Source organism: Myripristis murdjan, chromosome 4 (genome assembly GCF_902150065.1).
Source record: "Myripristis murdjan chromosome 4, fMyrMur1.1, whole genome shotgun sequence".
NCBI classification, from domain to species: Eukaryota; Metazoa; Chordata; class Actinopteri; order Holocentriformes; family Holocentridae; genus Myripristis; species Myripristis murdjan.
Window position 1 is genome coordinate 5253022 of NC_043983.1, and position 267258 is coordinate 5520279.

Here is a 267258-nt window from a genome sequence, read left to right on the forward strand (position 1 = left end):
GGGTCTAGCGGACCTCTTCCGTTCGCCTTTTGTTTTTTCTCATTTCTTCGCCCTTCTTCGTTTTTTTTCCATTTTTCTCCGCTCTCGCGGCGTCTCCAGGTCCCGCGGACCCAGACTTTGTTTCCGATCAGGCTGACCCGGCACGCCTCTCCTCCCTTGCCTCTGTCTCCGGGCGGAGCCGGTGAGCGCCGGCCCGAAGAAAAAGAAGGAAGGGGAGCAAAAGAAAGCCCCCCCCCCCCTCTCAATTCAATTCGATTCAATTCGATTCAGTAAAGCTTTATTGGCATGATTGTATCATGTACAATATTGCCAAAGCATGTTTTGGTGAACAGATAACAACAGAGCGAGGGAGCAGGCAGGGCTTGGGTTGTGAGGAGACTGTGGGGAAAAGTTGCTCATGTGCGGAGCAGCTTTTCTCTCAGGCCGTGACAGGCGTCCGCATATTTTGCTGCTTCTACAGCGCCGACACTGTTTTCTCCAAGTAAGGGAGCCCAGGTCCGCCTGCGCCGGCCGGTGTCCAGAGCCGGACCGCGTCCGCTCAGCCCGTATCCGGTCAGGGTCTTTCCGAGTCTGAGGTCTGATACGGTGGTCAGGTATTCTGCCGTCAAGTACGCTCTGTTTAGGGCGGAATAACACGCCGTTCCGCTTCGGTGTTTTGTGCGGTCTGCCCAGTGGGTGATGTGTTTCTCTTTTTGTCTCTCTCTCTCTCTCTCTCTCTCTCTCTCTCTCTCTCTCCCGACTCGCAGGCCGGTGCCCCTTCCGCCAGTACATGCCCGGCAAGCCCGCGAGGTACGGCGTCAAGATGTGGGCGGCCTGCGACGCGAGGTCCAGCTACGCCTGGAACATGCAGGTGTACATGGGTTCTCGACCCTCCCGAGGCCCGAGTTGGCGACGACGTAGGGCGCGAGGGGGAGGGTCGCCGAGGAGAGGAGGACGCCGAAGCGGAAGGCGGCTGAGCTGCGCCGCGAGAGCTGCGTGAGGTCCCGCCCCCTCGCGCCCTACGTCGTCGCCGACTCGGGCCTCGGGAGGGTCGAGAACGAAAGCCCGCTCCGACGAGCGCGTTCGCCGTCGGGTGAAAACGAACATTTCGTCTTCGTGGAGTAACGGGAACGCTCTTTGGGTGTTTTTTTTTTTTTTTTAATTTCATTAAGGTGGCGGGAGGGATAAGATTGACGGGTCAGATTGTCAGCCATGTCCTCTGTGTGTGTGTGTGTGTGTGTGTGTGTGTGTGTGCGCGTGTGTGTGCGTGTGTGTCAGGGCCGGGTCTAGCCAGGCATGTATGAGGGGGCGGCCACAAATGTCAAGGGGGCATTGTGCTCCAGCACCTTTTACCATGTCTAACTGAATATATTTTGGGGGATTTAGTTTGAGGGGGCACAACAATTATTTGAGGGGGCCAGGCCCCCTCTTGCCCCTGCGTAGACCCGGCCCTGGTGTGTGTGTGTGTCTGTGTGTGTGTGTGTGCGTGTGCGTGTGTGTGTGAGAGAGAGAGAGAGATGCAGCGCTGAGATGCAGCGCATATGAAGACATAAGAACTAAGTTCTTCACTAAAATTAAATATAGAATCCAAAACTTTGACACGCTCCCTGACCAGGAGAAAATCCGACATTTACTTGGAGAAAACAGAGTCAGCGCTGTAGAAGCAGCAAAATATGTGGACGCCTGTCACAGCATTAGAGAAAAGCTGCTCCTCACATGAGGACAGTCTGCTCACAAGCCAAGCTCTGCCTGCTCACTCATTCTGCTTCCTCCTGCTTTTCTTTTTTCTTTCTTTTACATGTGATGACAGTGTGAATATTGCTCTGTTTTATTTTAATGTTTCTATGTTCCTTTGTTATTTGTTCACCAAAACATGCTTTGACAATATTGTATGTGATACAACCATGCCAATAAAGCTTTATTGAATTGAATTGAATTGAATTGAGAGAGAGAGAGAGAGAGAGAGAGAGAGAAAGGACAGACCCCCAGGACAGACCCCAAACCATCCGGCCCAATCAGATTATCACCAAACAAAAAGAGAAATACATCACGCACTGGGAAGACCGTACAAAACATCAAAGCAGAATGGCGTGTTATTCTGCCCTAAACAGAGCATACTCAGTGGCAGAATACTTGACCACCATATCTGACCTCAGACTCAGAAAGACCCTGACCACATACAGGCTGAGCGGACACAGTCTGGCTCTGGAGACCGGCCGGCACAGGCAGACCTGGACTCCCAGGGAGGACAGACTGTGCTCGCTGTGCCCACAGGGACAGGTGGAGACAGAGGAACACTTCCTACTCCACTGTGACAAATACAAATCAATCAGACAAACGTTATACCCCAAATTTAAAGCCAAATATAACGAATTTGACACACTCCCTGATGGAGACAAAATAAAATATCTTTTAGGCGAAAAAACAAAGTGCTGCACACTAGCAGCCGAATATGTGGCCTCCTGCCACAGACTGAGGGACAACCACAAAAACACCACACTGGAGTAAATCACCTCTCCTTTTCTGTAAATATGTTTATGTTTATGTTATATGTATATGTTTAGCAAGAATGATAAGTTATGAAAAATGGTTCGGTTGTGCCACCGTGTTCCTTGTGGCATGACGATTGAAAAACGGTTAAATTGTTAAGTTGTTTATATCTATATTATTGTGTACATTGTATCACTAGTCGATTATCCATTTGTTTATTTATTTTTATTTTTCCTTTTTTATTTATTTATTTATTTATTTTATTTATTTTTATTTTATTTTATTTTATTTTTATTGTCATTATCACTGCTATTTGCTTTGGCAATATAAGCACTGCCTTGTCATGCCAATAAAGCTATTTAAATTGAATTGAAAATTGAGAAAGAGAGAGAAATAAATTCAAATGAACAATCAAACTTGTTTCTTTTTTGAATTATACAATGAATTCATTTCTACATTTATCTATACGCCATACCGTATGTGCGTGTGTGTGTGTATGTGTGTGTGTGAGAGTGAGAGAGAGAGAGAGAGAGAGAGAGAAAGAGAGGAGAGAGAGAGAGAAAGAGAGAGAAATAAATTCAAATGAACAATCAAACTTGTGTATTTATTCTGTTTTATTTTGTCCGGGCGGCGCCTGAACCGGAAGCCGGAAAGCGGCGCAGTCTGCGCATGCCCGGGCGGCGGGACCCCCCTGTGCGTGTGTGTGTGTGTGCGTGTTTGTGTGTGTGTGTGTGTGTGTGTGAGAGAGAGAGAGAGAGAGAGAGAGAGAGAAAGAGAAAGAGAGGAGAGAGAGAGAGAAAGAGAGAGAAATAAATTCAAATGAACAATCAAACTTGTGTATTTATTCTGTTTTATTTTGTCCGGACGGCACCGGAACCGGAAGCCGGAAAGCGGCGCGGTCTGCGCATGCCCGGGCGGCGGGACCCCCCTGTGCGTGTGTGTGTGTGTGAGTGAGAGAGAGAGAGAGAGAGAAAGAGAGAGAAAGAGAGAGAAATGAATTCAAATGAACAATCAAACTTGTGTATTTATTCTGTTTTATTTTGTCCGGGCGGCGCCTGAACCGGAAGCCGGAAAGCGGCGCGGTCTGCGCATGCCTGGGCGGCGGGACCCCCCTGTGCGTGTGTGTGTGTGTGCGTGTGTGTGTGTGAGAGAGAGAGAGGGAGAGAGAGAGAGAGAGAGAAAGAGAGAGAAATGAATTCAAATGAACAATCAAACTTGTTTCATTATTTTTATTTTGTTTATTTATTCTGTTTTATTTTGTCCGGACGGCACCGGAACCAGAAGACGGAGAGCGACGCGGTCTGCGCATACCCGGGCGGCGAGATGCCCCCCGCCCCCCGTGCGTATATTCGGAGATGTTTGCGTTGTCACTACAAACACTAAATGCTAGGGCGTTTGTAAGGTCCCCTGTTCAAAGTCTTTGTATTGTCACACGTTAACAATATTATAAAACCTTTGTGTTTTGGTAACCGCAACCCCAACATGCTAGAGCCTTTGTACCTTTGTGTGTGCCTTGTGCCTTTGCCCGTGTTAACGACATTCGAAAACCTTTATGCTGTCACAATACCAACACCAACGTTCTAGAACTGTGGCATTGTCACGTTAAGAACACCGTCAACCCTTTGTGTGGTCACAATAGCAACACAAACATTCTAGACGCTTTCTATTGTTACATGTTAACAACATTCCAAAGCCTTTGTGTTGTCACAGTACCCCCACCAACATTCTAGAACTGTTGCTTTGTGTTGTCACAGTACCCCCACCAACATTCTAGAACTGTTGCTTTGTCACATGTTCATAACATTCTAAAGCCTTTGTGTGGTCACAATGCCAACACTTACATCGGAGAGCTTTTGTATTGTCCCATGTTAACAACACTGTAAAACCTTTGTGTCGTCACAGTACCAACACCAACATTCCGGAACCTCGGAATTGTCACCTTAGCAACATTCGGAGAAGTTTGCGTTGTCACTACAAACACTAAATGCTAGGGCGTTTGTACGGTCCCCTTTGTATTGTCACACGTTAACAATATTATAAAACCTTTGTGTGTTTTGGTAACCGCAACCCCGACATGCTAGAGCCTTTGTACTGTCCCGTGTTAACGACATTCGAAAACCTTTATGCTGTCACAATGCCAACACCAACGTTGTAGAACTGTGGCATCGTCACGTTAAGAACGCCGTCAACCCTTTGTGTGGTCACAATAGCAACACAAACATTCTAGACGCTTTCTATTGTTACATGTGAACAACATTCCAAAGCCTTTGTGTTGTCACAGTACCCCCACCAACATTCTAGAACTCTTGCTTTGTGTTGTCACAGTACCCCCACCAACATTCTAGAACTGTTGCTTTGTCACATGTTCATAACATTCTAAAGCCTTTGTGTGGTCACAATGCCAACACTTACATCGGAGAGCTTTTGTATTGTCCCATGTTAACAACACTGGAAAACCTTTGTGTCGTCACAGTACCAACACCAACATTCCGGAACCTCGGAATTGTCACCTTAGCAACATTCGGAGATGTTTGCGTTGTCACTACAAACACTAAATGCTAGGGCGTTTGTACGGTCCCCTTTGTATTGTCACACGTTAGCAATATTGTAAATCCTTTGTGTTTTGGTAACCGCAACCCCGACATGCTAGAGCCTTTGCACTGTCCCGTGTTAACGACATTCGAAAACCTTTATGCTGTCACAATGCCAACACCAACGTTGTAGAACTGTGGCATCGTCACGTTAAGAACGCCGTCAACCCTTTGTGTGGTCACAATAGCAACACAAACATTCTAGACGCTTTCTATTGTTACATGTGAACAACATTCCAAAGCCTTTGTGTGGTCACAGTACCCCCACCAACATTCTAGAACTCTTGCTTTGTGTTGTCACAGTACCCCCACCAACATTCTAGAACTGTTGCTTTGTCACATGTTCATAACATTCTAAAGCCTTTGTGTGGTCACAATGCCAACACTTACATCGGAGAGCTTTTGTATTGTCCCATGTTAACAACACTGGAAAACCTTTGTGTCGTCACAGTACCAACACCAACATTCCGGAACCTCGGAATTGTCACCTTAGCAACATTCGGAGATGTTTGCGTTGTCACTACAAACACTAAATGCTAGGGCGTTTGTACGGTCCCCTTTGTATTGTCACACGTTAGCAATATTGTAAATCCTTTGTGTTTTGGTAACCGCAACCCCGACATGCTAGAGCCTTTGTACTGTCCCGTGTTAACGACATTCGAAAACCTTTATGCTGTCACAATGCCAACACCAACGTTGTAGAACTGTGGCATCGTCACGTTAAGAACGCCGTCAACCCTTTGTGTGGTCACAATAGCAACACAAACATTCTAGACGCTTTCTATTGTTACATGTGAACAACATTCCAAAGCCTTTGTGTGGTCACAGTACCCCCACCAACATTCTAGAACTCTTGCTTTGTGTTGTCACAGTACCCCCACCAACATTCTAGAACTCTTGCTTTGTCACATGTTCATAACATTCTAAAGCCTTTGTGTGGTCACAATGCCAACACTTACATCGGAGAGCTTTTGTATTGTCCCATGTTAACAACACTGGAAAACCTTTGTGTCGTCACAGTACCAACACCAACATCCCGGAACCTCGGAATTGTCACCTTAGCAACATTCGGAGATGTTTGCGTTGTCACTACAAACACTAAATGCTAGGGCGTTTGTACGGTCCCCTTTGTATTGTCACACGTTAGCAATATTGTAAATCCTTTGTGTTTTGGTAACCGCAACCCCGACATGCTAGAGCCTTTGCACTGTCCCGTGTTAACGACATTCGAAAACCTTTATGCTGTCACAATGCCAACACCAACGTTGTAGAACTGTGGCATCGTCACGTTAAGAACGCCGTCAACCCTTTGTGTGGTCACAATAGCAACACAAACATTCTAGACGCTTTCTATTGTTACATGTGAACAACATTCCAAAGCCTTTGTGTGGTCACAGTACCCCCACCAACATTCTAGAACTCTTGCTTTGTGTTGTCACAGTACCCCCACCAACATTCTAGAACTGTTGCTTTGTCACATGTTCATAACATTCTAAAGCCTTTGTGTGGTCACAATGCCAACACTTACATCGGAGAGCTTTTGTATTGTCCCATGTTAACAACACTGGAAAACCTTTGTGTCGTCACAGTACCAACACCAACATCCCGGAACCTCGGAATTGTCACCTTAGCAACATTCGGAGATGTTTGCGTTGTCACTACAAACACTAAATGCTAGGGCGTTTGTACGGTCCCCTTTGTATTGTCACACGTTAGCAATATTGTAAATCCTTTGTGTTTTGGTAACCGCAACCCCGACATGCTAGAGCCTTTGCACTGTCCCGTGTTAACGACATTCGAAAACCTTTATGCTGTCACAATGCCAACACCAACGTTGTAGAACTGTGGCATCGTCACGTTAAGAACGCCGTCAACCCTTTGTGTGGTCACAATAGCAACACAAACATTCTAGACGCTTTCTATTGTTACATGTGAACAACATTCCAAAGCCTTTGTGTGGTCACAGTACCCCCACCAACATTCTAGAACTCTTGCTTTGTGTTGTCACAGTACCCCCACCAACATTCTAGAACTCTTGCTTTGTCACATGTTCATAACATTCTAAAGCCTTTGTGTGGTCACAATGCCAACACTTACATCGGAGAGCTTTTGTATTGTCCCATGTTAACAACACTGGAAAACCTTTGTGTCGTCACAGTACCAACACCAACATCCCGGAACCTCGGAATTGTCACCTTAGCAACATTCGGAGATGTTTGCGTTGTCACTACAAACACTAAATGCTAGGGCGTTTGTACGGTCCCTGTTCAAAGTCTTTGTATTGTCACACGTTAGCAATATTGTAAATCCTTTGTGTTTTGGTAACCGCAACCCCGACATGCTAGAGCCTTTGCACTGTCCCGTGTTAACGACATTCGAAAACCTTTATGCTGTCACAATGCCAACACCAACGTTGTAGAACTGTGGCATTCGTCACGTTAAGAACGCCGTCAACCCTTTGTGTGGTCACAATAGCAACACAAACATTCTAGACGCTTTCTATTGTTACATGTTAACAACATTCCAAAGCCTTTGTGTTGTCACAGTACCCCCACCAACATTCTAGAACTCTTGCTTTGTGTTGTCACAGTACCCCCACCAACATTCTAGAACTCTTGCTTTGTCACATGTTCATAACATTCTAAAGCCTTTGTGTGGTCACAATGCCAACACTTACATCGGAGAGCTTTTGTATTGTCCCATGTTAACAACACTGGAAAACCTTTGTGTCGTCACAGTACCAACACCAACATCCGGAACCTCGGAATTGTCACCTTAGCAACATTCGGAGATGTTTGCGTTGTCACTACAAACACTAAATGCTAGGGCGTTTGTACGGTCCCCTTTGTATTGTCACACGTTAGCAATATTGTAAATCCTTTGTGTTTTGGTAACCGCAACCCCGACATGCTAGAGCCTTTGCACTGTCCCGTGTTAACGACATTCGAAAACCTTTATGCTGTCACAATGCCAACACCAACGTTGTAGAACTGTGGCATCGTCACGTTAAGAACGCCGTCAACCCTTTGTGTGGTCACAATAGCAACACAAACATTCTAGACGCTTTCTATTGTTACATGTGAACAACATTCCAAAGCCTTTGTGTGGTCACAGTACCCCCACCAACATTCTAGAACTCTTGCTTTGTGTTGTCACAGTACCCCCACCAACATTCTAGAACTCTTGCTTTGTCACATGTTCATAACATTCTAAAGCCTTTGTGTGGTCACAATGCCAACACTTACATCGGAGAGCTTTTGTATTGTCCCATGTTAACAACACTGGAAAACCTTTGTGTCGTCACAGTACCAACACCAACATCCCGGAACCTCGGAATTGTCACCTTAGCAACATTCGGAGATGTTTGCGTTGTCACTACAAACACTAAATGCTAGGGCGTTTGTACGGTCCCCTTTGTATTGTCACACGTTAGCAATATTGTAAATCCTTTGTGTTTTGGTAACCGCAACCCCGACATGCTAGAGCCTTTGCACTGTCCCGTGTTAACGACATTCGAAAACCTTTATGCTGTCACAATGCCAACACCAACGTTGTAGAACTGTGGCATCGTCACGTTAAGAACGCCGTCAACCCTTTGTGTGGTCACAATAGCAACACAAACATTCTAGACGCTTTCTATTGTTACATGTGAACAACGTTCCAAAGCCTTTGTGTGGTCACAGTACCCCCACCAACATTCTAGAACTCTTGCTTTGTGTTGTCACAGTACCCCCACCAACATTCTAGAACTCTTGCTTTGTCACATGTTCATGACATTCTAAAGCCTTTGTGTGGTCACAATGCCAACACTTACATCGGAGAGCTTTTGTATTGTCCCATGTTAACAACACTGGAAAACCTTTGTGTCGTCACAGTACCAACACCAACATCCCGGAACCTCGGAATTGTCACCTTAGCAACATTCGGAGATGTTTGCGTTGTCACTACAAACACTAAATGCTAGGGCGTTTGTACGGTCCCCTTTGTATTGTCACACGTTAGCAATATTGTAAATCCTTTGTGTTTTGGTAACCGCAACCCCGACATGCTAGAGCCTTTGCACTGTCCCGTGTTAACGACATTCGAAAACCTTTATGCTGTCACAATGCCAACACCAACGTTGTAGAACTGTGGCATCGTCACGTTAAGAACGCCGTCAACCCTTTGTGTGGTCACAATAGCAACACAAACATTCTAGACGCTTTCTATTGTTACATGTGAACAACATTCCAAAGCCTTTGTGTGGTCACAGTACCCCCACCAACATTCTAGAACTCTTGCTTTGTGTTGTCACAGTACCCCCACCAACATTCTAGAACTCTTGCTTTGTCACATGTTCATGACATTCTAAAGCCTTTGTGTGGTCACAATGCCAACACTTACATCGGAGAGCTTTTGTATTGTCCCATGTTAACAACACTGGAAAACCTTTGTGTCGTCACAGTACCAACACCAACATCCCGGAACCTCGGAATTGTCACCTTAGCAACATTCGGAGATGTTTGCGTTGTCACTACAAACACTAAATGCTAGGGCGTTTGTACGGTCCCCTTTGTATTGTCACACGTTAGCAATATTGTAAATCCTTTGTGTTTTGGTAACCGCAACCCCGACATGCTAGAGCCTTTGCACTGTCCCGTGTTAACGACATTCGAAAACCTTTATGCTGTCACAATGCCAACACCAACGTTGTAGAACTGTGGCATCGTCACGTTAAGAACGCCGTCAACCCTTTGTGTGGTCACAATAGCAACACAAACATTCTAGACGCTTTCTATTGTTACATGTGAACAACGTTCCAAAGCCTTTGTGTGGTCACAGTACCCCCACCAACATTCTAGAACTCTTGCTTTGTGTTGTCACAGTACCCCCACCAACATTCTAGAACTCTTGCTTTGTCACATGTTCATGACATTCTAAAGCCTTTGTGTGGTCACAATGCCAACACTTACATCGGAGAGCTTTTGTATTGTCCCATGTTAACAACACTGGAAAACCTTTGTGTCGTCACAGTACCAACACCAACATCCCGGAACCTCGGAATTGTCACCTTAGCAACATTCGGAGATGTTTGCGTTGTCACTACAAACACTAAATGCTAGGGCGTTTGTACGGTCCCCTTTGTATTGTCACACGTTAGCAATATTGTAAATCCTTTGTGTTTTGGTAACCGCAACCCCGACATGCTAGAGCCTTTGCACTGTCCCGTGTTAACGACATTCGAAAACCTTTATGCTGTCACAATGCCAACACCAACGTTGTAGAACTGTGGCATCGTCACGTTAAGAACGCCGTCAACCCTTTGTGTGGTCACAATAGCAACACAAACATTCTAGACGCTTTCTATTGTTACATGTGAACAACAGTTCCAAAGCCTTTGTGTGGTCACAGTACCCCCACCAACATTCTAGAACTCTTGCTTTGTGTTGTCACAGTACCCCCACCAACATTCTAGAACTCTTGCTTTGTCACATGTTCATGACATTCTAAAGCCTTTGTGTGGTCACAATGCCAACACTTACATCGGAGAGCTTTTGTATTGTCCCATGTTAACAACACTGGAAAACCTTTGTGTCGTCACAGTACCAACACCAACATCCCGGAACCTCGGAATTGTCACCTTAGCAACATTCGGAGATGTTTGCGTTGTCACTACAAACACTAAATGCTAGGGCGTTTGTACGGTCCCCTTTGTATTGTCACACGTTAGCAATATTGTAAATCCTTTGTGTTTTGGTAACCGCAACCCCGACATGCTAGAGCCTTTGCACTGTCCCGTGTTAACGACATTCGAAAACCTTTATGCTGTCACAATGCCAACACCAACGTTGTAGAACTGTGGCATCGTCACGTTAAGAACGCCGTCAACCCTTTGTGTGGTCACAATAGCAACACAAACATTCTAGACGCTTTCTATTGTTACATGTGAACAACGTTCCAAAGCCTTTGTGTGGTCACAGTACCCCCACCAACATTCTAGAACTCTTGCTTTGTGTTGTCACAGTACCCCCACCAACATTCTAGAACTCTTGCTTTGTCACATGTTCATGACATTCTAAAGCCTTTGTGTGGTCACAATGCCAACACTTACATCGGAGAGCTTTTGTATTGTCCCATGTTAACAACACTGGAAAACCTTTGTGTCGTCACAGTACCAACACCAACATCCCGGAACCTCGGAATTGTCACCTTAGCAACATTCGGAGATGTTTGCGTTGTCACTACAAACACTAAATGCTAGGGCGTTTGTACGGTCCCCTTTGTATTGTCACACGTTAGCAATATTGTAAATCCTTTGTGTTTTGGTAACCGCAACCCCGACATGCTAGAGCCTTTGCACTGTCCCGTGTTAACGACATTCGAAAACCTTTATGCTGTCACAATGCCAACACCAACGTTGTAGAACTGTGGCATCGTCACGTTAAGAACGCCGTCAACCCTTTGTGTGGTCACAATAGCAACACAAACATTCTAGACGCTTTCTATTGTTACATGTGAACAACGTTCCAAAGCCTTTGTGTGGTCACAGTACCCCCACCAACATTCTAGAACTCTTGCTTTGTGTTGTCACAGTACCCCCACCAACATTCTAGAACTCTTGCTTTGTCACATGTTCATGACATTCTAAAGCCTTTGTGTGGTCACAATGCCAACACTTACATCGGAGAGCTTTTGTATTGTCCCATGTTAACAACACTGGAAAACCTTTGTGTCGTCACAGTACCAACACCAACATCCCGGAACCTCGGAATTGTCACCTTAGCAACATTCGGAGATGTTTGCGTTGTCACTACAAACACTAAATGCTAGGGCGTTTGTACGGTCCCCTTTGTATTGTCACACGTTAGCAATATTGTAAATCCTTTGTGTTTTGGTAACCGCAACCCCGACATGCTAGAGCCTTTGCACTGTCCCGTGTTAACGACATTCGAAAACCTTTATGCTGTCACAATGCCAACACCAACGTTGTAGAACTGTGGCATCGTCACGTTAAGAACGCCGTCAACCCTTTGTGTGGTCACAATAGCAACACAAACATTCTAGACGCTTTCTATTGTTACATGTGAACAACGTTCCAAAGCCTTTGTGTGGTCACAGTACCCCCACCAACATTCTAGAACTCTTGCTTTGTGTTGTCACAGTACCCCCACCAACATTCTAGAACTCTTGCTTTGTCACATGTTCATGACATTCTAAAGCCTTTGTGTGGTCACAATGCCAACACTTACATCGGAGAGCTTTTGTATTGTCCCATGTTAACAACACTGGAAAACCTTTGTGTCGTCACAGTACCAACACCAACATCCCGGAACCTCGGAATTGTCACCTTAGCAACATTCGGAGATGTTTGCGTTGTCACTACAAACACTAAATGCTAGGGCGTTTGTACGGTCCCCTTTGTATTGTCACACGTTAGCAATATTGTAAATCCTTTGTGTTTTGGTAACCGCAACCCCGACATGCTAGAGCCTTTGCACTGTCCCGTGTTAACGACATTCGAAAACCTTTATGCTGTCACAATGCCAACACCAACGTTGTAGAACTGTGGCATCGTCACGTTAAGAACGCCGTCAACCCTTTGTGTGGTCACAATAGCAACACAAACATTCTAGACGCTTTCTATTGTTACATGTGAACAACGTTCCAAAGCCTTTGTGTGGTCACAGTACCCCCACCAACATTCTAGAACTCTTGCTTTGTGTTGTCACAGTACCCCCACCAACATTCTAGAACTCTTGCTTTGTCACATGTTCATGACATTCTAAAGCCTTTGTGTGGTCACAATGCCAACACTTACATCGGAGAGCTTTTGTATTGTCCCATGTTAACAACACTGGAAAACCTTTGTGTCGTCACAGTACCAACACCAACATCCCGGAACCTCGGAATTGTCACCTTAGCAACATTCGGAGATGTTTGCGTTGTCACTACAAACACTAAATGCTAGGGCGTTTGTACGGTCCCCTTTGTATTGTCACACGTTAGCAATATTGTAAATCCTTTGTGTTTTGGTAACCGCAACCCCGACATGCTAGAGCCTTTGTACTGTCCCGTGTTAACGACATTCGAAAACCTTTATGCTGTCACAATGCCAACACCAACGTTGTAGAACTGTGGCATCGTCACGTTAAGAACGCCGTCAACCCTTTGTGTGGTCACAATAGCAACACAAACATTCTAGACGCTTTCTATTGTTACATGTGAACAACGTTCCAAAGCCTTTGTGTGGTCACAGTACCCCCACCAACATTCTAGAACTCTTGCTTTGTGTTGTCACAGTACCCCCACCAACATTCTAGAACTCTTGCTTTGTCACATGTTCATGACATTCTAAAGCCTTTGTGTGGTCACAATGCCAACACTTACATCGGAGAGCTTTTGTATTGTCCCATGTTAACAACACTGGAAAACCTTTGTGTCGTCACAGTACCAACACCAACATCCCGGAACCTCGGAATTGTCACCTTAGCAACATTCGGAGATGTTTGCGTTGTCACTACAAACACTAAATGCTAGGGCGTTTGTACGGTCCCCTTTGTATTGTCACACGTTAACAATATTGTAAATCCTTTGTGTTTTGGTAACCGCAACCCCGACATGCTAGAGCCTTTGCACTGTCCCGTGTTAACGACATTCGAAAACCTTTATGCTGTCACAATGCCAACACCAACGTTGTAGAACTGTGGCATCGTCACGTTAAGAACGCCGTCAACCCTTTGTGTGGTCACAATAGCAACACAAACATTCTAGACGCTTTCTATTGTTACATGTGAACAACGTTCCAAAGCCTTTGTGTGGTCACAGTACCCCCACCAACATTCTAGAACTCTTGCTTTGTGTTGTCACAGTACCCCCACCAACATTCTAGAACTCTTGCTTTGTCACATGTTCATGACATTCTAAAGCCTTTGTGTGGTCACAATGCCAACACTTACATCGGAGAGCTTTTGTATTGTCCCATGTTAACAACACTGGAAAACCTTTGTGTCGTCACAGTACCAACACCAACATCCCGGAACCTCGGAATTGTCACCTTAGCAACATTCGGAGATGTTTGCGTTGTCACTACAAACACTAAATGCTAGGGCGTTTGTACGGTCCCCTTTGTATTGTCACACGTTAGCAATATTGTAAATCCTTTGTGTTTTGGTAACCGCAACCCCGACATGCTAGAGCCTTTGCACTGTCCCGTGTTAACGACATTCGAAAACCTTTATGCTGTCACAATGCCAACACCAACGTTGTAGAACTGTGGCATCGTCACGTTAAGAACGCCGTCAACCCTTTGTGTGGTCACAATAGCAACACAAACATTCTAGACGCTTTCTATTGTTACATGTGAACAACGTTCCAAAGCCTTTGTGTGGTCACAGTACCCCCACCAACATTCTAGAACTCTTGCTTTGTGTTGTCACAGTACCCCCACCAACATTCTAGAACTCTTGCTTTGTCACATGTTCATGACATTCTAAAGCCTTTGTGTGGTCACAATGCCAACACTTACATCGGAGAGCTTTTGTATTGTCCCATGTTAATAGGAAATAGGGAATTCTTTATTTGACAAGTATATTTGACATATTCCAGGAATATCCTTTTGTTACACCAGAGTGCAGGTGTTAATTCAACTATTTAGGAGCGGGGACCAACTCCAGTTACCAGTACGTCCGTCAAGGGCAATGGTTATCGAACACTTTTATGGTGTTGGGGAAACGGGCGCACTCAGAAGAAACCCAGAACATGCATGGATCACCAGTGACAACATCTCTATGATGCAGACAGAATTTCAGCAAAGGCTGAAGTATGTTATATTAAATTTGTAATTTTTCCTCAGGGTCTTGAAGTAGCTGTGTGCCGTCATGGCATTATTCTTCGTGCCCTGAATATGTACAGGCAAGTATAATATTCTCAGTACTTTTGATACAGTTGCATTTATTTGAAATGCTCACAATATGACACATTTCCCTGCAGCTCACTCACCAGGTATACTGGTTGATATATCTTTTCCTAAAGCCATATAACTGATTGATTGTATTTATTTATTGGGACAGTGCACGATTTTTAACATAAAAGATGCAGTGTGCCAGAGTTAGCTCAAAGCTGACCAAACATGTTTCACCGTTTAAGGACTAAAGCTTACTGACACTCGACGAGCAAGACTTGGAAACCATACTGGACCAATCTTGCAGATGCAAGACGGTTTGTAGAGGGTGCTGCAAATGCTCAAAAGCTGGAGTTCATTGCACTTCTATATGTGAATGTGAGGGTGCCTGTACTAACAATGGTGGTGGAGACGATGAGTGATCTGTGCATGATTAGGATAATTCATGTGAGAGACACCATGAAAATGAGAGAGAGATAATAAGAAAGAGAATTCATGTTGTTGCTGTTTGTTGTTATGCTAAGGAACCCTTTGTTTAACTGTTTTGGACAATTTGACAATTTTATTATTCTTTTAATAATTACCTTATATAAATATTGCCTGGCAAAAATGTGTCTTATGATTACACTTCTAAATGCATACATATGGGTTACACTGAAAGCACTTCAGTTTTATAAGGAAATTAATCGACATTGAGAAAAACTTTCAAAGTTATAGTAAAAAAAAAAAAGATTTTCAACCACAGTCTTGAAAAGAATAGAGGGTCTAGACTCACACAAGCATAAATATAAGAATACCAATGGACTTCCCATGGTCAGTAAACACAAAATAGACACCATATAGTCCGTTGTGGGTTTTCTCTTGTTGTCGGATTATTTTCGCTGGTGGTTTGCGAGGACAAATCACACACACACACACCGTGCGGAAGTCCATTCTTTCCAGCCAGTGCTGTTGGTGGTGGCGCGTGATTCCATGAAGTTATTTTCCGAACTTACGCGAGAACATGACAAATAAGGCGAGTGCAACATCAAAATAAAAGCCCTGCTTAACTTTTGACCAATGCCAACAAGATCACACTTGGTCGCATAGTGCCTTTATTTTATTTTTTTTATTTTATTCTTACACAGAGGCCAATAAAATAATCTGACTCGGTGGTTAAATGGGACACTCGGTCAGGAACCGGAACCCAGAATTTTTTTTGTCTGGCCTTATCATTATCATTATAAATGCATCAATTATTTTGTTGATTAAATTTGGCTAATTCGATTTTATTATTTTTTATAATAGGTATATTAAGTTTAATATTTAATAGTTATTCATATTTTGTAATTGATTAGTTGGTTAATTTGAGGAGAATTCTGTCTGAGTGCTAGTAACTTCTGACACAGATGTGTTTTCTGCGGCTCCCTCGTGTTTTTGAGCTGCGGAGAGTAGCCTATATATTTTCAACCTCAGTGTAGCCTACTGTTCAACAAAAGTGAACAATATATATTTTTTTCATTTGGTAAAAATATACTTTCAATTTGGGAATTGATTAGAATAATTTCTTTTCAATAATAATCTCTCTCTCTCTCGATCCCGCTCGCTCGCTCTCGCGCTCTCTACGTGGCACGCGTAGATGGCCCGTTGTGGCATTTCATAATGTGCTGGATCTCGCTGCCATCAATGCCTGGGTGCTGTACCAGAGCTGTGCGAACAATAACATCCCCAGAAGGGACTTCATGCTCCAGCTGGCTCAGGAGCTGCGCGCCGAGTGGATGGCAGCAAAAGCGCTACCTCCTGTGGAAGTCCCCTTCACAGCTGCGGAAGAGTGCAGGAGGATGACCTGCATGGTGAAGGCTCACTGCAGACAGAGATGCCGTTTGTGGGAAATGCACAGCTAAGGTGCTGAATGTTTGCGCAAAGTGTGTTTGAACAAGGTGCCAAAGAAATAACAAAATGAATGACAATCAACCTTTGACTAATGAGATTTTAGTATTTTGTGTTAAGTGTAATAAATTTAATATTTTAATAAGGATTCGTAATTTCTAATTGTTAAATAGGTTATGGCGAATTTTGACTGATATACTGGCCCCTTCAAAAGCTCCCTGTGTTTTTCTGATCTGAGGAGATGTTTTTCTCTTGCGCTGTATTTTATTCTCCAATGTTTTATGACCCCCATGTTGTTTTTATTTGGTTTTCTTTATCTGCTGTTTTTTGTTTTCTGTGAATCACCTTGTAAAACTTGTTCAGAAATGTGCTATACCAATAAAGTTTATTGTTATATTATGTTATCGTAATGTTGTAATTTTGGACGTTGCATAAAGGCACCACAGCTATCATTGCATTATATAATCCTGTGTTGTAGAATGACCAATAAATGAAAGTTGTAGTTTGTAGCTTGTAAATCAATACATTCTAATGGCGGGTAAAATTTACCCATTGGCAGTTTTAGGTATACAGCGACCCCTGGCAGTTACACACTTTTATTTTAAATTTACATGCTTTACACTGTAAAGCATGTTAATAGATATAAGCAATACAAAAATAACATAGGCCTATTTTCTCGAGAAAAAGATGAATCTCCTGTGCGTCCCTCTCTCCAGTCTACCCTTTCTGTCTATGTCCATCTGTCTGACAGTGTGCTAACAGGGCATGCACACCCCTGCTAGCATAATGAATTTCTTTGGTCATCATCTGGCACATCCCTTTTTATCCACTTTCTTGAAAAAGTCTGACAATGGGAACGTGTGTTTGACTGACTTCACCTCGATTGAAGTATCTCATGTTAACCAGGACCACACTCCAACTGCTCTTGCAACCTGAATCCAGCTCTTCCACTAGCAGTGCGTCTTTCTCATCACACTCCCTCGTTCTGAAAATCTGAATACAGAGTTGAAGTTAGCTACTGCAGCTAATGGTAACGTTAAACGGTACGATGATTAACGCTAGCAACATGTAGCTAGCTAACGTTACTTCTTATTGTTCAAAATCCATCACGAGGGCTAGCTACTGTAATAGTTAATGTTAACTGCTAGGCTAACGTTAACTATTTAACGTTAGCTTAAAGGTCCTGCTTTAAGCCTTTATCCAACCGTTCACTCTACCGCGAAAATAACCACCGCGAACAGTCTGGACTGTTAGGAGCGCCAGCTAATGCGTGACCAGTCGTGTTAAGGGCGACCGAAACAGTTAGCTAGTTAGCTAGGTAGACTACTAGCTAGCTAATACCTAGCTAGCTGACTAGCATGACAAGCAGCCCTCACACGGAGTAAACTAACGTTAACGTTACTGAAAGACTAAAAGACAGCATCACCCACATAGCTAAATACGCCCAAAGGTTTAGCCAGCCAACAAAAAAAGCGAATGTTTCTTACCTCAGATGATCTCGACAGTCATACTCTGCGCACAGAATCGCTCATTTCAGTCATCATTTGCATCCTCGCGCTGCTCTTTTGAAGTGAAGTGTTGCAGTGAGAATAAAAAAAATGTTCTGTCAAATAGAAAATAAACATACTGTTTTGACTGATCACTGACTTAATTCCAAAACTAGGCCTATGTCTCACAGTGCTAGTTACAGAAGGCTCACAGCAGCCTCTGATGCTGACAGACGTGAAATCCCTCTCAGCTTAATCGAATGACTTTGAAAACATTAGATGACTCACTTTAACGAATTTCGTCAAATATAATTAACATCAGGCTGTTGTCACTCAGCAGACAGATCACAGCCAATGAACTTGTCATTTCATATTTCTTGCATATAGCGATCAGTTCAAGCTGTATGTGATATTTATTCATTCTAAAGTTGATTGTCGTCGCTTTTGTGGCACAACAGCCGTGCTGCGAAAACGAGACGGTGTCCTGCTTGTCCTGCTAGAGTCCGGCGGCAACTTCAGGTTGTTTGCTGATGCACATGATTTTGTTTTATCCAAAATGTCCTCCATAGCTCTCTCCTCTCTTAATGCGCGTATGCGTTCTTTGAGCATACGTGCACACTCGAGCGCACCAGAGACGCTTGCTTGCGCACTCTGCAGACTTCCCAGATAGCAAAATTTGATTGAAACAATGTTGAAACGTGGTCTGGCAGGAACACTGAATCAACATTGACGCCCAACATTGAAATTGTACAAAAAGTGTCCTCTCGGTTTTACATTGAATCAATGTTGGATTTTCAACCACAGCTAACACTGAATCAATGTTGTTTCAACCATCATCTAAATGGCAATCTACATTCAAATTTTAGTTGATTATACATTGAAACAATGTTACTGAATGAACATGGATTCAACCATCATCTGATGATTTTAGCTGATCAAAATTTAAATAACCACTGAATTACTTTTTTAAAAAATTACAGAAAACAGGCTTTTAATATTCATCTTTATTTCTTAAAAACATTTTAGATCCAATACAGATATTTCAAAACTGAACTGAATGAACCATAAACCATAAACATGAACATGAACCATAAACCAACAAAAACAACAGTCTATTGTCCATGAACCTGTAAACCTTTTACAGGTTTTAAGGAACAGGTGTGTGGTGGAGCCTACGTTTTATTACGCTTGATGCCTCCCTCCCGATATGGAGCATCTCGCAGCCACTTCTTCACAATATCACTTTAAGAAAAGAGATGGACCAGTAGGTTCGGCTACAGGAGCGTAGTTAGGTCTAATGTTGAAATGAGACTCGGAGACCAAATCTTTAAATGCAAAAATATATGCCGGCTTTGTATTAAAAAAAAAAAAAAAAAAAAAAGACATGAAAATACAATTATACAATATAGTAAACACAGTATATGTAACAGTGAATAACTATCTACTACCAGACTTATAGAAAGGCAACAATTATATCCCAGGTCTAAATGTATTTTTGGGTTCAATTCTATCTTGGGTGCACCCTCTTAACCTGAATATACAGTGTCAAACCAAATTCAAGTTAAATAAAATCCAGTTCCAATCCAATATCTCAAATAACCAAAACAAAATACACAAAATAAATCACAACACCGTCCATCAAAGGAGAATGTCCTACCACTCAGCCACAAATTCACAATGAATGAAAGGGTAAATTGGTTGAAAGTCCAGAGTCCAAGAAAATGTTGGTGAGCAAAGTAAATGAATTCAGAGGTCCAGGTAAGTTTGGGCAGATCAGAGTTCCAGGGATATGGGCAAATGTGTGTGATGGTGATTGGGGGAGAGGGGGGTGAATAAAGTGCTGAGTGTGGGGGTGTCTGCTGATACTGGGCCTACCACACCGGAGAGTGCAGCAGAACCTGTCCAGTGATCCTGTAGTATCTTGAAATCTGTTCCTTCTAGATTGACGGGGAATGGCTTGCCATCTACGTCACTGGAAGATCCTCTAAGACAAATAAAACAAAACAATCCAAAGAAAAAAAAAAAACCTGACCTGTCAACAGACAGGGTCAGAGAAAATCTCATTAGTATCAACTATATGAGAAATCTTATTATCAATCATCTAATATCATGTAATTTACATTAACATGAAATTGAAAAAAACAATTAAATAATATGCATCACTGCACATATTTCATTTTTAGTGTACATGCCCTTTAACACAGCAAAGTATAATTCTAAATTACATAGCTGTCAATGAAATAAAACAATATGTACATCAAGTGCAGAATAAAATGACATTTGCACATCCAATAGCATATTAAACCACACTGTAACCAATTGGCTGCATGTACAAACTATAATATAATACCAGAAATAACATAAAATCGCTCAAAAAAGACAGTTGCTCTCACCGATTTTCTGTGAATAGGCGGGACACAACACAAAATGGCGGCACCTGGTAGAATCGGGAAGATTCGAAACAAACATATAGCCTTGTGAGACTCAAGCGATTTCAATGAATTCTGCTCTGCTATTTACAGTAGCCAAGTTAGCTTTTTCTCTAAAATGAACCAAAGTGACATAAACAGTTTACAGCGGGAAGGTATTTACCTCGCTTCTTGAAGAAAAATGGAAATTTCCAACAAGTCCCGACAAGTCCAAGCTAGCGTTAGCAACCAGCTAGCAGCTTAACAACGGCTAACGGACGGAATGGACTTTCTAATATTTATTGTCCTTTAGCGACCGCTTCGGTAGCACTCCTATCGGCCTCAATAAACTCCGTTTCGAGTATTATTTCTCTGCTGTCCTCTATTTTTCCTGCTTTTCGCTTTTAGATGTCCACACAGCTCCGCACACCACAGTCTCTCTCTCCGCTCCTACTCTTCTCGCACCCTGTGTTGCGTCTTGCTCCCGACGAGCACAGAGCAAGTGGGCGGGACAAACGGCTACCGGCACGTTGCTGTTTGGCTGAAAAATTTATGTCAACTGTTTCTTGGATACTCATTGGTTATTAAACATCCTCTTGACATTTTATATTATATTAGTTTGTCATTTCACAGATCAAATGTTCAAAGCATAACAGTTTATTTTTATACACAAACAGATATTACAGCTAATGTTTACGTACATATTACATAATGGTCAAGCCTAACCCACCACGGCTATTTTTGCACAAAATTCAGTTAATATAAAAGTAAAATTCAAAACTTACCGCGAGAAGGAGAAAGACGTGCGGTCGGAAGAAAGACAGAAAGTGCAGGCAGTGGCAGCGGCTGGCAGACTGGGACTTACCTCTCAGTGTAAATAGGCTAAGGGACATTTGGTCTGCTTCACTCCTTGCAGTCTCTGTCCAAAGGCGACTTTTAGATGTTTTTGTCTTTACACATAACGCACAAGTGTCAAGAAGATTTACATATGATAAAAATATCACGATCCATTGTCCACAGCATATGGTGCTTAATTTAAAATGTTGGTACCCATAAAATGTTGGTACTGTCCGTGCTGCTGATTCTGCTGCGGCATTTCATTCTCTTTATTATAGAAATTAAATCTCCATAAAATCCACAGAGGATCTTGTTTAGCTCCTCTTTCCTTACAGGTGAGAAATCGGCTGTTTGCCCGGTGTTTTTCAGGTAGGCTAGTCTTGTAGACATTTGACGGCCCAAGGCTTATTTGTCTGCCTGACAGTTGGCAACCCTATTTACAATATACACCCTATTTACAATATAGACTCAACATTGATTCAGTGTTGGCCATTCAGTCATTAAATTCAACCATAATACAATGTTGATTCAACGATATCTTTTCAGCTTTTCATCTTCTCAGTGGTTGATCCACCATTGATCTTTAACCCTAACCAAAATTCAACCAAAAATCAACATTTCTGACCATAAATCAATGTAGATTCAACAACTTTTGCTATCTTGCCACGGCTTCGCAGGGCCCAAAGACGGCCTCACAGAGAAGCCCAAATAGTCTGGTGGGGAGGTGGGGGTCCCATGCACCCGAAAGATATATTTTTCTAACGTAGTTTTTTGTAATCCTTAAGGTGTCTAGTAAATGATTTTTGATGTTAACAGCGCAAATTTTTGTCCCATGTATGATTTCTTGGGCCATCTTTTATGGCCGTCCTGGATTTTCGACTACGAAAAATGAAAACTTTAAACCTACATAGCTCCTGAACCATACATCACACAGAGAAAACTGACCCCATTTTCTTTTTGTCTTGACATGAGGAATTGAGAAAGATGGGGATTGCCATGATTGGGTCATGTATTGTACATAAAAACTCAAATAAACAAAACAAAACAAACAAACAAAAAAAAAAAAAACGTTAAAATTCGGCAAAATTGGATCACAGAAACTCCTCCTCCGTGTACCCCATTGATATATATATATTTTTAATTAACTTTGGTATATTTACAATCCCCAAGATGTCTAGTAAACAAATATTGAAGAGCCCAACTTGAAATATTGTCCAATGTCTGTTTATTCTGGCTATATTGGTTGCCATACTGGATTTCCTAAAAATGAAAAACAAAAATTGTAAAATAGACAACTTTTTAACTATACATCATATAGAGACAAATGACCCCATTTTCAGTATTATTTTAGCATGAACTATTGATGGAGATGGCCAACATCATCATTTTCATTATGGTTAATTATCACTCGCATCTCCTGAAATATATGTTCAACAAACATTTCACTCAAATAAGTCAAAATATCAAGGGCAATGATGTTTATTCATTATTCAGAAGCTCTTCATAATCAATATCTAGTTCCTCATCTTCTTCACCATCCATCTCCTCAACCGTTTTCTCCAGCAAGTCAATGAGTGAAGGGGCGAGGATAGGGCCGGAAGACCACACTGGTTCCAAGGTACCCTCTTCAGTCTTCTCCCAGCCTTGGTCAGGATCATAGGGCTTGGGGCACCAGAATGTCGGTGTGACTGCTCTTTTGTAGATGGCCAGATGGTGGTTCACACGGTTGATATGTGGGACCAGGTTGTCTCTGCAGGGTGGGAGCTGGCAGGGATCCATCTTGGATTTGGTGGTGAGTGTCTCATCCTCTCCGATCATCTTCTTGAGCATGCTGCTGCGTACAGCGTTCACAGAGTTCTCTCTGGCCTGGCCATACATGAGACACGTGAATGCCTCGATGTCCTCCAACACATCAGGCTCCACAGACCACTGATCATCAAGTTTTCTGGGGAGATATTATTGTATCACAAAGTTATACTGTATCAATACCTATGTTCAGCAATTGATTGCCATGAAATGTCTCCAAAAGTGGTCCATAGGCATTGCATATCCTTGAAATAGCTTTTGTCCTCACGCACCACCTTGTGGGACACAGACCGAAAATGTTGCACACCACATCTTCCACACCAAAAAAAGACTTGTACAAGTTTTTGCGCTTTGCGGACTCTCTGATCAGTTCAAGTATTTCATTCTGCACCGTGTCCGACATCCAGTTATTCCTCTTCAGCAGCCACTCCCGAGCTTGGGGTAGTGAATATGTGCGCTCCAGCATGAGTTGCCACAATACCCCATCACGATGACACTGACCTCTGAGAGGTAGCCCTCTTTTCGATTGACCGGAAAGCCAATTCTGGAACCATCCTAGCAGTGTTTTGTTCTTTTGCCACAATATTTGACAACAGAGCATTGATTGGTGTGCTCCTAAAAGCGGTGATCTTGTTCTTGTCATTACGTCAGTGACGTCCGTCTGCTGCTCGGGTGCTGCTGCTTCAGTTGGTCAGAGCGGCAGAGCAGAGAGGCATTTACGGTGGCCAGATATGAAATTCGAGCAGTTATTGTGGTAAGAAAAATATGATTTATCAAAACAAGATACACGTTCAGCTGGAACCTATTTCATAGTTCAATGTTGTCTGATAATAAAAAAGTTGCATTATGCACTCTTAGCGTAGCTGGGAAACGGTGAAGTTTTAGTTTAATGAAAGTTAGCTAAGTACCTACCTTGTCTGTGAACTGTGCTAACATTGGAGTATGTGGCAAACGGAGGAGCACGACGGTATTGTTAACACAACGTGGTTAACGGTTAATTATAACTCTTTGTTAGATGAGTTTGCTGACATATTTTCGTAAGAAGACGCTGGAGAAATGTGGAGAGGAGCTTGAGAAGATGCCGGGAGAATCTCATCATGAGATAAGCTAAGTGGTTTCATATTTTCGCAAAGAGAGGTGTCATTATTATATGTATTTGTTTTCTTAGTGTTTTACAAGCTAGAAACACATTTTTAAAATGGACTTTAAAACAGACAATGGAACATTGTGGTCTTTGCATGTTTATTGCTTTTTGATGAACAACAAATTATATATTGATATTGAATTGAATCACAATCCAAAAACATAACATGAAATGCATCACCCTAATTCCAGTTTGTGTCTTCCGGTCACAATTTTGGATGGACCTTCTGAATGATCTGAGAGAAAAATCTCTTCAATAGTAGTCATGAGCACACATGCCTCCTGCAATTTGGGTTTATGGATGTGCTACAAAGTGACCTTGATGAAAGCAGAGAAAAGTGGAACACTCATATCAGTCAGACCTGTTAAACAGTCTCGTTGTCCATCTGGTAAACCAGAGGTCATGTACAACCTACCTCACAGGTTAGTTTTCAGTGTTTAACTTTTTATATTCCCTGAAATAACTGTATAAAACATAACGACAATGAACAACAACAAGGTAATAGTCTTAGTCTCAGCTCGTTAGTCCAAGCAACACATAACACTGAGACAATGAATATATTTTCACTCCCAGGTTTGGTGGAACTGACTGTGGGTTTCCAGTTTCACTGGAGGAACTGCGGGCATTTAAGAGTGAGGCAACACACAGTCCATGTGGAGATCGCCATCGCCAGTCACACTTTGAGGATTTACAGAGACAAAGTGGTTTAATGCAGCCAATGACCTGGGAGACCTGTGTGGAACTTTATATCACATTGAAGAACATGGCTGAATTGTAACAGAACTGAAAATACAGGTAATAAATGTTGAACTTCAGACACTAAAGGTCAACCTAACAGTTTGTTATACAAAAAAAAAAAAAAAAAAAACTTAGTACAGTCCAAAACCAGGTGAGTTTTGTATTCCAAAGTCCATATCCTTTTGAAACTCTTCATACGTCATTGACAGTGGAATTTCCATTGTGTTTGCACAGGTTCTGCAGCATGGGAAGCGAGACACCCTTTGAAACACCAGCTTTGGTCTTGGGTTAATCCCAGATGGGGGCAGAGAACTGAGTCCTGTGGCGAACATCAGGATGTCAGCGAGGGAAAGTCCTGTTTGTTTATCTGAAAAAAAAAAAAAAAAGTTATAAAAATGTGTTTTATTAAACCTGTCATTCACAAAAGATGAGAGAAATGGGAACAATTTTATGACATGCTATTGTAATAAACATCTGTACTGTAATAGTCTCTCCAGAATGCTAGTAACATAGTAGCCTGGAAAAAAAAGATGATAGATCAGTATAATCTATAAAACTAAAAATGAGAAACGTGATAAGTAACGTTACTGAGATGAGCATTGATACTCTTCACTACCTCTTGATACACACAGTGGAGATCATAACTGCTTTAACTGCTGTCATTAACAAGCATAACACATAATGTGCAGCATTGTATGTTATGGAAGACTGTGATAAGAGGGCTTTTTAATGTACTGTTAAAACAGGTGTTTTATATCAATCTCTAATCATCTGATCTTAATAAGCAGGCTAATCTACATGCAAATGATGTGATATAAACATATATGAATATAACTGAATAAAAGTCACATTACCGTTCCCGCTGTATGTTGAAACACTGTGGTTCAGTCATCTGTTCTATCTCTCTCTCCATCCCGTGTGTCTCTCCACTGAGCTGTTACGCTGAGAGCGCCCCCTGCAGGTTTGGAGTTATGAAGCGTTTTTCTTTTGAAGATGGTTTCTTGGTTTGAATCGTTTTGTGCTTTCATCGTTTCTCTATTTGCAGCGTGTTTAACAATGATGAATTTGTCTTTTTTTTTTTTTTCATTTGCACCAGGTTCCTCTTTTTGCACCTCGTTTAGACTTGTGTTTGAGTTTGTGAATTTGAATCGTTTCTGTACATGAAGCTGGTTTCTGTAACGGAGACCCATTTGGCCGTTGCAGTGCGTTTGGCCCTTGTCGGCCACCGTACTGATGCCATCTGGAGAGATGCTGTTGTCAGAGCAAGTGAGGATGGAGAGTACCACAGGATGGATTGAATCTGGGCCTATCTCAGCAGTGTGAAGAACCCCATAAATGGCACCCAACGATTCCCAAGACTGGTAAAGGTTGCTCAGCTAGTGTTGTGTCTGCCACATTCTAACAGTGATGCTGAACGTACTTTCTCTGTGGTTGGACTTAACAAGACAGACACACGGAATAGACTGTCTCTTGATGGCACACTTCCATCGATTTTGTCTATCAAATAGCCCTTTTCCACCAAACCGGTTCCAAAACTGGTTTGGAGCCGGTGCCTGACTTAGCACCAGTTCTTTGTTTTTCCACCGCCCAAGCACGGGCCAAACTGGTTCCAAATCGGTTCCAAGCAAGCACCAACAGCGAGCAGGGGCTAAACGGGAGCCAGAGAAAGAACCGATGACGCGACCCACCACGTCATTCGTGGGCGGGGCTACAAAACAAAACAGGAACTGCAAACGCTATGAACCGCCATTTTTAAAACACCAAATCAGCTGATCGCATCGGCAGCATTCACCGACACAGCATGGACGGAAAGAATAAGCAGCAGTGGACAGAGGAGGAGACCCAGTGTCTCCTGGCTATTTGGACCTCGGATGAAGTCCAAAACAAGTTGGAAGGAGCGGAGCGAACAAAGCCGGTGTTGGAAAACATCCAACGGCAGATGGCTGCTGCCGGCCACGACCGGACCCTGGACCAGCTCCTTAATAAGCTGAAAAAACTGAAGAAGGACTACAGAGACCCCCAAAAGAAGTGGGACGCAGTGGCAGTGGCAGACCGAGAAAAACCCCGCACTTGGACCTGCTGGACTCGGTTTTGGGGGACAGGCCGGCGAACCCAGCCACCGGAGCGCTGAACTCGGCCACAGCAGCAACGGACCTGCTGCTTTCGACCGTGGACGAGTCCGTTGTTCGAACAGCGGCAAACGACACTGGTGAGTTTTTTTCCCCTCAAACGTACATTAAACGCACATTAAAACGCTGGCTAGTGGTATGCTAACAGCCAGCAAACAATAACTTTTCTGTGGCGTGGGTGTCGTTGTGCTCTCCAAAACTACGTTTCCTCTGTGGATTTATAAAGAACAGCACTGGGCTAAGATATAAAGCCAACCATGAATGTTACTGTTATTTGTTATTGTACACATCAGGACGAGCATGTAACATTAATGCACCTTCTTTTGTTCTTTAGAGTTGTTGCCCATGGACGAGGAGGCAGATTGGGAGTTGCCTCAACCGCTCGTCTGCAGCTCCCCTACGCCGTGCAGCAGCTCCTCCTCCTTTGGCTCTCCTCACCAGACCACATCAAGTAAGACTTGTGCACCAAGCAGATCCTTTCTATAAATTACTCACACCAGCCATACTAACCAAGCATTGAAAAGCATTGCTGTGTGTAGTAACTGTTCTATTCTTTTGCTGTTACACAGAAAAGAGAAAGCGGGACACAGATTTCCTCGAATACCTGGAGAGGTCAGAGGAGATGCAGAGCAGGAGGAACCAGGAGCTCGAAGCAGCTTTGCTGCAGGGCATGCAGAGGATGAACGAGACAGCCAGCGCAGTGGTTAGTCTGATGGGGCGCATGGTGTCGATAATGGAGGATCGGCTGCAGAAGTGAAGCTTGGACTCCCCAATTTTTTCATGTAGTGTACATATTTTTTTTATTGCAAACTATTTCTTTTGTACTTCTGTTAATAAACACGTTACATATAAAGAGCTCTCTTTGTCCATGCCTTCTTATTCAATACTGCTGTGCTGAAATGATGTGTCTACATATGTAATAAAGAAACCATGTCATATATTTACCAAAATTGAACAGATGAGAAAAGATTGTTGGTGTCACAAGACTGGTGTTTAATAAGCAATAAGAACAACAGAACAAAACCACACATGTGCAATGCAGACATTAATCATTGGGCCTGGTTAAAATGACTCAGTAAAGCTGTTCTGACGTCTGCCCCCTCTACTGCAGCGGTGTCTTGCAGTGCCTGTTCAGGGGCTGATTGTGAGTGTGGCTGTCAGGGAGGCATCTCCATCGCCCCTTCAGTCTCCCAAAAGCCATTTCAACCACAGACCGAGCACTACTCATCCTGTAGTTGAAAGTGCGCTGTTCAGGGGCCAGTCTGCCCGTGTCAGCAAACGGTTTCATAAGCCACTGCTGCATGGGATATGCTGGATCGCCGATGAGGTAATGCCCAACATTACAGCCAGAGATTGCCACTTTGTGTTGTCCCATGAGCTGTCCGTCACTCAGCACGCCCCACAGATGTGACTGACGCCCTCTCCCATCCACAACTGCTTGCAGGACGATAGAATGCCATCCTTTGCGGTTGTAGTAGTCCTTGGGGTATTGTTGTGGAGCAATTTTAGGGATGTGGCTGCCATCTATTGCACCCACACACTGTGGGACCCTCCAACGGCTGCTGAAGAACCTGGCCATCTCAGTCAGCTTTGTGGCATCTGGAAGCACAATGTGCACAGGAAGAAGCACCCGGATAACAGCATCGCAAAACTCTTGGACACAGTTGAACACAGTACTCAGGCCCACTCCAAAAAGATGACTGATGGTTCTGTATTCACCGCCGGTAGCGAGCTTCCAGATGGCTATGGCAATCCTCTTTTGGACAGGGACCCACAAGCGGTAGTTGGTATCTTCTTTAGCCAGGACATTCTTTATGTTCCTGCGCCGGTGCCTTGAACCCCTCAAGCTCGATGCAGATGTCTGGTCCCGGGTTGTAAAGCGTGGGGAGGCGGTGGGCCTGTTCCTCCTGCAGGTCGCAGAGCTGCCAGCCGGTCCCCCTGTGGCGGCTGGGACTCATCGGCCGGTCATAGAAGCGCAGCTGAGCACCAATCAGGGCAAATCATTTGCGGGTCATGGTGGCTTGAAACACGGCCCGACCGGGCCACTCATCCCACAAACTGGCTGCCTCGTTGTGGGACCTGCACACCCCGGCCAGGAGGAGAAAACCAGGAAAGCCTCCATGTCTTTAGCATCCACGTCTTTCTTTCTTTACTCTGAAGTGATGGAAACATGACTGTGTGTGTGTGTGTGTGTCTGTGTGCACACCTGTGTTTGCATGTCTGCTTAAATTAGGGCCCATTTAGAGGACAATGTAAATGACCTTAAAACTCAACAGCTTGGCAAAAAATGACATGGGATGTGTCTGCGTGTGTGTGTGTGTTTGTGAGAGAGAGAGAGAGAGAGAGAGAGAGAGTTTCTACCTCTGCATTCCAAAGTTTTTTCCTTATCAGTGGATACGGAGGCCAGACATCCTGATCTTTCTTACAACAGCTGCTTGTTGACACGTCACAAAAACTCTTCAGAATGCTCATCTCCCTCCTCCTCGCTCATCCTTGTCACCTGCGTGCACTATCCCCGCTGCAGCAGAGTCCACATCAGCGGCAGGACAGGTACGCGACGTCACACGGAAGAGCGTCTGGCGGCTGCACGTACAGGTCCGGGAGCGCTGCTCCTAGTTCTGTTTCAAATGGCAGCAAAAGCTCCGCTGCATTTAAGATTTAGACATGCCTGGGAAAATGTAGCTTCTATGGACGCTACCGCGCTATTTAATCATTAAAATAGAATCACTACTCAAAAGCTATTTGATTTAGAAAACAGCGATGTTATGAAAATGCTACTGGCAAATGTAGTTAAACTTGTAACGCCACTACTGCCCAAGTGCTACATTTCCTTCTGTGCATTTCCAAATGTTTTCTGTTCTGTTTCAGCTGAATTTGAATGTTGGCAACTGGAATTTGATTGGAATCCAGTGCAACCAAGGAATCTGTAAGGAACAAACACATCATAGCGTCCCAAATCTGCACTGGTGCCAGACTTTTTACCACAAATACTGAAGTCAATGAGACGGTGTGGGAAACCCCACTATAACCCACTACACCTCTGCCCTTTGACCCTGGACAACACAGAGATTCAACTATACAACAAAACACACTTTACATAATGCTGACTCGTGTGTGCATTAGTTGTCGTTCATACTGGTGTCAAAACATCAGGCGTCTGTCCAGCAGCCGAACACAGCCTAAAGCCGCTAGCTAACATTAACCAAACAAGGCTAATGTTAGCTGGTTTAAATGTACAGTCTGATATATCTTCATTCATAAAAATGCCACATTACCAACTCCTTATTTACAAGGTTTTTGTGTTTGGGTGGTTTTTGGATGTCCATTAGGATGTCAAGAAGCTGGACCAATCACATCGTCCACTGAAAAATATGAACAATGGTTGTATGTTCATGATTATGGGTTATTATTTCCCTCTGACCTGGTGCGTTGTTTTCAAGTTGTCTACATGTCGAGGCGGTAAGTCACAACGTGTAACTCTGAGATCATGGGTCTTGCTGAGTTTACCACTTGGATTTATAACTTTGGTGGCCATTTGATTGCAAATTTCCAGTGGTAAGTTTATGAGAAACACCTGAATGCACCACCGGTCTCAAACTGCCTGGGGAAAAGGATGGGTTCTTCCAAAATCATCCTTATGAAACATCTTTGATAGTATGGATATAAGTGCCTAAAATCCTGAATTTTATACTTTAATATTCACAGGCCAGATGATAACAAACCCAGTGTGATTCAACAAAAGCTGCAACAGAGAGTGCCGGTGAACAGAGAAACAGAAATTTATTAATGCAGGTCAGACAGTTACTGTACAGAACACAGGACTAGAGTCAGTCCCTTCCTATGTAATAGTACTGTGGTATTACAGCATACTGTACACTACACAACACACATCACACTCTTAGTCCAGCTCACTTTACCTGCTTCTGCATCATTGGAATCAAGTGTGGATTATAAAGTGGATTAGAATTTGGCAGCCGGCCTGTCGACAAACAAAAATCAGCAGTTAAAAAAAATGATTCTGCCCTCAAGAAAACTTGCGATACAAACAAACATCTTCAAATAGTGTTTAAAATATCAATGCTGTGTTAGTGCACATAAAAGACAGGAGAGCTCTCCAAATCGTCTGGACTATACATGACACTGGCTGCAGGACTTTGTAATAGCCACAGATGTGACCAACAAGGATTAAGAATGATATGACATCAATGAATAAAGGAATGTTCCGGAACCAAATAACAATAAAACTGCTTGAAAATCAACGGGATTAAACCAATCGGTTTCCTTTGCTCCTCCTTTTCCACTGGGGTGATTTCCTTCAGCAGAGCCACTAGAGGCCGACAGCAGACACTTATTTTACTGGGCATCTCCCACTGTGAATGTGGCGCATCTTCCCTGCTCGATAAAGGTTTGAATGAAGTCAAATCCCATGGTTTGTTGGTGACGCAGACCAGTGGGAAAGGGGAGGAGGGAAACTCAGCCTGTCAGGAGCAGAGAGGCTCTTATGGCACAGCTAATCCTCCCTGACAGTCACATGACTTTCCTCTCATCAGCCGGCAGCCCGAGTCAACAGCAAAAGAAAAGGCAGCCAGGTGAAGAAGATGTGGAGTTACAATGCAGAACACACATACATACGTCCAAACACACACACACACATACACACACACACGTACATACAAGTAGACACGGTCTTGGTCAAAGTCCAAAGGCTGAGTGCAGAGTGGGGGACGAAGCGGGGTTCTTGGCACCTATATTGCAGCTCTCTGCCCCGGCCTGCTATGACAGCGCTAACATGCATTAATATTAAAGGGAAACACTCATCTGGGAAATTGCCATGTCGGTCACCTCTCTGCTAAGTGATGAGAATCCATGTGTCCTCCTTGGCAAGCACTGCTGTCACTGCTGTCCTCAGGTCTGATGGCAGAACTGAAGAGACTTGTTGCATGACAAATGAAACCGCTTCACAAATCTACAAACTAGTCCAGTCGCTCTAGAATCAACTCTCCTTCAACAGAGTATTCTCAAGTGTTAGCATGGAGCCACTCGACACAGTGTGTGCTCATAACATGGCAAAAGCAACTGCTTGGGAAATATGGATTATTTGGGTGTCTACATTCTCATCACCTCATGGCCGACTTGACCAACAGGGCAACCTCCCTAAATCTTGTATTCCTTTAAAATGAAAGTAATGGCACAGCCATGCAAACCGCCTTCAGATTGCATGACGATTCAGATGCAACACTGGGACTGTATCATTGCGTGTTGTGTTTTAGGAGTTAATTGTGCTATTTTACAGATACTGTGGCCCATACAGCATCGTTTAAAGAGTAGGAAGTAACGTCTGTATCTGCGGTGAATTCAGGATGACAACAACTGGCAAAAGGTCCATCTTCATAAGTGAAGTTGCGATGCAAAAATGGATCAATCAAGCATTAAAATCTCATGGTTGGAGAACAGCAAGAGGGTGGTGGTGGTTGATGGTTGCAGTTCCGAGCTGCCGTCCTGCTAACATAGGATTTTATGCTGGTATGAGGTCTAACCTGTAAAACCCTTATAGGCCTGTGAGGGATGCTTTTACTAATGGTCACTGCAGAGGAATATTGGTGTCCTTTAAAGGATGAAGGGACAGGATGTCGCTTTGGCTTTTCAGCATTTAGACTCAACCAGACATGCCATACACTGTGCTTAGTAACATCAACATCTAGAGAGATGACATTCAAATTCCAAACGGTAAAAAAAGAAATTTAACAAAGAACTTTTGCTTCTTTTTTCGCTTAAAGAACTGTACAAGATTTTTTTTAAAAAATCAATAATTAGTTATACATATTTATATGACAACATTGTTTACTGAATATTACCATAAAGAAATACAAGTTGTTTTTGTTGTTGTTCTGTTTTTCAGATTCTGAATGCAGTATCCCTTTTCAGAGCACTGTGGCTATGTAGCGCTGAAGATGATTGCTATAGCTCTCTGTATTTCTAAACAGTAAACTTAGAATCCCAGTGTGATGTTGAACTGGACAGCAACAGTATCACTGTCCTTGGAAATTACACCCAAATTGTACAGAGTATGAATGCAGGTTTAACTTTGTTCTCAGTTACCTATTCACATCAGCGCTTGGCCACACAGCTAATTGGCATTAACTTGGCAATAGCGATGTGTGGCCACAAGGTGAATCAGTGATCCACACCGAAGATGCTGTCATGTGTCTTAATTCGGCTTTCTCATCATGAGATTTGAGACATCTAGCTCAGCTAACAGTGTGAACCACTCAATCAACTCTGAGCCTCAATGACACTTCAGCACACTGTGGAGCAGAGCACGTCAAAACGCACAGTTTAGTCCAATCAAACTGACAGACAAGAGATTGAAATGTGGCCGGTCCAATGGACGGTATGTAAAGAACAGAGGAAGCGGAGGCATCTGTTTGTCAGGCAGCCAGTCAGCGGCGCCCTCGCCATCCTCTACGCCGGCTGGAAAAGGAATACTGCATCACTCTGCTGCTTGTTTCTTCAGCTCGTGTTCCTCAGCTCTAGTGTGCATTCTGCAGGGGAAAGTGCAGCCTGTGGCCGCACAAGGGGGGAGCGAGTCCAGTCTAGGCAGGGCCATCCTTGGGGGAAGAGGGGGTCTGAGACTGGGAGCTGGAGGTGGAGGAGGAAGAGGCGGAGCTCTTCAGGGAGCCCAGGGTCTTGCTGAACCAGGAGTTCTTGGCCGCCTGGATCTCGTTCATCAGGACTCCCCTCTGGTGCTCCAGCTCCTGCCAAGGAAGAGGAGCAGCAAGGTATGTGACGTTGTGTGTCAGAGTCACCAGACATCAGGAGTTTACTTATTTTGTGCAGTTCTGCTATCTCTCACCTGACAGAATGAGTTAGCACCTATATGGTAAGCAACATCATTTAATTGAATTTAAAATCTTAAACCCAAACTGAGCTGCTCACTTCTCTTGCTGACACTTTGGACATCTTCACTGAAACTTGGTGCTCATATTGTGTTCAGTTAGTCACAAGTGTAAAGACCTTGGATTTCCAAGAGATACGTGCCTCTTCCTAGCATTTATTATTCATATTAATAAAAAAACTTGAAATACTGACCTGGATTTATTAGTTAGAACTATTTTGATTATTACTAAGTGTTGATTATTTGATTATTACTAAGTGTTGGTGACCCGAATCCTGTCAGTGGTTATTATTATAAACAGAAGTGTGAAGATTAGTCCAATAATCTATTAGTTGCCAACTTTTACCTTAATCACCAACTATCTTGATAAATGACTCGTTTTCAGTGACTCCAGCTTCTCAAATGTGAATATCTCCTGGTGTTATTAGTCCTCTATGACAGTAAACTGAGTATCTTTGGGTTGTGGACTGTTGGTTGAGACCAAATGAGACATTTGAGGACATCTCCTTGTGAATAACATTTTTCACCATTTCTTTATGGACCAAACAACAAATCGATTAAAAATGGATAATGTCAATAATCGTTTATTGTAGCTCTAATGAAGAATATTACTGTCTGCTGCTGCTGACCTGGATCCCCTTAGCAGTTATTATTATTGTTATTGTGATGAACATTATTAGCTGCTGCTGACCTGGATGCGGCACTTGGCCTCCACCAGCTGCAGTTTGGTCTGTGCGAGCTCCAGCTCCAGCTCCCTCAGCTGCTCCTTCAGCCCGTCCTTCTCCTCGTCCAGCGGCTCGGCGCTCGCATTGTCCCTGCTGGGGGACGCCGCCTGGAGCGACCCCTGGGTGCTGAACACTCCCCTGCAGCGCTCACAGCCCATCACCTTATTCTGCAATACACACACAAGCAAGTATGCATACAGGTCTGAGAATCTGCACTAAACTTATAGTGCATAATATTTAGTCGTTCATACCTTCAAATTTCACAATTTTTGTGTTGAAAATTCTCAAAAGGATTTAGTGTTTCTCCCAGAATTTAATTCATGGGACACTCAAACTCTCCACTGAAATTCAGACTCAGATAAGAGTATCAATTATATCTGAGGTAGATGACACTGACTGTATGACATCAATTATTTAATAGTTATTAATATTAAATGATATTCAGGGACAGCAGATGAAAACTAGCCTCCAAAAACAAAAAACAACATTGTGCAATTTCACCCTCACTTGGTAATGCTCTTCTGAGGCTCCAGGAGGCGCTGCTGTCCCAGGAGCCCAAACAGCAGGTAGGCCTACTACACTGCTGCACCAACACGGGCTTTTGTGTTGTGTTTACAGGTCAGCAGTGTTTCAATTCTCTATCCGCAGAAATGACAACACTACATAAGGTCATCTGCAGTTGACTTCTGTACCAACACATTCAGGACGGCAGGTAACGCTCACATTTCTCTGTTTCACTGCTCGGTAAAAACTCTTCAGCTTTGCAGGACAGTGGTCACTCAGAACGCATCCCTATTGTAAGGTTGGATTATTCAAAACTCAGATACTTAGACTGCAGTCAGGTCAAACCACTCAACACAGCCATGTTCCGCACTGCAGCAGCTCATGTCCCTGAGTGGCTGAAGCTGAGCTAACCTGTGAGAGCTCACTGGGCTGCTGCAGACTTTGGCTGGATTTAAACCTTGCACACTTGTTAGGCCTCCACAGCCCACGGAGGTTGTGACCTTTGATTTGCCCTGTGAACATTTTGAAGGAAATACTGGGAGATTACGGGCGATTTATACCAACTTACAGAGATTATGGATTCAGTCTGAACATACTGACCTGGCCTGTGCATTGTATTTATGACATGACATCCGTACAGTTTTGAATAAAGTCTTGAAGTATGAGGGCACTGTGGCCTGACGGGACCAACTGTGTGCTTTTATTTATTAATTGTCTATCTGGGGATCTGATGATGTTTCAGCAGGATACTTGCAATTATATTAACTGAGGTTCTGTTCCATTTAAGAGCACTAGACCCAACACGAACAACAGCAGGGCCGTGGCTCTGTTAGAACAGAACCTAATTTAATGCCATCAGTGACACTTTGTTTACCTGCCATTTCATGTTAAAATGGCTGCTGTGAAAAAGGTCTATTGTGTGTGGTGCAGTGTGTTGAAAGCCTTGTGGTGCGTAGAGGCTGCAGCCGTGTGCGGTGGCTGTGCGGGGACAGCAGACTCTCACCCTGACCATGTCCAGCTCCTCTTTCGTTGCTGCCTGCTGTTTCTCCAGCCTGGTGCTCAGCTGGGAGCAGATCTGACACACACACGGGGAGAGCTCAGTTACACAACACATTTCTAGTCCAACGCCAAGAATCAAGGTGTGCAAATGTCCACGGCTCGTCCTCATTTTTAAATACTGCAGATACATTTAGTCCTACCTGCTTGTATTCAGCTATAATGGCTGTGGTTTTCTTGATCTCTGACTCGGCTTTCTCCAGCTCCCTCCTGAACACCTCCTTCAGCTGGGAGGGGGGCAGAGAATTAAACGATTAAATCTTGTGTCAGTCTAGAGAATGCAACAGCCAAGTGTGATCTAAACAGGTGCAAATATCAAGGTGATATAATAACATTCACAAGAATCATTAATGTATTTTACCGCATTAAGAGTTTGGTCACTGGCTTTCATTCTGACCTTCACTTAATATTTTACATCCTCACTAGGGGCACGCTGCCTCTACTGTGAAAATGGGACTTAACTGCTTATGTTCATTGCAGGTCATCTGTTGATGTCGACACAAGTCAATAAATGTCATAAATTACTTAATGTCCCAAAGTTAACCTGACCCTAACACTATAAAGCCAGGCAAACTGAACTCACAGAGGACATTACGTCTGAAGTGTGCTTGAAATGCAGAGTTTTGATTGAACGAACCTGAGCTTGTAAGGCACCATTTTAAAGCTTTGAATGCAAAAATTTTGGATCCAGCTGAGCCCTGAGGCTGAGCTCAACAAAATGACGGAGGTAAAAAGAAGGCAGATGTTACCTGAGCCGTCTCCTCCTCCTGCCGCCTCTTCTCCTCCTCCGTCTCCACCAGACGCTGCTTCGTGTTCAGCAGCTCTTTGTTCAAAACATCAGCTTTGTCCTCCGCCTGCACACGCACACACGCACGCACACACACCGCGCACACACAGTGACCTTCATTAACTCTGACTTCATGCTACCTGCACTTTTCTAATCTGTTTTTCCAGGGAAGTTTTGCTAAGCTCTGTGAACTTTTTCAGCTGAATCCTGCTTCACATTTATAAAAAAACACACACATCCACTCTGCTCAGTGTAACCACTGCCAGCTGGGGGTTAGTGCCTTGCTCAAGGGCACTTCAACAGTAGCTGGTGGGGGAGAAGAGAGTGCCACATTTCCTCGGGGAGACTAGAATTTATTTATTTTTTTTTTTATTAGCATTTAGCATTTGCTCTGTCTGTGTTGCTGTCATTGTAAATGTCACACAAAATACTGAATCAGCTCTTGCAGCATTGTGCCAATGTAGAAACCGTCAGACTGATGTTAAATGAGATATAAACATCCTAGATGTTTTGCCTAGATGTCTGTCAGCCAGTAATAGTGACAACGCTGGATGAGGAGCTGAAGGTTTTGGGCTTTTTAGCTGATGTTACTAGCTTTTTGAGCTGTACTGTGTGGTGCTGGGCCAACATTTTCTGCTAACAATCCCTCTGAGGTGAGATGTGACCTGTGTTACCTGCTCAGGTGTTGTGTGCAGGCTTTTCAATCCAACATGCCACTTTGGTACTAAAGCAAGCATGTCTTTAGCATGCAGGCTTCATGACCATGCGTGAGAGGATTTGGTCTTTGCAGCCTGATTTAACAAAAATACCTGTGTTTGGAGAGTACTGTGCACACGACTGGATATCAGATACTGGGATTACACAGCAGGACGAGTGTCGGCTTTTAATATGGACCTTTTGATAGCATTTTGCTATTGTCCGATGATAAAATTACAGACCCAGTTTTTTCTGTTGAATTAGAGATTATGGGTACGAGATTATGGCTCCATTATAAAGTATCCCTTTAAGTAAAAGTTTAATAGCAGGACTTTGACTGGAGTATTTTTCAATTCTAGCATTGCTACTTTAACTTTCCTTTTGTAAAGGATTTGAATAATTTTTCCATCACTGAGAATCAGTGTGTAAGTGCAGCAAAGTAACACCTCAAGAGGAAAGCAACCAGACGGCACTGCAGGTTTGACAGTGTCCAGCGGGAGGCGCTCTGTTACCTGGTCCAGGTCGTTACGCAGGGCGATCTTACTGGTGACCAGCTCGTGGGCCAGGTCGTCATTTTCCTGCTCCAACCGCATACTGGCCTCTTGAAGACGACGGTTCTCCCTCTGGGCAAACACACACACACACATACACACACACACACACACACACACACACACACACACACACACACACAGTGTTGGAGAGTCTATTAGGTACATGTGTATTTGTGCTTTCTACTTAATCCTTGCATCATTGTATGAAAACTGCTCTCTGCATGTGGGTGTGAGGTGAGTTAGGGAGTGTTATCAGTTGAAATCCTAATTTCAACATGTGGCATTTCCCAAACCTCACTGTGGAAACCCCTGCGTTGGACGAACAGCATCTTGTGGCTGACGTGAAGATGCTGAGGCCCCAAAAGCTTTTCTTACCGATACACACTCCTCATCCAGCGTCTCTACACCTTTTCATTTTCAAAATGTGCTAATATTCCCAGACACAAAGTTCTTGTCTCCATTTGGAGATTTTAGCTGGTGTTCAAAAAGATGCATGCTGACAGTGGTTTGGGAGTAGAACTGTCAAACAGACCATATTACTACTATGACTAATATCTCAGTGTGTGAATTACAGTGTGTCCATAACTTTATAAAATAATGTATGTGAGGACTGACAAAAATGTCTTTCGTTTCTGTATCCATATTTTCCAAGACTGTCCAGAGCTGCATGAGAGCTGTGTTTAGAGGGCTGTGCACCCTGCAGCTTCAACACAGAAGCAGCAGCACAGGAAGACAAAAGAACTCAAGAGTTGAATACAAACATGACTTTGGACTGTCCAGTGTTTTTTTCTGGTACCAAATGTAACTTAATGTGTTTCTGTGCAAAAATACAATATTTATACTTAGTCTTTCAGTAACTGTTTTTTTTTTTTTTTTGGACTTTCTAATTTTGGGGGGTTACTCTCATGAGCAATTTGCCATCAGAGCAAGAAGTTTTATGAGGCTTTGTTGGAAAATGCAGAAGTTGATGTTTCATATTGTCATTTCACTTATTTGAACAGTGCTAAAAACCTATTAACAGCCTTCTTTCATTCATTTTCTAATACATTTCTCCTGCCTTTTCTCTCTCCCTCACACACAACCCATACACACAATCACACACACACACAATCGCCATTGTACCATTAGTGCAGTCTCATGACCACTATGCTGCCTGTTAACAGTCTCACATGACGACGACGACTTGATGGGACTACGCGGTTGTCATGGTTACGATGGGGGTCATCTGACCCTGATAGCCTCCTCTGCCCCTAACTTACATCACACACAGAGTCACATGCTGTGTCCCTAATTCACACGTCTATGTAGGACAAGGGTGTCATTCTTTTTGTTCAAAATCTTGCAGGCAGAAACCCAAACACACTACAGTGTCTGTACTTCACCTTACAGCCAAGGTGAAGGAACTAGGGAAAAAAACACAGGAAGAACTAATCCAGCTGTAACTGGAGGCCAGTACATTTCTGAGAACATCTTGACTGGCAGAGAAAAACCAGTGCGTTTTTGCAGTGAAAGGTACACGACAAATTCATTCATACTGATGCTAAAGTCCATGTGCTTCTTGTTATCCCACAGTATTATATGATCTCCTTCTGAAAGACTGTGAGAAACAAATGACCCTCACAGCACTGACATATTTACCACCTGTGTTAACACCCCTCTGCAATTCTTGATGCCAAGAAGGAGATTACACAATGTTTGGAAGCAATTCTTACATGTACTACTTAAAATCACCACTAGGAGGCCAAGGTTAATGTTTTTTTTCCCCAGGCAGCTCAGATTCAGCGTGAATCAAATGTAACATTAACGCAGCAAAACAGATAACAGATCTTAAAGCTGCCAGTTGGTACACTGTCAGCCTTAAAAGGCAGCAAAGGAAACTGGAAAAAATTAAACTTCAATGAGGTAATGTCAACAAGCGGCACATTGATGTTTACCGACCCAGTCGGTCTGTGATGCTTCAAACCTGCGGACAACAAAGAGAAGGGGACATCTCTCATGTTGGTGGGTCTAGCTTTCGCTGGAGGCACTTTTGTATTTCACGCTTCAATTTCAACCCCTCACTTCCTGTGGATGAAGAGTGTGCATACCTAACATCCCAATTGGCCACTCTTCTCTTCTGCAGCAACACTTTATCTTTTAGGGCTGATAAAACGCCATTTTAACATCAAAATCTTATGTAGTGTATCTTTAAAAACCCTTTCAAAGGTGCCAATTCAAACAAAATGACAATGTCAAAAGACTCAGATCGATCAGACAACGAGCCAAATGTCCCAAATCAGTGCCAAGGAATCAAAAGTAATGGCTTAATCCTTTTGCATGTAGGACCATATACAATAAATCAATATCATATGTCTAAGAACAGTCAAAAACCCCATAAGCTGAACTGAATTGAAATGGTTGTTGGAGTAGAAGCAGCTTACCTCACTGCTGTCCTCCCATCCAGCCTGCAGGACAGACTGAACTTTAACACGTGATCCTGACACGAGTTCCCCTCCTCTGTCCTTCACTTCCTAACAGACATCTCTGTCTCTCTCTTTCTCTTTCTCTTTCCCTCTCTCTCTCTCTCTCTCTCTGTCTCTCTCTCTCTCTCTTCTCCTTCATTATTTTTGTTGTGTTCACATGAACAGTGAAAAACAGAAAGGTAAAGGTATAACCATAAGCATAAGTACACAGGGCTTAAAGTGAAAAATTGTCAAAGATGGCTGCATATAACCCATTGATCCACAGTTACCTCAGTTTTGCTGATTCTTTGCACATGCACAACTAGTATGAAACTAGAGGAAAACAACAAGGGAGAAAAATGTTCGTTAAGTGTAACTATAATCATACGTCAATTCCTCAATTAAAAAAAAAAAAGTGACACGTGCAATGTAAACCTCTACTAAATTATAAGTACCCCCATTTGTACTTTTTTTTGTACAAAGTATGTGTATAATTTCTGCTTTTATTACATATTCATTTCCTTCACATTCACTTTCCCTTGTTCCTTCCATTGATCCTCAGATTAACCCTTGTTGTGAATGCTGGCTGGCTCTTTTATTTGGGATCAGGAGAAACTAGAATATGCAACAACTCATCCAACCCCCCTCCAGCATGAAAACACCGGATCCCATATCAGCACAAATGTCTCTGTCTCTTCCTGCTCAGTGTAAAAGCCCCAGTGATGCTGCAGCAGAGCAGGACTAGTGGTCTGATATCTTATCTACAATAAAAGCCTTCCTTCCTCCTCTGCAGACACATCAGGCGAATCAGCAGCTTCTGCGGTGCTGCTCTTCCACCAACATGTCACTGCTGCCCTGGGAAAAACACACAGAGCTATAATGCTGGTGTGTTTTTCATTGGAGGTCAGGGAAAGGGACTTTGGACTGGGCTCTGTCTGTCCATCTGTCAAATGTGGTTTCATGATCAATATTTTAGACACCATGGGGTCAACTTTCATGAACTTTTGGGGAATGAGATGCACTTGTGTCATATCCAGCATGTACAAAATGAAATTGACTGGCTCACCACAATGCCATCACCAGAACAAAAAGTCCTCAATGTCTCAAACACGGCACATCACACCTACAATACAAGACGTTGAGTGACTTGTACCAGTCGTGAGGAACATTGTCATGGTCTCTGCTGACTTTCTTACTGGAGCTGAATTCTGCTGCCAAGTCTCTCTCCTCTGGTTTGGTTTTTAATCTGAGTGACACAGCCTCCCTCTGACTTTAGGCACTCACTGATGCGATGGAGGTTAAGGCGAGAGGAGGCGGGCAAGATTTCTGTTGTGTTGCTTGTATTAAATGATGCTAACTCTCTTCCAAGGACAATATCTACTGTGTGCTCAAAACATGCTACAGTTTGCGTCATGACATCATGAGCTAGCTCACATATCACTGCTCATGCATTTTTCATTTTATCCAACAGGTTCTCAAGAGGTTTGAAAACCGCGGGTGGTGGTAGAAAACATGAAAGTCACCAAACTTAGAGTTACATGGTTTATCAGCCAGTGACAACATTAATATTAATTCCAATTTTTATTTAGAAATATTTTCTGTGATGTTTATTGTATTTTTCTTTGCCATAACTCATGCTAGTTGAGTGGAATGTACTGAATGTTAAAATTCTTGTTTTTGTTACCCACTGTCTGCAGCATATCATAAAGCTGTACTGAACTAAAGTGAAGTACATTTGCTACATCCTGTGCTCTTTGTGGAAGGAAGGGTGACGCTGTGTATGGCACATGCTGTGATCTGCTTGGATAAGACACACAAAAGAAACAGCACAAAGTTACATGTGTCAGTATTAACCACACCATTTTACCACCAAATGCTTTGTGAGTCAACATTGTACTGTTTGGTCTGGAAAGTCAGCACAGAGCTCCAAAACGTTGTTGATTGTCGTGAGAAAGACACAAAGTTGGTGACAAGTTGTTCCTACAGTATCAGCTCTGTGGTTAACTGTCTAAGTTTCATCCATTATGTGTCCTCAGAAGGTCAGACTGTCCTTTTTCATGTCCAAAACTCAAAATATCTATATTTTATATATTTATATTATAATTAATTCATATTTGCTCAGAACAGCTATAACAAATGTTTGAAATGTTTGTTTAGCACAGTCACATTTTCATACGTCAGCACTTGAATGTCATATATCAATATAATTGTGGAATAGTGAATCCAAGTTTGGATACTACAAAGGGAAGATAATTAGCAAAGTAACAAATAATATAACTGTCTTAATAAAGACAAAATACTGGGAGCAGTCTCCACACTCCTTTTCGTCTGAAAAACTACGTACAGATTTTCACCAAGACGTAAGGCAATCAGTAGCAAAGAAAAAAATTATGAGGTAAAGAAATATATTTTTTTAAGTACTACAATTAGAGAAGGAAGAATGATTTGAGCTGCCTCAAGTGTTCTCCTGACAATTTTGGTTCGTCTGAATCCCTAAATATCTGCCCTGCCTCGTCTGGTTTTACCTTTTGAAGAACCCGAGAAGATAAATACTGTCAGCAGCTTGAAACGTCCAACAGCCACCCAGGCAGCTTTGCCCCAAAAATAAACTTAATTGATCTTCATGTCTATGAAGAAATGATGAAAGTAAACACTGCCAAGTGACAGTAGAGGCCAGAATGGTGCAAAAAATATCAGCAAAGGTTTGGTTTGACACAAACAAAGAATGACAGGCCTGTATTTAGAAACATGGGCACTTCAACAGTAAAAGTAGATGCTAAAAGTGTATTTGAAACTTGAGATACAGCCTTACAGAAAATACTTTACTGTATATATAAAGCAGGACCTGTAGCCTGCTGTATTGCATACAATATATATTTAAAATTTTCAATCAGAATGGCTTGAGTACCATGACAGTATTAGTTGTGTTGAGAAAGCACTCTGATATGACAAGTACACAAAAAAATACATGGAAAAATAAAATCATTACATTCACTTATCAAATACTTAGAGATACAGAGTGAAAAAATATGTAAAGTAGAATATCACAGATATCATAGATTTGGTGCACAGAGCCCGGTAGGGCAGGGATTTCTTGAAGTTGGTCATTCAATTTGGGGAGTTATAGGCTACATCTCTGATAGGAAGGTAAGGTTTGACAGTGTAAGAGGAAGTGTACCTCGTCTTCAATTTCATTTTCTTTGATATTTTTAAATGACAAAGGCAGTGACTGTGGTTTTGTGTGCGTTTTGTAACATTAAACAGCATTACAACCAGTATCAATACGCTCCGCGAACTCTTCGCAAAGACCACACTGAATGGCCTTCTCAGTTGCCGTAATTAGAAAAACACACAATGCTTTGCAAATTGCAACAAGGTGTTCAACACAACACTGTGTGTTTTGAAAATGTAGCCCACTGAAAAAGCTCTGGTACACTGAAATGGAACTCAACCTTAACTAATATCCTTAGTAACACCTGTTTTTACACTGCTATTTAGATTAGAGATATCTTTACCATTTATCTATAATATACTGAATAACATGACAAAAAGCTACCAACTACCGAGGCCACTGGCAGTGGGCTCAGCATCCCCAAATGAAGCTGAAATGCCAACATGCACAGTGTATGGCTGTCAAACCACATTCAGTAAGGTGAGCTGAAAAACAATCCACAGCTGATGGCAATGTTAGGAGCAAAGCCTGATGTTTATGTGTGTACTGCTATAGTATACACCACAGTCATCAACACACTTAGTGTGACTGTACAGCTTCAGTTCCTAAATCACACAGTTACAATCAAGGTGAAAGTTAAAACCCATTGTGCCGTGACACTACTCCTGTAACCACAGAGAGGTAATGTGAGACTGAAGTGCGTGGCAAAGAATTGAAAAGACAAAAAAAAAGAAGACAGAGGAGAAAGATCTTTTTCTGGGTGTATTAAATAGGCTATTTCATTGTTGTAAACAGTAAGATGCAGTAGGCCTATTTACTGTAGCCACCTTAAAGCAACATTGAACTTTGGTAGAGTGTTGGGTTGTATAGTTCCCTGGGTGTGAGTCCACATGGTGATGAAACATCCTTGCTAGCTGCTCTGTGATCCCTTGAGCTGCTAATCCAGAGTAATCTATTTCTATTTCTTCATTCACTTCCATAGGGTGGCAAAACAGCTTCCAACGCAATACTTTAGCACATAAACATGTACAAAGCAGACAGTCCAAAAAAACCCCCCACAAAAAACAAGTCCTGGTACCCATTTTCTGAGGAAAGTAAACATCTCTTTTCCTATTATTTTCCTATTTGAATTGGAAAGTAGATCTGTTGGCTAGCGTTTGCCGGAAACTTCTGCATAGTAATTTTGCTCCAAGAAGAAACAACCAGATAGTACTCACAAATAATTGTAATGACACTAAAAAAAGGCCACAGGGACATAAGCCACCACAATCTACCAAAGTTCAATTTTCCTTTAAGACAGCAGACATACAGTCACTCTGATCCTTGGTACTGTATCTGGAAAAGAAAGGTGTGTGTATGTGTGTGTGTGTGTGTACGTGTCCTACCTGGTATCGGTCGATGGGGTCTTCCTGTTGCAGCTGGCTCTCTCTCAGTGTTTGGTACTCCTTCTCAAACTTCTTCAGCTTCTTAGTTGGCACCTGAAAAGACCAGCAAAATGGTGTGACATCTTAATTTTCACCTTTTTTTTTATCCAGAGCTGCCCAGTGCAAGCACATTCTTCTTCTGCTGGTCTCTGAGCTCCACTGGAGCAGCTGGCAGGGAGGTGCCTTGCTCAACAGTATCTTGTTAATAGCTGAGGGAGGGAAGGCATACTTGACAGCCTTGACAGTCCAAAACTCGGGAGATTGTCATGGGAGCGATGTGCGAATGTGCCATATAGGTGAATCTGCTACATCAAGTTGTGTTTTACCAGTGGAAGACCTGTCCTTGACCTCAAGGTCATGGCTGTGACTTATCAAGACCATGAAGCTTCAATGATTAAAATTGCCAAGGGTGGATTTAAGTGATAATTGTTCTGACAAAAGCGTAGAATAAGCATGTTTTAATTTGATGGCTGTCATCATTGACAACTAATGAGCTTATTCCATCTTCTTTTGTCAGCTGAGACTAAATGGTACTCACCTAAATCCTCACCCTGGCAATTTTTACAGAGTGCCTTTAAAAAAACAACAACAACAGTTTATTCAGTACATTTCACAGTGTGATTATTACGTGTTACTTTCCTGGCATCACCAATGAGACGCAGATACCTGTCCGCATTTCACAAGAGGAATCAGAGGTCAGCTTTGTACCGCAGAACTGAGAGCTTCTTTCAGCACCAAAATAAACCAAACACTCCATACTAAATGGGTTATATTAGGCATATGTTAGGGTGCTGAGTGAAGCTGATTCTACAACATGTGAACTCCTCAGGTAGAATACACTTTAAACTCTAGATCAGCAATATTACAAGCAAAAATCAGCAAAAAAAAGTCACAGCACTTTGAAAACAGATGAACTAAAATCCCTATAACTCTAGAATGATTGTGTAAAACTGAACTGCCTTCATTCAGAGGGCTCTGTTGGATTTGGTGCAGTGCTACTGTCTGGTCTCCTGGTTTGTGCATCACCAAATGACAGATGCACTGCCAGCTCTTCATAATGTACAACGAGGTTGACTAATTTGAGATTAAAAAACAAAAGCATTTTTAAAAATCTTCCTGCACAGAAACCAAACTTCTGCGCATTCAGCTGATGTCTGCTGAACTATTTGAGGAAGGCAAGAGCCAATCAGATTTCTTTGTTCCCTTGTTTTCCCTACAGATGTGATTATGTTTCAGGGACAAAGGTTCTGCCTGGCAAGGGCATGATGGATGAGAATTTGATTCCAGCTACTGAAAGTTCCCTTGATCTCTTCACCTTTTATTTGAAAGGTGAAAGGAATACATGTCTCAAAAATGATGTTTGGAGAAGATGAGAGGACAGATACAATGTATGCTTGGAAGTAATTTATTGAGGATTTTTTGATTACCTTTACTGAATGCTACTTATTAAGAGTTTGCCAGTGAGCTATGTTAACAAGTTAAAACAACTTAATAATGGAAAACATTAACAGAACAACAAAGAGTACATCATTTGCCCACTGACCACTTTGTGACATCCTTTGGCTTTGTCAACACTTTCTTTAATATTTTCGATAATTTCTTTTTAGATGCTTTATTACTTGTTCATTCATATTCTTTGGCACCTTTTCCTTCTTGTTGTCCACCTACACCTCGATTCTCTGCTGCTGTATTGACTAAATTTCTCCTTGGAGATCAATCAACTTTATCTGTAAGCCATTTAACTATGCGTGAATTAATCATTGTAAAATAGTCGCTCCCATGTAAAAACAAGCAGAAAGGGAGATGAAGAATTTTTTTTCCCCAAAGATGAAAGTTCGAAAAAGTGACACTTGGACTTACAAAATAGCTGGGAAGCTCAAAATGAAAAACTATTTGTTTACAGATGTAAAGAACAGTCAAGCAGATGGACATACTCTTGACTAATCATAGACTACACTGCTTATATGTTCAGGCGATGCTTTTATCCAAGGTGACTTACAATGAGAGGACCAGCAGGAGTTCAACATCTCTTTAAAAAAAAAAAAAACACTTAGGCAGAACATGAAGCTGTTAGTAGAGTTTGAACCTGCTATTTGCACTGAAGCTCACCTTAAGCCCTTTAAATCTCACAAAACCACCAGGCAATGCAAACACATGCAATATGCATAACACTCCATCAAATGGTCTGACGTGCTTGTGCATTTTTCATGCACTCTCCAGTAAAGTTAGCATTAAACAGAGGTTAAGCATGCACAACAATTTTGCTTTTGCACACATACAATGCATCTGCAAAAAAAGTCAGATTAAAGAAAGAAGGCTTATGTTGGGAGTCCGTTTTGATTTTAGACAGTCGAGGTGCAGGCTTGAAGTGTCATGAAACTCCCCCCACACAAACAGCCACAAACACTTTCAATTCAAGTCAGGGAAGAAGAAAAAAACACCCACAATTTCAGCTGGGTGGTTTTCAACCCAACAGTAGTGGAACGTGAGACAATGTCTACGACCAGCGGCACACAAACACTGCAGGCCACGGAGCTGGATCTGTGTGTGTCTAGATGTGTGTGTGTAGAGTGTGTATCTCAGGTGGATGGTAATGCTATCTCTCCTGTGTGGAAACAGTGTTGCCATAGAGCCCACTGTTAGAGTTGGGGATTTCAGGTCAGTCCCAGTCACATGACCCCTCCTCTGGGACTGGGGGGTGTGTGTATATGTGTGTGTGTGTGAGAAAGAGTGTGTATATGTGTTTGTTTTGAGACAGAGAGAGTGAGAGAGAGCGAGAGAATGAGTAACTGAATTAGTGTGCGTGTCTCTCAAAGTGTCATACACCTCCAGATTTACCATGATGATCTTGTCACACACTTTTCCTTAACGCACTCGCCACTCTTTCACACACACATTCTACCGTATCTCGGTCTACTAATCAACAGCCTCCGACAGTTTCTAGAGCCACCTCTGTCTCGCTTCTCGCACACTCCTCTCACACAATGCCATCTCACTCAACCAATCTCCACCTTCTAATAGTATCTGTGGGTTGTATCATATTTTCTATGTTTCCCGCATATGACACAGTGATGACACAGTGATCGTTAAACTACAGCAGGTTAACAAAAACAATCCGCATTCAACTTCCTGTTCAGATCTGATTTGAATAGATTTGGGTGCATGGGCTGTTGCTGTTTTAAATTCCTCCCAATTTGGTTTTCTTCAGAGTTGGTTTTCCACTCTGATGATCAGTTCTCCACTGAAGGATAATAAAGGAAAGTTTTGCAAAAACCACTAAGATCTTTGTATGCATCATATGGAAATTATCACTCATTCATGACGAGCTTGGGCTTGCATTCACATTTCCTGTAAAGTACTGGCAGCAACTGGGCACCCTGAATAAATGCTGTATGAAAATCTGTTTTCATACTTTCCAGTGTGTCTATTTAATGTTCTGGTATAACCTTCATTTGATGTTTAATGCCACCTCATTTCCTCTGTTCAGACTTCCGTTTTTACTAGATGTGTCTTTTTACACTATGAAATGCTACATATGTTTCAATTTATAAGAAATGCAACTGCTCTATGATGCTCAAAGCTAGCTAGTGCTGCAACACAGTTAAGACAAAATATATTTATGCCCCTTTTGAGTTCAGCTATCCCTCGTTTTGAAAGAACATGAAACCCCTGGAGCCTCCTCAAGGATTCCTGAACCCCACTTGCATTCTGTTTTAACTCGTCTTAGCTGAATACTTGATCATAACAACAAAGAACAAAAACCAAAAACCAAAAAAAACAAAAAACAAAACATGTGTCTTGGCTGATGTCATCAGAAGTGGACAGCTCAGAGTACGGGTGATAATAATGCGTCTCAGAGATGTATTATGATCTGACTACTCAAACCACCTCTGGAAGTAGTCAGGGAAGCACTGGGCCACATTGCATTTGTAGTGTGAATGCTAACGTATAACAACATTAGAACACCGAGGAACAGATGTGTGATGGAGTGGACTGTTAAGCATGAAATTCAGTTTGAGATGACAGCATTCGCATCAGGTAATCAATAAAACAGAGTGGTTGAGAACAACTGCTTTGTGAATGGGTGAGAGATATAAGGAATACGATGGTGGGAAATACTGGGAAAACATGGAATACAGAAGTGAGCAGCAAGAAGGGGCCTGGTGGAAGTTGCACAAGAATCAAAGAAAGGAAAGAAGTAATTCTGATGGATTTGTGGTTGATCACACATCCAATCATGGTCACTGGAGATGTACTGAGACATATAATTATAACCAGGTGTAGCAATGCTCTGTTTCAGCTGTCTGCTTGAGATCAGATCGCCTGAGACAGACATTAAGGCCAAGTCTTAAGACACCCTGAAAGTCCCTGCAATGCACTATGGGAACCTTTGAAAACCTCTGGTTCCAGAACCAGGAAGCAGGGTTTCAACATCTTGCTCAAGGGCATTTCAGCAGCACAAAACAGCCACAATATATAACAACTTCAATGAGAAAGTGCCTATAAGCATGTAAATACAGCAGACAAGTGGCTGTGCTTTTAGAACAATTTTCACAACCCTATGTTTGTTTACCAAGGGTTGTTGGTGAGTCTTTAGCATTTTCTCTTTGAGTTACACCTTAAAACCACAAGCCACCTCCAGACTGGCTGAAGTCTGGTTACTGATTACAGCATTACGCAACCTGCTGCTCTCCAACACCCCCAAAACACACAAACACTGCAGCACTGTGCAACGCAATGCAATGCAGTGCTGGGCTCAGCTAATCTGTCAGGGCCGAAGCCTGTTCTCCAACATACAGGTGCGCTGTAAAATTCCACGAGTCGTCCATGACTTTGTGGAACTGAGTCACAATGTTACCTCCATCAGCTTCAAACTGTTCTTTCTTCCTCATTTGATCATGTTGTTTTTCAATCCGGTTTTGACACACCAATACACAAGATTTATCTAGTAAAGTTAACCACTGGTAAAATGTCCTGATGTCCTATCCTAATTTGATCTATCAAATTTCTGAACATCCCCTGCCTGGGTCACATCTCTCAAATCTCATTTCGTGATATTTCAAAAATATTCCAGGACCAGTGAGAAGCTTATAAAAGTTTTCGGGCTCAGAGAATTGCCTCCCCATTGCTGATCTGTGTTTTACATTTTAGTCATTCAGCTTCTTTATCCAGAATAACAGTTTTACATCGTCACCAGTACACGCAACCAATAGTATTCCTGCATATGTCAAATTCCCAAGTATGTCCTGATTTTCCAAGATAATTCTTGAAATTCCTGGACCTGCCTGGAGCAAACCCCTCAGATCTAACGCTATGATATTCCAGAGTATTCCAGAAACAGATGGGATGCCTGTTCACAGTATCCAGATGAAGGGGGTTCACTGTTTGCTGCTGGTTTGACCGTGTCAGCCTGATACCAGAGCACCAAATGTTGACCTCGCCTCTCCTTCTACTGTAACAGTAAAATGCCAGGGGTCAGTTTGAGGACAGAGGGGTCGTTCAGATTCAGGAAATGTGACTGAAGCCTCCTCGTTCCACTGAAAATGGCACTGGGTTCGCTTTTAGATTCCTGACCTGAATCCCTACAGCAAAAAATGGAAACGTCCCAAAGCTCCAGGCTGAGATCACAGACTGTGGTGTAACATGCTGGGTATTATGCCACCAGTGTGTGTGTGTGTGTGTGTGTGTGTGTGTGTGTGTGTGTGTGTGTGTGTAGGGAGGAGTGTGGTCTTCTCTTACATAAGGCGGCAGCCCAGAGGAGTTTGAATATTGAAATAAGGATAGAGCCAACTGGACATGTGAGAGAAAACTAGGCCATGGAATTCAATTAAGCATCTAAAGGGAACACACACACACACACACACACACACACGCACACACACACATAATGTCTCCATTGATTCCGAAATACACCAATAATTGAAACAAACTGACATCCACTAATGCGCTGTACGTCTGGACTGACTGACTCAAACATTACATGTAGTTTTGATGGGAACAGACACACACACACACACACACACACACACACACACACACACACACAGATCTCAACACCATCTACAGCATGGCAGGAAATTAGTAGCTTCTGTACACACCGCATATTCCAGCTCTGCCTAAGTGTAAACTTGTCAAGAATTGCAAGAATAAAAAAAATCAAGAAAAAGACAGAAAGAAAGAAAGGAAAAAGAAACATAACAAAAGACATCGCCTCAGGACAAATAAAACTCAGAGGGAAGCAAGTGAATTCCTAATAACACTGCTCTTAAAAAATCTCGGTCAGCAACGTCAGTAGTAATAGCGAGTTATGACTCCCATTAGAATTAAATAGAAATAAACTGATAAAGGGAGGGAGAAGGGAAAAAAAAGACATGGAAAGAAAAACTTTGACATTTGCAGTTCTTTCATGAAATACCTCGTAGCAAAAGGAAAGAGAAGGAACACAAATTAGCTTAACATCTCACTACCTCCAAGACGTCCGTGGACAGAAAGAAAGAAAGAGGAAAACAAAGAGAGGAAGACAGGAGAGGGACGAGTGAAGTGGCAGAGCAGACCTACCACCGCTCTCGCTCTGGGAGGTCTCGAGTGGGCAACCAGGCGAGCCAGGGTGTCCTCCTCGCCTGGCCGCTCCGTGACGTGGGCGTCGTACGCCACCGTGATGGACACCTCCTGCATCATCCTGACTCCTGCTCGCTTTTGCCGCCGAGGAGGAGGAGGAGGAGGAAGAAGAAGTTGAGGAGGAAGAGGAAGAGATGGAGAAGGAGAAGGAGAGGGAGAGGAGAGGAGAGGAGTGCAGCTGACAGGTTTTGTTTCACTCTGAGTGGAGGAGGAGGAGGAGGAGGCGACCGGCTGCTTTCAAGAGTCCCTCAGGAGCCAGTCCCCGCCCACTGAGAGGAGAGGGGTCGGAGGGAGGGGAGGAGGGTGGGGGGGAGAACAACACACCTGTGTGTTTCTCTCTCTCCTCTCTGAAATGCTAGAGTGCGATGAAAGAGGAGGATGAGTTAGCTTTTCTTCCGTTCCAGTGAGTGAGTCGCTCTCTCTCCTGCTCTCTCTCTCTTCCCTGCTTTCTGTCAGTCTTTCCCTCCCTCTTTTGGCCTTTCTTTTGTTCTCTTTGCTCTCTCATTTCATTGCGCTCCTCACTCTCCCCCCTCTGTCTTTCTCTTACTCTTTCTTAGTCTCTGTCCCTCACTCGCTTGAGTCTCCCTCCCTCTTCCTCCGTCTCTCTTAGTAAAGATAAAGTCGAGTTAGTTTACACAGCTAAACACTCCGCCTCTCTCTCTCTCTCTCTCTCTCTCTCTCTCTCTCTCTCTCTCTCATATGTGTGTGTGTGTGTGTGTGTGTGTGTGTGTCAGATAGGAAGGAAGTTGTCAGATCAACCACAGTGACACTGCTCCAACGGTAAAACCCAGGAAGTGAAATGAAAGCATCTGAGCTCTTGATTCAGACACCCATCGATCACACAAACTTTCCTGGGAGAAGAGCATCAACAACAACTACTTATTTGTCTGTACATCACTTTGTCTTTCTCTCGCTGTCTCTCTCTGCATACCTTTATCCCTCCATCTATATGCACACATCTGGGTCACTTATGTGTCTATGTAACTCTAGCCCTCTCTCTATACCGTGTAAATAAAAGCTTTGCATTTGTGCCAAAATTCGAGAACTGTCTGTTGAGTTAATAAAAACTAAATATATGAAAAGCAGGTGAGAACACGATGGCTGTAAGACAAAGCATTCAGTAATGTTCTCAGTGAAACTGTGATCAGGTAGATTTGTCACAAAATGTAGCTCACTATGACACAGTGAACTGTCCTCAGCCCTAGTGTTCACTTCAAAGCACTTGGTGTTGTAGTTCAACAAGGGGCGGCTCAGTGAACCTGAACAAACTGGTAGCTAGCTAACTAGCCAGCAGGCTGTTTATGTTCACATGTAGTTTCTACTGCATACGTTAGTGACTGTGCTAATCAGACGTGTTGAAAACAAGACAGAGGTGGTTAGCTGAACAGATGCTACAGGTAGCTTGTTATTTTAACACTAAATCAATTGGTGATGAAACTGTCAGCTAAAAGCAGTGCAGAAATTAGGCATTATGTGTTCAGACAGTTAAATCATATTACAGTGGTCCCACGTTTATCGCGGGAATTACATTCTAAAAATAACCCGCAATAGGCGAAATTGTTATTCGCAATTCGCAATAGGCGAATTGATGTTTTAAGGCTGTAAAACCCCTCACTACACACTTTATACACTTTTCTCAGACAGGCATTAACATTTTCTCACTTTTCTCTCTTGTTTAAACTCTCAAAGTTCAAACCTTCGTAGAAAAACAAGTCCAGTATTATAGAATGAACGCATTCTGTACTGTACTGTACAGGAGACACGGCACGGAGGAGATTGATTGACAGTGGTCTACAGTCCCTTAGCCAATCAGGACGCAGAACACAATGCGCTGTTAAAAAAAAAAAAAAAAAAAAAAGCATGCAAAATTGCACTAAAAAAAAATCCGCAAAACTGCGAGGCCGCAAAAGGTGAACCATGTTATAGCGAGGGACCACTATACTGAGAAATACTTTTTTTTTTGTTAGTCTGTAACTTTAACTTTCTATGTCTCTTTTTCTATATATATAGTACCTCTCTATCCCCCTATAACTCTCTATCTCTAGGTCTCTGTTTAAGTATAATTCTCTTTGAATGAATGATTCTTTATCCATCCATGTAACTCTTTCTTCGCTGTTCTTTTTTTATGCTTTTCTCTTTATTGCCCTCTCCTATGTCTTCTTGCTGTCCATTTCTCCTGAGCCTGTTGAGGTTGACTTTTCTCTCGCTGGGATTTGGAGACGACGGTGAAAACCTCACAGAGATTAAGCAATCGAACCCTGAGCGGCAGACAAATATCTGACACATCCCTCCTTTTCTCTTTTTTATTTGAAACATCTTCAGAAGTCCAGCCGCAGGCCAGCGGGCATTTAAAGAGGCTGAGAAATTCAAATTCCTCCCATAATCCCCAGAAAGGCTAAGCCTGCCTCCTACCCGTTGTGTTCATCAAGTCAAGGTGCCAGTGAATTCTTTCACTGCTTTAAGCTGCTTAGAGTTGCTCAGCTGATCCGATTTAGACGACGATGAAGAAAAATGCGTAAAGGGGGGTGAAAGACAGCGGCGAGGCTGGGGGAACTGTGTTGGAGGGGTTGGGTGTGGCGGCATGGTGGCAGTGCCGTACTCTCTTTCAGATTATTAGCCACTACTCACTCAAAAAGTCACTTGAAGCTGCATAAGCGGTCAATCTGTGTTTATTTGAATATAAATACAACCCACTCCGCTGACCAAGAGTGACAGCAAAGAAAGGAAAGGCTGGCGATAGGCCCCATCTCTCCTTCCACTGGCTTACATTAGTTTAGGATCAGCCCAAGTCCCAGTTGACTAGCAGGCACATGTCCAGTAAAGTGCCGTGTCGACATTCGCTGGAGCAACCTTCTATCTAAACCATTATGGGTCAGCACGTTGACACTGTTCCTCATGATTACTAGATTTGTTTCTGCTCGTTTCTAAGAAATAAAGTCAGACATCTGAAAAAGTTGCTTTATGTTGAGAGGAAGTTCTCTAGTCGGCAGTGTCTGATGTGGTGTGGTGTGGTGAAGCATGATGGGAAACAGGTCACAATGGGTGCACTGGGCACATTAAATATAGACGGTTTTAACCATGTGATGCTAATGAACTAGAAACGTTTTATTTGCTAATATTAGTCCTCCAAACTGAATAGCACTTAAAAGCAAAAAAATTCTGCAATGAAAAGGCATGGTGGTGCAGCTACTATTGTGCAACATGTTTAAAGCTTTGCAGTCCTCAAGTCTTTCAAGCAGCATCATAATGTTGTTTGAAATTCATTGCGATATAGTAGCTGTGCCACCAAGACTGTCTAATGTGTCATTTAGTCTTGAGCACTAATATTAGCAAATACACTGTCACCACCTTATCTGTTTCATTGTGAGCTCTGGTATAGTGTGATGGGACAAAGCATGATGGGACTCAGCGTGATGGGACAAAGCATGATGGGACGCAACATGATGGGACATAGCGTAATGTAATGCAGTGTGATGGGACGTCCTGTGATGTGGCGAGTGGCAGACCGGGCTGGCATGATGCAGTGTGATGTCATGTGGCCCGGTCTGAGTTGGCTGGATGCTGGATTGTTGAGGTCTGATTCAGACTTTTTTGAAAATGCTACTGGAGAGAGGCAAGACAGTTTCTCTAAGTCTCTCTCTTTCCTCCTCAGCCTCTCTTATTTTGACTTAGTCCTTCCCTTCCCTCTGAGTCATTTTCACTTTTCAATCTCTCCGCTCTCCATACTCTTTTAATTAATGCTTTTTTGACTGACTCCTTCCATATACTGCCCTCCCAACAGAACTCCAGACACACATATGTAGGAAGATGCGCACACACACACACACACACACACACACACACTCCTAAAAGCTAAAAGTGCTAAAATAGCTTGTATGTGTCTTGCCTCCTCTCACCAATATAACATTTATAACAGCGGTGCAGTCAGTCACACTTCCTTCTCAAATGTTTCATCCCCTCATATCAGGTTACCCAGAATCCAACAGTGTCAAGCCTGAGGTACGTCCCAGCATCCCCAATGGCAGAAGGGACGTTCCTGTGACTTCTTCGTCCTGAATGAGAACAGGACACGGCGCGAGCTCGAGACCAGAACGAAACGAACGTCTTCAACAGCCCCAGTTAGAGATGATGCAAAGACACACGCCTCTGAGATTATGAGTGCATGTGAGTAAGAAAGAGAAGATGAAAGATGAAAAAGAGGGAGAGAGAGAGACAAGTAAGAAAAAAGCCAGCAGAGACGAGCTTGTTTGAAACAAGCGAAAGAAAAACGTGTAAAAAAAAAAAAAAAAAAAAAGCGATGTGGGAGGCAAACGCAACAACAGGAGAGTGAGGGACAATGGAGGGGTGATCGAGAGATGAGAAGAGGGAAGGGAGAGAGAGAGAGAGAGAGAGCGATCGTCTGTATATCCTAGAGCTGAGTCATCCGATCAGACAGTAAGACAGAGTACCTGTTTCAGTTTACCTCGTCTGCCCGCTCTCTCTCCTTCTCTCTCTGCATTTGTCCCTCTCTCTCGCTTGCTCCCTCTCTCCCTCCTTTTCCAGGTCCTAAAGCCTGTGTGTTTAAATCCTGCCTCCACACTGCAGCTTCATTTAAACACTCTGCTGCTGGTGTGTAATGCTGCATGTGTGTTTATGCTTCGAAAACCTCTTCATTTCTATATATGTGTCTGTTTGGGCCTGTGTGTGTGTGTTTTCCTGAGTGTGTGGCCCTGCCCAACTGCCACTGAGCAAGGCACTGAATCCACAACCAGACAGGAGATTTGTAAAGCTAAAAGTGTGAGCACGAATACCCGTGCTGGAAGTGTTAACTGTGGCCGCAGTGACAGAGAGAGAGAGACATGGAGAGAGAGAGAGAGAGAGAAAGAGATACGGGTGCAAAGAGGATGGCTATCTCTATCATCTCTCCCCTCTCAACTGTCCTTCCTTCCTCTGTGAAAACACTTTGCTGAGTTGTTCACATGCACACACAAACATGAACGCAGGCACGCACGCACACGCACACGCACACACGCACACACACACACACACACACACACACACACACACACATGCACACAAACGCTACTGTGTACATTATGTGCAGCCTTGGGTCTCTGGTGACCTCAGCATATTTGCTAAATACCAGCTGCTTCATTAAAGTCAAGCCGAGAATAAGAGGATGTGTGTGTGTGTGTGTGTGTGTGTGTGTGTGTGTGTGTGTGTGTATGCACCGAAGGGAATGTCACTGAAAACACAGCTATTCAAAACTTTGTAGAAAACTATGACTACTATGCATGGAAGCAGACACGGCGCCCCGCACACGCTTATCACGCACTGCGCGTAGGGCACCAAGTCCCTGGGGGGGGCACCAAAAAAAAAAAAAAACAAGCTCGTGAAAAATCATCATAATAATAGTAATCATAATAATGATATATTTAAAACTGTAAAGTGTGTAAAACATGTTAATAGATATAAGCAATACAAAAATAACATAGGCTTATTTGCTCGAGAAAAACATGAATCTCCTGTGCGGCCCTCTCCCCAGTCTACCTTTGGTGCCCCCCTCCCCCATCCCCTAGTGGTTTGCTCCATTACGCTTCAATCGCAAGTTTGGCAGACCTTTATTTTTGGACATGTCATCGAAAAGGCAACAAGAGTCGGGGGCGGAAAAGAGGAAAAGAAAGAAACAACGAGATGATGCTCGCGCGTCACTTGCAGGTAAGACAATAACAAATGTTAATTTTGTTACTTTTAGCCCTAGTATGCATGTCTATGCTCGTGCCAGATAATACTACCGTCAACAACCTTTGCAACGTTAGCTCCCACTAGCCATGTTCAGACATAAGTGTTACGTTTCAAATAATTGATGCTGGGCTAGCTAGTTATTTTTAGTTGTGTATATGGATATGGGTCTGGAGTTGAGATGTCTGTATTTGGCGTTTGTTATGTTCTATGAACCAACGAGTATGTGATTGTGTAGTGAAAAACAAAAATAATGAGTTGATGAATGGAAAACGGGTCTTGGTAACCTGAACGTTGATGTGATATGCCAAATTAGACAGGTGATTGATTATCAGCCCTCTTACACCGGCGATGTCAGCGCCGACAGGATTTGGCATGCCGACGTTACATAACGGTGTCTCCGTGACTGTTTAAGATATTCAGAAACTTAAAAAAACATCTGAAACCGGAGCTTTGCGCCTATATAGAGTGTCATTACGGTAGCATGTAGGACTACTGACACTTCGACCGTCCAATCACAGAAGATTCCCCGATGTCTCACAAGTTTGTAATGTGAGCTTGTCACTACCGTAACTCCTGAACCAATGGTGCTATCGAAAAAATTACAGTTTCCGAAAGCAGAGAGCCGGAGCTTTACGATGGAGTGCGGATACACCAGTCATTACGGTGACCGACTGGCCGGCAGCTCATACAACATTTTCGTGAGGTTTATAGGCCAAGAGCGACATCTGCTGGTGAAACTGTAATTTGAAAAAATCAATATTAAAGTTGTGTAGATTTCCCCTCTTCATATTCATAGTTTTGAAACTATGTACAGAATTTTTATAATGTGCCCCATTAATCCTTGTCTATAAAGGTAAAATAATAAAATTTTTCATGTACCAGTGTTTTAAATATAGGCCTACATAATACTATAATTAATTTTGAAATATTTTTGTACCATGGTTCAAAACTGTATTTCACTGTAGAATCCCTGAGTATTTTGTCTTGTATTTGTGATTACAGGCTCAATGCTTCGATATGTGCAAGGAGGAACACAAAGCCAAGTGGAAGATCCAGATGATCAACCATCTACAAGCAGACATCAATCACCAACCAGTTCCTTATTCAAGGATACTTAGTACTGTTTTTACAGTTTTGACAGATCTTTATTTAACAGTGGGGTCATTTATTTTTTTATTTTAAATTATTTTATTTTATTTATTTATTCGAGTGTTTGGTGCCATATTTAGTTAGTGTTTAGTGAGTGTGTTATCAAGATTTTATTATTATTATTTATCTCTTATTTTTTTACAACAGTTTTTGAAACATAAATGTTGAAAAGTTATTTTGTAAAATAAAGAGAAACGCAATGACAAATACTGAGTTATTGTTCATTTCTGGTGGCGGCGGCGGCAGCGGCGGCGTGGGGGGCACCACAAAGCATTTGTGCTTAGGGCACCCAAATGGCTAGCGCCGGCCCTGCATGGAAGCCATGTTTAATCTGCTAAAGACACAACAAGGACAGAAGCAAGACATGAGCATTCTCTCATGCTCAAAGTCAGATGCAGAGTTATTTATTAAGATTATTGCAAATGGGTGTGTTTAAAAGTGCATTCATCACATTATGTGTTGGTTATCAGTTGTTTTTTTGGTTTTTTTCTACATTCAGTGTCAACTGAGTCTAATCAGATGCGGTCCAAGGTGAACTAGTTTTTATGGCTGGGTCAAATCTACAGACAGCAGACTGCAGCCGGCACTCAGCTGCACTGCTCTTCCTTTCTTACTCCGCTTGCTCTCAACCTCTCCCTCAAGTTCACATTTAAACAGACAGGAAGATGGGGACTTTATTTATCCTTGTAGAGAAACTGAGTTTTCACAGCAGCAACAGACTTGAGGCATAATTGACAACATGACAAACACTATAATATAACTTACGGTAATAAATCATATAAATGTCTGTGTTGCTCTCCTCTGTCTGACTGCTATAACCTAACAGTGATTCAGCCAATATCCAGTTCATCAAAGCTTTTCCGTTTGCTGCTCTATCCACTTGATGGCTCGGTAGCTCTTTCCTGGGAAAAATCCTCTGCTGCACGGGGAAGTGATGCATTTTATGTGTCTGGTTTGTTTGGGATAAACAGAAGAGGAACTGGGTACGAAGCATGAGCAGTGACAGCCGCCATGGCTGGACAGACAAAGAAAAGAGCCCCTCCCACAGAAAGTCAAACTTCATCAACAGAAAGCCCAAGGACAGAGATGTTGCAGTCCTGCCCACACAAGTTTGATTGACAGGTGATCTCTGCAAAGTGCTGTGCAGAAACAGCATGGCAATCAGCGCTTAGCTCCAAAGATTGAGACAAAATGAAATAAACAAAAAAAGCAACAACAACAAAGAAGTGGAGGGTTACCACTCCACTAATTAGTCCAAGAAATGCTTACAGCTGTGGTGCAACCGAGAACTACTGTGTCCTGTCACTGACAGGTCACAGGTTCAATCCCCACAACAGCCAAAACCTCTGGTGAAATGCGGACAGCTTCTTGTGTCTTCAGAAGGAGATGCTAGGAAACTATTTCCTATTTGTAGTGCACTGACTGAAAGACCCAATTTAAACTTGTCATTTCATGCATATCTTATCCGGATAATATACAGACACACTTTATTCACAGAAGGACTGAACCCAGAGCACATGTAAAAGCCAGGAAACTGGGCATATCAGAGGCTGGATTTCAACAGATGTGACTTGTGGTAGTGGCTTGTGCATTTATTCTGCCTCACAGTGTGGTTTGAGAAATCGTGATTAAATCCAGTCTCAATGCATCTTGAATACATTTTAACTTGTCCTGTTAGCTAAACGATCAGCTCAGGATGCATAAAATGACAAAGTGTAAATAGAGTAGTAGCGTAATACCCAAAGAATGCTTCACATATGTGTAAACGTCCTTACCTTGATGTTGCAGGCCTGCTCCATAAGCCGTCGGGCATTCTCAGCAGCTCTGTAGCGTTTAGGGAGCTGGACTCTGAAGAACTTGAGCGCCCCTTCAAAGTCAGCCTGCAGGAGGTCCTCTTTAGACGTCTGGATGGAAAGAGGAAGAAGTGGAGGGGGAAGATGGAGGACAGTGAGGAGACAGGTTAGAGAGAGGAAGGTCATCGCTCCACTGTAGGCAGCAGCGCTACAGCAAATGCTTCCTTCTGCTTTCATATCAGTGATTGTGTTTACATGCACATTAATGCTATATTTGTATTTGGGATATTGAAATATTATGCCACGGTGTTGGGGTGTGTAAACACCATATTCCATGTACAGTAACAGGATTAAAACCATATCCCGAATTTGACAAACCTGAAAATGCTCGCTGGGGTATGCTGATATTAACTGGTATATTTTTGTCATGGAAATACTGGATCCTTAGTATTAGCTTGGCGAACAGTGCATGTGATGGCAACATGAACTCAAAAACATCAAAAAAATACCTACCTGGTAATACTTATAATAACCGTCATTAATAAATGGTAAATTGATAGTTAATTAAACTTTAGTTAGTAGCTATTTTCAGTTAACAAACAATGAAATGATAATTCATAAGGTTTACTGATTATATAGCAATCTATTTATTACAGTGTATTGTTGCACATATTATAATAGTCTATATACTATATTAAGTATTTGTAAATGATTACCAACTAATTTGTAAACCTTTAAGAAAATCATTGTAAAACATTACATAGATGGACCAGATATTTTATTGGATAATAGCTGATTTATGGACTGCTCATTAACATTATTTGGATGGCTGTTATAAAGTTGGATATATTTTAGATATTTTTAATTAACCTGTTGAAGCATTTGACTTCTAATGGTCTGTGTGGGCTTGAATCCCCAGATCACCACTTGTGGCTATATTCAATAACTAATTATTATAGGCAGTACTTCATAATAGCAATCCAAATAATGTTCACAGATGCTTTACAAAGTATTTATTAACCATTTAACAAGGTCTTATAATCATCTGTTGCAACTTTATATCTGCCATCCATTAACAGACTGTTCAGAATCCAATTATTAACTCTTAACAAAGTGTTGAGAAAAATCTGGTCCAGCTGTCAATGTAATGTTGGTAGAAGTTAAACAAACGATTTCTTCAGGGTTTACAAATCATTTGGTGATCATTAACAAATACTTAATATAGTAAATAAAATGTTAGAATGTGTGCAACAATAAACTGTTAATAATAGTTTACTGTGTAATAGGTAAACATTATTAATTAGCAATTCATTGGTTGTTAACTGTAAAATAACTAAAGTTAAAGTAAAGTTAAAAACTAAAGTTTAATTAACTATCAATTTAGCATTTAAAATGATGGTTATTATAGAGGGTTACCCTGAATGCATTAGTGTTGTGTTACATATCTGTTGTGTTGCCAATGTATTGCATTCACACAGTGTTGCATTTGTATTGCACTGTGTTTGTGCTGGATGTTTAAAAAACATGTGCATTAAGAAACAAAATAAATAAATACATTTCACAAATTTGATTAAAAAAAAAACAAAACATGTTTTATATCGATTTGTTTTTCTGACAGCCAGACAGAAGGATGCCAGGAAGTAACTTCTCTCAGCTCCCCAGATCTGACCAGACAGAGCGAGTGATGCAGTCTCGTCTGTCCTGCACTAAAGAGGTGACCAAACTGCAGAAAGGCTGTGTGAGCGGGCTGCTCATAAAATGTTGAACTGGACAATAACAGGATTTTTGTAGGACCTTGTACCTTTGGACGGTGGTAACACTGTTTTAAACTAGTGTTTGTTATACTAGGGCTTTGCCAGTTTATTACACACTTGCACACACTTGTACATTGTCTTGGGCAGGCATGCGCTACAAATGCTCTGTGATCAGTGACTATGTTTATTACTTACTAACAACATTACAATGTGGGTCATTTGGTCTTTTTGTACCACAATGTATTGTCACCTCAATTTAGTTTGGCATTTACACCTTGTTGTGTGTTTCGCTCTATTATATACAAGCCTATGATTTTCCCCATCAGTAAGCTATGAGGATAAAATGTTTCTGAATCAATACCATATGGTGAAGCTTCACAAATACCAGCTGAAGTCTTTCTTTCCTTCTAATACAAATGTGTGGTAGGCAGCAGTTAAAACTTCCACTTTCCATTAGATGCATGTTAGTTAATGAGAGGCTTACAGTGTTGTTTCCTATCCATCACTTCCCATCAGCCATTGTGGGCCGACCTCCAGAAGAACCTCACATTACTGTTTGACCATGGCTCTGAGCTTGCTTTATGTATTACTGGTTGTTTATCATGTTGATGATGTAGGAACTGAAATGTAAATGAAATGTCAAAATGTCGGTCAATCAAATTGAAAAAGCACCGACAGCAACCTGCTGTGGTGTCATTATTATGGGCCCTCATATGTTGATGTTATCCACATCACTGATATCCACTGTGTCTGGGCAGAGAGGCAGGAGGCAGATCAATAGTGTTTTCTTAGACTGGCAGCAACGCATAACCAAAGACCAGAGACTAATGTACACCAACATGACAGGAAACTTTACTGTCCATTGGCTACAATGGACACACACTAGTTTTCTAGCTAATTTCTTTTAGAAATCAACAGGTCTCAAAACAAGTTTTGTTTTTTTCAAAGGTTAAATGTCACGACTCAAACTGACCAAAGAATATGTTTCTGAGAGATAACAAGGACAAAAACGATGTAATTTTTCCTCAGTTTTCACTGTTTTGCTTCAATGCGGTTATTGTCCTTTGGCTGGACAGTTATTTATCATGAACTGTAACTTGCTGGTGGTGAAAAAATGAAAAAAGTGTGGACAAATGTCTTTACATGACTGACAGTTTTGTTCCTAGTGCCAAGAGCAGCCCCTTGTAGGTTTCCCATAAAAATCTAGTCATGCATGATACAGGGCAGACAGACCAGCTGCTTCTTGTAGATTACATTTACATTTAGTCACTTAGACGGTGTGCTTATCCAGAGTGACTTTCAATGAGATTGGCAGTGGAAGAAACTTAAGAGGCAACAGGAAGCAGGTCAAGAGTCAGAGGTCACAGCATCATAACAATAGATGGAGTACAGACTCCTGTGACTCATGAATGAATACGGATGATACATGAGATTAAAGAAATTTGAGCTAAGGAGATAAATAAAAAGAAAAGATGTTTTTTTCTAAAACATGGTCACCTGCTTCTTCCCATAACCCCTGCTCATCTCTGGTTCTTTCCTTTGAAAGAACAAGACTGAGTGTGACCAACAAAGTGTCAGAAAGACCTTTCTAACTCTCCATCTCAACACCCTCTTTCTCCCCGCAACCCCCTCTCACCGCCAGTAGCCTGGGGACGAAGAGCCGGTGTCCCATCCCAAGCAGCCCCATCACCCTGCACATTGAGTCTGCCGAGGCCTGCCCACCATGGGAACTCTCCTCTTCATCCCCCCCTCTGGCCTCCACAGCCCTGCGGACCACTGGAGGGGGCAGCTGCGGGGCCAGGGCTGGCACTGCTGGAGGGGAGGGAGGAGGGGATGGTGGTGGGGTGGGGCAGGGCAAGGGAGAGGGAGGGGGAGAGGGGCGGTCCCGCTCTGGGGCCAGGGTGGCAGGTGACTCCAGTGTGTCGTCCAAATGTTCCAGGAGGGGTTTCTGGGAACTAGACTGGGGACACAGGCGTGCCGGGGTCAAGGAGGTGAGTCTGATGTCTTTGTTGAGGTAGCTGTCTAGGCGAGCGGACCCAATCCCTGTGAACAGGGCGGCTGACCTTTCTGGAAGAGAAGTCGATATCGCTGCATCGGGCAATGTCACCACAGACTGAGGTTCGGGAGGCCAGGTGGGAAGGAAGGAAAAAGATTCTCCCGGAAATAGCAGCAACTCAGCAGAAACAGTCTGGGCATCTGTGGCTCACAAAGGGAGAATTGATCGAGTTCATCTGAGCTCCAGAGTAGATGAGAGAGGTGGACGGGTGTTTGGTGGAGCCCACTGGGCCAGCACCTCTGTCAGAGCCCAGAAACTGCCCACATGCCCAGCGACATCACTGTCAGAATACAATGTGTCGATGCTGTTTTCGGCATCACGCTGAATCTCCCAGCTACCTCCCCGACTCAGCCGGGGACCCGGTCACGCTACGTACTTTCATCCTCCCTTGCCAAAACTCCCAATCAATTCCAACCAGGCACGCCGTAGCCTAGCAACAAAGCTGCTCAACACGTGGGCTGCTCATCTAGTGGTCGGCAGCGACAGACAAATACACTTTTTTCCCTTGCTTATTGGACTTCAAAGAGATAGAACCCCCTCCGTCTTTGCATGACCAACTGGTCTTAATGTTTCAGGTTCTGCGCACGTGAGACGATACATCAAAGCTGCCGATATTCTTTTGTAGCACGTTTCCTCATGAGAGACCACACCTGGTATGACGCTGACAGGATTTTGGCTTGCTTTGAAATGTAAAATCCTTTTCAGCAACAATATGAGTCCTTTCATCCACAGTCTAGACCTGAGCAGACAACATGGCCGAGGCAGAGCGGAGTCTCCAGTCTGTTAGCACGGTAGCATAAAGCTCCTCTGCCCTGAGGGGAGGCTGATGGACTGTGTATGTGCGTGCTGGCTTGTTTACGGCTGAGTGGATGCTGAACCCGGTGAGTCAGAGTCGAGGCAGTGGTGGATAGAGAGAAAGATGAGTTTGGAAAGAAGCAGGGCGCGCGATGCAGAGGATGAAAAAAGTGCGTTTGATTGTAAGCATATCAGGTTCTCTGTAGTTTTTGCTCTTCTTGGCTGTAAGAACCCTCTGATCTGACCTCTGACCAGTCACACAGGTCTGTAAAAACACCTTCCAATCAAGCACTCCAGGGTCTGTAGCTCTGGCAGGTTTCCATTAACAGTAGCCAGCCATCCGGTTTGTGGCATTTGGTACATCCTTTGGACGGAAAGCAGGCTCTTTCAGGCAGAGTCAGTTCTGCCTGTCCACAACACAATCCAAATGGGCCGAGTGTGTTGTGTGTGCGTGTGTGTAGTGTGTTTTCTGGAATGAAGGTGCAGGCCAGCAGCTGGGGCGAGGCTAAGCAGAGAAACCACAACAGTGTTTCCCCTCCACTGCCTCCCTCTCTCTCTTTCTGTCTGTCTTCCTTTCTCTTTCTCTTTGTGATGCTAACGGATAACGGCTAACAGCTAGCAGTTAGCAGGGGCGGCTCCGTTGCAGAGATCTCAGCGGCGGGCAGAGGAGAGGTAGCGTGGTGGAGATAGAGATAGCCAGCCGGTGGCCGAGAAGAAGAAGAGGAAGAGGAGGAGGAAAAGGAGGTGCTGGAGGAGGAGGAGAAGAGAGAGAACAAGGAGTGGTGGAGAAGAAGCTCCAAGCAGGTATCCATGGGAGGAAAATAAGAAGAAAAAGACAAAAAAAGAAAAAAGAAAAACCCAAAAGAAACACACCGGGTCCTGGCTGCTAATGTTAGCTGATGCTCCTGCTGTTCGAGCGATGTGGATGGAGACTGGCGAGCAGGAGAGGGAGGGAGGTGAGCAGAGATGGAGGGAGGGGTGTGGAGAGAGGAGAGGAGGATAGAGGGAGGAGGGAGGAGGGAGGAGGGGGGTGAGAGCCTCCCGGGAGAATGCCGTCATGTTTGGCCAATAGGAGGCAGGCAGTGGAAGCCCGTTCCTCCCTGCCTCCCTCCTTCCCCCATCCTCATTTATTCTCCATTCCTATCCTCTGTTCTCAGCCGGCCCTCACATCATTCACATTTTTTTCTCTCCCGGACACACAGAATACATTATATTTGCTACAATAAGAGCAGGAGGCCTTTTAAAACCAACTGCGTATGATTCATTGAAAAGAGCAACTGTGAGCCTGACAAAGTGGCCGTATAACCAACAACTCCTGTCCTGTCAGGACAAGCAAAATGACAATAAAAATAATAATAATTGTTATTTTTATAAACATCATAATGATAATAATAATACTTTCACCTCTATCTCTCTTTCAATCTTTTTTCCGAACGCCCCTACCACTGAATGACTACATGAAAAGGCCGTCATTCTCTAGGTCAGCTGTTCACATGACGAATGCACCTGCATATGCAGCCTGTGACAGGGGTCGCAAGTGCACAGTGCTTTGTTTGAAGGAGTCACAAGCCAAATGGGTTGAGAAACACTGGTGTAATTGCACACGTAACACACTATGACACACACATTCAAATGTTCACATTTCTTGTATAATTTTTTGCTTTCAGGCTACAGCCACAGCAGCACATATCTGCATATGCCTCAAGCAACTGTGACAAACTGGCTTCACTGACTCTTAGCTTGACCAAAGCAAAGAACTGTAGCAGCCATTTTATTCTGTACCAGCCAAATGACCGTGACAAACAGTAAATGACAGTTGCATCCAGACCTTTGACCTCCTTCATTTTGACTGTTTATCTGCTAATTCTGGGGGGAATTGACACTTATTCCACTGTTTCACTCCCTAAGCAGCTGTGCAGAGGAACATCAGCCTTGACTAAAACCTATCCCTACTGTCATTACCACAACCATTAATACTAGTGGTGTTTTTTAGTAAACTGCACTAAAGAGTATGTTTGGTTTTGTTGTGATTCTAATACCTCTTGGCCTTTTCCTTCTGTACAGACCTTGAGGAGTTATCTTAATCCAGTTCTTCCACTTCATGATTCTGCTCTCTACCACAGAACACTTTGAGCTCCATAAGATGAGATGGAGAGATCTGACACACAATTCAGAGACATTAACACTGCAAAATCAGCTCTGACATGTCTTTAGTTAGTTGTCAACTTTAATATTCCCGTAGGAGTCTTACGGTCCTGCCTGTTAGAGCAGCAGAAGTGCAGATGGCTAGCTGGCGAGCTGGCTAGCTGGCTTTTTTGACTCAAATCAAACAAATTGTGATCAGAAGAACACCTTTGTTCAGTGTCAATGCAAATATTAAGGCTCTAGGCTGACCTATTCATAATTCCTGTTGTCTTTATTTATGTGCTGTATCATTATCTATTTATTTTTATATTGACTAAAATTATGTACATTACAAGTGAACATTTTACAATTTCAGCGGTGGAATCTTAGTGTCACAGACAGACCTGTACCAAACATTGTGACTCTTACAGAAAGCAGCTTTATATAATACAGCATCTATGCTCTAAAATGGGCCTTATAACCTTTTTTTTTATTATTATTATTTAAATTTATTTTTTTGACAGTGTCTGTTAACAAACATCAACAAACAAACACTGAAGGCCCTCACAAAAATGACATTAATTGCATATTTACCTTGATTTACGGCAGTATATGTACTGGCCACCAGGGGGACTAAGAATAAAAATACATAGATCTACACCAGTGCCTCTCAACCAGGGAGTGTTTTAAGCTCATATATATTTCTGAAAATATGAGTTTTATTTACTATTTTTTAAAATTATGAATACATGTTTATTGAAAAAGTGGTTATTTGCAGCCTTGATGTTTCTAACAATAATTAAGCAATGAAAAGGGAATATAAATATTACAATTTCATGAGAACTGAGATTCACTTTCCTAAATTACACTAGTCCTACGACAGCACACTGGCTGATGGTGAATTCTGTTAAATGGCTTTATGGTCTCTTCTCTCTGGGATGATGACTGTATAAATGTGCTTTTAAGTCAAACAACCTCCATTTAAACTCATTTCCTCCTAGATTATTATCAAAGACTTAAGATATGTTTCAGGAAATGGAACCTTTGTGGCAAACCTTATCTGACAAATCTGGGGAAAATGTCATCTCTATATACAATTATGCTTATAGTATAGTTGATGTATTAATGTAGTGATGATAGTGGACATGATTTTAGGAAGAAGTGTAGTTTAAATTCTTTGCGTGGATAGTATGTTTCATCTGTTTTCAGTAACCTGACATGGAATACAAACTACTGATGTTACTGATGGTATTTTGCAAAACTTATTCATCATCACTGAGTTTTCTTGGAAGTCAAAATCTTTTGCATCACATTTATCTCCACATTGAACAGACACAGACTGTCATGCAATAAAACACACTGTCGCCAAAACCAACTGATCATCCAACCAGACCTGATGAAACTGACTGCAATGCTACCCTGTTCTACTTTGTTGGCTACAACAGGCTGTTTGGTTTCATATGGTTTCATAATATTCATGCATTCAATTCCTGAAACAGCCTCTGAGCATTACTGTCGCTATCTAGGCCAGGTATACAAAATGCCTATAACCTTGTATAGACCTATATCTGCATTTATACATATTTAGATACTGTAGTTGTGATGCAGGTTTACAAAGTTTTGATTCAAAATCAACTGCTCTGGATTTCCAGGTTAAAAATAAAGAATCACCTGCAGATGAGGAAGCTGTGGATGCACACTTAAAACAACTTCAATTTCATGACGCTGGTTATGGGACTGAGGGATAATGCAAATTACAGTATATTACCTAAACTACTTAACCTGTATATTCAGTACTGCAAGTTTAATGATGTGACCCCCCCCCCCCCCCCCAAAAAAAATGCATGGCTCTTGTGTGACCAAACCAAATCAAAAATTTGTACTGACATTGAATGAAGCTGCTGTGTTTCTAGCTGCATCATATGCAACCATAACATCTAACAACCTATTCAGCTGACACTTGGAGGAGAGGCAGCCTCCACATGCAAAGATGCAGTTCTGCCTATGAGCTGCAGGGGGCAGCAACAACTAACTAAACACAGTTCAAGCTCATGAAACGTTACTGCAGCAGACACCAGACCTCCTCACACAGACAGCGTTTCCTCTGCAGGACTTCACTTTAAATACCAATCACAAGCCATCGTAAGGACAACAGAAAAAGTCATACTGCATCATAATGCATTATGGTTCTGTTATGAGGCAGTTATAAGTCATATTTATCACCCGAGACTCTAGTAATTTGCCTTGTAAGTAATTCATGAATACAGATATTCATGAAGACAGCATGTTATTTGTGTTGTTACTGTGTCATTCCAGATTTGTAATACTGGATGATGCATCATGTCTGAGGTGACTGTTATGGTTTGCAATACCCAATGACCTGTGATGTATTCTGTTAATATATCTGTTAATGAGTGGCTTTTTTTGTGTACTCTTTTTTTTTTTTTTTCACTTGTTGATTTTTACTCCACAACATTTTCAATCAAGTACAGGCTCTACATAGGAATGGACCTTTTTCACAGCAGCCATTTTGACATGAAATAGCAGGTAAACACAGGTGTTACTAATGACATTAATTAAGGCTCTGTATCATTTAAGGTCTAGGGTCCTGCTGTTGTTCATGCTGGCTCACTGGAAAGGCTCTGCTACATTTAAATGGAATGGAACCTTAATTTCAGTAATTTGTAACACCTGTGTTGACCTGGTATTTCATGTCAAAACGGCTTCTGTGAAAAAGGTCTATTGAGTTAGACGCTAGACAAATGTAATGGCTGCATGGTGCCAGCAGAGTTCAGATAACATTGTTGTCATCTGGACAAACCAACTGAACTGAATGAGGAAACACTGAGGAGTTCAGTCAAACCGCACTGAACATGCTCACTATGAAGTGAACACAACAACATTGTCCAAATTGTCTTTCCAATTAGTTTTGTATGTATATCATCACTGTGTAAAATGTTATAAGATTTGTCTTCCTCCAGTCTCACCCAGAGCAGATCTGAGACTGCACACAATATGGCTCGAATGAAGGTGATGGGATTTTGAACATGGACACAGTTCAAATAGCTGAGATAGCTGAAACATGGAGAGAGATGTAGGTAAGTGTACTAACCTTGAGAAGGGCCAGCGCAACATTGAAGATGATGTTCAAACCCTGGAGAGAGAAGAGGATGATATGAATGAGAGTAACAAGATTCTGTACAGACAACTGCACCCTGTCTCCAGGTTTTCAAGACTTTTCAATGCTGTCTAAAATTCAAGGATTCAAGGAAACTTCATTGTCATACCAACAACACATTCATGCACATGAGGAGGTATGAAATTAAGAACTGAGGCCTGGTCAAGCCAAGAACAATAAAAGAAAAACACAATATTAATATATAAAAAAGTGTGCAATAAATACTTGTCTTAATGTATTTACATTTACATTAAATATAGCGCACAAAACAGTCCAGTCAGCTAATTTAAACAATATTGCACCTGTCCATGTGAAGGGGCATGGTATTGCACATGTTCATGGTGATGGGGGTGCTCGTCCACCTTTGATTTTAAAGCTACACGTTTTCAAATTTTAATGTCAGTGAGAACTACGGACAGGTGACAAACTAAAGCAAAAACCTGAATAAATGAGTGGAGAAACATAGTGGGGTGGTCTCCTCCTGGAAGACCACACCCCCATCCACAGGGCCTGAAGGCTCACTGAATAATTTGATGAGGATGAAATGATGTTAAGTATTTGATATGGCCTTCAGTCATCAAATCTCAACCTTTTTGAGCACCTTTGGGAGATTTTGAACAGACGTGGAGCTGTCCATCATCATCATCATCAAAACACTGTATGAGGGAATATCTTTTGGAGGAATCAAGCTCCATTCCTCCAGTGGAGTTGAGACACTTGCAGAATCTAAGCCAAGGAGAACTGAGGCTGCTCTGGAGGCTTGTGATGGTTCAACACCTTACCAAGAAACCTGAAGTTCCTTTTATTTGTCACCAGTGGCCATACTGACAGCAGAACTGGGTCTGGGCAAACAGGGGAAATCTTCAGTGTCTCAACTGGTGGGTATGGGACACTCTGCTCTGTTGCAGCGACACTCAATTTAGACTAATAAGATGACTGCATTTTTACATAAAAATCTCACCAGGAACAGCTTTAAAAGTCGAAAAAAAAAACTTTCAATCTGAAAGGGGAAACCTGTCACTGTGTGGATGTCGTGTCCCATTTGCTTGCAGTAATTATAAATTGCCAAGAATACACTATTGTATTTCACCATGTTTCATTTAAACCCACGCCTTTTATTGTTCATCTGTATGGCTTTCATGAATTGCTACTTTTTACTTCCTGCAAATCACTTTATAACACAAAGATAAAGTTGACTTTCACGTTGATTATTATTGATTGGCAAGGGTTCTAAGCTGCAGCAGTAAGGTGTCCTCACTGATAGTTATGAGTTACATCATCATCATCTTCAAAAATAACAGAATAAAAACATATGAAGTGGAGAGGGAGAGGGAGAGAAAAGTGAAGGACAAAGAGATGGAAGGTTGGATAAGAAACAGACTAAACTGAATTCAAATGTTATGGGGTTTTCTGCATTTCATTTAGACTTATTCTATTAGTGATATTTAGAACTTATTACTTATTGATCATTGTATAGCTTTTGAGTCATTTTTCTGTTATTCCTGCCATACGTGACTGCTTTAAATGCTTCACTTTTAGCTCATGCTATGTCAGTGCAATTTAAGTGAATTTGACAGAAATGGGGGGAGAGAGAGAGAGAGAGAGAGAGAGAGAGAGAGAGAAAGAGAGAGAGAGAGAGGGAGAGAAATGTGATGCTGATGTCAGCTCTGCATGGGAACACCCGTCTCCTCAGTCGCCCTGACAACTGGTTCACATGGCAACACAGAGCTAAAAATATCTGGACACCTCTAAAAATAGCTGGAGAGGAGACTCAGAGAAGTCTGCCTGCACACACTTATCTCTACAGGCCTCTAGATGGCGCTAGAATGTTGAGGCAGGGTCTAGGTGTATGTGTGCTGTGTGTGGCGGTCACACGGAGAAAGAGACAGAGACAAAGGGAATGAGACAGAGTGAAGTGGTGGGAGAAAGAGAAACCCAGAGAGAGAGAGAGAGAGAGAGAGAGAGAGAGAGAGAGAAAATGACAAACTGGGAGTGAAAGAAAGGGACTGACAAAGGGAGGGATGAAAGGTTGGCACAATGAGTTTCACATGCATGTCAAAGAGTGAGTGGGTCCAACACACACATACAGAGAGAGAGAGAGAGAGGGGAGGGGGGGGGAGAGAGAGAGAGAAAGAGAGAGAGAGAGAGAGAGAGAGAGAGAGATGTTGTATAGTAACAGTAACATCAAATCTCACCATGACAAACACCCTTGAAAATGAAAATTGCTCACCACTGTGTCATCTTGTATCATATCATGTTTTATTATACAATCATATTGGATTATATTATATTGCAGTGTGTCACAGTGTATACTGACATGATGTGTTGTGTTGTATTGTACTGTATTGTGCCATATCAGATTTCCTCATATTGTATTATTGTATCACAATGTATTGTATCATGTAGTATTGCGATGTATCACACTGTACTGTACTGTATTATATAGTATAACATTGGCTTGTGTCATCTTGTATCTTCTCATATGATAATTTACTACACCATGTCACATTGTGACAAATCATGCTGTATTACTTTGTATATTATTGCCATATATTTCGGTATCAAATCTAGTTTATTGTTAGGTATGTGAGTTTGCTTGTACGTACAGATATGTGGGATGTATTCAGGCTAGGATGACAGAGTGCACAGCTATTTCGGTAGCGATAAGTACAGCAACCGTATCTCAGCTTACTAACTTGAGCCCTCATTACTTATTTCTTCGTAGGGTAGCTAGCAGCTAATCCGGGGGTTGTTGAAGACCATAACACTCGTCAGAAATAGTGTTACTACAGTTCAAACTGAAAAGCGTCGACAAAAGTCCAGTCTTGGGAGCCAGGAGAAGATGGAGACAGCACCAAACACAAGGCATGCCCAGCTTATCTGTACCGTATCATATTGTATTGCGTCATAACAACTTACTTTGTATTGCACTTTTCTGTATTATGCCATATCCCATTGTGTTGTATCATAGTGTATAGTATCACTACATTGTCAAAGTGTGTATCATCTCATGCTCTGCTATATGACTGTAATGCTTCATATCATATCATAGTGTTATCGCATCACTGTATGTTGTATCATTTCAGGTGGTATTACATTGCATCATACTTGGAGTCTGATGGATAGCAAAAGTGTGAAAGCTGAAGTAATAATTTCAAAGGGTTCTGTCATATTATATAAAGTCATCGTTCAAGGAAAAGACTTGTAGTTTGGCTACTGTGTTCAGGATTTATTTAGCCTGCTACTGATCCAAGCTAACTAGCTAGCTTAGTATCAAACTGAAACTGTCATTGCTTGTTATGCGCCACAGATACCAGAATAAACCCTGAAGTCAGCTGTGAAACTACAAATACTGTCATTGCACAACAGTAAGATGATCAAAAAGTTTACATGCCAAAAAGTGCTGAAGTTTTCTCTTGAGATAAATCAAGGTCAAACGGAGACAGGTGGAATGGAAGCATGACAAAGAGAAGCTGATAGAGGGAGAGAGGAAACAGAGAAGTTGGAAAAAGGAAAGCAAAGATGAAAAGAGAGCAGAGAGAGAGGGCCTGATTGAGGGAACAAAAGAAGAAAAGATATTGGACAGAAGGAACACTGAAAGAAGCAGAGAGAAAACAAGAATGGAAGAAGAGCCTAGTAGAAAAAATAAATAAAAAAGTTAACAAGGGGGGGACATGGACAGAAAAAAATTAACACAATTGATTTTACGAGTTAACAAGAAAAGAGAGAAGATGATTAAGAAAGTTAATGAACAGAGTAATAAAAAGGGATGAGAACATGAGAAGTGCAAACATAAAACAGAGCAGTTTCTGAAGAGAAGAGACAATGAAAGGTTGATGGACAAAGAGCAAGAAAAGAGAGAAGCTGATAGATAAATCAAACAAGAAAAGATAAACAATGACAGAATGAGAGTCAGGCAGGATGACACAGAGAACAAACCATGAAAAAAGTTAATAAAGAGAGCGACAAAGGAAGGAGGAAAAAGTCAACAGAGACAGGGGTAACAAAAGAGAAGACGATAGAGGAGGCAAACAAGGACGAAGAGAGGATGAGAAGGGAAGGAGGAAAGAAAGGAAACGTGATGAAAGTAAAGGAGAGAAGGGAGCAGATGGGAAGGGACAGAGGAAAAGATTAATGAGATTAACGAGCAAATTCACATGGTTCACTGGCTGAGAAAAAAACAGGAAACTTCTAATTGTTCTGCTGTTCACTGGTGAAACATTTCACAACAAACGAGGGAAAAGTTATTTTGTTATGCTCCGCTTTCCAAGCATGAGTAACTGCTGGCGATCACATGTCAACATCCATCTCATCCATCTAATTTCTGAATTACATTCTCCCTCTTAAGAAGGAACAGTTCCCTGGGTAGAGCAATGAGACGCACTCAGGCCTCTTGGTACTGTTATGTTGGTGCCACCAGACTTCAGATGGCATTGTTGTCACCTGGACAAACAAGATGAAGGAGAAAAGCCTGCAGAGTTCAGATACAGCGCTTTATAAATGCAGCCTAAGAGTCAAACCTCTGGAGAATGAACTGCCACCAGATAGACTTGGATTGATTTTTCTTACAATTCTTTGAGTCTCCTCCTTCCTGCTTGTCAAATAAATAGTGGTTACTGACTGCTGAGTCCCCTTCCTTTACATCTCCAAACTAACTCCCATCCCCTCCCTCCTTACCTTCTGTACCTTCTTCCTAAGCTCCTTATTCACTTCCATCACCGTTCTCTACTAAACTCCCTCAGTGTCCATCCTTCCTCTTTCCATTTTCACCGTCTCATCCTCCCTCCTTCCCCGCCATCCACCATGTCTCCCTCCCAACTTCCATCATCTTGCTTCCTTCCAACCTCCCTCAGTCCCTCCCTCCACACCTCTGCACCTCCCAACGTCCTCCCTCTAATCTCTGGCTTGGAGCGCACACAGCAGGCACAAAGTGCAGTTTTACCTCACAGAGCAGCAGGTCGGTGATGTGGAAGACCATGCAGAGGGGGAACTTGGCGGTGAAGAGGGTGAGGAACCACTGGGAGGCGTACATGTGCGCCTCCAGGTTCAGCTCCTGGAAGTGAGCCCACAGGTCTGGAAGCTGTTCCTGCAGCAGGAGGAAGAAAACAAGAGGAGTCATGAGATGGGATCATTTTTGTCAGCGAGCCATGACATCATTTTGATAATCGATCAAAAAATTTGAATCATTCATCAAGTAAAATGACCAAACATTTGCTGGTTTTAGCTTCACATGTGCTAGGAATCTCTTTCTGTTCTCAGTTTCACATCATTACAAAATGCAAATGACCAACTTCTGCACACCTGAGTCATCTTTATGCAGGTGTGCAGGAACAAAAATAGACTCATTACAGAAAGGAGGTCGTCCCACACACTGTTGGAACTTGAGAAACGTCCTGATTTTATTCACAAAAAACCTCAACAATATTTACATGATCTGTCAGACATCCAGTGTAATTTTCCATAGTAAATGATGAGTTGTGATGATTTGTCAGTTCAGGATTGTTTGATTGGCTATGCTGTGCTTTATATATCACAGAGTCAAATTTATTTGCCTTTTGGTCAGGCTAAGAAAGCAGTTTGAATAAAAAAGGGTATAAAAGGTTTTAGCTTTAATACTTTGTAGATGAAATGATTAGTCAAAATAAACAACAGATTAAGTGAAAATATTTGTTAGTTGTACCCCTAATTTCAATGTGCCTTTGATTTCAGTTTTATTCATGCTTTATTTAATTAGGTAGTGCCACTGAGATCCATATCTACTGTCCAAGATACACCTGAGAATGAAACAGCATCAAGAAAATGACCCCCCAACACACACACACACACACACACACACACACACACAGAATTTTTGCACACTGTCATATTGAGAGAGTACAAGCAAATAACATTAATTTACTGTCATTTGTTTCATTTTATTTATCATTCTCTTCTCAGGTATTTGCATTAAAAAAGGGAGACAGTCAAAGCTCAATAAGCCTTCCTGCCTGACAGCAGACTGCAAACAGTTTGTTAACAATTGCGTTGAGCTATGAAATATGTAGTGTGTCATAAATTGTCTCTTCCATTCAGATTCCAGACTAAATCGTGCCCTGATTTCGTCACTCCATCAGTGGACTATTAAAATGTCTTCTATAGGTCCCTAATATGATCACAGCAGGAGACATTATGCATTCTTCCATTCCCCTCTTTTTCAGGACCTTCATTTCTTGTCTGGATTTTGAAGATTTCAGTGTGTATTCAGTCTGATGTCTCCTAAACGTGGCTGTGTGTGTACGACTATCAACTAGGACACATTCCACTATGGCTGATGATTGTTTTTCACAACAGTAAATATTATGATCTATCGCATGTTTATATTATAATATCTAGTTTACAACAGTTCATAAAATGTCATATGTTAAAAACCAGCCTCAGTGCATACTTTATTGTATTCAGGTTTTTCTTTCAACCGTTGACTATACCAGGTGATGTAAAGCTGGAACCCAGTAATTAACAGTTGTTTTATTGATCTGGATCATAGAGTCATGTTACACAGTACTGACTGGCAGTATTTCCATGGTCAGAGATGTTCTCTATATACCCCTGTTGAATTTATGACCATGCAGGACAAACACGGCCAAGCTACTTAGCATGCTAGCCAACCAAAAGAGCTATGATTGAAAATATTTGTTGGCCAACCTGACAGATATGCTCATGGTAAACATAATGTTAGTATCTAATTTCATTTCATTTCATCACTGAGGGGATAGAGCATGCTGCAATGTAGTACCTGGAGCGCCATATTTTGTGTTGCTGCAGTTTCTCAATTACGCACTTGATTTACCAAACTTGATAACTTAAATGAGCTCAGCCACAGCTGAGTTGATTTGAATGCATGGCCGCTAATACCTGCGGCTGGAAAAGGCGTATGGAGCCTGCCTGAAAAGCAAAATGGTTTTTTCAGCACCAAAGACAGCACCTATGAAAAATATATTATAATCAAGAAACATGTCTCTGTTTGCAAGACAAGCTTTTGTTCTTTTTATGTTGCATTTCTTAACAAAAAACTGACAGAAGGCAGTAGCTGCTGAGGATAGTGCAGCACAGATGTTTGCTTTATCCACGAATCACAGGCTGCTCCTCAGTTCCGATGGTCCCAGTGGACTGAGAAACTGTCCTGAATACGCAGCAACTGATGGGACTGCATCGCCTCTGACATCTTCACACTCTGTGGATAAACATCTTTCATATGAGGAAATATATCCCCAATTTTGTGTCCCTCCAGCTTCAAGATAACAGGCAAAACACTTACCTTTCCCTTAAAAAGAGGGAACATAGCATTATTAATGGTGTTAATGACTTATTCATTTGATTTTACTGATCACATGAATAGAACTGCTCACCATCAGCCTTTGACCTCATTACTGATGGTGATCGAGAAACTGAAGCTTATTCTACTGCTGACTTCATTAGAAGTAACATAAAGCTTAGGATAAACTTCTTTTTACCTTTATTTAGACAGGTAAGTCTCATTGAGATTAAAATATCTTTTGAAAGTCGGCCCTCACCAAGACAGCAGCATTAAGACATAAAAAAAAGTTACAGACACCATGAGACTGAACACCTATTACAACCAGCCAACAACAAAGCAATAATACACAAATAGCAAATAGTGTAATCATCTTGTAATGCCTTTATGTCTGTCTAACTTGGTTCTTTTACTGCTATCTTGTTGTTTTAAACTTGTGAAGATTTGCTATTAAGCCACTTTATAAATAAAGCTGGCTTAGCAAGTACGTCAGCACCGATTAACCCCGTCACGATTTCTGATTCTGTTAAATGCTATCAACCGCATGGGAAGAGAGCGACAACCATAGATTTCAAGTGTGTGTGTGGCTTAGTGTCCACACAAATGTGTGTAAAATAAAGGAATCAATCAGCCTAGATAACAATCCACTTTGACAGCCATCACTTACAGCGCATTGTGATACCTGACTGGATCAGATGGCAAGCTCCCACCTGTACGTTAACAATTAGCGGTCAATGCTAACGCCCTTAGTTTGAGGGCAAGATCAATTGTAACTGAGTTGATCCTGATGCTGAAAGACACCCAGTAACAGGAAGAAAGTGGATTTCAGGGCCAAATTAAACTCCACTTTGGGAGTGGATTTAGGCTGCGATAGCCGAGCTGGAGGTGAGTTTGACACCAGCAGTCATCAGAGACACTGAGAAAAAACACTGTTTAACCTACGGAGACTGCAAATCAAAAAAAACAAACCGAAAACTGCAAACTGAAAAACCGAAAAACCTTGACCCTGAGCATCTAAAGTATGGAAATACTGTAAAGACTGAATAAAACAGTGCTCTGTGCTTGTGACTTATCATAGCAGCACAAGTGTTATGCAGGAACTTCAAAATGCACCGGAGAGCTTTGTGACGATGACGGTAAGTGTAGGTAAGATGATGTAACCCTAAATCAACACGCTTCATATGAACATAACAGTTATATCAGCGCATAACATATTTCTGTAGTGGGTAGTATCACTCAGTAAAAATGGAGTTTCTTTTGCCATCGTCATGTTAAGTGATGTTAAAGCAGTGTAGTTGCAAAGATGCAATTAAATGACAAATGAAGCCCCAGTGAACATGTCATAAAGCACCGCTGACTGTGGAGGCAATAAGAAATGCATCTTTTGGGGGAGGGAGAGAGACACACACTTCAGTGTAACATTACTGGAAGAGACAGGCTGAGGAGTTTCAAGGCACCATATGTCTCATACAAAAAAAACCAAACATGTTTTCATATTTATAATATATAATATATATTTCTCAAATAAACTTTTAAGAAATACTACCCTCAATACTAGTTGCTCTGTTTCATATGAGAAAATAACATTTTGAAACAATAATAGGAAAACTTGATTTGTGAATTTATTCATTTATTTTTGATGAATTGTTGTGTTAATAAAGTGATTCGAATAATCGTTAGATTAATCAGTAAAACAGTCGTTAGACTAACCGAAAAAATAATCAGTAGATTATTCTGAATAGTCGTTAGGCACAGCCCTATTTTTCTTTTGGACATTTGTAGTGCCCCACTCTGGTTCATTGCACCAATGATGCAGTCATCCATTTGGTCAATCCGTAAATGAATGAAAAATCCCTGAGGGAGGAAAACTGTATCTTAAGAAACTCACAATGGTGGAAAATCCAATATGACATAAATTAATGCTCCTAGAGGTAAATATGTGGTGCAAGGACAACTAGTTACGTGAAGCAAATTTCATGTCATTCAAACGTATGATGTAGGTGATGTGGCCGGCTACTAATATTTTCGACCTGTAATTATAACACTCCATTTGGGCCAATCAGTGTAATATCTAGAGTTAAAGTCCCTGACACATCAAGCCATAGAAAGACTGGCTCTCGGCTCCTGTCTGGCCATCTTGGGCCATCTGTGGCTGAAGATCAGCTGTAGGCGGTCAGGGAGGAAAAGCTTTTGGAGTGGCAGTTTGGCCTGGGTGAATCAGGGCATGAGAAGAGAAATCCACCTGTGTTGATATTGTGCTAACTAGCTAGCAAACTAACTATGCTAAGAGAGCGAGTTGTGGTAAACAAACCTTCCACAGTCTAAAGTCCTTCTGGCTGACAATACCAGTTAGAGTTCAGCTTCTTATCAGATATATTCATCCTGAAGCAAAAGAACCACTATGGACAGATTCAGAGTGGCAGGAAAATGAGGGGCTAATGCTACTTTGTTGCTTTATCATTCTGCAATCCTGAAGTTGTGCTTTTCTTTTTTGAGATTACTGCCCCTCCTGGCACAGAGAATTATCTTGTCTCCTGCAGGTGCAGAATGTGCTGCATGTCAAGCAATAGCTGTCTGTGGCAGGGTCATGGACAGTTTGCATCGAGAGACATGGGGGGATGTAAAGTGATATGCTAGTTTGTCTTGGTCGGCGCTTTTTGTTTGCCGTAAGAAATGAGATGCATTACTTCCCTCCAGCTCCATAAAATTGAGAAAAAACAAGAAGAAATGAACAAGCGGACCAACAAACTGGTCCATAGCTCATGCCTCATTTCATCATGGACGACACTCAATTCTACCCGTCGCTCCATCTCTATAGATCTAATGGATGCTACGTTCCATTTTAAACTGCATTACTAACCTGCAGCAGCCTCTCCAGCTGGTAGAACTTGCAGTGAAGATCCTCAAAGTTGTTCTTGTACAGAGCTCTGAGGCCATAATCATACATGATCTTCACCAGCACGCAGAAAGCCTGTTCCTCAGGCATCTGAAATCACATGGACAAGGGTCACCAAACTCACCATCGGCACTGGTGTCCTCACGCTGCCCCAAAGAGCCTCTGAAACACTGAACATTCCAGTCATCACAGAAACAATTTCAGCTGGCCTGAGACATGCTCCTATTATCTACAAAATAACTTGTATTGCTTCATATTCAGTCCCTCAATGACAAAATCTAACTCATATCATATCATGTCATATCATATATCTCTGAAGTTCAATGTAAATATTCATGACAATTGTTTCACTTTTCTCAGTCATTTGCTTAGTCATTATGGTACAGGCGAGATTAGTGTAAAGTTACAGTACAGTACAGTAAAACTGTTCAACATGTACAGTTTGTACATTTTCAGAATTGGAAGAAGTGGCAAAAATCTACTGTCTGTGCACATTTTTCTTTCCTCCATTACCAGGAAATGGGTTTTCTTCCATATCTGCTGAAGTGGGCATGATGGAGCTGGAAAAAAAAAACACGTCCCTCCTGTTTTGATGAGCAAGGCTGCAATATAGCTACGGAAAGCATCATAAAGTGTACAGGCTGTGCCGTAATGGTGCATTCAATGATACTATATAGACATACAAAAAACTCATTTTACTATCTATGAAAAACAGGCATATCTGGATAAATGTGAGCAGCTCTGGATAAAGAACAATTTGCTTGAAAAATGGTGCCGTTTTTTTGCAGACTCCAATTCTGAAAATGTTCTATTTATTATGTTATTTTATTTTATTTATTTGTTTCTAAATACATTTTGGATTTGCTATGCATGTAAAATTCTGGTACTTTAATCTATATCTGACTCGTTTGCTTTGCTGAAAACATGTGTTTCAACAGCTGCTGAAACACAGCATTTGGTAAACACACAACGTTCAAAACAAAATGCTGATTCATTCAGTCCCTTTTTGGGACTCAGTTACAGATGGGCCCTGTGATAATACCGCAAACTATTCACAAACCCCACCCATATGGCACTCTAAGAAGACTAAAAACAACACTTGGTTTTCTTTTGACCCAGGTCACCTCATAACTACTTTTCAGCCCCAGCAGGGTGGATTAAAACCTCCAAACACGGTGTGACATTAGGCAGAGGAAAAACTAGAAAACAACACTTCCTCAGTAACAGCCTGCTGAGAGAGAGAGAGAGAGAGGGGGAGAGAGAGAGAGAGAGGGTGTGAAAGATGAGGTGAAGCAGAGAGCGATTGTTTATGTTAGAGATGAGGGGGATTTCAGACCTGTGTGTGTGTGTGTGTGTGTGTTTGTGTGTGTGTGTGTGTTGCCTGAATGGATGGAGATGAGGTGCATGGGAGAAAGCATAACACTGTGTGGTGTATGTGTTGTATGAGTTTGCTTCTCCTCGCACACAAGCACACAAACACACACACACACAAATGAGGTGGTATTTAATCAGACTGACAGTGTGTGTTTGAGGTTGAATGGGCTCCTGCAGGTAAACCTGAACCTCCATTAATATTCCTGACACCTCCTCTGATCCTGGCTTTCCTCTCTGCTCCATAACCTCCATAACCTCCTCCTCTACAGCCTCTCTTCCCCTCGTTGGCTGGACTCCAACTGGAGCACCACCTCTCTCTCTCCTTCACCACCACCTCCCTCTCCTCCAACACTCCTCCTTCCTCCCTCTCATCTGTCTTTAATTTGATTCTTCAAATCAAATCTCAGTTATTTTAAAGGTGCTATCATCAAACTATTGCTGAGCGCACATCAACACAAAGGAAACATGGTCTTAGACACGTAGGAGGGTTCTTCAAAGGCTCTTTGATTAAAGTTGTGGCTCCATATGGAACTGTGGTGACTCGAGAAATGTATGGTCTGTTAAAATAATGAAAAAGGTAAACCAGAGTGAAGAAGGCTGTGGTTCTTAACAAAGTGTGGAACATTTCATAACTTTACATTACAGCACGGTGCCAGCAAGAACCTTTTCATGGTTCCTTATAGCATCGGTGTTGCAAGCCCAAAGATCCATTTTAGATGCTCTTACAGGTATTGTAAAAGCTCTGTTTACACCTGGCATCTCATTAAACTTGCATGGAGATTACGCCTTGATATTATTTATGGCAGTATGGCAATATCATAACTTGACTGGTGCCATGACACTACGGCGGTGATGGACCACTGGGAGCATGGCAGGAATACCAGGATCAGGCACTTCTCTTTTTGGGTTAGGGTTAACAAAAACATGTCCATCATTATTGCCACGCCCAGGTTGTTTTTGTCTGGTGTCATACACTGAATATCTACTGTAGATCAGTACAGATCATCTATAATATATTACTGATCACTGATGGCATAAGAGCTGGATGTGCTGTCGGCTGAAGTGGGATGAAGCCTCATTATTAAGACAACTGCACGATGTATACAGCACGTGTTTGAATGACTTTAGTTCATACACTCTCTCCACTTACAGCTTTAACAGTTTTTTAAGAGTGTGTGGATGTAAATATGAGGAAAGATGCACTTTTGATCATATAAACTCCTATAAACTTCCTGTGCATGTGAGTGAATGTGTGTGCATGTGCCTGTGTGGACCATATGCCTCTGTGTGTGTGTACCTTGCAAATAACTGTGTGTAAGGGGAAGTGTGCACATGTGAGAGACTGCACGTGTGCACGTGAGTACCTTTGTGTGTATGTGTGTATGTTTTCCACCTGACCATCTCTTCCCAATTCCTCATATTGTCCTAACATCATATTCACACTTTCAGCCTCTTTCTATCAATTCATCCCCATTAATCTGCTGTAAAATATTTTTTTTTCAGCTTCAGCACAAACTCCTCTGAATTGCCTTTCATCTCTTTCTTTTAGCCAAGGACATTCCTTCTCTCTCCTCCTCTCTCTCTTTCACACCTACAATTCTCTCTCTCTCTTTCTCTGTTCATTTAGTCCATCATAAAGCTGACTTGCCTCTCCTCTATCAGACCTTGTAAACGCTAACACACACTGGAATCCTGTAGACGGTGCAGTGGCACAACACTGACAGAGAAAGCAATGTCATTTGCAGCACCACTTTTTCGACAAAATTTCACACTCGGTCTGGATTTTATCTAACTGCTTTACCATCGTATTCACTCATATTCATCACGTTCATTGAGGACCATATTCATCACTAACTGAAAGGGAGCAAATGTAGTGCTTTTACCTTAATTTTTCTCAGTAGCTTTATCAAAGCATTTTGATTGTCAAATGAATTTGGCTTCAAGTTCGTGGCTGCTATGGCAACTGAATTTCTTTCAGTGAGTTTCTAAGTATGTATGTCTATGTAAGTATGTATGTATATGTCTATCTGCTGCAGTTTTGTGAGGCTCTCTGCAGTGTCTTGACTGTGTAGAGGCGGCCTGTCAGTCAGTGGATGGATGGATGAATGGTGTACTCACGTGCAGCAGAAGAACAGCAGCTAGGAACGACTGACCCTGACAATAACCAATCTCTTCATCATAAACAGAGTAGGCCTGAAAAAAAGACAGGGAGAGAGAGAGAGAGAGAGAGAGAGAGAGAGAGAGAGAGAGAGAGAGAGAGAGAGAGATTAGTAACCTTATAAAACCAAGACATTAGAGATCAATGACACCAATTTACTCATCTGCTGTAAGTGTAGCAGTCATGACCTTCCTGGTAAAGGTGGGATGCTGTGGGGGGAAATGTGTGGATGGTGGCGACAGTATCAGTGACAGTACCAGCAGCACTTTGGTATCATTCCAGTCAAACACATCACTGTGCTCCTATGATGTTGCACATACAGACGGGACACACGGTAATGCTAGCACTAGCAACTGGCTGCTGATTGGTGATGCTTAAAATTTCAGCTGCAGACAACTTTTGTGCCCTGATAAATTTTAAAGAGGAATGACAGGCATTTCTCTAGCGACAGAAAATAAAAATGCTCCTCCAGAGACTGTTGTGTGCACACGTGCTTAGTGCAATAATTACACTGTTTCCTCTTAGAAAATGCAACAGTCAATTAACAACCAGTCAGTGTAGCATTTTATCTGTTTACACTTGGGCTGCACAAGTAGTCAAGCATCACAGTACATCTCAACTTTACTGTAGTTTCCACAGCAGAATCCAAAATTAGCATTTTTGCCCACCAAAAAACTTTGTCATGCTCCATGTTCCATTGTTGTAGAAACACCACCTTTCATTGAATAGCAAACTCCCTCCATCACTTTATTTGGTTGCTTCTTCATGCGTCCATTTGCCGGATTATCATCCAGAATATGTTGCCAAATTAAATGTAACTATTTAACTTGCTAGCTTGTTTGTTTTCTCCTGACTGATAAATCATGACAAATGGTGATTTTATTTATTTAATTCATTCATGTCAAGATTTTGACAGCAGAGAACAAGGGTCATAAAGACTCAGACAGCAGTTATCACTAATGACTGACATTTCAGTCCAATTTCTCATCATCTAAATTCATCCAACCTGAAGTGAATGATTTTTCCACTGCATTTCATGCTTGGTAAGGGTTTTGGATCCTGTTCCACAACTAATAAGCACTGTCCATGGCAACATGAATATGTAAACATTTAACTTTACTTGGAATGATCACTGTAGTTGAAGATATTAAGATGCTGAAATTAGAAAACTAACTTTCCTCACAGAATATCCAAGTCAAGAACAAGACGTCTCTAAGCCACTAGGAACATTGTGCTGTGTTGTTCTGCCAGGTAGTATTAGTGCTACCACTTCAATGTAAATGTAGTTGCACTATCGGCACACACACAGGACATTTCCTGTGAGAGAGAGAGACTCTCCACTCCTAGGATTTTCCCTTTTTCGGAACAATCCCTCTGGGGATGCTCTCTCCATCTCATTTCTCTTTGTCAGTGTCAGCCTCTCTCCATCATGTTCTCTCCTGAGCTCCTCTCTCTGTTTCCCTCCCTCTCTCCTCCTATTCTGTCTAAAAAGCAATCAATTTGCTAAACCCAGATTAAACCCCATGTCTCTGCATCTAATATCATTTACCTCCAAAACTTCCAAACATGCTTTTATAAACAGGCTAAGTTTATTGAGGACAAGTGGAGCAACCACTGATTTTATTCCCTCAAAGTTAGCAAGTATCTGACATCATCTTGGCAATCTGGCAAGTTTTGCTTGATCTTCACTCGTCATTAAAATGATTTAAAACAACATCAGATTTGGACTAATGTGGCTAAGGTATGGCATGCACTGAACCTTGCTGTCCAACCTGAAGTGCATGATCCATTTCTCTCTCTTTCTCTCTCATCTTTGTCACCCCTCAATTTGACTTTAATAATCGTGAAATGGAGCAGAGCGCTGGCTTAATGGCAGGTAGGTGGGTAGAGAGAGAGAGAGAGAGAGAGAGAGAGAGAGAGAGATGCAGCGTTGCAGAAAAAGGAGTGCCATGGTGAAAAATGCAAACCAACAATGTGATAACAGGAAAAAGCCTCAGCTGTACTCTTGTGTATGAACTCTCCCAATCACTGGGCTTAGAGGGCTGACTGGACTATCAGATAATACCAGTGAGCTTCAAGGACCACACCACAACATCTACAAAACATTTACACTTCATGTTCCTACTAATGTTTTCCCCAAGCAAGCAGTTGTATTTTAGACCTGCTATATCATTTTTCCTCCCTTTTATAAGATACCTTTATAACAACAGTATCCCATCACTGTAATAAAGTTGTCGACACATTTGTTTTCCTAAAAGCAGTGCTGTTGTGTTTTGTTGATTTGAAACTGGGTAATAGTCCCCAGGGAAAAGTTTGCTTTTCACAGAGAATCATCAGTTCTGTGGTTTATGAATGATGATGACTTTGTTAGCCACAGAAGCAGAAAATCATAAGGTGGCTGTTTCAACCTAAAATGCATATCTGAAAATCAAGCGATTTTGATTGTATGTTGTGAAGTCTTTAGTACCCCACATTATTTACAAAATGGTTTGCTACAATGTAAAATGTGGAGACACATTCAAAATCACTGGTGTTATCGTTTAACTTTTAAAGCTTTACATTTTGGATTATTTTTATTGATCGCGTTGCCCAGAGCAACTCTGAATAATTAAGCAGGTGAGAGTTTAGTGTCTTCCTCAAACACATTTTGGCTCTTTGGCCAACCTTTAATGGGCTTGTGGGTTGCTACAGCAATTTGTGACATTTCGGTCACAGGGCGGTGCCAACCAATCTCAAAGAGTCCCTGCATGGTTGAAAAGGAGAGCACCTCCAGAGACCCGCTCCATGTGTCTGTCCAGATTCTCTGGACTTTGAGGTGGAGGTAATAGAGGCGTCCCGCTGTGAGCTGTTTGTGGCATAATTTACATGCTGACATGTTTGATGGAGTGTGGCATTCCCACGTCCCCACCTCGGCTGGGAGAAATATAAGTCGACAGATGGATGGGGGAGGTCCTGGTAGGTGAAATCCAAATTTGTCAGCCAGACTATTTTCACGAGCTGAGAGGGGGTGGAACCTGGTGATATTGCAACCTATATAGCATATAGCTTCAAGAAAGCATTTGGATTAGTCAAAGAAGTGTTTCAACTGTGTTTGAGGGGCTACTGCACGGTGCTCTACTGATTCCTGTGCCAGCTCTTATAGTAAACAGGGAGCTATCGGCAATATTTTGTCCTTGCCTTTTTCCCCTGTTTTTTTTTTTTTTTTTTTTGTGTGTGTGTGTGTGTGTGTGTGTGTGTGTGTGTGTGTGTGTGTGTATTTGTGTACACTACTTTGGAGAAACCTTTTCAGACAGTACCAATGTGCAGGTAACCATTCTTTGAAAGCCACATATATTGCTTTTAATTGTGCTTGTGGGTTGCATGAAGCTGGCAAAGGTGCTATTATCACGATTGTATAATCTCAGCATGCCATACTCTCAGTAAAGGATGCTCTCACTGGGGTTAGTGCTAAATAAGCCTCAGATGATGGTTGGGAACTTGGTTTTCTGTTCACTCTTTCTGATTTTTTCCCCCACTGCTGCACCAGTAATTGGTGCAGATGTAAAGCTATGTTCAGATAGGCAGCTCTAATCTGCTTTTATGACATCAAACAAGCAACATGTTTGTTTGATATGTAACTTAAGCTGTAAGCGCCATACATACATGGCAACTAATAATACACAAAAAAATGAGAAAAATGAATTTTCATGTCATACACTAGAAACATATTAGAAGCTATAATAATAAAAAAAAAAAAAAAGCTGTGAGGTGCTTATCTTGCTGCTGCCGGTGTAATTCACAGGGTGACAGTAAAGCACGCCACTATTCTAACCAAAGCAGACATGGCAGCAAATAACTGCTCTGCTTGAACACAGAAATCTGATTGGATAACACAATGAGGATAACCAGCCTAAAAATATTACATATGAAAAAAAAAAAAAAAAAAATCATGTGCTGTACAAACTCTCAAAATCTTGAAGCATCTGGGATGAAAAGCATCTCTAACGCCTTGTGTCCATCAGACATGGCTGTGTTCTGTTACAGCGCGGGTGCTCTCCATCCAACATGTGGCTGCAACGTACACAGACTGCATTTCAGAGGCGGAGCGTCTCCAAGCAGCCTCTGCTTCAGCAGCTGGAGTTTGTGTAGTTTTGTTCAATTTCCAATTGTGTAATTGTGTGACTGTCTCTTGTAAGGAGACAGTCTTTTTCTCTTGGGGGAGTCAGAGGTCATGGTCAGCCTCATGACTGCTAGGGATTTAGTGTTTTGCTCCAGGGTACTTCAGCAGGGTGGACACGTACACCTCTTCCTCTATGTGTGCATATACACTGAAATAGTCATGATCAGCAGGCATGTTACCAGGATATGAACAAGCATCCTGAATAATGTGTCCGTGGAAAGACTCTGGGATCTCTGGGATACGACACATTAGCTTGGTTCATGAGGCATGTCAGCACATTATCCTGTTTGCCGTTTTCCACTTTGTGACAACTTGTTTCCATGGAAATATCCAGAATGTTCTCTTTAGCTGTCTACCTGAGGATCACCTATCTGAATCCCCAGTCTGTTATGACTCCGGTTGGGTCGGCTCCCTCAGCAGTCGCCATGGATGCTCTCCGGGGCGTTGAGGTGTCTGGATGTCGCAGGTCGTCCAGGTTGGAAGCCGCATGTGAGTAATGTGTTTTCTAAATTAATTTTTCCATGTTATGAATGTGCTTCATTGACCAGGATTTGTGTCTTTAACCATGTGCATCTAGGTGCTAGCTGAAATTTAAGTGTGCATCAGCTATGACAGTGCAGTCCTGCTATGCTGCTTTTGTTCCTAGTGCTACTGTATTCTCTAAAGCCATCTTTCTGCTAGGTGAACTAGTCTGCCCTGTTTTTGGCAGTAGTGTTTTTGTTAGCTTTTGGACCCTCAAGAATCCTTGCATTGTTATCCTGAATCTACATACAGACCGACTTACCACATTCTCCAATTGTGTCATCTGTTCTCTACCTGCCATCATTACACAGACAAGGTGGGCAAATAATGCTCAGTAAGCGCTGTCAAGCTGCCCTTGAGTGAGGCACTAAACTCCACCAGCTCTAGTGGAGCTACTCGGTGGCCAGCAGAAGAAAACTGGTTGCAGTTGGCAGCTCCCAGTGTGAATGTGTATAATAGCAAGAGTAGGAACCAGGGTGTCACTGAAAAGAGCACAGAGCTCAGCTGACCTTCCCTAGAGAAGTAAAAGGTTTAAAAAAGACAAAAAATCCAGGCTTATCACTGATTAGGATATGAAGATGAATATAAACTTTGTCCTGGATCCTCTGTGCCTGTAACCCACTCAGTGTATGCCTCAAGATCCAGCCAACCTTATCAGCAGCCAATCTACATGGATTTGCATACAAATGAAGGCCGGCTCGCCACTGACCTAGTTGGGTCCAGACCAGACACTAACCCTTTCTGACAGGCCCTCCCTGAGCTCCGGTCGGCCACACTCTCCTTCTGCAGTGCCGGGAAAATACAAAGGAGTAAAACTTCTTGATCGCAGTCTGCATCATCTTTCTGAGGCTACCTTTCATTCTAATGAATAAACAAAACACTTATCTGTTTTGATCTGCGTTTGTATTTGAACTCGTCTTACCCACTGAAAGTACACTTTTCTAATCTTAAACTTTGCCTCATGTTCACAACACAAGGCTTACTGTTCAATACTGTGCATGGTTACACAGTGAATTTACATTTAGTCACTGATTAGAAATGACTGCTGCAGTTAATTATTACAAAGATATCATTTGTAGGTATCCTACAAAATAATGTAATATACAAATAATAATCTCTTAACCAGCATCAAATTCTTATTCTGAGAGTTCATGTTTCCAGTGGATTATTAAACCCTGCAGTTTTTCATACAGGCTATTTATTCTGTGGGGGCAGATCTGGAGGAGAAAGGATTCTGAATCAATTAGAAAAAAGTGAAAAGCAATAAATACTTTAAAGGTCAATGTCTGTCTTCTTTGAGGTTTGTGCTAATTCTTTATGTTATCTCAGTCATTTACAGAATTCCTCGGTTGGTGTCTGCATACAGCAGATGCCAAGCTCTGTTATACGACCTTGTAGAAGTTATTCACTGGCATTCTACAGACTTTAAAAAATGAAAAATTATTGCGTTTACATGTGAACAAAACTAATGCGCCCACCAGGAAACAGTTCCCCTTTACTATGTCGTAGGGCTGGGCAATTAATCAAAAATCGATTGAAACCGACATTCAGAACCTCTAACAAACATAGTTTTGCTGTTTTTTTTTTTTTTTTTTTTAATTCTGTATACTTTCCCCACTGTGTGTTCATGTAATGTCCCCTTAAAAATGTACTTCTGCATGTGCAGTTGCGTGACTACGCCCCGTCCAGTCCACGACACTGAAGCAACATGAAGGAGAACTTAAACACCAAGGCGACTAAGCAACTCGAGCAGCTTCTATCAAAGAAAAATGGCGTGTCTGTCATTTGGACATATTTTGGCTTTAGTGAAGATGACACTGAACAAAAAGAAGTAAAATGTAAACGCTGCTACCAAAGGTAACACCACCAATCTGTTTCAACACCTGGAGCATAATCATGTTATGGAATATGAACAGTGCATGGCTCAAAAAAAGAGACTGACAAGCAACCACCAACAAGTGCAAAGTAAATTGTTCTTCTGTGTGTTTCCTTCAATTATTTTAAAATCACAAAGATATGCACTCTGCATTAGACAAAAATGTCCCAGATTTAATAGTTGAGCATTTTTAACAGTATAAACCCTGTCAGTGAACTATGAGAGAAAAACAAACATACAAACAAACAAACAAAAAACTGTTCATTAATCATAATTAAGGTAAACTGTTCAATTAATTGTGATACTGATGTGAAGTCATATCGCCCAGCCCTACTACGTTGTCTTACAAATGTTACTGGCAAATATGTGATTTTTTATTTATGACAGAACTGGCAGTGGAGACAGCAGTTAATTTCAACTAGACATGGCAGGGACATAAGAATGATGTTTTGTGGGAAACGTGTTTTATGTATGTATATGTATAGATGCATACATTAATGATTACCTTTACAATTAAGTAATTTAGAAGTATTGTCCTTTTGAGGATTATTCTGAAATTATAACTAAAACATCTGTGTATCCTGCAGATAGGTTTAGGAGCTTTTGCCAAACTAGTTTTCGCCAAAGTTCCATCAAAATGTTTAACTTCTAGGAGTTTTCACTTAACTCCTCGCCACAGGTGAGAGGAGGGACATTTTGCCAAAAAAACACTGTGGCATGTAGAGCGTTGACAAACAATGTGTCAGTGCTGGTATAGTTTAAGCGCAAAATTGCACTCTATCCTGGCAATACTGTTGCCATGCCAACAAAAATTGATAGGTCCATGCCAAATATTGAAAGAATCGGTCAATAACTGTAGCCTCAGGAGTGTGTCAATTGCAAATCCATGGTAAGACTTGGTCCAGGGGATCCAGTCATTTCAGCGTGTCTGGTTCTAGGTTTAAAATACATTGATATCTTTGTAAAGCTGCAAGGAGCTGATTGATTTTCCTCAGAAAAATACCTTAGATATTACATGCCTAAAATGCCTAAAAGATGAAACATGCCGCTTTATCTTTTAGTGCATTTCTGGTCACTGCAATTTAAGTCTCAGCCTGCAAAGCACACTTAGCTCAGATTGTTCAAAAGCTACCCCGCAATCAGACAAAGAGCAGTAAAGCCATGTGGAAGTTACACACATCAGCACTGAATTCATGAGGTGCTGATCACTGGCACACAAAAAAAGCTGTATATGCATAAAATGCAGTCATCAGTATACATATTATGCAAGCGCAAGTGATGCTTTTTTTCTTCTTTCAAAAGAGCTGAACAGTGACAGCAGTGACAGAGATTCAGACTGGCTTTAATATAGTAGAGCTGCAGCGATTGCAATTTTCTCGACCAATTCCAAGTCCAACCTCACAATTCCGATTTTGGCCGACTCACATTTTCTTTCTTCCTAAGAACTATACTAATTTTCTTTTAATATTCAACTGTATATTCATAATGAAAAACCGACTATTAGCTAACGTTTATGCTTTCTCCAAGCTCCTGGACGGAGCTTTTTTGCATAAATAAAATCCAGCTGAAAATGAATTGCGGTATACATGATTTATACATGTGAACCACCGTGTGTCAGTAGTGTTTGTTAAATATTTGTTATGTTGTTCTTATTTCATTGTTTCCTGGGAACATGGAAGTTAGAAGTTTATTTTGCAAAAACTCGCGTATGCATGTCAAGAACAGAAGCTGACAATAAAAGGAGTAAAACAGAAATTCAAATATTCAGATATAGTCATCTTGACCTTCTCCTGACAGAGCTAGCCACCCTTTATCATTCATTTCCACGTTTCCAACAGCGCTGAGAACAAAGTGTCATATTTGGCCGCTGTTTGGGACAGCCATATAAAAGTCTCCCTCACTTTTTTGTAATCCAATGCTAAATTGATCAGATTTATCAGCTCACCTTGCAGATCTTGTAGAGGGAGTCCTGTCCATCACCATCCGAGTCCTTGAAATAGTCATGGGCGGGGAAAGTGCGGTGGATGTCCCGGGTGATGACGCTTTCCTGGGCCGAGTCCTGCAACACACACACAGTACATACACATTAACATTTAAGACATGTACAGTGGCCAGATCTAGACATAGAACTTATTTTTTTTAGCTTCTCAACAATGCAGGATGTTTTTGTGTTTGGTTTTTGTTTCTGGTCATGTGTGGAGGTCGTTCAAGCTAAACGCTGCTATCTTGATTCATGCACTGTCTGCTGGAAGGATTTGTGAAATGACACTTGTTTTGTTATCTTCACTGATCGTGCTCTTACATCTTACCTGTTTCTAATTTTTTTCTATTCAAAATGTGTGCTTTGTGGAAAAAAAAATTGACATGTATAGAGTACACACGGAAACTCAAACCGGACTGCATCAATGCATATCCACACGAATATACCACCATGGCACAGTGTGTGTTTGTGGCTGTATATTAGTATGTTTCACAACAGTGTGTTCCATTCCTGTCTTTTTTTTTTTTTTTTTAAAGATTATTTTTTTGGCATTTCTGCTTTATTTGACAGTCACAGTAGAGATAGACAGGAAAGGCAGGGGAGAGAGAGGGAATGACATGCAGCAAAGGACCTGAGGTCGGATTCGAAGCCCGGTTGCTGCGATTGGGACTGAGCCCTGGTAAATGGTGCGTGCTCTTAACCGGTGAGCCACCGGGGCGCCCCCCATTCCTGTCTTTAACAACACTAGCCAGGTCTCAGTCTCTAATCCACACCCAGTGCAGCGTAAAGGAAAATTTCTGGCACCTTCTGGGTCAGACAATAAATTCTATCTATCTATGTATACACACCCATATGTACAAACACAGAATGAACAAGTCTTTGTTTTTCTGTCTCTCTATGTTCCAATACACACACGCACGCAAGCGCACACACACACACACACACACACACACACACACACACACAATCACTCTCTCTAAACAAGTCACACAGAGGCAGAAACATGTTAACATACACTCCACATGTCCTCTTCTTTTTCCTCTTTTCTTACAAGCATATAGTTCACACTGACTAGTGTGAACTCGAACATACACACACACACACACACACAGAAAACACTAGCAGAAAGAAGACTGGCAGTGCGCAGTTCTCTGACAACCCACTGTACTGTACTGCAGATAAACCAACCCTGAGCCTGACTGGCCTTGATGTGTGTATGTGTGTGTGTGTGTGTGTGTGTGTGTGTGTGTGCGTGTGTGGGGAACTGAAAGTGAGAAATCTCATCTTTCTTGTTTCATTCCTCTCCTTGCTGTGTGACAGAGGAGAGAAGAGGAGTGGGTCACACAGGACTGACAGTCTGCTTCATCCTCACAAACAGCACGGAGCGTCTTACAGCTGTGCAGGTGCACTGCGTGACTTTAGGGGGCGGAATACACCGACCTTGAAAATCCCACCTTTTAACACCAAGGTTAAAATGTGGAGGGTGTTGAGGTAGCTTGGTGAAGTTGTTAGCTTATACGGTTCGAAAAATCAGCAGCTATTTCCTGGTGTTTTGACCTTCAGTTGGCAGCCTCCAGTTCTTTGATACATATGTGACTTTTATTGTACTGGCTGGGGTGTGGGCGCACACTGGATCTTCCTTCTGCTGGGCTCTGAACAGTGCAGTCTGTAACACTGCTGGCAGAATACTACTACAAATCATCAAGCAAAAAAACAAAAACAAAAACAAAAAAAACAACAACAACAACAAAAACAACAACAACAAAAGAAGCACTGGCGCTGCTCCCAGTATTTTTGATCGTTTAATCTTATCTTGTCCTATCAATTGTCACCTGTATGTATGGGATATTAATTAGGGACGTTCTGGCAGCTTCTGGCAGATGGCAGGAGGAGTGAAAGGCCAATAGGGATAAAAAAAAAAAAAATAAAAAAAAAAAAGTCACTTCCAACTTGTTTATTTTCTTCAGGGAAGGTGGGGGGCCAGCAACAGGTATTATGGGAAATGTGGTCTTAATTTGGAAAGACTGATAGTATGGGTGTACACATGTGGTGCCAAACATACCATGTAGTGCCTATAATGATGCATTTTTTTCATTCCTGTAAAGAGTTTCTGCAAACCAGTATTTCCTTAGAAGACAACTTTTTACTTTTTTAATCTTTAAAGCTGATTTATTTGGGCATTTCTGCTTTTCTGGTCATTTTCTAAATTGAATTTCAAAATCTCTAAAGTTTCCGGCTTTTACTGCTAATTTGCTAATTGTCCTTTTTCCCGATTTTTTGAGAGAAATCAAGTGAATGTGCTCAGGTTTCAAACGGTTACTGCAGTGTTATCTTTCTCCTTCACTCATTCTTCTTCTCCCTTTTTCCACTTGTGTTGTAAATCAAAAACTACAAAACCAAAGGCCAATGAGAATGTCCTACAGCAAATGAGGCCTGACACCGGAGTTGCTGTAAGTGTGAAGGGTAGGGCTGCCGACCAAATCTGGCAACGCAGCACCTTCCCGCAGGATTTTGTGGAAGTGTGGGCATGTTTATTTGTGCTCTACAAGATAAGTGCTGTGAATAAATGAGAAAATAACATTTTATTTCTCTAAGTCAGTGCTTTGTCCCTCTCTCCATTCACTCTCTAGCTCGCTTGACCACCACTGCTCTGTCTCTATCTCTCTCTTGCTTGTGCTCTCAGCTCGCTCAAGTTCACTCTTTTTCTCCTGTCTTTTTGAAAATGAGTCGGGAAGCCAACAACAACAAGAAAAAAAAACCTCTACCTCTCCTTTTAACATTATCAAACAAAGAGAGATGTCCAGCCCTCGTCCTTGTAGCGTCTTTGTAATCCCTAATGCTACAGTGCTACATGGTAAACAAGGTTCTCCTTCCCATGAATGTCTTTGGTCTGACCAATAGCTTATGTGATTGGCCACTGGAGCATAACACTGGGCTGCATACTGGCAAAAGTTGTTTCTAGTTGAACTTGCTGGACAGCCACTGTGTTTTTTTTTTTTTTTTTTTTTTTTTTTGCTGAACCCCACGTGGCATGCACTCCCACAGCCTAAATACACTGCACCTTTTGGGGCATTTTACTGAATTGACGGATTTGCTCTGAACGGATTTGGTCTTAACACATCGCCACCGACCACCAGAAGTGCTCAATGTTCTGCGTCACCTTTATATCACACGATAAGCCACCTCCTGGAAGCAACGAAACACTCACATCATGCCAACTATAGCCACACTGCACTTCATTAGTGCCTACTGTATTTGAATAGCACGGTAAACAATTAGTAGTATGTAATTCCTTCATTCGTATATTGCCAATAACCTAAAACCAGCTTCTTTTGGATGTGTGCATTCACATTTGCACTAAGTTTAAGTGCTTTATATGCATCTGGCACATGCACAGCTACACAAACACACTGAGGGGTTTGATAGGAGCTGCTGGCACAGCTGTGTGTAATGCTTTAATGAGATTTGTAGTGTGAAGGTGGTGTGTCGCTCTGTGTATTATGTGTTGGGAATGGAACTAACAGTTTTACATTGTGTTCTTACTGCGGGAAAAAAAGCTCACGAGAAAAGGTCTCAGGAGCAAAGCCATCATGATGTCATGTGCTGGGAGTTTTTTTTTTATTTGTTTGTTTGATCATTTTTCCGTGTTTATTGTTAATTTTTATGTAAATGTCCTCACTGGGATAATAAAGATGATTGACTGATTCAATCTCAGAGTTAGTTATCAGCACATATCTTCCCCATAGGAAAACACAGCAGCTCACCTACACATTAACTCAACCTGAACACACACACACACACACACACACACACAAACACTCTTGTCATAGTAATAGCACATTATTCACTACCATGATACAGTAAGATTATTGCTTTCCCCAATAACAGTTACAGTTATAGATGAAAAAAGTAGTTGTGGCTTGTCATCACCCCTCTAACACTGGACAGAAGTTTAATTTATAATTTGAAAAAACACTAGTCTCACCTAAATTGCCTGATCACTTTCAACCAGAAAAATGCGTCTTTGCAACCTGTTATTTGAGATGAGAGAAAAAAGTGGAGCCTCTACATTGCAAGTCTCCACTCTTGGAAGTCTCTTTACATAGTAAACTTATAGTAAAATTATATAGGAATTACATAATTACAATAACAATTATACAATTATTTACTTATTAGTAAAGTGATGTTCTTAGTAAAATTATGTTACTGTTGAAACGATCCTAACCACTGACCAGTGTATTTGTTTGTTTGTTTTATTCACAATAATGACAGACACACACAAAAGTGACACAGGTTACCATGGCAACATCAGTGTGGACCACTAGAAATCTGGCTGACAGGGTGAGTTGTAAACACTTTGATTTAATAAACCATGCATGTCACTACTAATTAACAGCCTCATTAGTCAAAAACTACTAAAAAAAAAAAAAAAAAAAAAAAAAAGCTCCATCTCTTTCTTCCTTTTTCCTCTTGAATCCTTTTTCTCCTTACCTCCCTCTCCTTAGAGTTATGTGTACAGCATATGTATAGCAAATGAGGTCTTCACAATGGAGTGGCTGAGTGAGTACTACACTGGTTACAAGTGTAACCTACAAATGAAAGTTTAAAAAGTCTGACATAATGGCTTTTCATTTCAGACCTCCTGGCAATAAAAACTGCAAGGCACTGGGAGGACACAAACCTTTGCCAACACTGAAAAAATCTGCAACTTGCTTTTACACCCAACAAATCATTCCTATCACTTCAATCTTAAGTTATATGGACTTCCTGACCTTGCAAACTGCCGGGATTTTGAATCAAGTCTCCATTGCTGTTGGTTTGTGGTTATAACAAAAAAAAAAAAAAAAAAAAAAAACAAAACAAATAAAAAAACACTAACTCTCTGATAATGACAGAAATTCCTGTTGCAGATCAGCAGCAAATGAGCTAAAATTGGATCGACTACTCCTTGGCCCAATGTCTATCTGTCCATGAAATTTCATGTCATAAAAAAAAAAACTGTCCGTACTTAGAAAGTGCAGCATTCAGACTTACTAAATTATAAATGTTTTGTTGCACAATGGTTTCTTACAATGTAAAATGTAGATTGTGGGTAGACTGCAGTAAATGGACGATTCAATATTCAAAATCACTGATGCGGTCCTATGAGATGTTCTGCTAACAGGCAGACATGCTGCTGACCACTTGCAATATTTCATATCAGTGCATTAAACTAGTACATCTCTATTACTATCCACTTGTATTTTGTGTGTTTGTGCGTGTTGGAGTTGGCAGTTGTGTGATCGCTGCAGGGCAGCCAAGGTGTTCAGGAGGAAGTGCAGCCTCATATCAGCAGCATCAGTTCTACTGGGAATGTCACCATGACCCAGTTCAACCTCTGTATGCTGTCAGCTCAGACACAGTCAATGTGCAAGTAGCACATGCACATACACAAATACACACAATTGTGCACACAAACACAAAAACAGACACACAATCTTTCAGCTGTAGGCAAAAATTGCACACAATGCAGAAACACATGCACAAGATCAAGATCACCTTTCTTCCTTGGTCCAAATTACAGTGGAGAGTACAAACACACAACTGCAAACACATAAACATACGCGTAAGATGACATTCACACTGACACACACACTCATCTTTCACCTCCACGCACAAATGAGCTGGGATGTTACACATCAGCACTGGCTCTCTCAGCATTTTCCAGATGACATAATAAATATGGGGGGATTAAAAAAGCATTAGCACAGGCAGGGGAATTACAACAACACCGTCCACCAGCAGCCTTCAGCGCTGTGTGTGTGTGTGTGTGTGTGTGTGTGTGTGTGTGTGTGTGTGTGTGTGTGTGTGTTTTTGTGTGTGTGCATGTATGTGTGCACTCCTCAGTATTGTGTGCACCCGTCAGATTTATCCCCCTGTGGCTTTCAAACTTACTGTCTGAAGGCACACAGAGAGAAAACAAGACAGAAAAGGGAGATCAAAATAAGGAGAAACAGTAAAAAAATGGGAGAGAGACAGAGAGAGGGAGAGAGAGGGCAATCAAGCGAGATAAGAACGAGGGAGGAAAACCGAGACGTGAGAGAGATAAAGAGAGCGAGAAGGATATGTACACAGAGGGGAATGAGAGGCTTCCTCTAATTGTAGCCTGGAGGCTTGTTGGGCAGACAGTCCATTACTCAGAGCTCACCAACAGGTAACCTACTTAACACACCTGACTAAAAATAAAACTGCTGATGTGTCCAAACCTGCACTCCACCTCCACCTCCAGTAGCACTTCATTTATCAAGCTACAGGGATTTCTCCCCCTTTCATTGGTGCAGTACTTTACCCATACCGGCCATCCAGTGGTTATGGTGGAAGTTTCCACAGCTTCAATCACGTCTTGATTACTCAATTTTAAATCCACCGTGGTGGTGTGCAAGGGCAAAATTATGAATATTGTGTCACTGTCTAAATACTTATAGACCTAACTGTATCTTTTCCATGTAAAACCTCTGTGATTACAGTGGGAAAACTCACTGATTTTTTTTTCCCTTCACTCATTCCTTTTCACTTTTTAACTCAGCAGTCCTGCGATAAATTTAACCCTGTTTGAATGGAAATTATGGAAATATGTGTGAAATGTAACAGAAAGGTATTTTCACCAAGCCATAAGCCCTGTTTGAACGGAACTAGTATTACCTGGGAACCTCTAGTAAGTACTTCAATTAGTTTGTATTAATTGCCTGAGCAAATCAGCCATCATGCAAGTAAAAATTCAAGCACAAATTATCTACCATATTTCTGCAAACACAGAGGTCACCTGACAATAGTCCCATGCAAATTCTCAGTAATTTCGGTTTGTACCTCTTTTTTTTTTTTTTTTTTAAATCAAGGTCTTTTGTTTTCTCTGTGCCTGTTTTCTCCCTCTTTCCTGGTGGAGAATTATGGAGGCTGCAGTGGAAATTATATATCAAAGTTTTGACCTTGTTTTTGTTGAAAATTCAGGAGGTTCATCTAGCTACACAGCAAGGAGGCCCATTTGTAGAAAAAGCAAGGTCAAATCCATTAGAAGAGCGAAATCTCCAAAGCTGATGAGATGGATGAAGTGCATGGAAGCATGCCGTAAGGAACATCTTTCTATCTTGCAACAGGCTCGATACAAATGCCTTTAGTGCTGTTACTGCTCATATTGCACAAAGCTTTGAAATGTTCAGTCATATCCGGTGGAATAATGTCAGTCAATTCAAGTGCAATATGGACTTCGCTTCTCCTGTGCGAATACGCTGCATGAAACACAGGTGTGTGTGGTTCCCAGGTAATACTAGTCCCATGTGAATAGGGCAATAGATCCTATTTGATTAATTCTGAATTCTCCCAGAGTACAACTGATGTACCTTTCACTGGAACATCTCTATATAGCTGTAAGCTGCTCTGCTGTATGGACATATCAAACGGGCTCTTGCTGATTTAACTGGCATTAACAATAGAATGAGAGAAGAGAGCCTGATCAAACAAGCTGCTCAGATAGGAAACTTTCTTGACAGGTTCAGGTAGCCACTGCCACCTCTGTAACATGGAGGGGGGAGAGGAGGGCTAATCTCATCTGAATAGGGCTCAAGAGACATAAAAACAGCTGGTTTATATACAAAGCAAATGCATAAGTCTTCTATTGGGCCTTCAATGGCTATTGTACAGTAGCAGCAAATGCTGTACTCATACCGGGCCTACTAAGATAAAGATGTCAGGTTTGTCCAGAGGTAGCCTACATGTTGTAGGCTGTTTTTCCTCTGAGACTGTTCCCTTTTTGCTCACTTTTCAGCCAATGAAAGGTGCCTCAAATGGTGTGGCATTAGGATTGTAAAAGATTGGAACTCTTTGTTACAAAATACCCATTCACTTGTCTTTGCAATATGTGACAGTGAGTAGGTTGCAGTGACTGTTGCAGTTGGACTAGTTCTGGGGTAGTACAGGTGGAGGAGAGCTGCAGGATGGATGGCTACTACTGACTAAGGCCTGCCTTGAAAACTGTTTCTCAAGTCTTAAGTTGAAGGCAATGCAAGCTAACACCAGTCACTTTAAGATGCAAACATTTCACTCACGGAAACTGGTGTAGCTACACCGACAACTAATGTTGTTCCATGTTGGGTTTACTTGACCAGCTGACAGGCTGAGTTCTCTATCAACCCATTGTGTGCGTGTTTGCTATTAAGAGTTATTAGCTGCCACCCTGTGTCAGAATGAAAGATGAAACCAGTGACCTTCGAGGTCAATGACCACTCATTTGAGCCAGGCCGTACTGAAGGAGAATTGCTTACAATGTCCTGCTGTAAGCTTCCACAGGATCAGGTAGACAGGCTGAGTTTTTCCACTGCAAAAGTATCATGTTATACTCAAACTAGATCTAATGTGGCTGTAGTACAGTATCAGTACACTTTGTTTTTCCATTAGAACACTGAGTGGTTGTGTTTGCTGCTCACAAGTCACTACTGTAAAGATGACATCCCTCCTGGTACATTTTGAATACTGACAGTATAAAATTGATGATAATTGGTTGATTCCCAATTTTTTCTATCCAATATAACAACCCCCGTTTTTGCACAAGAGAAAGAGGAGAAAACCAATTCCTAGCGTTCCGTTTTCAAAAAGTGAGTTTGTGGAATTTGTGTGTATGTGCGTGCGTGCGTGCGTGTGTGTGTGTGTGTGTGTGTGTGTGTGTGTGTGTGTGTGCGTGCATGTGAGAGAGAGAGAGAGAAAGAGGGGGAGAGAGAGAGAGAGAGAGAGAGAGAGAGAGAGAAAGAGAGATTGTGACACTTAACTCAAAACATTATTTGTTGCTGTTGGTGCATAGGGAACACAGAGTGCAGTTCTAACTTTTTCACACTTTTAGCTGTTTTCCAGCTTTGTCTAGCACCTGACAATGGATGTGCATGCCACCTCAACATGTGTCAACACTTCAATCCTGCCGGTACAACATTCTGTGCAACATATGATTTAAAAAATACTATACTGCGTCAGCATGAGTAAGATATAGTTGTGAAGTGGAGTGGTGAAAAACCTCCAGGAATTGATGTGATAGGTGCTGGTGGCAGCCGGTGTCTATGGAGGAGCATTGAGCAGCACCACAGTGAGGGGTTAAGCTATTCAGTTGGGGAAAGGTTGACCTGCTGGTGGGAAGAGATTGAGATCTCTATCTCCAAAATGTGCACACATCAATGGTCCAATAGGTCACACTTCTGACACTGAGAACAGATAAGATGACTTTTGAAAGGCAAGAGCACTGATGTCAGTAGTCCCTTGGTTCTTCTGTCCACAGTGATACTAAGCTCCTTTTGTAACAGCAAATAGAAATGAGACACAAAACTGGAGTCATGAGAACAAAATATGCCATACTGTTGTGCCTCCTACAAGACAAGGTCATTATTTGATAAACATGCCTCTGACCATCAGCAGCGCTGTGAAAGGGTCAGAGTCCTTGAGAAAGACTATCTGCTCTCAGATAGTTAAGACTCTCTAGTTAAGAGCAGCAGGTAAATGCCTGAAATGCAAACAGACGCTTTTGAACAGATTTGCCTTCTCCTAATTGTACCACTCCAGAGTTTGAACCTCACATCACATCACCCTCATCTCCTGACAGCATTATGTAACTCCGGGGTGTAGAAGGGGCCCACGGGTGCCGGCTGGGCTGAGACCCTTGGCGGAGAGGCAGCCATGCTTTGCTAAACCGCAGAGTCAGTGCTGCTGTGCAGCGGGTTCAGACAGCTGAGCAGTCAGAGCCCACTAAGCCCCAATGTGACAGCCCAGCCAATCAGAGAGGTAGGAGATGCTGCTGGCAGTAAACCGCTGGAGGCAACCATGAAGACAAGGCTGCTGGGTGTAGAGTCACTGTATGTGCACAATAATTACACAGACAGCACAGCACGAGAGAAAACCTAAATTTTTAGTTAGCAACTCTGTAACCACCACTTGTAAAGAAAAAAATGACCACTGGATAGCTTTTTCAAGCTATAGCAGGAGAAAGCAATATTTTTCTTTTGTGTCATTTCATACAAATGAAGAGGGAAATATGACTGATGACTTGACAGTTAATACAACACAAACATTTCAGTGACATGATGACTTAGGTCCATACTTATTTAGGTTTGAATCCCATCAAATCAAAGAGTAACACAATTTGTTGGATTCACTAATCATACAAAAGTACCTTCACACTGAAAATTATGCAACAGTGTGAATGAGCCTGGTGAGGAGTTAGAGAGGATTATGCCACAAAATGGCATTCTAGCATCACTTACTGTGACAATATGACTTCTATATTTGGATGCAATGCAAAGCTGCATGCGGGATCTAAACATTTCAGAGTCTGACACAATCCACAAAATTCATTTAGTTTGACACAAGTTCAAATTCTTCATCTACAACATTCTCAGTATTGGGTGCAGCATCCTGCTGGCATGTGGAGTGCTCAATCTAAAAGGAAGCAGGAGGGGGTCAGAATAATGCATATTTGGATTTTTGACCGCAAAGCATACTTTTGGTTTTATGCTAGTCATAGCAAATATTCGGATTTGATATTTGGATTTGAAATTTCACCAGGGCCAAAAAAATCAAGTATTCAGTGACCACCCTGAATTTTATTCTTGGCAGAGTAGAAAACCCTCTAAAACAGCATTCAGACTCTAATGTAACACTAAAACTCTCCATTCATAGACCAATTTTTGGCCAAATCCTCAGGTAAACAGCTTCTTTTCTTCTCCTCTCATTCTGGTAGAGGCATGCATCAACTGGGCAAATTCAGTGTTTTTTGTTCCACAGCGTTTTCTCTGATGGCAAGAAGAAAATGCAGAAAAAGCTGTGCCATTGTGGTGCATTGTGGGCCATGCTGGACAACAGAGGCTGTGTTGAACTGACAGAATGGCGTGTTAGAGAGCACGTCTGTCGCAGGCCTGCACCCTGGAGCTCCTCCAGACAAGAGAGACTTTGCATGAAGCAACAGATCCACAATGGGCTGGGGAACATTTCTGCCTCAGTTTGATGTCATTAGTATTTAAGCAATAAGCCATGAGAAATTATGACTGACCTTTACAGGCGGTGTTTGTCAGACCTTTAAAATGATAATTACATAGAGGAATATAATTTAAATGATTATCTTCCACCAAGGAATAAAGTTATTGAAAAGTTGCTGAATGACATAATAGCAATGTGATTGCAGGTTTTTATTGTAAGCAATTACATCTAGATTAACAGTAGCATGATATCAAAAATGTGTGTGTTCCTATATTACTATATATTAACTCAACATCACTGGCATTATATATTAACTCAACATCACTGGCATTAATTGAATCAATTGAGGAAATTACAAACGCTATAGACCATAAACAGCATGCAGTTGGAGTATTCATTGACCTCAAAAAAGCTTTCGACACAATCAATCACAATATTTTAATCAAAAAACTGGAACGGTACGGGATTCGGAGTTCAGTTTTGCACTGGGTGAAAAGTTACTTACATGGCAGGAAACAATTTGTGAAGCTGGCAGAATATTCATCATCATGCTTGGACATTGCTTGTGGAGTCCCCCAGGGGTCAGTATTGGGACCAAAATTCTTTACTTTGTATATAAATGATACTTGCAATGTATCAAAAATGCTGAAATTAGTATTATTTGCAGATGATACCAGTATCTTTTGTTCTGGGGGGGATTAACAAGGGCTTCTTGAGATGATAGCTCAAGAACTGTGTAAATTAAAAAGGTGGTTTGACAGAAATAAATTATCATTAACCTTAAGTAAAACTAAAATCATGTTATTTGGTCACTGTAAAAGACATAGTCAGTTGCAGATACAGATAGATGGTGTCGACATTGAAAGAGTCTATGAAAACAAGTTTCTTGGTGTGATAATAGATGATAAAATAAGCTGGAAATCTCACATTAAACATATACAAAATAAACTACCAAGAAGCATTTCAATAATGAGCAAGGCAAAACACATTCTGGACCACAAATCACTCCACATTCTCTACTGTTCACTGGTCTTACCATATTTAAATTACTGTGTCAAAGTTTGGGGCAACACTTCTAAATGTACACTAAAACCACTATCCATACTGCAAAAAAGAGCCATAAGAATAGTTTACAATACCGGTTATAGACACAAATCCACTATTCTTGAAATCAAAAGCATTAAAACTCACTGACCTGGTTCACTTTCAAACAGCTCAAATAATGTATAAAGCAATAAATAACTCACTGCTTGGAAACATCCAAACATCCAATTGTTTTTTAATAGACAAGGGGGTTATCATTTCAGGGGGGAGTTACATTTAAAACATCCGCGTGTATGTACAACCGTGTATGTGTGTGGAGTGAAGCTGTGGAACAGATTTAATGGAGGGCTAAAGCAATGCCCAAGCATGATCCAGGCTAAACAGCGGTACAAACATATGGTTTTTATCGGATACAGGGAGGAAGAACGGCTGTGACAATCACCAGGTGTTCTCACAGATTATTTATTTATTTTTGTCTATTTTGCTCTGTTAATTCTTTTGTTTATTCACATTATTTATTCTTAGTATGGGTAAAAATGCACAAATGATCTTATGATAACATGTTGTTTATGGGTATATGGTTTTAAAAAAAAATTGTAAATTGGATAAATCGTATGGAAGTAAACTGATACAGTAGTTACCGAGTAGTGGAGAAGGGGTAGAATTTAAATAAGCATATGCTTCTTTCTACTCCTTTTTGGACATGTTTTGTTGTTTCAACTGTTCTGTATTGTTCTGTTTTGTTTTGTTTTGTTTTTCATATGTTCAAAATAAAGCCTTCATTCATTCATTCAACTAATATTTGAATCAAAGGTTCAAGGAAATAAATACTTGAATGTGTACGCTAAATGTGTCTCAACCAATCACAATCAAAGACTGGAACTATCAGGTATATAATATGGAGAGCAAAGCTTCATAATAATGAAAATATAATAGGATAGCCCATACATTTCATTTTATATATGCTTTGATACTGACATTATTTATTATTATGCTTGCTGTTTTGCACTGTGCATATGTATTATATGCAAGAGATTTTAGAAACAGCGGGGTTCTTAATTACTCTTAATTGCTTGTTTGGTTGTATCTACTGTCACTGCTATGTCTTTGTTTACTGTTTTTGTAATTGAGAACATTTTTTTTCAAGTTGCTGTTTTTATCATACATTGCAGCTTTTATTGTTTTTCTTGTTATTGTCTTGGTGCTGTGCTGCAACAGCAATTGAACATTTGGGGCAAATAAAATGTATCTTGGTCTTGATCAATGTGCACAGTGTGATCAGGAATTAGCTAGTTGTCATTTTACTTCATGTTGACAGTGACGAGGGGTTCAGATGTCAGCCAGGAACAGGCAGGGGTTCAGTATTTTTCTCAAGGACGCCAAAACCCTGACAGGCAAACTGGCTGCTATGGGGATTGGGAGCCAACTCGAGTGCCATGGTTTTCTACTGTTCTGTTGCACAATCAATATAACTGCACGTTTTAGGTTTTGAACTTTTGTAGGTAAAAAAACAGGTTACAGTAAATCAGCTAGACAAGTCAACATACACAGGGTTCTATGACTTTCACATGACTATTCAGCAAGGAATTTCCAGGTGAAAGCGGTGAAAGAGGTGAAAGTCACACTTAACATTTTCTACTGTGAAATACGAAACCAGTATAACCAGTATAATTTCCCAGTTTGGAACACATCTTTAGAAATTTCATGATATTCCAGATAGGGTTGAACAATTTGGGAAAGTAATCTAATTGCTTTTTTTTTTTTTGCGATTATTTTTTCAAGTTCCTTATCTTCTGTATTATTCAAAAAACACAAGCAATAAATTATTCTATACTATGACCAACAATTTTAGACAGATTAAACATAAACTGTTCTTTCCTGTAGGTTAGGCCTTTTTTGTTTTTTTTTTTACTACTTCAATCACAGTAGTATATTACCTACTTTGTTAAACTTCCAGCCTTGTAAGCATGTAATAATTACCATAATAACATAAAGAACTGCGAAATAAGCCTGGTGTAAATATTAATATGAAAGTCAGGAACAAATCACTCAAGCTAAAGTGCAGATTGCAGAAATATAAAGACAACAAATCTGTGGCTGGCAGCAAGTGTTGAAGTCGACGTCTTCATTAATGAAATGCACTGTGAGACTCTGATAGGAATCGGCTGTACGGCTTGCCCACATGTCAGTACTAGTAGCAAAAAAAAAAAAAAAAAAAAAAAGTGCGGGAGAGCATGTTGTACCACTTATCCAGTCTATTTATCAGAGCCGTAAACCCAGGTTTGGTCACCGTGCTGAGAGGTATCATATCTTTCCCTATGAACTCTCAGTAATTTTCCCATGCTGTTCTGAAATGTGTTGATATGGAGTTATGCTTTCAAACATTACACTCAGTGATCCCTGTCAGGTGGTATTTGGCTTACTTGACACACTGGTGGTCCGAATTTCAGCTATGCAACAATTGTACATGGCTTTGAGGAGGTTTTTTTTTAAGTGCTGATAAAGATTAGTATTGTTGCCCCAAGTGGTAGCAATAGTGGCGAGGCATGTTTGCATAATACCTGATGCTGTGCAGCATCGTCTTTTTTAAAGCCAAAATAGTTCCACACAGCTGACTTAATGCTCCTCTTTGACACTAAAGTTTCCAAAGTGTCAGATTCTGTCAAGCCTGAGGCCACTGTACAACAGGTCAGAGTGTAACATGCCCAGTTGTTGCTTCCTCGTTTAGCTGACTGCTCTACTCTAGATAGCAGATCACATGACCAGAGTGTAATCGCATTGCCATTAGAAATCCCATTTTATCATATTGTGGTTTGATGCAATTAATCGTCCAGCCCTAATTCCAGAAAGTCGGTGTGACCGGTGTGAACACTATGCACCACGGAATAATTTCAGCATCATCAACTTTTTGGATCTGTCACTCTTGTAACAAATGTGTATTATTAGTACTGTTACACCTTATCAGACTCTAATTATAACAAACACCAAGACTATTGTTTAAAAGACAAAGCAATCTCAGCTTAGAAAGACAAGAGAAAGACAGAGCAAGAATTGCAAGTGTGAGAAAGAGAGGACAAAGAGGACAGAGAAATGCAAAGACAAAGTAAATAAGGAACATGACAGAATGGGAGGGTGACTCTGGGGCAGGGAAAGGAAGAGTAAAGAAAATAAAGGAGGTAGAGAAATAGCAGAGCAGAATCTGAATGACTGACAGCCAGAACATCAGGCATCTGATTTGTCCTCTGGATGGAACCGAAAGTGACAAACAGCATGCGCTAAGCTCACTGCAGAGACCCACCAAACAAAAAAACACCCAACAAAATAGGAAAGGTGCAGAAATGAATGAATGAAGGAGGGAAGGAAGGAAAGAAGGAAAGAAGGAAAGAAGGAAGGGAGGGAAGAGGTGGCATGTCTTTTAAGCACTGCCAGAGAAGAGACGGATTAATCTTGGTCATGCATAATGGATGCCAGCGCTGTGTGTGAGCGCCGTTATTAAGCACGTCACAGGGAGGAACACATGAGGAACTGGTACATACACACGCACACACACACACGCACGCGTGTGCGCACACACACAGTGTAGTACTGTTGTTGGAAGGATGTTCAAATGACTTCATTCATTCTATAAACAGTTTCGCCCCAGTTTTCAGAAACCAAATTAAAATTTTAATGCTGTAATGCTACCTAGAATTGAACTGTAAGTGATAGGGCAGGTTCCTACCCATGTAGTGATGTATGCCACTCCATACCAGTGCAACTCCTTCCGTGTCACAGTAAAAAGAGCTTCAATGGGACTGTTCCTCTCCAAAATAAATGAAAAGGATCTGGCCCAGCAATAAACATGATTTCAAGCAGTGATCCAAAGCTGAATAAACATGTTTTGAAAGTTGCACGACAACATACGTCAGTTTGAGATTCTTTATCAATGCTCTTTACCAGGCCTCTTGCTTGCTAACTGGTGGAACTGCTTTGTTTTGGTATCACTACACAATGGCTCCCCTCAGCGCTTTATGTTTGTTAACACACCTGGTAAGTGGAGCAGATGCGTAGCAATACAGAAACCAAGTAGTTGCACCAGTTAGACTGGAAAAAACAATCTTAATGAATCTCAAACAAATGTATGTTGTTGTGCATCCTTCAAAACACTTCAGCTTTGGGTTGCCTCTCAAAACCATGTTGTTTGCTGGGCTAGATTCACATCAATTATTTTGGAGAAGAACACTCCTGGTGAACCACTTGTTCTCATGACAGGGAAGGAGTTGACAGGTAAAACTTGGAGGATCTATTACTCAGCAGTTATCACCGGATGGGTAAAAAGAAGCTGAGCTGTCACTTTAAGGCCAATTTGATAAGCAAAACAAAAAAATACACTTAACAAAAGCAACCTCTTTCTGACTGAACATGACTCAGTTGTGATACTAAAACTAAGAGTAAGAAAAAGAACAATGGAAAATTAATTGTTAGGGAACATGAAGACCAGCTGTGCATAGTTAACATGGTAGGAAGCAGACTGGACTTGTAGCCCAATTAATCTAGGAGTGTAAATGTAGTGTAATCTAGGAGTGTAAATGTAGTGTAAAGAAAGCCGCTATTGCATAACCTTAAATAGAAGTACATATGTAAGACATTTTAATACTTTTTCAAACTTCTTAAGGATCTGCCGATACCCCGTCTAAAGCCTCCTTAACTCCAACTCTGATTGGAAACTTAATACTAGCTCTATACCAAAACCCTAACCCTGAACTGGCCCCATGGAAAAGTGACAGAATGGTCCCACTACACAGGAATGTTCTGTCCGTCTAAAGCTCAAATTGGTTCTCACAACAAGGCCCGTGAAGACACACACACACACAGATACACACAGAGTTCCTAGAAATGCTAGACCTTCAAAATGTCTATTTCAAGCTTCAGCTACAAGGTCAGAAAAGCGGCTAGTAGCAGGAAGACTTCACACAGACGTGTGTTCCTAAACCTGGGTGTCTGAAATCCACGTGACACAAGTGCAACAGAAATAATGAAATGGGGGTATTGACTACATTTGGGTTGCACAAGGTGAAATATCACAGCACTGACACAACACAGATGGCACTGTAGTAAATGAAGCTCCATACAAGACTTTTGGGTGGGGAAAAAAAGAACTGACAGATGAATAAGTACAGTATAATAAAATCTAGGTTAGACAGAGAATACAAGAAGTTATGAGGAATGAAGCGCATTCTATGTATAAAGGTCACTAACAAATAATTTAATTAGGAAATTATTAAAAAACAAACAAACTAATTATTAACTCAGTTTGAACCATACCATGTGTTTTGATTGACACCTACTAAAAAAACAAACAAACAATAAGGTGAAATGATGTCTCAGGGGAAATTGGGTGATAGCCAAAGTTTGCAGCTCCAGGGCCTGAGGAACAACAACAGGTCATCTGGCAAAAATGCCAAGTCTTATCATAATTATTCAAAAGAACAATGCCAGATGAATAAAAATGTATTATCAAAAATGGAAAATCCTCCCTGATCGTGTTTAAAAGGACTGGCGATTTTAATTTTCTTCCAACACAAGATCTGATTTTAGTTCTTCAATAAGTGCTAAACACATTTTGGATAACACTTAAAAGGGCTGTTCCTCAGGTGTGAGTGAATAGTGCACTGCTTAAGTGGAATGGCTTCACTAATATAATGTACTTGGTAACTCAAAAACTGTTCAAATTTATTGATTATCTTTAGCATATTGGTCCTCTGTTTTAGTTTCCAAGAAGGGAGGGCTAATTCTTGGGCAATGTGTTGGGCAAATACAATAAATAAAATAGAAAAAAAAAAAATACAGACTGCATTATAACTTCAAAGTGTAGCCTATGGTCATAACAGAGCCAGACCACCAGACATAAAAATAATGCCACCACCCATCTCTGATGACACACCTGGCTCCTCAAATATCCCTCATCTCTCTTCATTTTGAGGGGACATAGAGATAATCTATGAGTATGATGTTCAGAGGATGACAACGGTCCAGTAATTAAGAACCAGCTCCCTCTGAGGCCTTTGTCCTTGCTCGCTGGCAATGAAGTCTCTGGAGGCTTCCCTGGGGGGTTGAAGGGGTGCGGGGGTAACAGCTGGCCCGCCTGGCAGATTGCAAACTCATCTGTCGCTGCATTGCTATGTGGCTTTTTAATGGTCTGGCTGGTTCTGCATTGTAATGAGCTTGAGACTCTAGGCTTTTTCTGAGTCAGGAGTACGTTTTACCAGTTATTCAGACAGGAAGTGAGGAAGTGAAAATTCACATCTCTTCGATCACAAGTTTTTACCCCTGATATAATAAACAGACAGTGAAACTTCCAATACACAAGCGGCATTCAAAAAGCTTGACACAACAGAAAGCTGAAGAGCGATGAACTAGCTGTTGCTTTTAGCAGTTTTGACTGACATCTTCTCTGGCTTCAGTTTTTAAAATAAATAACGTGTCAGAGTTTGGGGAAAGCAGAAGACTGCACACTGCTAAAACAAGGTTGTCATCCATTTTGGAGAAAAAAAAAAAACATTACAGGCACCTGGATAAAGACCTGTTTGAAACTGATTTGTTTTTGCTTTACTACATCAGGTGAATTTCTGGATAATGTTGAAAAATTTGAGCTTCACGAAATGCCTTCCCGCTTTGATTTGCACCGTATTTAGATGTTTAAAAAAATGTGGAAAAAAAAACCTCAATGTGAGATCTGATTGAACCTTAATGTCAACACACACCCTGTTATTATATAGTAATAGTACAGATGATTCCAAAGTATGACAATATAATTACCATATCTCAATACAGTGTTTCCTCTGTAATTTTATGCAGCTATGGTCCTTTGGGTGACAACTGCACTTTTATCCCATATCTGTAGCTATTAAGTACTGAGCTACACTGTCACATTGAGATTCTGGTGCTAAAAAAACTTTAATCACAATATAATCATTACTTCTACCACATGTAACTCTCTCTGGTAGATCCCAGATGATTAAAGTTGATAGTCTCATCTTTGCTGTTTATCTGTTTTGAAGGGTGTTCCCCAGGGCTCAATGCTGGGTCCCCTCCTTATTTACCATTTGTGTCAACAATCTAAATGATCAAGTGTCTGATGCAACTCTCCATTCCTGTGCTGATGATACGGGTATTGAACTGATGTCTTCTTTAGTATTTCGATTTTTTGCATGATAGGAGGCTCTCTTTTAAACAGCATATTCAGCTGTTGGTGTCCAAATTGACGCTCAAGCTGAGTTTTTCAGAACTGGACTTGTGTCTCTTAAGGCTAGAAATTATTTGGGTGCAGCAACATTTTTACCTGTCCTTGACTACAGCAATGTTCTATACATGCATGCTTCAACATAATGCTTATGGTCTTAGGAACAGTCCATCATTGGGCACTGATGGTTTATTTTAAATTGTAAAGCTGTTATCCATCATTAATCGCTTTTATGCTTGTGTTTAAAATGATTAATTATTAGGCTTCCATGTTGGCAACAGCTGTGGCTGGAGACATTATGTTTTTGGGTTGTCCGTCCATCCATCCCCTTCCTGTTAACAGGAAGGGGATTTCTTCAAATTTGGGGAAAATGTCCACTTGGGTTCAAGGATGAACTGATTAGATTTTGGTGATCAAAGGTCAAATATGAAGGTCATGTCTGTCTCATTCTTGTGAATGCAATATCTCAGGAACCCATTGAGGAAATATCTTCAAATTACATCTTGGCAGGTTTGTGGAGACATACAACTGCAATGCTGTAATTCTAGTTTTTGTAATGATATTTGTTTATTCTGATATCATCAAACTGTGATGAAGAAGTTAACAGTGTACCAAAACTAGATTTGAAACTGTATTTCAGGACAGTTTGGGGACAGTTGTAAATAAAGTTGGCCTGATGATGATGTTATATCCTGCTCTGTTTATGTCTTTCCATTGATTTTGTAGCCATTCATGCCCTCTAAATTTTAGTTTTGCACTTAGAAAAAGTGCAAAACTAAAAGGATTAGAGTTTTTCCACTTCAGTGCTGTACTGTACCTTTAACTATGACAGTATCAGTAGCTCTACAGAGGCTCAGTACTTTCTAACTAACACTGACCTGCACTGTGCACCAAGAAAAATGGGAAAAACATACCAAAGTGCATCTGGCTGGTTTTGCTAGCGTGCAACTATGCACTGAAAAAAAGATATCTGGTGCTGGTGCAGGATGAGAATATATCCTCTCATGCCCTCTTCTCTTTCTCTCTCTGTCACACACACATGCAGCACACAAACACACACTCAGCACACACACACAGACACACACACAAACGGAGCATCGTTGAGAGAGGTCGGTGGATAAAGTGCATCCCCCCAGGTAGCTGACATTTCTGTGTGTGGTGTTTTTACTGGAGGACATGAGCTGAGTCCCTGCTATGTGGGGACAGGAGACCCAGAGGGGTGGGGTGAGGGGGGTGGGTCAGAGGGACAGGTCAGACCACTCATTGGGAGAAAGGATTGTGTATATGCCTGTGTACAAGAGAGAGAAGAGAGAGAATGACAGAAAGTTGTTGGATGTATATAGAGGAATGTGTCTCTGTGTGTGTATTTGTAGGTAAAGTGGTGTGTGTGTGTGCGTGTGTGCGTTAAATCTACATTATTTGTTACTTGTCTGAGTGAAGAGAAGATAGAGTAGTATCAATCCACATTTGGTCTATATATAGCCAGCCTGTGTACACTAGGTCTGCGTACAGTACACATTCTCTCTCTCTCTCTCTCTCTCTCTCAGAGCAAGGCCTGATGGTTGCAGCATTCCTCTTATGTCTACAATTTCCTTCCCTTGCATCTTCAAAATAAAAGTGCACATGAATGAATAACAAGAAGGTTGCTATTTTGGAGACAAAGTTAACATTCATTTTAATTGCGACCTATTTATAAAGTTCAAATAAACTCCCCGAAACCTTGTTGCCTCCTCAAGCTCCACTCAGGGTTTCCATAGCGACACAGCGCCTCTGAAGGCTGGGTGTTCGGTTGGGAAGAACCAGAGTAATAATGTAGACGGTGTACTGTAACCATGCATGCTGCACTGTATATACAGTATATTTAAGATTTAAAGTTTCCGGTAGTAATATGTATGTGTGTGTGTGTGTGTGTGTGTGTGTGTGTGTGTGTGTGTGTATACATATATACACACACACACACACACACACACACACACACACACACACACACACACACACTAGGTCTATACACACACACACACACACACACATATATATATATTACTATTATTTTTTTTTACACTCTAAATGACAGTGGAGTATTAGTGAAAAGTATATATATATATATATGTGTGTGTGTGTGTGTGTGTGTGTGTGTGTGTATTTTATTTTACTTCTTAAGAAACTGGTAAAATTAAAGGGATATCAGAAAAAAAACTGAATATGTAAGACCAAAAGCAAAATTTAAGTACAGTAAATTAAAAATAAAATATAAATTTAAGATAGGAGTAACAAGAGCTACTGGTGCTCTGGGGAGGGAACCAATTACTAAGGAAAGAAGAAGAAAACTGTGACAACACAAATGGGTAAAATGTGGCACAAATATCCCATGTCCAGGCACTCAAGTCGACAAAAAAAGTTAAAAAGCCTTTATTTGAAGGGATACATGGTTAAAAATACACCAACACATATCGGCGTAACTGGTTAAAAATAAACCACCGTGCATTGGCAGGAGTTATTTCCTCAGGGTGTCTTGTGTTCATGTATTTTTAACCATGTGGCATTTCTTCAGTCCATTTAAGATAGGTTTAGATCGGCTTACCTTCCACTTAATACTGTTAGGTTCTGTGTGTGTGGGTGTATCTCCACATAACATCAGAAAAATGACTAAGCCTTCACTTTCCCTGACAGTCTGTATTTGTCTGCCTTGCTCTCTGTATTTGCCTCCTGCTCTCTCTAAATGCATACTGTGCTGATCAATAAGTAAGTTACTGACTTATTAATCTGTCAGTAATCCAGCACACAGGCCTCCTCTCTCTCCTGCAGAGGTTTTGGTTTGAGCAGAGTTTACACGGCTGGAAGAACTTACCTGAATTATGATACTAACCTTGGATTACCATTAAAACCACAGCTCACGACAGAGTCATTCTGCAGCCACTGAGACTCAAGCTGGCATCATACTGCACTCAGTAAGCCCCCAGGTACCTCAGACCGTAATCTCACTACCCTAGCATCAAGTAATCCCCGCCATCAAGTGATTCTTAGCATGAATTCCTAACATCATATAAAATCTAACATTATTAAAGTATTACTTAAGAATTCCTAGCAGAGCAATGTCTGACACTGAGTAATGTTTATTGTAACCTCTACCACAGACGAATCCATAAGTTTGAGTAAACCCTAATGATGTAATTGAGTAATCCCTAACAGACTAGAATCTAACATCAAGCAATCCCAGAGAGTAACCCTTAACATCAAGTAATACCCAATATACAGTAATCCCTAAAACCAAGCAATCCTTAACATCAAGTAATCCCTAAAAATGAGTAACTTCTAAAATCAAATAAACCCAAGGATCAGCTAAATCGTAACATCAAGTAATCACAAGCTTTTAATATTTGCTATGTGTGACCTACAAGTGCAACGTGATAACACACACACACACACACACACTCACACACACACACACACACACACACACACACAGGATAATAACTGTGAAGATAAAGTCATAGAAGTCATGCTCTGCCACGTTACCACACAAATAGGTTAACACACACACACACACACACACACGCACACGCACACGCACACGCACACGCACACGCACACACACACACACGCACACACGCACACACACTCACACACTCACACACTCACACACACACAACCTAGTTGACCTCCTGGCTGTTCTGGGTATGATTAGCTGGAAAACTGGGTTCTCGAAAACACACAGACTCACAGCTCTACAGTCCAGATAATATTAAGTCAGTATTTTCAAAAACACAAATGTTAGGTTGTGAGCAAATATCTCATGATAAGTCCTCACTTCTAATAGCAATCCATGATGTGTTTTATTTTCATTTTTCAGGAGTAAGTGTATTTAGATGTTGAATATTGTGTCACTGCAGTAGCACACAGCTGTAGTGCACCATAAAGATAAAATGCATATAAATAAAAATGGAAATCAAATAAATTAGCCACAACACAAACACATTACAACTGCACTGGGCCAATTTCCTAGACAGGGTTTAGATTAAATCTGGAGTTGGCCTTAAATCAGAAGACTTAATCGAAGTTTAGAGAGTGGCTTTCTGCCATGGTGCTTTATTTTAGATTAGGCCCTTCTGGACTGTGGAATCCCTGCTTAAGTTAAGTTAAGTAAGACTTAACAAGATAATCAACCAGATTCTTGTTTTTCTTGATTTTGGCAACAACTCTGATGTCATCTACTCAGTACTGGCACTGACATGCTGTAACACTCTGGGCCCTATCTTGCGCCAGACTCCCTAAACCCGCTATTTGCGGATTTAGGATTTAGGAAGAGGCGTTCCCCCGTAAAATTGCTATCTTGTGCACCTCCCGCTATCCGCAAAACACCTCCGCTACCCGCTATATTATGTATAGGCGTGTTTTGGGCGTTACGCCAGTTAAACCAATCAGTATGCCAGGTGCCATTGCCTTTAAGGGCAGGATGCGCTATCCTAAATCCTAAATCCTAAACCCGCGATGGAGAGAGGGAGGTAGATTTTCTCAGGGCTTCTACTGAGGCTAAAGCAAGGTGGCTTTATATACATATTATATATTATATTATAGGCGAGTTAATTCGGGAGATGGAGCCACATGTGTCCAAGTGGACGTGTCACAAGGTTGTACTGATTGAGTAAAATCCCCGGGTCACACACCACACACAAGAGGCAGAGGTGGAACTATGTGTAAACTAATTTATTGACAAGGTAGATTGGGCAAATAAAATATTAAAATAATAATAAAAATATAGCACAGCTGCTGGCTTATGATAAAACAATAAAACGTGCTGGGGTAAGTGTCCAATTAAAACAGTCTTTCCTCTAAACAGTCTATATGAGTAATATACTCAGTCCATTCCGGCGGCGTCCCGGTATCAGTCCGACCGTGTGCGTGGCGAGGCTCCATCGGGGCGCGCATTGAAGCCGCCTGGGCGCGCTCTCGTAACAGCCCAAACTTTAGAGATAGCGGATAGCGGGTGGTCAGGACCACCCGCTAACCGCTTTCCCTAAAGTGTGTGCGCAAGATAGCAACTTTAGGGATAGCGCATGAAACACGCCCACGACGCACCTCCAGGCGCAAATGATGCAGTCGGCATAACGGAGAGCGGGTAGCGGGTGGCGCAAGATACCGTTTAGGGATAGCGGAAGCTCCTAAATCCGCAATTTGCGGGTAGCGGGTAGTGGCAGCGGATAGCGGGTGGCACAAGATAGGGCCCTCAGTGTTTTAACTGTTACACACTTTAAAATGTAACCCTCAGAATAGACTGTGGCTCCTTAAATTCCTTCTACTGTATCTTTCAAACCACCTGCTGCTGTTTCTTTCATAAATATAGAGAAGCATCATTTCCTTTGCTGCAGACAAAAGAGGGACTACCTCGTACAAGTAAACAAAAACAAAGTCAAAAGCTCTCCTGAACTCCCTGGATCACTGCTGTGTGGTTTTACTTGGCAATAGAGAGGCCATGGCTAAGGCCATTTTGTTTATATGAAAATGGAGTGGATTATTATTAAATTTCATATACACATGTACCCTGACACAAATACATGCATTGCTTTGAGGAAGTGAATATTGTGTACCTACTAGCCAACAAAATTTGGACACAAACACACACACAGACCCTGGAGAGCCTGTTACTACTTCCCTCCAGAACAGCCACTTGTTGGCTAATTAAACAGAGCTAAAACTCCACTGGGAGGAAAAGAAAAAAATCCCTTCCTCCCCCCCCCCCCCCCCCCTCTCTCTCTCTCTCTCTCTCTTTCTGCTTGTTTGGGTTCTAATGACAGAGTTGTGAGACTAGCTCTAGTTTGGACTCTGAGACACTTAGATCCCACTGATACTTGGTTTTAATGTCTTGGGTGATCTGATCACAAGTGGACAGAGTTCAATTGTGAACATCATTGTGATTGAATGATGTGATCTTGGCTGTCCGCTTGTGATCAGACCAGCTGAGACAGATGTTAAAACAAGGCCATAATCTCTCTGCCTGACGGAAACTTACTGGTTTACTGGCTGATTGGCTGGCTGGCCAAGTTGTTAAAGGACCATACTCGTGATTTTGAATATGTGGCCCATTTTCTACCATTTTACATTGCAACAAACCATTTTGCAAATCATGCAGGGGTACTAAAGATTTCATATGTAACCAAAAACCTAATTTTCAAATTAGTCAGGTTGAAACACAAACATTGTAATGTTCTGCTTCTGTGGCAAACAAAGTCATCACCAGTCATAAACCACAGAACTGATAATTGGCTGTGTAAAGCAAATATTTTTCCAGGGACTAGTTTCCAGAGACTGTTTCACTCCATCCAATTTCAAGGCATCAAAACACAACAGTGCTGCTGCTTTTAGGGAAACTAATGTGGATGACTTCATTACGGTGATGGAATACTGGTGTGAGCAAAGTTCAAAGTCTCTGAAGGCTCATTTTTGTATCGTAATGGAATAAATGGAAACCAATGGCTGGATAAAAGGTAGCAAAAATTATACTGGAGTTCTAAAATAGGACCGGGAAAAGATCAACAGAAACATGAAGCAGATACATTTTGTAGATATTACACTAAACAGAACATGAATGGTTTGCTCAGTGACTACTGGATCTTTTCAGAGGAAATACAATCGAAAGAAACACCGACGACAGGCTGATCACCCCCCAACAGGATCACAATGTGGTGCTGCAGATAGCGGGGAGGACTGTGCGAACACACACACGCACGCACGCACGCACGCACGCACACACGCGCACGCACACACATGCGCACACACACTTGTGAGTGATCCACATGTAAAGGCAAACACATAAGCAAACATAGCACTTAGCACAGTACATGACATGCACGCGTATGGGTGCACAAATGCGACTGTGTATATAAAACTAACCAACACAGATGCTGAAAAATATCTGTCTATATGATGATACAGTTCTGTTCTTCTCCTCCTCTCTCTCCCTCCCTCCCTCCCTATGGTGTCCTTGATGAGAACAATGCCACCAAATGAAAGGAGAAAAGCATCAAAAGAGGAAACTGCAGTAGAGGGTTGAGATGTCAGCAGCCTGCAGTAGTGCTTAAGAAGTGCTGGTATGAGTCCACAGTAAGTCCTTCTTCATATTCATTCCATTTTCATTTTTCATTTTCATTTAACCACTGATAATGGCTGTAAGCCATTATTACATATAGAGACAGAAAGTTTACCTACAGAGACAGAAACACCGAACAGAGAGACACAAGAACAATATTTGCAGTCAATTATCAATATCGGTAAAAACATTCACAATACTCCCAAACTTTTCCACCAAAAACATTAAGCATCTTTCTTCAGGGTGTGCTGTAATGCATTGCACACTATGTGCAATATTAACAGTAATATCAGTCTTTCATTGATCAGTTCAAGGGAGCTTTCACAGCTCCATTAAACTCCATCTCTCCATTCAATAAGCAGCATAGTCATCATTTCTGGAGAAAAGCTTTATCAATAACCCAAAACAAATCTGAATATGCACTCATATGAAGAGGTGACCGTGTCTTTTAAAGCATGTGAGCGTTTGAGTGTTGAGCATTTGGATTTGAGTAACTCAGATTTGCTTAAGATTTGAGTAGCTGAGCAGCTAATGCTACAGGAGGACATCATCTTGTCCTGACTTGAGCTAGAGCAGGTGACAACAGATTAAAGAGCTGTAACATCTACAAAATGTGTATAATTCATGTCCTCTGCTAAGCTTTTCCTAAAGTAAGCAGAGATTGGTTTTCATATATTCCACTACGATATGAAAACTCTCAAAAATATCAAACTTTCCTCTTAACAGTATTCCATCAACATAATAAAGTCATCCACATTAGTTTCACAAAAAAACAGCAGCACTGTTGAATTTAGTGGGTTTTTTTTTTTTTATCAGAAATTCATTTGAAAATCAAGAGATTTTGATTATATGTTGTGAAATCTTTAGTACCCCTGCATGATCCGTTTGTTGCAGTGTAAAATGTGAGTTTACTGCAGTAAATGGGAAAAACATTCAAAATAACTCGTTGAAACCTCACATCTGTATAACAAAAAATTATTTCTGAAGACAAAGTTGTCGCAGATCAACCTGAAAGTCATGTGACGTTTCCCCAGTTTAACGCAAGCCTTTGAGCTTGACAGACTAAATCCTGGTCTTCCAAAAGACACGGCAGCCTCTCATCGAACCATCCATCCATGTACCCCTTTATTCATTCATTCATCTTTTGTCCTCCTACAAGTAGGAACAGTAGCGAGGCAAAATACCACAAAGGAAGAAGCAGCCATACTGACCCTGGCCTGAGGCAAACTGCTGGATCATCACTACTAAATCACTGAATAACATAGCCAGGCTGGGCATGCGAGCATGGGAAACACTGCCTCCAGATAGAGTGAGAGACAGAGAAAAGGGAGAGCGAGGGCGGGGGGAGTGAGGAGCAGGGGATGTATGCTAAGGAGCCAAGGGGGCAATTTGACTGTCTTATGGTATTTAATTCTGCTAAAATGCCCTGAGAGAGAATTAGAGTAGCTGGCTGTACATCTGCTGGCAGAGCCTCAACACCTGAGGACTGGGGGGAGGGAATCAGCAAAAAATGTTCCTGGGTTTGTTCTTCAGTAAACCTTTGCTCTTTATGTGAGGTGCTTCTGTCCTTGTATCGCGTGTACCAATAGCCAGACTTCTATACAAGCATTTTTTTAAATGTGAATTATGATCAATTGAATAAGAAAAGAATGAAAATGGAAATTTTCAGTGAAATTTCCTCAGAGGTGCACCAGTAATATATTTAGTATCTGAAATGGTGCTCTCCAATACCCGAGGATCTGCAAGTGAACCTGTTCTGATACAGACAGCTCACTTCTATGGGCTGTACTTTGATGCGATAAAAATATTTTTCTGGTGGGAGAAAAATGTCTGCACTGTGGCGATTCTTTGGTGTCAGTGAAGCAAAGTTCCAGCTGTATGAAACCGATTTGTCTGTCAGTATTGAGTCTGGAGGAGAGGCGGAGAAGCTCCGTCAAGCCAGTCACAGACAGTCAGAATAAGACCAGTGGTGAGACAACACTGTATCACAGATGAAAGTGTAGAAATTTAGCTGTGTGACTTAAACATATGTATGATGTCTGCCATGTTAAAAGAAAGCAGAAACATATAATTTCTGAATTACTGGTACCAGTGCCTCTCTCCCTTTCCTTTGTCATTAAGTTTCAGACTTGTTAGAAACCGCAAAGGTTTTTCTCTGTTAAAAAAAACAACAAAACAAAACAAAACAAAAACATGATGGAAATGTATTTGTCAACTACATAATGACACTAATGTTTGCCTGCTACATACAGTAGCTGCTTACCAAGACCTCAAAGAAATGTCACAGCGCTGTTGCTCTGATGTACAGGGCATCTGTCATGGCTGTACAGCAGTGTATTTCGGACATTTTTCAAGGTCAACAGAAAACAAAGACACACATAACAAATATCTGGCTATCTATTAGTAAAGTGTGTTAGAAAATTGGCAAGTGTACCTCTTTGCTTGGATTTTCATGAGTTATAGCCATCATTTACTGACTTACTGACTTGTTCTCAAAAGACTTTTTTCCATTTTTGTTCAGAATGTGTTTTCTGCTGTAGCTGCTATTTATTCATTTGATGAAAACACATTCTGGTCACACAAAATTTACATTTTAAAATTTCACTCCTACTTGCCTAGATGAGATTTTTTTCTGGCTCACACAACATAAAAAATAAAAAAACATTTTTGCAACCAATATTAAATCAGAATTGATTCAGATTTTTGAAATCAGTCCTCAAGTGGACAAGTGATATGGGTGAAAGACAACAGGGTGTATCTCGGAAACGACACTGTGGAGTCATAGTGGAATCCACAAGGACACCTTGTGACTACGTCTCTTACTAAACATCATCGTATTTACATACAAAAAGTTTGCCCTGATGGTGGCACAACAGGAAAGGTCATGGGGTCACCAAAATTAATAGGGTTCTTCATCTGGAGACATGAATGTGCATGGCGATTTCTGCCGCCTTGTATTTGAAAAAATTCAAATACATGGCCGCAGACATGGCAGCGGTCAGGGAGAATCCATAATATCTCCAACCTATTATTTCGAAGACATAATGATTTGCATAAAAATAGTTTGACTGAAAAGAGGGTCATGACCCAAGACTAATCCCTGACCAAAAAGAATGGAGAGAGGGGGTAAGGTATGTCACCACCAGGGTAGTAAATCAATTATTGATTTTTTGATCATTACTGTGGGTCAAGTGAATAAACAATCAACTGCTCACTTAAGCTCACTTCTTCAGCCTGACCTGAAGACTACCCATCTAAACTCAGTGTGTACAGCAAACCATGAACACTCAAACCATAAATCAAGAGTTACACATAATTTTTTTCCTGATGGTTGTCTAACCAAGGCACCAAAATACAGCCTATACCACTTTTACTAATTATGAAAGTACTCATCCTGTCTGTCTGTTTCCAAGATATCTCAACAAGGTCTAAATGGATTTACATGAAACTTTGTAGAAAGATTAGTCCTGAGCAACAAAAAAATGGATTAAATATTGACGCTGTTTAGGAAGTGATATTTGGTCATGTAATACCTCATTTAAAAAACTCTGGGACTGATCGATGCCAGCCATTTTGTACTGCTCCAAAGCTCCACAAAATGGAGCCCGTGAGACACTGTTTTGAGGAGCTCCAATAGCGGTTTCCAAGATTGTGTAGCCTGTTCTTACTTTGGAATTTTGGCAGAAAGACACGGGCTGATCCAAGTAATCTTGGTATCTATCTATCTTCCCAGGAACGCTCAAGGAATCAAGCTAATAATATGTTTTAATCCACAAAATGTACCACCTGGAAAAAGTAGCAAAAGAGTGAGTATTATTCATTTTGAAATTTTACAATGGACTGTCTTCATCCTCATGTTTTCCCAAAACATACTTAAGCTAAATAACTTAAATATCACTGTAAATAAATAACTATATAGGCTAAATAGATCTTGTTGAAGGTTAAAGCCTTCTGTGTGGCTGATTGGGTGTCATTATCTGTGTCTGTATATAGATTAACTGTTCCAGCAATCAAACTGAACCATAATTTTCTTACAAAATGCTTTCTTGTTTAAAGCAGCCTGTCTGTGTCCAGCTGTAAGAGGATAGGCGTAGTATGAGAGGTGCATTTGTTCAGGAAAACTGTCTCAGTTATCAGTAATTCACTGATATTTGTAGGTTTTCTTACAAAGGTGTATTTCGCAAACCTGTTTTGTGTGCACAGTGACAGCACGATAGCATAGGGCAGAGCTGGTCGCTGCATGCCTGCTGCTTTCACAAACTACCACATAAGAGCAGCTGACTTGTCACACCAGCTCTGACAACATTATTCAGCTCACCGCAGAACCTCATGTTGATTTTCAATTTCAAGTTAAGTTCAACTTAGGGAGTTTTTTCTTGCCTGCTATGAGGATTAAGTCAGGGGGCGTCATCCTGTTTTGTCTGTTGTAAACTTGTGGGCCTGAAAAGCCCTTTAACACTGTAACCAGTGATTTGGGGCTCTAAATAAACTTTAACTTTATGTTGCTTTTGAACACTGTTCTTTCATTTCATTGACATTTTCACTGAAACTTCCATCCTGCACTCTGAACTGCGCTCACAAACCAACACAATGCTGTTGCTGACGGCAAAGCTGACAACACAGCAGGGAGATGCACCTCACAGCCCACAGCACTGCAGCTGTAGGCTCAAACTGTCAAGGAGAGCGGTGCACATGATCCCGTGGATATGTAAAAGCAGTCTGATCCAGGCAAAAGGATTTTTTAGGCCACACATAATGTGACATACGCAGGAGTAAGGAACAGAAAACTATCATGTCAGGCATGTCATGTGATACTCTGGTTATGTTTTAGACAGGGACTGTGTCCACAAATGACACAAACAGACTTACTAGATGAAAAAAGGGGACAAAAACAAGTAATAGAAATCCCTTTGGTAAGAGGCATGTAAAATAGTTTGATGATTCATGTCATTTAGTTTTTTTTCTCCATGCACAATAAAACAGTACATTTTTATGGTTTTAAAACCTTACATCAGGATGATTTTGACTAATTTTCAATATATTGTTGAATTTGTACAACCAGGTTGTACATTATATTCTGCACTTTGTGCAGCTAGCACTTACATAATTTCTTATATTGATAAAATGATCGCTCACATTTAAAGAAAGGTGGCGCTGAAAAAACATACCAACCATGACAAAAAAAAAAAAACACAAAAGTTTTTTTTTTTTATGTCATAAACGTCAAAGTCAAAACTAAATCTGTCAAAACAAACAAACAAACAAATAAGCAAACTCTTTCTTCAATCAATCTTAACACAATGGGTCAGTAAGCTGTTCGTCTGTTTGTAACAAAAATACATACAACACTGATGAACTCATTACAAATAACTTACAAAAAATTTTCATGAGCCAATGAAAAGACAATTGACTTTTCACTTAAATAACCCAAAAGATGCAACAAAAACTTGACAGTAAACTTGACACAATAGCTGATCTACCTCGCTGGTGGAGGCCTGTGCTCTACAATGCACATTTTCTAGTAACAGTAGGCAAAATCTTTTTTTATATTATATTGCCGATTTTATCCTGTAACAAAACTCTTCGGTCTGTTGTCAAAGGTTAAAGTGCTCTACTCTGACTTCCCTCCGTGTGTGTGTGTGTGTGTGTGTGTGTGTGTGTGTGTGTGTGTGTGTAGGCATAAAGGGGCTTTGAGAGTGTCAACCTCAACCAGGGCACAGGAGGCTGGCAGCTGGGTCCAGTCCTCGAGGAGGCTTGCATTCACACACATACACACATGCACACACACAAACACGGGCAAATATATTCGAATCTGCACAGCTAGAAATTTTCAGGACACATGCAGTAGTGTGTACACACATACACATGCACGCACACACCCACACCCACACACACACACACACACACACACACACACACACACACAGTGAGGGCAAATATCCTTCATTAGGTTAAACACAACACGACCTGGTCTTATCACCACATAAGTGTCTTCCACACAAAGCAGATAGCAGGGCTGATCGCTAACATAGCCAAACTGCCGCATCACAGGCCAAGCAGACAAATAACACTGCTGACCTAAATGGGTTTTCATGGCAAGAGCTAGCTGCAGAGATGCTACGGCGCTCGGGGGCAAGATGGGATTTCGTGAGAGGGTTTTGAGTCGCAGGGTCTTTGTTATGTATAAAGCAACAGAAGAACACAATGACGTAACATGGACTAAATGGACAGTCAGTGATGAATCAAAGAGGCAGACCTCTCAAAGTGGAAGTGGAAAGTTGAGCGCTGCTCAAAGGCAAACCCAGCTGAGTGTCCGCTGATGGACAGAAAAGTCTACCTATGGCACACATCAAACCCAAAGTCAAAACAGAAGCACTGGACTCAAAACAGACGATCAACTCCATCTGTGATCGCACATTTCACTACATCTGAGGCCTCATTCAGAACAAGTCAACATTTAGTGTATTACTCTTGGACAGTTTGATACAATTCATGGTTACTGAGGGGATTGAACTCAGGACTGTTTTTTTTTTTTTTTTTTTTACTCTGACCTCTGGACAATCATGGTGATCATTATCACTGTGACCTTTCTAGAGTAGCATAGAGAATAATGCTAAAATGTAGTGGCGATGTTCTACAGGGAGTCAATCATTCATAGGTTTCTCATGAAACTGCATGTACTTCCTGCAGTATCAACACTGGACACCCATGAATATTGATCAGTGCTTATAGTTAAACTAAGGAGTAGGAGTGTGTGTGTGTGTGTGTGTGTGCTCAGCAAGCATGTATTTTCCAGTTTCTTCCCCTGTTGCTGCTGTCTGATTCCAGCCACCTGTTGTTTTGTTTTCCCTTCCAACATGGCCACACACTGATGTAACAGAATAGCGACTTTACTCTAAGTTTTGGACCACAACCAAAGTCTGTCAGTGTTGAGCAGATGAATCATCCAATTGGGTTTCTACAGGCTTCAGCAAGTTAAAGTTAAATTTAAGACATTTAAAGAGTTTTGTAATGCTACGGGAAATTAATTTAAGACCGACTTGTGACAAAAAAATAAACAGAATTAAAAAAAAAAAAAAAAAAAAAGCCCTTACTGACGAACAGAAGTTGTTAGCCAACACAATTTTCTATGAATGCAGAAACGCTCACCTTGTCGAATCTCTGTATGTAATAAAAACAGCGATCTAGTCATTTTTTAAGACCCAGGAAAATGGCATTTAATAGAACTAGTCCTTGTTAAAATGTGCAAAAACGCCAGAGTATACGTGTGTTTTGGTGCAAAAGCTCACAGAAAAATGTTATGGCCTCAATGCGACATTAAATGTGTATGGATAAGGTCCATTTGACATACTGTGGCTCAATAGCATGATTTGTGATGATGTTGTTCCCCACAGCAAGCTGGAACACTGCATCCAGGGTGAGTGAAGTCTAAGGGCTCTAGTTTCGCAGACCTGGTGAGGCGGGGTCACAGCGCAGTTGCGCTTCACCAACTGGGTGTGGCCAGGTGGATTTTGCAAGTTTGGCACACCATGCACAGTGGCGCAAGTACTCCGCCGTCCCTCCTACTGGCGCATGGGAGGAGAGAAGGCGTGGAGTGGGTTCAGGGTTTCCACTACATGTAATTCATCGTGGCGCACCGCCACGGCAAAATAAAAGCCGCCACACCTTCGGAATGATGATTTTTTTCTTCCAGATGTTAAAACAATTTTAAATGGACACATATATAGGCTATGTAGCTTTTATTTGCGCAAATATACTTACTATAATCAGTTTGAAATGATAATTTAAATATCATGAAATGTTACATTACACTGCAATTAACTTTATTTTGAAAAATGAACACCGGAGTCATCACCCGCCTGTTTGATTACTACTGCTGCGCGCTCGCAGAGGGAGAGAAAAGGGCAAGAGAAAGGTACCAAGGAAAGATTAAATTTAATCCAGTTTTTTGTTCAAGCCTGTGAAAATGACCCTAATGTTATCATTAATGTTAACATTGTAGGGCCTATAATTTCCGCAATCACGAAATTAGCCAAATAAAACGCAATCTATTTTTAATGCGGAATATCACTGAATTTGACATAATTTGAATGAAATGCTGTTTTTGTGTGGAATATGAACTTATGTCTGGGGAAAATCACATGGAGGGAAGCAAATCTGGGAGGCACAACCTCTCCAGTCGTTTCACCTGCACCACCAAGAAAAAACATTACAACAACTGCACCGGCACCGTACGAGTCCAAAAGGCAGAGAAACTTTCCAGCTACAGATCAACGCAGAAGACGCTGAAGCCCTCCCCCACAGTTTCAAAAAATCCTAGAGGAAACCCTGGGGTTTGACACAGCCGATTCACTTTAAACCAATCAAATGAGCCCCTGCTCTCGCCTTTAAAATGCGCTGCGTGAAGGCGTAATGAATTGACATGGAGGTCTACTGCCACAGGCGGAGCGGAGCCCAGGAGACTGGCACGGAGCGGAGACCGGCGTGCAGTGTGGACACATCACCAAAACCTCACAGGCAGGTTTCTGGAATGTCAGGCACATTAACAATGCAATAAATACCGACAAAAAACACTATTCAATGCTACGATCACAATCAGCACATACATGTATCTCCATATCAACTGTCCTGTCACAACTGATGTCAGATCAAAGGAGATTGGCACCGTTTGTGCTGATTGTGAGGTTTTGGTGATGTGCGCCTATCAGCCAAACTTCCACTGCGCCAGCTCCACTCCGCCTTGCGCTGAAAGTAGACGTGGTTTCAGATGGTGACCTTTTGGCGCACCTCGGCGAAGCCTTTTGGCACGAAACTGTCACTGCGCCAAGCTGAATCTGACACCTCGGTCTGCGAAATTAGCAAACTGTGCGCCCCTTGAGTTGCGCTGGTCGAAACTAGCTCTGCGCGGGGTTCACCTCACTGTGCTGCGCCGGGAAACTAGAGCCCTTAGGCTGTTGCATCTTTTCCAGGGGTGACCATAAAACTGAAGCATTTAAGGTCCACCTAAAGTGTTTGGAAAAGCACAAATGTGAACGTTGGGGAAAGGCAAGGATAGTTAGGACCACATCATTTCGGTGTATACTATTTTTAGTCAAGGTGAAACATTATCTTCACTGACTTAAGTGCTGGTACTGGAAACTCAGCCCACCTTAAATTTGCACATTTTCCCAGGCCTGGCATAAAGTGACAGTGAGTGTCTCAAATGTCCTTGTGACCACTGATATCCTCCTAAAAACTGACTGGAGATCAGTCCACACCCTCACTACACAGACAGGAGCAGCAGCACACTCACACTAATTTGCAATATATAAGACATCCAAGCAACTATCATTTTCCACACATAGACTGGTATTTATAAAAACAGAATGTGTGTACCTCACGCATTCTTTAGACCATACGCACATGTTTTTCAAGAGTGATCTGAGGGTGATGTGTTGAGCAGTAAAACATTGTTTATTTAGGTTGGTAACCAGCTGCACTGACTGTGTGATTTTTTTTTATTTGGTTTTTGGCGTTTACACAGAGATTTGTAAAATATCATATATAAAAGCACATTCTTTAAGGTAACACTGATTAATTACTTTTGTGTGATTCATTTTTATCATTCTTTTAATTTACATGATCAGAGTCAAGAATTTATCTGTTAATATTGTTTTTATTCTATCCACTGTTGTGACACACCTTGTGATGTCGGTTTAGATATGAGTGCGACAAACTAATCAGTAATACATTTCTGAGATATCACACTTCTGTGATGAATTAATTATATGGACAGTATAAAGAGACACACAGCCATGCGTAATGGTCACATGTCATGACAGCTGTTGTGGCTGTTGGAGAATAAAACAGTCAGTGAATTGATATAAAAACAGCTGGTTGTGTCCTCATACATTTATGGCTAATTGTGAGAGTGGAAAAGAGGCTCACACACTGTATGCCCACAAATCTTCAATGAAGTTTTATAAAGCAAGGATGCACACACAAGATTTCATATTAATCTGATGATAAAAATGCTTATGCATCTTTCTGGTTGTGTGCATACATGTAGTCATGAGTGTGTGGCTAAAAATGTACTGTCCTGTACTAAAATGTATGTCTGGCGTGAATGCTTCAAAACTTCAATGGGTGCGCGCTTTAGACTGTCTGGATGCAGAAGTTCCCTTGCAAGTGAGTTCTGCCTTTCGCTTTCTGTCAACATAACGTTAAGAATAACATGATAAAACCGATTTTTGCAGCTTTTGAACCATAAATAAAGACTATTTATAGTTCAAAGCAGCAAAAATCGGTTTTCGGCACTGCGCTGCAGACGGTCCTCAGCAACACACCTGCCAAGTTTGAAGTCGATCAGATGAAGTGTCCCGGAGACATACATAAAGACAGAGATTTCTTCATTTATAGACATTTAAGATATTTTTAGGGCCTTAAAATAATTGATTTAAAGTAATCCTGAAAAAAACTTGCCAAACCTCTGATCTGTATAGCAGGAAATTAACCCTGAACATGCAATCTCCATGCATAACTACACTAGATACAACAAAATTAAACATTATTATTGGTTGTAGGAGTAACTAAATGAGCTTCACCATGGTTCTTTGCTGCCACTTCTGACTCATGCATGATGGGTCAGAAGTGGCAGTGGCAGAAGTGACCATTGTGACTAATCAGGTAGAGACCATAAACATGTTGTGGCAATTATTTATAATTCCACTCTGACAAATAATGAGGAATCAAGACAAAGATCTCTTGTACGGTATTGTCCCACTATGCAATATTATGCCAGTTGTTATCTATTTGATTCTCTGGTGCTATCCAACAGAACACATCAAAGATGAATGGGCAACTGTTGCATCTCTCCAATTCAACAAGGTCATTTTGGCAATTATCATGAACATAGCTACAACATTCAGCAAGTTACACGGCACAATCCCCGTTAACTAGTCACAGACATGGGGAGAAATATTACCTTTACTATATTACACACAGTGTAATATAGAATATATAGAACTTTATAGAATATGTTAAAACATGAAATGAATTATAATGGCCATGGATTAAAGGTAATCATACATCAGATGTACACTTAGGTCCGTAGGTATCTGGACAGTGACACAATATTCATAATTTTGCCCTTGTATTCCACCACAGTGGATTTGAAATGGAGAAATCAAGATGTGATTGAAGTGCAGACTTTCAGCTTTAACAAAAATATGGCATTAACCTTTTAGGAATTACAACCAGTTTTATATACTGTCACCCCATTTTCAGAGGCTCAAAATAATTGGACAAACTATACGTAACATACATAACTACAATTATAAGGACTATATTCAATATTTGGAGGAAAATCCTTTGCAGTCTATGACTGCCTGAAGTCTGGAACCCATGAGCAACATCACCAAATTCTGAGTTTCCTCCCTTGAGACGCTCTGCCAAGCCTTTAGTGCAGCTCCTTCAGCTGCTGCTTGTTTGTGGGTCTTTCGGCCTTCAGTTCGGTCTTCAGCAGGTGAAAAGCAGCTCAGCTAGGTTGAGGTCTGACTTGGCTTTTTGAAGAATATTCCACTTTCAGTAACTCTTGGGTTGCTTTCACAGTATGTTTTGGGTCATTGTCCATGTGCATTGTGAAGCACCGTCCTATCAGTTTAGTTGCATCTGGCTGAATCTGAGCAGATAGTATAGCCCTATAAACATCAGAATTCATCCTGCTACTTCCATCAGCAGTCACATCATCAATAAACACTAGTGGCCCAGCTCCACTGGCAGCCATACATGCTCATGCCATAACACTGCCTCCACCATGGTGGACAGATGATGTGCTCTGCTTTGGGTCATGAGCTGTTCCTTTCATTCTCCACACTTTTCTCTTCCCATCATTCTGGTACAAGTTCATCTTAATTTCATCTGTCCAAAGAACCTTGTTCCAGAATTGGGCAGGCTTTTTTGCAAAGTCTTATCTGGCCTTCCTGTTCTTGAGTGACACCAGTGGTTTGCGCCTTTGCTGTTTACCCTCTGTATTTATTTTCTCATTGTCTTTCATTGTCTCTTGACTGTAGATTTGGACAGTGATAATGCCTACCTCCTCCAGAGTGTTTCTGACTTCCCTAGACGTTGTGAATTGGGTTTTTCTTCACCAGGGAAAGAATTCTTCGGTCATCGACCTTAAATGTCTCCCTGTGATCTTCCAGGCCTTTTGGTGTTGCTGAGCTTACCAGTGCATTCCTTCTTTTTCAGGATATACCAAACTGTTGAATTGTCTACTCCCAAAGTTGTTGCTATCTGTCTGGGATTTTTTTTTTTTTTTTTTTTCGCTTTTAGAGCCTAATGATGGCCTCTTTCACCGAGACATCTCTTTGGATCGCATGTTGAGGGTGCTGATAAACAGCTACCAAATACAAATGCAAACACTTGGAATGAACTCCAGATGTTTTATTTTCTTAATTTGGCATGGAATAATGCAGGAATAAGCCCCACCTGGACATCTCTTCTTAGTCAAGTGTCCAATTACTTTTGTGCCTCTGAAAATGGGGTGACAATGTATAAAACTGATTAAACGGTTAATCTCATCACAATCTATCACGTCTTGATTTCTCCATTTCAAATCCACTGTGGTGGTGTGCAGGGGCAAATTTATAAATATTGTGTCACTGTCCAAATACTTATGGAACTAATCCAAACATGTATATCAACACATTAGGACTTGAACAAACCAGTTATATAATCATACATTCCTCTCACATGTATCATCACAAAATCACACATTTTAGCTCTGGATATGAAGAATACTTGGTTTAGAGTGTAGTGTGTCCAAATATATCACAGCTGTCTTTTGAAAGAAGATGCCTGCAGCACAGCACAACTTTTCCATTAACACAATAACAAAACACATTCAGAGCAGAGTCTGGTGTGCTGGTGTGGTTATTCATTTGTTCTTTGGATGATATGATTGTGTTACCCGGAAAAAGTGATAGCCTGTTGTTACTTCTTCCTCTTAGCTAAGATTCCTTACTCCATCCCTCTGCATTGGTAGACTGACTTTGCTGTGGGTTTCTGTTTGGGTGTTAGGGGGGGACTACTGGCCGATGGGGGCTATGAGTGTTTGTGTGGGTGACTGGTTGGCAATCGAAAGCTGTTGCCCAACCCCTCCACCCCCCTTTCCCCAGATGGCACAAGCTGGCGAGGTGGGCGAGCGACCAGCCTGTGGGCAGCTGTCAGCGTACGTTAGTGTCAACAGCCATTCATCTGCCTCCATGAACCACTTACCACACACACAGGGAAACGCACCATAGAGTGTGATACTGTGGCATCTAACCACCACAATTAACTGCAATTAACTATAATTAACAAACTACCAACTACCAAATTAAATGAGTAAGTATGGTGGATATGATGAGGTTGTTGTAGTAGCCTTGACAGCATTACTAGGAGTTAACATGCTGTACTGCAGCTGTCACACATGACAGCTGAAGTACAACTCTAATACAAAGGAACAAAGAGGACAGAGACCAGATAAAGATTCGTGAAATTTACTTGTCAAGCATCAAATTTTGAAAATGCATCTGTTGGTGAGTTGGCTGACAAGAACACATTTTAAGTCCAAAGATTCTGAAAGGGCAACACATCACACCTTAACGCTACATTAAACTTTAGTACACACTACAGACAGGTTAAAACAGCTGGGAAAATGAGTCTTCAAATGAGACTTCAAAAGACTGATTTATAGAGTGGCTGATGCTTTTATCTGGAGTGACTCACAGTGGGTGCAACAGTAGAATAAGCTTCAATTCTCACATCTCAAAACTTGAAAAATAGTATTGAAAAATAGTACAACAATCGACATCTAATTCCTCTTGTAGTATCGCTGCGAAAACAATCTTATAAAAGGAAAGAAAGAGAATCAGTAAGAATAATAATAGCAAGAATAATAAGAAATGTATATTGTGTTGTTAAGATTTTCTCCACTCTGAGGGTAAAAGAGAGATAGAAAGGACTTTTGTATATATATATATTACATATGCCATTTGGAGACCTTTATCAAAAACACCTTGAGTACAAAAAAAGCATGCCCGAAGTATATTTTTACCATACATGGTTCGAGTACTAAATAAACCCTGAGAACTTGACAGTGACAAACTCACAAAATGCAACACAGTTCTCTTGTTAGAGGGTGGCATTTTCAGGCATTTTGATGTGGTTATTTGTTGCTACCAGTGTTCAAATGGCATTGATCTCACCTGAACAAACAAAGGAAACTAAAGAAGGAAATTCTGTATAAGTCAACTGGACTGTTCCACACAAGCACAAAGTCACCAAATCCTTAGACTTCCATTCAACAGGAAGAATAAACAGGGACAGCTAAACAGTGGGATGATCAAGAGGTTGTTGGCGTGACCCCAGACTAATGGCAGACTGCTGCAGCAGGCTTGTAACCATAATACGTTTGGTAGGATGGTGAATTAAGCAAAGTTCTTCCTTCCCTCGACCACCAAGGTGCCTTTGACCAAAACACGTACATCCCAACACCTTCAGTGTAGCTGCTTGGCGGTACTTGCACTGGGCAGGTTCAAAGTGTGAATGTGTATTGTTACTGGAATAGAGCAAGCATGCTCAAATGGCTCTCCATATATAAATAAAGTTAAGAGAAAAACGTCTTTAATGCTGGCCCAGCATTACACAACAGAACACACTCTGCTATGACAGAATCAACACCTGTCAGATGTCAGGACACAGAGGCCGCCTTTTCAAAGACTGATTGAGGCCATGAAAGATGTATGAGGATGTGTTTGTCTGTGTGCGTGTGTGTGTGTGTCCTCTTTATGCCAGGTGTGGTTTGGTGGGAGCCATGAGGCCCCATCATTTCCAGCAACAAGGCAGGAGCCGGCTTCCTTTCCGATTATGACTTCCCCACCTCATCTCCCATCCCATTCCTCTCTCTGTCAGAGGAGCAGGTGGTCCTCCCTCCATCAGGATGGAAAGAAGAGTAAGGAAGGAAGGAGGAAGCAAATAGGAAGGAGGGAGGAAAGTAGCGAGCACTGCAGCTGTGGAGATGAATATTAAAGGGAATTCCTGATACACTGTAGGCCATGAATATTGAGCAGGCCTGGACCTGGAATCTGCTCTTCATTTGGCTGAATGGGGCACAAGGATGAAAGGCTGCCTGGCAGGAGGAACAAATGACATACAAGTTCCTCTCCAAAAGGACATATCAAATCTCTGAAAAAAGTGGTACCTTTATAAAACCATTTCAGAAGGGCCGTCTGTATCTCCATGCTCAAGTGGTTCTGCGTATATCCTTTATGATGCTGTATGGAGCCTTTAAGAACTATGAAACTATGAAATGTTCCAAAACATCAACACTAAAAGACATAAGTACAAAGAGCCACGGTGACCTCTCGATTAGGATTTAATTTCTCTTTTTTTTTTTTCTTTTTTCTTTTTTCTTTCTTTCTTTTCTTTTTAAATCTAACTGGTTTTTGGCCATTGCAGTTCTATACAAACCACTACCCTATAGTCAAATGACCATTAATCAGGGGTCACTTTGTTATGTGTGTTGGGCATCTAAAACATATTTTAATTTAGAAATATTGAAAAATGAATTTCTGTTAGCAAGATTTTTAAAAATTATGTGCTTTTATTGCTGTGGTGTTTCTTCTTGCTCTGAATCAAACCTGCAACCTTTCGCTTACAGAGCAGTCTCTCTGACCACTAACCTATCTTACTCGAGGCTTATGACAAAGGTGCCTAGTGAACCCAGCTAAATTTTTACCAATGAATTTAGCACTATAATGCCATAAATCTTTTCTTTCTCTCTTTTCTTATCTCTACAAGCTATTTGTTTTGTCAATATGCTTCACCTTGGAAAGAGATTTGCCATATCTTTTCCAAACTGTTTTTCACCCCAACAGACAACCTTTACTGACATATCCAGATCTATTATGTTTGTACATACATGGGTGTGTATGATGAGGAGGGTGTTAAATATGCAACAATTCATTTACATATTGATTTTCACTGGTTTTCACATGAGTCACAGCAGATGGTAATAGCATGGAAAAATGTCTCAATGACAGTAGCCATGACCATGGTAGCTTTGTCAATTACTTCCAATTATGGCACTGCAGATGCTATAAAAATTACCACTGACTTTTATGAATACGGGCATAAGACTTTCGCTGAAACCAAACTGAAGGTGTCTGGAACTAAATTCAAGCAGAAATCAATCTGAATATAAACTACAGCTGAACACAATTGCAAATCATAAACCTTTAACATCCCAGAGCTCCAATAAACCTCCAAATTTCAGACTTGTGTATCATCATTATGGAAATGATAGTACAGTTCACCTTTTAGACATCAGTCTCTAACAGAAACAGCTGTGACAGGAAAGAGCAGTGTCTTTCATCCTAGATTCTTTCGTCCCGAAGTGAAGCCACAACAAACAAATATTTGATCTGCTCATTAGATGGAAGATAAAAAAGGTCATGTCACCTTTCCTGCTGTGCACAGATACACACACTCGTGTTCATACTATCACACACACTCTCACATATGCCTATCATGCTTTCTTGTGTTTTACAGATGTAATTGCTCAAGGTCACAGTGCACTAACAAAGACATGGATGGGTAAAGAAACAGCTTTGGCCATCCATCTTGCTGAAGGCCACCTTGACAGCATTTGTTGAGGCACAGGAAAGTGTTACATGAATTCCCACCTCATCTGGGAATTCAAACGCGCAACATCACCGTCACAAGCCCACGTCTTATCCTCTAGGCCACCAGTGACACCTACAATAGTTGGAAATAAGGAGAAATAGCTGTAGAGAGCTCTATTGTTTATTAGACGATTATGTGACAAAACCCAAAGGAAAGATGAGAAGGTTATGTTTACAGTAATAACAAATACATGTTCCCTGAATTTGTAAATGTTCACTATATGACGCAAAACCGAAAGGCATGTAACCCCACTGTAGAGATATGTTTCTTTTTTTCCTGAACCTTACAGATACCATTATATTTCAATGGCAAACTAAAATTATAAAATTTCAAAAACGACCATAATAATTAGTATTCCTCAACTTCAGCAAAATGTCTAACTGCAGATTGATGCTATACTATTCACATACACACACTGTTCAAAAAGCAACCACACAAAAATTTATTTCTACTATTTTCACCTTTATTGAGTTGGCAGCAACAGCAAAACCATAGCCTTTGACAAAATTTCAGAAATAAAAAAATATACTGTGTAGTTTAACTGACTCTGTTTCCTAGTCAAAAACATCAGCAGCCTAGTTGATTTAACACAAATGGATGTGCCATCTCTCCGAGATTTTTTTTTTGTTGCCTTTTTTTTTTTTTTTGCCTGTACAGCAGGTTAAAAACAGGTACACACACTTTACATACAGTGTACTCATATATACTGACTAATAGTTTGACCTTAACTAAATAAATAAATAGATTTTTATCCTGTAAATAATTCTTTGTCTTAGATGCAACACCCTACCCAATGCACTTGAAAGTATGATTTTTTTTTTTGATTTTTTTTTTTTTTTGGACAAAATGACAATTATTTTGTTTTGTTTTCTTACAACTTCCATTTGGTTGTTACAGTTGATGCACAAGTAAAAAAAAAAAAAAAAAGAAAGAAAAAGAAAAAAGAAAAAAATCTTCAAATATTAAACAGCCCTGGATTTTAAAAAGCCTGGGCCAAGACACGCTATTCACATAACACCCTGCAACAAAGGAATTGTAGAAAGGAATATGCGCAACTGCTGACCATATACTCTACTCTCAATTAGAGTGGCAATATTCCAGCTAAAGCACATCGTATGGGAATAACTGAGCTATTATATTTTAGGTGTTTTCATTGTATAAAATCAGACAAATATGTCATACTGAATAACAAACTGTAGATACTGTACTACAACATCACACCTACTGTAAATAGGTGTGACAAGTTAACACACAGTCAACCTCTTGCTGGAAACACCTAAAGTGAGACTTGAGAATATTGTTGTGTTCACGCCATGTCGGAATTTCCTGTATATGTGAGCTATCAAATGGGGAAAAAAGAGTTCAGCTTTCCTGACGTAATTACAAAATGGGATGTAGGACTCTTTTGTGAGCTCTAATATCTCCCACTTGGCATTATGAATTGGGGAACTGCGTCAACAAAGGCACTACTACAGTAACGGATCCACCAATGTTGGCAGTCCAAGTAAGTAAATATCTAAATCATTATACTCAGGTTAATATTAGCAATACCTGCTGCAGTTTACGGTTGATTTTAAATTTAAAAAATCAAATAGTTTCTGATTTGGGTTCAACAGGTTGAACATGAACATGAATAGGGCAACAGGAGCTAATGCTATTCTTCCACATCTTCCAACATGATGTGAACATGGCGTACCAAGCAACACCCTTAAATGGATGTAAAGTACCGTTTGAATTTGAATGAATGTCAGTCAGAGTTTTGCCTTCTCCCTTCTTGTACAGTATGCCATTACTATTTCACTACTGCTATGTGCAATCTTGTTATTTGTCAGGACATTGTGAAGACATCATGACACAAATTCAGGTACTCTGAATTGCACAGACGGCCTGATACTAAAATAGATACCAAAAGCCTCAATTTGACACTGCTATATTGTGGTTCTCTACTGTGTCTGATTCCTCACGTATTCAAGGTCATATGGTCAAGACTATCAAATGAAATTCACAGGACATGAAACAAATCATTTCAGTCTGTCCTCTTACCTTAAAGACGTCTTGTAACCTCATGAGAGGAGAAGTTGTACACACTTGGAGGCAGAAATCAAGATCACTTGATTTCTGTTACAAAATGACCAGTGAAAACCTTCTGAACATATCACAAGCCCATGGAAACCTAATTCCACTAACAATGCACGTTCAAATGCAAACTTGAAATATCTGGATGAGCACGAAGGAGGCTCATGGTCGCAAGATATGGTCACAAACGTGTTTCCAAACACCTTTTTTTCACCTTTCATATAAAATATACATGTTTAGGCACATATACAGAACAATCTGTAATGCATAAAAATTAAAAAAAAAAAATAAATGACTTACACGAGATACTGTTAAGCAGCATAAAGTCGAACAACAGTCACAATATCGAGGGGCTGGGTTGCTGTGTCACTTGGTTTCTAGCATGGCTGAAAGTACACTACAGGCAAGGTCTAAACCACAGATGACCAACATCACTACATGAGTAGAAAGGGATATCAGAAGTCACTGGCTATTGTATGTGACTATGGAATAGATTCTGCTTCAACATTGTCTAGAAAAATCCAATAGTAAAGGGAATGTACAAGGTAAATCATTGGAATGACTACACTACTGTGCTGTGACAAAGGTTGAGAATTAGAACCGAAGGCAGTCTTGTAGGGTGTGTTTACGGCAAATATCGTCTAAATTTTGTACATCACAAGCCCCAGAGGGGAAACAGTCTTTCCGTTTTAACAAGCTGGTAGGACAGAGCGACAGAACACATATAATTCTTGTTTTAAATAGAATGGAGTTGATTGCCAAACTCCAATAGGAGGCCAGTAAACTGTTTGGGGTCATTTTCCAACACCCACACTTTGCCCCTCTGAGTGCAGTCATCTGAAGCAAGGGCATAAATGCACAAACGCAAAGTTCATGACAGAAGATCATAAATATTTAGCAAGACCACCTGAAATGGCCTGTGATTCCTGCTTTATGTAAATTGTCCAAATTTAGCAGTGAACACATACTGAGTTTGGTCTAAAAGAAGAGGTAAGACATTCACTGTCTTACAAACCTGAGCCCAACACATTCCCTGCCTAACTCTAAAATCTGTTTTCCAATAGGGATGCACCAATCAACTGACCATTAATCATAATAAGCATATAATCAGTCTATATGAGTCATCAGCGATCAGCATATCAGTGTTGCAACTGTAGAACATTATTAGCATATCGGCATGTAATTCAATTGGATTTAAAAAAAAATATTCTGATACAAATCAGAATGTAGTATGTAATGTGTGCAATTTTGGCATGTGTATTTTGAATTTCATAGTCTGATCATACAGAACTATTTTGATATGCTGGACAGAAGGCAGAAGAGCCTTTACTGCCACAACGACAAAGTTCTCATGAGCTGTAAGTTGGCAACAGGTGAGTAAGCACTTCAGTCTTCAAACACACATTAACATGTAAAGTGTTCAACACAGGGCAAGACTGTAATTTTACTATTTACACTTGCTGTGCACGTCCACGTTATATACCAAAGTTAGTAGACTGTCAGAAAAAAAGGTACACTGTTATTTCCCCTTTGTGCCGCTGCATGGGGCTGAACCTTCATGCCACAACACAAAACACAAAGCAAAGCTCTCTATTTATATTGATTGAAAAATGATTATCAGGTGTCCCTCATCCAGAGCACCTGACACCTCTGCAGCTGAAATACTCCAAAGACACATGTGTGTCCCCTGTTGGAGTACAACTAGAATCTGTCATTTGTCCACAACTACAATTCAGACATTGGTGGAAAAATTGCAAATAACCCACTTTGAGACTTAACATGAAGTCAGTTTTCCATTTACAAATTGCGCACCTTTTTGTTTAAAACTCCCAATAAACAAGTAGAAAATTGGGACTATAGGGTGAGAAAATCTAATTTGTTCCATTTTATTCACATTGTTTGGGGAATTTAAAAATAAATAAATAAATAAAATAAAATAAAATTCAGTATCATGAAAAGAAAAAAAAAGTTTGGCCCTAGTGACAATAGGTGTTACAGTGTACCTTTTTCTGACAGTGTAGAAAGTCTCAGCGGAAAACATTTCAATCAACAATAGGAACAGTGCTCAGTGAATTGGGCATCAGTAGATCAGTAGACCTGATCAGTGCATCCCTACGTTCCAACATTTCTCTCTCCTTTAATCACTCCTCTCAATTTACTGTCTAAAACAAAATAATAACTCAGGAGAAAGGGACTGCTCACTTTCTTTTAAAAAACAGTCAAGGCCATTCACCATCTGTTATTTAACAGCAGCATAATGGATGTCCTCATTGCCACTGTGTGTGTTTATATAGTTAGCAAGTCTAATGAAACCCATTTACACCCTTTACCCAGGAGGGTATGTGCAAGTAAGGTTTATAGGCTGAACTTATCTGTGCTAATCGCAGTCATGAAAAGTGTGCAGACCTTGACTGGAAGGTCAAATCCAATTCACAGCAACTTTAACAAAATTCAACAATAGGCATTAAATTATGAGGTCAAATTTGATGTCTGAGGAAATGTTTATAAATAATTTGAAATCTACAACTTTGTCTTCCCGCTAGTTCTGACCTGGCTGATAACATACAGCAAAATGTAAACACTTAAGCCTGAGAAAGCCATGGTGAAACTACTTTCTATGTGATCCAAAGCTAAAACCCACAGCACAGATTAAAAGCCACCACAAAGTACCTGTCCACCATTAAATCTTTTTGTTTAGACATTACACCTCCTTGAAAAGCTTGGAACGCAATCAATCAAGGTTAACATGACCGAGGCAACGTCGCTGGTGTCAGCTCACAGACACTATAACAACAGGATTTTTTTCTGTTTAGTTTAATCCTGCCAAATTAAGTCAAAGTTCACCAGCTGGTAAGCTTGTTAAGATTCAAGCTTTCAATTCAAATATTACAGTAAAATCCTCTTCCTGTGAAAATCTTCCCTTCAAATGGAGCATGAGTTTGCCCTCTTCCTTGGTTTAGGTTCTCCAAAGTCCCGGTCATCAGCAGCGCAGTGGCTGAAGGAGCAAATCGTCTGGGAGAGCCTGCGCATGCCTAGGCGGAACACACTATTGGACAAGCTGTAGATGACGCAGTTGCAAAAGCTGTTGCTAATAGCTAGCCAGGTGGTGACAAAGGAGAGGGCAGGGCTATCCAGCACATGGGAGCTTTCCAGCAGGAAGTAAATGATGTAGGGCAGCCACAGCATATAGAAAACACTGGTGATGCGGAAGAGCACCATGGCATAGCGTCGGTCTGGTCCATGTCCTCCCTGATGGCCTCCACCACTGCCCTCGGAGGCCTCCATCTCCTGGCTGGGGAAACGTGCCCGTCGTTCACTGATCTCTCTATTGTGCTGCTGGCAGATACGGAAGATATGATAATAGGTAAAACAGACCACAAGCGCAGCGGGTGCGTAGAGCAAGCATACCACAAAGCCTGTAAAGAGGGCAGAGGTGGGCCAAGAGTGGGCGCACCACTCAAAGATGTCCCCATGGTAGCCTGGCTTGCCCCATCCAAAGAAAGATGGCAAAAAGACCAGGCTGGAGTAGACCCAAATGAGGGTGATGCAGCCACGTAGCCGGCACGGTGTCACCAGCTGGTTGTAGGATAGAGGTTTAGTTATGGCCAGGTAGCGGTCCACACTAATGCAAGCCAAGCAGGCCATTGAAACACTCTTGAGAACAGAGATGACGTAGCTAAAGACCTGGCAGGTGATGGGCTCCTGGACACTTGCTGGGTAGTGAAGCAAAGACAGAGTGGGTACCAGACAGCTGAGACCCACCAGCAGGTCAGCGTAGGCCATGGTCTGGATGAAGTAGCTGGTTGTGTAGTGGTGAAGCAGAGGGGCACAGTGGAACACAAAGATGACGGTCAGGTTCCCTGCAATAATGAGAACTGTTAGAAGTACGATGACGGCCGTCTCCAAAACACAGGCCTCCAGGCCCTCATTCTGGCCCCAGCCCAGGGGACAGGAGTGGTTGGAGGCCCTGCCAGGGAAGATGTCACCCAGGCTGCTGTTGGCAGTGGGCATTGGGTCCGTTGTCAGTTCAGACTGGTTCATTGTTTTGGGTGTTATCCAGGTGGGTCAGGTTTGTGGCGTGCCACCCCCAAGGCAGATGGCCTGTAACAGTAGACGTCCCGGCCCTGCCCCCCTCAGCGGGTATCTGCAGCCTCCCTCAGTACAAGGAGCTCAATACTCTCTCTAGCACACTCACTCTCTCTTTCACCTTGCTCTCACATAGCTGGGTCTCAATCAAATGAACACTGACTGGAGGAAAATCAATACAGCCGCTGGGAAGGCAGGACGACCTGCTCAGCTCTCCCTTTCCAATCAGTCATGCTTAGCAAAGGAAGTGGGAAGGTAGCAGTTGGGAGTAGAGAGAGAAAAGCTGTATTCCTTGAGCAAACAAAAAAGGGCTAGCATTAGTACCGTGGCCAGCATCTATCCCAGGGGCAAGCCTCCTTGCTGCTTTGCCTGCCAGTCTGTGGCCTCATCTCCTGATTCTAATGAGAGTTGCCACCAGGAGGCTGAGGGCACAAGCTGTCCTCACAAGGGCAGAGAGCATAGAAGACACAAGGCAAGAAACCATTCAAGGCAGGGGGAAGCACAAGGCAAAGCACACAGCTCTTCCCATTTAACAGATTCTTACCAGAAGTTGGGTAAGTAAGGAGCATGTGGCTCCTATTTCTCACTTATAGATCAGAGCTGTCACCCTCTGTTGGTCATTCAAAAATTCAAAAATCTCTTTTAAAGCTTTTTTCTTCTGGCTGCTGTTGATCAGGGCAATAACAAAAAAGATCTCTTGGTGATACCGCGATCAGGAGGGAAAATTACATCCATGTTAACCATTGTGTTTGAATCGATCCTCCAATACAGAGTCCAAAGTTCCACAGTGGCATGGGTGCTACTATGTTTTCTGACTAACAGTAGGCTTCCCTTATTTTGGTGGTCCTCCGGTCAGTGTCTGGAGCCCATGTATGCCCAACTATTGTCTGAATGAAAACACAGACACAGCCTAGAACAACATGGGGATGTCCGCAGGAGATAATGTCACAGCTCTCACAGCACACACAGCGCTGGGGGGGAAAATGTGTTTACAAGGCATCCCCAGGCAGAGAGAGGCAAAAACCAAGTGCGTGAAAATGTATGGACGTGGTCTGCTGTGAAACCGCTTTAGTTTAAAACCAAACACTTGCCACAAAGTGTTCCAGCTTGTAAGGTGCAAAATACAAAATGAATGTAAAAGTTATCCGATATCTGGTGAAGTGGTAAATGTCGGTCTTTGATGCAGGCAGGTGAAAGGACTCTCCAGGAGCAGTGAGAGGCCAGCTGAATAACTCAGCGCTCCTCTCACATTCACTCCTCAGCAATCCTGTGGCTGGTGCCGGCAGGGAGGGGTGTGGGGATCAAACAGCATTCCACTTGTTTATCCCATAAACTTGTTGTTGGTTGTATTTTAGCCGTGACATTCTGAAGAATCGGCAGAGGGTGTGGGCACCCTTTGCGTCATCCTCATCTTGCTTGTCGCGACTACTGATTTTATTACTTATACATGCCTTAGTCCTTTCAAATATGCTTTTTGTGCAGTCGTAGAGGTATGTGGTCCTGCGGTCTCCCCTTTAACTCTTGATCTCTCTCTCTCTCTCTCTTTCAATATATCTGTCGCCCTGAACAAAAACACTGGCAGGCGCAACAAAAGGGGAATCCACTCCAGCGGTATAAAGAAAAGACCAAGTCCCAGTCGGAGTCCCAGTTTTCAGCACTATCCTCTGCAAACGTCCCCTTTCAGTTTGTTAAACAGGATGACTCGCGTTTCCACTAAATAAATCCTCAAATACCGGCACACAGCAAGAGATGAATGCAATGCACCTATCAAAAGCAGCGGGGCGAAAGGAAGGAAAAAAAAAAAGATGACCGCGCTGATGGAAATGAAGAGTCAAATCTGCAGTGAGGGAAGCGAGGGGACGAAGAGTCCCTCAGCCCTGGTGCAGTGAGAAGGAGAGATGCTGTGACTGGCTTACACTTCCATCCCTCCCTCTCCCCACACTATCTCTAGCTCGCACACTCACTCACAGACTCTCTCTCTCTCCCTCTCTGCACACACACTCGAGCAGAGACCCTCCCTCCTTCTTGCTCTCTCTCACTCAGCTTCTCCCTCACCCCCCTCCCCTCCTGGCTGCACCTGAGGCTCTCCACTACATTATTCTGTGTCTCACACTTGCTTTCTCCCAGAGCTAAATTTGGCCACATTTCCTATTTACATATTACTTATCTCTCACAGTCCATTTTCTATTAACTAGAGTTCCACGCTTCCTCCCTCCTTTTCTCTCCCACTCTTTTCTTTCCTCTTTCCCTCACACTTCTTTATATCTCAATGTCTCCTGTTACCCCCCACCCCACCCCAATACTGCCCCCTGTATGTTTCACAAACCAATAGCCTCACTCAATTATGCCTGCCCCATAGTTACAGTTGCCAGGCATTTCAGCTAGTTGGGAGCGTCCCCTGGCCAGCAGATGACAAAGAGGAACAAGTGAGAGCAAATTGGCTGAGCAGAAGGGCGGATATGGAGGAAATGTGGAGCATCAACGCCAGACGGTGCAGAAACACTTGCCATAAAGAAACATTTTGCTCAATTTAGGCAGTGTCCATGCATTCCAGATTGTAAAACTACTAGTGCATTTTTTAACACTAAAATCAATGTACATTTTGGAAAATTAACACTATTGCTAGCTTCTTATAGGAACCTTAATTTAAAAGTTCAGAGCGGTAGAGAAGCAAAGTATCAATCATTCAGATCATGAAGAGTCAGTAAGGGAGCAAACTATCTCAGTGAACAATTAAAATTGTACATCTATATGTAAAAATGTAGCCTTCTTAAGAGTTTAAATTGCAAAGGGGGGCAGCAACAGAGAAGAGCATTCCATCCCCGGTGACGAATGATGAATCAAAGTGATGAATCAAACAATAAGAGACAAATCCAAAAATGTTTCTGAACAGCAGGGGAGCCAGTGTTCCCTCCAGAGAAAGCTGGCCTCATCAACAGCTACCTCTGCCTGCCATTTGGGGAAGCCAGTGTGGCAAATTTCGCAGTGCAGCTGCAATGAATAGGATTTGACTTTAAAACCAAAGCACTTTAGCTAACAAAACCTTTACTGGTGTTAGCCAAAACACACTGAACAGTGTAGCAAAGAGGGAAAATCAGGAAAATAATCCCTCAACTGAGAGCCCAGGTCAAATCATCTGGGCTGACTAGGGTCCGCCCTGCCTATATATCCCTTAGCAACAAAGTGAGATTATAATATAAATGACATATTAGATGTTATTTTTTATTATTTTTATTTATTTAGTTAGTTTTTCTTTTTGCCCAGTTCATGTCTTAATTCTAGCACCTTGGCATAGAAACGTGGTCTTCCCTCAGTGAAGGAAGAGCAGCACGATGCTCCCTATAGGCCTAGCAGGAGAAGAGGTATATATGTATCTTTTGATTCAATAAAAAGAAATGTGCTAATTTGTGATGGAAAGGAATACGCTGAAAAACAGGACATGCTCATAGGATGTGACCCCATGCATCAGTGTGTTCTTTGACCTCTCACTTCAGACAGACAGAGCTGGCTGTCATAGTAGATGACAGTAATGTTAACAGATACTCAAGATATTCCTTTGTCTAATATATGCAAAACTACGATATTAGATGGGAAAAGGGAGATGGGACTGTCAATCATTGCAAAACTAGGCACAGCCATTTAGCTAGCAAACAAACAGGTTGCTCATAGCAACAGTCAGTTGCTGTTGCAGCTAAAGTTGGCTCAAATGAAGCTTGTGCTGTTTCTTGTACATGATATTTCTCATACATCAACTATTCTCATTCGTCCAGTGTCACCAAGCTGGCCTAATAATTCGAGAAACTGGCCTGATGGCACCAGGTCATAGATTTGATCCACACAACAACCACTGTGTGTCCATCAACAGCTATGTATGCTGAAGTGATTAAATGTCCTTGAGCAAGACAATGACCCCCGCCACCTGCTCACTAACTGTAAATGCTGTGGATGAGAGTATCAGCTACACTGAAAGCTGCACCTCATGTCTGGCTTCATTTTCATTTTAACCAGGTAACAGATTTGTCATAAATGGCTAACCTTCAAGATCAGCTACTGCTAGAATCCATAGCAACCGGTGTTCAGCCTTTTTCAGAGTCTCTTGATCACTAATTGAATGCAAGCATAACAACTTCTTGAAAAGGGCAACGTGCAACACAGATAGTACAATGTGTGCGTTACATCACCATGATATACTGTCTGTTTTGAAGAAGTCTGTTGAAATGTATGACACACACCTCAGAAAATGAACACAATACCAAATGCTTGGATTGGACTTTGCCAGGATACAGGTGGTAGACATTTGTCTTTTAGGTTATTAATATAAAAGCAGTGAAACAGTGTTGTAACAGACACCTAGGACAGTCAATATACTTGAGTTTCATTATACATAAGTATGTGAGCAAAAGATGAGAGAATATTCTGTCACACCTTATTTGTATTGTTCAATGTTAATATTCAGCTAAGTCAACTTCAAATCTACCTTTTTTTAATCAGTTGAGTTCTGCAGTTCAGTCAATGTAGATGTTTCACTTCATATCAGCCTGTCCAATGTAAATACTGAACTTAGTATCAACAGACTACCAGTTTTCTTAACTTGGTAATCAGCTTTGTACCACTTCTGCTTACAGCCGGAGTTACAGTTAGTATCAACTCTGATAATTTTGAACTAAGTTGAGTATTAGTATTGGATAGTCAACCCCAATCAAAGTGACACCAGGGTTAGGTTGATACTAAGTTGAGGGTTAGCATTAAGTAGTCCAAATAAAATATAACTTATTATTCTACTGAAGTAAAGTGAAATATTCCTTTAAAGTATAATACCTTGGTATTTGTTCTGTAACCTGAGAACCAGAGAGTGAGTTAAAGCCAACTGCTAGTGTACCATGAGAGAGGCAGGGAGAGAGTGAAGGGGAAAAGGAAAGGAAAGAAAGGAAAGGACAGGAAAGGTAAATGTCTTGGAATTGTCATGGAGACAGGATACTTTTAAACACTGATATTCATTAATTTGGTCATACAGTGAAAAAAAGAGAGACAGCCATAGAAATGGAGAGAAAGAAAGAAAGTTAAGAATAGAAAAAGACTATGTAGGCATAGATCTGCTATCTCAATGGAAGGATCCAGCCAATGGAGTTCTTTCAGTCCTCTGCTCTTTACCTTTGGAGGCAGGTGCCGATGAAAAACAGGACCAGAAGGCCTGTGTTAATAATTCATTTAGCTTCAAAACAAAGCCAATGGGGCCACTTGGAAACAAAGGTGGAGCCTGATTCACCTTTTACTGCCTTCCAGCTTCCCACCTCCTCCACACTGGGGCTCCTGCTGATTTTAGCCTCTCCAAATGTGTTGGACATTATAGCTACATTACAGACGTTTAGCTGATAGGCTTATCCAGAGGAACTTACAATAAGTAAGGAGGTAGGGGGCTCTGCATCTTTTTCATGGATGCTATGACAGGATAAGGTTGTTCCCACAACAGCTGCCAGAAGTGGTGAGAATAAATGAGAAATGCTCTCTCCACCCTCAGCATACAGCATCAAGGTGCCCTTGAGCAAGACATTTAACCTTAAGCTGCTCTGGTGGAGTGGGGCTCTGTGCTAACAGTGTGGTTGTACTGGATGTGTAGATCTGCATGCATATGAAACAGGGAATGGCTGACACGCAGCAAGGTGTTCAGCTGAATTTCCATGGACAGACAAAGGTTAAACAAAGGACAACAGTGATCAGAAAAAAGGCGCACATAACTCAGAAATGTGAAATGATCTTAGACTATCTTAGACTTTAATTCAAAAAGAAATGTTCGCCACTCCAATGGTACGGACTACTACAGTATGACTACTTCATCTGTTCTTACAATACAGCAGTGGCAAAACACATTTCAGCCCTTGGCCCTTATCAGCATCTGGACACGCACTGGCTGTTCTGGGATTGACCCTGAGACCTTGCTAACCTAGCTTCTTCTACCAAGCATCATGGTGTTCAGGGAGAAGCAGGGCAGCCATTTGGGCTGGACTCTATTAGGTCTGAGGAAATAAGGTCCTCTGGTGGCCTGGGGGATGTGCTATACTGCTGTGGTGCAGGAATATTTGTTTTAACTATGATAAAGGTGCTTTAGCTTGTAAGATGCTCTGACTGATAGTGTCAACTAAATGCCTGAAATGCAAAATTTAAATGCTAACACTGACAACCAGAGAGAGCTTCCTTGCCGAAGAGAGTGAGGGAGGGATGGTTAGTATGGCAGATTGCTGGCATATTTCCTGGATACAAGCATCCAGCATCCAGCTACGAGAGTCAGCAGGGTGACACACTAAAAGGTTGATTTATCAAGGATTTTGCGGGGCTTTTCATGTGCAAAACGAGACAAATAACGTCTCTCTGATTTATCAAGGAAATCCAAGCAATCAATGAAATTGCATGTGTGCTCAATTACATATGTATTTTAGAGTGCAGGACCACAAAAATATGGGAGGACAGAATGGAAATTAATTCAAATAACCCACTAAAGCTGATTTATCATGATTGGTGGCTTGGCTTCTAAAAGGGTTTATGTAACAATTTTGTTATGCTTTTTTTGGTATAATGACAATAAAGATTTTCTGATTTCTGATGTACTATCCTATATGTTAGTCTGACAGAGATGTGCTGTGATGTACCATGTGTGTCATTATGTGCTGTACACAGTGTTACATTAGTTCTGTCAAATGTCAATATGTCAAATAGTAATGTTACCTTCCAACTGTTAACTTGGAAGTTACTGCAGGTAACTTTTTTTCCATCACAATATTAAGAGATCATTATTACATACAGAGGGAAAGAGCCAAACTAAATGCACAGAGAAAAAAAAGGTCTCATGGCCTTCTCCTGGGTCTGTAATCTCCTTCAACATGATCTACATGAAATGACATGACCACAACCTTCTTAACTATGTGATTTTGCCACAGAATGGGTTAAACTTACATGCTGGCACCATGGAATCAATTCCAACGCAAAGAAAATTAGGAAAACCTAAGTGCAACTACTGCACCACACCAAAGCGTGCACATCCACACCAATGGTAATGTTAGCAAGCTAACATTAGCTTTACACAGAAGGTTGGTAAGGTTTAGGGACTAAAACTACTTGGTTTAAAGTTAGAGACAGGCCACGGCTGATGTTGGTAAGCTACTGTAAGCAAGTTACAGCTTTACCAAGAAAATTAACACATAAACAAGAAACAAATACTGGTCTCCCCTTGAAGTGGATTTGAACTTGAGTTGACTGAGTGAAAGTCACATTGACTGACCCATCTGCCACCTCAACCTCCCACCTAATGTGGACTTTTTCACTATATATTACCAGTGTTCCTGTGTCCAATACCACTAAGAATCCTAATTGACTTTGCATTGGCACTGTTTCCGTGGTGCTGGCACATACTTTGTACCCAGTAGGTGACACCACCATGTAATACATTGTTAAGAAAGTCGTCTTCACTTCACATATTTCCATGACACCAGTCTCACTGGTTAAAAATTAATCAGTACAAATCACACAACCAGCTCAAGGAGGTGCTCTGGCACAGAGCAATCATGTACACATGCACCAGTGCACTGCTGTTGTGCACGCTCACTTCCCCTCCCCCAAAAACTTCTGCCTTGCCTATAGGAGCTGTGGTGCTTTAACTTTGGCCACATTAGCTACAGAACGGCACAGAGGGGAGCCGGCTTGTGTTGTCCTATCCCCCCACTGCATGGGCATTGGAGCCACATGCATGATCATGCACATAGTTGGAGGAGCTACTGAATCTCAGGCTGGAGGGGTGAGATAACTGTCTGATGAAATTTTACCCATTCTACCTGTACCCATTCCCAAGTTTTAAGTGAATTTACGCAAACATTTTGCACGCAAAATGCTAATCACTTGCACTTCTGTCAGCTAAGTTGATGCCATTTAACAGGCTTCCCAAATGTAAAGTTTACTAAAATTTGTTTGCCAGATAGTTAAATGGAAACAGAGATTTAAAAAAAAAAATCTTCATGACAATTCATGTACATTTATTGCACGAGGCAATTAAAGTGTCTGTGAGTCTCTAAGGAAGAGGAAGACACAGTGAGCTGCTGTAGCTATCGGGCTACAGTTTGTATGGGAACTGAGAGACAGAAGTGTTGTGACCAGAAAAGGCGCTGTAGGCTGGATCTCCATAATCTGAGCTGTCATATCAGTGTCAGCACGAATAGGAGGCTACGCTAACACACACACACACACATACACACACACACACACACACACACACACACACACACACACACACACACACACATGCATATACAACAGATACACACAGTATATATACCATAGTTATAGTTACTCTGATTACTATACAGAATTGCTGATATGAGATTCTAGATCTAATACAATATACAGGAAAACAAAATGACAAATGACAACAAAGTGTTTTGGATACTCTTCTAATGTGCTGATAAAGTCAACCTTAGTAAGATACAATATGTGACTGAAAAGACAATCACGAAAAACAGTTGGAATCAAAAGTCTTTAAAATGAAATCTTTAAATCTCCTAATATTTGCAGTGTGTTCTGCTTCTTCAAAATGTGCTTTGATAGTGGTATTTATCCTTAATTATGGTTTAAGTCTACCACTAAGCCTATCTCAAAAGCAACTGAGAGGCATTAGTCTCAAGAGAACTGTCTGTAAAATGAGAAATGCGTTTTCATTCTTAATAATAGGTTATTTGCTCCCATGACTTGTGGTATTTATGTACTTTCATAAATTTGTATACATATGGATGTGCTCTCTGAATGGTCTGAGATGACTGTAGGAATGACAGATTTTTGTTTTTCTAATAGTTACTGATTGTTTCAGCAATGTAGAGGGGAGGCAGTGTGTCCAGGTAATGGAGCTCACTGTGTTTCTGATATGGAGATGTTAGTGGGGCATGAAGGGCTACACTGGAGTGACACATAGGGGCTGAATGGTTGGTGGGAGGTAGGGTGGGGGACTGTGTGTCTACTGAAGAGAACTACATTGTAAGGAAAAGAGGATATTGGACCCATGGTTGGTTAGGGTTAGGTTTAGGGTTCCTTTTTAATAAATTTACAAACATTTCTAAAATTCTGTTTTCACTTTGTCATTATAAGGTACTGTGTGTAGATTAATGAGAGAAAAAATCATTTAAAAGATTGTAGCATCAGGCTGCAACATAACAAACGCGAAGAAAGTGAAGGGGGTCTGAATACTTTCTGAAAGCACTGTATCTATTTATTTACATTTAAATCACACTAGCTGTCTTAGAATAAGCGGTTGTATTAGGGTTTCAGAAGTCTAGGTCTGACTAAAGTCCGACTAAAGGCCAATTCATACTTCACCATCAAAATGCCTCTGTAGCTACGTTGTTTGTGTCTGTGGCTCTGACGTAGCCTGCAGACTTTGTACCTGTAGTTTATGTGCACCTCTCCACAAATGTAACTGTGCGCAGGGTGACGCAAGATTGCAAGAAGGTGGAGCCAGTCAAAGAGACAAGCTAGGAGAGAGACAATTTATTGCTTTGGAAGGGTTTGGCTTTCATAGGAAAACACATCTAAGAGAACCCAGAGCTTTGGCAGGGCTGGGAGTATAAGTGAGATGCAGTCTGTTCACGGAATATAAGGTTTAAGTTAGTGGCGAGGCAGGTAATGTAATTATTGGACTATTTTTTCACAAGAACATTATTATTATTACATTATTATTTTGTAATATTTCCCATACTTGCCTCCAAAGCAGTCCCTGCAGAGGGAGCAATGCATCGTCCCTATGTTTTCACTTGCTAAGCCAAGCTTAGTTAATGTTATCAATAACACCTGTATTTCCCCGCTATCTCATGTCAAAATGGCTGCTGTGAAAAACGTCCATTGGTACAATTCTCCTGTGCAGCAACTACTCCTGCAAACAGCAACTAAAATTGAAAGACATCATTAAAGATGGAGCATAAAAGCTAAAACAATAAATAATAATCAATTATTAATTTTAATCAATCAATTCAAAAACAATCACTTTGGACTATCTTCAGCTTTTCATACAGATGGCTCCTCACAGGCAGCCATGGTGAAAACCTTTGTTCCATGCTCCTGATTATAGCCATCGGGCCTGAGGAGAGACCCTGACCTCCATTAAGACACCTGGGGCGCTGTGGTGAGATCAGTCTTTGGAAAGACAGGCCTGGAAATAGCTGTCTGAGCTTTTTTTTTTAAAGCTGTGAGGTTCAAGCGTGGCAACACACTTTAGGCTGCTTTGGCTCTGGGGAGACGAAAAGGTTGCTCAAATGTCACTATCAACCCCCCACCCCCCTGTCCCACCCCTGACATAGTGACACGCCAACCGAGAAAAGAGTTATTTGTGAATGTTTCTGATGCCCTGAGGCCATGGTATGCGCGTGTATGTGTCTGCGTGTGTGTGTGTGTGTGTGTGTGTGCGTGTGTGTGTGCATGTGTCTGTGACTCTGTGAGTGATGGCTGTGTAAATGAGAGCTGTACAAAATTGAACATGACACTTTGCAATCTATGATATCAAGCTAACCAGCCACCAGCAACGTGCTGGTAAAGGTTTGTTTCTGGAGTCTAGACAAGGATGCCACACTCTCTTGTACATCAAATTCAAGAGTTTTCAAGTACTTTCAAGGCCTTATTTGGATAAATTTAAGGCCTCAAAAATTAAGCATTTTATGTTAAGACATGACTTTGGCTAGCAGTAGATCAAAAAGGAAGTTATGCTCAAATTCAGATTAAAACTGTACACTACTGCCTCACTGACATATGTCCATCATAGAGTTTTCTTCAAGACATGAAATGTTGATGCATACTGATTAATTGTGAGGGCTATTTTATAATTAATCTACGGTAGCTGCTCTATATCATTTACTCTTAAGGTAGCTATTCCATATAATTTACAAATTTTTAATTAAGAAAAAGGTGATCCACTGTCAAAATTTTTTAAAGGAACACCATGTAATTTTATGATGTTTAGTACTATCGATTGGCTATTGCCATCCACATCTGTACACAGACTCAATTACAAGCTTAGTGGTATTGCCAGCTAACAGCTGACTCTACAGGCTATCACTGAACAGCCTGGTGTGTGTGTGTGTGTGTGTGTGTGTGTGTTGGGGAGCGGAGTGGAGGGGGATTTTCCTCAAAACAAAACAAATGGGATGGACCAGAGTGGTGATTTTCAGTTTGAAATCTCAGCAGCCGTCACAGTAACAGTGCATTGAAGGGTACTGATCAACAACACTCATGAACCCAGTGCTGTGTAATGGTCATTTGCACTTATTAAGAAATAATATTACATATTATACCTTTAAGGTCTCACTTTCTTTTTCTCAAAGCCATATACTCATAAATTTTCAAAGCCTGTCAGAACAGTGGCAAACCAACTACCATATGGAATTAATATTTGACTCTGAACATCTAGTTGGTTATTTAAACACTGCACCTAGCCGGTTACGCTGTCTACTCTATAGATAAGCAGCCATCATTTGGATTACTCATGCCTGGACCCAATGGTGTGTGTGGTGTGTGTGTGTGTGTGTGTGTACATGCACTCCATGGCTGTATAAATGAAAAGAGCTCCAACACTGTAGATGGTAGGACCTTGGCACCGGTATTCGCTCCACTGTATTGTTGAACATTTCCATAAAGCTTCACCTCAGGACTCACCTCATCAAACTCGCAATAAATAAATATTTCAGACAGTCAATATCCAGGAATCTGACACTGTGATGATGACACTGCGTTAGCATTCTAAACCACCCAGGATTTAGGAATCCTTGCCTTTGCCCAGCCTTGAGGTGTTATTCAGGGTCCTGATTTGCAACACCGATAACCCCCCGTATAGGGTGACAGTCCAATTACTTAGGATTCAATCAGCATTAACATCATCAGCGAGCCCAGACAACAGACATTAATAAGCTCCACATCACCCTCACCACCGCTGTCATTTGCCTCTCCCTCCTCCCTCATTCCATCCTTCCCTCATTCCCATTCATTTGGTGCAGCTATTAATAGCTTGGCCACCCGCCTATCAATACCTCATTACTCCAGTAAGACGGAGGATGTGGGCGTGGCCCAGCCACCAGAATGAGGATGAATGAGCCAAGCTGCAGAAACCTGGTCTTATGTAAGAGGTGTGTGTGTGTGTGTGTGTGTGTGTGTGTGTGTGTGTGTGTGTGTGTGTGTGTGTGTGTGTGTGTGTGTGTGCGCATATGTGTGTGTGTGTGTGTGTGTGTGTGTGTGTGTGGTGTGTGTGTGTGTGTGTATGTGTGTGTGTGTGTGCGCGCATATGTGTGTGTGTGTGTGTGTGTATGTGTGTGTGTGTGTGTGTGTGTGTGTGTGTGTGTGTGTGTGTGTGCGTGCGCATATGTGTGTGTGTGTGTGTGTGTGTGTGTGTGTGTGGAGGGGGGGTGGGGTACAATGAGAGAGAGATGCTTTGTTAGAGAGAGTGAAAGAAGACGACAGAGAGAGGGACACCGAGAGGAAGAGAGATGGCTTATAAGACTGTGACAGAGGGAAAGAAGAAACAGTGGGGGAGAGTGAGGAAGACAGATGGGAGGTAGTGTAGGAGAGAGACAGAGAAAACAGATTGAGGATAAAAGAAAGAGGCAGTGGGAGGTAAAGAGACAGATGATAAGAAAGACTGGCACAGTAAAAGATAAAGACAGTGAGAGAAAGAAAGAAACAATGAGGGCAAGAGAGGTTGTGAATGAGAAGTGGGGAGAGAGAAATTTACATGGCAGGCAAAAGACGACAGTGAAAATACGCAACTTAGAGATAGAGAGAAATAAGCCATCTTCTCTGCTGTCTACACATTCCTTTTCTCCTCATCCTCCCTCTGTGGTTGCAACCTCATATTTATGGGTACAGTTTTCCTCCTTCTCTCGTTTTTTCTGCCATCCATCCCCCCTCTCTCTCTTTCTGTTTATTGATTGTGGCAGGTAGCTTCAGCCCTCTCTGGGTGGTAAAGAGACTATTGTATTATCCATAAACGGGAGGGTTTCTGTCTGCCTAGCCTCTTCATATCACCTCCTCATGCTGTGGCCTGTTCAGCTGACAGCTACAGTGCTCTTGAGACTAGGTTTGCAAAACTACAGTTCAGGATAAAAAAAAGAGTCATGGATTATGGGCTACAATATTATTATATATAGACATTTTAAATAATCAGAGAGATTCGGTGTGCCAGAGCGAGTGGAACATTTTTAACGCAAGCTGTTGAAGTAACATTAACATTATGTTACAAGAGATAGCATGAAGCTAAAATAGCTAACAGTAACATTCTTCAAATAATTAAGATTAACAATCATAATTAATAATTGTATTCATAGTATCAAGTACTACATAATTACACAGGCACTACATAATTACTGTGATCCAGTAATTATGACACAATACTGGACCTCTTTTTCAGGATAATGGTGTCCCAAAATGACAAAAGTACCTATATATGCACATTATACATTGCGTTATGTTTATTATATGAAGCAAACAGCTGGAGCCAGATCTGGAGTGACATACAATTAGTTGTTGTTGTATGTTTAAATGAGCCCAGTTCTTATAGTGAAACTAAATTTACTTGGCTAAAAATGGTTTGCCAGGCCATACAGCAATAATTACAACTATTGTCTGGCTTTGACCTTTGGCCTCCTTGCTGTTGGTGACCTGTAAGAAATTCTAGGTTACTGGGCCATCTAAAACAAACTGTGATTTACATTGATCAAACATGGAGAAATGACGCATCTTTCACGTCAAAATTTTTTAACTCATGCATGATGGTTCAGACACTACTTGATGTTTTTTGGCACTGTGCTTTGGTATTTAAAAAAAAAAAAAAAAAAGCAATTGGCCTCGAGGCAGCCCTATAGTTCATGGTAAAAATTCCAGAATCTGAAAGGCCATAACTGTTGTATCACTGGCCTGATCCTGATGACAGTGGAGGTGTTACTCTGGTTACTAACTTGTGACTGCATCATATCTGGGAGCCACTGTTCACTGTCGCCTTGCTCTACTATTGCTCTAACTAAAACTCAGTCTGGAGTCTGGATAACAAAATGCCTACAATGTAAAATGAAATCCATCTACGTTGTGTCAGCAGGAGATGCAGAGGAATGTATGGATTTTACTAGCAGTCTGCCTGGATAAGACCATCAGCTAAATTACTGAAATGTAAATGTGAATGTACAGTAGATGAATGGCAAGAAAAGGCATGCAGGCTATTAAGAAATTCAGCAGAGCCCTTGTCTGTGGCAGTGTGTGCAAGCGCTGATATTTGAAAGTGAGCATGAGGGGAAGTGTAGATCTGCATATTCACCACACACACACACACACACACAAAACCAATCAGGCCTATTGGTTATTATTAAAGTTCAGAGTCCTCTTAAGGCTAGATATTTTCTACATGATTTCTGTTTTTGAAAATTCCATTGGCTTTTCAAACCTGCTGAGCAAAACTGGGAACTCAAGACTCAGCAGCCAATTGTATTGTAACACACTTTTTCAAATTACAAACTAATTACTGTATGATTAAAATGTAGCACATTATAGAAAATATATCATAAAACTCCAAAAGCCTCTGCAGTTTAGCTGTTTTTTGTTGTCTCTCTATCTGTCTGCTGGCTTTCGACAGAAACCATATTTTAAAAAGAGCCGTAATTTTAACAAGAAAAGTCAAAGTTACTACTAGGGTCTCTCTCTCACTCCCACACAGCATTGAGTGATGTTTTACATGTCATTTTTTTACAGTCAGGAAGCTATTTAAATGATTTTAACCCTTGCTTGTTAACAATTTACATCAGCCGCTGACACTTTTTACAGTGTTTGTCCTCCTGTGTCTGTGTTCTGTTGTCCCTCATGTCAGCAGCGTGCTTTATAAACTCACCAAAAAACCCCAATGCACTTCACCTCCAATTAGAGAGAGAATGAAGGGAGGGAGCAGAGGTAGTGAGAACAAATGTTTTTCAGATGTTTTGAATCACTGCAACCATGAGATTCTCTATCATACTCCATCAGTCATAGCTGTGCTAAAAAAACAAAAAAACTAATTTGGGCTGATAGGCCCAGTAGTTTGCAAAATTTGCTGCGGACAGACAGACATACACACACGCAACCTAACACATATTTTCTTCCACCCTGCCGCCTGGCGGGGATAATAATTTATTGATGTGGAAATGCTATCCAGAGTACCTTTAACATCTTGTAGTAAAGAAACTGCTGATTGTGCTGATTGCTTTTTTAAAACACATTATTTACTGTTTGCTGCTGCGATGACCAAATGTTCCCATAGGAATCATTTACAGTTAATTTAATCTAAACATTGGATGCTCTTTCAGCAGGAGACATTCTCTGCATTGAAGACACCATGGTGTATTTGTTTTGTGACAGATTTTCATAAAACAGCTTGTCAGAGAAGTAAGAAAGTAGGTTATGTGACTGTCAGTCATGAATGTGTGTAGTTGTGGTTCTGTCCATTTGTCTGTGTGTAGGTGTACCTTGACGATACAGTAGTGTGAGTGGGTGTGTACCTTGATGATGCGGAAATGGTACTGTGTGTGTCTGTGTGGGTGTGTGTACCTTAGTGATGAGGATGCGGTAGTGCTCCAACAGGTTATGGTTGTCGTGGCAACCGGCCAGCAGCTGCCAGACTTCGGCTCTTAGTGGCTCAGGAACACCAGCACGAACCACCGGCAACAAACCCTTCGGACGACTAGAGAGGTTCCCATGCCTGACCACACACACACACACACACACACACAGGTATTAAATTATTAATTACTGCAACTACTAAGTATTAACAACAGTATAGTACAGTATTCACTACAGTGCTAACTACTGTTACACACTACTTCATTATTAACTACGCAACCTACAGTACTAACTACATTACTGATTACACTACTTTCTACAGTATTTACTAGTAACAACTGCAACTAAATGACTGACTAAAATATTAACTACAGGACTGACCACAGTATTAATTACAATATTGACTACAGCAGTGATTTTCAGAGGGGGTGTTTCACAGGGGGTTCTAAGCAAATGAAGAATAGTTTACTTTCATAACAATTAAGTTCAATAATTAATAATTAAACTCACTACAAATTGAAAGTTTGACATGTAAATAACTTAATACTCAACACAAAATATATTTTTATATCAGGGTCTCTACTGCAAAAATCACTTAAAATCTGCAGCTTAATGAAAGTTAACTTTAGCAGTCAAAAACATGAAAAAGTTTGAAAAACCCTGGAACCCTTTGTGAAAACATATTGTCAGCTGGTTATCATGAGCTTTCATGTCTCATAATATTGTACTTATTGAGGCCATAAAAAGCAATTTCCTTCAGAACTATTCCACATTATTGAGCTGATGCAACGGGCAGAAAACAAATGAAAAGCAAGAAATAATCGGTTATCCAGTTCATCAGGCAATTATCTGCACCTTTCACCATGTTTGGTTTCTTGCATGTTTATACGGACAATGGACAGAGCACTGAGAGAACAGCGGGATATCTGATGAACATAGGAAATAAGTGAAATTGATACAGGGCAATGGTTGTATCTGAAGACAATTGCTCTCCATGCAAAGTGGAGTGATAATGAAACAAGTGGAGGACCGACTGTAACCAATTTTCCGAAAGCAAACATTTCAAGTCACAATGAAACGGCATTTTGAGAGCATCTTGCTTCCTTAATTTGACAGATTTCCTGTTGAAAAAGGTTGCTGGGGAGGGGCTTAAATAAAGAGGCATATGTAAAACATGTAAAACAGAGATCAGTTATGAAGAGGAAGATGGTTTGTCAGCTTCCAAATTTCCTCCATCTCTATTTCTACCATTTTAATTATGTTTCTCTCTCTCTGTCCCTCTCTCTTACCATCTATTGAGGATTCCTCCCCAGGACTCCAGTATTTTCTCAGGACAGTCTTTGGAAACGTCTCCGGTCCCGCTGGAGATTTCACTGTCGCTGTCTGCAGGAAACACAAACACCGCGAGACACAATGACATTAGGTCGGTTCTAAACCTAGCTTGTTGACAGTAGTTACTTGAAAGTTTGGTCCACAGCGCCCTGGAATTGGCTTTTTTTTTTGGACCAAGGCCTTGTTGAGCATGATGGTTTCTCACTGTGTTTCCCAACCTGAGTGCTTTGTCTGTAGAGGAGACTATGATCTGACCAGTTAAACACAAGAGTCTGAGAGACCTTTTTTAGCTGATGACAGGGTAACTGGAATTGCTCTGCACTTCTCCATATTAACAACTTGTTGGTTGCCTTGACCTTGGTTTTTTAAGCACTTCTGTTGATTTCAATGCAGCAGCCTTTCCTTTACATTACTTTACCACCAGTTTGACATAGTCATAGAAAGATGCTTAATAATTTTATGTCAACACTGCTACTGATGAAAACATGATGAAACACGTCTACTGCAGAACACTTCAGGGGGTGGGGGAGAAACCTGATTATTCTTTGTGCAAGTAAACTGGGTTTTTTAAGTAATCTGATTTCCTGCCTTACCCTGGTTACTCACAATAATCTTTCTTGGGTGCATGTAAACGTGGCCGTGAAGATATGCCTTTTTCTGTTTTAGCCACTCTGTGGTGTGGTTTGCGGTAGAGGAGCGTTTCTCAGTGACCTACATTTGAGTTCCACCACCATGTTGCACCAGGTGCAAAACCACTTCCATGCAAAATATTAGAGAAATACTTGTCATGGTCTTTGGCAGTATTTTTGTTAGTAAATGTGTTAGGGCCAGTCATACATGCATGTTCCTAAAGTGAGTGCAGGAAGTGAGTTTGGTGACGTGGTTTTTGGGGTTTGCACAGGGAAATGCAAAAAAAAACAAAAAAAAAACAGCAATGATTAGTCAAATTTGAGGAAATATTACAGTTACTGAAAAAAACTGCAAAGTTCCAGATTGCGGATTTCATAGGAGTTGGTTTCATTTTGTGTTAGTAATTACAAAAAGCAAAACTATTCTTACAAACCTTTTCCAGTATTTTGGTTTACAGCTGTATATTGACAAAGCTCCTTCCTGTTCCTTTCCTTTCCTTTTCCTATTCTTCTTCTTCTTCTTATCACTTTTTCCCAATGCTGTAGCCATAGTAATGTTAAAAAGATTATATCAGGGTATCTACAAGTATCAGAATTCAATTTTTAGAATTCAATGTTTTAAAATACCCATTTAAGACAAATTTTGACAAAATTTAAGATGTTTTGGAAGAATCATATTTTTCTTATTCAAATAAGCATTGTAGGTATAAAATTAACTACTGTGTACTTGGTAGAAATGTGGTCAGTTATTCAGTAGATGGCTCTTTCCTTCAGGTTAGATAGCAAGGTACGAATATAATAAATCCAAACGGGAATTCTTTTTCATAAAATCCTAGGACAGATAAGTAAAAGGGATTTCCAAGCAGGTAAGTGTAGCAGGTCAGTGTAATGGCAGAATTAGGTTCAGTTAGGCTGAGAGCTTTATAACACCAAACATTTTGATTCTGATGCAAAAGAATTTGACTCATTTTTGACAAAAAAGAATAAATGAAAAAAGTGTTGAAAATGGGACAAAATAAATTCCATTTTTAATCTATTTAATTTCTTTTAAGGCCAGATATTTATAAAATTGAATTTAAGACATTTTAAGACGAAGATTTTTTAAGGAAAGTCAGACACCCTATATACACACAGCACCTTGGAATAGCAGTTTAATATCTATGTCTGAGCACTATTAACTGAATTACAGGTATTTACCTCTAATTAAAGCAAATACTTCTAATTATCACTGTTACAGAGTCAAATGGATGGTGGAGGCCTTATGCTGTGGCTACTCGTTATCAGTGGCTCTAAAATCTGCTGGACTCTCACAGTGTGAACAAGAGGCAATCAACAGCCAACCACTTTGGATGCAGTGGCTTTTAATGACTTTCTGAGCTGCCCTGCTGCTGGGTGAGATGAACTGATCTCCACACAGGAGATGAACACACCAGCACACACACATACACACACACACACACAGACAGAGTACATAATAGGATACATAAATTCTGTACAAATACAATTCAAGCAAAAAACAAATGGATACATGTGTCCACTATATGAATACACACATAGACTACATATAGTAGTACACATAAGTATAAGCACACTTTCAATACATATAGTATACACATTAACAGACAGACACACATACTCCCTCTCCTCTGTCTGGCTCATATACTCAGTGTGATAAACACTCAACTCTATCGCTGGTATATTCCCACCTCCCTCTCTCTCACAACGAACACACACATACACAGAAACACACACACAACTGAAACGGTCATTTTGCCTGGCTAGCGTTAGCCATGATGATTTCTCTCAGTCCAGGGTTTGGTGACAATCTGCCTCCGCACTTAGTTCATCTGACAGGGAGAAGCAAATTCTGACAAAAATACATCACTCAGATTTTCTCGCTGAACATTGCAATTGTGATATGAATTGAAACGGATATAAACATACCTTTTTTTTAATATTATTGCTGTTTTTGAAATTGAAATGTAAAATGGAGGGGAACTGTAGCCACACTATGTATGAAAAACATTATGTACGAAAAAGGACGCCTTAATCAGGTGGTTTGATGGCAGTCACAATGTTTGGATGTAATATTCTCTTCATAAATAAATATTCATTTTAAAAAGGACAGGGCTATGATGCCCATCTATTTTTAATAAACTTGTACATTAGTAAGAGACTTCTTGTACTACTATTCTTCTCTAAGCTCCACCTATGCTCCAGTTATTGGAGCCCTATTGTTTCCAGAGTAGCACCTTTTTAGTGGCATTTTGGAGGATTTGCTAAGGTTAAATCATTTCAGGTTCAAAAAGGCCTTTTTGAGCTTGTTCTTACAAGCTCAAAAAAGCATAACAGACTGTCAATGCAGGGTCTGGGTGTCTTCAATGCATTTCAAAATGTATGCCAAAAAATGACGAACACGATCAAACTGGTTGTAGAAAACATGAATATGTCTGAACACAAAATCCATGTTGCCTGTTATTTACTGCTTCATTATCTTCTTCATTTGGGCACTGTTACCGCTTTACAATCAATAAAGATTCTTTGATTTTTTTTTTTGTTCTATACCCAAATCAATGTATATAAGAATCTCGGTATTAATGCAATTCATTCATGGTTTTAAGAGAAAACCTGGGCTTGCTGCTTTTATGTTTCAATTACTTCATTTACTATAGAGTTTCCACACCTGTACACATACACACAACATGTACTGTAATGTTTTGTGACATACAACTTTTGACACAGTGTGTCTGTAAGTCTCATCAAGTTCAATTTCAAACAAATTTTTAATGCCTGGGTAAATGAATTACTGCATTCTGCACATTAGATAAACATGAAAATACAAAAACAGGATGACTTATGTGTACATATGAATTTTAACATCTATGGGGAACCAGCTGGTGTGGGAGTGGCTAGGCCTGGAGAGCTTTTGTTGCTTATATGTGAGTGTATTTGTTTTGTATTTGTGTGTTTTGTATTTTCTGCATATCTGTGTTAAGGAACCCTTTGAAAACAAGATGATTCATCTCAAGGGGTTTATCTTCCTAATAAATATTATGCTATTTTTCAAGCACAAAACCAAGAAACTGAGGGACATTGCGAGACATTTTCTATAAAATGTTTTTCAAGGGAGTGCTCAGCACACCATTGCTCAGCACACCATTGCTCCTATAAAGCCCTGTAGCTTTAGCGGGGGGTTTTCAGGTTTTCATAAATGCTTGATGAGCCATTTCAAGAGGTTCAGACAGCACAAAGCTGCTGCTTCTGTCCTCAGATTGGCTAAGGTCACATGGTGCTAAAGCATGACTCCAATGCCACAGCCACCTTACCAGGTGATGGAAAAAAATGTGAAGACAAAGGTCATTCATTACTGTTATCTTTTAATCAGCAGAGGGGAGTGAGTATTCACAGTAAGATTGGTGAATCTGTGATATGCATGTACAGCTGTGCTGAATTTCAGTGTTAGATTACAAGCCCATACATACATTCTGTGGCCACTTCATTAGGTCCACCTGTGCAATCTAATACAATCCAGTCTGAATGTTGTGCCATGAAGTTGATTTATCTGATGCCTATAATGCTCAGGTTTTCTTTTTGTCACAGTAATAGAGGTGTTCATTCACTTCTGTGTTTGGCACTGAGCTCATAGTTAGTGCTGCTGTTGGACTGGACTGCAGTTTATTGACAGCTGTTTCCACTTCTCTGGCTCCCTCATGTATATAAATAGGGAGAACCAAAAATTAGAAATATCTCTAAATATAATGTAGTCCAGTACAAGACTACAAAAAACTACAATGTCAATAATAAACATAGAACTAAACTAACAGATTCTCCATAATGTCAACAAATACTGAACATTGTAAACTTTGTTAAAAGGTAGAATTTATGGCAGAGCTGTTGACCTGAACTGTATTAGATTGTACAGGTGGAACTGATAAAGTGGCCACTGAGTGTATATATAATGTTAGGACAATATATATGTAAGTGTCTTACTAAACAAAGTAACAATGCCAATTCATTTGAGGGAGTTTAAAATAGAATCTGATATGTCGCAGGCGGGTGCACAGATGACACCAAAGAATGTCCTTTTTTGTAGAACGATGTCGAGAACGATGAAAGTTTGCAGATAGCAGGTCTTTAGAACAGAAGACATATGCTCAGCATGTAACACGTGTGACTGGAACTTCGTTCTTTGATTGTTTTGACTAAGACCAGCGTCTTCAGTACTGGACAGAAAATCCACAACAATGGTACGAGTCCACATAGCAAAATGGTTGTGAAGATGTGTTTTCTGTACAAATGTATGTTCATGGTCTGTGTGATTGCACATCAAATGGCCTAGAATGTGTCTGTGTGCATGTATGTGACAGGATAATAAAGAAGAAAATAAGCAACAATCAAACAGTGTGCTGTGAAAGGCAAAGGGGGAGAAAAAAGAGGAAAAAAAACAGGCTTGAGGCATGTTTTCCACATCGCAACTTCCAAGAAGACAAAAACGTGTGCATGAAATGAATGTGCATGTGCATGTGGCAGTGGCATCTGTACAGGGAGTGTATTCATTCCTGTTCACAACGAGGCTGACCTCCAGCTCTATGGCCCTGAGCACCTTGTCATCCTCTTGTTCTCAGTGCTGGGAGGGGTGGCTGCTTCACTGAAAAAGCTCCCTGAATGGCTGCTGCAGCGTCTGTTTAAAGCGTTGGCTCTGGCCTTGGCGGCTGACTCGTGTCGGGGCGAGGCGGCGAGGCATGCGAGAGGCGCTTTCTGCCTCCCACACGACTAATAGGTTTGAGCACTGCTAGGTGAGAGGAAGTGAAAGACTGCTGGCTGCAGTGAAGGGGAGGGAGGAACAACAGAATGAAATATGGATGACTGTGGTGGCTGTCATTAGGTGGACCATGAAACAAAAGAAGATAGGTGTTTTTTAGTCAATATATGACACAAAAAGTATTGGCTGAAGTTGCACTAGGAAGGTTTATTTAAAAATCCAAGCTAATTTCCTGTTGTGTATTGATCAATATCATCTGCTTTTATTCTCTCAGTTATGAAAGTATGTGTAAATTTGTTTTGTTTTCAGAAGTGCTATAGAAATATTGCATAAAATTAGTGTGAAACTCTTTCTTGAATCGCACCAAGCAAGCACTTCATCACCAAGGACTCATCACCATGCACTAAGAGTAAGTTGTTTGTGAAAACATAGCACCAGCTATTCCAGCATTAAATTAAACATATTCTATTGATGCTTTGATCTGGTGCTGTTGGTACCTTGATCAAACCCCTGAGATACACAGGAAATTGAACCCATAAATGCTGGAAGAAGGGGCATGGGGGACGTAGCCACACCCCTATCAGCAGGTCCACTATATTGCCTCTGGCTTCCTGGTTTTGTTCTTATGTGCTCTTGTGACTACACATGGCTGACTCCCATGTTAAGCACCACATTCAAAATGGCAATGAGCTCCTTTTGAAAAACTTTATATATATATATATATATATATATATATATATATATATATATATATATATATATATATATATATATATATATATATACACACACACACACATATACATATACATATACATATATACACACACACACACACACACACACACACACACACACATATGTATATATAGCACTTCTGAAAACAAAACAAATTTACACATACTTTCATAACTGAGAGAATAAAAGCAGATGATATTGATCAATACACAACAGGAAATTATCTTGGATTTTTAAATAAACCTTCCTAGACCAACTTCAGCCAATACTTTTTGTGTCATATATTGACTAAAAATCTTCTTTTGTTTCATGGTCCCCCAGTGACAGCCTACATCTCTTGCCTACAGATTTCATATCTATCAGTCCATCTACCCATCTAAACATCTATATTCTACTTATAGAGACCATAGATGTAGAATGAATACATTTCCATGTTTTTCATATTTTAAAAATACTAACATTTCAGTCTCCCTGAAGATTTCCATTTACAATGTTTGCATGTCTCAACAAACACACACAAACAACAACTATGCATACAAAAAACAAACATGTATATTATTCATATTATTCAAAGCAATATCTGCATTCTTCTCTTTAAAGTCATCATTTAAAGAGTACAACTCAAACATGCTTCCTCTGCCCACTATTTAATGCATCTCCAAGCCTTCAGCCTGCATTGGCGTTGTTAAAATGCTGTGTTCCATGTATATTGTCTCACAAACAAGACAGATTTGTGAGTTCACTATAGCAGGTGTTAACGTGCAGTCTGAGCTGTGGCCAGACCAAATCCCTGACACCAACAGCACCAGGCCAGCAGTCAGGTGGAAATGCCAGTCTTGTTTATATTAGTGGGCAGAAACTGGGTCATGTTTGGAATCCGTTGGAGTCTAACAGCTGATGTTATTACTGCTGTTGTGCCTGCATCCCTCAGGCCGACAGCCCTTATTGACGGGGGATGAAAACCATTCTGCCCTGGCGTGTCACCTGGGTCGGTCACCTTTCTATTTTACAGTCTAGACATTTACTGTAGAGGACACTTCAAGGTGACTCGCAATGACGGAGCGACTATCATTTCAATGTCTGCTCAAGAACACTTGCATCCACACTGCGAGTGACGTAACCGACATGCTGCTACATTCTGATTGGACTGCATCTATGCTATGGTCTGCAGCGACAGACTTTCGAAGAGGGAAATAAATTGTTTTGCTGCTTTGCTGCAGAACTGATTAAATTTTGAAAAACTCCATGACACATCCCTTGTTACAGCACTTTTTAAACTGACTGATAGGAACTTTTTTTTACCCATATGTTATGCAAACTTTGGTTTAATTTTGATGAAACTGGGAGGCCTAATGCATGTTGCAACTATGTTTCGACATCTTCATACATAAATTTGCCCAATTCTAATTGCTAGCATGCTAGCAGCAAAGGAAGGCATACTCGTAGTTTGACATCACAGTGCCACAGAAGTATGACCTCCAATCAAACCACTAAGCCTTAATGTGCATAGGTGTGCGCACGCGGACACACAGTCAACTTTATGGCACAACAGCTGTATTGGATTGTATTAGATGGCACAGGTGGACCTAAATCAGCCACTAACTGTGTATACATACGATTTCTCATTTGGATGAGGTGTTTGTTGTATCTAGTAAAAATAACAAGAATCCCTTAAAAAATAGAATACAAACCACAAGGCAATCTAATGTTTCTGTGCAGATATGTATCGTTTTTCTCAGAAATTTAAGGCGGCAAGAGATTTCTATAGCACTATGCAACATGTGGTCACATTTTCAACCAAAGGAAATTTGATAAAGAAATTGTGTCGACTGGGCAACATGATGATCAACAACACCTGGCAGTCAGAGTGAAGAGACACAAAGAGAGAACAGGCCTTGTTTTGAAACTATGGCGTGGGTTTTCAGATATGTACTATGTTATTGCTCATGATTTCAAACACACTAGGGTTAGATAAATATACGTAATGTTGCTGATGCTGGCATTTCAATAAAAACTGGACACTGGCATGCTGATGACGCTGACTGGTCACATGATGAAGTGATTGTATGATCTGAAACCAGCCAAGCCCTGCTTTGAAAAGCTGCTAACCCTAAAAGACATTCATTACTCTGGTTTCAGTGGAGAGTTTTAGTGTACTACAACAGTCTAAGGAGCTACTCACATTACCAAGTTTGTACCATGCCCAAGCACGTTTGCCCCTAAAATCCGGATTATTTGACAAGTGTGATCGCTCCGTACTGTGCTTGAATACAGTACACTTCCCCCGCTCTGGCACGGTTGGAAGGGGTGTGCTTCAGCACGGTACGGACAAATACACCAGCACATGCACAGACGTAAATCATGCAACTTTCCTCCTGCCTCTGCAAAATTGTTCAATGCACACAGTGCGATTACCGGCGAATGGCCGCGTTGTGCAATCAATAATCAACCATTTTGTCTGTGTCGCTGTCCATTGTGCTGCTGCAACCGTGGATAAACAAAAGTCGGTTTATAATGAAAGTACAGCAGTCTGTGTGCGCGGAGATCCGGCAAACCTGGTGCGGACATCCCATGTCCGATTAAAATACGTCTTTTAGTTAAAAGGAAGACATGATGAATGTATTTGAACTATGATGACGTCGGACCATGCCTGTTGTCGTATTTCAACATGATGACGTACATACCGGGGGCAATTGCACTTGGGTGCATTTGGGCTTTAGGTAATGTGAGTCCAGGCCAGCCGGGGACTGGGGAGGGGGGAATTTTTGCTTTAGCACGATACGGGCCAAATGGCCCTAATGTGAGCAGGTCCTAAATGTGGATTCACAGGCTTTTCCACCTCAACATGAAGAAAATAATGGGTGAAATTCTAAATACATTTTCAGCTTCATCCAGTACTGATATCAGATCAATGGATACTGGTGGAACCTGTGATATTGTTATACTGGGTGATAATGTGCTATTGCATGGTACATGTTTTTAAATCAGTCAGAATTCCTCTGGTGTGAATGTATGGCTAGGACGATATATTTACCTCCTGATTTGATACCATCATACCGGTAATATTTGGGTGCAGATTTCCAAAAATCAATGCACATCAAATATTTAAATATTTAAGCACTTACCTATTGCAAATGTACATTTTGAGTTGACGAAAATAAATTCAACTGGCCTGAAAGCAAGAGGGAACATCAAAGTCACAGAGAAAATGAGAGAGAGTGGTCCATACCTTCATCAGCCTCGTCTTCCTCAGCAGGGGAGGCCAGTCGTCCTCTTCCATTGCTTCTCTCCGCCTCCCTCTGCAAACTCACCACCTCATAGACAGCATCGCTCTGACTGCCCCTCTCTGCTCCCTGCTGAACACACACACATGCACGCACACACACACACACATACATACACATGCACACACATGAACACACACGCACACACACAGGATAATATCGGATTAGCTTTTGAATTAAATTTTGAATTTTGCTATGACAGCAGCATATAGGATATAAAGAAAGAACATCGTCAGTACTTAAGAAAAAGAAACATTAAACATTAAGCAACCTCAGGTACCAATATTGAGTTTCACTGGGTACATTTTTTTTTTCTGAATTTCCAATCCCTAGTTTCAATCTAATTAAATTTTATTATGCCTGGAGGTCACACCTTAAAACTTAGTATACTGCTTTGGCTGCTACTTTAGCTGTTAGATTATAAACTATGTATGTAAATATGCATGTATGTAGATAGGTGTGCATGCAAGTATTCTTTTACTCATGTATCTATTTTTTATTGAAAAATATTTTGGAAATCAGTGCCTTCATTCTTAGCTGTTTCACAAACATTTTTTTAACAACAATAGGCTCCACAGACATTTTGTAACAAATGAAGAACAATGTTCAGCTAGCTGAGAAAAAACAAACAAACACACAAGCTAACTTGACCTTGAGCAATAGACGCTACTGGTGTTTATTTCTGGTCTGTTCAGTTACTATAGTGCTCCTGCCGCTCTCTCCCACCTCGCAGAAAAGATCAATGAACTGGATTGATCTGCCCACTCACATGTTGTCTAATGAGTAACTCAAGTCAGTGATGAGAGCGCAGATTGAGAAAGCATATCAAGCAGGCCTATTTTTAACAAAAATCACAGGAGTATTAGGTAACAGATTTGCTTTCCAATGACCTTACTCTTGTGAATTAACCTATGTATTAACCCTAGGGAGAGGGAGTGCACATTAATGCTTGGAAAATGAAAAAAAAAAAAAAAAAAAACAATGACAGGATTTTTGAGCTGAGGGAAAACCGTTGTAGAAACACACTGACTGAGAGAAGAGAAGAACTATATTATTAATGTAATTATTTTGCTGAGTAACAGTTATTATTTTCAAGGCAACAGGATCTGAGTTTGAATATAAATCATTTTTTAAACTTCCTTATACGTCAATTCATCTTCGGTTATATTGCAGATAATACTGACAAAAGACAAGCTCATTTTGTGAGGAGGAACTTTATTGAAGTCCAGGGTTAGTGACTATATTTGAAAGCTTTAGATAGACAACTAACATTGCAACAAAATAATTAAAACATCTATATAAATGGAGAATAATAAGTATAGTACATTAGTACAGAATATATAAGTACAGAATAATATCTAGTACACCATGAACATTTGTATTTGGTTTGTGTTCATGAGTTTAGTGTCGATAAGATGCACTGCCGCTATGCTGCATTTGTATGTTGTATGGTGAGGTTTTGTTTGTTTTGTTGTTTGTTTTATTGTTTTATTGTATTTTGTGTGTATGAGTAATAAAAATTTAACAAATAAATAAACATTTTTAAAAAGTTTTATCCAGTTTTGTTTGTTGTAGTGTAAGAAAACCATCTCTGTCTGCTGTGTTTTAGCCCATTTATGGTCAGAAATCACTTGAAATTAGTGAAATCAGTGGTTACATACCACCATGTTGACTGTGTCACAACAAAATTATCAGTCCCATTATCAGTCCCAGTATTTTGATGTAAAATAATTTGTTTCAATGCATCCTGTTGCTCCGGCACTTACAGTGTCACAATTAAATGTTTGTTTCTCATTGGAGCAACCCATGCTAAAAATGTACAGTATGCATTAATGGCTGCACTGATCAGTTGACATAATCAACAAACCAGTTATGCTAACATGTTAACAAGGTTTTTTAATATTAAAAGTAAGGATTTAATGTGAGAATCCATGGCATTTGTAAGTATGAAATCACAGAAAAATATGCATGAATGCATTTCTATGTGATCAAACATGTAAGATCCCCTTACTGTACTATAACATACAGTAATGACAGAAATATTAATGAAGCATTCTATTTTTTTCTCTTTGTCTTCCTAGTAATAAAGCTGTATAGAATAGTCTCTCATAAGATAAATTTATGAATTACTTTTATTTTTGCAATGACTAATGGGAACTGAGAAAGCAATCCTTGTAGAGATTCATCAGTTACTAAAAAAATCATTAGTTCTGGCCTCAACATGTTCAGCACATAACATCAACTTTATATGATATAAATTAATGCAGATATCACATATGTTGTAAACTGCATGCATCACTCATATTACTCATGAAACAGAGTCCTGTCAAGACACAAAATAACTGGACCCCTGCTCACAATACAAATGGGCACTGTCTTTGTTTTGTCAAGAATGAGTAGTAGCAATGACACAATTTATTAATTTACTGACACTCTTCAAACACGGTGGTGTTTCCCTCATAAAAAATTAGTTCAATGTCTACACACTGATAAATTCAAGCTCGCACAATAGTATGTATACACTCTCTGGGGTAAACTTATGTGAACTTGTCAGGCGTTTCACTCATAGCCACTGGCAATGAGTTTCTGCTGCAGGCCTGAAAGCCTCAGCTTTGCAAGTCCATTGTCCAGGACACATTTCTGACATCTTGTATTGTTCTGACTTTCACTTGTCTTGGTCTCTGCCACTGCAGAATGTTGATTTGAAGATGATAAGGATGTCCCTGACTATCTACAAACCTAAAAACAATTTTAGTAATTAATTGTGTTCCCGGCATCACAAACAACTGTAAAAGATTCCACCTGTAGACACCTGTGCATCTAGAGGTCCAAAAACCTCCTATGCATTGAGAAGTTATATGCTGAAGGGTTTAGTCCAGAGCTCCTGTGGATACATCAGCATTTCTGATGCTCCATTGGAGGATCCTTAATAATTGTTTTTGCATTTGAGAAGATATGAAGAATGTTTTTGAGCTTTTTTTGGTCTTGGTCTTGTTCCGGAATAAGACTCAATTTGTTGCCATCCCAGTCTTGATTTGTCTGCCTTGGTCTAGACATGATCCTGGAGGAGACTCAACTGACAATGCTGACTACAGTGCTGGTAGGTTCATTTCCTGGTGAAACAGGTGCCGAATATATTTCCAAGAAACTGGAGCTGATCATGTCTCCCTGGTTCTTCGCATGGCTAATGACACCCTCCAGCAAAATATGTCTAAATATATAAATAAATAAAATAACCACCTCGGATTGGAATCTCCCACAAAAGCACCACACAATATTATCTTTTAATTAGCTCTTAACCACACTGCCGCTCCAACATTCTTCCCTTTGCTGATGAGATAACTAGAGAGGCAATCAGGCGGGCGAGTCAGGCCGCCACCGTTAATTACCCACACACCAATAATGAGACAGAGCCTCTTATTAGCTCCCTACAATCCAAAGCCTCCCCTCGCTTCACTGCTCTGCCGGTTCCCCACGGCCTACAAAAGAAGATTTGGCTTTTAACAGGGGAGGTAAGGCTTACGACTTGGCTGTTTTTTTTTTCTTTCTCGCTTTAAAAGCACCTGCCTCAAACAGTCAGACTGGGTGTCCTTGTGTTGGTGGATGGTAAGTGAATGTACTTTCTCTTCTCTGCACATTTTAATTTAGTTGTGAGCTTGAACGTTTACAGGGGTCTGATGTTTGCCACTATGCAGTCATAAGGTAAAATATTGGATAAAAACATCAACAACGTTTTGGAATGCATCTCACCAGAGGCATGTTTTTACCGTAATTACTTTGCTAAATATTGGCACACAAGGTAGTGAGAGTTGGAATTGTGTCGTGTTGGAATTAAGGATGGCTGTTATCAGTTTGGAGACAAATGACAGAAGGAAAGGTTGGGTTATTATCCATACACAGGCTAAGTATCCTGAAACATTTTAAAATCAAGAGAGTCTGATGATGAGAAACAGAGAAACTAAATCAGAGAGTTTAAGTGAGAGAGACAAGAGAGAGAGGAACACAAGCGAGAGAATTGTAACACTTCTCTTACAGCATCTGACTGCTCACTGACCCTGTAAATAAGACCAGTGAGAGCAATACCACTTAAACCTTGCTCTGATTACCACTACTACCATCTGCTCAGTCCTTTCGCACTTGACATATCTACATCCATTTCTGCCAACAGACTTGGCCATTTCATCTGTTTTTACATTTAGCTTACTTCAGATTACTGTGAATCTTTACTGCTGCGCAACCAGCAGGTGGAAACTCTTTCAGCTAAGGCATGATGGAATGACACCTGCTATGTTACACATGCACAGATAACAACAAAGGTGCTATGCGTAGCATTATTTAACACTGATATCTGGTCACCACATTCACTGAGATATTAAAATAATTACACTAGGAAGTCTGTCAGTCTAGCAGCCTCTGCATTGTGTTTTACATTATGAGCCACCACATGGGCTTTGGAAGGAAACCTGCCAGATTGTTTTACAGCACAAAACAGAGTAAATACAGCTAAAGCTTTCAGAGTTGCATTTCCAACATGTTTGTCCTCTTTGGGGATCGGGAGGCGGGAAATGTGGTCTTAATTTGGACAAACACTAGAACTAACAATGCAAGTAGTGTGAGGTAGAAGCTACCAGTTGTCTTAACCATAGGCCAGTTTATTTCGTTTTTATCTTGATGGACTTTGCTTTAATTTGCACTGCCAAAACCTTCACCCCATTGCATTCGTTTGTTTATCTGTTTGTTTGTTTGTTGGGAGGATATCTCTACAAGTTATGAATGGATTTACATGGAACTTTGCTGAAAGGTTGACCATGGGCCAATGAAGAACTGATTAACTTTTCACACTGATTGGCCAAAGTGGGGTGTGACAGTGGCCATGGATTCACATAAAAATATATGTAACTTTTGAACAGATTCAGGCAACACCATAATCAGTTTTGAGACTGGTTATGTGACAAGAAAGAACAGATTAGCTTATCAGACCAATTAATTGACCAAAGTGATGAGCTTTTGGTGAATATCCAACATGTGGAACTGGCATATCTTGGCAGCTGCACAGTGTTGGTGGAGGTCTGCACTCTATGCAGTGCTTTCTAGTTTGTTGTTGTTTCACCATCTGAAAGTGGTCAATAACCAATCTGAACGCTGACTGAAAAGATATATTTTACCCAGACGTTCTACTGACTACTGTGGATCATATTAATTGATGTGTTAATTAATGTATCAATTGTGTGTTGATGATTGAGATGCCACCGTTCCAATATATTGAACTGGGTCTATTTAGACGTACCGTTTTTCATGCACACGTAAAAGCCATTGTAGAAAGACTGCCCACCAGCTGGCAAACTGAAACCCGCATTCAACTAGTTACCATCATGATTCATCATATATGAGTCCTAACTGCAAAGCCCAATGAAAGACTGAGAGTGACTGAATTTAACAAACAGGCCTAGACCACACAAGCTGTTTTGTGGTCTCTCTTGAACCCACTGACGTATGGATGCCTGACAGTGACATAATTCTATTCATTCTGCACCTTTACCGCACATTCCAATGTGACCACCCACACCCGCTGATAGTCTTATATAACAAACCTGCACTGCCAACATCTGCGGCGGGTCTCATGGGACCCGGGGGCCAGCCCGCACCATGCAGGCACTGAGCTCTAATCTCTGATCAAAGGCTATGATCAGAAATGGAGTGTCATTGCCCAATGCTACGCAACGTCTGGTTCAGTGTCCACATCATACAGTACATTTGACTACTTCCCTGATCCTGAAATTTTATCATTTTTGCTTTTTTTAATTTTATTTTATTATTATTTTTTTTATCTTGTTTAATCAGGCAGTTGAAATTGTGTGTCATCAATGACTGCTGATCTACTCATCTACTTAGAACATTTATAAGCCAATTCAGAACAGTAAAACAATCAGTACACCCTGTGCAGCAAGAATAATAATAATAATCATCATCATCATCATCACCATCATCATCATCATATTTGTTATTATAAAGTAATTGTTGTTGTCATTATTACTACTGCCGTTATGTGGTGTTCAGATATTAAAGTTTGATTTGATGAGACTCAGGTGGTCCTCATAGGGAAACTGGTTGTTGAACCAGCAATTAATATCAAATAGCAAAAAATAACATGAATGAGAACAAGAAAATGGGGTGATATCAAACATAATGCTACTGACAAGATAAACACGAAGACTCATTTTGAATTTTAGCACATGTGCAGTATGTATGAAATAACAGCAATACAACACGTGAAAGCAAAAAAAAATCATAAGTGATTTGAGAAACATGAAACCATGAGACTGTGATTGTGGTGGGGCAGTGGGGAACTCAGATGCGGCAGAGGTACCTGTCTGAGTTTGAGGTAGAAGGTCTCGCTGAAGGCCTTGCGACTGAAGTACCAGAAGCGTTCGTTGGACGGATAAACCCTGACCAGTGTTTCTAGCAGGAAGCGAACTGGTTCCACCACCTCCGTCACCACCAGGTCCACCGCCACTGTCATGTAGACCTGCTTATCTGCATGAAACCGGGGAGAAACAGGAAGTGGCTGGGTCACTGTGGGGGCAAAGGTCAGCTGTGTATGTGTGAGGGAGTTACTACAAGAGGTGCTAAGCGCTCTAAGTTTGGTAATGCCTTGCGCCTGTTGTCATGGCCAAATTAGCATTCTGTCTACTAAGAGTCGGTATGAAAAAAAAACAACAGCAAATTTTCCTATTAACATGTGGCTTGCGCAATGCCTCTTTTGTACATGCATCTTTCTGTCGGGAAACAGTATGGTGTTGCCAAAAAGGAAAAGAGGTTTACAGAAGAATTTGAGGTTTGAGCTGAATAAATGAACACACATTCATATACTGCAAAATGAAAATGTGCTGACCTCACATAAATATGCTGTGTGGGATACTGTTTCAGTTCATGCAGTAGGAGGGAAAAACATTTCATCAATGACATTTATGAGACAGAGGACAGGACTTGTCTCCGTCTCGTCTCCTCTGAGCAAGAACAATCGCAGATATCTTAGCGCCAAGATAAGACAAGTTTTTCACTTGCATTAAACACCACGTACAATCACTGAATCAGTAATTACTATCAGCCTTGATAAGGCAGAACAGGTGATTTATTACCATAATTGCCTCCTCACATTTTGCGTTGAAAGTAGTAGCCTCCCTATTTTTAGGCGCTAAAATCCCACTTCCCCACTAGAGTAAATCACATCAGTCACTAAATAGGGTTTTGTGACGGCACAAAACATCTGGCCCAGATCTACTAAGCCAGACTTTTTGCATGTGTTTCTATGAAACAGTGTGAAAGTGAGTTTGTACATTGTCTATATATATGTGTATTGTATACATGTACTTTCGCATGTGTGAGTATGTGAGTAAGTACAGGGAGAGCAGACACTAAGCAGAAAGTACACAGTCAAGCACGTTGTTGTTAGTTGAAACACTGAAAGAATATCAGCCGGCATTTACATGATGCTGGTGAAAAAGAAACTGTTAACCTGCTGCTTGTAAAAAAAAAGCATCATCAGCAGGAATGGAACTTGTTTTCTGATTATGAGGGCCACGTAGACTTTTTAGGATGCCTTTTCTGTATCTTTATAGTTTTGTGTCAATAACCCGGAAGTGAGTTCACATTTTTTTAGCCATGGGGTCCCTTGGCTGCAAAGTGATTAGGATTTGAATAGGGCTGTATTTGAAAGCCTGATATAAGGTCTGTGGTTCAGACGCAGTGTCACATTGTGTTCTCTGGGATAAAATAAACTCCTTTGGCGCATAGCGGTCACTACAGTGGACAGCTGTTTAACAGTCATTTTCTCCTAAATGCAATGGTTTCTATGGTGGAATTGCATCAGCTGTTAGAATGCTCTCTGCTGCTCCCCCCATTGAGGTTTATGCAGAGACTGTCAGTTCTTTTTGCTGAAAACATGTTAATACTAGTATCATGACATGGTAATACCAGTCCTGCATCCTTAAAGAAGTATGGAGACTCACAAAAGTGTTCATGCCCTAAGAAGAGTAAAAACACATAAGAAAAAATCTTGACTCAGGCTTTCATAATTCATACATCAAAGGGTTAAGCATCACATTCATGAATTTGAAAACTTTTATGTGTCCTAATGAAGTAAGCTGTTAGGAAACCCCATGGTTTCAACAGCCTTCAAAGTGCAACCACCCTGGGAAATTATCACCAGCCAAATGCTGGTAAAGTCTCTGTGGGAGGTAACCAAACATTGTCTAGAGGTTATTTTCTATTCTTAAAATCATATTGGGCTGGCAAATCAGTCAAAGTTTGTGGTGAATTTTGGAATCCATAAATTAACTGGGGGTGAAAAAGCCTATGCCACAAGATGAACCATTAAGTTAAATCAAAGCTGTGTTTCAAATTGCAGAGGAGGTTGGTTTATACCACAGGACCTTCATACATAAAGAGAGGTGAGCCTCTCACTGATACAACAATGACCAGCCTAATTATAGAGGAAGAATAAACAACTAGTAGAGAGAAAGAGGGGGCAACTAATTTATGTCACAGTTAGGAGGTTTTATTATTTTAATCAGTCTGTAGAGAAACAACAACAATGCACCACAATCTTAAAATAGATTCCAATTATGATAATGTCAAGGATGAACTGCTGGGTTAGAGAAATGTTTTGGGGGAGAAGCATGACTTGTTGCTTTAAAACAAATTAATCTGTGAGCAACCAACATTTCCTAACACATAGCAAAAGAAAAATTAGTGCTGACATACACTGATCAGTATTGTAGCTTATAACCTGGTTGTAATAAAGCAGAAAATATAAAACTATTTTCGACAAAACATCTTATGTAATACTTTCACTTTAAATAACAGCAATATTTTCATGATAAAAAAAAATGCTAATAAAAACCTGGGAATTTCAAATAAAATTCCCCAAAAATCAATCACTTGATGTGCATAAACTTTTTATCAAATAAAAAGAAATACAATAACGATTTGCTCAGTGCCCAACTGTAGCATCCCTGCCTTTTAATGTGTTCCCTGCACTTTATGTTATGCACTTTGAATACTATACTATACGTCTTTCAGTGCACTGACCGTCCTCAGGCATCAAGACAGCTATACAGAAGAGCTGTGTAGCTCCTTTGAGGTATGAAACAGCTATACAAGTGAAATGTGGAGGTAAAAACAAAAAACTGTTGTGGATAACATCATCATTCTCAGTTTGACCACCATGTATATGCACCTAAAGACCATTTCTGTTGCTGTTATAGTTACCCCTATCAGACTAGGAAAATCGCCGTTGTAAGTGCCTGTGCCCAATACCAGACACCTGCCTATTTCAAAACATCTCCAACTTTTCTGTTCCTGTGAGGATGTGGGCAGATTAAAAAATGGCTGCTAAGCTGTATGTGTGTGTGTGTGTGTGTGTGTGTGTATGTGTGTTGAGGTGAGCCGTGCTTTAACACTGCCTGGCTCCCCTGAGCTAGACTGCTTTGACAACCTGCCATCCACCTTCAAGTCAAACTCTCCTGGCCTTCAAGTCAGCAAGTTGCCAGGTCACCTAATTTGTTAGCTATAATGGATTGGGCGAGGTGAAGTCTCTGCCTGGGAACATTCTCACTGGACAACACAGTCTGAAAACATGTAAACGTTTCCCTTTCAAAGGCATGAAACATTGTTAGCCGAATTCAGAGGTATTTCATCTCAAGTTGAAGTTTATTTCAACATCTAGATGTCAATATTTTGTCCAGTCAGCTCTGACCATATTTGTAAACACTATTTTTTAATTGCTATTTTGGTGTATGTAAATGTTAATATTGGATACACATTTGATTCCTTTACAAAAAGTGCTAAGATTACTGAATAACTTATCATTCTGTTTTGGATTCTTTATGTGTGTAATAAAATAACACTGTTACAAGGCATTACAGTATTTGATGCCCTGTAACTGCACATATCATGTTTGCATGTGAATTATATACCAAAAAATAGCAAAAAATCTCAGTGCTATTGTGTCCTCTACTCTTCACTCCACTGAGTGTGCATGTTCCTGCTGCCTGGCTCCGTGTGTTCACTCGTCCATGTTAGAAAACCTGCCGAGCTTTGATGAGTGATAGTTCATTAAAACAAGGCACAGGACTAAATAGGGATGGATGAAAGTAATTGTCAGAACCAACCTCTGCTGCCAGAACTGCGTTAAGCTAAATTGTGACCTTAGAGGTTTAAGAGTTTTAAACAGTTTCCCGCTGCATCTGTGGCGTTGACCTCCACACCTAATTCCTTCTTTATGCTGATGACCAACCAGTAGCTCTGTACTTGTAGTTTCTACTTGAAAACAACCAGAAAAGGCAGCTAAACCGAATATACACCATGCCACCAATTACTGGCATGAAACCAATTCAAAATACAATTTGTGTCTGCTGATCAAATTAGGAAAAAAGTACAAGAAGGCCTGAATGAATACTTTAACGCCAACAAGGCCTGGGAAATCTGAATGGTGGGACCCATTTCAACTGGTTCACAACTGAAAACCATCGAACCCTAACCCTAGCCCAAGATAAACTGAAAAAGGGAGCACTAATTTAACTTTACATTGTCTAGCTAACTGCATCAAAAGCATCAAACTATTTTAATTTAAAGTGCACACTAACCAAATTATTTTAGCTTTGCTCTATGGAATCTGTGAACCATGGGTGTTTAAAAGCTGCTTTGACTGTAGATGAAAGAGGATGTCAACTCAGCCAGTGTTACAGTTTGGAAATAACAGCTTGAGCTGGACAAGACCTCACCTTTAGGTGTGTCTTCGTTCAGTGCCTGGAAGGCGGCCATGTTGGGATTCCACGTTCCTGTGATCACATACGCTTTCCCATCGGAGCTCTTCCCCATGGACTCCTGGAGATCAATTCATGGTTTATGTGTCTTTTCTTCATGTACACTGAATAAACCTTTATATTTAATGTGTGCTATGACTTAATATAATCAAGATGTTTGTCACCTTGAAAAGGTAGGTACACCCATTTCATCGATATAAACTGGGATAGCTTCATTCTTAAAACAAAGGAAAACTATTCAACTGATGACAAGTGGAAAATTAACCCATAAATTCTATTGTCCTGCAGGTGTACTGACTCCAAATATACCGTGAAATGAATAGGAACCTACTCATTAAACTCTATTTCTCCAATAGTAAGTGTACTTTATTTGGTAAACTAATATAAAGGTGGGTATACTCTGCAGTATTCCACCAATTACTGGCATCTATACTCCACCAATTATATACCAGTTAAAAGAGTTAAGCTTGTGCTGCTCACCATGTCTAGCAGATGCATGTCGCTGTTGCGGACTTTCTGTCCTGGACTCAGCAGCATCCCAAAACACCTAGAAGACATTAGATGAGATCATACCATTACACTGGTGTTTTACACTGGTTACCTGTTAGTATCAGTGGAGATTTTAAGATTTTACTGATCACATTTAAGGCATGCATGCGTATGGGATCAAGTGAGTAATCACTCTGTGATTACCCAACATGAGTCAGATCCCAGCCCAATGTAGAACAGGCAGATTCCTACCAGCTGTTCTCAAGTCAAGATTAAAAACAACAGGACTATTAAACTATCATTAGGCTTGCTGTGGTCTAGGGTTTAACATGAATTTAAAACTACTCAAGTCACGGGATCTCTTGAGCGTGACATTGGGGTCCTCAGAGCCTATGGTTACCACTAGATGTCGGTTCTTCAAAGGTTCAAATTAAACCTGCTGCAGACACGGTATAGTTAGTAATAAGGAGAGATGTCTTCTGCCCATATCAGTTAGATCAAAAACAGAAATAAGCAAGTTAATGCTTGCAAATTAAAAAACAGCGTGACCATAAATTCATTCATTTTGTATTAACAGTTATCCTACTCAGGGTTACAAGGAGCTGGAGCCTGTCCCAACATACACTGGGCGGATGGTAGACATACATATAACACATACATTTAAAAAATATCTCCACTTCAATACACCAAAGACAGTGTTAGGTTGCATAGGGTCATGCATGCAAGAACAAAATGTGCAAAAATATCCAACTCCAAATCTATAGCCCAATCTCCAATCCATCAACAAAAAGCCCATATGCCAAATTAGAAAAAAAGAGACGCAATATTATTAACAATTATTGGGAGACAGAAGGCACTGCCCACAATGTCACTGGTGTCGGGTCCAGTAACAGTCTTGAAAGCCTCTAACTCAGCTCTGTGTGGGTCAGGCAGACCAGGCTCATTCTAATCACTGGCCAGACTGTGGAGTACTACAGTGGAGTAGTTTTCAAGCCGATGGAGAGGCATGCAGAGTGGCTCTTCAATACGCCAAAAGTCCTTTCAATATAGCTGCAGGTTTTTCTGTGACTTTTATTGAACCAGACCTCCAGGTATGTAATGCGCCTCCGTACATGTGTCACAATGTAACAGCACAGGGGAGCACTCCATGGTAAGCCCTCTCAATCTTATGAAAGGTAGGGAGGTGAGACTTGTTAACATGAATCATTAAACCACCTGTAGTCATCAATTAATTGCTATTGCACTTACTCTAGCGAACTGCAGCTTGTACTTTCGCTGACAAAAAATGCAAAAATATAAGCTGCAGTTCACTAGAGCAGTCAAAACCAGATTATGCATTTTGTCTGATGGACTTATGCCAGGAAATGAACGGGGAGGTGCACAAAAAAGGAAGGAAGGTAAACATTGTGCATTTGCATATACTTCTGAAACTGTAATTATACAAAGCTGATTGAAAATCAGCAAACTATTCCTTAAAAAGTACTTAATGGAAATGAGTAATCTCTGTGGGAAGGACATGCATGAGGTGTATGAGAACAGGTGTGATGATCTAAGTGCCTCTTTGATCATGTATATTGTCATGTAATCCAGATAGTCCTCCAAATCATTACTTCTATATTTAGAGGCTTTGTCGATGCTTGGTCGGTTTATAAAACGGAACAGCGAATCCTCCACCGGCTGTGACTCAGACTGGCCAGGTGGGAGGATCTCTATCTTTCTGCCCAATGGTAGTATGTATGACTGCAAGAGGCAAAAGCAGCAGCATTTTTACAAACATCTTTTGCACTTCAGAATGGGGAAAAAATGTCAATGCAACACAAATGAAGACACACAAAAAAAAAAAAACAGGCAGAGCACCACCATACAAGACAGAGTGGACATAACAAAGGTGGGTCACAGATCAAATCAAAAGGTACAGAGCAAATATAAAGCAGGATCAATCATTCAGACTATAATGTAACTCAAATAACATCTTACAATGATCCAAAATCCATCAAGTATATTATCATATTCATGGAAGGATGAGGAACCTATTCCATCAGTATTAAGAGTATGAAGAGCCTTCATCCAATTATCTGTGCTGAAGCAGCATGGTTAATGCTGTCTCCAGTTTACTGTTATCATTCAGCAGCATCACTTTGAATAGCAGAGCCCCTTCACCTTCAGGATAGAGGCGCCATCAAGTGGTCAACATGAAAAATGTTCAGTTTTAGAGAAGCATTACATAACAAAAAAAATTTACTTTTTTAGGAATTAAGCCTGTCACTCTCATCCATAGTGTCCCAGAGTGAGGAGAGCACAGATCAAGTGTCCTGTGAAATGACACTTCAACAGGACTCACAGGTATTGATGGACATTTTGGTTCTGGAGCGACTGAACCTGTGACCTTCCAGGTATAGGACATTGTCTCTAACCATCAGGACACCCTGCTGCCTAGTCCTGAAAGAACCCTTCACAAGGCATAATGTACTACACTCTCATAACACATAAATGCAAATGCATACATGAGATGCATGAACAATCAAAAACAGCAATTAAGACAAGTAAATATTAATAAGATAAACTCAAGTGTTGTTGATAAAGACAGAGTGTCGCAGCCCTTCAGCAAGAGAGGAGCTGCTGTGAACATGATAAGGCGTTTCTGCTGACACTAAAAATAAACAGGAGGGAAGGTGTCTCTGTCTGATAACAATAGGAGGGGGAGGGAAGGGGAAGAAGGGGGTGATGAAGCTGACCCAGTTTTTCCTTGCTGCTAAGCTGATAGAGCATGTAAACACATAAACATGACAGAGCAGGAAGTCAGGTGATATAAGGACACCAGTATTTCCAGTTTTCTGCTGGCTGACTGCTGTATTTGGGTGATCCATCTCATTTTCATACTTTTCTGTTGTTTTTGTTGTTTTCCCACTCCTGTGTGCATGCTGTGTCCTTGTGAAAGCTCATCGTTTGAAGATGCCGGTAAGTTTGTCTGCAATTTGGAAAAGTCTCAGTATACTGTGGAAGTGAGTTTTTGTTTCAAGGTGTGGATGCACCAAGCTCCGTAGTTCAAATAAATTGACTGAATGTTTCTTTTTTTTCATAAAGTTCATTTGTCCAGGTGAGAACAATGCCATTTGAACTCTGGTGGCATCAAATAATTGGAAAATGTCTCCGTCCTCAAACAACAGAACTGTGGTGTGGTTTGTTAGGAGAACAGATGTACTATAATCCCAACCAACTACAGGAAACAGCCAGAAAAGGAGAGGGATTATGGGTAGACAGAGACAGATGTTGACGTCTGATAACCAGCAGACCTACATGTGAAGAAAGCTGAGCATAAAAAAATGAAGTGAGGGAAAACTTGGAGTGAAGAGGAGATGAGAAATAAATACCGTAAAAACACAGACAAAGGGAAGTTAGAACAATGAGCAAAAGTCCATCATGCTAAGGTCAAGTTAAAGGACCTGGATTTAAATTTGTTTTGATTTGATCCACCCAAGTCTTTTCTGAATCCACAGTGAACCCAGAAGAGAAGACAGCACCACTTCTGTCCTACTTAACAGCCAGGGTGGTAAGTGAAATAATATCATTTTTTTCAAAAGGGGTGAACTATCCTGTTACATTCCTGCTAGCTGAGCCTAAAGGCCTGATCCCACTGGGCCCTGATGTGGGTCCACACTCACCTCTCGATGCCAAGCTCCTTGTTGCAGATCTGCTGAACTGAAACCACGACCTTCTTCTGAACACCCTGCCGCAGTTTGAAGAAGAACTTATCTCTGTCCTTAGGGACTGGACTGTGGAGAAGAAGGAGATGCCATTACAAGTTCATCTGGACTCAGATGTTCTTTGTTCATTAGCTGAAGATGAGCTGGTCTGCGCTCATCTTGTTTTGTAGAAGTTGCACTCATTGCCTTCAGTGCAATAACGATACCAACATTTCGATTTTAGTACCAAAATCATGGGGAAAAAAAGCCTGACACTGTGGGATAAAAGAGCACACAGCATCATCTTATAAGATATAAATATGCAGGTAAATTTAGTTTCAGATTTTTCCCCCAACCAAGAACCCAATAATCATTCTTTTAAACAGAGGAAGGTAGAAATTACAGGAAATTTTGATGTGAAGCTTGATCTGCTGCAGCACAACTTCTGCACAACCTCTCACATGCAAACACCAAATCAAATCCTTATACATCAAAGTTCTCGCGGGAATATATTTTTCCCTCCCAAACATCATTTGAACTGGACTGGTTCTCACACTAGTACAGGTGTAGTTATGTCACTACAGGTGTGGTTATGTTAGGTTAGGGCCCTAAAGCAGAGGAATGTTTTTTCATGATTGTAAATTGCATGTTATAGCTCCTCAGTGTCATTCAAGACAACAAACCAAACGATGTAAAATGTTGATATTTTTTATATGTTTTATAAAGCTATGACAGTGTGAGGTCAAATTGACTCCAGTGAAACACCAATGAGTACCGAATGTGACCAGGACATTGAAAACATACCATGAATTTCATTTTTACCTACTTGACCCCATAAAATTAGGAAAAGTCATGAAAAATAAAGCAAAAAATTGTTTGTATTTAGAGGTGTTAAACCCTGAATGGCCTCAAATTGACCCCAAAGATAATAGGACAGTTAAGTTGTTGAAAACATCTCATTTTAAACTCTTTTGGACATTGTATACTAGTAAAATGTGAGGAATATTTAATCTATGTAGAACTAGGTTTTTACATGGCTTTTACTTTTTGAATGCAAATTTTATCCAAGCAAAAGGCAGAAAATATGATATTAAACAACAACAACCCAAGCACTGGTTCCCAGAGCTACCTTTTTTTTCCCAGTGCTTGACTGGAGCTCCATGCACAAATGTAGGACACTATAACAGCTCAGCACCAAACTTGTGAAAAACTGTATGTGGTCACTTCTGACTTCAAAGTCAGAGTGAAATCAGGCAGGAGTGTTTTTATAGTCTTTGCTTTGTTTAATACAAACTGAAACAGGTTTTGATCCTGCTGGTTTAATACTGGTCAAGACGGCTTGTCAGTGTTGTCAAGGTAAGATAGCACACCTAGCAGAGATCTTTACTCAACTGACTGCACTCTTCTAGTTCTCTCTTTTATGTGAGTTGGACTGTATTTTCATTTTATACGTTTTTGTAATCTGCTACTTTTGTATATGAATCTGCACTGCCTCTGTAGATTGTTTCATGCTGTTAGTCGGCAATTTTTCTGTTTATCTAAGGCTTTTTTGGCAAAGTTGCCCTTGAAAAAGAGATTTGTGTGTGTGTGTGTGTGTGTGTGTGTGTGTGTGTGTGTGTGTAAGTGTACCTGTAGTTGCCCTTGCCATCATCTTCTTTGACCTCCAGGGCAACAGAGAATGTGTACAGGTCACTGTCAGGAGGACTGGTCAGTGGAGAGTCTCTGACATCTGTCGGCCGCGATGAACGCCGAAACGCAGTGGAGAAACTATACAATATACGACTGACCTGGACAGTAAAAAAAAAAAAAAAAAGAGAGAGCATAGAAGAACAATGAAAAGAGGGAGAAGGGATGAAAGATTAGGATCTGAACAAAATTCAGCAGAGAATCAAAATAAAGACAATAAAAGGTTTCAACATAACAGAAATGACAAGAAACCAATAATAGAAACACACAGAAACAAACACAGAAACAGCACAATACAACACAGTACAATACAATATAATACAATTTCACAGCCCAGTCTGGACAGAGAACACAAACAACAGATTGAAGAAATAACCCGTGACCTTTATATAAATATAAAGAACCACAGTGCCCTCAACTGGTTATGCCACAGTGGTACACTGTAAACCTGTCAAATCTCAACAATTTTTTACATTAGTATAATATTTAGTATTTTATTAGTACAATAAAAGTTTAAATTGGCCTCAGACAAGAAGCGACAACCATGTTTAGCTGCCGTGTGACAGTGTGACTCACGGCTTCTTTGATGTGGCAGGAGAAAACGTGGATCTGGAAGTCCTCAGAGCTGCGGTAGCTCTCGGTGAAGGAGAAACAATCACTCTCTACTGATCCCTCCCTGCCGCGAGCGCAGAACAACACCTTGTAGATGGGGAAAGAGGCGATCTCCGTGCCTGAGGCTTGGTCCACGATCCTGGAGACACAGTGGTTTTCTTTTAGGTATGAAGGATTGTCTTCCAATCCATAACACAGTAGGTGCAAGATGCTAACTGCTTTTTCTTATTACCAAGTCAATCTGAAGACCTTAGTATAATCACCATAAACAGACAAGAACAGCACTGAGAAGACTGTCAGCCGCTACACTGCATTTTACATTGTGAATCACCATATTCAGCCACTTTCTTTGACAATACCTAACAGACAATAAGAAACAACAGGTCTCGCGGAAAGTAATTAACAATATGGAGCCTTCTGAAAACATCCACGCAATTAACAGCTAAATGAATGAAGCCACATTTTCCACTATGGTGTACCTTAACATTCAGTGTTGCCTCAGATGATGGTTTACACTTTTGCTCCTGATCACATTCACTGTTATGTGTTTCCCTTGCTCGCTGACAGGGCTCCAAGATGTACAAATGGACATTTCCTGGCTAATATTTCTGCACAATGATGATTTAACAACCACCACAAGGCAAAGGCTGGTGAGTGCTTTTGCTGTGGCCAGTTTTTCTTATACGCTACAAGAATTAATTCAGAGCTCCTATATTAGTCTACAAAAAAATGGCTGGTAAGAGTATAAGTGGCAAGTAAGTCAAGTTATCTTATTTGGCCCACATCTCTGTATCACACAAATATATGTTCTCAGTGAGAGGCTGACCTGACAGAGCCATCAGTTCCGTTGGGGACGTGCAGGATGATGGGGATGGGGATGGCACTCTCAGCCCGCAGGGTGGCCATGGCTCTCTGGGCCTCGGCCTCATTGCGGGGTGATTTGACCCAGGTGCAGCCCAGGTAAGACAGCTTGCTAAACTGAACACTGTCCTCCTCCGGCTCGGCGGCGCTGGACACCACTGTACATGGCGACACCTCTGTGGACAGATGGTGGCGAGGTTGTGGTCTTGTTACTGTCACATTCGACATGTTTGGTAACTGAGTTTACTTGCCTTTGTTGAGTTTACTCAACAAAGGCAAGTAAACTCAGTAAACAGTAATAAAAGCATGACAAATGAAAGAAAAAGGAAATTGAAAACAACAGAGGAAGTGAGGAGAATATCTGACGTGACCTTTGACCCAACACTTTCACACTTGACAAACAGGAAGCAGAACAATGAGAAGGGCAGCTGGACTTCCACTGCTGACTGGTTCTCATTCTACACCATATTAACAGTTTCCTCTGTTAAGATAGCAGCAGTGCAGCAGTGCAGCAAAAACACATCCACTACTGACACAGAACATGGGATAGAGAAACAGAATAATGTGGTCAAACTTCCCTCTATAGTCTTAATGTAGTCCTAATGATTTTATGTGGCTTAAGTATCCAGTATTTCACTTAAATCAGGTCATTCCACTGAAATAAAGAATACATTTTTCAACTCAAACCAGCAGTAAGGATGCCTGGGCTCAAATATTTTATTTTCCTGCTCTGTTCTATTGCTAAATACTGTGACAAAATTTCCCTGTAAAGATCAATATAGTTTAAACTAATCTTATACTGAGGAAAGTGGCATTACAGCTTCTCAGCTCCAAATTGAAGTGTGGCTTTAAATTGCCCTTGGCAGTTTTGATGCTTGTTGAGTTGGTGGCTTCCTTGTAACTTTTCAGAATTCCGGCAGAACCAGAGCTGGAACCAGAACAAGGACAAAAACAGGGATAGATGTGGAACTAAGTAAATCACAGAATCTTACTGCCCATTTACATTGGAAAGGTACATTAACTTTCAATAGATAACAGAAGGCAATGAACTTCATAATACTTTACAGTATTATGAGTTTTAATTATTTTTTAAACTTGAATTATTTTTTTTTCTAGTAGCCCCAGTGGGAACTGAACTCCAAACCCTGCAGCACTGATGCCTTGCTGTAGTGAATGAGCTACACAGCACCACATATCTACCACTGTGTTGTCGACCGTGGTATCAGATCACATGTGGGCCAGTCTGCCCTTGCTGATACACTGACCACTAAAACCAATGTCAGAGAGTTAAGATACCAGCATTGCTAATCTAATACAGTCTAACTGGACTTTGTTATGTCAGTGGTTTGTATGATTAACTACATTTTCCCTGGTGTCTTAAACTTTATTCATTTACTGAAGCTTTGCTATTTGCATCACCATGCTGCTTCACATGCATACAGCTACTTGCATCACAGAGTTACAATACAGTCAATACTGGAAGAGACTACCTTCATTCACTGTTGCTTACATCTGATTTTTTTGGCTGACTGCTCATATTGTAAAACCCATACACACCATGAACTGACAGCAGTGTGCAGATAAACAATGACAGAAGACATTACATTTGTTTGGTTTTAAAGTATTGTGTTTTTGGCATGATGTGGCTCACTGTCCCTCAAGCTAACACTGCTCAGACATACAGACTGAATTATTCCAACGGTTTCATGAGAATGACATAAGATTTATGTCTTGTCATGGCAATGCTTGCAATGTTTTCTAATTTGAGAGATCAGATGCAAGTCACATGTATGTCACATGACAACATGACTCCAATTTTGTAGCACAAAATGTGGACAAGGAATATTAAAAGAAAAATATTAAATAAAAGAAAAGAAAGAAAAGAAGTGAGACTGTGAAGCTTTTTGCTGTTCAGACCAGAATTAATTTTTTTTTTTTCATTTAAGGTTTAGATTTAGTCATTCTCAGTTTTTTTTTTTTTGTTTTTTTTTTTTATTGTAGCCAAATTTTAGTCGGTTTTAGTTCATATTTAGTTAACAGTTCTAGTCTTTCAGTAAGTGAATTCTTTTTTTCTTATATTAATCAAATTTTAGCATTTTTTTATGTTGTAATTTTAGTTTAAATAAAGTTATCAAGTTTTCTACGTTTTTTTTTTTTTTTTCTATCTTGAATCAGCATGCATTCTCTGTCATGACTATGAGACATTGTGTTTTCTGTTCACCTGGATGTTAGGTTGAGTGTTTTCATATAAGTCTCTTCTCTTTATTCTGACATAGGCCTGTATGTGGCCTTCTGCTCTGACATTCCCAGTCTGTGCTCAAGGGACTGAAACTTTAGCAAATTACATGTGATTCAGTGTGTGGAATCTTCGTGCAAGAGTAGCCCCATTCCAGTCGTTGTTATTTTCAGTCAGACAAAATTTTTAGCATTTCAGTCCTGTGTTAAATGTCATGTTATTGTTTTTTTTTTTTTTTTTTTCCATTTCATAGTTTTTGACAGGCACAGATGAAAATTGATTACACTATCATTTTTATTTTTAAGGATCAATGCATTTTTGTTATAGTCAGATCAGAGTCATAATAAAATTGGTCAATAAAAAATATTTTGTCAGAATTTTCGATGACAAAATGACAAAACACTGGTTCAGACTGATTTAGAAAACATCAGATCTGTGTACATGAGAGGGAAAAATCAGGATAGGAACCCCTTCAGCTGCAGTGTGAACTTGTGGCAGTTTTAGAGTAATAGATGTAAGTAGACTGGTTGATTTGCCAGTGGCAAGCAACATGAAACTAACATGAAAAGGCTATTTTGCAAGTTAGGGGTCAGACTAAAGCAGTAAATACTACGTTGTGAATTTAGGGATGTATAGGTGGCTGAACTGATGCAAAAGAGTCTAAGGAGATGGCTTCATAATTGGCTCAGTGGATGTGAGCTGGGTGAATGAGTGAAAACCTGACAGACTGATTATGCGACTGATGCATGCAGACAAACCCACACGTGAGTCTGTACCTGGAGGTCTGGGGTCAAGGACGGTGCCCTCAGGGGCCTCTACTTCTCTCTGCTTCTCCATCTTCTCTGTGCTGCTCTTCTCCTCTTCCTTCACCTCCTCGTCGTCGAGCACATCCTCCATGGCTTTCTCCAGCTGCTCACTCCCATTGCACGACATCTGAAGGGAGGATGAGAGAGAATGAAGGATGAAAAAGAGCCTGCATTATCATGCATTTTGAATGATCAGGATGTAATCGGACAGAGCAAACTTGCTTCAAATTCAGGTATAACCCCAACCAAGATGCATCAAACATTTGATCAGCCAAACTGGCTTCTGTGGTGGTCAGAGATGCCTCAGTCAAATTAGCAATAAAGCATATAGCAACAAGGACAGAAACATAAACAAAAGTTAAAGTTAAGCGCAGGGCAAAGATGGGTTATGCGTTTTTCTCACAGGTTATAACATCAGGGCACCCTCTTACTTTTTACAGGGTCCAGCTGATAATATAAAGTACACGGGCTCCCGACCATTTTGGGGGCTGTGGATTGACACAGTGATGCTTTACTGCAACTACAAAAGATGCAATGATGTATACCATTCAAAAACTGATACAGAGTGAGTGAGCAAAAGAAAATTAGATAACACTGTCTTATTATCAACATTTTACAAATAGCTACAATAGGCTTACTACTATGAAAATAACGAATTCAATGACCATAACAGCGAATAGGCCAATCAAGCAGAATGGCATAGGCTACAGCAGAGTAACAGGTCCGAGAAGTATTTTCTCAATTGTTTTTATCCATTTGGAATTTTACTTTTAATAATAGTCGCAATACGACTCAATGCAGAATCTCTGGAGTCTCCTGAATAAATGAACAATCTTACAGGCTTACAACAATTGGTTCTAAATTTCTCAGTTTCGTTTAAGAGAAATCATGTTCTTGTGTCAGTTCAATATGTCAAATTGTCCTATACTACAGTGTCCATGATCCTCATCGGCCATTACCATGGTAAATACCTAAGCTAAAGCCCAGAAATTATTCAAATATGTTCATTATTGTATTATACTGGATTCCAGATCAGTGAGAATAAAATACTGCACTATAGTTGCTGAAATGCTCCAAACATGTCTATAGAATCCAGCTCAAAGCTTTGCAGCTGAATTTCATCAGTGCAGGCAATAGAGCATTAAGCTCAGTACCTGGATGTTTTTTGAGGCAAAGCAATGTGGGACTCATGATTGACTTATCTCCTGAAGCTGGTATGTGAAAGGGGCGCCTCAGAAGAGCATGTACCACATACTGTTAAAGGGTAATGAAACCCTTAATACTTTATGTCAGAAAAGCACCACTGCAATTACATCTTACATCAGCTTTTAAGTGATGGTTTTCAAAACAAAACATAGTGAAATGATCTCACTGTGTGATTATTAAACTTTTTTAGCATTTTAACAATACCCAAATAATACCAATATAGGAAATAAAAATCTAATATCAAAGTATACACCAGAGACAGATTGTACTGTCACATGTAAATATTTTCCAGTTTCTAGGAAATTTACCTCAACAGGGAGCTTTAGTGAGTTTACCATTTTAATGACAACAATACATACACCTAAATAATTCATCCTATCATCTTGAATCTATCAATATATCAACCAAATGTCTTGAAATTGTAATGGGTTTATGAGTTCTTGTTCCTAAACGTACAGGCAGTTACGTGACTATTTAAGGGCAGAAATCTCAGAAGGGAATCACAGAGTCACTGGTGCTGATCATCATCCCCCTGCAGATATGGTCATTCTGAGCCATGCAGCAGTGAAATTCTAGATTAATGCACATCAGGTGTGAATGTCTTACCACGTGCGGTACTGACCTTGAGTCTGGGCTTGCCCTCAGAACCTGGCGGTGAGCCGGCGGCGCTAGGCTGCACCAGAACAAACTCCTCGCTGGTGACGGTGGCCACGGATTCAGTGGAGCCGCTGACTTTCCCCAGAGACGAGCTGTCGTCCATGGCTGGCTAGGTCACTCAGGCTCGGCTAGGGAGACCAGGGTTAAAGCTCTCCCCTCTCCTCTCCTCTCTGCTCTGCCTGGCGCAGCCTGCAGCCCTGCATACACAACCAACAGGGCACAACTTTAGTGTGGTTTACTCTATTCATTTTCAATCCAGATATGTTTGTACTACTTTTTGCACAAAAAAAAGGCACTGCTTGAAATGCGTTTTATGCTCAGTATAAAAAGTGGATGCTTCTTTACTGACAGCAACTTTTAGTTATGTCCATCTCAGGGGTTCAGAATCTCTGAGATTGAAATGTGAGGGCTATACACAGATTTGTTTGCCCCTCAGTTGCTTGAACTAAGAACACAGTTTTAAAAAGTAATTAAAATATTGATATTAAAAGTATCTTAAATGCAAAAGCTTTGTTTCAGCTGAATAAGCACAAATAAGGACATTTAAAACCAAAGGATGAAAACAGGGTTGCATAGCACATGCAGCTATGTGCAGCACATTGCACAGCACTCTTCCTCAAGCAACACTACAATAACCACATAGGATTTCCTTACAAAAGAAAAACAGACAGACAATGACGTCAGATCAACTGACACTGAGGCACAAGCTCAAACTTCTAGTAAACTTCTAGTTTATCCCAACAGGACAAGCAATGTAGACAAAGTATCAAACATGTTGTCTATGGATATTCTATCATATATCAAACATCTATCTATCATATATCAAACATGTTGGATAAAATTCCACATTGACAACTCAGCAATTAAAAAAAAAGCATAATTGGAGCTTTGTTTTCCAGATATTTACAACTACAGTAAGACTGCACAATGATATATAACATAGCAATTTTTGTTTACAAAATCAACTGACAAGAAAATTGCCGGGAAACCATTCAATGTGCAGAAAAATTTTTTTTTTTCATTTAGAATGTCAGTGGTTGGAAATAGTCATACTGAATATCATATGTGCAGTAAAATCATTTAATTTCTCCAATCATTGAGATAAATAATGCTTATTTACAATTGCAATCACAATATCCATAAATGTAAAGCATCCTTGAGCCTGCTGCCCTTCTAGTGACAAGTAAACAGTATTAAGCAAACAGCAGAACAAGAACAGAAAAAGGTCACAAACAGCAGTTCAACTTTAACAGGACTTTAATGTGCTTTTATGGGACCTCAATACATAAGCGGTATTATATCAGTATTATATCAAGTATTATAACAGAAGTGCTTACAGGTTTGTTTTTTTTTTATCTCATCTGCTTTTTTTCTTTGTTTTTCTTAAAGTTTAAATAGGTAAATGGAATTACACCAAGCTAGTTCTGAAAGATGGGAAAGTGAGGGACAATACAATATGCAGGTCTTCTTAACAATAACAACCAATGTACCAAATCACATTCCAAATATACATGCTGGTTGTAGCATTGAGGTGTTGTGGCAAGGCAACACCAAACCAGTGGCAAATAGAAAAAAAGTGACTGGTTTCTTTATATGATCAAACATAGATTAAAAATATGTCCAGTGGGTGGTCTTGGAAATGGAGAAACAGAGGATTTTAAACGAGAACACCAAACCAATTCCTAGAAACACAAGAAACACAAACCAGTATCTGTCCATATGACAAACACCCGGCACTGCGGGCTACATTTTTATGTTTACAAAGCCAGCATTATCATAATTACCATATCACTTCCAATTTAATTACACCAGCCCAGAGGTAGTCACAATTCATGAATTGTAAATCTTGCAGCAGCGTGATTCCTAAAAATATTCACAAGGCGTACAGGAGTGAGTAAGTCTCATCCAAACCTCTCAGTGGTTTGCCATCCTTTTTAACACTGTCACAGAGGAAACCTGATCTAGTCCCTGGCAGGCTAAGCTGACAGCCGAGTGCGCCAGGAAGCTGCCAGCTCTGACAAAACACCCTGAGCCTCAATTTACCCCTCTGTCATCTGAAGGAAACACCACTGACTTAACAGTGTCAAACAACGCCTACAGACTGCACTCTTTTCAGTTTCCAAAAAAAAAGAAAAAAGAAATAACACTGTCTCTGCTTTGCTGAGAAAGAGAGATCTGGGTGTTTTACTAACGTGACTGTGTGAAAATGTAAACTTTCAAATGCTAGATCTGTAGAGCAGTGAAATGCACATGTGCTTTGAAAAAAGTCAGAGCTGATTCTGTTTTTTTGGGTTGTTTTTACACTCAGATCTGAGCGGTGCAATAGGCCTCTTTCACAGCAGCTATTTTGGCATGAACGATCAGGGCAAACACAGGTATTATTAATGACATTAATTCAGCTTCTGTTCCATTTACGTGTGGCACAGTCTTTCCAGTGAGCCAACATGCACAATACCAGGACCCACTCTGTTAGACCTAAATGGAACAGAAACTTAATTAATGCCTTTAGTGACTACTGCTGAAGGTTACTTTAATAGGTTAGGTAATAGGTTACAGATCACTTGTTACTCTGTTAAAATGTAATAAGTAATGTAATTATTGTAACTAATGTAACACAAAACAGTGGGTTGACCAAGAAAAGAGGGAAATTTAGGACTTGAATTAAATGAAAGAACTTTTAGTAGCTTACTTTATTCATAGACCTTTTGTAACTGGATTAAATGCACCTATTTTTTCAACTTCAATTTGGCTCTGATTCAGCAATTTCTAATATGTATGCACACACTCAAAGGACTGAATGACTTTGCAGACTTCACTACTGGAATGAAATAATTTGCCTTGTTTCAACTTAGAGCAAAGACAGCATAAGGGCAATAACTGAATAGTAGGTATTGAAAAGACAGGCACTCCTGTCTTCATTGATGTCACTCAATGAGTGACATCAGTAATCCCCCCTCAGACTGCTTTCCTCTTTTAATTTATCTTAGAAAATAGTCCGGGAGCCAAAGGGTGATTTTTGGCCAAACCTTGTTGCGTCGGTAAAAGTTTTTTTCTCAGCTGATTCTTGTAGCTTGGGGTCTCCTCTTAAGAATTAAAGAGGGTGCCGAGTGATATCCCTTGAGCATTTTTAGTTATTAACCCCTTAATGCCCGAAACACTAAAATCCCAGGAAAATAGAGATTTATGGTGTTTAATTCAAAATACTTGATCTAGATGCATCAAATATGCTTTCTACAATGCTTATACATTACAGTGGATATGTACAATGTATTTGATTTTAGATTGGGGCATTTTTAGATATTAACCCCTTCATGCCCAAAACACCGAAATACCATATAATTAAGATTTATGACATTTTATGCACAATAATCAAGTCAAATAAAATAAATCTGCTTTCTACAATGTTTATTTAGTGAAACTGGTCATGTACAGTATATTTAATTTTAGATGAATACATATTAATCCTTTCAGGCCTTCTATCTTGAGCATCCTGAACCAAAACATCCAATTAACATTTCCCAGAAAAATAGGGTTTACCACTTTTCCTGCTATTTTAACTGACATGCTAGCGGGGAATCAGGTATGTTTTCCAAACATTTCTACTGACTGGCTAGTAGGTGAGCTAAGCAGCAGGATGGTTTGTGGTTTCTTGTGTAAATTGTCTTAATTTACATAATGATCTAAAACCGAATTATAAGATTTTAGTCATGGTAACCTATTTCCCAGGTAGCATGGCATAATATAGCTAGACAATGGCAACAACAGCCAAATCCATTCAAGTGGGAGACTCCAAAGTTTATGACCTAAATGCTATTTATTCAAGGGTCATAGCACTCCTGCCTAGTGACCGTGATGTTCACGTGGAGGATGTCTTCAACTATGAGCTGGCACCAGTCCCAGCTGCCATGTTCACCTAGGATGGAATGCAAATTTGCAAGTCCACACTGAAGAACTCACTCCAGAGGCCTGTATCACAAAGCGGGATTAAGGTGTTAGCAAGATAACTTCAGGCTCAACTCCGGATTTTCTGTATCACAAAGCTGGTTAACCTCTCATTGGGATAGGAAACCTATCCCAAACCTGTCCTGAAAGCTAGCCTGTTCCGGGGCAGGCTAACTTTTAGGATAGGATTGAATCCTACATTAAGGCTGTAATCTCTTAGTGGACTGGTCGATTTGTTGGTCGATACGTTCTTGGTCGACCAAAATCTGATTGGTTGATTATTTGCCGTGTTAATTTTATCAGGAGTAATGTGGGTGTTTTCAGAACACCCTGTTTCACAGGTAACAGTCTGTCTTCAGAACACCCCCCTTGTTTTCACAGTTTTGGATTAGCCCAACCCACTGGCGGAGACAGATAGGTAGGCCCGTATGTTCTGAACTGAAGAAAAAATTAGGCCTGGTTTTCCGAATATTTGCTTAATTAAGAACGTTTAATGAACATTTAGTCCTCTACCATGTCAAAGACGTCGTCAGTGTGGCAGCATTTTCCCAAAACAGATGGAAAAAAAGTCGAATGCAAACTTTGCAAACAACAGAAAAAAATGATATCGCGCAGGACGTTGTCGGTTTTATTGCACCGGGCAATTCAGCCTCGCTCTGTGCGAGGACACGCACAGTGCAGGCTGGAATAATAGTGGAAGGTCCTGTCAATTATTATAACACATGACAAAAACGAATGTCTAAATTATGTTGCGTATACCTCAACAGTTCTTGTGCTGATGTCACTAGTTGACATAGTACTATTTTTGGAAATCATAGGCTATGATATTGCGTAGGTGCACGTGATGCAGCGCTGTCAGAGCCGACCGACTCCAGTGTGTTATTCACACTGTTATTCAGTGCAAACTAATTAGGCCAAAAATACTAGTTGTTTATGTTTATTTATAATTCATTTAGGCGGACAAGGCTATCAGGTAGCCTACTGCCCAGTTAATTAATCTAAAATTAGGACTTTTGGTCGAAATTTCAGGACTTTAGTCGACCAAGATTTTCTTTGGTTGACTACAGCCCTATCCTACATAAAGCTGTCACCCTGCATATCAGCTGTTTGCCAAAACGTGGCCTGCCCAATCATTTAGGATCCAATTGAACAACAAGTCCAAATGAGGAGAGCATTATAGCGTCAAAGGATCAAATCCGTTAGATTTTGCCGATGACGATTTCTATGAAAGAAAGGGTGTAATACTAATGTGAAGCAGCACTTCAGCCTGGCTAACAGCTGCTTGCTATACAGAGCTGACATTCTGTAGGAGAGGAAAACACACATGAGATCATTAAAGGATATTTGATAATTAAGTATTTTTATAGTATTTTTATATTTTTTAGTATAATATGCTGATCTGGCGCAGTGGAAGTTTGGCTGACTGGCGCACATCACCAAAACCTCACGATCAGCACAAACGGTGCCAATCTCCTTTGATCTGACATCAGCTGTGACGGGACAGTTGATATGGAGATATATGTATGTGCTGATTGTGATCGTAGCATTGAATAGTGTTTTTTGTTGGTATTTATTGCATTGTTCATGTGTCTGACATTCTGGAAGCCTGCCTGTGAGGTTTTGGTGACGTGTCCGCACTGCTCGCCTGTCTCCTGGGCTCCGCTCCGCCTGCGGCAATAGACCTCCATGTCAGTTGTGTAAACTTTCATTACGCCTTCACGCAGCGCATTTTAAAGGCGAGGACAGGGGCTCATTTGATTGGTTAAATGTGAATCGGCTGTGTCAAACCCACTCCACGCCTTCTCTCCTCCCCTCCGCCGGTAGGAGGGACGGCGGAGTACTTGTGCCACCGAGAACGGCGTGCCAAACTTGGAAAATCCACCTGGCCACACCCAGTTGGCGAAGCGCATCTGCGCTACACCGCCGCCTCGCCAGGTCTGCGAAACTAGAGCCCTACGTCTTGTTTCTTCAAACCTCAATCATCCAATCCACCAAACACCAAACAAGAGTCAACGGCACAATCAACTTTTTGGCTTTGGCAGAGGAGATTTGGCAAATTTTTCATGGGCGCAACCCACATCCTCAGCTCTGCTGCTCATCCCACAAATGCATGTTCCTCACAAATGTGGCACCATTTCAAAGGGAAATAAAGAGGCTTTCCAACAGTATAAGATTTATTGCCAAGAAGCATTGTTACAACAAAGAAATAATCTACCAAACACAAATTTCCTTACTTTTTGTGCGATGTTTAAATGGATCAGCCCTTCTTTGGACCTGTCATACAGTGACATGTACCTCATCTTTGACAGATACTATCAATACAGTATCAAGTCAGTCACTAGAGATGTCAGGGAGATAGGGGTCAGCAAGCATAGCATAGCACAAACTCCATTCACACTGGCCAAGGCACCCATACACACCACAATAACTAGATTAGAGAGGATTTAGATTGGGTTTATTTTATAAATAATGTCCTGTAAACTTGGTTCTCATCTCTGTCTGTGCTTCTGGGACCTCAGTCACATTTTGGCTGGGTTGTATCATTGGGCCACAATAGTAGATGTACATGCTGTACATGACAACTTCCATATAAAAATTAAAAAAAAAAAAAAAAAAACATTACATAGCAGATTTGATGTATTTGACTTGATTATTGTGCATAAAATGTCATAAATCTTAATTTTATGGTATTTCGGTGTTTTGGGCATGAAGGGGTTAATATCTAAAAATGCCCCAATCTAAAATCAAATACATTGTACATATCCACTGTAATGTATAAGCATTGTAGAAAGCATATTTGATGCATCTAGATCAAGTATTTTGAATCAAACACCATAAATCTCTATTTTTCTGGGATTTTAGTGTTTCGGGCATTAAGGGGTTAATAACTAAAAATGCTCAAGGGATATCACTCGGCACCCTCTTTAATTCTTAAGAGGAGACCCCAAGCTACAAGAATCAGCTGAGAAAAAAACTTTTACCGACGCAACAAGGTCCACCCCCCCGGCTCCCGGACTAAAAGGCCCTATGGTAAAAAAAAAAAAAAAAAAAAAAATTCAGCCAAATACAGACAAATACATACAAATAATTTTCAATTTCCTATCCTTGGACTGCATTACTTTAACATAGGACATGAACAACGGTAATCATTAGCAACTCAAGAAAACCTGATCGTAAATCCCAACCAATACCGATACAATACTTCTCCATTCTAGCTCATCCCAAAGGTGTTGGATGGAGTTGACATCAGGGCTCTGTGAGGGCCAGTCAAGTTCTTCCACACAAACCTGACCCCACCATGCCTTTATGGAGCTTGCTTTGTGCACTGGGGCTCAGTCATGCTGGAAGAGAAAAGAACCTTCCCCAAACTGGTCCCACAAAGTTGGAAGCAGAGAATTGTCCAAAATGTCTCGGTGAGCTGAAGCATTAAGACTTCCCTTCACTGGAACTGAGGGGCCGAGGCCGAGCCCAGAAAAACCAGCCCATAACATTATCCCTCCTTCACCAAACTTCACAGTTGGCACAATGCAGTCAGGCAGGGAACGTTCTCCTGGCATTCGCCAAACCCAGACACGTCCATCAGACTACAAGATAGGTGTGGTTGGTCAGTCCACAGAACACACCTCCACTGCTCCAAAGTTAGTGGTGGCGCACTTTACACCGCTTCATCTGACACTTGGCGCTGTCTTGCTTACACAGCATTGTAAATAAATAGAGAGGGAAGGTAGGGAAACTATAATGCAAGCACAAGATCCATAACATCAATTTACAGCACTGCCCACTCATAAAATAATTTTAAAAGTTATTTTTTAAGAATCATATCTCAAGAATGACATGTGCAACACTAGAGTTAAAGACTGCTTAAACACTAAAAGGTAAAATAGTAAAAAGGTTTGGGTAAGGTTGGCATCCAGCCCTGATAATGTAACTAATATGAAGGAAACATCATTGGCTGTGATACAAAATAGCTTGCAGCTCAGTCACTGCTATTTCTATTATCTGTCTGCCAACATGACAAGCTGATTACACCAAACATCGCTCAGATGATGTGGCTGCTGGCAGACGTCTAGTATTAGAGTGAGAGTGTTGGCTTTGATATCTGCTTCTGTGAGGCAAGATGAAATTAAACAGTTTCCATTGTGGCTGGAAACGTCACAACAGCCTAATCAGGAATAAAGCCTGAAAACGGAAGTGATAGGTACAATTCTAAACTTCATTTTAGTCATTAGTAGTTAGTTAGTTAGTTAGTAGTTGACTCTATTTTCTCTTTTTATGTATATTGCAGTTGGTTAGAGGGGTGATACTGCCATATCTTGATCCCTTCAACACTTTCTAAAATCACAGTGATGCCAGTGGAAAACACCACACCAGTTTAAACGCTGAAACTGAGCATTAAGTGTCAAGTTAAAGACAGATGTGGGCCTGAAACAGAAGTGACATTTGCTGGAAAGGAGCTGGGAGGGGGATTACCCCTGTGTTTCCGAAGTAAGTTTCAACATGCTCCAGCTCTAGCAGGTGTTGTAATTGCTGGCAAACACAGACCACAGACATGTCCAGTCAGAGCAGCAAAACAAACACAAGCATTTGTGGGAGTTGACATTTCATATTCTGTAATCACTGTAATTGGCTTTTCTCACAGCAGTCATTTTGACATAAATAGCAGGTAAACACAGGTGTCGCTAATGACATTAATTAGGTTTCCATTCCATTTAGGTCTAACAGAGCCAGGATGCATGCTGGCTCAATGGAAAAGCAGAACCTTAATTTTATCAATAACACGTGTTTACTTGCTATTTCATGTCAAAATGCCTGCTGTGAAACAAGGTTTATTCTGTGAACTTACATGTGTATTTGGGAGATTTTTTTCTATAGTTTGATTTCTACATTACAAAATGTGCAGTGAATTTTTCCCTTTTAGCTGACACTGACATAATCTACTTCCATTTGACACATAGTCGGGTTCTAGTTTAAGACCCTCCTAGCTTGTGAACAGCCAGCAACAATAATGTCCATAAACATATTTACAAACATTTAAGTAGAATAAGAATGTATTCAGAACCTGATGCAAAATGTTATGTTTTGTTAGAGTGAGTCAGTACCAGTGCAGCAAACACTGATCCAAACAGCAGAAGTCAGTATCATGGCTGATGAGGAGCATACTAACAGCCAGTCATGCACATACACGCACACATAACCACCCACAAACATAAATATAAAAAACACATTTATGCACACACAAACACACACACACACACAAATGCAAGTCAAATACATTCAAATAATGCCCACTCATAAACTAACAGTCCAAATTATAAATGCATAATGAGGGCATTCATGCACACATTCTCGAATGAATACATGGATACACTAGGCATTCATGAACATGAGCACAGACACATACCCTAACGTGCACACGCCACACACACATTCAAAATAAAAGCGATAGTCATGTGCTCTAATCACACTCATTCAATTACACAGAGCAGAGGAAAAAAAACAAAAAAGGAACATTCCCACTAATTTCCTTACTCAAGAAGCCGCAATGGAAAGAAACTCACAGAAACTAAAGAAAGAAACTAAAAGACCTTAAGCCTCATCATTTCCAAGACATAATTACTCCAATTTATCAGTTAAAAAGCTCTGTTTCACTCTCGTCTTCTTCTATTTCAAAACACTTTTCTCCTCTTGGGGGGGGGTTCAACCAGTTAATTTTAAACAGGGGTACACTCTCAGCTTATGGAGATCTCCTTGCTCCTCATCCTCTCCATCAGTTATTTTCTAATCACTCAAAAAAAATGTAGCAGCCCAAACTGTCACAGCCAATGTGGCCTTCATCAGGGAAATGAGAGCCATGATGGACAAAATGCATATGTTTAGCCATGTGGAATAAAAACTTTTTATTGTTTTTTGGATTCCTTTGTCCCCTTTTTTAAGGACATGTGTGATAGCTTTTTGTCAAGAGAGCAACCACATACAGTGCAAACATTTTTGTACATCAAAAGCTCCGCAGCTTCAAGGTTTAAGGTTCAAGGTTCAAGGTAACTGTTATTATCCCCGAAGGGCAATTTGGTTTACATCCCATGCCCAACTATTTCTTTAATAATTGTATATTAACTGTAATTTATAATATATTAAAATTCAAAACCATCTTCAAAGTAAATAAAATAAAGAGATTTCTTTTTACTTTTCTGGACTGGTACATGAATGTTACGACAGGACAAACTGGCGAATGTTCCAAGACTCTTTAATTGATGGCATGTGCAATTTAGTGCATGCACATGCACATTAAAGTGAAACTTAGCTGTGTTGAAGCACCTGTCCTGCCCTATAAATTAATACAGATCCTGCAGAACTTGATCCTCCTTTTATGCTGAAACAATAACTACAAACCTTTGTGAGCTTCAAACACACTATATTGTTTCAAAGGATTGTCAACAGTGATCAGAAGATTGTGTTTTGTGAAGGCAGACAAGTTTTCTATAAAAATTTATTTTGTGTTGACCATGCATGTACATACAACCCTAAAAAATCACATACTGGCTAATACTGTCTAAAGCTGTCTGGGCCACCTGCCAAGGCTTGCTAATCGGGTCATGAATAAATCTTAATAATAATGAATTAGTTCATAACGATTAGCTGATTCAAAACTGATATCGCAATCTGAGAGAATGGACTATGTAAACAGCAACAGTTGTGACTTTTAAGTGTATAGTTTTAATGAAACAAAGCGTGACTGACTCATACAGTCATTATGCACTAGACACCTGGTGCATACCAGCTGTCCTGTCAGAAGCAGTCCCATGTTTGCTGCCTGCTGTGCAGATCAAGGTACACCTATCAACAACTGTGAGTAAAGTTCAAGACCAGAACAGAGAGAGATTTTTGCTGTGCAGAAAAAAATGAGAACCTCGGCTGTTAATACAGAAGAAACTGTGACGTATTCTTTGAATCCCAAAAAAGCAGCACTAAGTTACATGCATTTAGAGAGACAGATTTGCACCAAAAACACACTTGTGAAAACCATACGAAGGAAAGGTGGAGATCATTCGAGGCAGTAATATTAATTCCAAAAATAATCATGGTTTTTAGTTATTAGGGATATCACAATTACAGACAAATTACAGGATTGTAAATACTTCCTTTTATAATTTAGCTTTCAGACATATTATAAATTTCTAATTATTTCATTTAACAAAAAATGATGCTTATTTGCTACTGCTTAACACTTATTCTTATGGCATTTTTTATCTAAGTTTTAAATTTATTTTCTTTGCATGGTTTGGTTTTACTGATTTGAGATTGATCGCAGTAAGCTGTTACTGAATTGCATAAATTAATGAAAATACTGAGCATGAACTTAATGCTGAATATTAAATGACTCAGACCAGGGTGGAGGTTGGAGGACTGACCGTGACCATGGTTGGGATGTTTCAGGAGTGAACATCAACATCAGCTTTTGAATTTAATACAAGCAACTAGTTTTGGAGTCTGGCTTGGAAGTTTCCTGCTCTGACAGTCACTGACCAGGATCAGAGGTATGAGTGTCTATTGTTGATTCAGTGTTGGAGAGCCTGTTATACCTGTAATGGTTCAGCAGAGGAAGCCAGTCATGGTCACACACCCGTATAGATCTGATGTGGCTGGCTATGTATTCTACTGGGATGTACTAGTGTCATTCTTCATTCACCACCAGCCACTCCCATCTCCCATACAGGACGTGGTTGCTAGCTGGAACTGGACAGCAGAATCAGGCTTGTAATGACTGGGTCCAAGTCTGCCACCATGTTCACAGTATCAGGTGAAGCCAAGGAGACACACTGTCCAATGAAACCAGAATAGTAAAACCAAAGTACAGATCTTATGTACATGTAAGCAGGTTTTGAAGTTTGTCTGTGGTGGATAAATCAATAAAGTTCACCTGCCACACTGGCTGGTGACTAGAGATAGTAACTTCTGGATGTCTTTAGTCTCCCTTGTTCATAAAACCTTGTCCCTGCTGGCCACCGTATGCTCTCCCTGTATGTGAGCCAATTAAATCAAAGCAAGTCCAGAGTGCTGGATAAAACAGGTTCCTGATTGGCTGCCTGATTCACTGCACCAAAGAAAGTGGTAGAATTTAAAGCTCTGTTTCGATGCTGTCTGGATGGTTAAACAGCTGTTAGTTAAGGATTCCTATCAAAATGTGGAATGTTTTAGGGTTCATTTCCCCACTGAGGGAACATAAAAATGTTCACTATGTACTTATGCATGGCACTGTAAAGCCCTTTGGAAACACTCATCCAACAACATAGCACGTTATAAGTTACCTTAGATCAAACCTTGAACTAACCAGATGAGAAACCTCACAAACAGAAACACAAGACTCTAATTTAATTCAGTTCCTTCCACAGCTACAACTGAGAATGTTCTACACTGTCTGCTGAGCAATATGGACAGCTAGCCTTCTGCTAAAGGCTGATGCCAGTCACTGAGTCACTTACAGTTAGGCCTAATGCTACAAAAGTCCAAGTTATTTACATAGACAAATGCAAGGCATCATCAGTTTCCTCTATGGGCATGAGTGTGTCACAGACTCAGCAAGTATAACAACCACCGTAACTGCTCAGACTATGTGGTAACAACCTGTGACATAAGCTGTATGACACAAGTAACAACAGTCATTTCAAAATAGCTGAATTAACCTCATGGAGAGACTGTGCAGCTCTAGCAATTTGGTAAATCAAACCGCACTATATTTTTTTCCAGTGGGTTTTCTAGCTGATTGTGTAAGGCCACCATTTCAGACTTTGAGAGTTTCAGAGCTTGAAAGTGAAAGATCTCTCTGTCAGGACGCAAAACAAAAGGCCACTGTGGCTAACTGCCAGTGGTAAAGCCTGGCCCACATCAGAAAACCTGCTTTTCCCCAGCAACTTAAAACAGAATGAAGGTTTTCCTGCATTACCTTAGTACACAGCAGCACCATACACACCAGCAACTCGACATATCAAATATTACTACTCATTGGAAGGTTTATCTCCAAATTTTACCACTTTTCAGATGCCATCAGCCAAGATTTGTGGAACAGGGCCAACCATCCAATTAGTGGGAAGTTCGTGGTAAAACAACCTCAATACCCACATCCTACATTTAGCTGTTACAAGAATTATCATATTGATCCCCACAGACATGCAAACAGTTACAGAATAGAATAAATCCATTTCGAATACAAAAAATTCATACAGTACATGTCAGGATTGTACAGTGGATGGAAAGAAGTGGCAGTACCACTTGCTATGTGATCACTTATCTTCAGCCCTGCTCAAACACACATACCCCAAAAAAGAGGACTGGGGAGCCCTCAGCCAACCCCACCCCAAAGTCATCTTCAGAAACTAGGGCAGAACAGTACAACATTATCTAGATATGAACATGCATGATATTAATACTTCAAAAGGCACCAGTATGGACAACAACGGATTCAGGGTTAGCCTAAGACACTGATTGGTCTGTCCTGATCAAAAATATTTTTGTATTTTCTACATTCAGTTGGTATTATTATGCTGTTTTTGAAGAATGCTCAATTTTCACTGTTACTACACTTAAAATATTGTTGGAGCATTGTGTCGAAGCAGAGGTGTTTGATTTTAATTTTTTTATTATTATTATTATCGTAATGCAGCCTAAAAGACAGTGACTGGTCTACGTCCATGTGGTATTATTATGCTGTTTTGTGAAGAATACTTAATCTTCGCTGTTGCTACACTTAAAATTCCTCACATCATATCACATCGAGATATTTGGCATATATATCCTGGTATGAGATTTTGTCCATATCGCGCAGCCCTAAAAGGCACAAGATTGTTTTTCACCCCCTTTTCGCCTGTCACTGCCAAAACACACCATATAACAGGCTACAACACAACCAAGCCAGCAACAAAATCCAATCTTGCCAGTATAACATTACTATTTAGTATCAACAGGCCCGGAGCAGCTCTCAGTCCCCAGCAGCATCAGCAGCAAGCTAGCCGGGGATGACAGATGCCTGGCTTCACTGCTCCTTTAAACAACTGGGAAGTAAATGTCGACTTCATGTATTCGTGCGGCTAATTTATCCACAAAATACCTTTTACGAGCTCTCACAGACAAGAGCAGAGGGTCAATGTGTGAAGAAGGCAGCAGAGAGATGCAGGTTCCACTGACAGCAGCTAATGCCGAAAACACACAGGAAGACAGGCATGGCAACACTAGCTAGCAATAAGCTAGCACGTAGTTGCCAGTGTCTTTCACTCGCCACGACGATAACATGGCACTATCACAGAACACACCAGCTGTAATGCAAAATTTCTCCCAGAGCAGGGAAAAGCAGCTAGTTGTCAAACACGTAAATACAGACTAAACAGGAAGTATACAAGGGTAGCGAGCCCCGCTAAGCTAACTTTTGCTAACGCCGAAGTCCAAACAGTTGTAGCACAATTTGGAGGCGACCTCACTCAGCAACACCCAGTCTAGCTGGCGAAGAAAAATGATGAGAAGCATGGTAAACAACAGTTTCTGTTTTCCTTGCATGTGAATGTGGCGAGTGAGCGTCCACAGGTGCTAACGAAAGAGCTGTCAACTTACTTCTTGCGAACAGGAGCGTTTTTTGGAGTTGAGGAGTTGATTGCTAGCTGTCACAAGAGTTGCAGCAAAGATCGTCTACGTTTTGCACGAGGAACCACTCATTGGTTATTTTGAAAAAGACCTGCAGTTGCTGCTGCTGTCCTGCAGTTTGCCCCGCACACGTCCACTACATTCATATCTTTTGAGAATAATAGAGAAAATACTACTTACATCAGTTAGATTTTTTTTTTTTTTTTTTTTACAACTTCCCGAATTCAGTAATCTTACTGTCACATGTAATCTCAGATAAAACAACATTAATGTTTTTAATTGCATAAGACATTGTATGATCATTACTCCTAACTTAAATTGGTATGTTAGGACGCTGATACTTGTTGACTTTTTCATTTGTGATTGAAATCTAAAATTTTAGTTTGGTGTAACAACAGGAACTAAGTTCATGTGTGCTAAGTGTGAAGAAATGGATCAGGAGCAACCAGAGTATACAGAAATCTTCAGCTGTAGCATTTGACAGCTACATACGATATAAGGCACTTTATTGTCATTTTATCTTGTAAACTGAAATTTCACGTTTAAGTGTACGAGGCCCTTTCAAGTTATTGCTTTTCACTATACCAGGATGTTGCAGTAGTTGCGTTCATGTGACCTGAATGCAGCTTACCACCATTACCACAACAACCAACGTGGTACAAACCATAAAAAAATAACGTCCTAAAAGAATTACCTAAAAGAATGCCATATCTTGCATTCCTATCTGCACATCCAGAGCAGACACTGTGTGGTGCCCATAAATAGCTGCAGAGTGAGAGCTCTTGCTTTCTCCTTCTCTGCGGTTGCAGCAGTTCACTGACCAAAACCCACTGGTCCCAGGCGCTCTCCCGAGACAAAATCACTGCCGGAGGAGCGACGGGAGCGAGCACGCACCACAACGGTTCTGATCAGATTCTGTTATAGTGGATTAGATTGTTCAGCGTCCCTGTTGTAGATTAGCGGATAATCTAGTAGTCCATTGCATTGCCCCTGAACAGAGATAATCGTCTTAAACTCACATCACCCGCATTTTTTATTTTGCAGAATACAGATTCCCACCTTTTAGTCTGACCTGAATTTATCCCAATAATATAATTAGAGAGAAAAAACTTTTAGGAACACACTGGTTACAAAAGAGAGCTTTGACAATCAAGTAAAAGTCAAACTAATAAAATCAAATTATTCGAGGTCAAACCTGAGAACACCACAAATAAAAGGTAATATCACACACATTCAGACCACATAAAACAGCAGCTAACACAAATCAGAATAGCAGAAGAGGAAAAGGAGTGGTGGACACAGAGTGGTTCAGTTAGTTACTGTGTGCTGTGGCTGCAACGATAACAAAGTGCAGCCGTGACACTGTCATGCTGTGGCCTCGAGATCCTGTGTGGCAGGCACAGTTTACAGGTCTAGTGCACACCCACATAGTCCAGAGGTTTCATTTTGGCATCATGAGCACATCATATTTAAGATGGTTTCATTTGCATATGGGTATTCAACCAATACATTTTTTATCATCACCAACAGCAGCCACATGGATGAAAGTAGCCAATATTTTATATAGGCTATAGAAAACTCTCAAGGCCTTAACATGACACTGAAACACTTTTTATTGGTTGAAAGTATATCACTGGACTCAGAAAGACCTGCGGAGCATTTGGAATAAACTCACTGTGTCCTTATAGGTCAAACCCACCTTTTTCATGATTCAGAAATGTGAAGTAATATCAACAAAATCTGAATTTCCAGTCTGATTTTTCTTGATTTAGTGGAACCTAGGCAACTTTACAAGCCTCAGAAGAGCATTATTTAGGAATAAGATGACTAGTGGCTGGGTCCAGGTAAACAATTTAAGATACAAATATACAAATATACAACAAACACGTGGAATGCCACACCCCAGAAATGACATATAGGGGGTGTTACAGGGCTACTGTCCCTTGGCTTATCTGGCACTATGAGATTTTGTTCTATGCAAAAAAAAAAAAAAAAAAAAAATCATAAAAGTTTGAAAATGTTCCCACTTTTATCACAAAGTGGGCAAATGTGATCCTTTTCAAGCTATTTGAAATAACCTAACTCCATTGTGTAGTCCCAAAAAAGCCTTTCATCCCCACTGTAACTGCCTTTCTTAGTAGTCTATAATTTAAGTTTTACTGGCAAATTAAATAGTGTTATATCTTATGTGCATTTTATCAGCTCCACCAGCACAATCTAATGAGGTTCAGGTCAACAGCTCTGCCATAAATTCTACGTTTTAAGGAAGTTTATAATGTTCCGTTTTTGTTGACATTGTGGAGAATGTGACAATTTAACTCTATGTTTATTACTGACGTTCTAGTTTGCAGAAGTCTTGTACTGGACTACATTATATTGAGAAGTGTTTCTAATTTTTGTCCTCCTTGTTTATGTACATAAGGGTGACAGAACAGTAGAAACAGCTCTCAATAAAATGCAGTCCAGTACAACAGCAGTGTAGTGGCCATTCATCAAAGACTTCTCAAAAACAAACTTAAATGAAACTTACAAATAAAGGGCCACTGCTGCAGCATGGACATGATTTACGCAGGCAAAAGAATCTATTGTCCATTCTGAGTTTCCATGTTTTAAATGGTTTATTTCACAAAGGCAAGCAAACAAACAGAGAACAAAGAAATCCCGCTCTCTCCCTGTCTCTCTCACTCTGGTAAAAAACCACAAGCCCACCCAGATGTATACTGGTCCTATATCTGCTCTAACCCATATAGCCTTGGTGCCCAGTCTAAACAAACCCAAAATAAACAAATAAACAAAACTAATTCTGCCAAACTGAATATGCCGACCAAAAACAACATAACTTAAACTAAACAACAAAATAAACAAAAGAGAAAGATATGATCAAAATCTAACCAAAATAAAGCAATTACATGAACATGAACAAAACACACTCAGTGGCCACCACTGACTGTTTTGTTTGAGACTGGAGATGGCCCTCTTTGGATCTCAGGCTACTCTCTGTCTCCACCTGATGGACTGATCAAGTAAATACACATAGAAAAGAACCAGTGACAATGACAATCCACCTCCTACAGCAAGTCGAAATAAAATCTAAAGCTATATTTTACACATAAACCCTCAGGATAGAGGTTAATTTAAGCTGGCTTCACATCAGTGACACTGTGTCTTTGTTCTGACAACAATAATATAGAGAAAATCTATCACTTCAGTACCAAAACAATATTTTTAGAAAACACACTGAAAAATGTATTGAAGGATTTTTCTGTACACAATAAATAAATTCATAAAAAACAGCAATTTGGGGTGAAGTCTGAAGGCCTTGAAGACAGGAAGGCCCTGTTTTCTGCCCGGCAACTGTCCTAACCAATCACAATTTAACCAAATCAAATGATATGTGATGATATGACATTGTGATAATATTGACATTGTCAGTACATTTCTTTTTCCATACTGCAATATTAAAGTGCAAAGAGAGTCATAAGTCATAAATCATTTCATTTCTTTTGTGCATTTAAATACAAAGAAAATTAAAACAAGTTAAAACAAACACATAATTGATTAAAATTAAAACAAGTTGCACAACATTAAAGAAGAATGAGGGCACTGGAACAAAATAAAACACGTTAAAAACAAAGATGAACTACTTTGATTGTTTTCTTCTTTTATTGAAGAATTGACCCTGGCAAGAAAAAAAAAAAAACTTCCAAAAACAAACAAACAAACAAACAAAAAACCCAAACACAAGTTGGGAAAAAAATGGAAGAAATGTTGGGAAGCAGGGCAGCCGGCAGGGAGGAACACCAGGTCACTTGTCGTGGGGTGTGCTTCAAGCGGGGCCCAGGAGGATCCTCTATCCTGGGGGGAGGGGTGGGTTGGTGGGAGGCAGTTGGGGGGCACCTATGGAGGTCATCTTGTCCTGGGCATGACAGTCACACTGTGGCCCTTTAGGGAAGGCTCACAGAGAGAGGGAAGCTTCTTCCAGGTTTGACCAAGAGTGGTGCACAGTGGGCAAATGTTGCACAGAAAATCTACATTTTGAGCTCCTTTGAAGCTCTGATCTCCTGTTCTTCTTTTGGCTCCCACGTGTCTTTGCTACTCAAATCCCCGCCTCATCATCAGTGTCCACCTCCCATCTCCAAATCCTAAAACCTGTCCCCTCTAGTAGCTTCCCCAAAGCTTCTTCCTTCTCTTGTCCTCCTCCTTTACGTTCCTCATCTGCTCCTCCCAGTCCTTCTTTGCCCTCTTCAGCTCCTTTTTGGAGATTTTGCCGTGTCTGTAGCAGGCGTTCACAGCCTCGTAGAACTGCCTGTTCATGAAGTCATATTGCCTCTGCTGGGCGCGGCCATTCCTGATGGTGACCTGGAGGTCTATCATCCAGGTCCGAGCTTCGCTCCTCAGGTTAACAGCAGCCTGTAAGACAGAGAGAAACCGTGTAAATTTAAAACACTATTTTTCAATAACAGTCCTCTCATTATTTTGCTTTTCTCACTCTTTAAATTGATACAAATAAGCTGATATGCAAAGGTTTTGTCTAGAAATCTATTGCAGATAACGGGTGGTGCACGTTCTTACCTTTTGAATCCTGCAGGAGGCGCTGTTCAGCAGGCGTCTGCAGCTGGACCCCACTGTGTCAAACAGGTTTTGTATCTGGATAAGCAGAAAGAAAGATTGAATTAGATGAGCAAAGATCTTTGTAATCACACAGACTCTGTTTACTGGAGTTACTATGACTGCTAATGCTACTACTGGAACTACAAGTATATTGGCATATTACTTCAGGTACCTCTGTCGCTGCTGATTGTAATATTAATAATTGTATAATCAATACTAATGCTACTGAAAATGTAACTATACTGAAATAAAAATAATCGGTGCTTGTGCACTTTCTCACCTTGCTGCTCATGATGAAGTTAATGTGTGTTGTGAGAACAAGCTATGATCAACTCTCTCTGTCAAATAGCACTGTCGTACAAGTAAAGCACTCGGGGACAGTTTGGTTGGGGATAAAAGTTGAACGTGATGAAGTGAACTTAAATGGTGTCATGAAGAGCATTTATGACGTCACAAAGCAGCAGCGTTGCGCGCGTCACCGGGAAGTCCTGTTTGAAATATATGATATGATGTGATATGTGCTGTTATTGTTTATGTTGATGTTTGTTGTTAAGAAATATTACCACGGGCTGCAGAAACAAACAGCATCAAACACCTGTCCATCTCAGCTCCAACCCGTTTGAATGATTTTTGCGTTTATGACCTGCCGCCCATTTCTCCTGCAAAGCCATGCGCCAAAGCAGCTGCACGATAAGTTTACATTAAAAAAAAAATGCATTGAATTTCAAAAATGCACAAAACATGAATGATTTCATGTTCGGCGTGTTTTATGTACATGTATGACCAAAATATATTAATCATGGATTGTATGTAATGAAATAACATCTCTTTATATATTGTCTAATAAAGTGTTGCAATCATGGAATTACATAAACCTGCATACATTATAACAAACAGTATAAACATAACAAAAATTATTTGCTCTTCTCTGGATACATTATTCCTGAATAAATGTAGCTTCATTTTTAAAATAGTTTGCAGGAATGGATTAACCATAATGTGTATTTCAGCTCCTTATTCAGTGAAAAATCACCTCCCTCTCCCTGATTTCTGCTCTTGTATTGTATTGTATGTTGTTGACACTGAACGGTTTCAGATCTCCATCTAGAATCTATTAGGTGAAGGAAAAACACCAGCACAAAATTGTATGCTCAATTAATTTATTAATTTAATACAAAGACACCCACTGCCTCTGTGTGAAAATCTGTTTGCTCTCTTCCAAGCATCTTCAGCTACAGTGACTACAACCAAACGCTGCTGTAGTTTGTGACCAGTCCTTCACATGGCAGTTGCAGAACTTGATTCAACTCTCCTCCATGCAGAGCTGCTTTTTTTTTTTTTTTTTTAACTTCAGTGACATTTGTGAGTTTTTAGACATAAAAGGCTCGTTCACATCCTGCTGCTCTGTCATGAATTCCATTTGTATCTCTCTCTCTGACTGGACTCATGAGCACTGAGCTGAGCTGAGGCAGGAGAAGCCTGGCCTGTTGCTGGTGTTTTAAAGTAAGTAACAAATAAAACTAAAAAAAATAATAATTAATTAATTAAAAAATAAAAATAAATTTGCTTTTGATTTGCTTTTACGATTTGTCTTGCTTGCTCCCCGATTTCCTGTATAAACTACCATTGTGCACTGTATTGTGGTTGCTGTATGAGCTTAAGTGTTGTGATGTGACTCTAACTGCAAATCAGTTTCCCTGTATGGGACAATAAACTTTAACTTTTTACCTTTGAGAAATCAAAGGAAGAACAGAATCAGAGGGATGTTTTTTGGGCTGTGGTTTCACAGATGATAAAGTCTCTGCTCCTGAGGAAAAGGTTTGGTGTGACACTGAGCAGCTCAGCTCTGCAGTCACAGCTGAATCCAATCCAGGCTGATCCAGGACAGCAGACCTGCAGACCTGGAAGCCCCTGGAAAGTCCTGGATCGGAAAATGCTTCAGCAGTCATGGACGAGTCTGCACTGGAGCGCTACTTTGATAATTCCATTGCAAATGTAAGTAAACTGACAGGCTGTCTGTCTGTCCTCTGGCTGAGACTGAAGGCACTGACTCTTCTGCTCACTGATAAGTCCCAGCAGCTGGCTGGAAAGCTGATTCTGCTGTTGTGGTGGTTTCATGTTGTTACCTGAAGGTCCATGTGTCTATGTGCACTGTTTGTTGGTTTGCTGGTTTCTAATCAAATAAAGAGCCAATAAAACTGAATCAGGACTGTCCATCTGAAACCTGTTTGGCAGATATGAGGGTTTCATCACATAGTAGAGGCAAAATTGTCCTTCTTGGCATCAGTTTTTTTTTCTGCAAAAACAGTTGAAATGTTGATTAAATGAGTTGTGAGGATTAAGTGTCTTAAGTAAATCCATATATTATGTTGCTGAAGAAACTGACTTGTAGAGCTTTGAAGCTTTAATGAATTATAAATTAAACTGATTTTACAAGCTGTTAAATGCATTTGAGCTTCATACTTACTGCTGCTGCTGAAGATCCGCAAACCAAATAAAATCACCCAAAACAAACAAGTGAAGATTCCTGCATAGAGCATGGACCTCTGTCTTTTAAAGCCTGCTGACACCAAAGCCAAGCCAAAACATCCTCCATACATAGTTTATTTAAAATGAATTTTATTACGTTTCATCAAGACTTGTCTGTATTGCACCACAACCTGTTGCAAACAAAATACCTGCTCTGAACCTTTATCATTATCCCTTTTAAAAAACTACAACCACTACAAGTAGAACTGATGCAAAATAAAAGTTTAATTGAAACTACCAAATCTGCATGAAAAATAGAATTGATGTTGAACAGCAAAATAAAAGCTCACTCAAAATCCTGCATTGCTGCCTCCTGCAGGACTCCAACTTCCTGTTGGAGGAGAAGCGGGAACCTCACTTCCTGTCTTCCACACCAGGGGAGGAGCCTAACGACGAGCTGGACCTCAGCTTCCTGCCTGACGAGCTCAGCACGCAGGAGGAGGAGCCAAGCCGGGACGGTCCTGGTACAGATCAGGATGAGTGTTACTGAGATACTGTCCATCCCACATCAGGGTTCAACAGCAATTCAATCAATATTAAAAGAACAGTTCACTCAAAACACACCCTTTGGGTGACTATGGCAAAGAGTAATGGACAAAATGAATCCTACTGCAAAGTAAGAGGAGGCTTCCATCCTTGTTGAAGCCAGCTGCTAATCTGGCCCATGATAAGGTGGAGCTGGTAACTAAGAGGCTGGCTGTCTAAAGCTAATAACCAGCCAAGCCAGTAGCTGATCCAGTGGGTTGCTAGGTTAGATGATTTACCATGCTGGTAGAATGAATATAGTCAGCTTGTCATTTCTCTCTGCTGGCCTCTAGTACCAGCACTGGCTTATCATTGGCCAGATCAGCAACTAGCCTCAGGAAGGATATAGCCTCCTCTGACTTCTCAGCAGCTGTAATTTTGTCCCTTACTGTGGGCCATAGGAAGATAGACTGGAAACCTCACCAAATCACACAGAAACTATCTGGATGAATAGAATGACCTCGGGGGAGTGTGAGAACCTCTCTATTTTGGGTAAACTGTTCCTTTAAAGCAGTGAAGCTGTTGTGACTATCTCTGTTTGGCTGCAGGCAGTCAGTCTGTGCAGAGCGACACCATGGCTCCCAACTTGACTCAGGACAGCGGCATCTGTCTGGACTACAGCTCCCATGATTCCACAGTGGCTGAGATGCCGGGAGGATCGCTGCTGCCAGCGCCGGGGACAAGCGCCTCGCCCTTCTACCCCATGACTCCCATGACCCCCATGACTCCCATGACCCCTGTGACAGAGCGATCAGGCATCATCCCACAGCTACAGTACTCACCTTTTTATCCAATTTGTCCCTCTTGTGTTTCCATACTGGTTCAGTACAGAGTCCCAGTATGTTCTGCTCCCAGTTTGGACGGTACTGGTTCCCAGTGTGTAGCAGCGTACTGGTCTGACACTCAAACCTATTTCTGATCCAGTATGAGAAACTGCTGGTAACAACAGGAAACAGAACTGATATTGGACTGCATACTGACACTGTACCATAGCCACAACACTGATGCATGACTGCATCCGATTATCAGTAACAATTTTATCATTTTATTCCAAAGCAAATGGTTAAACAACCAATAAGAAGAAATTAAACTTTTCTAAAACAAAGCTGACAAAGTGCTTCACACAGAGCAACGTGAGAAACAGAAAACAGTTTAAAAGCAAAGTTAAAGTAAGAAGTCAGTGACCAGATATGTAAAATATGATGAATAAAAAAAACTAAAAATTAAAACTGATACGTCCATCCTGGGATCATTGACTGCGGTTAATGTATTCAGACTCACTGAAATCATAATCAAGATCATGAAACTGACTGAAAAGCAAACACACCAGCTGTGGCTCTCTCAGAATCCCTCTCCAGATGCTTCACTGTGTGTGTGTGTGTATTTACAGGAATATTGTGTCCACGGTGAACCTCGGCTGTCCTCTGGACCTCAAGTTCATCGCTCTGCAGGCCAGGAATGCAGAGTACAACCCCAAGGTGACACAGCACTAACAGAAAAACTCAAACATCAGCTGATGAGCTCATTTCCATCACGCTATAGACTCATTTTGTAAGGAAAGGAAAAATCATTACTTTTAGTTTATTTTTCAATGTGTCTATATCACAGAGAAGTTCTTTAAACATGTCTTGTTTAGTCAGCCAAGGACTCTGTTATCATACCTGCACTTTTGATAGCAAAAGTTCATATTAAAATTATCTGAGCAATCAAAATCAAAACTGTTAATCTTATGGAGATCTGAAGACTTTGTTTCATAAATCTCACTCACAACAAAATAGTGGAGATTTTGATCTACGGCACACAAACTATTGTAAAAAGGCGATGATGTTTCTGTGGTATTGATGCAGTCTCGGTGTTTTCAGCGTTTTGCAGCCGTCATAATGAGGATCAGAGAGCCGAGAACCACAGCGCTGATCTTCAGCTCTGGGAAGATGGTCTGTACTGGAGCCAAGAGGTCAGTTTCCCTGTCTCTCTACCTGCCTCTGTGTTTTTATCTCTTGGCTCTGAGGGTGATGGTTGGAATGTAAATTTAGACCTATGCCTGCAGACTCAGCTCCCTCTTCATGATGGTCTGGTACAACCACCTCATGTCTGTGGCCTCTGCCCCTTTCCGTCTGTCGATCTCTCATTCCATTTTACCCTCACTGTGAACAAGCTTCAGACATACCTGAACTCCTCCACTTGGGGCAGTAATTCAATCACACGCCTGATTCCACCAAATGGATGTGATCATCATCATTGACAGTTGGTCTAAGGAACTTTGGCACCAAGTGCACTTCTCAGCTATCTTGTGTTCAAACATGGTGTTCGTTACGGACAATCCATGACTAGCAGAGAAGTTTTTACAACAAAGCACCACTCGGATTAAGATCAGGTTGGCTGTTCCTCCTAATGACCCCCTCCAGGTTTCTCCATCATTGCCAATGTGAGCGTCAAGTCTCTCAGTAGAACTATAGAGACCCCAAGTGGTTCCTTTACTAGGACCCACCTAGATTCTCTAACAAGGCGAGTTACTTCTACAAGATAAAGTCACATTGAGGCAACCCTGTTATTGACCAAGACAAACTCACAGCTGCACTCATCCAGGGGCTGATAACTCTCCAGGAGTCCACTCCAGGAGTCTGGAACCAGGGCTAAGACTGTGTGTGGAAGTGAACTCAACTAGAGTTGGTATCACTCGACCTGCCAGTCCGTCTAGACCGTGTGCCACCAGATGCTTGTCTACAAACTACAGGAGAAGCCACTGTTGGATGACATATTTTCCTGTCTTTGGAACGTCAATTTGAAAGAATGAAAATACAATAACATGAGGAGAGCAAAGGTGAATTTACAGCTCATACATAACTGTGTGTGTGTGTGTGTGTGTAGTGAGGAGCAGTCACGGCTGGCAGCCAGGAAGTACGCCCGTGTGGTGCAGAAGCTCGGCTTCCCTGCTCGCTTCCTTGAGTTCAAGATCCAGAACATGGTGGCGAGCTGTGACGTCTTTTTCCCCATCAGACTGGAGGGACTGGTGCTCACCCACCAGCAGTTCAGCAGGTACAGAGACACAGGGGCATCTCTATCACTTTTAGTGGCTAAATGTCTCAAGTTTTTTTTTTTTATTTATTTGGTATTAATAGCAATTGAGAATAAAACTGATTATCAAGGAATAAATAACAATTGATATTTCTTGATGTATTTAATAGTGGGTGGTGTGTGTGTTTGTGTGTCACTCCACAGTTATGAACCTGAGTTGTTCCCTGGCCTGATCTACCGCATGGTGAAGCCTCGCATCGTCCTGCTCATCTTTGTGTCTGGGAAGGTCGTTCTCACTGGTAATAAGTGTGTGTGTGTGTGTGTGTGTGTGTGTGTGTGTGTGTGTGTGTGTGTGTGTGTGTGTGTGTGTGTGTGTGTGTGTGTGTGTGTGTGTGTGTGTGTGTGTGTCTGAACATCCCCTTAGGAAAAAACTGCACAAAACCTGAACATAGTGAAACATCCCATGGCATACTTTCTAGTCATCTGCCAAACTCTGTTCTGTCCATTTGAGCTAAGCAAACAGCCACTTGCTGATTGGCTAATTTCACAGCAAATCACAGCGAGTACTTATTTTGTCCGTCACACTGGAGCTGTGACCCAAAAGCATACCCCACCCTCATTCTACCCAACCTTTGAGTATACAGTGTGCTCACTCTATAAAAAACATGACAACAGTTTACTCAAAATTGCCAGTGTACATACTCCACTGGCTCAGCATTTTGAGTGTACAGTTCCTGCACACACTTGTCCCACAATGCAGTGTGTTGTGGAAATGGAGGGGCTGCACAGGGGCCAACAGTAAAATGAGAAGTTAATGAAAGTCAAAAATAAACGTAAATATCTGTTGAGATGCATGTTTTTTTTTTTTTTTTTTTTTTTAATTTATATGCAAGCTGTTTTACAAATTTAAATTTTAAGAACTCCACACATAGGTCACATGATGCTGCTGTTGGCAGCCATGTCATGGGTATTAAAATCAATGTGGGATGATGAATAGCATACTAATTGGCAGAAGAGTATAGCAGGGAGGTGAGTGTCCAGTAGGTACAGTTTACACTTAGTATGTCATGGCTTTTGGGTCAGTCTCATATGCAAGGATGCTTCCTGTCACCTTGGCACCTATTTGGGAACGCTCCTTATCATGAGGCAGGTGAGCAGCAGTCTGTTGACCACCTGCCTGACTGAGGTTGTGGTGAGTTTCAGGCGCTAAAGAGCGAGAGGAGATCTACGAGGCGTTTGAGAACATCTACCCCATCCTGAAGGGCTTCAGGAAGCAGTGACCACCGCCGCTCACTGACTTGTCAAAGCACTTTCTGTTCATTTTATATTGAAGAAGTATATAGACAGATATACAACACTATATTGTAATATTGAAGAATTGTAAAACATCTTTGTGTGTTTTATTTTGTGTTACAAAGTAAAGCTGTGGCTGTTGAGTCAGCATACTGTTTGTTTTGCTATCAGTGATGAGTAAGGCATTGTCCTTCCAGGCAATAAATACATTTTCCACATATGCAGCAGAGTTGAGTTTTCATTTGTGATGTTATAACCTAAATCAAGACATTGAACTACAGCTTGTGATGAACATCTTGGTGCACACTATCCAGTTCCTCCTGCTGCTCCTGCAGAACAAAACAGTGAAGAACAAGCCTCAGAAGTCATGTGGTCATCTGTCTCTGATTTGTTAACATTTGCCAGACCTGATCAAAATGAAATGTAATTTGCTTTTTTCTGTATCAACTTTCTTCCAACCTCCCTCATCTATTTCTACTTCAGTTAGATGATTTCCTGCATTTCCCATGATCACTGTCACTCCTCACTCATACCTCAATCAGTCTGGTGCATTCTCAGCGTGCTAACTGGATTTCCTGCTGCTGTGATGGGGATACTGGTCGCCCATGGTTCTTTTTTGTGCCAAAAGCAGCACCTCCCGACCCTAATCCTGATCTTAAACACATGACGCCTTACAAACAACAGTGGCAAAAAACACAGAGAGGGGCGCTGGTCTCAGAGCCTGATCTATGGCAGAGGTCTCCCTGTATGATCGGTGAATGTTGGTGGAAAACGGCAGCTCTTGAAAGAAGCCCTCGCTCTTTGATTGGGACACCAAAACCTGACATTTACCATCAATGATTTTGATTGCTGAAATGTCAACGATCAAACTCCATTGCCGGAAATATCTAGTGCCAGTTAACCACAGCAAGAATACACCAAACAACAAAAATGTGAAGTTTTAAGGGGATTATTCCTTTAAACCCTTTATGAAACCTGATTTACAGAACCTGTTTTATTATTGGAAATTGTTGTTTGAGGTTTAAATAACAACAGGCATAACACAGTGCCTCCTACTTATCAATTCTCTGTTATTGTCAAAAACCACAAAAAAGCCGTTGCAAGCAGTTACAAATCTTTAATTGTCAAAAGTTAACACTGTGAAATATTATTGTTTCTGTATTCCTCTTCATTCATGATTTTTTGTCTTAACCACGTTTCTAAAAATCTGTTGTTTTTGTTTTCAAAGGTAGCTAGCTAAATAAGTAGTAAAATAGATAGTTAATAACATTAAATAAGTGAATGATGAAATGATTCCTTATGTGTGGTAGCAGGGACAACATGGAGAAACGGTGAGTTATTCCTGTGGGTGTTCATCGCTGGATCCTCCCTCAGTTTCACAAAGTCCGGGAGTTTTCCAGTCTCATCAGTTGCAACAGGTTTTCAAAAGATCAAAACGGCTGATTTTTGCTTGTGTACTTCATCCTGGAGGGTGAGAATCTGGTGCAAAACGGTGTGGAGAGGTGTACAGGATAACAGCACTGCAACTGGCAATGATTAGCAGTTGAAATCTGCTGACGAGCTGCTGATTAATTATCATACTTATGTTGAAAAGTGGATAAAAAGTGCTTCTTGCTCTATGCATGAATAATAATCCTGTCGATCTGTCAGAAAATCTCCCACAGTCAACCCGCGTTAAGTTCTTGCATTGCTCCTTCAGTGCCACCGAGTCCTGCTGCACACAGAAATGCAAACGTTACAGGAACAACAGAAGTGTGTGTGTGTGTGTGGCAAGCAACGCTGGACATGTTTCACATTGAAAATGAGCGCTGTGAAACCGTCTGCAGTCACATCAGTGTGTCATTTCGGACTTGCTCACGATATGAAATGAATTAAAAATGTGGAAAGAAAAACCCATGGCTATTTGCATTTCAAAGGTTCGACATGAGAATAGTATAGGAATATAGGAGGAGTGTGTAGACAAAAGAACACACACTACTAAATCACACTGCCTCGCTCAAAATACGTTGTGGCCAAAGGCATCCCTCTCCACCAAGGACACAAACGGATCTAGAGATGCTGTCAACGCTCCCCGCTAATATATACATTTCCAACTTATTGCATCGCTGTCAACAAAGAGAGATCAATCAGTTTATTTCGTGCTTAGCTTTGGTGCCTTCCGCTGCTCAGGTTTTCCTTCTTCTTCACATGAAAACACACCAGGGGGAGAAACTGGGTTTGCAGTGTCAGACCTGGTGTCACGAGAGGCGTCAAGACACCCCTGACAAATCTTTAAATGCTTGTTGTTTCTGCAGGTCCTGTAGTTTATTATGCATTCAAATCGCATTGATAGAAGGGGGGCGGGGAGGGGAGGGGGGGTTTCCACCAGTAAAGTCTCAGTTATATAATGAGATGAAAACTGCTGAAAGTTGGCTGGAGATGGAGAACTGCTGCATCGCTTGGCAGACAACTTGCATAGAAAAAGCTCCGGTCGGCCCCTCGTCTACGGTGGCCCGCAAGGTCAGCCGCACCCCATCGGGAAAAGCAAATCCATTAAGAGAGAGGTGCAGCAACATGCAGAAACGATGCAGCCGTCGCAACGTGCATAAACAGCTAAAGCAACCGCAACAACACACATGCACCGCAAGAGAAGAAACCACATATATTAAAGGGATAGTTCACCTATTTTGAAGTTATTTTAACCCGCCCACCCCATGCACTCACTTGACAAAATACACAACAAAGACGCATGCAAACATTAGCCAATACAAAACAAACAACTGTCACAACTGCCTTTTTTGACAGTTAAATAGTCTGATTAATATTGTACTTGGGGTAATAGCTAACAAGATACCATATTTATATTTGTAAGTAAAACAATGTGTAACCCCTTTTCCTCTGATTGTAAGTTACTTTAAGAATTATTTATTTCTGTAAGGTTCAAAATGTAAAAACAGAAATCCCCATTATTTAATTAAGCCCACATTTAATTTTTGACATAGCCTTGCATATGTTAATGGACTTTAAAATTGTGGAATACTCTTGTACAGCACATATCACTTCTAAAATTAACCAACTATATATATATATTTTTTTAAATGTACTTGAGTACAACAAGACATGTAAAATCATCATAAATCCTAAATGCAATTTCTTAATTTGCTCTTTGTTAAAATGTCTGCTCCATTTTATTGTTTTCTACTTCCAGCACCAGGGTTATTTCCGGCACGGTAGAGGCTTGGAAGGTCAGGGGCTGTGTGTGTTTCCTAGATTTGTGGCACGTTGTTGGAACATTTCTCTTAATGCGTGTGGTTTCCTCTCTTGCAGCATGTTTCTGTTGCTGCAGCTGCTGCAGCATTTGTATGTTGTGACATTTAGATCATTTCTGCATTCGGGGCGCATTTCTTTTATTGTATTTACTTTCGCTTATGACGCACAATTGACCATGTGGGCCACCATACTCCTCTTCCTCGTCCTGTAATTCCAGCATAATCCCATCAATCCAGAAAATCACTGACAGGATGTCGATGGCCCTCATAACGCTCAGAATGCATTTTGGTCTCACTCCTTCTGCAAAATCATGACAAAAAATGGCTACAGAGGCTACAGAGTTGACTACAGAGTTCATACATCATATAGGTATGTGTTTTTGTCTTTTGGCAGACACTGCGAATAGATGCAGCCTCGGGAAAAATCATCACCTAACTACCTACCTAAGATAGCCCTCACTGAGTAAAGACGCAAGTCCCATACAGTGTACAGGTTTAAAACACTGAAACATGGCCGATACACCCCACATGGGAGCATAAAGGGTTTTTTTCTGAAATGACAACTAAGATTATAGCTGCAGTATTAGCCTCCTTTATTTTGAGGCGTCAGTGTTTTTATGAGTGTGGAAGTGGAAGCCTAACCAGGGAATAAGGTGAGAAAACTGTGAGGCGAGGTCACAACCAGTAAAGTCTCTTTGCCACCATCTTCTGTTTAATGTTTTCCATGATTTAAAATGCCCCCACCCCCTCGAAACCCCCAAACCCTAAACAATGTGGTCATGTAACAGTCATTTAAACCCCTAAAAATGGGCATGTGGGCACCAGAGTGCAGCAGTCCACCCTGGCGGCTGCAGAGGGCGGGACAGTAACTGTTGTGGTCTAGTTGGTGTCGGTGGAGGTGGCGGTGGGGGTTGTAGGGTGGTGGTGGGGCAGTCACACCTCCGTGCTGATGGCTCGGGTGTTGGTGTAAAAGTCGGGCTGCTGGGCGCGCCGGCTCTCCCTCAGCTGGGAGCCTCGGACGGCGGGTAGCGGCAGCGCCAGCGCCTGATTCTCGTAGTGCGTGGGCACGTAGGTGATGCGCTCGCCGCCGTTGCGCATCTCGTCAGTGGTGCGGATGTAGAAGGGCGAGTCGTAGGGCGAGCACGTGGGGCAGTAGCCGCGGCGGCCCGCGGCCGGGTTGGCAGGGTTGGTGGATCCGGGAGGCTCCGGCGGTGACAGGGACAGCGGCGTGAGGGCCGGGCCGTCCAGGCCGGGGACGCTGCAGGCGTTGCAGGCAAAGTGTTGCTGAGAGATGGAGCCGCTGTCAGACCCATTCTTCTTACAGCAGTAGTACTGCAGGGAGAGAGAACGAGTGAAGAGCAATGAGCAGAAGAGATGAGGGGAAAGAGAGAGAGAGAAAGAGAGAAAGAAAACAAAATCTAGAAAAAAAGGCATGACAAAGGACACTGGCCGTCCCCTCGGCCTTAATCCACACAAAGAAAGTTTAACTTCAATCTACATGTGTCACTTTCTAAAACTAAAATTCACATATGACTACTTAGTGCACACACATGATAGTTTTGCTTAAATTATTGTTTAAAACTGTGTTTTTCCTGAAAGATCCGGTAACCTCTGCACTTCCTGTATCCCTCCACCAGAGACAGAAGCGGCCTGCTTGACTTTGCTGTTGTTTGTTCTCTTTATTAACCACATGTACGCATGTTGGAGAACAAAAATAACAACTTTCTCCAGAATACTTGGAGATACCTGGCCAGTAACGGTGCTAGCCTCTTCTTTCCCTCCACTCCCCTCTCTCACACATTTCACAAACCTGTCAGCCACCGCTGTGACTGAGGACCAGCATTAGATCGCACAAGAAAATAGTTCTACTGTTGATGTTTTGTTCTCTTTTTTCGCTCTCATTTTTTATGTCATTTAAAGCAGTAAAAATGATTTTAGACATCAAGTTACTTAACTAACCCTAAATGTCTTTGAATTAATGTGGCAGAGGCAGATTTATTGATGAAGCAGAAGAACACAAAGTGGCTTTGATTTAATGCTGGAGTAGGGATTAGTCTCTCTCCCTCTCTCTCTCTCTCTCTCTCTCTCTCTCTCTCACACACACACACACACACCCAGGCCCACCTGGAGTCTGCAGTAACAGAGCACAGCTATGATACACAGCAGTATCACTGTGGCCAGTATTCCTCCGGTTATGACAACAGTTCCAGCTGTCATCCGACCAGCTCTCCATCAAACTCTGAGCACACGGGAAGAGGAGAAGTCATCAAACACCACGAGCGCTTTGGTCAAATTAAGGAAAATGAAATCATGATTACTACGCAGAAGCCATCATAACCATGACGACTACATGCAGACAAAACCAAATGCACAGCAAAACATTTCCTTTCAGTGAATGAGGCAACAGAGGAGAGCAAAGGTCAAAGCCAGAAGGAACTCTTTATTAGCGTCATATGACACTGTGCAATCATTTCGTTATTTATTGTAATTATATTTACATCCTGAATTGTTTTTATCCATATCCCATAGCACCTCTTAGTGTTTCTTCACGGCTCTGCCTCTTGCTGTTGTGAAATGACCAGGTTTTTAATCTTGCATGCACATTATTTATTGAAAAGATAAATGGTGCAGTAAAAAAAGAAACCTTTAATAAACAGTTGAGTTATTGTTCTTATGAAGTACTCACGTTCAGTAAAGTGTGCTTAACACCTGAAAGCACAGAGATAACAGACAGTTACACACAGATAGATAGACAGATAGATAGATAGATAGATAGATAGACAGATAAACAGACTTACATCAGAAGAGTGTTGAAGGGCAGGTGAGGGTGAATGGAGGACAATCAGGAGGTCAAAGGTGAAAGGTCACACTGCTGAACAGACGCACTGTATGAACACCTCTAAGGAGAGAAGAAAGGAGGGAAGAAGGAGGGAGTCAGAGAGAAGAGGTAAGCAGACAGGAGGAAGGAAATGAAGGGATGGAAAGGGAACAAAAATTTTTAAGGACGCTGTAACACTTTTTCTCCACCAGGTGGCAGTAAGGCATTAGGAAACACACACACACACACACACACACACACACACACACACATGCACACACACTAGAAAATCCCTTATTACATAAATGAATAACTTCAACAGTGGCATATTATTCAAAAAATAATAATATATATTCCACTGCAATGATAACAAATTATACAAGCATAACATTAGATGCCTCCACAGCGTAGTGTTTCATGTGGATAATAATAAAAAAGACTTATAGACACACACACACACACACACACACTCGGAGACAGAACAGAGAAAAAGGAAAGGAAGAAAGGAGGATGGAAGGAAAGGCTCGGACAAAAGAAAAGAAAAGGAGGATGAAGGATGGAAGAAAAGCCAAGTGGGAAGAAAAAGGGCAGTAAAGAAGAGTTATCAAAGGAAGAAAGAAGGAAAACAAAGCATAATGTAGGAACAATCGGAGGGATGGAGGGACAGAAGGAGGACTGAGGCAAGGGAAGGACAGCATAACAGACATAAGGATAAGAGGGATAAGGGCCCTGTGGGAGGAGGCAGGGAGGGAGCAAGGGAGTGATGGAGGAAAGTACAGAAGGGAGGAAGGAAGGGGATGATGAACAGAACGGTGGAAGGAAAGAGGGAGGAAGGGGAAGGACGGAAAGAAGAAGGGAAAAGAATGGATGAGGGTAAAATAAAACAAAGGAAGGGTGGATGGATGGATGGATGAAAGGAAGGAAGGAGGGAGGGGAGAAATGAAAAGAATTACACAGCATTTGTTCTATGTGATTCTTTCATGTAGCCATGTAAACAAAAGCTGACACACACACACACACACACACACCGCATCCGCATCAACACACACAGAATTAATTTCTCAGTCTGTCAGTTCTGATGGCCTGCTCTGTGATGTATGATCAGTGTGTGTGTGTGTGTGTGTGTGTGTGTGTGTGTGTGTGTGTGTGTGTGCATATTACATTTCCATATGTGCAGTTTGTCCATTTGGATGTGTGATCATTAATACTGGCTAGATCAATATTTGTGTTCTTCTTAATTTTGCATCTTCTTTGTCTTTTCTCTGTTATTTTCCTTTTCCTTCTTCCTATTATTTTTCTTTATTTTCCCTTTTTTTATGTATTAAAGTGTTTATTTTTATGTATTTGCCACATGAGCAAAAATGTGAAGGGAAAGATTTTTTGGACTGAACTGTATTACAGAGTTGGAAGACTCCTTTGGTAATAAAGCGTAAAAAAGTGGTGATGAAGGGAGTCAGTCAGTCAGCGAGAGAGCAGAGTCAGTACAAATCCAGATCTAATTAGAAACCAGTCTAATGAGATCCAGCCTCCTCGCTGCAGGGACACGCCGCCCGGCCCGGCGACCTCACTTCCTGCCAGAGACAGGAAGTGAGCTGCGTCTGCCTGCTCTTGTCCCTCGCTTCAGATGAGCTCAGACTGTGTGGACGTGAGTCAGCGGCTGCTACAGTGCCGCTCAGCAAAAACTCGCCCTGAAACACTTGGAAGCTGCTCTTTGCAGCTCTGGGTCTGTTGAGTTGTCTGGTGCCCTTTTCGTCTCCCCGCGGTGAACGCATCTACCCAGAGCGCTTTTTCAAACCCTCGCGTACCCCTTTTCCACCAAAGAGGTTCCAGGGCTGGTTCGGAGCCAGTGCCTGACTTAGCACCGGTTCTTTGTTTTTCCACCACCCAAGCACAGGCCAAACCGGTTCCAAACTGGTTCCAGGCAAGCACCAACTTCGAGCAGGGGGTAAACAGGGGCCAGAGAAAGAACTGATGACGCGACCCCCTGCGTCATTGGTGGGCGGGGTTACAGACCCAAACGGGAAGAGCAAACGCTATAAACGTATAGCTAAACGTAGTCATCGTTCGTTCTGGACACGAATGCGACGGATAGGCACTAATAATTGCGTTTTTCACCCACACCCACGTGATCACATTTTATGCTGACGTATTGATGTGGCTCTGACTTGGCTCTTGGCCGATGGAAAAGCGAACCGGTTCTTTGTTGGATCCAGTTAAGCACTGGCTCTAGCACCAGCACCGAACTAGCACCAGGTTCTTTTTGGTGGAAAAGGGGCAGCAGAGATCCTAAGGTTTCCAAAGACCCCCAACATGTCCTGCTGAATCACAGGGAGGTGTGTATGAAATGATGTAGCTTCAGTGAGTGTGACATTGTTAGAAAATATGGGAAAACAGTTTTTTTTTTTTTTTTTTGTAACTTTGAGGTTAAACCTTGAGCAAATTCTGAAACTGATTTCTTGAAAAAGATGGGAAAATGTGATTAGCAAGTTACACAACTACCAGAAAATTAGCAAAAAAATTACTGGAAAGGAGTGCCGTAATTATATATTCAAAATTAAATGACAAAATGACCACAAAACTGTAAAAACAAGGTAAAATAAATTACCAAAAAATTAAAAATGTTGATGTAATATGGTCAGTATCAGATTGTTGTTTCAGACACTGATTGAGCTGTGCTGCACCTCTTTATAAGGGCTTTTTTCTACCAAGATTTTTTTATTTTTATTATTATTATTATTATCATTATTGTTGTTGTTGTTGTTATTATTATTATTATTATCATTATTGTTGTTGTTGTAGTTGTTGTTGTTGTTGTTATTATTATTATTATTATTATTATTATTATTATTTTGCACTGGGCAGGGGCTAATTAGCTGGAAGATATTTCAAAGGGGGAACATTTTTGAAAAAACGTTATCGAACCAGTGAACTAAAACATCAGCGGTAAAGTTGTGGTGTCAGTCCGTCACAACCACAGCCGGCCTAAAGATGAGAAACCAACAAGTTCATGCCCCGAGTTCTATTCTATTCAAAGCAAATCACCAGCTGGAGAAGAAGTAGACAAGGCAAGCTGAAAGAATGTGGGTTTCCTAAAAGACTGATGAGATGTAACTGGAGAAGAAGACCTGACAGGGGAAACCAGGAGTGAGCAACAGTGCCTCCTTTCCACGGGGCAGCGCTGCTCCCAGAGGCCACCGTCCTCCCTGCTACAGCGCCGCCCGGCTCATAAACCATGTTTCTGTCGGAAAGAACACTGGCCTTCAATTATTTGTCGGGAGCAAACGGGGCGGCAGCTGACAGATTCCTCTTAACATCGTTCATCATAACTCCCCGCAGTGCATGCAAGCCCGGGCTTGGCACGCCGAGCGATTTTTCATAATTAATGCCAGCGTTCTAACTTCCACCGGGCGGAGGAAATGGAAATGGAGTCTGAGGCCGGGAAGCCTGCATCACTGCTGTCACCACGCCATCTTCCACACACATACACACACACACACACACACAAAAACACATTTACTCTCAGCTCTTGCAAACTGGCCTGAACTCATATCCACACACACCACTTATACATAAACACACACACACACACACACACACACCAGAGTGCACACACATACTGTATAAACATGTTTGTTTGTGTCTCAGTGTGAAATGTGTCTGCGCTGCTCTGTAAGCAGTTTGAGATGAACCTGTTGGTTCAAAGAGCCTTAAATGAATGTTAAACAAATTTGTCTTGGGCTTCATTTGACAAATAATAGAGAAAAAGTGTCAGCTCTGCATCACACAGTGCCTTATATGCACACACACACACACACACACACACTGAGCAGCGAGAGATGGATCAGACACCGTAGGGTCCAGATTAGAGCAGCCCACAATCCCTCACACTGCCTGAGGTGCCCTGAACACTGATAAAACACACACACACACACACACACACACACACACACACACACACACACACACACACACACACACACATTTTTTCACAGAAACTATGCAGCAATCAGTGAACTCCAAACCACATGGTCATCAGGAGCCAATGAAATCACAGTGGCAATTATCAAACCTTAAAGGCTGAATCCACATAAAACTGCATCAGCACAGACTCCCTAAGCGCTACATCCCTCACACATTCCAGCAAGGAGACCTATTGCAAATGATCAAACTTGAAATTTAACATTGCACATATTTCTAAGGCCATGTGATGTACTGAACATTTTTGGAGAATGCACCACGCTGAGATTTGGCAAAAAGCACAAATGGCGATTTTTGACAAATTTTGACAATGAAACTGAAGGTCATAGGCCGGTTGTCCAACTTTAACCAAACTTCATGTAAAGCAATGGGCGATGTGGATTATCAAAGGAACTTAAATTCCGAAACAGACAATGGATTCCTTGTGCTGACAGATGTAACCGTCGCCGTTCCCACTGACAGCAAACTTGGTTCACTCACTTGTTTCAACATTCTGAGGACATGCGCAACATTTAGTGAAAACTGGCCAAGTGGTAGCAATGCATCATGGTTGAACTTAAGTTTTTAAAATGCTTGTAATTGACTCTGATTGGCTTAGAAACGTGTGACTGATGTCATATGATGCCTAAGGTCATTCTCCGCAGTGGTCCTGCACAGCGCTGGGGCTTCTCAGTTGCTGCTTGTAGCTGTGTGTGTTCTTAAAGAAACAGTACAATCATCATTCTGAAGGCGTGCGTCCTACTGCACGACCTTGATACGAAACTACAATCCTTCCTGTTTGACTGTAGGCAGCAGAGAAATAAATGTTTTGAAACCATAGACAGGATAAAGTAAATGTGGCTGTAGTGACATCATACATCGGGTTCTGAACCGCCTTTTTGAAGCTATATTTCCCCTTATGATACTTGCCATCTTGCAATTTCTTGGAGCCAGAAAACATGCCAAAAGCCCAAATTTAGCTGATGGAGTGATGGGCTAATGAACAGGCCAATTAAAAAATGTATATCTGGACTCTCTAACATTTGCAGGACATTTTCAGAATCATGACAATATTATAAAAGATATTAGCTTTTATATTAGCATTATAAGCACATTAACAAAAGGAGTGTCATAACACATTTTAGATGATATAACTGTTTTCAAGACATGTGACAAATGAAATGCATTTTGATTCACTGAAATACACATGAGGAAGGTGTAATGCATTATGGGAGATATTATTTATTTATTTATTTATTTCATCACTCTTGGCCTGTTAGCTACTCAGCCAGGTGCAGGAATACAATGTCTGACGACCTGAACGAGGGGAGTGACAGTGAAGCAGCACTTACTTTGAGGACGAAAACAACAATGAATTAGGAGAGTCACAGCCAGATTGAGATTATGATGTGACTGCTGGAGGAAGAGGAGGAGGAGGAGGAGGAGGAGGAGGAAGAAGACAAGGAGGAGGAGGAGGAAGAGGAAGAGGAAGAGGAGGAGGACGAGGAGGAGGAAGTGAGCTTGCCAGATTCCAAGATAACTGGAAATGGGAAACTTTCACCCACGCTGTAAGAGCGAGTATTGCCGCCAGCCAGAAGTAAATATTGACCATCATGTCAGTTTATAATAACAAGGTTAAAAATAATTTAATACGCTACCACTTACTTATGCTTATTTATAATTGATCTACCAGGTAGGCTAAAGTGCACTCGGTGCACTCTAGATGTACTCTAGATTAACAGAGGCAGCCATGGTGCACAGTATAACGCAGATATCCTGTTTTTATGTTTTGTTTTCTTGTCCCCATTGACCAATCAACTGTAGGTCAAATTTCAGTCGATCAAGATCTTTGGTTATCTACAGTCCTAGTGAGGAGAAAAGTCTTTTTTTTTACTAAACACTGAGTCACAATTTTCAAAATGAACAGCAAAGACCATTACCAAGGAATATCAATAAACACCAGGGAACTACTTCTGAGAACTACATGTGGGGGGCGGGGGCCAGTGGGGAAGTTTTTTTCCCCACTGGCTTCCATACATTTGGACCTTCACCTGCACCCAGCCTCGTGGCCATCTTGTGGCCAGCAGGAAGAACTGCACTTCAACGCTCCATCCATGTGGCTGTCAACTGTTTAATATGCATTATTATGAATCCCACCAGAGTTGTGGGCAAGCTACACTGGGTTAAGGTCAGGGTTAGGGTTGTGATGCATTATGTCCAGTCTACTGTAATAGACTGGACATAATGCAGCACAACAACATCATGGATTTATAAACTTAATAGTACAGATTTACCTGTCCAAAATAATAATAATAATAATAAAAAAAAACAACAGTATGAAATATTGTTTGACAATCCTGCGCCCATTCCTTGCTCGACAGCCACCGCCAAGCTGCTCTTGAGCAAGGCACTGAACCGGTAGTCAACTTTGGAGCCACTCTACAGCTCTCATGTGGAAAGGCATGAAACTGTATGGATGCTCAATCACCTTTTGATGGAAAAATAAAGGATAAATAAAGATTTGCATTGTACACTCTACTGTTCTTTCTGTTTAAAAAAAAAAAAAGAAAAAAAGCGCTACTCCTCCTGTTACAATCTGTCCTGTTCCCTATACTTCAGGCCTCCAAACCTCCCAACAGCGCCAGACCCAAATCCAATTAACCCAGGCAGAGATTTCACCCAAAATCTCACCACATATTATTTTGGAAAACCAGTACGAGACTTGTTGTCTTATTAAACTCCAGGGCTCTCTGGCTGCTGTTGTAAGCGATGAGAAAACAAGGCACACAACCAAGCGGGATTCATGGTCACAGTCGAAATGTAATTTGTCTAATCCTGTTATTTGGCGCTCCGTAGGCTTTCCTTTCTCTCTCTCTCTGCATCCTCTCTGTCGTTTCAGCAGCAGCCAAGCATGGGTGCGTGTGTGTGTTTGCCAGTGTGGGTGTGAACCAAACATGATTGAAGAGGCCTGTTTTGGGAATGACTGTAATGATTATTTTGAGTATTATTCACCATAGAGGCAGAATCACGAGTAACACTGATGCCAACAAGAACATACTCTGTTGAAGCTAAATAAGGTCCTGTAACTGTGCTAGCTGGCGGGCCCCAAGAGGTGGCAACAAGACCCGACTGTGTTGGGTTTTTTTTTCAAACGATCAATAAGCTGAGTCACTTCCAGGTTATGCAGGTGCAGGGTGACGCTTGCCATGAATTCAATCGCTTTTTCACCCTGCTCATTCTGGAAAATATTTGCAACAACCTTTTCTCCAAATGTGGGCATCACGACCCACCTAGTGTGCCTAAAGCAACACAACAAAGTCGACACACAGAGCAAGCTACTGCTGAGGGGCCGGGCTCAGATCTGGACATTTTGGTGTCCCACGTGAACCTGAGATAGAGATGAGAGACATGATGTCTGCTGTATTTCCCACTGGGACAGTCTGTGTTGAACCATTATAACTTATCTGAGCCCCACTCGTCTCTATCTGCTTTCCAAACCTCGACCTCGAGGAAATTCTCATTGAATGACAGAGAAGGTAGACTCACCAGCTACAGCAAAGCACTCCTGTGCTTCACACCCTGTAAAACAAAGGCTGACGGCAGAGATTAGAACAAAGATTAAAACAAAATGTTTGAGCTTCCCTTTTAATCCATGCTTCCATGCTATGGAACTTTTCAAGAAAATTAACCCTAAGATATTTTTTTTATTATTAATGTGAATTGGAGAAAATTTGCAGGCAATGGACAGGACACAGTTCTGTGTGCTTCCATGAATTAAATGTGGAAGCATTTAGAGGAAACAAGACGTATTATGCTGCATTCAAAACAACTTGCAACTCAAAAAAATAGCCTTGAGTTGTTAAAAATGAATGAACGATCTGATATCTGATTCATCCAAGTGGCCTCACAATGCTATCAAATTTATTCTTAAATAGGACACGATGGTACACTCTGTTTTACAATAAAATTGAAAGAAAAATTGAAGAACACTGCCAACGCAAAACACAAATATCATCAAATATCTATCTACTGCATCAACCGTGCCTCGTTTATGAATATAGTGTGGCCACCTCTCCAGGCTCTTTTTTTTTATTTCTATTTTTTTTTTTTTTTTAATCTTTATTTTATTCATTTTTATCTTATCATTGTGTTTTTCTACTACACAAGGTATTTTTGTCAGGATTACAGGCTAGGCTAATGTGTAGTGGACAGGCCACTGTTTCAAGCTCAGGCTATTTCCTGTAGGCTACAAATGTGGCGTGCATTTCGATTTCTAATTTGGACTGGAGGTGTTTCAAACCAAACAGGGCACCAAATGATGGTGGAGTAGAAAGACTAAACCTGAGAAGCCTTCACCTCTAATGGTGAAAAGTGAGCTGACTGGTTTCGATAATGGGTAATATCATGTGGTGGTGACATGACATCACCTGCCACCACAGACTAGTCATCCCACTTTGCACCAGTAGAGGTCAGGCTTCACACAGATTTGGAGTTGGGGTTTAGTTACTCTTTAAAGAAGGGTGAAAAACACACCTACATTGATGGGGTGCTGCACTGAAGCATACTGCTACACACTCAGGCTGCCATTCAAATTACTTCAGGCAAACTGATGTTTCAACAACACTCGTCCTCATCAGGGTGTCCAGGGAGACTATAAATTCTCGAATATGAACATTTACTGGCATTTGGCTGGTGGCCGGTTGTCATTTCCCAGCCTGGCTGTGACGTGTAACCTTGAAAAACTCCTCCCGCATGTGCCGAGGGACCTATAGAAGCTCAACCAACCGTTATTCCATCTTCCATCTCTTAAGCTGTCGCAGCAGTTACGGCCCAGCGGCGAGAGATTGATGACACCTAACATTTTAGCTCAATTACTTGATTTCACTTCAGGTCATTTAGGGCGAAGAATGCAATAAATGTAAAGAACCATTCCCCAGAACGATCCTCTTGGTCCTATAAAAGCACATGATCAATACAGGCGATAAAAGAGCATCGTGCTGTGGAGATGGAGGGAGATGAAACAGCGGAGAGTTGCACCAGAGTTTTAGTCTCTTCCGCTGTCCGGTTTGGACTGTGTTCTGCTGCCGTATAGAGAGCAGGGAGATTTATAACTGGTGTACATTATATTGTTGTGCAGTTCTCCCGCCTACTGTACTCCAGCTTGCCAGCTCCTGATTCAGGCTTTTCACAGACTCACTGTGACTTAAGACTCTGCAAATACCTTTACTTAAACAGCAAGTGAAAGATTAATTACTTTCAGTCCATCTGTAATTTTTATACACTTGTCAACTTCAATTTCCTTCCTTTTCATAAAAGCATATGACCAGATATCCTTGCTCTCTGTCAGCACCAATATATAATGTGATCGATCTCCACTGTGAGTTCAACTATTAATCCCACTACTGCTACTGTTATTACTACTAGTACTACTGATTATGGGTGGGGATCACTGCGTAACTGGTGATACGATACTATCACAATATTTTACCCACGATAACAATGGAATCATGATACAGGCGATTCTGCGGTATGCATTATATTGTAAGATAGTCAGCTATGATTCATCATGATATCTGTCAAGAAGATACCCTGGAAAAGGCAAAATCATTTTCCAGTAAGCAGGAATCAGTCGTGTTTTTCAGCATTTCAATATGCAGAGCAACTGCAACATTTACCCGAAAGAACACTTCCAGTTGAAATCCTTGAAGGCAGGAAACAAAAACACCTCATAGGAACTCAAAAGTGGATCCCTGCAAATTATGTAGAAAACTCAAATACTGATACTTGGCTTGAAAGTGTATCGATAATGTATAACAAGAGGAAATATTGTGATATATCGATATTTCATTATTTTGTCCAACCCTTGTTGCTGATACTATTACAACTAGAACCACAAAACCTATAACTATGGCTGCTACGATTACTGCTACTGTTTGATAATACTGCTACTATACTGCAACTATTGCTCCTACTACAGCTAGGCCTGCTACCACTTGTATTACTTATACTGCTTCTAAAACTTTAACATTTAAAGATTAACTAAACCCCAAACCCAAATCTGTGTGAAGCCTGGTGAAAAGGTGGGTGCTTGATCTTTAGTGGTAGGTGGCACAAGATCAGGCGCCCTTCTTTTCACCACTAGAGGTCAGGCTTCACACAGGTTTGGATTTGGGGTTTAGTTACCCTTTAACAACACTAGAAAAGCCTACTTTAGCTAGACAACCAATGCAATATCTCTAGTTGAGATAAGAGTCCATTTTAAACACAATAAACCATCCTGAGGTACAGGACAAGTAAAGAGACCAAACAGTTTACTCAATAAAATGTAGATGATGAGCTGGGGGCCAGGAACTTTCACCTATGCCCCTTTTCCACCAAAAAGAACCTGGTGCTAGTTCGGTGCTGGTGCTAGAGCCAGTGCTTAACTGGTTCCAGCAAAGAACCGGTTTGCTTTTCCATCGGCCAAGAGCAAAGATGCAAATACTGCTCGTGTCTTTACAAGCCTACATTGCGATCCAGAGGTGAAAAACACAATTATTGCTGGCTACCCGTTGTAATCGTGGTCAGAACGAACGGCGACTACGTTTAGCTATACGTTTATAGCGTTCGCCATTCCCGTTTGGGTCTGTAACCCCGCCCACCAATGACGTGGTGGGTCGTGTCATCGGTTCTTTCTCTGGCCCCTGTTTAGCCCCTGCTCGAAGTTGGTGCTTGCCTGGAACCAGTTTGGAACCAGTTTGGCCGGTGCTTGGGCAGTGGAAAAACAAAGAACCGGTGCTAAGTCAGGCACTGGCTCCGAACCAGCCCTGGAACCTCTTTGGTGGAAAAGGGGTACTAGTGAAAGGCTACAGAGTTTTCCATGGGGTGGGGAAATTATCCACTTCTTAAAGGGTACCTAAATCCCAAACCCCTGTCTGGCAGAATGCAAGGAAAACAATCACACCCCCTAAATGAGGAATTTGGGCTGCTCCCCTCAGGACGGAGGTTTAGACTTCCTTTCCATAGCCAGGAGCAACAGATACAAAAACTCTTTTCTTATCAGTGTAAAAAGGCACTAAACTTGAATACTTAATGAATGCTGAATAAATCCTGCACCAGCACTTTTCTTTGCTCACATTGCTCTATATATTTAATCTCTTGTTGTCCTTATTTTTAGGATACTGTTTTTTTAATATCTTGTACCGCTTTTTCCTGTGAGTTCTCATCAACTTTTAATATTACAGTTGTTCTAATCTATTCTTCTATTTGGTTTGTTTTTTTTACTGTTTTAACGGTTTCTTATCTGTTGATGGTTTTTATCGTGGCTTGTTCTGATTTAGTGATTGTGCTTCTGTGGTTTGTGAGTGCTGAGCCAAGTCAAATTTAACCTCTTGGGACAATAAAAATCTGAACTGAACTGGTGATGTCACCACCCATAGAGCACAACACAGGTGGTTAGGGTTAGGGTTAGGGTCACCTGCCATCAAAGACCAAGCACCCTACTTTTCACCACTAGAGGTCAGGCTTCACCGAGATTTGGGTTTGGGTTTAGTTGCCCTTTAACAAGACTAGACAAGACTAGTTTAGTTTGACCACCACTGCAACATCTCTATTTGGGATTAGACTTCAGACTTTTGGGTAGCTAAATGTGGACAGGACACTGTTTGGATAACGATGGTGTTACTTGCAATTTGTGAATGACAAAGGTTCTCCTTTTAAAGCATATGAAAGCAGAATTCATGATGTTTAGAAATTTTCAAGAAAAGCCAAAAACAATTATAAGATAAATGAAAAGCAAAGTAAGAGAAATGATTTACCTTACTGAACTTTTGCAGAAGCTTCCCTCTTGGCTGGCCTGCTCGAGCACTCCAGCAAAAACAACACACAAAGTGCTCGTGTTGTCACTTAGCATTTTTAGATGTTTTAGTGAAATGAACATGCAAATGTGGAAGTAGATGATGCTGTACCTCAGGACTGCTCCAGCGATATGTGAGAGCAGACAGTCCCATGTGAAAGAATGGCTGCAGGCTACGGAGCGGGCAAAGCTGCTGCTTCCAACACTGAGGACTGAAGTCGAATTATTTATCATTCTCTAAAAATCTATCAGTCCATATCGCGTCAATTAAAATGCTGTTGGTGTCTGGGAGGGCTCTCTGGTGAACCCATTAAAAACCACGATGGGCCCAAAGCCTGCAGCAGAGAGCTCATAAACTTAACTCTACTGCATGAGGGAGACTACTTATGCTCAAAACACCAGGAGTCTGTATTCCTCTCAGCGGTGGGAAGCATATTAGAAATCACTATTCATCAGGTATTGTTACTTTGTTGATATTTGTGTGAGTAGAAGTACTACTGTAAAAATCTACTTAAAAGCCCCCCCCTCCGGTCATTCATTAAGCTCCTAAAAATAATCTGTTCATCAATATTACATATTTAGAAGTTTTTTTTTTCCATTAAAAAACATCCTCTGGTGCCTAAATGTAACTCTAAACCTCATATGCAAATAGTTGCCACTCACCCCTTGTGCCTGCTCACACACTGGCTCGGAACCAGACTTCTCAGACTTCACAGGTGTGAACATTGTGCCATATTTGATAATCTAATCATGAAAAAAAAAATCAGTGAATCTCTTAGTTACGCTAATGTGATGCAATGTAATGTGTTCATGTGAAGCAGCCATTTCGAGTTGTGTAGGAGAGCTCTGAATCACAGAATCTGCAAGTCCCGTCCTGCAACACTCATGGAAATTGTGCCATATTTCAGAATCTACCCATGAAAATATCTTAGTTACACTAACATTGTTCATGTGAAGCAGCCATTTCAAACAAGACACAACCAGCAGTCCGGCACCAGCACTACGACCAGTGGGGTTTATGCTAAGCTCCACAGGTCCATCAGCTTGTGGGATTGGCTATTGGATTTGTGATGTAGCAAATCTAGCTGGCCCGAGGTACATCTGAATCTCAGATTTAAGGGGCATGCACACACACTCCACCTTCAGTAGACAACAAGCTTTGTTTTATGGATATCAGGGACACATTTTACTCTATACGCTCCTGTTTGATTACTTAGTTTTTTCTCTGAGCTTTGACTTGAAAATGTGGTGAAACTGCAGACTTTCAGCTACAAGGTAAGCTTGTGTCGCTGCATTGTTGATTTATGAGGCACTTGCATGAATGATGAAATTTGGACACATTTATCTGCAGATTATGCACTTTCAGAGAGGATTTGAATACATCACAGATCAGAGCAATCACTTGTGTTACTGATCTGAAATGACGATACATGTATCTGCAGAATGTGCAGTATTAGAGAAGCTTTGAATGAAGTTGTAGCAGCAAGGAGGTGAAGTGGAGGGCAGAGGAGGAGCTTATCGTCGGGCCGATACAGAAATATATGAATGTAATACTGTTTAACAAAGCTTTAACTAAACATAAAAAGTATCTCATTTAAAATGAACTCAGAGTAAACCTTACTGAGTTAGTTTTTCCAACACAAACAAACGATTTCAAACTTCAAAATAGATTCTTTTAAGTGGAAATCTGTAAATGTCCCCCAAATCATACAAATTGAACATAGTGTCTCCAAACCGGCTGGGAATGTGTGGCTGTGGGGAGTGAATGGGTAACACCCTCCTGTCACTCAAGAGCTGCTCTGAGCGAGGCACTTTACTGTTAATGCCCAAACCAAAACAAAACCAAACTATCCAGTGTTATCCTTGACCTGAGCTTTGCAACTGGATGTAAAAAGCAGCATCAGGATTAGAGCAGGAACAATGCAGCATCACAATGTGAAAAGGGCAAAATGTACTAGTATCATTTTCAGCTTAAAAAGTTTTGCTGAGTGTTTACATTTTTAGTTTTGAGCTGACACTCGTCCAAAGCAACTTCCAGTGCACAAAACAGTACAGTGGGCTTAAATTCCATTAAAAACAACCAAATGTACAGTAACACCATTTCTCTCACATAGTAACACAGATACAAGTAATCCAACCTAGCAAACCATGCCTTGGTGTCATAATTTGATCTGCAGTGGCTACCATGCTGCACCTCAAAACATTCATTCATTTTTCCATTTCCATTCCGACTTATTCCTGTTCAGGCTGGATGGGGGATGAGGGGCGGGGGCCTATCCCAGCATGCAATGAATGGAAAGCAAGGAAACACTGTCACACTGGTGGGAAATTCAGAGTCTCCACTCCACGTGACCGGCAGCTGTTTAGAGCGATATTTCTCAAAGTGTGGTCTGGGGACCCCCGGGGGCCTTTGCGGGAATAGTTTAAGTGTGTTGTAATTTCATTCGCTCAAATTGTTGCAATGCCGAAAACATGTGGGAGATCATGTTGACATTTCCTTCTTTGTGGCTCCATAATTTGTCAGTGTTCAAGTATGACATCTGAACAAGAAAAAAGGTGAATAACAAAATTAGTAAAAAAAATAAAATAAAATAAAATAAAAAAAGAATGAAATACAGAAATTCAATAGATAGTATGGGTGTGCAGAGGCACCACTATTTGTATTTGTATTGATTTAAACCACAAAAAAAAAAAAATACAATGACTGGCAGTCCTGCTTATTAAAACTACATAGATTTAGGAAACCCACTCTAACAACTATTCTGCAAATCAAAAGAAATATAATATTATTCTCATTTTTTGTGCATCGTAACTGTTGTCTGTTCTTTTGGTCTATCTCCATCCACTAGGCCAGATGAGATGTAGCTACTTTGTAAACACTACTTCAAATTAAAGAGTTGGACATCAAAGACAGCCAAAGTAGCATCCTTCACAAGTAAACTCAGATTATGAAGAAACTGCATGTATTATTTAAAGCCAAACTTAAAAAAAAAAATGTTTGAAAAGGTAATTTATTCGGCAGAAAGCCATTATTCATTACTTGCCAAATATGGATTCGGTTTCAGGTGCATCCCTAATAAATAGATATACAAATACACATGAAAAGTCTATCTCTGTCTATCTATTTTTGTATCTATCTATCCATATTTATATCGATATAAATTGATATAGACATTTCTAATAGCAAAAATATTTGAAAAATGATGAGAAAACTATATTTGTAATTATTAAAATGATACTGAAAGGTCAAATAAGCGATGCTGCAGCCAAGAAAACTGATATCTAATTTAATACTGCACACAAACCTAAATATGTCTTGATGTAAGGGTTCCAATAGGGCAAAATCACTTTAAAGATAGACAGATAGATAGATAGATAGATAGATAGATAGATAGATACTTTATTCATCCCGAAGGAAATTCACAGTTTTCAGCAGTATCCAGAGTACAAGATTAAGTAAATAAAAAATAAAGAATAATAAAAAATAAAGAATAATTTAAAAAAAATGAAGAATACTAAGAAATAAAGAATATAAAAAATAAAGAATAAAAGATGACACTCGAGATCTAAAGATCTAAGTACCCAATGTGCAAAAAACAATGTGCAAAAAACCAAAAAAAAAACAGTGTGCATCGATGTATACATAGATGTGCATAGATGGGGGTCCGCAGCTTATTATACCTCAACCTGGGGGTCCAGTGCAAGAAAAAAGTTCGAAAATCCCTGGTTTAGATGGTGGAACGAAGTCGGAACAAACCCACATGACCACAAGGAGAACATGCAAGCTCCACACCGAAACACCAGGGACATGATTTAAACCCGGAGCCGCCTGCTGCTGAGGTGACAGCTCTAACCACAGAGCCAAACAAGACACCCTGAATTGATTTTTATGCTCAGTCCAACCAGGCTCTCTGTCAGGAACCCCATCTATGGAGAGAGCCGGACGCATGTTGCTGTGTGCCTCCCTGCTTTATGGGCTTTTGCAGGTTTCATTACAACCGCTCAGCTCTTCCACCGCTGTCCTGCCATATGCCAGCGCCTCTTTTACACTTGGCAGCGGCGGCGGTTAACACACACACACCCAATAAGGCACCGTGCGGCCAGGGGAAGCTGTAATTACTGCGCCTCCATTCTGCCAGTCAGCACAGCTCTGTCATAAAAGGAAATGAAATGGTCCAGTTTCTATCTTTGAGGGTGGTAATGTATCGCGAATGTTACATTAGCATACATTTACATGCTCATTTTTATCTGTGGCAGTTAATAAAGCCAGGGAGGCAGAATGTGTTCGCACTGGCGTCCTGTCAAAGCCGCGTCCCTTCTAAATCAGAGACATTGTGTGGCTGTGACTGTATACGTTTTCTTGTCACTTCAGGGCTTCTGGATTGCACGCAGATTAGGCCTGGGCCAACATCAGATAATATAGAATATCACAATATTTGCAGCTATATGCAATATTTTTGACATTATCAGCCTCACCAAAGCAGAATAACTATGTAATATAACTCTTTAGTATTGTGCTGATGTTTTCATGGCATTATTTCTGAAGGGTGTTGGAAGTTTAAGAGGGCTGTTCTTAAATGTCAGGTATTAGCAGGGTTTCCCCCTTAATTCTCTGGCGCTGGAATACTAATCTGCCTGTTATTAGTGCATCTGGTGATTGTCAGTCACATCACCAAATTGGGATTAGCTGTGGCTCTGATTCCCAACATTTCCCCACAGGAAACGAAACCCCAAAAAGGTTTCTGCTTTTTCCTCCAACATTGCAACTTCCTTTTGGATGAAAACTGGCACGAGCCCAATGGGACGGTTAGCTATGTGTGAACATCAATTAACTAGGGCTGAGCAAAAAAAAAAAAAAAAAAAAAACTTTGCTGAGAAAACTAAAACAATTGTTCTGCATTTTCCATTCGATTTTCTTCCATTAACCCTCGACGAGGGATTTCATGTAAGAGAGGACGCCTTGCCTCTAAATATCTGGAGGAAACTCAGTGGTAACAGGAGTTAGTCTTGCCTCTATGATACACTGATCTTTCTGTCAGACTTATGCTTTTATCAGTTGCATAAAAGCTTAAAGGTTAAATTGTTGGCACTGGCAGCTAGTCTCAACAGCAACCGTGTGTGTATATAATTTTGATCACAACAACGTTGAAGTTCAGTTCACATAGCTTACATAAGGCCTAATCTGGAACTATCTTTTTTCCCCTATTGAGAAAATGAATGTACTTTAGTATCTCACTTGCCAAGCACAATAAAATTAAAAATTGAATTGTCACATGTATGAAAACCCAGGTAATAAGATTTAGTATTTTTTATTATTGATACTAGTATTTAGTATTACATTACTGAAATAATGTATTGAAGTGTATTTGAATTGTAAAAATCCTGCAAAATCCTCTCATGCACAGTCATGATGCATATATGCACAAGCGTTTGTGTTTCAGTGGATGAGCAGCTTGGTTTGTGCACGCATGCTGGAGCGTCCCTGCAGGCTTGATGGGTGATAGGTGACAGCTAACAAAAACAGGCAAAACAGGCCATCACCCATCTGCTGGGTTATGTGGTGGAAGAAATTCCAAAGCAACAATCACTGACAAATGGGAACATTTTCCACTGTCTTCCACTATTTGTTTTCTTCGGACCAGATCCGGCTAGCGTTTTTGGAATACAAGTTTACCATGAAGGCTTGCAAGTAAAACTTTCATTGTCAGGGGCTGAAGGCACGTCAAGGTGAGTACTTGATACAAAACAAAATATGCATTATGGGTGAAGTATCCCTTTAACACCCCTCCCTATTCATTTTCACATCACACAGAGAGGCATTGGGGTCTCTTAGCAGCTGTCAAGTTTCTCTGCTGGATGTTTTGCCGGCCTACAAATGAGCGAGTAGTGACTTTCAACATGTTGCTCACAGACATTTTGACAAGGATGTTTCTGGAACTTGAACCTTTGACCCTCTGCTTACAGGACATCACACTAAGCCACTAGGCCAGCAGACAGACAGAACAGTGGTGGAGCCCAACACTGACTCAGCTGGCCTCTCATCTCACTGGATGGGTTATTTTTAACAGGACTGGAGCAGCACAGTCAAATCAAGTCATTCATGTGGCACTTAACCACAGATACAGCTTCAACGGGCTTCACCACATCCGTATTAGCAAACAACAGGTGACACACCCTAACCTTAGACCCTGCTCTTTAACACTCACTTCTCATGGTATCAATACTACAACCTAAGCACTGAAGTTTCTACTAAATAGATTTGGAGGAAAATCCAGTCTTATAGCAGCTGCATTTGTCTGACTGGCTTACAGCAGTGCTGCAGTTCAAAAGTGGGTACAATATTTGTGTTTTTGGTTTTTTGAGTATCTTTGAGTATGTCTGGAAGCATGTCAAAGTCTGAATGTGTGTGTGTGTGTGTGTGTGTGTGCACGCCTGCAGTGTGCAAGGGTGTGTGCTTGTCACTGTTTTGAGTGTGTCTGTGTCTGGAAGTGTGTCTAAGGTTGTGGACAGTATTTATGATGCATGTATGTGTATGTGTGTGTGTTTGTGTGTGTATTTTCAATGAGTCACCACAGATAAAGGCCAGCAGCAGTAGCGCTACGCTAGCAGATAACAGTGTTTCTTGTTCCAGAGGCCTCCAGCTCTGCCAACAAACCCTCCTCTTGCTGAGCGACCTCTTCCTCGCCAGGCTGGCCATGCTTCAGAGCTGCGTTCACATCCACACACACACACACACACACACACACACTGCGCATCACCTGGCACATTTCCACTGCGTGCAGCGTGGTGCGTTCACTGACCCCGAGCAGATAAGCACAATCGCTCTGCTCTACTGAACATAACTGAGAACAAATGACACATGCTAATGTTCCTGTGCTCTGTGAAATGAAAGGTGCACTGTAGAAAACTGAGGGCCGACTGAAGTGAGGGCAGTCTAGATTCAGCTGAGAAAAATGTAGAAAAAGCATGTAATTTATTAACCTGGCAAAGATGTACTGTGATTTAGTTTCCAGTGTTCACTACATGAAACATAGTCAGTTGGGCTCATAGCGTTTGGAAGGAAGAACAGCAGGTGTTTACAAAACTACGTAGTGGGTGGTTGGATCAACCGTCTATCGTCAGCTAACTCGTCCAATCAGACAAACAAACCATATGATGTCTGAGGGCACCGAAGCTAAACAAACAGCAGCAACTCTGACGGCAGCATACTGCCATAACAGTTTGTTAGCATGTTGGCACACAATTCCTGCCGTTTTTGTCAGAAAATCTACAGATGTCCTGCATCGCTCCTGTTTTCCAGTCTGGAGCACTGTAGCTCCTCGAAGTGTAAATCAAAAGTTTCATTGCGACACAATATTATGTCGATTCTTTGGACAATGACATGATATTTGCCAATCTCACAAAGTCAGCCATGATGTGATTTCAATTTGATTCAATTCAGGCGATTACGATCGATTTGAAACAATATCCATTATACCCATTCAACTCAGTTACACTACAGTGGGAATTTCAAAATAAAGGCTTATCTCCAAGATAACATTATGCATCAGTATTTTTACTTAGTATCGAATATGTTGGATTGTTGATTTTTGGGGCATTTCTACTTTATTTGCAGCAAAGGGCCTGAGGTCAGATTCAATTCCAGGACTCTTATCCAGTGAGCCACTGGGGCACCCCCGATTGTTGATTATTAGATTGATATATCAATCCAGATCAATATATCGCTACACCCCTTGTAGCTTCTCACTGACCAGACATCCTGGTTTGTCTAGGATTGTCCCAGTTTCAAGCTGGGGGTCCCGAGTCCTGACAGATTTTTGTAAAACAATAAAATGTCCTGGTTTTTAACATTCACTTCCAAACTGTCTCAGTTTTTCTCTGTTCACGCCTGCAGTTTGAACATACACATGGTATGTACCAAAATTGGTCAGCACTTTCTGCTGAACATAACGGTGACAGCGTCGAAGCAATCTGACCTCTACTTTCAATGCTACAACCCCCAGAAGCTGGTGACATCATGTTCAAATTTTGCTAGCAGATCCCACAGAAACGTCCTGCTTTACAGGAACTTTGTGGCTGTCTTTGTTCCCACATCTTTAAATAAACATATAGACATGCTGTTCAGCGTTGTTCTGTGTCTTCTGCTGATCATTGTTTGGTGTGTACTAGTGTTATTATACAGTTTTAAAATAAACTTGGCTTTGGTGGATTTTAGGAGAAACAAAGCTTTGGCTGCTGGAGCGCTGTCCGTGGTGCTGAAGGGTGCTGAAATAATTGTCCTCCATCCTCTGATGAAAATGTCTGTGGTGTGTGCATAAGCACATACATGTGTGCACACATAAATGTGGGGTACACTTAAGGGTCCCGGTTAGTGGGTTTGAAAATATGATCACCCTAATCTAGAGTACATTATAGACCAGTGGTTGACCCCTTTGTCAACCCAGATATGCCTCCAATTCCAATGTGTGGCTGGCCCCATCATGAAAGTCAACACACTGTTAATTCATGTATAGGATGTATAATTCATGTATAGGCTATATATTGCAAACAGGCTAGAAAAAGAGACGATAAAACAGAAAAATTAGCTCGTGGAATTCAGGACAAACTGGCCAGAATGGGCCAGTAGGCCGTCCTGTCTAGATCGTAATGGTCTAGATTTGCGAAACTCACAATTCAAACTCTCACGAGTGTGTTTAGGGTTAAGGTTAGGGTTATGGTCAGGTAAAGGGTTAGGGTTAAGGTTAAGGTTAAGGTAAGAGGGTCGAGCACTACTGTGCTGAATCAAGTGCGCATGTGTGAGAGTTTCACAAATCTAGGGGTATCAGCTAGACACGACCCCAGTAGGCAGGAGAGTTTGTTTCCTGTCCTGCAAGTGTTCCCGTGCAGTTTGGACAAGGCTCCTCGCAGCTCTGCTGAGTTCAGCAGCAGCTTTAATCTTCCACTACAGTACAGTGCGCCTACAACTGTACACTGGGAAATACCTGAACCAGGCATAAAAACCTTGGGGGCTTTTCAATAATTCAGACACCATTTCTGAGACACTTTCCCCCTCTCAGGCTTGTTTCAGACCGGTATCAAGTCCCCCTGCACCCTTCTCTCTCTTTCTCTCACTCTCTCTCTCTCTCTCTCACACACACACACACACCACTACTACTACAGAGAAACACTCCGCTACATGTTCACCCTGAAAATACACAGAATGGTGCGTCAGCAGCAAGAACCGAGGCACATTACATTCAGAAATAGCGAAGGGTCTCCTGTTTTCTTTTCTGGGACAAGTAGTCTGTCTTTCACTCCGCTCACTGTACATGGAGGTGGCCTCTGCTTCAGGTCACACTACAGGCCAGAATTCAACTACATGTGCTTAACTGGATGATGTGCTTCTGACCTGCCTGCCTCTCGCTTCAGTTTGAGAACCTGTTATGTATTTTTTAGTCGCACCCCCCACATCTCAGATACTTCAGATGTTAGAGGAAGATTTCTCCATGAAGGTTATAAAACTTTTAGGACTCAGTCAGTTTACATAAGGCCAGCGCACAGCGTCTGCATTCTGAAAGAGATTAGTACAGCTTGGCTTTTTCTTTTGTGGGAGTGTGAGAATTTCCTTACATTCATTTGCTAAAGTAATGATTATACTCAGATTTATCAGGTTATGAAATCATCCCTAAGAATCCATATTTTATGGCTAGATTACCACTGCTTAGGCTTTACTTACAAAGAACATCTGCACTGGCTGTGATGATGTGATGACACTGTCAGGTGAAAACCTTTGATGTCAAAAACATCTGAAACTAAGGGAAGCAGCTTTGCTTGCAGCTTGACCATCACGCATATTTGGAATCATCTAATGGACGTTCATGAGGGTTTCATCAACATAAGACCTGTAGAATCTCATCATGATAAAAAGGAGCCTGTAACCTTTCAGCTGACGTTAAACCATGAAAATCACTGAGCTGGAGTTATGAATTTTGTGCAAATATGATTTGGCCAGCAACTGGGGTTAATTCCCTACAATGCTTTGGACTGCTGGCACGGTGCAGCATTACACATCCTGTGCATTAAATACATTTAATGTGTTATGGCTGCGGTGACTGCTGTGTTAGGGACAGGCCTGACTGCAGGCTCCCCTGGGAAATCAGCCCACTTCCTGTTGTATCACAGCCTCCACTGGAGGGGAAGGAATATTGGAGGGGTGGAGGGTTGGGTGGGGGGGAGTAGAGAGATGGAGATATATAGAGGAGCCATGCTATCGTTATTTAGTCAAGCTGTATTTTCCAGACTCCCTAGGTGAGAAATGGGTCAGCAAGCAGCACAGAACCTGCTGGCTGGATGTTTATGTGGGAGATCAATGCAGTTCACATATAACACCCTGACATTTGGAGGAGCCTTTAATCCAGAGCACCCTACAGTGCAGACATTTTCAGCAGGAGAATCCAGCCACTAACCCTGGCAGTGTCAGTGCCAAATTTACACACTGGGCTTCACTCTGGGTTTTCACCTGGTTCAAACACGGTAAAAAAAAAAACAAAAAAAAAAACCTTGTGTGCAGTGTGCAGCCATAAGTACATAGTGTTTGGATGGCCGACCTCGATGCCGTGAGCTCTGCGGGATCATCATTTCATTTGGAAGTGATGCAGAATTTTTTTTTTTTTTTTTTCACCAATTGCCAGCAGCAGAGGCAGAAGCAGCAGGCAACCTAACCCACAGGGAAGCAGTGTGAAAGCAGATAATAGCAGAAGCACAGCCACATGGCTCCAGCTCCCAGTGAGCTGCTCCACTCTCACTTCATTTCCTCTGACAGGAGTTAAAGGCAGATTTCACGTTAAATTAACTGTGGAAATATAGAAGGGAGTGGGGGGGTACTATACTGTACTACAATACTGTATAGCAAACTACACTGTACATGAATGTGTGCACCTCCCACCCCCTTCCCAACACACACACACACACACACACACACACACACACACACACACACACACACACACACACACACACACACACACACACTTCATCAGTGCACATACCTGGTGTGGTTACATGGTCCGCTCCTTCAACTGGGGCTAATCCTGTGGAGTTTGACCATGCAAAGCCAGCAGCATCCTCACTGCAGCGGGGCGAGAGGACAGAGGCGCTGGCATGGGACTGCGGCGGAACCTCTCCAAGGATGACCAGGAGTCCAGAGCGCACGACGCCGCCAGGAAAACCCGACACTCCCGCCGCGGGATCAACAGACTAGAGGTCAGAAAGAGGGCTGCAGAGACAGCCACGGCCGGCAGACGCTGAGAAACGAAGCATAGCCGCGGTACAACAGCCTCTCAACTGGTGTGAAAAAAAAAAACAGGGAAAGACGGCGGGTGAAGAGCTTGAATAAAGCGCTTCTTTTACGCGCATATAAGCCGTGGGGATGCAGCTCGCGCTTTAACCCTCTCAGATCAGAGTGTCTTCATGCGGCTCCAAATGGGAAAACAGCCGCCCGGTAGCATCCAGGAGACAGGAATTCACAACAGCACATCCAACAAGTGAGGGATGAGGTGGCGAAATGACCGAGTCGGCACTGCGTCCTGGAGACCGCTGGGCGAACTGGGAGGAGAGGAGCCGCCCCAGTGGCTGCCTGATGAAAACCAATGGAGTAATCCTGTGGTACACTGAAGACGGATACCACACAAATAAGCTGCTCAGTCCCCAAAGGGATATTATAAAGATAAGAGTGAGATAAAAAGTGAGATAAAATAAAATAAAAATGAATTAAAAAAAAACAATAGCATAATAACAATAATAATGCGAAGTACGAGAATAATAATATAATAATAACAATAATAGCCTAATGATAATATGCACTCGATATTGTGCAGCACAATACATATCCCAGAAGGAGATTTTAAAAATCACCATACATTTCCCAGTACATGTCAGTGAGCTCAACTCACTATTCCCCTTGCGCCACAGACACAATATATGTCCCATTATTGTAGTGATCCCACAGAAAATAAATATCATAGAAATATAGTGAAACTACAGGCATAAGATGCAGCGAAATAGCCTACAATAAGCTCAATATGAACTCAACTGTGCTACTACACGAATAGGAATATTGTACAAAAAAAATATTGTAAAAAAATATTGTAATATTGTAAAAAATGTCAATAGTGAACAATAAAGCCACTGTAAACACTTGATAAATATTGAAATATTGATAAATATTAAGATAAAACACTGCAGTGAACAATGCAGACTACTGAATACTTCAAACATAACTATGGAAATGTAATTAAAATATTACAGTCAAGAGATTAAAAATACAATAAAGTAGAAGCAAGTGATTATAAAGTCACCTGAAGTCCTTTTAAAAATATTATAGTAATTTGTGTGTGTGTGTGTGTGTGTGTGTGTGTAGGTTATTCATATTAGAAAAAGAGGCCGGGTAATGGTTGTGCACTGTAACATTAAATAAATGCTAAATCCCACAAACACAGACCATTAGACTATAGTAATTGATTTGCCCTCAACCACTGGTCCCTTAATCTACTTACTGTCAAAACTAAGTCAGCGCAAATATCGACAGAGAGAGGCAGCCTGGCTGCTGCAGGCCGAGGGCTGCTGGCCAAACCAGGAGGCTGGGTCAAACCACAGACTCACCCATATGGAAGACAGGAGTGAGAGGAGAACTGCTGCAAAGTGTGACTGTAAGGTCGACGGTTCGAACCCCAGCTGAGAAAAATGAGGATGATGACAGGGAAGAGTAATCACAGCAGGTGTTTCAGTTTCATGGATCTCTTCACTGATGAAAGCCTGATGAGCTGAACAACTGACAGCATAGGATGGTGTTTAAATAGCACCCCATGCCAAGGTCGTGGTGTGTTATAGTGTGTTATCACTATCCATTTTTTGCTTTTCATGTGTCATTTAATGCCGTTCCCCATAGACTTTCATTGTGAAGAGATGGCGTGTCATTTAACACCAGCTTTTTCCACAGCGGACAGACAAATGTCCCAACAGACACAGTTTGGTTAGCTTTACCCACCATAACTACTTGGTTAAGGTTAATGAAAGGTCATGGTTTGGGTTTGTCAGGGGAAATGAAGATCACGGAATCAAACTCTGGTCTTGCCCGTGAAAGTCCTGCCTTGTGCTGACCCATCCATCACTCCAGCCACCTCATTATGCAGACTTTGTCGTTCTTTATACTACATCACCTGGACATACCATCTCTTCACGGTGGAAGGCTGCTGGGACTAAACAGTGCTAAATGCAGGGCTTGAGAGTAAAGGTGTCCTGGGGACAGAAAAAAACTGTGTTTGTGATGGACAAACTTGTCTTGATGAAAGGGCAATGCGGGGATTTTATTATCATCATCATTATTTGCCTATCACTGTGAAAATTAGAAACTGGATCAACTGTGCATCTATATCGGCTCCAGCTGGTGTTCAACAACTTCTCGTCTCTTTCTGTCACTGTCAGTAAGCACAGACTGTCCCTCAGTTGACTGAGGTGCGAGACCTGTGAAAAATATAATAGGCCCATTTCCACCGCAGGAACTTCGGGGTAATTTTACGGGGCAGGGGGCGTTGTCGCATGTCTCCACCGCCGGAACTACCCTGAAGGAGAGAGTCCCTGCCTCAGGGTAGGTACTCTGAACGGCCCCGAAAAACTCCTGGGTGGGGCTTGGGGTTTACTTGGTGCTGATTGGATTTAGTCACAGCGCGATGTGGTGTCTACAGAAAGTGACAAAATAGCGGGCATTTTTAGGGACGCTAGCGTTAGCTTTAGCTAACGTTACCTAACGCTGGCGTCCATAGCAACACGGCCAACACCAAGCTAACGCTAATGTGCTAGCTGGTGGTTGCCATGGTGGCGCGCATAGACGCAGCGGCTACAGCTCTCCACTCTCGGTGCCGTATTCTATGTTTTTGTATGTGTGAACGGTTGTGTTTTTAGCTTAAAACACCACCATATGTTGGGCAATGTACGCGTACAGTCGTCAGCACCTTTTGAGCTTGGGATTGTGCTGCGAGGTACCTTTTTCGCCAGACTTTCATCGCTACCAGGACATTCCGGAGGACGCCATTAGAACACCGGGGTCTCCGTGGATAGTTCTTCCCAGCGACAAGTCCAGGAGGAAACGTAAACAAGCAAAGGAAACAACAGTTATCAGGACCTTTTGAGCTTGGGATTGCGCTGCGGGATGCCAATTTCACCGGACTTTCATCGCTGCCAGGACATTCCGGAGGACGCCGAGGCTGCAGGGCCGGTGCGTTAGCACGGCTGAAAGGACAGCCCTTTGGGCCGCCGCCTCCCAGCATTTTCCAGCGCCAGGTCCATGGCGAACACGGGATGACGAACTGTGCTTGCACATCCAACAAGTGTTTCCGTGACTGTTGCATTTTTTCTGATATCAGAGACATGGCTGCAGCCATCTATTACTGGACTTGGCTATTCAACTAGCAAGATGCACGATGCTTTCTATTCTCCCCTGCACCGAAAGGACTGACAACACAAATTCCGATGCCCCGGTCAAAATGGTCACGCAACAATTACGTCTCATCTAGAGCCCGGTAACTTTACAGGAACCTTCCTCCTACTCAGCCCTCTCAGTGGAGACACGGCAGTTGAGAGGGCCGAGTGAGAGGACGTTCCTGTAGTAGCTCCTGCTCCCCAAATACTACCAGGAACTTCTTTGGTGGAAACAGGCCTAATGATTGTGAAAGGTTCCTGTGGCAGCAATGACTGGCCTGGTCATGCCAACAATAATAATGTTGCCTGTTGAGCTATTTAATGAGAGTAAATGGAGGCACTGCTGCAGATGACACACAGACTAACACCAACACACAAGAACTGCATCTTACTCAAGTCAGCCTACAAGTCAGGACAGAACAGGGACGAGGATCATAAGCGGCTCCGAGTTGCAGCAGAGACCTGCATCTCACTGTCTCCTCGATATCTGCAGAGATTGTATCAAGTTACATTACAATGCTTTCAAACTCTATTCACTAAAAACGACTATTGGGCAAAGATACATTTTCATGTTGTGATGTGTTCCAATGTAATCTAAGAACAGCAAATGACTCAAAATGACTGATTTACTGTATTCAAGTTCACACATGACATTTGTAAGAGATGCACTCTCCTTGATGTAACCCACACTGGAACACAAACTGAGACCAAAATCAAAATTATTCACCACCTCCGGTGCTGGAAATAAACACAGATACAACCTTCTATCCTTCTGCATCTGTGGGAATCTGTTTTCAGTCTCACACACTTGAACTGGAGAGGGTGACAAGGCTTTGCATCTTCAAGACTGTCCACACTGTCATTTACAGGTAATCAGATCAGACTTATGTGTTCAGACAGGATGATCATCTGCTGTCAGTGCCACACGGGTTGTCACGGTAACGGCACAGACACAGAGTATAGCACACACCTTTTTTTGTCCAGTAACTCTGAGGTTGGTGCGAGTTTGACCTCTGCTAATTTGCACTTTTTATTCTTGCAGCTGGTGTGTGACACACTGAAAAAGAAACATGAAGCCTCTTATCTGTCACAATGTGTTTTGCCAAATTTGTGCTGTATGCAGAGTGACAGAGGGACAAAGCCACTTGAAATCCTACCTGAGTTATCAAACTGCATTTTCAGAAAGCTGAATCTCATTTCAAACCACTGACAATCATGGATTAAATCTTATCTGTATGATCTCTGTGTGCTTTTTCATAGCTGTTTTTTTTTTCTGATTTCTACTCTCTTACTATTGTTATTCTTGGCAGCACTTGTTAATACTGTTATACACTTGTTTATGCTCTAATGTATGATTTCATTTCATTACTTATGTGGTATTGTTTTATCAATACTTTCAACTCTTAATCTTGTGTAAAGCACTTTAAATAAACAAATGATGACTGGTAATGGCGAGAATGGGCAAAAAATCTGATTCAAGTGTTCCCTTTTATCTTATTTATTGTTTGATTGAATTGCACTGATCTCCTTGCACTGGTAGACGTGTGAAACACAATTTCTCAGGGTATTTCAGCTGGACTGCAGGGGAGCCGCGGGACTGAAATGCACCCCGTAATGTGAAAGTGGCTGGAGCGGCAGGCGCTGCTAAGTCAGTTGGACAGGCGGCACTGATTATAGGCAGGGGCAGCGAACTGACCAGGTGTGACACCAGATCTGCTCTCCAAAGTGCTGGGTCATTCAGTCCCACAGCAGTGACCTTCCCACACCACACAGCGGCCGAGCTGATCCAGGATCTGCCTCGTACAGCGCGATTTACTCATTCAGCTGGGGCCTTTATCCAGACTGACTTACAGTAACAGCAGAAAAAGCTTCACTTCCTCCATCGCCAACACTACATACAGGTCACACTGAGGGAGTCAAAGGTCACACGTGACAGTGGTAGCAGTAAATAGCATTCACAATAAAGGCATAAACTAAAATGTTAGTTTTTTTCATTAAAATTGTCACTGGGTGTAGAAAACATTATGAAACCACAAGAATCCAAAGTCTTGTCCATGCAGAGAGAGGCCAGTCGGTTGACTTTGTTCCAGTCAAATGAGCAGGAGGGTTTCAAAAGTTGCTTTCATGGGTAACAGTGGCGACAATCAATAATTTTTATTCCTCCTGCTCTCATCTGACTGACTCTCCCAGCATTTGATATGCTCCAGCAAATGGTAACAGTAGCTATTAGCTTTGGCACACCAAAGATTACCAATCCAATGTTAACTATATCAGAAGAGGTGCAGGCTAGGAAAGCACTTCCATGTTATATAGCGACTACGTTAGACAAGACTGACTAACATCTGTAAATAACAAATGAATCTATACATTCTTCTCCTTTAAGTTTATTGCGTGGTACATGTACGGTACATAATGTCACATTTTTATTTGTGTACTTATTGTGATCTCTCTGTCTCTGCTGTATCCTGGTAAGTGTGCTGCTGAAACAGTGCAATTTCCCAGCTGAGGATGAATGTGGATTCATCTCAGCTCAGAAAAGTGCAAGGGAGGGAAAAAAAAGAGATGGAGTGCTGGCAAAGTTTCTTTTTAAAAGAGGAGCATATGGAGGGGGTGTTGTAATTAGGAGGAAGAGAGCTGGTAATGATTATTGATGAGTCTGATTTTACCCACTGACTTTAATAAAGGCCTGAACAGATGGAGGTTTGCTTCGCCCGTTCGATTAACTTCCTAAATGCGATCCATTACAGTGATGTGTGTGTGTGCGGGCCAGAGGCTTAGCTTGCTCAAACTCCACCGCTCTGTCAGCGCACAGTTCAGTACGGAAGAGAGGAGGACAAATATCTGCCCACTTACACCCGTCCAGCTACTACGGAGTTTGAAAGCGGACAATGTGACGGTAGGAGCCTGGTGCCACACCTGTGAATCACATGTCCACTTACTTTTTTTTTTTACTTTTTTTTTTTTTTTTTTTAATTCAAGTGATTCATATGGGTCTGGTGTTGCCAAATTCAAGTACAATTTTTTAGTTGAAAAACTTAATCGGGCCAATCATTTGTAGTATATCAGCAAATGGATGAGAAAGTTAGAGGGGAGGGGAAGCTGTTTTTGGGGATTTGGCAGGTTAATTTAATTTCTCAACAAGCCCCTCTGGAAAGGATCCCCCTAGTGATTGGTGAGCAAGAGTCCCAGCCCTCCACCAATAGAAATCCGCTAACACGGGGGTAATTGGAGACTGAAAAATGGAGTGGAAACAGAATGGTCTGAATATCAGGCTACCATCGCAGCGGACAAAGACCGGGAGCAGAAAACAGACCGGAGAGCGATGCAGCCACAAAAACTCTGCTGCTCCTGCCACAGTCACTCATTTCCTCTTTCCCTCCGTCTTACAGGTGCTTCATAATCCATCTCAACGCAAAAAAGCACACAACCTCCACTTTGATGGTTGCTGAAAGGCATTCTGGGAAATGTAGGAAATCACTACATGAAGTACAGTTGAGGCAGTAAATGTGTCGAAGATTAGAGACTGAGATCCACCAGTGGAAAACAGATGAGCGTGTTGCACGCACACACACACACACACACACACACACACACAGAGGCACATGCAGACCTGTATGTATGTATCGCATTTTCACGTGACTTTTCAACCCCCATACATGCACGCACACACACACACACACACACACACACACACACACACAGACACACACAGGGTTCTAGCCTTTACATGGCCATCTATCTGGGTGTGTAGAGTAGGGAGCAGCAGCATCACTATGGCAACCAGTGGCTTGTGTGTGTGTGTGTGTGTGTGTGTGTGTGTGTGTGTCTGTTTATGCACGCATAAAAACTAAGCTAATGCTATTTCCTGTGCCAGGAGGCTCTTGCATGATTCTTATCTAAACTCACTCCATCACTGCTGTTGCACAGGACATCCCCTCTCCAAAAAAGGACTCTTTTCTTTTCACTGTACACACACACACACACACACACACACGCAAATTTGTTCTGTAGAGAAACACCTTGCTCTGTCTAAAACACGACCTCCTTTTCTTTCTTTGTTGTCTCTCCTTTTCCTAAACCAGTCTCCTGCCACAAGTCTCCCTTCACTTCCATCAAGGCACCTCTGCTGAAGTTGTTCTGCTGTTTCAAAGCAGCAAGGAGGAGGAGGGAGAAAGGGAGAAGGGAGAAGAGGAAGCAGTAAAGAAGAAGGGGAGAGAGGAGAGCAGGAGAGAGGAGGAGGAGGAGGAGCGTACAGGAGATGATTGATCATGACTAAGCAGTGTGCTGCTGGCTGTAAGTGTATCCATCCATCAGGTGACCTGCTGTGCCACCTCTGCTCCCTCACTGATGCTTCACAGCCAAATGAGCAGAACAAAGAACAGATCCGTAAAAACAAGAACAAAAAAGGACATCCAGGGAGGTTTGGACCAATCAGACACCAGAAGTATCTGCTGTAACTCGAGTGCATCTTAGAGGCAGCAAGATGCAGCGTGACCATGGCAGTAAATACACTGGATGTTTTCTCACCTTCAGTTTTAGCATTTCACGACACAACCTCAAAACCACTGCCACGCTGTGTGTCACTTCTAAACTCTGTCATTTGCCTGACAATTTCTTTTCAGTGATGCTGGGACGTTGGAGGGTGTAGTGGTGCAGCCTACACCCTAAAACTAAAAAAATTGGCCTCACTGTTATGAAATGTAATGCACCCTAAGGCTGCAATCATAAGTAACCTTTATCCATATATAATATATGAGGGGTAGCTAAGGTGACCATGGGGCAATCTCTCTGGAAAAGTACAGCACCTGGCAGCTGTTTTGAACGAGTGGAGCACTTTCAAAACTTGAGAAAAATCCAACTTTTCACAAGAGTTTTAAAGCGCGACTTAAACTGCAGTGAAGCAAAGGCGGGTTTCATGCTCTGCAGAAGGTTGGCTGTGCCACAAAAACAAGAAAATTCATCATTGTTGTAAGTAAGTATTGAAAACACTATGATTAGGATTCTTTGCCTCCAAAGCCAAAGCTAAGGCAAGCCGCCTCCTCTTTAGTAGTTAAGTAGGAAAAAAGCACTCAGTATAGTGCATAGCTCCACCAAACACTATGCAGTTGTCAAGATAAGGCAGTTCCTCATGATGGACAGTCACCAAAAGTTGATCATGTCCACTGCCACACCCGACTTTGGCCAATTGGTGGGAAAAGTTAATCAGTTCTTCACTGGCCCATGACCAACCTTTCCACAAAGCCTCAGGAAAATTCATTCATAGGTTTTTGAGATATCCTGCTAATAATCAAACAGACAAATAGGTGGAATGGGGTGAAAACATAACCCTCGTCCAACTCTGTTGATACAAATAATAATGAGGACAGCACTCGTGTGTTTTGACACCAAAACAGCAGCTCAGACAAGCCAGGTTCCATTCCCAGCTCATGACACATTTTCTGCTTGGATGATTTTCAGAGGAAGTTCTTGTTTAACCAGGATCAAAAATCAGTAACCCAATGCAACTTCCAAAATCCAAAATAAGGCTTTGGCCTCAAGGACAAACACAACGAGTTTTGGTGAGAAATTTGTATGTTAACAAAACCAAGCAGGGCTTGACATTAACTTTTTGTCTCATCAGCCACTGTGGCTGGTTTTCTGTAGTAACTAACCACTGAGCAGCTTTACCAGCCAAATCCCCCTCCCAACAAAAAGCAGTGAGAGGTAGGCCTAACTGGAGCCTGTAACAAGAAGCAATTATTTGGAAATAACATTTTATTTGAACAAAAAACTGTTAAAGTTCTATCTATTCAACCTTTGTTAACGGGTATTTTTTTTTTTTTTTTTTTTTTAGGAAATGGCACCCAACAAAGTGGCTGGTAGGAGTAACGGTGTCACACACCACTGCCAAATTCTACCCGCATTTGGCGAGTGGGCGGGTGTTAATGTCAAGCCCTGACACCAACTACAATGAAAACTACACTGGCTACCTTTAACCCTCACTGTTTTAGCTCAGTGATAAATGATGTGCCTGGACAGATTGTGGGAGCATAACAGGAGTTTTTGTAAGATATTCACGCTGTGCGAGAACATGTTGAACAGCCACACAGAGAGGCAACAACAGATGAATGCTGGAGGAAAAATGGCACAGACTAGAATATCAAGGCTCAGATTGAAACTGTCTGGATTTCTCCTGTAAGCACAGTACGTGCAAATGCAGGGCATGCGTCGTGCTTCACCAGCTGAGCCGGTCCCAGCTCCCTGGCAGTGCAGGGCAGAAGTGCAGAGGTCAGTTTCCTGAAGCTGTCTGTGTGAATGAGCTGGAGCCTGCTCATCCCTGATATGTTGTAGAGCTGACTGTCTTTTGTAATACAAATCCGGTCGGATGCAGCCAAAGGGACTGTGTGATGGATCCTGAGTGTGCAGCACAGCGGCGACAGCAAGAAGGAGAAGGCTTAAACTGCAGAGACCCACAGTGCTGACTGGAAGGCAAGAACTCCTCTAAGAAACATCAGTACATACTGGATGTTTTGCAACATCTGTAGTGGTACTGCTCAACGGGTGTAATAATCGAATGTGTAGGATCACAGATTTTCAGTGCATCCTCTACAAACAGAGAAGAAAAAGAGAGGAATAGATAGAGAGAAGACAGGGTGATGGAGAGACAGTGAGAAAAGAGCAAAGAGAGAAATAGAGGCATACAGAGAAAGAGAGAAATGTCTACAGGGACAAACAATACCCAATAATGGTGCATATTGTCTCTGCTGTCACTGCTGCTTATCATGATGGCCTGATGCATTGCTCTCTTGGACCTAAGACAATTCTGCAAGCACTGACAGCCCACAGTATCTGCATATCTATTATTTGTGGTTGCCATAAATAAGGTTTAATGGAACTGTCAGTGTGTGGCGTCGCATATTAACTGAGCCTCAAGTGGAATGCCAGCCGAGTTCAGCTGCTCCTGGTCGATGCTGGCAAACTCTGCTGGCCATCTCTGCATCTGGATGGAGAGCAGCAGGAAGCTAGCGGGCAGGCAGGAGAGGGAGGTGGTGGCATAAAAACATGCTCTGATGGTGTCTCATCTCAACTCATGAAAATAAAGCCTCTTTTCCTCAGCGAACCTCAAAGAGGCAAATTCAGGGCCGTTCCTTCATGAGAACATCACTTTCTTTATGAGACAGTAAAATTTATGAGACAGATTTTCTAACGTCCGACTCCGTGAAAGGTCAGTGAAAGCAGCAGCCTCTTGCAGCGGTGGAGGCAAACAAAGATAAGATGTAGCCTGTCTTAGTAAAAGCTAAATAAAACTTGTTCAAAAGCAGTTTCCAACGGTTTTAGGATGGACAGTCTTTTGAAGGAATTTATGCACTCACTGCTAAAAGTCATATGTCTGCTTATGCTTATCATTAAAATCATATAACCACATTTATTCCTTATTCCATCATCATGAATACTCTTTGTTCACATTTTGTTTAGAGAACTTCTTCCAGCGTGCAGCTTACTATGTACAAACTGGTTTCCTTGCATTAGGGATAGAGTTGTTCTTTCTAACTCATTACAATTTGTATCTAATGATCGCTTAAGGAGCCAAGAAGGCCTTGTTTTCTGCCCGGCAACAGTCTTTAACCTTTCAGATTTAACCAAGCCAAATGATACATAATGATATGTAATCAGGAGGAATAAAAAAGGGGCGCTTTCAAATATTCTTTGAATTAGCCTACAGTCCAGAAAATGCACCTGTTGCTGAAGACGGGCAAAAAACCATAGAGAGGTGACTGAGTTATGATGGTTTGTGCTGAATAAAGTTAGGGGTAAGGTTGTGGTTATAGGCCTACATGATGAGCAATCACAGTCACAACTTATCGTTACTCAGGTTTTGGAACTATGGGGGTTTTATGCAAACAACCCATATTGGTGATCCATAATGGAAACATGCATTCAGCCTTGCAACCGTATTCTTCTCAAAAGCACTGATATGAGGCAAGTTCTCCACGCAGCTCTGCCGACGTTACATATTTTACAAACTGAAGTAGGAGGCTTTTGCTGAGGACTCAACTGACCAAAAACATGGAATAAGACAGAATTTGATGGTTGAATCTATGTGTTTGTCATTATCGGGCCAATGATGAGGACCCTGTCAACTCAACCGACAAAAAAATATGTGCAATAAATGTGAAATTTGAAGGTTGAGTCTATATAGCTTTTTTTTGTCGGACTCACTGATAAGTTACCTGTTTATTCCACCTGTTTTGTCAGTTGAGAGCCTAGATCAATCGACCCGAGTTTCATGCACCTTTACAGTAGAAATAAGGATATCTGCACGCTTAGTGAGTGCAAATTTCACTTTACTAAGCTTTTAGTCTATGAAACCTTCATCAAACCTTAGTAAAAGCTTAGAAATGTACAGAAATGTACAGTATGACAGTGAAAATGAAGAGAGATTGTGACAGTAAAAAAGAAGGTGAAGCTCATTAGGGGTTTTCCTACTTTTCATCTAGCATTGTTATGCTGTGGCCAAAATAAAGTGACTAGTTCTTAATGTTCTCATTTAATTTAAGAGGAGTATAATCTATTTTGCTGTGATTTCAGTGCTTTGTAATACAAAAATGCTGGTTCCAAATATATCTTCATACAAACTGTTACTTTTTTGCACTTACATGACAAACACACATCATTAAACTAATAAACAACCCTGCCTTGCTCTGTCCTCCAGCAATCCTTCCCTCTTTATCAGTCCTTCCATTCAGTTCTTCGTCCATCTCGCCTACTCATCCCTCCTTCATCTCAGTCCATCATCCTTCCTTCCTTCACTCCTTTCATCCATCTGTCCCTCAATCCATCCCTCCTGTCATCCCATCTCTGCTCCATTCGGTCCCTTCTTCCATTCATCCCTCACTCTGTTCCCTAATAAATCCGTACTATGCCTTCCTGTTTCCTTCATTCTTTCCTCCCTGTCTTCTATCCTTCCTTACTTTTCGCACTCTGTCCTTCCATCAGTCAGCTCTGTTCTGCCCCCCAGGGTCTCTTCAAGGCCTCCATTAATCCACAAAGCCATAAATTGTCTCCTGGCAGGGTCCACGGGGAAGTGGGAGGTGGAGGGAGGGTGATGATGCGGGTGAGGTTTCATGACTCCTCCTCCCCTCCTCCTCTGGCCTTTGGGTTCTGGGTGCAGCCCTGATAGAGCTGTGACAGTGAAATCATCACTCACTGTTTACTCACTGCTTACACCATCACACTACCGAGCAGTTGTCGGTAATTTTACTGCTTGGTATTCTTATACCTTTGACTGCAGCTGAATAAAATGCAGTATAGTCAGTCTAATACATTTATTAAATAATAATGACCCACCCTGGTGCTACTCAATTCCATTTCGATGGTAACATTACTTTTTGAAAGCGGCAACAGTTGCATCAGATGGTTCCATCTCAGAGAAGCAGTTCTTGAGAATGGAAAGAAATGCCATCCATAATGTATTGAATAAAAAAATGATCCAAGGCTGCTTTGCTAAACCATGCTGGGCTTCAAGGACCATACCAGTGATTTTGAGTGCCCACATTTTACATTGCAACAAATCATTTTGCATATCAAGAGTATACTAAAGATCTTGCAACATAGTGTCAAAATTTCAATTTGAATTTTTGCTTGAAACAGCCACCTTATAATGTTCTGTTTATGCAGCTGACACAGTCGTCATCATTCATAAACCGCAGAACTGAAGCAAATGTTTCCCTGGGGACTATTTTCTGGCAGGGAGACCGTTTCACTCTGCCCAATTTCAAGTCAACAAAACACAACAGTTCTGCTGCTGTTAGGAAAACTAATGTGGATGACTTCATTATGGTGATGGAATACTGGTGTGAAGAAAGTTTGTCTGAAAGTTTATTTTCATATCGTAGTGGAATGAATGGAAACCAACGGCTGGAGAAATGGAAGGAAAAATGAAATTGGAGATCTAAAATATAAGTGCTTGCTTTGGGAAAAGATTAGTAGGAACATGAAGTTTACACATTTGTAGATATTAGGCTAAACATACAAAATCACTGGTATGGTCCTTTAAGCGCCATAAGAGCAGCCCTACTGCTGCTTGCGCCTATACATTTACTGGCGACTAAAGTGAGTGTGACTTTGAAGAACCATTTGGAGTTGCCAGTAGGAACAAGGAAATTGTTCACTAAGCATGACCATCAGCCAACACTAATCCATCGTGTAGAAAAGCTTCATTATTAGTGCTGGTCGTGCTGCTGAAGAGCCGCAGGCCAGAGGGATTAGCGGGAGAATGAAGCTGCGCTCTGCTCTTCATCCAATTGTTCCTCAAATTAATACGGCAGATAAGATTATTAACACCAGCATAAAAATAAAGATGCTCACGCTCTTTCAGAAATGATCTCTTGTACTCATGTACTTGCGCACACACACACACGCACGCACAATGTGAATGCAGATATCCACATACACACTATGTAAAGCCCAGACACACGTTACCATCAAAAATCCCCTACAAAGTGAAAGCACACAAACACAAGTAGACAACCACAAACACAGGCAATATAAAAACACATGCATGTACACACAGCAACACCAATAAATACCCCAAAACACACCATGTAAAAAGCATACAAAAATATAGACACACACACACACAGAGCATGCATTTAATACAAAGATGTCGAGATGACTCGAGCTGAGCTGCAGTGAAGAAAAGGAGACTGGAAAGACGGCAGAAAGGAAGGAAGGATGGGAAGAAGAGCAGATTATGCCGCTAATCGTTCCCATGTGATCTGGTTGTGAGGCTGATCCACTGAACCGCTCTCTCTGATAATCCACCACCAATGCCACCACTGAAAAAAACAAATATGAATACATTATTATTGAATTTCTGCTCCTCTTAACATATGATAAGTCGCTGAACAAGCCAATGGCTGCATGAAAAGATGAGAGGAAAGAACAGCTGGGACCAACTGGAAACGGTGAGGTCTACTGGCCAACTGATATCTTGGTGTCCTTTGCATTTTTATGACTGAGCAGATAGTCAAGATATTCAAATTTCATTTTTTTTCCGGACCAAAAAACACAAATATTCAGTGTTTACCCCCATTTTATTTTTGTCATGGTGGAGAGAAATTAGTGCCACTGAAATAATAACATATTCATGTATGCCAGTCTGGAATATGTTGAAAATGTGACATGAAATCAAGCAAAGGACTTCCTGAAGACAACCGACAACTCTGTGCTCAGAACTATGAGAATATAACAAGAAAAGCAATAAATTAGTGAGAGTGTACGATGATTTTTTCTCTGAAGCCTCAGTCTAAAGGTTATGGATATCCCAGAATTCGTCTTATCCCATGATTCGGTCTCTGTTTTATTGTGATAGTTCTTTTTCTTTCCCATTCTGTTTTTTTTTTTTTTTTTTTTTTTAATATACTAATAGGAACTGATGCTGTTCACCTTGTGAACTTTGTTTATCCTGTTATATACAAATGTCTGTATTCAAATTTAATAAAAAAAAAAAAAAAAAGAAAAAGAAAAAAGAACCTGATAATCAATAATCAGGTGATAGTCCACAAAAAAAACAAACAAACAAACCAAAAAAAAAAAAAATGATTTGATACAATCCTTTTCCAGCAGGCTCTCTTTTACCAGCCTGGGTCTATTAGACATTATTAGACATTATGATAATTATTAGACATTAATAGATACTTTCCAATGCTCCTCCATGGTGGAGACAGCCTGCTGGTGAGACACGATGCAGCTGCAAAACCTTTATTGGACGTAGATGACAATGATAATTGATATGTGGCCAATATTATCCTGGTATATGTCAAACTGATCTAATGCTGATCAGCAGCTGTGAAAGGTGACTGCCTCAGGCCTATTTAGCAATACAATGAATGCCCACCTGCTCATTCAAGGAAAAACCACTCTCAGTGTAGCTGCTCTGTTTAATGGCTAAAATATCAGTGTAAATAAATGGTCAAAAGCATTCCAGGTATCAATGTTACCCCCCGTCTGCTGAGCTTGTCGCCAAATAAGAACCTGTCAAACAAGACCAGTGGTTGTCTGAGAGTCTGGCTCAAGGCCTCGGCTGTAAATCAAAGCCATCAGATGTTCATGCTTCATTCAGCACACAGATGCTCTGCTGCTGTCGGCTGCTAATTCTACTGCAACCACATTACTCTCCTCCTTAATAAGGTTTAGTGTGCCTCTGCCCAGCTGAACTACCCCACCCCCCTTATTGGAGTTTAAATGAAGCATTACCCTGCAGTGTGTGTGTCTGTGTGTGTGTTATGGATTGTCTTTGTGCACATGCATTACAAAAAAGAAACCTGTGCGTGTGTCTGTGTGCATACTGAGTGTACACAAAGGTCAGTGGCTGTCGTGAGCTTGAGTTACAGTGCGAGGATGTGATTATACGTGTGCACATTAAGGACTGCCATTGTATACTTGCCATTATATGCAAAGTTAAAACAAACAAAACAAAAAAATCAGGAGATAATTGTATTTAGGAGTGAATGTGTGTGTGCGCTTCTGCAAGTGAGGGTCAGTAGTCGTGACTGAGTTTCTAAACAGGGAGACGTGCATGCAATGTGTGTATATACACACGACAGTTGTGTGTATGTACATGAGGGTTAATGAGTTGCACTGAGTTACTTAGTTAATCTCAATGCAATGAAATTAATGTCACAGTGTGAAGAAATTGAAAATGTGTGTAAAGGTGTGTACATGTGAGGTAATTCTGGGTACTGTGCAGTTGTGAGACCTGTTAAAAAAAAACTGCAAATGTATATATATGAATCTGTGCAGCTTAATGTTGTGGTGCTGAAGGATGAGGCGGGGCTACTTTCATTAGAGGCCTTTTAAAAGGCTAACCGGCTAAAGCAGTAAAGGTCACAGAGCCCGGCAGGACACAAACTAATGATCCAGTCTGTCGTTTGGCTTCTAATCCACAGGACGCTCTGCTCTGCCCTTTATTTACCCTGGGACATGCTGAACGCAAACCTCATCAGCACCAACCTGCTTCACATTCACACACATCCACTAACTGCTGGGAGCTGCCCAATGCATCCCCTACCATGCAGCTCTAGTTTCACCTTCAGCATTTATAATCATTTTCATGACAAAAACAGTAGTTTACAAAAAAGATTAAATGAAATAGAAACATTAAAAATGGTAATACAGTATAAAGTTTCAATAGATGAAAAAGGCATGCTAAACAGGTGAGTTTTTAACCACAAATAACATTACAAAAAAGAGTGTTTTGGAGACATTTTCCCACTTGGAAAACAAAACTAAAAGATGACTTACCGGTAGCCACATGTCTCTACGCCCCGTGTCTGATGTTCCTTGCGTTCCTTGGTCTTGGAGATGCAGCCCTCCTAGCGCCTCACTGACCAGTGAGAGAACCACAGTCATCGGCAACTATCTGAACTGAGAGACAGCTAAACAACGGCTGTGTCTGTCTGACGTGGTGCATGTTGCTTGCTTCAAATTCACAGTGCAGCTCTGTTTACTGTTAGCATTATAGCAGCGGTGTTGGCATTAGATATGTTCGCTAAACAAGCTTCATCTACTGAACCTAAATACTGTAACATAATCCAAGCAGTTGCTATTGTGGCTCCTTGAGGAGCTGCAGCTATCAAGGTCTCTTACTTTGAAGGGCAGTTTCACTTGTATGGAGGATACAAAGCAAATTTCGTTGTCATTTTCCATTCCTTTTTACATTCTCGTGGTGGCAAGTTTTCTCCCATAGACCTACTGATGTTTCTATGAAATGACCAATCACCATATTGGATTTGGCCAAAAAAAAATTACTTCAACATATGGCCATAGAGTTGGATTCTTACATGTACCATTACCCAGAAGTTTCTTCAGTGAATTGTGAGGGCTGCTCACGTCTGAAAAGTTCATGTGGGCTACAAAGTCACAGAGGACACATTCTGCCCAGAAAAAGGTATCAGTAAGAAGGCATCCTATCAGCCTGTCAACAACATTCAGTTTCCTTCCTTACTTCCTTTACTTTTAATTCAGTTTCAATTCAAGTAGCCTTGTTGTTTTATTTAACCAGGCAAGCCATTAAGAACAAATTCTTATTTACAATGGCGGCCTGACAAAAGGCAAAGCCTCTTGAGGGGAGGTGGAAGGGGCTGAAAAGAAAAGGCAAAAATGCAGCAGTCACATCCAGACGTTTCCGACACAGCCGTCCCAACAACTGCACAATTGACAACAAAAGACATGGATTCTAGCACACAAGCATTGAGCAGATAGCACACAGACAACAGCGTGAGGCAGTACAACGAGAGCAGCAAACACAAGCAGTGAGAAAACCAGGCCAAGTAAAACAAGAGAGCATGAGTATGGATGGGACAAACAGTAAGCAGCAGGCAGACAAAGGTTAGAGAACATTAGTGGGTCGGAAACATCTGCATGTGTCAGAGAGAATATCCATAACAGAGTCCTTGAAAGCTGATATGGGTATATAACTGTCCAGTATTTTGCTACCTTAATACACAAACACTGGCCCTGTTTCTTAAACTTTGTGCTGTCTCTTGTTCTACCTGCTATTTATTGCTTTATTAGCCCCATTCTTTTTCTTTTTTGTTTTTAAATTTCATCTCCATCTTTGCTGCTGAGCGCTCATTGCTGTGGCGTTTCTATACTGCACTTAGAGATCAGCTGTTAAACAAAGAGTATGGATGGTACTGCAACGGATTTTGATTATTGTTTTCTTATTTTCTCTTACTGAACTCTGAATTTTGGCACATGGTGCACTTTCCTTTGTCTGTTCTGCCAGCTGCCCAGTTTTTCACAGAGACCACATCACTTCCTGTGCCGCATAGGATTTCTCCCAGGGAAGACCTAGCAGACACTGTGTTCAGAGGGCAGACGAAGAAAAACTTAAATGAACTGGGTAAAGGCTGAATCCCTGCTGGGGTTAGAGCAGCCAGAAACAGGGAGCAGCAAAACAAAAATGGCATTAGCTTGACACACTTGGGTCCCGTTTCTTGGAGGTCGTGTTGTCTTGTTTATAATCGTTTCTTTGAGTCCTTTGCTTTCTATAAAACACAGTGATGATCCTGTGTTCAAAGTGCCCCATAAATAGACTTGACTGCTGCCGCCCCCCTCACAGTATTGAGGTTGAGGCAGCATTGCTGGTATGCTGATTGGTGGCAGCATCATGATTATTTCATTATGATCACAATTTATCCATGTGCTCTGACGGATTGTTTTGACAGATGGAGGTTTTTAAATGGTAGAGAGGACTGGAGTCTATATTGGGTTGTGTGGGTGGTTCCGCTAAATAACAGAAACAGATTGCAGCTCCATAACTGTCAGCTCTGCTCAGTGAAGTGCCGCAACTTGCAGCAACAAGCTTCACTGAGTTTGGAGATCTTCTGGTTGTCGTTTTGTTTTATTCATCGTTCCTGCATGCTGATCTTGTCTCTTTAGTCATTCATATTCCCTCTGAGACGAGGTTTTAAGGTGCCCCGTGCTCGCCTGCAGCCTCCGCGGAAATGACGAGTCATGCAGGTCAAAAACAGGAAGATGGGAGTCGGTATGAATAAATGAGGTTTGGGTGAGTCAGCAAGATGGTGCAGAGGATGGATTAGGTGGCCAGGTTGGGGTCAGGTCAAAGGTCACACACAGACAAAGTCCTGATGGGGTTAGGTAGGACCAGGGAAGAGAGGAAAAGCTGAAGGCTTGCATAATTAATTGATGAAAAATAACAATATTGACTGGTGCAATTTCCAAATTGCATCAGTCCCCCACCCTTCCATTCACCCCCCCAAAAAAGGAGATGATATTCCAAACAAGGTGTTAAGGTGTCCTGTAGATTCCTCGTTACAAATTGGATTATTCTAGCAGCAAAATGATTCAATCAGGGTTCAGCAGGGACACACAAGTAGAATGTAATAAACACAAGAAATAATACAATATAAGAGAACACAAAATGTTGTTGTGGGCAAACTGTGGGCTTATGTAACATTAATGCTGACAACACGGACAGATGGAAAAGAAATAAATAACCAGTGTGCATACACAATAACGGAACCATTCTAAAAATGTAAATGTAAGTATATATTTGTAAAAGTCAGGAGGTAGATATGTAAATTTACAGCAGTGCACATAATGTGTCAGTGTGCACTGTATTCACATTTTTCCCAGTGAACAATTTTGTGGGGCAACATTTTTCTTTTCTGTATTTGCTGAAGTAGCTTCTGGTGAATTTAAAGCAATGATAAATTGATAAATAAATCAATACATAAAAATCACCTTTGTGAAGTGATAATAATGCAATCTTATAAGCAAGAGCCTTTAAAATTTCAGGGATGCATTGTGTGGTCAGTTTTTCGGTTTCTTTTCCCAGCGAGTTTGATCTGCTCTGACAGATGTTGCGAGGAAGAGATTCTACTTCCACTGCCTCTGACCTGGGCTCGGCTGGTTGTGCAGCTCATGTAACAACTCAGAGTAATGAGATTGTTTAAAAACCATTCAGTGCCTCCCAGTTGAAAATGAAACTTTTGTCCAGCTGCTTTCTTTGATATTAAAATCCCAGTATATAAATAGGAGGTACTCTACTCTCAGTCTGTCAGTGATATGTGTAAACTGGCTTTGCACTGATGTTTGGGATGTTTTGGAGTGAATGCGATGATACTCAAAGTGAGGCTAGCTAAGGTCTGTGGAAGCCGTTCAGATGATGTTATTTCAGCCTCAGACGAGATGACAGCTCATCAGGATGGGTGACAGGTGTTGGGGCACGAA

At 41.2% G+C, this 267258-nt stretch overlaps 4 protein-coding genes and 1 long non-coding RNA gene across 7 annotated transcripts; 1 reads left to right on the plus strand and 4 right to left on the minus strand.

Annotated features, from left to right (window-relative positions):
• Positions 1–31116: 31116 nt before the first annotated feature.
• On the minus strand, positions 31117–206300 carry rabgap1l (RAB GTPase activating protein 1-like). 3 transcript variants are annotated; one of them, XM_030049026.1, is made up of 26 exons: positions 206205–206300; positions 191629–191860; positions 189771–189927; positions 186724–186934; positions 185862–186036; positions 185229–185386; positions 183579–183689; positions 179908–179974; positions 179386–179488; positions 174969–175135; positions 168547–168670; positions 159146–159239; positions 157845–157995; positions 93025–93138; positions 84483–84557; positions 80955–81080; positions 75746–75889; positions 70738–70779; positions 60879–61007; positions 45574–45666; positions 38534–38644; positions 37288–37392; positions 36682–36765; positions 36486–36557; positions 34945–35145; positions 31117–34113 (listed from the first exon to the last, which is right to left on the minus strand). In XM_030049026.1, the coding sequence occupies exons 2-26, from the start codon at positions 191764–191766 to the stop codon at positions 33952–33954; spliced, it is 3114 nt and encodes a 1037-aa protein (XP_029904886.1). In that variant the 5' UTR covers positions 191767–191860; positions 206205–206300; the 3' UTR covers positions 31117–33951. The 3 variants fall into 3 exon arrangements, with proteins under 3 accessions (XP_029904886.1, XP_029904885.1, XP_029904887.1); XM_030049025.1 differs by having other exon boundaries at positions 168547–168673; XM_030049027.1 differs by lacking the exons at positions 60879–61007; positions 70738–70779; positions 75746–75889; ... (14 more) ...; positions 191629–191860; positions 206205–206300 and adding an exon at positions 52171–52827.
• On the minus strand, positions 139833–143316 carry gpr52 (G protein-coupled receptor 52). Its single transcript, XM_030049028.1, has one exon. It carries the CDS (start codon positions 142218–142220, stop codon positions 141102–141104), a length of 1119 nt encoding a protein of 372 aa, XP_029904888.1. The 5' UTR covers positions 142221–143316; the 3' UTR covers positions 139833–141101.
• Positions 206301–210008: 3708 nt separating the features above from the next.
• On the minus strand, positions 210009–213404 carry LOC115357967 (uncharacterized). Its single transcript, XR_003928144.1, has 4 exons — positions 213313–213404; positions 212574–213141; positions 210807–210881; positions 210009–210644 (listed from the first exon to the last, which is right to left on the minus strand). It is a non-coding gene; the product is annotated as an uncharacterized LOC115357967 (long non-coding RNA).
• Positions 212649–218425, plus strand: tbpl2 (TATA box binding protein like 2). Its single transcript, XM_030049728.1, has 8 exons — positions 212649–212840; positions 213694–213838; positions 214448–214673; positions 215290–215377; positions 215762–215853; positions 216768–216935; positions 217119–217213; positions 218118–218425. The coding sequence occupies exons 1-8, from the start codon at positions 212793–212795 to the stop codon at positions 218192–218194; spliced, it is 939 nt and encodes a 312-aa protein (XP_029905588.1). The 5' UTR covers positions 212649–212792; the 3' UTR covers positions 218195–218425.
• A 3963-nt stretch (positions 218426–222388) lies between these two features.
• On the minus strand, positions 222389–224315 carry fam163ab (family with sequence similarity 163 member Ab). The gene is made up of 4 exons (XM_030050089.1): positions 224254–224315; positions 224142–224164; positions 223580–223694; positions 222389–222787 (listed from the first exon to the last, which is right to left on the minus strand). The coding sequence occupies exons 3-4, from the start codon at positions 223670–223672 to the stop codon at positions 222389–222391; spliced, it is 492 nt and encodes a 163-aa protein (XP_029905949.1). The 5' UTR covers positions 223673–223694; positions 224142–224164; positions 224254–224315.
• Between the last annotated feature and the right edge of the window lie 42943 nt (positions 224316–267258).

Excerpts from the sequence above, each read along its gene's own strand:
- fam163ab (XM_030050089.1), bottom strand. The coding sequence starts at position 223,672 with ATGACAGCTGGAACTGTTGTCATAACCGGAGGAATACTGGCCACAGTG. Across the intron at positions 222,788-223,579 it reads TCTGTTACTGCAGACTCCAG|TACTACTGCTGTAAGAAGAA; the intron begins GTGGGCCTGGGT and ends CTCTCCCTGCAG.
- tbpl2 (XM_030049728.1), top strand. The coding sequence starts at position 212,793 with ATGGACGAGTCTGCACTGGAGCGCTACTTTGATAATTCCATTGCAAAT. Across the intron at positions 212,841-213,693 it reads TTGATAATTCCATTGCAAAT|GACTCCAACTTCCTGTTGGA; the intron begins GTAAGTAAACTG and ends TGCCTCCTGCAG. Across the intron at positions 217,214-218,117 it reads TGGGAAGGTCGTTCTCACTG|GCGCTAAAGAGCGAGAGGAG; the intron begins GTAATAAGTGTG and ends GGTGAGTTTCAG.
- gpr52 (XM_030049028.1), bottom strand. The coding sequence starts at position 142,220 with ATGAACCAGTCTGAACTGACAACGGACCCAATGCCCACTGCCAACAGC.
- rabgap1l (XM_030049025.1), bottom strand. The coding sequence starts at position 191,766 with ATGGACGACAGCTCGTCTCTGGGGAAAGTCAGCGGCTCCACTGAATCC. Across the intron at positions 189,928-191,628 it reads AGGGCAAGCCCAGACTCAAG|ATGTCGTGCAATGGGAGTGA; the intron begins GTCAGTACCGCA and ends TCCTCCCTTCAG. Across the intron at positions 93,139-157,844 it reads ACCGCATCCTCATCACTAAG|GACTCGGCCCAGGAAAGCGT; the intron begins GTACACACACCC and ends TGTGTGTTGCAG.